The sequence below is a fragment of the Myiozetetes cayanensis genome, unplaced genomic scaffold (genome assembly GCF_022539395.1).
Source record: "Myiozetetes cayanensis isolate MyiCay16 unplaced genomic scaffold, myiCay2020 scf6-25, whole genome shotgun sequence".
Lineage (NCBI taxonomy): Eukaryota > Metazoa > Chordata > Aves > Passeriformes > Tyrannidae > Myiozetetes > Myiozetetes cayanensis.
In genome coordinates this window covers 52,510,662-52,784,339 of record NW_026087853.1, presented here as the reverse complement: position 1 = coordinate 52,784,339, position 273,678 = coordinate 52,510,662, and the positions used below count along the sequence as shown (strand labels likewise).

The 273,678-nt window shown below is 38.9% G+C and overlaps 1 protein-coding gene across 1 annotated transcript; it reads left to right on the top strand.

Moving 5' to 3' along the window:
- The first annotated feature begins 44,320 nt into the window (after positions 1-44,320).
- GALNT18 (polypeptide N-acetylgalactosaminyltransferase 18) lies at positions 44,321-269,183 on the top strand. The gene is made up of 12 exons (XM_050335385.1): positions 44,321-44,562; positions 44,710-44,976; positions 148,050-148,242; positions 159,102-159,268; positions 192,498-192,681; positions 193,602-193,799; positions 196,654-196,768; positions 211,533-211,718; positions 217,112-217,249; positions 221,962-222,057; positions 250,687-250,851; positions 268,703-269,183. Exons 2-12 carry the CDS (start codon positions 44,742-44,744, stop codon positions 268,847-268,849), a joined length of 1,824 nt encoding a protein of 607 aa, XP_050191342.1. The 5' UTR covers positions 44,321-44,562; positions 44,710-44,741; the 3' UTR covers positions 268,850-269,183.
- Positions 269,184-273,678: the final 4,495 nt, after the last annotated feature.

The following is a 273,678-nucleotide window of genomic DNA, read 5'->3' as shown; positions in this document are numbered from 1 at the left end:
TGTGGCCATTAGATATCAGTTATAAAACTGCTTAATGTCTGCGTGATTACTTGTAAATGGATTTGGGAAGGAGCTGAATTGGTTATTTATTGACCATACTGAACAGCATTATTTATTGACTTGGCTCAGTAAGTCTGGTTTTTCGAGCTAAAATGAGATTCCAAGTCTGTAATGATCTAACCAGGGTGTAAATTGATTCAGGAAAATTACATTTTTCTGAAAAACTTCTAAATTTAATGGGAAATAGAGTTCTAGAATGATCTGAGTTTCTCTTTCCTTTTAAGTTCATTGACTAATTACTTTTACATGTGCTCCTGAGACAGAAATCTGAGAAACTAGAGAATTTAATATTAGTTACACTGAGATGATGCTTCCAAGCAACACATGGCCCTGTGAGTCAGCAGCAGACACAGACTGCACTTTTGTCTGGGCTCTCCTGCTTGGCAGATCAGTTGCTGTACCAATACTTTAAAATTTGCTGCTATAATACTTTAAAAGACTGAAGCAAGTAAATAAGTTTAATTTCATGGGAGGTAGTCTTCTCACTGAAGTTGATCCTATTTGTCTCCACTATGTGAAAACTAATTTTAGGCTGATTATTTTATAGAAAAGAAAGGCTGAGGGTACAGCCTGCTTATTGAATTCCAACGAAGAAAGGCCAGGCAAGAAAAGTACTGAGGCAAAGTCAGCAAGTGCCAGAGTTCAGTGTTTACTCCTTCAGTATTATTTAATGCATGTTAAACATTTAATCCAATAGACAGACATTGCACATGGATATGCTCCTAAACTATCAGTAGAAGAAAGAAAGAGGCATTTTAGCACTCCTGAAATACACTGAATTGCTTTTGAATACAGAAGACTGCTGACTCTCATGGATATAAGAGGGACTTGGGAAGCTCTTGCATTTGGGGAATTTGGTTGTTCAATAGTAAAAACAAGTTCTTGTGAAGCAGATCAGGATTATTTGACTTGTGTTTCTGGTGAGTACAGAGCTCAGACTTCTACTTAAATACTGTCTAAAAAATATCTACAGGTTGTGGTAGGAGGGACAGAGAGTTGACACCAGTGGAAAGACCCCCCTGGACACAGCTGAGCATAGTAATGACCTTCAGGAGTTCAGGGGTCATGCCAAAGCTAATGAAGGGCAGCACGTAAAAGGCATTGAAGAATTTGAGGAAGGTGCTGGATGTGATGTGCTGGCAGGGTGAAACCACTTTTCCCTCACAACTCTTGCCTGCTTTTTTTTTTTTTGTCTGCTTTCTCCTGCCTTGCAGCAGGAGATGGGGCAAAGGCCGTCCTGTGGTGAGTTCTTGACACTCACAACAGATCCAGCCAGAACAATCACTGCTTTTGAAACAAAAGCAACCACAAGAACAAAAGACCAATGTTAGGAGGCCAATCCCATGTGATTGGTGTCTTTTTATTTCCCCTGGGCTGCAGACAAGGTTGCAGAAGATGTGTCTGATTTGTTTCTAAAACCACAGCTCCTGGGGAAGGATCTGAAGGCCTACAGAGATATTGCTGAATCTCTATGAGTATTTGACCTTTTGCTTGCTGAATCTGCCTTTAATTAGTGAAAGATGCAATTGAGGTGTGCAGTTCCAGTCGTGTCAGACATAGAAATGGTCTGAGATTTTTCAAGTAAATGTTTTTTTCTTTTCATATGAAGACTAAACATTTTACACAACAGAATAAGTTTCAACCACAAAAAAGAAATTTTTTTATTTTTTACAATGTTTCTGTTGAAATCCACCCCCTACTGTCTTGAGTGAAAACCTACTATTATTTGCAGTAAAAAAACCTGTATTTGTCTCAGTGTTGAAGCAAACCTGGAGAAAAAAAAAAAACATCAAACCTAAGATTAATATTTTCAGGTAATTGGAACAGAATGTTTGTCTAAAATTAAACTCTCTCCACATCAGCTTCTATCTTCAAAGTGCTTTCAGTTGTCCAATTTTAATAACTCTTAAAACCAGAATCTCAAATGCTTAGGTCATGGCTGAAGTTTTGAGCTTTTTCTTATAAGCTGGTTTTGGTGTTACAAAAATATGATTCATCATGAGTGAGAAATGGATTTAGAATTAGGGAACCTTTACTATCTTACAGATGTTTCCATGCTCAGGGCTGTGTGCAGCTGGCAGGCTGCTGGATGACATCTATCCTTTCCCAAGGCAGCTTGCTTTCTCCATTTCACAGTAGAGAAGAGTTAACTAGCAAATGTCCTGTTATATTTGCAAAAATGGGAAGAAGGAAGGAGAAACTGTAGCCAGAAATAGCATGATATGCCAGTAACAGTCTTACAAATAAATAAATAAATAAAAAAAAAAGTCAAGGTAGTATGACAGTTAGTAATTTAGAAGGATTGAGAAAAGTACTTAAGGAATCTGCTGGGAATTGTGCACATTACCAGCACTTTACATTTTGTACAAACAATTATAGACATAAGGAAATTTCTGAAATCTGTAAATATGGAAGCACTAAGTGATTGCAAAGAATTTTGGTTTTATTTTATGGCTGGAGGTTCCTTTCTTGTTTTAGTGCATTGTAGTGCTGTTTTAGCTCCTTTACAGTGGCTTCTTTCTGTTTTAAATTGACCAAAATACAATAAAAACCACGTGGGTGCTTGCTCCAGATGAAAGCAACAGCATCCAACAGTAATGTTATAAGGCTCTGTCACCAGAATTCAAGGACTGTGGCATTGTAGCTAGAAATCATAGTGGTCAGATTTTCTGTGGGCTGCCACAGCGGGCTGGTGACAGGAAAATGTAACATATGCTGTATTTCACAAGTCCTTATATTTCCAATTCTGCATCAGAGCTTGTTGCCTATTATTTGCTTGTAGTTCACTGTTCAAGCTGGAGGAACATTTTTCTTGATTTATAGGTCTATTAAACTGATAAATCAATCACTTGTGTGAGGGGAGGCAGTTTGCTGACATTTTCTTTGCCAACATACTGCCACCCACAACAGTATTCACAGGTCCTCAAGGATATGGTAAGAGAGAGGAAGCTTTCCCTGTAACTTAATTTTTAAAGCATAAAACCTGTTTCTGGTGCTCTGAGCAACTTCAATGAGAATATTTTTGAAGACCTGTCACCTGCTAATCCAGTATTAAACTTGATTTGTTTTTACTTTGCTGTTTAGCAAGATAGCTGCACTATAGTTCAAGAGGTAAAAGGCATCATTTAAAAAAGGACCACATTAGGCTTTTAAAATTCTAATCACCAAAAGAGGAGAAATCAGACCAAATATTTTGGAGAGCTACACAGAGTATTTTTGCCAGTGTTTAAATTGTCCAGTCACCAACTCTGGGATTTGCTTGTCTTTCCTTGAGTGTATGCTTACTTCTGAAACAAAAGTGTGAAGGCAATTGTCTTGAGACTTTCGTCTGTGATGCATAAGTTGCTCTACTATATGACCATTGGTTTTAGAGTGCAGAAGGGTGTCTGTGGGAAAGCAAAGTTCTTGTTGGAGCTTGTTTTCTAACAGTGGACAGCACAGATACAGCAAAGGAAAGATCTCTTCTTGCTATCTTAAACTGAGTAAGCACAGTCAGATCCCTTCTTTAACACAAGTTAAAGTAGAGTACATAGTTAAGTAGAAAGAATCATATACACTGTACTAAGTGTAGTAGACAATATAGATAACTTTTGGGTTGAATTTTATTATTCTGAGCTAGTAGTTTTGTCAAAATAAGTTTACTAATACATATTTCCTCTTAGATAGGATGATGAATTTTTACAAGGTTTATTGAAGTTGTTATTCTTTTGCATGGGTGTAATTGATGGGAGACCTGGCTGAGTGTCTTGGAAAGAGAGAATGTGAAAACACAAAATGAAGAAGCATGTACTCCATCACCAGGGTTCCTCATATAAATAAGTTTGTGCTAATGTTATGTTTCATCATTCATCATAATGTCAGGATGAATCCTTTCATGCCTACATAGGATTTAAATAAAATTAGTAAGAACTTTCGCATAACTTCTGCAGTGACACTGAAGGGAACAATTGGATGTAATGTGCATAATTATTTTTCTGTGATTGCAGTGAGAGACTTTGTTGTTGGTATTTTATTTGCATTTGGCATATGATTCTCTTCTCTAATATTTTCCTGTGCCATTCCCCTGCTGTTCTGCATTGGACAAATCTTCATCTTCAGGTAAGTGCTGTTTTCAGCAGTGCAATTAGGATATTGCAGAAGGCAAGCAGGAACATCTTCTGGTCTCCTGGTAGCTTGGGTTGTGCCAGTACTGTAGGTTATAAAGCATGTGAGACTGCTTAGAGCAGTGACTGCAGTATCCTTGTCTAGGCAGCCATTCAAAACATTGGGGTGGTGCCTGTTTGTTCTTTGTATTATAAAAGTAGATTCTGACAAAATTTAGCTTGTTCAATATGTATTCTCTATGTCCACACTGATGAATGAGGCAAGACTGAAGAGAAGAAAAACCCCTCAAAAAGGAAAATTCAAGTCTGGGTGCAATAAAGTGATGTTTTGTACTCCTATCCTTGTTAACAAGTGTCACGGTCGAGGCAGGAGGTGACATGGGTTTCAGGATACCAGCTGCTTTTTTATTGCAACAGTACAGCTACCTTTATACAGTTCTGGGGTGACACATGTACACACAGCATTGGTTTACCACTATCATAACAACTCATGATTGGACACACAGCCACATGTCTTAACACAATAGGTTAGCATCCTAACAGGAAACCCAGTTTGTGTTACAGTTCTACTGTCCCTGGTTAACCCTCTACCAGGTGTAAGAAGTTCCATCTTCAGTATCTCAGCTTACTGAGAGCCCAGAACCAGCTGGACTCCCCCACAAACAAGCCTTGCTTGACTTCCAGATCTAATTTGGTCTCATAGTCCTTGTTTAGAGAAAAACTTTCAGAGATGGCAGTAAGATTCTTGGCACTTTTGAAAATCAGAAACTTAAATAAAAGTTGTCTAACTTAGAGTAGCCAGCTATAAGCAATCTAAGAATCTATACTGTGTCATAATATTCTGAAGTATTACTCTAAAGCTCAGGAAGAGCTATGGATGTCATCTGTCTGGACTTCTGTAAGGGCTTTGGCACAGTCCCTCCACGTTATCCTTTTCTTTAAATGAGAGAGGTGTGGATTTGATGGGTGGACTGTTTGGTTGGGTGAGGAATTGATTGGATGAGTGTTTCCAGAGGGTAGGGGTCAATGACTCATTGTCCAGATCAGTGGAGGTCAAGGACAAGAAGTGTCTGTGCTGGAACCAGTACTGTTAAATATCTTCCTCAGTGACATGGACAGTGGGATTGAGTGCACCCTCAGCAATCTGTAGACTACACTGAGCTGGGTGGTGGAGTTGAACTGCCTGAGGGATGGGATGCCATTCAGAGGGATCCTCAGCACAGGAACGACATGGAGCAGGTCCAGATGAGGGCCACAAGGGCTGGAACATGTCTCCTATGAGGAAGGCTGAGAGAGCTGGGGTTCTTCAGCCTGGAGCAGAGAAGTTTCTTGAGAAACCTTTTTGCAGCTTGCAGCACTTACAGGGTGCTCATAAGAATGGTAGGGACAGACTTTTCACTAGGGCCTGTAGCAATATGACAAGGGAAATTTGAACAGTGAGGGTGGGGAAACACTGGCACAGGTTCACTAGAGAGGTGGTGGATGCCCCTTCCCTGTAAATACTCAAGGCCAGGTTGGGTAGGGCTCAGAGCAACCTGGTCTAGTTGAAGATGTCCCCGCTCATTTCAGGAGGCTTGGACTAATTGAGCTTTAAAGGTCCCTTCCAATCCAGACTATTCTATGATTCAATGATTATGAATTCTGAATGTCTCTCATTTCACTACATCAAAATGCATCTTTAGAGAGAGTTGTTTTTAAACCCCCTTGTGTTCTGCTGCTTCACTCAGCTGCTCTGTTACTGTCTGTCCTAAACTGACTCTCTGTACACTGTGAAGTGAATTATATAATCGTTCCTCTTCACTGAATATCAAACATAAGAAACCCTATTCTACTATTTGTTAAAACATCTGCCAGGTTCTTATGTGCTTTTGCAACCACATCAACCACATCACCAGTGGAACTGTCAAAAGACTGTGGTGTGTGAAGACCTGTATGGCTGCATCTTTTGACATCTATTCTGCTGTTAAAACAAAATCTTTTACTTTACTGATATTACCAGAGATACCATTTCCACAGGTGGGAACTTCACACTGTCCAATAACAAGTCCTCTATTTATATATTATTTGCTCTGATGAAATATTTAGGCAGTGGTGACCTACCTCTTTCATGTAATCTCCAGGGCTGAAAGAATTTAGGCTCAGCTACTTCATTTCTGCTGCTATGTATGTGCTGGTCTGAGCTTTTGTGCTTTCTATAGCACCTGTGCAGAGTAATTAACAATTTGAAAAATAAGTTGAGAAATTTGGATGTTCAGTTGGCCTGAGCTCACTTCCCAGCCTTGTGAATACTGGAGATTACACAGAGAAGGTGATGGGATCCAGTGGCTGGGCTCAAGGCAAAAGGCAGGTAATGGCATCTTGCTTGTGGAAATTGTGTCTTTGTGACAGGAAAAATATGGTGTTTGTCTGGGCAAAGAAAGATGCTGGGAAGAAATACGTGAAACTGCCCAATGTACTGAATATCAATGTTGCTTTTTGTCACTCACAGTTTTGGGACAGACAGGGTGCAAACCATGCTTGGGTTTTGAGGGATATGGAAGATCTCTGAATGTGGATAGGCAGACGTAATTTTGAGAGAATGAGAGTTGCTTATTGAGGATAAAATGGATATTGCAGAAGGACCGAAAACTTCACTGAAACTTTCAGCTTATTAAAGCCTAAGACATTAATTTCATTCTTTGAATCAATATATATATCTCCCAGAAAATTCTTCTTTTATGATGTATGGGTGTGATGTTAAAGTCAAAGCACACATGCTGTCTGCAGGCCATACAGAGGGAAGAGATGACAGACTCACCAAGCCACTTGTTTATAAAATGTGTGGTGCCTGAAGGGAAGGGGCCCACATTATGATTATTTTAATTTTTATGGATCAATAAGTACGTTTCCCTGTTGCACAACAAGCACTTCAAAACCAGTCTTCCTGCACTGTAGGCTTCATATTCACCACTGCTTAACACACCCAGCACTGCTGGCAGTTACCCCCCTAGAAAAAGCCACTTTGCACATACTTTTTCAGATTGCAGCTCATACACAGCTTAAAGCACACATAATCCCTTTAAAACCCAAAGAACTTTCTTGTAAAACTTTTTAGAAGTATCCTTGGCCCACAAATGCAAACTGTGGCATTAAGACAGGGAGTTGTTTTCAAAGTTATAAATATCTTCGTTCTTATTGTTGTCATGGAATTTGTGGCATAATCTTACGAGGAGTAGTGTGCTTGTCATGCCAGACAGTACAATTAGTGTTGTGTTTACCCTTTCCCCATTCTGATTCTCAGTTTGTATCAGTGTCAGAGTGTAGAGTTTGATGAATAACTCCACAAGTCAAAATAAAGAGACAAAATGAAGAGAAGCAAAATAACTTGGCTATTCTAGTCATGAGAGTGGTAATTCTTTCAAGAGGTGCGGAGATAGGATTTTGTTTTCAAGTTGAACTGCTGTGGCTGCAAGTTGTTACTGCCTCTGAATGCCTGTACTTTTAACAGTCCTCCCTCTATTGAAAGTGCCTGTGATTTCAGAATTTAGGGTCCAAATGAAAATACGAATGTGCAGTAGATTAAAATGTATGTGCTCTGCTCTTAAGGAGTCATTTCTTCCATGGGGTATTTTTTTTCTTTTCACCCCCTCTTCTTTAGTTTTCTTCTTCTTTTTTTCTTTTTTTTTTTTTTAAATTTTTTTAAATATTAGCCAACTAACCTGAACTTAGCCTTCTGCTCACGTGCTGGAGGGAGGTGAAGCTGAAGTACCAGTGGATATATTTTTTCTTGGTATTTATCTGAACTTTGCAAACAGGCAGTAGTGTTTAACACCCTATTATTCCCCAGCTTCTGGATGCTGACCCCATATCCTTTTCTCCCTCTCTGAATTATTATCTGTAACAGCTTGGCCTGAGTGAGGCTTCATGAAACTCATTACAATGCCTTTTCTGTTTTGGAATTTTTCCTGGGCATGATGGAAATAAATTAATAGAGTTGTGTGGGAGAATCTTGCACTACAGTGTTGATACTGTTGTTGTCTGGATAAATAGGATGCTTGAGCTGCCTGCTAATAATCTGGCAGCTGCCTGTTAATAACCTTTCATAAAATTAAAACATTTGAGAAATTCTCTGCTCTAGTAGCAGACTAGTCTGTAATAGATGGGAAGTTTAAAAAACGGTGATGATCCGTTGTTGTTCATGAACAGAAATTAACATAATATTCAGTTAGAAATTATTTTGATTAGATACTGGGAAAAGAGATTTACATACATTAGGAACTAGGGAACATTTCAGAAGGCAAGGAACGGGAAGAAGGGGTTGAAACTCTGGTTAGAAAAAAGCCAGGCCGATGGCCCTGAAAACATAAAAAAGTGCTATAAAGTGTGAGGAAGCTGACTGATGTAGAGGAGCACAGATGTCAGATGGCTGTGATCCCCCCAAATGCCCGTGGCTAATGTTCAGTGCATGTCAGAAAAGGCTGCAAAGAAAGCAGCACAAGTGCAGTGAGTAGGGAGAGCAAATCAGGCTCCTTCCTATGACACTTGACAACGTGTCCAGTACAGTTGGCAGCAGACCGGGGGCAAAACTTGCCAGTGCTAGAAGCCTGGAAAATGAGATGGGAGAACTGGGATGCTTGGTTTTGTATGATGAGCCTGACAGAGAGGCAGCTCAGAGACCCTGCAGAAAGAGAGGAATCACTGGATGTGGAGTTCCCAGCCTGTCAGCTTCACAAAAATTGACAGAAAAGAATGTGCATGGAGAGGGCATTGTTTTTGGAGTCTAAAATGAAGTGTAACAAAATGAAACTATTGTTCAAAAAGGAAAAAAACAGTTTGAAATCCCTGTGGTTGGAAGTACTACACTGTAATAATAAAATTATAATGTTAGCATTGTACAATTATCCCCACCCTCAGTCAGGGTATAGGTAAAGGAAAGAGTTCAGGGAACCTGCAAACTCAGGGCATGTAGTTATACTGGGATGGTGTCAATACCAACAGAATTTATGCCTCATCGTCTATGACAGAATATAGAAGTTTTGGAGCTGCTTTCCAGAACAACTAGTCTGCAGTCCCAGAAAAGATCTGTTCCTGCTTTGGTCCTGGGTAGTGCACAGGACCAGCTCAAGAGGTATGTGGAGAGCTGATCTGTAATAGCAGTTGCAATATGATTTGATTTAACTGCAGCAGGAGAGACTAAGCAAAATAAATCCAGAACACTAGTGTTCAATTTAAAGAAAGGGGACTGCATACTAATAAGGGAAGTGTTTAAAAGGAAGAGAAAGGATTAAGGGAGAAGCAGGCTAAAAAGCAAGAAGCCTAGAGGTAGCCTAGCCACTTTTCAGAAATGCTGTATTAGCATTCAAGACAAACTCTGCTGAAACTTGAAAAGAAATCAGAGTGGTCCAGCAAAAACCCTACAGGACTAAATAGAAAATCAGGGTGATTTTCATGTAGGAAGGACTGGCATTTGTAACTGAAATTTTGTCCTCCAGAATAGAACAGGAAAGTCCTTATGGCAGATCAAATGTAACCAGAAAATTAGGAAAGTTAAGAGGGAGTTGGAGGAGCATCTTGCATGGGATGGGGGAAAAAACAATTTTAAAAAAAAAGAAGTTATTTCAATATGAGAAAAGCAGGAATGTTGCAGAAATTTGTCCTGTCCACAGAAATGGCTCTAGAAAGGATGCTGGGAGTGATGGACCGTGAGTCTGACTGCCACCCTTCAAAAGATGATAAACTTGGTAAGGAAGATTAAGATTACTGAACATACAGAGAAACTGCTGGGAAAAAAGGATCTCCACCAGAACAGGTGAAACATGAGAAATAAGAGAAATCTGAGTTTTCCAGCCACCCTTTCAATTATCTGAGCTGGCCCGAGGTGCCTGTGGTCACTACACCAGGTATTTGCACCTCCTGTGCAGTCTCACCCATGATGACTTTTGTCTGTCTTGTTTTCATTAGTCTAAAGCAAGGAAAAAAAAAATCTCTATTTTCAGGAGTTCCTAGGGAAACAAATTACAACATTTCTCCAGGAAAAGGGAATGAATAGCAGGGCATCTGTCAAGACAGAGTGGGCGAGGAAGGACTGGCTGGTCAGAGACATAGACAGCGAAGGAATTTTAGTGGATGTATCCCATACATGGGAGGCACCAGAGCAGCTGGAAGGGTGGATGGAGACAGAACCATGTGTGTATGAAATATCTGTGGCATATGCAGGAGCAAGGAGTGTGTGTAATATATGAAGGAAAGCAATTCCTTAAGTGGGTATTTTCTGAGTGGGGCTGTTGTGACTGTCCTTCCACACAGTTGACCACCTGACCTCCTTGGCTCTCAGGTGCAGACCCATGCCTGCTTCCTCCCTAGATGTTTTAACTCTAGGATTTTGTCTGTTGCTATTGAATCCGTACAGGAAGCACAGACTGATGGGCAAAGGGGATGATGAACATAAAGCAGAGATTGAAGGTGACTTCTAAGATGTGAACAATACTCTGTCATCTTAGATCTTGGGGTTTGCCTGCTTTGGGCTTAGAAATAACCTTTCTCAATATTGAGAAGCTCTTTAAGAGACAACATTTTTACACTTGTAACTGCAGAGGCTGCTGTGGTAACTAAATATACAACAAGGTCATAAGGTCTAAACAAAGCTCAGAATCTCAGTAAAGAAGATAAATTCAAAGGAAGCATAATTGCACAGTGTTTGGACAACTAAACCAAATATTACACTGCAGTTATTAGGGAATCATCAAAGCTGGCATCTCTGGTATTCTGAAATGGGCTATTTAAATAGCACAGTTATTCCTCAGGGGAGGGTTAATCAGCAAATTCACTTGTGACTAAGACCACAGACCCACTAAGGAAGCATGTATGTTTTTCAATTGTCTGAATTATCATTCTTGTATAAATGGATCTATTGATCATTAATGATCTAGAAACCCCTAAGGCATGACAGGCAACTGAGGGAAATCCAATAAGTTTTCTACCACTGCTGAATACCAAGAAGTGAAAATACTACTGTTGTGTCCTTATAGCACATCTGGGAAACACTGCATGAATTAATAAACAGGAATTTCTGGATGCTACAGGCTGACCTTCAGTTCTCTTAGCTTATACAGAGAACTACTCAGTACAACCTTCTGTTCAAACAGCACCTATTTTCAAACAATATACTATAAATTAGAATTATCTTTATTAAGATAATGGAGTGCATAACACCTACAACCATCCTCAGTTTTATTTAGGGCCTTACAGATATCTTACCATGAACACAGCATTCCAAACATTACTCTTTAAATTATTACTTAAAGCAAACTCAAGCATTTTTTTAAAATTGGTATGTTCACTTATGTGAAATAAAGACATTTGGCAATGCAGATATGGCTGAATGTCTTAGCTATTTTCCATGTGTTTTGAGCTAAAAATCCTGGTTTGTAACCAGGGATATATGTGACAATGAATGGGATAAGAGAAGCCTAATTTGAGTCTTCTGTCAGAAGTCACCAAAGATTGTAATTTTCTATTGGCTTTCAGGCATTTAACCATGTTTGTTTATTTAGAAGTAAGAAGTTCCTGTTTTAAGAAACTGCATGAATAAGAGGATGTCTTAGGTTTACCAGTAGAACAGTCTGGTATTATACCACAGGTTGGAATATCAATAATGTTGGTCAAGGGTATCTGGGGCTAGTCACTCAAGTCATTCAGACAGAGCCTTATCTACTGTCTAGTGTCTATTCAGTAACTTTTAATGTGATTTAGATCAATAAAACAGTCTAGTTCTAGAGTTTCTCTTCTGGAAAATCTCACCACTTCCACCGGAAATGCTTGTGCGTGAAACCATTTTAATTAAAGCATGCTAATTTTGATCTCTTCCTTAAATAATGCGCAGTGTCAACAGCATCGAAGTTGATGTGTGGTCACAGAGGTCAAGGGATAAAACTTTCAGTAGATTTTGTACTCCTTGTAATAAGCAGGCCTGGGGCTGGGAGCCCGTCGGCCCTGCAGTGTCTCAGCCTCGCCTGGCACTGCGGGCAGGCCAGCATCTCACTCGGATTAGCTGTGCCAGGAGCCAAGTGCTGGAGCGTGGGCATGGTGCTGATCTAACCTGCTTCAGGTACCTGAGTTACTCCATCCTCTGATGTGGGCAGCACGAGCTGTGTTTGCTGTGGAGTTACTGCAATTAACTCTGCTCCAGTGCGTGGTACAGACATGCTCTCTCGGCTGTGAAATCATTTGTATGTGGGGGGGAGGAGGAAGATTCGTACCCACTGAAGTCCAATATTGCTCCTTTAAAGCAATAATGGAATAGTGTGTGCTGAGTACAGTACTGGCTTTTGCCCAGTGAACAAAGAAGAACAATATCAAATAGTGGATAGCAGTGCAATAAGAGAGCAATAAATCTGTCTTAATTCTGAACAAGGCATGACTCATGTAGAAGAAATAGTACATGTGCACGTAGTAAAGATGTATATCATAATGAATATGTACAGCTTTAATCCTGGTATTTCTTAATTCATTAATTCTTGGCTAGACTCTTCATGTCCTTGTAAATTATTTTTATAAGTAATATATAAACATATTTAACAAATCCTAGCTTAATGATACTGTGTTTTTCATAATGTTTAAACTTTTTTTTCATGTTTGAATGGTAATTTGCATGTTTTTTCTCGCATTCAGGTGCATATGTATATTTATAATGTATGGAATAAGAAATCAAATAAAGCTACCAATGGAATTTTTGCATAAAGCTATGTTTGGCTTGTGTTGCTTATAATTTTGTGCAGTGTAAACAGTGCTTTTCAGGATCCTGTTCCCCAAATAAACTTGCCAGATACCTTTTAGACAACTGACTAGAAAGAAGACCTAATCCTGTGACTACAAAGCAACCATGTTTTATTAAGCTAACCCACTATTAAGTATAATAGAAGAGTTTAAAAATCTGTCAGGAATGAAACAAAACAGAGAAAGGGAACAGGTAATATGGCATAAGGAGCAAGAGATAAGACTTGATTCCATGAGGGATATGACAGAATTCTTGACTGGAGAGAGGAAACATATTCTGCACTATAACTGGGAACCTTGCAGGAGTAAATAATTAGAAGAGAGTGAAGGAGAAAGTGGAGAAGATCCTTATCTAACAGAATCAGAAAGCAGCACAAGAACTCGGTCTCCCTACTTACTTGCAGTAGCTGTTAAATAAGGTTGGTGTATCTTATCCTTTTGATAATGGTCACACAGTAAGTGTTGTGATACCTTGCTCATTTTAGGCATTCCAGGTAAACCAGGTCAGTAATTCACTCTTGCTACAAGAAATCCTTGGCACACCTCCAAGAACCAGTTGGTGACTGGACCAAAAAGGTTCCCTCCATTGGTTGTTCTGGTGGGTGACTACTCACTTCTTCACCTGGTCAAGTTGGTGGGTGGCTGTGATAACCACTGGGCATGCAACACAAGTCTAAAGAGGCCTTTTGTTTTATTTTGGACAATTATAAAACTTCCTTTTTTATTAATGTAGATTACTAGTTAATTAATCCACATCCAGTGTTGTGTTTTAATGAGTGTGTGATACTTACACATTTCTGCTTCTTGAAAAAAAAACATTTTCTTTCTTTATGATTTCCTGATAAGCTAATAACAAGTATTTTGCTACCTCTTTGATGTTGCTTTTACTCAGGTCACTATATTTCTGGTTAGTTCATATTGTTTTGTCTGATTGTGATATAATAAAAATGTTCTTCCTTTTAGTCCTCTTGGAAGTTGTTATTGTCCTAGGCTTTTTCCTGCTTGCATTAGGATAGACATGCTGCATTTTAAAAAATCTACACCTTTCTGCAAAGGTGGCTCACTATAGCATTACAATGCATTATTAATTCAGTACTTAGCAGCTTAAGATAAATCACACACTGGGTATTATAAGAAAGCTTTGGGATTTAAGGATGTAAGGTGAGGCTGGCACCTCCTTAGGAGGAGTTAGGAGACTAGAGGGGGGTTACTACTAGAGATCTTCAAGGAATTTGCCTGGGACCAAACATGTGATGCTTTCATTAATGACCTCTGTGCAATAATGAAGAGTTTGCTAATGAAACCTGCTGTTGGCGTACAGCTGGGAAACATTGTTACTGTGCAAAAGAATTGCAGTATGATAAAGAGGAACCGAATAACCTTGAGGACAGGCAGCAGATAAAAGGAAGAAATTCAGCAGCTGAGAGAAGATACACTTAGAGGCTGTTCCTGAGAGTTTTCTCCTGTGAGACAATAGCTGCCACCTAACCCAGCCAAGGTCAGGATCCACTGAAGTTTCAGTCATTGTTCATGTCAAAAACTACTTGTAGCTTAAACATCACAGCACTTTTATCAAATCATAGATGATGCAAGTTTTTACAAGTTATATATTTTCCTGTCTTTCCTGCTTGCACAGCCTTCCTGGAAACACATAGGAGGTGGCAACACCAAATATACACTGAGTAGCACACTTCTTTCACACACTTAGCAGAAGAAAAATTCACTTCTCCATCCCATTTGAAGACAGAATCTGAGTCTCTCAGGAAAGTATGTTAGCAAGTAGGATCAAGAATAATCTGCTTCAAGTTATCTGTGTTCTCCAGTTGAAATATATTTACTATATATAAAATAATACTGATTGCAACAGGAACTGCACTTGGTCTTACAGACAACACATCCAGCTATCAAGATGTGGGGTCATTTTCACTTTCTGGCCCAAAGACTTAATAAACATTTTGTTTGGTTGGTTTTGACAGGTAACTGCCTTTCTCAGTGTTAAACTGACTGGCAAATCCATTCCTCATCAGATGCGTTTCTTGAAGACAGCCTTGAGAAACTTCTAATTTATTTTTTTTTTCCAGCTGCATTAAGTCATCTAGTGAAAGGTATCATCTGCCTTGACAAACGTTGCCTGCTGTTTTCTAGCCATGAGAAAGTGCAGTTTCACAATTGGTTTCTCTGCTGCTGCTGAAAGCTGGGGCCTACTTTGTCCTCTCCTCCTCTGAGCTACTAGTGCCATTTATACTGCACTGTGGTGAAACTCAACCAAATAAAAAGGTACTGCAAAGCCAGTTGACAAACGTTGATGCTAGAACTGAGGAGGTATGGAAATGTCTAGTAGGCAGAGTGGTACTGCCCCTTGGGCCAGCGTTGGCCCTATGAGTGTGATGGAACTGTGCCTCACAGATCCCTGTTCATCAGTAATGTGTTGGAAATGTGAAATACTGTGCTGCTTATGTTCCTGTTGAATTTGGACCACGGTCTTTGCACATCAATTTTAGTTTAGAAGGAAAGACTGATGAAAATGCCTTTGAGATGTCCATGCAATAGCAACAGTGGTAACTCATAATCGCTGCTGACAATAAGTAATGTATTGATCCACAAGGATGGGACCCTGGGAACACAATGTTGCTTAAAAGCGAGGTACTCACTCTCCTGATTCTTTCTTAAATGTCTTCCAGCAATGGTCCTGCAGTGGCATCTCTCATTATCTGTCATGGCTGAAAGGCTGCTTCTCTTTCTCATGAGATGTTTTGTGCTGTACAATAGGTCTCAGGTTTATTGTTGTTTGAAGTTCCCTTGTGGATTTTTTCCTTTTCAAAGAGTTTCAAAGCAGTCTTTCCTTACTGATCTTTCACGATCTCTAAAACATCGGAAGAGCATACAGACTGTGACAGAAAACAATGAAGTTAAGGCAATTCCCAGCTGAGGGTGATATGGCACCATATATCCATCACGTAGGCTTAGGCATTAAAGAGAAAATTAAGCAGCTTGTTGAAGTCGTGGCATTGTGCCTGGGCCTTGGAAGGACACACAGCGCTTCCCATCATTAAATGAGGATTTAATGTTCAGGGTGCTTAAATGTTTCTCATTTTTTCTAAAACAAACCTTCATTAGTGTGTTTGTTTAAGCAGTACAAACTGTCCTGTCCCTGCTGCACAACAGTGGCCACGAGGCTTTGGTTGCAGCTGCCAGTCCGTTCTGACGGGTGCTCGGACGTCATCTGCACATGTGTGCTTTGCTTTGCTTTGCACAGAGAAAATATGATTAATTTTAAAGGGTCAGATTACCAGATTACCAGGTTACTGACTGGTGAAAAGTGGAAATATTTTTATTAAACCAGTGGTAGTAGGTGTAATATTGTCTTTCTCGTTCAGTTCTTTAATTTTTTTTTTTTTTTAGTTATTTAGATTTTTTTTCCATGGAGTTTTATTTTTGCTTGCAGAACATCTTTATTCAAGGGCAATAAGATTCTAGAAATCACTGTTTGTTATGGAAATTGTGACCTGGCTTTAATGTTAGCCTTGATGACTGTCTGCTGAAAAAGCTGTTCATCAAGAAACACCATTACTATTACAAATCTATCTCTACAGTGAAACACAAGAAAAGAAAACAGTCATACAAAGAATTATTTAGAGAGTCTGGTATGGGACCAGAACAGCAAGAAATTTGAGGAGCAAAACCTTAAAACTCTCCTATGCCAGACCCTGAAAGTCAGAAGCAATATTACCATGTTACCGACACTGAGTCTATACAGGCAGACTGTTACCTCTGTTACCTATGCAGGACCATTTGTGGAGTGCTCACAGATCTGACTTCAACAACTACCCTCGAGAAAAAAAACCACTTTATTAAACAACTTTACTTTTGCTTTGCCTTCCCCTGCAGTGAGTTAAATGACATGCTTCGTGTCTCCTTGGGGGTATCCAGCAAACTGCAGGCACCTGTGCCCAGGGAGTGCTGGCAGCTGGGCTAAGGACCGAGCCCACCTGGCCAGAACCTTCTGGGTTGCCCCTCCCTGAGGGAGGGCAGGACTCAGTCGCTTTTCGTGTTTGCTCCAAAAGGAAGCATGGTCTTGAAAGGGATTGCTGTTTGGGGTGATGCTTTAAGGGATGTTTCTGACCCACAGAGATGGAGCCAGTTATAATTCCAGAAGAGAGGAGTCGGCTGCCCCACCCGGGGAAGTAGCTGGTAGGTGATGAGGTGGAATTATGGGGTAGTAAGATCTACTCTCACTCTAACATTTATAGTGAAAGGGCAGTGTTTTGCTTTTAAATTCTGGTGCTGTGTTTGTGGCCAGGGTTTCTCTGTGTGTAATGGGCGAAGAGCAGCAGCTGAGGGGTTTTTCTCCAGCCTCTCCAGGCGGCTCCAGCAAACCCGGGCCGGGGCCGCAAGGTGGAGCCGCCGGCTGCGCTCCTGCTGCTCTGCATCCAGCGCCTGCCTTGAGTGCCCTTGTCTTCCTTAGGGCTGTAACCAAGCCGATTGGGGAGGGATTGACAACGCAAGTGCTTCGTTTCCTTAGAGCCATGAAAAGCCCTTGCTTGCAGCTTCAAAGCAAAGCTTTCCTGTGTTGTTTGTCCTTCCACAAGGACGTGGTAATATCGGTGTGCCCAGGGTGGCTTTTGGAGCGTCCTGAATTTGTCTGGTGGTATTACATGGGGAAAAGTGTTTCCTGGAGGACAAAAGAACTTCCGTCCTGTTTATTCTTGAACAGGATTAAGAGAGAAGAAAGCTCGATGTGGAAGGTGAGGTTCTTCCCCTCACCCTCCAAACCAGTTTGTTTCTCACAAAAAAAGTGGAAAAGCTCTGGGTGGGCAATTTGAATCAGTGGTTCAGCCTAAGCAGGAAGCTTGTGGGGAATTGACTGAATTCAGTTTCTGCCAAGGACACTAAACTCAAGGATTTCAGTCCTTTAGCTCTTAATTACAGTAGCTATGGCCTAGAAGGCAAAATAACATGCCTTAGTCTTTGTGAGGATCTTGCTCCCCAGTGTAGGGACCCACAGCAGAGTGGCAATGAGGTTATGAAGTTATTACATCTGAAGTAAAACTATCTTCAGGGCTGAATGGCAGGGCTGGGAAAGAAGGATGTGAGGAGTTCTTTCAAGCCTGTCAGGAGTAACTTTAGCTAAAGTGAGAATAGCTTAAAATCAAAATTCTTCCATCGTGACTGCCAGAGGAACACCTAAAGCAGCCTTCAGATGGGAAGAAAATGTCAAAACCTGCAGCTGGCTAATAGCATCCAGTCAATTTTTGTAAATAATCTGAGTTGCTGTATCTGAACCAAGTTCCCTGGTATCTCTAGGGAATCTTATTTCAACTCTAAACCCTTATTTTAAGAATTAACTCAACATTTCAAAACAAGCTGTTGGAATTTCAGTGGTGCTGCAATCGGCCATCTGCTATTTTTCTAATTCTAGCTTATGTTCAGATAAATTTGGCTCATTTTCACAAAAGCATGTTCTAGGACTTGCATGTTCTGGCACTGCATGATCCTCTTGGGTTTATTCGTGGATTGCGTGGGTACCTGGGGATGGGGTCTCAGAACTGAAAAGGTTTCTGACGTTTGTTCTTAACCTTCCCTTTTTCCAAATATAAGAAATGGTTCTAAATAGTGCAACTTTTATTATTCTGAAAGGGAAGTGAGAGAAGGATCAGTCATGGTATTCTGTGCTTGATTCTGTGGAGTTTTTGGTGATTTGACTTCCAGAAAGAGTACTTTGTTATTGTTAACACTTATATTGCTCTAAATAAAAGATATGCTCAGGGTTTTCTTTGTCTCTGTTTTCAGATGTTACAAAAGAATGAGCTCCATAACTGATGGGCAGATTTCCAAAATGTATGAGTGCTTAGCAGGATTAACATTCCAGAGGAATAACAATATGGAGCACGCCTTCCCTCTGGTTAACCTAGCAGATGTCAAGGGTTGAGTCTTCTCTACATTCGAGGTTACTGTAATAATTTCTTGTATTCCTGGGACATTTACACATACAGTCTTTTAAGTTCGTTTTCTGGTTACTGTGTGAAATTATGTGTAGACTTACGTTCTAATAGTTACACTGAAATTTCACACAAGAATCAGGAATCAAAGTTCTTCCCTGGTGTGTTACCCCCAGTTCTTTAGGTGCAGGTGACTTCTGTCCCTGTTTCTCAGATCACCTACTCTTAGTGTAACTTACGGCTATCATAATATTGCCTATGCTTTACCAGAGAGATAGCTTCATGAAATGCTGCATGAAGGACATGCTTTTATTCTTTTATGGGCAGAACACCTAATCCTGTTTCCAGTCACACAGTTAATGTACTTTGGGCTTCCTGGGAACTGAATCATGGTGGTGAGAGAGCGAGAGAAGGATCTGTGTTTTAGCTGCTGTACTATTAAACACTGGATACATTATACGTGAGTGCTATTAATAGTTAAAAAGCAGTTTAAGAGTAAACTTTGTTGTACAATGAAGCAAAACAAACGTGTTTTCTTTCTCCCCTCCACAAAACCAAAGCTGGATACCTGGAGACTTCAAAAATGAGTTGATATTGGGGAGCTTCTCAAAGAAAAATTAAATGTGGGGTAACTAATAGAATTTATTGAAACTTGGGAAATTATATTGCCTGTTTCCAAGCACAGTAAGCTGTAACACCCCATAAGAGAGCACTAAAACCACTTGACTGTTACAGGCTTATGTAATGAATGTACATTATGAGTGCACTTGTTGTCTTGCTGTAAACCCATAGCTGACTCCCTATATGCAAAAATAGACCTTTTCACACCCAAAAAGGTCAACCATTACCTTTATTTGTAAGGTAGTATCTGAGATTGCCATGTGATTTATACCCACCCATTGGTGTGGGGAGCTCGTTTCACACATGCCTAGTATATGAAGAAACTGGCTTACAGAGCAGCCGTGTCTGCACAGTTCCACAGAAGCTGAGCTTTCTGCTGCTGAGGCTTTTGTTGCTGCTCACCACCACCTCCACAGTCTCACCCTCTCCTGTGCAGTGGCTCCAGTGCATGGCCGACTCAGAGAGCTGAACTGTCTGCCAGAAATCCCCCTGAGCTCACACCTTGTTGGGATAGACAGGTGCCAGTTCTAGAAAAAGAGCTGACATGCATAGCCTGGGGTAGTTCCTGCATTCAGGTGTGTAGATCTGCCCTAAGCCTTGCCCTCTGAACAAGGGATAACCAGACTAAAATGAATGCCCTCTAATACAGGCAGAGGCATCGGGTGGTGACAGATTGGCAGAAAGAAACAGAACTAAGGAGGAAAGCTACTCTGTATATATTCATTGGCTTATTTATCAAGGTTTGGGTCTTCTCTACATTCTAGGTTACTTCAGTAGTTCCCTATATTTCTGGGAGATTCAGTTAGGGCCGTAGGACACCAGAGCACCACTTTTGACTCATGTACTCTGCCTACCATAAGTTTCTGGAGGCTGGAAAGATATTTGGGAGAAAAAAACCCCTCTGTTGTGCATTATATATGTTCTCTCTTTGGGTTATTTGCTGTTGGCTGCTGCAGAGAACAGGTGCTAAGTCAAACAAAGACTTGTTCAGACCTGTGTAGTTCAGATACAGTGTGTTTAACACCTGTTGGGCTCAGGAAAGGAGTCAGACTCCCAGGAATTCTGTTGCCCTGCTTGGAGACAATGTCCTGTAGAAGGCTGGCTCTGTGCAGATATAATGCAAGGGGGTCCTTTTGTACCTCACTGAGTTAACACCTGCTGGGTTTTAACCCTCTGAAGTGATGAGTGTGCTTTATCTAGAGATAGGTAACCTCTGCATTGCAGGCATCTACGACATAGTAGGTGGGTGTGGGTTCTGCAAAGGAAACAAACCTTGGCTACAAGAAGGAAAGGATTCAATCCGTGCTTTTTTTCCCCTCAGTACTACATTCCTCATTTTGGTGAGGTTCATATGTAACACAGTGCCTGTTCTTTATATATGGGTGTACATACAGCCCCATGGGTGACCTCTGTGGGTCACATAAAACATAATTTTGAAGTGTATTTATCAATACTCCCCAACACTCAAAAGGAAGGGTGAAAAACCTGAAAAATTTGAGAGATCAATGAGGAACAGAAGATGAAATGAGGAGAGAAGCCTGTCAAATTCTGCTCAATGGTGCTCTTTGGCAAGGTGATTTCTGTAGATGTTGACCTTTCAGCAGCTATTTTGAAAGAAGCCAGCATTTTGGTTAGCAAATGCAAGGAGACCTAATACTTGCAGTCAGCAGAAGATTTTCAGTGTCAGGCTACTATACAGAGGAGCAAAGTATTCAGTGCTATTTATATTCCTTTTCAATTATGAATTTTCAAGTGCTTTGCATGATTTAAGTCCAAGTATTGACAGACGTTGAATATTTTCAATTACCAGTGAAGTCACAAGGATGTGAGGTCAATTCCAACATGATGAGACCTTGAGCTCATAAGGTGAGCCATGTCCTGACTCTTTGAAAGATATTTTACTGAAACACAATCAAGTTCTTAGTCCTCATCTTCCTCAATATTTGTTACTACCTAAGCAGAGAAAATCTGTACTGGTGAGTATCAGCAAAGGACAGTGATTATTAAAGAGTGGTTATTGTTAGCATTGTCTTGGACACCCGTATGGTGAGGATTAGCATAGTCATGTTGTGATTAATGGCCTTATCAAAACTCAGAAAAATTACAGAACTTACACAAAGGAATGCAATATCTGCTACCACCACAGAACTCAATAACAAGGCAAAGCATGAAACAGTGTTTGATGTCATTAATAAAATCTATCATGGGATGTAGAAAAGTATTTGCAATTGCATCAGTCCTTGAGAAAAAGGCAGATAAGGCAGCTGTGGTGATAGGAAAGATAATACATTAAAGAAAAATTATCATATCTTTGGGGATCTTTTTACTGGGAGATGAAGGAAAGCTTTTCTTCATTAAGGGAAACTGCAGTTGTCTAAAGCACAGAGAACATCATGGTTAGAAATCTTCTCTCTTAAAGCAAGAATTCTTAAAATAGACCCCCCTACAGGTGCCTACGTGTTTTATGTAACCAGTGCTGTTTCTTCAAATGGCAGTTTCAGCTGCAGTTGTGTTTTTACCTTTGTGTCAGCTAATGACTCCTTAAAAAGAATGCACCCACTGTTTTTCTCATCTGTTTTATCTAATAATATCCTATAACAATGAAAATGCACTGAGTGTTCAGATCCTTAGTTCTTAGTTTTAGCTAAACCATACCATAAATCTGTGTAAATCTTCAGAACCTGGAGTTACTTTATTCTTGCCTAAATTGTTGTCTGGCTTTGCCTTTCCTTTGATCACTGAAATCTACAAGTTTTGTGACCTGTTATTTCTGTGTTGGCTTCATCCCCTTAGAAACTATGGATGATTTTATGATTACATGATCGCACATTGCTATAAAATAGAAGACAACAGGCACATGGATCAAGTCACAGGCACATGTGTCAACCATGCACCTAGGAGTAGCCTAAGATCCTCTCTGGAAGGAGGCTAATTTTAGTATCCTGCTGCTACAATTCAGAGCAACGGCTCTGGAGTGAGCTGGGGTTGTTTAGCCTGGAGAAAAGGAGGCTCAGGGGAGACCTTGTCACCCTCTGTAGCCAGGGGGTCATTCTTTCCTCCCAGATAACAAGTGACAGGATAGGAGGAAATGGCCTCAAATTGTACCAGACAAAGTTTAGATAGAATACTAGGAAAAATTCCTTCAACAAAAGGGTTCTTGGGCATTGGAACAGATTGTCTAGAGAAGTGGTGGAATCACCAACCTTGAAAGTATTAAAAAACATGTGGATGGGCAGCTGGGGACATGGGTTACTGGTGAACATGGCAGTTTGGGGTTAACAGTTGGACCTGATGATCTTTGAGGTCTTTTTCAACCTTAACTATTCCGTGATGCTACGCAATCACCAAATAAGTTGTGCCCAAATTTGGAGAGAAGGAATTCCATGTTGCCACTGGCATTAAATAGATATATGGGGCACTGGGATAGAAGCACACATTTCAGTCACTTGAAATCTGGCACAAAATAGAGAGGCACAGATTGCAGAAAAGTGAAAAGTTGGGAGAAGTGGGAAGGTCTGCAGTATTACAGAATCACAAAATATTCTGAGTTTGAAGGATGGATCATTAAGTCCAGCTCTTCAGTGTAGGGCCCATATGGGGATCAAACCCTCCACCTTGGCATTATTGGCACCATGCTGTAACCAACTGAGCTGTGTGCAAGTTATCAGCAGATTTTTTAACCACCCAACACCAGTACAAAATGCCAAGCATGAACAAAATTCCAGGATTCCCTGAGAGAGGGTCCTGCTTTTGCCCAAGCTCTAAGTAAATTGACCACCATCTGGGTTAGTGCTGCTGACAGTGAGTGTCCATGTCTTGAAGGAAGTCTCAGTCTCGTCGTTTTGGGTATTGATGAGATCATCTTGATCGTGCTCAGAGAAGGAGCAGAGGTCAATTTCCAGTTTTATTTCAGTCAGCAAATTGGAGATAGTCTGTGCTTCCTAACAGTCTAAACTGGCACTTAAACATCTAGTTCTTATCTTATTAATAAGGAGATATTTTCATTGCTGTAGCTGAATGACTTAAAATAATTGAGAGCTCACTGGGCACATGGCCAAAGCTCTGAGCTAGAAAAATCAACTCATTTATGGATTTTTCTCCTTATTCAACCTACTTGAACCACCTACTGATGCAAGGCCTGGAGGTCACAGGTGGTCCTAAAGCTGAATGTGATATTATTTTAAATGAATCTTATCAAGTTGGTTTAGATTCATATAAGACTGTGGTATATTCACTTACCCAGCTAAGTTCATCTTTCTACAGGGCTTTCTTTTTCTTTTCTACTTTCAATTTTTGTCAATCTGAACCATCCAGATGTAGAAGACATGCAGAAGGACTACTCAATGAGTTGTATTTTGAACAAGAAGCCTCACAAAGACATGGTAACAGTCAATCGTGCTCTGTCAGGGTAGGGGCTAAATCTCTTTCTTGAAATGTTTCTTCAGCTGTGACCTCTTCTCTGGCTGCTGAGCTGCTTGCCAGAAAAAACTGCCAGATGGTTTAATATCCTGGAGAATGCACATTAACTGTAGGGGAAAGGGTTTATTTCACTGCATGTCTAAAGGAGGAACATCTGCCTGATGGTAAATGTGTTCCTCCAGGCAGTGATGTCTCACACCTGCCTTACTGCGGCTTAAAAAGATCTCTGCAGCCAGGAGCTGGGCTCTAGCTGGAGTGGTGGAAGACACCAAGATGCCTTCAACCCTTCCACTATTACCATTAGCCCTCAGCAGGGCTCAAGCAGGAGCAGAGTATGGGAGCTGTGTGCTGACCTGAAAACTGAAATGTGGGGATGTTCTCACTTGTTTTGTTTACTCTGCCATAAGTGTGGGTTTAATTTTTTTTTTAGTGTGGCTCCATTCTTGGGCACTATTAAACATAGCCCAGATGCCTGTCAGCAGAATTCTGGTGCGTTTGCTTTCAATTCTCCTGATTATTTTTCAGGAGGTTATTAAAAAATTCTGAAAGGAAAACACACCTGCTAGGTGAAGACAGATTATTCAAGTGTCAGGAGAAAACCTCCTCCATATGCACTGCAATAAAAGCAAAGAATCTTAAAATAGACTTCAGTGACTTGCATAATAATTGAAACACAGTTTACTATGGAGACAGCATCAATGTAACTAAAAAAACTTCCTTGTCGGATGGCCCTGGATGAGAAAATGGTGTATCAAAGTGCTTCAATCACTGCTTGAAGACTATAATCTGTGTCAGTCAGCTTGAGAACACATTATGCACCCCCTTTCTCACCATCTGCCCAACAATCAGTTGAATTTAATCTGAAAGTGATGGAAAAGCAGCCCTCAGTAACTTGAGAACATGACATTTATCATATTTAATATCTGCTGAAGAAAATGTCTGTTAATAAAAGGGTACTGAATCTTGCACTAAAATAATAATGGAGGAATTCTTTGGGTGTATGTCTTCATTTTTATATAAAACTGTCAATGAAATGCTATCATCTTGCTTGTCAATGTGTAATTGTCTTTTAATTATTGGCTGCTAAGTAGTAATTTTTTCACATTTACTGGTTTCAAAGGCAAAAATCTTTTCATGAGACCTTCCCAGACTGGAGGAAGTGAAGCTGTTTCACTGTCTTCAACCGTAGATGTACATCCTATGCTGAGGTGAACCTATCCTATGAGTAGGGAACCTTTGGTGAGGTTCACCACAGTGAATTAATTGTGTGTTGCCTGCTGATGAATGAAGGTACATGCACAGACCTCAGTCACTGCCATATCAGAATGTCAAAACCTAGGTATTCCAGCTGATTAATTTGGAGTGTGAGGGAAGAATGAGGGAGCAGTCCATGCTGATTTTCTGATTGTCAGCTGTGGCTTTCTTACAAAGGGTTCGACTTGCCTGGAACTTCCTTCGTGAAGCAGTAGCACAACATGGCAGAGATGGTTCTTGGGGATGGAAGTCTTTGGGAAAGCAGGGGCATGTCCTGCCTCTCCCCTTTCTAAAGACTGGTGTGGTGACATCCTCTTAACGACAAAAGGCAGGAATATGCGTTGATCTGCACTCTGAATGCTGTTTGGGAACAACTGAAAGCATTGATGTGAGGGATGATTGATGGGGCAACATGTGAGTGTTGAATCCCACTGTACTGCCGTGGTTCTCCTGGGATTGAACAGATGTTTAACAGGTCTGCACTTGACTTACTGTGGTAAGAGAAGCAGACAGGAATTGATGATAACAAGACTCATCAGCCTCTAAGTGGTGGGCACACGCTTCTGCTTTACAAGCCTGCTGTGCTACCCATAGCATAATTACATGGTTAAGCCATCCTGGGATTAACTGGGTGTTTGGGTTTGTTGCTTGTTTTGTTTTTCAAATTTTATTTCAGAGGATAAATGTGACGTATTTTCTCTAAGCTGATTTTTCGCTGGCAGCTTCAGAAATGAAAACTAAGTCTTGATGGGTAGGATCACATCCCCTTAGATACATAAGTACAAAATCAGAATCTAGAAGGCAGAGAAGTCATGCTGTTCTATCCCATTATTGTGTGCAAGGAAGGTATTTCAAGGACTTCTCCTATTAAAATATACAGAAGAAGAGCAATTTTTTTTCTAAAATCTTAATAAGATGACAGCACTCACCAGTCAAATCCTGAAAGTATTTTAATGAGACCATGAATAAATGTTCCAAGTGGTGATCAGTGTCCTTACAAGTCATTTACAAGACCAGTAGAGTGCTTCTACTGATGCTGGATCCAACTGCAAGCATTGTTATAAGCTTCAAGCTGTTAGGAGGCCCAGAACCTAAGACTTTCAGGCAACCTTTTTTCCTGGAAAGCACTTGGACTTTCTTGGTGAAAGAGGTTTGTTGGGGTTTTTTTGTGTTTTTGTTTTGGTTTGGTTTTTTTTTTTTGGTGGTTTTTTTTGTTTGTTTGTTTGTTTTTAAACACAACACTGAGGACAGGCTTAGATACATTAAAAGCAATTGAGAATGCTGGGAAAACTTTGAAACATAGTATATGCCATTGACTATAAAGTTTTATTTTAAAAAATATTATCAGATAATATAAAAAGTTCTCGCCAGCTGTTTGGAACTTGTGTTGTTACAGGTCATCTTCGTATCATGGTGGTTTCAAGGTATGGAAAAAAAGGCAGTCTCATATTTTTCTTTTCTGTGAACCTGAGATCCTTATTAACATTCTTATGGGTTGTTTTACCTGTGATGCCTGTCAAAAATGAACTGTAGAGGGAAGGGGAGGGAGGAATCTTAAAATCAATATTGAGAGAAATGTAATTCGAGTGAAATCTAATCTGAGTGACATGCTCATCTTCCTATTTCCTTTAAATAAGGAGGGTAAAGATTCTTTTGCAAGTAAAGAAAACTAAGTTGAGCTATGCTGTTTCTCAGCTCAGGCCAGTCCTTACTGCCTGCATAAAACTGGTTCAGGAAGGAAGAGCTGGATGCTCTGTATCCTTTGGACCTGTTCTACAGTGTACGTGGATGCCCAAAGCACAAGTATTCTTTATGGCAAACAAAAGTAAAAATGAGTGCGTTGTTGCCTGAACCTGTAGAATACCAAATACAACAACAGATAGGAGAAATTCCTTTCTATTTTGTAAGTAACTTTAGTAGTAAAATTTTAAAGTTTTGTAATTTTTTTTTTCCATTGAGGGGCATAATAGCCGTGGAAGGAGTGCACTAGTGCCACAAAAGAAAGATAGTACCTAAAAAGGTAAGAGGGTCACAGATTCAATCTGTGATGTTAAAGGCTTGATCTGAAAGGGCATTTCATTAAAAAACCAGGTTCTTGGTGTTTCTGAACAATCTCAGGTTTAACAATATTGCAACTCTCTGTCAGGCAATCTGATTAGTCTGAAATAAGGAAACTTTCTATTTCCAGCTTGCAACTGGGAGAGAAAACCAGCAATGTTTACAGCCAGCGTACATGGATTTCATGTTTACATGTGTTAGAGCAAACTGCCCTCTGGGAAAGATACTGCTAAAGATACTTTTCTTGTAACCAGTGGAGGACAAACATATATCCTTAAATTCCTGAATAGTACTTTTGCAGTTTAATGACTGCAGATTCCCTGTCTTTTTACTCGGACTGTCAGCTATCTATGCCTGAATTTTTTTAAATTTAATAGATGCATTAAAATTTACTGCCCATTATGTTTCTTTATGAATGAACTCTGCTTCACTTGGAGAAAAATGTGTTTAAGTACACCCTCTAATTTACAGTTTTGCCAAATCTTTCACGTTCCAACCCAACCAGCTTTGACCAGTTAATGAAATGGTTGGTCTGAATGCAGATTCATTGTGTTAGCCTACTGGAAAGAAAGCAGTCTAATGAAATGCTCAGCAAAGCCCAGCAGCAGTGATGCATGAATTAGTGGTGTTAAGCCTCCTTTAGCCTCCATCTGTGTTCTCATTCAGCTCTGCTAGATATTTAACTAGCAGAAAGAAAAAAAAAAAAAAAAGGGCAGCTTTTTGCAATGGCATCTGGCAAGATTTCATTAGGGGTTCTAGATTTCTTCCACCACTGACACGAGTTAGAAAGTGGCATTCAGAGTGACTTCAGTGGTTCTCACATGTAATGAATGAAAACAGAGATAATTGTAGTTGCAGAGTTTGAGAGATTTTCCTGGTTTTTATGTTATTTGTCTTCACCTGGCATGGTATTTGCTATAGTTAGATTTTATCTGATTGAACTGTCTAACTGGAACTCATTAAAACTTTTAAGACACTGGGTGAGTTCATGATGGTGGTGGTGCAAAAAAGTGGACAAAGGGAATAAGATAAGGGCTCGAACAAGGATTTTAAGGGAAATTCTCTTCTTGAAGGGAAACTGAAAACAAAAACTCTAAGCCCCATTTTTTCCCCAAAACTAAAACTTTAGCTAAGATCTTAGGTGTCAGACCTCTCTACTCTACATTACCTAATATTTAACAATAATACTATACCATATATTAATCTTGTTTGGAGTATCATTACTCTTAGAAGTGGATTAAAGTCAGATTTATTTATGTAATAGGAAGTAGTCAAGTTCATGGTGTCTTACATGTATGAGGCTATGAAGCCTTCTATGGTAGGTGATAGAAACTTTCATTGTTCACATTAGGACTAAAAAAAAATATAAAATAAAATATATTCTGACACCACCTCTCCCTCCCTTCCCCAAAGATGTGCCCCTTTTGGTAACACAGTGTTTCTGTGTAAGTGATGCCTGAGGCTGGATCAGGAGCTGGGGCCACTCATCCCTGTTCCTCGTGACTGCTCTCAGAGCAGGGAGCAGAAGATGGCAGAATGGTGGGTGGTGTAATTGGTCTGAAGTACTTTCTGTCATCTCTGCAGTTTGGGATGTTTCAGCTGGTGTTCCTTCCACCCCTCCAGAAAGCTCACAGAGAGGGAACATGTCCACTGGCTTAAGTGTGTTCCACTTGGGTTAACACAGCTGTGTCAGCCCTAGGAGTTGTTGCTGAAGAGTTTTACCCTCCCTCTCTGCTGTTCCAAAGTTTTTTTAAAACTATCCACCCACTGGCATTGATGGACAACAGTAAATAACACATAAAGGGTTCCATTCATGGCAATCTGATGGGTTTGCCAGGAGCAATAGCAGTTGAGTTAGTAGGGTTTTTCCAGTATGCCACAGTTGCTGTCATAACACAGCATGCTCTCTCCTCCTCAAAGAACCGAAACCCTAAACAACCTCTGCCCTTCTCTTCCCCCACCCAGTATAGTCAAAGACAAAATCCTTCTGGCTCTGTTCAAATAGTTATGCTCACTGGAGGATTCAAGTATATTTTAAGCAAACTGCAATGCTTTGTTTGAATATTCCAATCTAGATTGAATCTTGGCATAACGTGCACCTCCATGGTCTATACAAGGATCTTTTCTTTCCTCTGATCTTGGTGCCAAAGCTCTCTCCCTAATTGTTGTAGTTGGTGCTTCTTAATTGCTCTCCTGTTTATTAAAAAAAAGTGACTTAAGAAATATATTTTGCTTCCTTTCTGTAATGAGATCTTGCTCTAGGAATTGCTGATCTCTTCCCATGAGCACTCTCTGTACCGCTATAAATATTTGGGGTGGTTTTGCTGTTGCCTGGAGACCTCAGTAAACTCTTTCTCTATTGTCTCTGTTGCAGGGAACATCCCTTTTCCTCAGCACTTCTTGATAGTCCTGTTTAACAAGGGGTTTGTGTCTTTTTTCCTACAGTACCATCAAACCTCAGTGTTCCCTAAATTCTTGTCTAAAACCTGAAGAAGCTTTGCCCTGTTTTTTCCCTTCTTACCTTATGGAGAAACACCGACTCTCAGGTGCCTCTTCTGTGGATTGAGAGTGGCTTATTGCTATGAGAGCATTCATAATTCAGCTCCTTGTCCAATAAAAAAAGCAAGGAAATAAAAGATGTATTCAATTCTGTCACATCCTCCAAGAGTGGAAGAACTTTTTATTCTGTCTAATATGAAAGGTACTCTATTTTTAGTTCATGAATCATGACATGGGTATATTCATGGATATGAATCATGTGACATCTTATGTCTTGATTTAGGACATCTATTAAAGAAAACTGAAACATTTATTTTCAATCTTTAAGCTCTTTCATAAAAGCTTAGGTTTTGAGCAATGGAAAGGAGCAGGATTTTTTCCCCTTTCTGGTAGTATTGTTTTGATTTTATTTTTAAAAGCATGATAGACTTACTACAGTTTCAAAAACTCTTATTAATATCCTACAGGGTTGAGAATCTACTCTTGGATTAATTTTTTTTCTAAACTAGTCCACAAATTCTTTCCTCTTTATTGCAAGCAAGTATATCTTGACTGGTTTCTTTCACCATAAAAATGTTAAACAGTTTAGATATTAGTAATATAGCATTAAAAGTACCACTTAATTGAAAAGATTTGTAAATTAGCATGGTAATCAAATAATACATTGATTTTTTTTTTCTTTAAATCAAAATGCCTTTTCCAAAACAAAAAAAAGAATGCTTTCTGTGGAAAATTTTGGGAGGGTGGGAGTGTGGAGGAGGGAAAAGCACCTAGATTTTAGGAAAAGGCTTTAAAGGCAGATTTTTGAGTAATTCTTATTATCTATGTTGGAAAGGAAGAAATTTTTTCTCAATGAGTTATTAATAGTATTTGTGCTGATGTTGCCTAAAGGTAAGGGGTTTTAAGGAAATAATGTAGTTATTTTAATCATATTTGGGTCTCCACATTTTTTTAAACACTTTGTATAAATTAGTATCTGCTTTTTAGTCGACATGAATTAGTTTGAAATATTTTCTGCTCCCTATTGTACAAAGTAATAATGTTCTCTAGCCTTTGATCAACAAAGTGACGTTTTGTCTCACTGTGACAGTGCTAGTGATAAAATTTGGATCTGTTAGCCAAAACGTATTTCATTGCATATACCCAAATGTCAGAGGAGAAAGAGGATTCTTTCTTTCTTGCTTCTGGATTGATGTATGCTGCCTCATTTACACAAAGGAAATGAAGCAAGGTTGGCATTGTGGAGAGATTGCTGTGCTCTTTTACCAGGCTCAATGAAGTGGAAAACATGCTTTAATGAAGGAAGCTTGTGGCACTTTACTTTTACTCCTCCTTTTGTGTTTGTCACGGTCATTATGTGACAAAGGAAATAACAAAACAACAACAACAAAGTAACAAAAAACAACAGAAGTTTCCTATAACTCTTAATAAGAAAAAAAAAAAAAATTATAAAAGTGAGTCTAGGAGGACTGGCTCACTTTTTCCAAGAATTTTCTGAGGGGTTTGGCATTTATATTGCCCTTGAAGATTTAAGGACATTTAACTTCTCTGTTCAGACCTTGTAAAAAGGACCTGGGAATTGAACTTTCAAGATGGTAGATGATATCAGTTTGACTTTTCTGGAAAATACAGCAAATGTATGTTGCTAGCACTGTAGAAGTGTTACCTGTTTCACTAGTTCTTCTCTTCACTGCAAACTGCCCTTGAAACATGTTCCCAAACAGGTGTCCTATTACAGAACACCAAAGTCACCTTATTTTTGTATGCTGAGTGTTTTAAATGCCATTTGATTATCAGGACTGGTAAGAATGCCATATACTTTTATAAGTATAAAAACTTCTACTGAGGGAAATGGGGAAGGATGAGCTTGTGTTCAGAGTCTGTGTAGCAAACAGAAAGTCCTGTTTAACAAAAACCCCAATGATAACAACTCCCAAATTATGCCTACCTGTTTTTCCTATAATCAAATATGACAACCAGAATTATTACTGCTCTTAACAGCCAGCAGTGTGTTCTGCAGCCTGGCATCACTGAGTTCTGCAGACATTTCAGAGAAATATTATTTGACTGATGAGTCATTCTCAGAACACAACGTTGCAATGGAATAATGCTTGGCATGCCATAGGTAAATCTAAGTTAAAACTGGTGGAAGTTGGTTGAACTGGGCGAAAAATTAGATTGAAACATGGTTTTGTTTTTGGTCGGTTTGTTTGTTTGTTCTTCCCCAAATCTTTTACAGCAATTAAGTAAAGTAAATGAATATCACCAGAAAACAAAGAGCAGATTAGATACTTCTCTTTAGCCCTTCCATTGGTCCTTGTCTTGAGACAAAAAAACAAAGCATAGAGTTGTATCTTTTGTCACAGGTGAAGGCTTAATACTAAATGTGTAGTTTTTATTACACCTTGTTTCTCCTCTTTGCTTATTGGTTGAGGTTGTTTTTCTTTCTTTTCCCATAATCCTGCACCTTCAGTCTACCCTTTGCTCTTTAATTCCCGCTACAAGAAGCTAAAATGTTGTTTGCATGGGTTGTTTACCATGCAAATCAGTGTGTGAATCTTGTTTCTGTACAGTCCTGTTCCTAGGAGGCTTCTGTTGAGAAGTCTGGATTCAAGAGAAGGGAGTGCTGTTATCAGGAAGTTACTGCCAGTGACACCTTGCACTACTTTTCCATGGCAGTTATAACCAACCAAGAGTCACCAAAAACTGATATTAATTCTCAGAGTTAAAAACTGTATTTCTGAAGCATTTGCAGTGGAATCTTACTAACACCCTGGTGAAAGAAACAGAAGCTTGCTGAGACAGACCCTGTGGCAGAAAGTGTGAGGGTGTTGTAAATAACACGTGAGCCTTGGGCAGACTTTGTTGCTAAAATAACTGTATTATTTCCAGTCTACAGAGATGCAGTGTATGCTGTGATTTCTGCATTTTACAGGGGGTCTATATTGCCCTTTTTAATCAACAACTAGGTGAAAACATTATCCAAGTTGTTAAACTTCAGCAAATTGTCCTCATCAGGTTTTCTAGTCTGTTCAGTAGTTACCACTAACTAAAAGGCTGACAGCAGGATTCAGCTTTCCCCTATTTTCTTCAGTGGTGAATGGAAGACTTTAGGCTCTAAACTGGGCATTGTTTTCTTCAATTGCTGTACAAGTGGCTTTGGAGTATCTTAGAGCTGCCTTGCCAGCTGGAAACTCAGCCAGCTTGGACACCTTGCACTCACTCGGGACTTGTCTAAATCATAAAGCAACAAGTTGCATCCTATAACGACATCTACAATAAATTAGAAGATCTTTTAATGAACAGTACATTAAATAAATCCAGACTATTAGCTGATAGAGACTCACGTGCTTCTACGGTTTCAACAAACCTACGCTGTTTTGTTTCCACTGAAGTTCTTTGCCCTTCTCCCCATTTTGGGGAAAAGGCTGTTGTGGTTAGCACTGTTTTATGGTTGATTTTAACTTGAGATGCTGCTGTGAAGATGGCATTAAACACAATGGTGCTGGCCTATGTCCATTGCTGGTATGATACCTGTCTCCACGTGAGGTGATGTTTAGTGAAATTTGTGTTTAGCACAGTGCTGTCCAGAGATGTCAAACTGCAGTTGCCTGAAGATATATGTCAGCTATACTGTTCTGGTTGATGGCTGAAGATTTCATCTCTTCCAGTCTGACTGTTTTTGGCCAGAAGCCAGTGGAATGTAATCTTACACAGGAAATGGTCTAACAAAACCAGTGCTGTGAAACTGGGTAGTTGAAAACAACTATGATGTTCTAAGGAGGAAGAGATTTAAAGGGATTACACATTACTCTTAAAACCATATTATCCTGTAACTTTTTTGAACTGTATAGGCTGGCAAAAACAAGCAACATCAGCCTTCAAAGAGTCTGGATGCCATGTCAGTGGCTGAAAAAAATTACTTACATACCTTCCAAGACTTCATAAGTAGTAGTTGGCCAGGTTTTGGGATTTCAAACCTGCTATTTTATTCATTAAAGCTGCAGCAGCCTAAAGAACTGAACCAACATCTCTTATGTGGACTGTTTTGAGGTAACAAAAAAAAAGTTTGAAATTATTTTTTTTTCAAGTTTTTAAAAAAAATCTCTGAAACTTATACTCCTTTCTGGTGTGGCCTGATGCTTTCTGATCCCATATTTTAGTACTTCTGTTTCATCTACTGCGTGAAATAGGACTTCTGGATATCTTTTACTCATGCAATTTCCATAGTAAAGACCTTATTCCATTGACTGTCTCAATAACAGGAAGGATTCCAGTAGTTGCTTGACCTCACACTTTCTGATCTCAAGCCCAGGAGCCAGTAATGTTTTTATGGAAGTTCTCTGTAGGAGAGAAGGGACTGTTCCAGCATGTATGGAGTAAACACTGCAATGAACAGCAAGGTGAACTGGGATGTCTGCACAGAGAAATTCATCTGCTTGTTTCTCTAAGTCTTACAGTGTTGCTGACTGGTGGTAACTCATTCTGTGACTGGACACACTGGGCATCGGCCTTTGCAGAGGCAAATAGAAATTCATGCCCTTTCCTGTCTTGAGCTTTATAAAACAAAGTGATTTTATAAACAAAGGATCACATTTCTTAGTGTGCAGGTACTTAAGAGCAACAAAGGAATAAATACTTTGATATTTTTCTGACATCCGGTATCAATTTGGCAACGAACAAACCGGTAGAGCCATAATGATCATGTGAGTCCTGTTTAGTTCTGAACTGACTAGAAAAGACAATACAGGGAAGGGTGAAACCACTTGAGCACGTTAAACAAACACTGAAAAAAAAAGTTCTCACTTGCCGTTCTCCTGTCAAAAAAAAAAGCCTGGGCATTTTTGTAATCCTCTCATGTGATCATTGGAGTAAAAGCTGTGGGTAGTGAACTGCTGGGGGCCTGTTACAAAATGCATTTTGTAGCTTTTTACTTGGCCTAAAGAGGCTGGGGGTTGTGTGTGTGTGTTGTGCTGATAAAAATTCAAGCTGTAAATTAAGCTGTAAATAATGTTGCAACTGTAGCCTAGAATTGCCTGTATGTGAAGCCAGCTTCTAGACTGGAAATCTTCCAAATTATGTAACAGCATGTTATTCCTACCTGTTGCGCCATCAACCCACAGGAGCACAGGGAAGCAATGTTCTTCCTTGCTTCAGATAACTCACAGTCACCTTAAGCTGGCATCCAGGCTTTGTGTACAATTACAGCAACGTTTCCAGCTGCATGATCACTTTTCCCTTTCAAAACCTCTGTGTTGTTTGTTTTCACTCCAACTTTTCATACTAATGCCTTGAATAGCCCAGTCCTTTCAATTTCAGTGAAATTGGTGTTCCATTTCCTCATTACAAGTACCACATGATTGTCCTTGGCTTTTTTTATTTTGACCAGCTTATGATTCTTCAGGCTTTAAGAGACATGGTAGGTCTCTAGAATTAATGCTGCTTTATGCTTTGTGGTTGCTTTGATTTGTTAAATCCCTCTCCTAGTGCCAGTTGGTTTTGATTATCTCTGTAACTGAGAATTTGTTGATTTCAACCACTCAGAGATGCTGTTAAGCCTTTCATGAAGTGTTCATGCTTGGTCTTCATGTTTTAAATGTGAAGTTACTTGTGTTTCATCTCAGTGTGTTGAAGGATGTTCATAACCTTTGCTGAACTTCTTAATGCTTGTCTGTATCAAACATTGAGATGGTTTGATTTGTGGCTTCACAAAGGTGTGACAGGGGAAATGTTTGCTGTTTGTTCCTGGAGGAATGTAAGTTTTAATTAAATTATATTTTAAGTGCTTTTTAGAGTCACAGGTTCTAAAAAAAAATTTAACTGAGAACTTTTAGCTTTAACTGATGGAATCATATGGAAGCCAGTGGTTACATGGAAGCTTATTGTGCCTGTAATCTAATCCTAAATCCCTTTCTCATCTTCTTTTGAAAGGTGCAGCTGATACAAGCCCACCCCAGGATGAGGGTTGAGATAAGGGACTGCATTCAAAATAAACTTCACTGCTGTGCTGCAACTCAGTATTTCCATACCTTTGAACTGTTCTATGGTGGAGGGGATGAGCTTGATTTATTCTGCTGAAAACCACAGAGCAGGTGCATCCCACTGAACAAAATGCAAGCACTGTGATTGTTGCACATCAGATGATGAGTATGTGCATGTGACTCAAATATATACCATCTGGAGTATTGTTATCTAGTAAGGGCAGAGCCTGGTTGATAATTTTTTTTTTTTTTGAGAGTAAACCTTTATTTTTGAAAAAGGGTTATAAGTTGTCTGAAGTTTATTCTTTGAAATGTTCTTTTCAGCAGTTCTAAAATCAGAAATGCTCCGTGAAGGACTAAACACATGCAGATAAATTTCTGAATCCTATACTGGGTGATCTGTACTTGCTGGTACTGTACTGGCTGTTGAAATAACTCTTGGCTCTAATCCACTGCTTCCTCTGCAGGCTTCCTTTTTTGTTACTTAGATAACTTCTATGTCTCTTTTTTTTTAAACAAAAAGAAAAGTCTTTTGGAAATGTTAATATGTTGCTTACTTTTGTTAGACATTCTTGGAGCTCAGACCAGTGTAATATTCCAGGCCTAACCAAATAAAAACTTCAATCCCCTCTCATACAGTGAGACTGTTATAATTCCAAGCTGGACTGAAAGCTTTCATGTTGTGGAGTCAGTTTTGTTTAAATGTGGCACAAGGGCTTTGTTTGTTTGTTTTGGGCTGGTTGCTATTTTTCATGCAGCGAATGGATCAGAGAAAAGTTGACTCCTGGGCATCACCAAATCCTTTAAAAACTAAACAAACCAAAACACATCCAAAGCTGAAAATTTTTCATCTACCTGAAAAAGAAAATTATTACTAACATACTCTAAGTATTTCAATGTAAATTGTTGCTTTGTTTGAGCTGTGGCTGCAAGACCTGATGAAAGGTGTCATCCAGAAAATTGTTGTGTCAGTCTCAAATTGTAGAACCCCTGTTTCAGCTGAATTACGTACCAGAATGAGAATCTGGCAAAAGGGCATCAACAGAGGCTCTAGTGCATTTATTCTAACCACTGGCTGAAGGACAGCTGGCCAGCTCTTATCTCTAAAAAGACTGGGATAATGTTGTTTGGGACATGTAAGACTTAAACCAACTGATTTCACCTGCACTGTCCTTCAGGAGTGTCTGTCCTACCTGAAATTAAACCAGCAAAGCAGAATTTGTATAATTCTTTATAATTTCTGGTCGGACAATGAGCCAAACACATGGTATTTTTCTAACCATCATTTCAGATTAAAAAGAACTGTTACTTTAATGTTCCATTTGCTTTGATCTCTATTTCAAGTTTTACAGTCACTTTTTAGGTTCTATCCCTCTAGCCTTCAGTAGTGGTTTCATTACCTGTCTTTATTCTGAAACAATTCTTCAGTGTCAATTCTTCTGAAATATTAGGAAGATCTTCTTATAGGAAGCCTAAACCTCTGCAATATTCTTTTCCTCCTCCTTTACTACTGTAAGACAGAGGGTGATTATTTCTTCCAAATTCTATCTAGATAAATAGTTCTCTCATGAACAATTGAAGGAAGTCACTTTCCACCTATTTTTTGTGGTTGTTGTTTTTTTGTGTGTGTTTTTTTTGTTGTTGTTTGTTTTTGTTGTTTGTTTGTGGGTTTTTTGGGTTTTTTTGAGATATTAGGGAACATGGATAATGGAGATAATTGATGCTGGACTTGGTACTTAGGCTGCAAAACCTTCCTAGTTTGCTATCCAAAGGCTCCTGATGCCCATTATGCATAAGGAGAAGCTCCATTCATGCATTAAAAACTGATTAAGGCAGCAAGAACAAAGAATAGGAAGAAAGGATCAGTTTTCAAAAAGACATTCATAAGTAGGGGAGTTTGGGATCTGTGTTGCTCAGCATATGTAGACGTGATCAGACAAGCATGTAAATTGTGAGGATACCAAAGTCCCAGTAATTTCCAAAGCTAGCTGCAAAAGGTTGGAGAAGCCATGACCCCAAATGACAAGGTGATGAAATAGCAAAACATGAGGTAGCCTGTACCTAGAGAGACCTGCAAAACTACATCTGGTTCATTACTGGGAATTATATTTATATAACTGAGGAGGAGAATTTCGTGGCTAGTTTGCTGAAGTTAACTTGAGGCTTGGTGGCAGTTGAGAAAGCTAACAGTGATACGAGTTATAAAGGAAGGAGCTGAGAGCAAGAGAGAGTATGGGATGAGGCATCATCTGAGCTGCCATGTCATTCCATCTCTCAAAGACAAGAAAAAAGGTGAAAATAGAAAAGGACAAGAAGAAATTGAAATATGGAGTTCCTGTCATGGGAGACCCACATTGGCCAATCTAAACCATCTAAGAAGGAGGTCTGTGGTAGGTCTATACCATCTGTTCCTATTTCTTTGCAGAGTGAGAAAGTACAAGTACAAAACTTGGTGAATTTGTAATTGAATTACGTAGCCAATGTAAGCAATCACTTGGTCACAACCTCTGACACAACCTTTAAGTAAGTAAATGTGTTGAAGCTTTTCCAGGCAAAGCCTGGCCAAAGGACTATTCTTGTCCCTCAGTGTTCAGAGCCTGACAGTATTTGGAAGTAAGATATTTGGCTACCTCAGTTCTTGTCTGACATAAAACAATGATTTGTACTATTATAGTTAAAGATAGAGAAAACAGCACCAAGGATTGGGTTGAGAAAGCCAAGATTTCTAGATGTCATGAAAGATTTTGCATTTACTACTTTTTTTACATCTGAATATAAAAAGATTCAGGGATTGAGTGGGCTGCAATCTCTGGAAGTCTGTTTTGAATGTATCCAAGGCTTAACACCCCAAAATTAAGATACTTGAAGTTGCTTAGGGACAGGGTTGTCATTGGAGATGTGGGATGTAGACACATGACAGCTTTGAAAAGAACAGAACATAATGCTTCTCCGAGTAACTGCAGACATGCCACTTGCAAAGGACCATATGTTGCATCTTTTACTCATCCTGGTGAATTGCTGGTCACGCATGATTCACTTGAGATGGATTAACTGAGAGTTTTGTGGCAAAAAAAATGGTGCAGTGTAATGCTGCCAGAAAAAAATAAATCAGGCAAGTGCATAAAAGTAACTAATAAGACATCATATCAGAGATCAATTGAGCTATAAAGTGATTTTTGACGTTTCAGATAGAAAAACATTTTGGAAAGACAAATGGACAAGATAAGCCTGGCAATGGAATAGATAAGCCTGAGAATAGAAAATGCAATCTGGAAACAGAAAATACAGACATAAATTTTATAGCAACTGTATAAGGGAGGTAGCAAATGTCTTCTAAGCCATGAATCTGGTGATGAAGGAGAAGACAACATGCACCAATATGCCCCTAGCTCTTGCAGGTTGCTTTTGTGTATCAGTTTCCATTAGATGTTTTAATGTTCTTGCTGGCTCTGTTGTGTTCCCTTTGCATGAGGGGAGCAGTTTGCTCACTGCTTCATTGCTCAGTCCAAAAGATGAGATACAGTTCAGTTTTCACCCTGAAACAGTGCCCACATGCTGTTGTTTCTGTGTTTCCTGTATTGGCTAATTTCTTGCTTTCAGTGCCAGGTGAATGGTTTTGAAATGATGCAGCCTGTGGCTTGGACAGGTGCACTCTTTGCTGTGTTAAAAACTGGCTGTGCAGCTGGGCCCACAGAGTGGTGGTGGAATGGAGTTACATCCAGCTGGGGCCAGTCACCAGGGCTCAGTACTGGGACCAGTCCTGTTCAATATCATTGCTGATCATCTGGATGAGGGGATTGAAGACATCCTCAGTAAGTTTGTGGATGACAGTTGGGTGGGAATGTTGATCTGCTGGAGGGTAGGAAGCTCTGCAGGGAGATCTGGGCAGGCTGGATCATTGGGCTGAGGCCAATGGTATGAGATTCCACAAGGCCAAGTGCCAGGTCCTGCGCTTGGGTTACAACAACCCTTATTGCTCCCTACAACTTCCTGAAAGGAGGTTGTAGCCAGGTAGGGGCTGGACACTGGGAGGAATTTCTTCATGGAAAGGGTTGTTAAGTGTTGGAACAGGCTTCCTAGGGAGGTGGTGGAGTCACCATCCCTGGAGGTGGCCCTTAGTGCTTTGGTCTAGTTGACACGGTGGTCATCAGTCAAAGGTTGGACCCAACAGTCTTAGAGATCATTTCCAACCTGAAGGATTCTGTGACTCATGGATGTTAGTCATATAAATGCCACTGCATGTCTGAGTGTTAGACACCACATTGTCTTTCCTCCCTGGGAGGCTGCTGTGTGACAATATGGGGCTGACTTTGACTGTAGTTGGTGCTTTGCTGAGCAGTCTCTGCCAAGCAGTGAAAAAGGATCAGTCCTGAGTGACCTAAATGAACTGGTGATTCATAAAAATGTCACAAAGGGAGATGTGTTACAGAACGTGTGTAAACTTAAAAGTGGTGATTTTTAAATGAGTGATGGAAAAGATGACAGGGAATAACAGTTAAGGAACAGAGCAGACCTGAAGAAGGCAAGAGAGAGTAAGAGTAGCATTGAAGAGAGAAAATGGCAGAGGAATAAAGATGATGTTCCAGCACAACAGGAAAAAGCAGGTTTTTATTTTTCTTCTTTTCTTCCTTTACCCACTTTTCATCCATTCAGCTTTTCTGCCATTTTCCTTTCCTATTTTTTTTCATTCAGTTCATGTTCATTATCTTACAACATCCACTTAACAAATCCCTTTCTCCAAAGCCCAGCTCAAACATATGCAAAGACATCTTTGCAATACCCATATATGTCTTTTTATGATTTCATAAAAGTGTTAAGATTGGTTCAAATTTAGTGAGGGTGATGACTAGGGACAATAGATGCCAAAGACAATCAGATCACTTCCCTGGGGACTGAACTCATGACTTTTATCTTCAAAATACAGAAAGCTGCCTCTTTTGGGGAGCTAAACCACCAATTTTATAACTTGAACTGCTGGGAAGGGCTCATCTGCAGAAGGGGTAATCTCTGCTTGAGATGGACAGGTCTTGATTTGTGTGTGCAGGCTCAGACACCTGAGCTTCAAATAAATTACCTACTCAGAGTAATTCAGGCTTTGCTAAATTTATGTGGTCATCTCTCTCCACAATGTAAAATGCTGTGTTGCTCAGTGAGTGCCTTTGGAATTTGTTATCACCTTTCCAAACAAAAGACATGATAACCATGTGTGGGAGAGAAGGAATAATAGAAGAAAATCTCCTAAGATTAGATAATAATGAAGATATCTCCACAAACTAATAGGATTTCAGCTAAGAATCTGAATAGAATGTGATAAAAATAAAGTTAAAAAGTTAAGCTTTTCCACTGATTTCTAACAAGGTGTAAGAAACCTGCAAAATGGGATGCAAGTATTGTTGATTCTGATGTTTCACTACAGTTTTCTTCAAGGACCCTCTTATGTCTAAAAGTGTTTTAACCTGCATCAAAATTCACTAATACAAATATAGTTCTTAAACGTTTCTCTTCCCTGAACTGTAATGATAGGTAAGAAATATTAATGGAATTACTTATAGAACACTTTACAGCCACCAGTTGCATTATCTATGAGGTTATGAAGTTAATATTTCCCTGGCACTGTTTGAAATGGTGTCTTATTACAGCAGTGTAATTGTGGGCAATCCATATGAAAGCCTGTTGTGCATAAACACTTAAAAAATGTGAAATAACTCTGTGAAACAGAAGTGAAATAATTTGCATAGTGTGACCCAGCAGAGCAGTATCAGGACAAGGATAAAATCAAGACACCCAGTTTAATGACCTGCACAGTGGATTGTACTGCCTCAAGCTTAAACACCTGAAGCAGAACTCTCAAAAACACCACTGCATGATTTAAGAGAACAAATTTCATAGACCTTGTGCTCCCCTATAATTTAAATGTTCAAAAGAGAGCCATTTAGGGGTTTTATCACCCAGTTTTCTCCCTGACTGTAATGTGAGGCTGGTAGCATTTCTATTCTCCTATTGTTCCTTCTCCTGTTTTTGTTCCCTTTAAATTATAAAAGGGGACTGCTTATGTGTTTGTATAATACCTTGCACAGAGAGGTCTCATCTGCATTGTAGTACTATACAATAAATCAAAATGACAAGACCAACCAATTTCTTAAAGGCATACACTTGGATACCTCCAACTTTCTATAAACTCGTAAAAGAAGAGTTCTAAAGAGACCTGTCCGGAATATTGTCAGAGACATGAAAGCAAGCGTATTTTTTTTGTATGTATCAAGGGATGTGGAGGTTTTGCTATGAAGTCAAACAGAGTTTTAGCACTAATTTCAGTAAAATCAAGGCTCAAGTGAGGAGACAGGGAATTACTGTTCTGGCTTTGAGGAGTGCAGATCTGGTGGTAGGAGAATGTGGTTATAAATGAAAATATATTTTAAACATGATCAGAAATGGGAACAAGGGGCTAATGAACTATTAATAGTTACTGTAATATTACTGTAATAAAAGGTTAATCAATTATGTGCTGTTAGAAGCAACCCATTAGGCCTGTGAGACACATTATCCATCTTTTACCAAACCCTTATGCCACTTATTGATGTGCTGACAATCATTAATTACAAGTACTGTTTATATTTGTTTGTAAAAGCAGTTAGTTGTTGTTAGTATTTTATAAACTTCCTTGCAAAATATGACTTATTAATGCTTCTTACTCATCCCTTACCTGAATTGATTTCAGATAAGTTTTGCTTTAAATTGAGAAATCTAAGGCTAAGTACTGGATTCTGCCTGAATTGCCAGGGCTGATGAATTTGTATTTTGTGACTGCAGGCAGAGTCTACAAAGGTTAAAGCAAGTCTAGATCACACTATTATTAAAGGCACTAGCAATAGCACTTCCTGCTGTTGGTTGCTATCAGATGCGAAGCTGTAACACTGAAGCACAAAGATAGGAAATAGAGAAATAAATGATGCTGTAGACAAACATTCATTGCAAGCCAAGTGGATAACTGACTTATATGATGGAGCTGTACTAGTATATTCTGTCAGTGTTTTGTTTTATACAAAGCTTGAACTTGTTCATTGACTGTTATTTCTAGCAAAATTCCCTGTATTACTAAAAATATTTGTTCTTAAAACGTAAATATTTTTCCCATTCAAAAAGCTTGTGTTTTGTATTCTAATTTTCAGGGGAGTTCTCTTGGGCTCACCTTTTTTAGTGTTGCCACTGGAGAAGTACTTTTAAACTGGCCAAAATTTCTGTTAGTTTTCAGAGAGGCTCAGAAGACTGAGGAGTTTGTTTTTTCAGCTTCGTTGGCAGAGTTTACTGCAGCTTCTATTGGTGCTGGTTTTTATGTGTCTGAGTATTCATAGTTTTTACTGTTTCTATGGAGTACCAACTGATGGAAAGGAAAAAGTCCTCCTGCTTTTGGCAGGACAGTTGCCTGCCTTCTCTCTTGAATACTGGGTCTTGCTTGTAGTTAATTTAAAAATAGCAACCCCAAACACTAAGACAAACAGTCTACTTTTACTTCTCTGAAGATATTGCAATGTACATTTGAGCTATTGCGGGGTTGGAATGCTCACTGTTTATGCTTCAGAGTACTAATTCTTGGTACCTGCTGTGCTTTCTGCCCACAGGGTAACCCTGGCAGTGCCATCAGCTGGGGAGGGTGACTGCACAGTGCGATCCACAGCATTTGATACCCTTGCTTTCAGTGGGTATTTAAAATAATTTTAGTATGTTAATTAGCAGGTGCCTCGTTGTTTCTAATACTGGTCATGCTGGTTACATTTCTGTCTTGGGACTATCAAAAGAAAACGATGTCATTCAGTACAAAAGTGTACCCCCCCCCCCTTTTTTTTTTTTTTTTTTTAGGAACGAGAGATTCATCTATGCCTCTCTCAAATCAGTGGGATTTCATACTGAGAGTAATTTGGGGTTTTAGTGTGTTTCTGAAAGTGATGTAAAATGTGAAGAGAGGAAAGTAGCATAGATATGCTGAACTAAATTGTGAGTTACTGATACTGCCCCTGATATTGAAGCTAATTCTGGATGTACTCTGATAGTGTATCCCTGTGGGTACAGGGTGGGGCGGCGTTGATGGGTGGATGCTGGGGCTCGCTGATGTGGCTGAGAGCAACAATTAGGCATTACTGATACAACCTCCCCGGGGAGCGGGCTCGCAAAGGGGCTGAACGACAAACACATCGCAGTGGTGGGTGGTCACTGGGAACCGCGAGCTCCGCTCAGCCCAAGGCACGTCTCCGGTTTCAACCCTGAGGCAAATGGACGACTCTCGGCGTGACCGTGCATCCATTCCATCCCGGCGATGCCGCGGCTCCCCCGGCCAAGCCGCGCAGCGTCCGCCTCGCACCGAGCGGCAACCGGCGGCTGCTGCTTCTGCCTCTCTACGCCGGGAATTCTTCGCAGGAACGGCGGGGAGGGAGGGAGGCGCCGGCCCGCCCCGGCGGAGGGCCCCGCCGCCCCTCGGTGTGTGTGCGAGGAGCAGGTGGGTCCCGCCGCATCCCCGCCCCGCGCCCGCCCCGCATCCCCCGCGCCAGGGCCGCTCCCCATTGGAGCGCGGAGCTGCCAGTCGGAGCCAGAGCGAGCCCCGCTCCCCCGGCTGCTCCCGAGGGCTGAGTCTGGAGCAGCGGCGGGTTGCGATGGGAAGCGGCGTCGGAGGGAACAAAGTTTTCCGCGCTCGGGCACTGGGCTGCCGGCGTCCGTGATGCCCGGGGCGGGAGGCGGTGCCTGAAGGCAGCGGGCAGCCGGGCGGCTGGCACGCCTCGCTGTCTGCTGTCGGCACTGCCATCGCAAAGTTTCAGCTATTCTAATGTACTCAAACCCGGGATTCTAATTGTCAGCCCTCCCCGCCCCCACCTCACCTTCTAGGTAGGCGACAAGTATTTTTTTATTCTGTGGATTAGAGAACTTTTTTTTGCATGGAAATTTACTGACTTTTGAGTGGTCTCCGTTTCGGGGAAAGGGGGGAAAAGGATTTATTTTCATCGCAGTTTATTTTTGTTTTCTGGATCACAGGATTTTTTGGAGCTATATGGAGGGATCTCAGGATGGTGTGCACCAGGAAAACCAAAACTTTAGTGTCCACTTGCGTGATTTTGAGTGGAATGACTAACATCGTCTGCCTGCTGTACGTGGGCTGGGTCACCAACTACATTGCCAGTGTTTATGTGAAAGTGCAGGAGCCGATCTCAGAAAAAAAGTTAGAGGAAGACAAAGGGGACACTTTAAGGATTATAGAAAGGCTGGACCATTTGGAAAATGTCATCAAGCAGCACATCCAAGGTACCACTTTACCCCCGCTTGCTTTCTCTCCCTCCCCTCGCTTGCCGAGTGCAGCCTCCATCCGCTCCCGCCGCGTTCGCTGTGTGTGCGTGTGACATCCCTGTCGCGATCGGCAGAGCCATCCCCAGCCCGGAAGAGCCGGAGCCCGCGGAGCGTGTGGGATCCCCGGCGGAGCCCTCCGAGAGCCCGGCCGGAGGAGCGGCGGGGGCGGGGGAACCTGCCCCGCTCCCCTCCCTCCTGCCGGGGCGAGCGGGGCCGCGGGGGCTCGGCCCCGGCCACTGGGCTCGGCCTGGCGCTGGAATAAACCTGACCTCGGCTCCCTGCCTGCCTGTGCCTTGCTAAAGTAGGGGGTCCAAGGGCCCGAGACCCACTTCCCATCTTGCTGTTATTGTCATTTTAATATTTTTTATTATTATTTGTTATCTTTCTTTTTTCAAAATGGTTTGCTGCTAGTGGAATTCTTGTTTTCCTCCCCCTTTAAGCCTGACTCTGCTAATCCATGTTGAGTCTGTGTGCGTCTGGGTGTGATGAAGGTTTTCCCTCAGTGCTGCTGTAGTACTGGGAACCTCTTGGGATTATAACTGGGGCAATCTCTCATTGTGTAATGCCTTTTAATTTGATCTCCTTTTAATGGGTGCGCTGGGAGAAGGGCTGAAGTGGGCAAGCAGAGGGGGGGAATATGACTGTTTCCTAGGAGTTTGGGATTTTATATGACTTTTGCTCTACTGAGTTATCATTAGTGCCTTTATATTTTCACCATCTGCATGGCATCGTTCTCTCAGCTTGCTAAGTGGGTTGGATAGGAAGGAGGCTGAAGTTGTGGGTAGGTGAGGGCCCATGCAAAATCTAGAGGGACCATCTTTCTCTGCTTCTTCATAACCTCCAGTGAATGCTCAAATCCCAATTGTAGTCTCTCTAAATCTGAAAAGGCAGAGCAGACCATGTGGTGAAGGATATCTCTCACCAGCGCAAAAAATCTCACTAGCTTCCTGCAGCTTTGGCCAACTGATCTCCGGGGAACGTGAAAAAAGGTGGAGCAAGCAGAGTGTGAACTCCCGTAAGAACTGGGCTTCCCCACTTGTCAATACACATAACTTTGCAGCACCATTAAAGCCCAGCTACTTTTCTGTGACATGTATCAATATATTTTTAAATATGATATATCACTATTACTTCTGTGTATGCCTTCATTTCTCAGATAGTCTTGTCATCTTGCTTAAATGAGTAAATTTCTTCTGGAGTGACAGTGGTTTATAGCAGCTCCTGCAATTTTTAAGTTCTCTCATGCAGACCTTAAGTTTTTCTTGATTCCTGAAATGGATTTTTAAAAGGAAATGTATTCTTGTCTGTGTGCCAGTGGAGTGCACTGTGGAAGCATGTATGAAGGCAGGGATTTTTCAAAAGGCTCTGGTTAAGAGTTAGATATACAACATTAGTTGACTTTCCTTGTGAGGCTGGAGCACAGCTAACTCCTTCAGGTTTGTTGATGTGAAACTCAAATATCCCTATTTATTTTCAAGAAAACTAGCAATGTCCACACTGGCCTGTGCTTTTGGTCAGTAGCTCTTCTCAGAGTAAAAGAGAAAAGGTATATTGAAATTAGGAGAGAATATAGCGTGAATTAGAGCATAAACTTTGTTTGTTTGTTTGTTTGTAACTACCCATAAACCAATCCAGAAGGTATTTTCCTTAAATAATGTTTCTTTAACACTTGAAGAAGGACTTTTAAAATTAATTAAGTGAACAGTTTGGTAATAAATACTAAAATATTAGGGGTAAAAATAAACTTTACAAACTTTTCATACCTTATTGAAATCACCCTTTAAGGTAAATAAATAAAATGAAAATCAGAGTATCCCTCTGGATTTTCTCTTCTTTACTTGCCAAATCATGACAACTAGAGTTCTCAAGGAATTCCTGCGGCAGATACTACAGAACAGGATGTTATTTTAATCAGATTTTGCTTAGCATTGTGAGAGGCTGTGAATTCTGGGTCATTGTGCCAAACTCACTGAAATTATTGGAAGAAATATCCTAAGCTTAACTGGGTTTGGGATGAGCTTGAAGGTCAGCTTTAAGAAGTTGTAAGTTTGAGATTTGATGCCATAAATTGAGTCTACGAACTGCTGTAATGGTTCTTGGCAAGGCTATAAGGGTTATCTGTAGTTTGCTATTACACTTTTCCTTGGACCACTTCTTTTTTATGTTGGAGAGAGGTCTCAATAGCTCAGATGTTCTGCAATGTTGAACAGGCATGAAATTAGCACGGGTAATAGAATTACATTCCATAGGATATCCTGAAAATACCAGAGATTTAACTGCTGCGTTTTACACAGGGGGTTACGCTAATATTTCATTTTAATTTGTTTTCTGATTGAATTGTTTGATTAGATGCCATCTGGGAATTCCTTTAGCATATAAATTGCAGTCTTCAAATGTTTTATCAAGTATCCTGGAATGAGAAGGAGTAAGACATGCCTTCCTATAAAATGCTTTTTAAAAGTATGTATTTTTAAAGAAAACCTTTTTCATGGCAAGAGAAGTATCAGACTGAAAAGAGATTTCCAAGGTCATGCACCAGTGTATTGGCTCCTGGGTTAGGCACTTTGGGGCAGGATTGGCAGCACTGCAGTCTAGCTGAGCAGTATGGACCACAGAAAGAAGTACCTTGTGGAGCTGGAGCGTGATGTTGGACCTTGAGCTGAAGCCTGGGAATCATGAATTCTTGGCTGGTGGTCAGACACAGCTCACAACATAGTTTTGGCCAAGTGACTTGACCTTTTTACAGTGATGACGACCTGCGTGCTTTTCTGTGGCAGTGTGTTGTGGTGATTGTGGTGTTAATTACATCTGAGTGCTCCCCAGAGAGCACAGAGGAGATTCTCCTCCCTCTTGCCCCAAATCTTTAGTAGGAGGCATATGATTTGTGCTAGCAGGCAACCCACTGACAGAAACTTTTAGTTTCCACTTGCTTTTGAGTTTGCAAACAAGATGGTGTATTTTTTGAGATTAATTGTGTGTGTTTTTATGTCTGAAAGAAACTGAGTAAAAGACCAGATGGATAGCTTTATGCAAAATGCAGTCCTTTTCATGCCTAACAAAGGTGTGTGGCACAAGAATTATCTAGTACTCTTGGGCTTTATTTCCAGACAGTATACTTTAGGGTTAATGAGTGTTAAATTAATATCTGTGGTTCACACCTAGAATTTTTCTCAATTTTATTTGCAAAAACTATGTTCCATTGAGTTCACGGGAAACATATCGGTTCAAAAAAACCCAAACACTCTTATGTTTTTAAAATCAATACATGAGTGCTTCAAACAGATTACAACACATCTTAATAATGCATCATGCATTGGCTCTGTCACTAAAAACTTACCTGAAGGCATACGGGCAGTTGGAAATCAGGTGAGGAGGGAGAAGACTGCCTTTAATCTGATATTTAGTTTGTAACAGTGACAAAGTGACAAACACTTGCAAGGGAGAAACTTTCTGTTTTCTGCAGCCTCACTTTAGGCCATCATAGGTGGTGAGTTGAGCTTTTTTCTTGAAAAGCTGAGCTGTGGTTAAGCTGATACCACTTAAAACACCTCATTCACGCCCTCCTGTCTGTCTTGTTATGCAATGTCCTTTGGTATTTTTCAGCTTTCCTAGTTTTAATCAGATGATGTTTGGATTCCAATATTATTTTAAAAGATGGTGGACTATGAAGTCTATGAAGTGTACTTGCTTCTTTGCCCTCCCCATTCTTATTCACACCTTCACCCTCACCTTCCTTGGACCTAAACAGAATTACTAAATTACATGCAGTTAAGACACAGAGTAGATATAAGTTAAAGTTGTAACACACAGTTCATTTTTGGACCAGCTGAATTCTTATTTAAGGTCAATGGATGGTTACAACGACATCTGTGTTGTACTGGGACTTTGGTCCTTCATTTTCGTGAGCTGCTGCATCTGTCTTCATCAATGAAATATCGGGCACTGTGTGGACTTATTTGGGAAAATTTGTGAGAAAGGAGTGGTATATGTTATTTCTCAACCTACTGCTAGAATGATTTACTCTGTGGGTTTGCTTGAGCTAATATTAGGTATCCCACAGCTGGATATCTGATCACCCTCTGGTCAACTGGGGGAGGGAGGGATCTCCAGTGTGTGATTCATTCATTCCCCGTGTCTTGGACAGGTGTTAGGGTGAAATGATTTCTTTTCAGAAATTGCATATTTTGAGTTTGGGAACTAGGTCAGTTCACATGCATAATTTTAGCCATGGAAAGGTTTTAAAAATATAGCAATGTAAATTCTATGTTTAAAAACTTAGCCATGTAAAGGTTTGGGTAAGTAAATTCTGTGTTTGTTACCTACCTTTTATTTCTTGATTTCAAACACAAAGAAGAATGTCTTTTGCTGCCTGGCTTATGCTGGGTTCCATAAAGTCAGCTCACTAGGATTCAAATGGCCACTCTACCATGACTCTTACTCTTGTGGTACTTTCCTTTTGGGAATAATTAATTGTTAAATCCCCTCAGCTTATTTCCCTCAAGCTCAAAAGCAATTAGGAATGTTTATCACTTACTGCAGTGTATTTATTCTGCTGAGAAACAAAGGAACACAAGACAGCAGCCCTGAGAACACACAGCTCCTGCTCCACTACAGAGAGTTCTGTATTCCCCATCTCTGTACAAGCAGAGAGACCTGCTGTCCCAATGTCACTAATTGCAACTACTTGCATATGTAAGACATTCAGGATTAATCGCATTATTTTTTCTCTTTAGGCTGTGACTTCTCAAGTCATTCTAGATTGCTGCATGTCAGTGCAGATTAATTTGAATTTAACTTTCATCTTCTTCCGTGCTTAGGAATGGGTGCACTAAAAAAACCCATTAATACAATGATTTCAGCTGTAAATTTTCAAGCAGTGGTGGAGGTACAGGTATTTCAAGGACCATCTACTGAAGACTTAATGTTGTTGATTATATTGACTACAACTTGATAATGTATTATTACCATTATGAAAGTTAACTTTTAATATCTCTAGTTCTCTTCTAATTACATTCTTGATGCAGTAGCCAAACTGAGAAGTGGTAGTTTGGCCATATTAAGGCAAGTGTATTTTATTACTGGATATTGAATTATTCTATTCATGATTAAAGTTGGATTTTTTTCAGAATGAGTTTTGGGTTTGTTTGTTTGTTTTTCTTTTTCTGATTCTCACCTAGATTGCTCTGGTTAATTCCTCAGATATACACCATGGGAATGGCATGGCAGGTTTATTTGAGATTGTTTCTTTTGACAGGAACAGGAAAAGTTTTGTTTGACTAAAAAGTGACAGTGAATAGTAACTTTGTAGTTAGGAAGGGAGTTGACCTGTATTCTATTTCCTTCAATCAAGACAATTTCTGTAGTTCTCATGAAAGTCTTCAACCGAAGTTTAAACAATGAATCAGGAGCAGAGGCTGGAAGCTATGACTTCCATGCCCTTCACAAGGTTGATAAGCTAGAAAATTTTGCCATTTTCTCTGGAAAAGTTCATTTTTGTTGACATTTGTTGTCTCTGCATAATGGCTCAGCTTCAGCAGAAAGGGTGGGTTGTGCACTGCAGTCTGTGAGCAGGTGAAGTCAGGGTCATGCAGGGATGGGCAGTGCTGCTCTGCTTGAGGTTCTGGACTCAGGTCAGTGCTTCATTTATGCTGGCCTGGGTGTCACTTTGCAGAAGGTTGCTCAGGTTGGCATGAGGAGCCTGAAGCTCTGCAGAGATTCCAGCTGAGCTCTTGTGACTTTCTGTTACCTTGTTATGTCCATTTTAGTTCTAATGAGTGATTTTTATCAACATGACCAAAATATAGATAAATACACATGAAAACTAACACAAAGCAAGCCCTGTGCATAGGTAGCTGCTGGGAATTGTGTATAATGTGTGAGATCAGCTTGGTCCTGATGTCATGCTCTCTCATGGCAATATCAACCTGAGGAGTCAAATCTTTGACTTGGGCACAGCACGGCCTGGGGTTGATTGTGGTCTGACAATTCACTGTTGTGTGTGCAAGGGCAGGCAGGGAGAGCAGCAGGTGGGACTTCCTTCAGGGCCTAAAATGCGAAACTGGAGCTGCAAGTGTAGGCTTTCCCCTGTGTTGTAGAAAGAGAATGCAAACACTTGTTTATCACTGAACCTGGCACGGGTTCTGTTGTTTCCCCAGAGCTGAAAGGCTGAAGTTGTCACCTGTCTCTACCAAACATTACTCCCTTGCCTGTGACAAGCTACTGAAGCAGTTTACTCTAATTCTGTGTTCAACAGAAAGGTCTCCTCATCATTATACTGTGAATGCATGCATAAGCTGAGGTATGATGGGGTAAGATGATGTTATCCACCTGAACCTTAGAGGCATTATGTGTAAAGAAAATCTACGGGGATTTAATGAAGCAAATATTTGGTGGTGGAAATTGTGACAATGGCTTAGCTGCCTCCGGAGAATGATGGGAAATTGGCTGTCATTAGAACAGCCCAGGAACCTGATCGTGAGCTGTTAAAGTATGGAATGTGGCAAGGGACACAATGGGACATGAATCCTCTTTAGTTGGTCAATGGCTGTCCTCGTTTTTACAGCCATAAGATTATGTCATTAGCCATGCTTGGCCTGGAGATTGGAGACTGGGCTCAGTATGGTGTGCTGTGGAGTCTTGGGATTGTTTCTGAATCCAGAGCAGATACTGTGACTGCTGACAGTTACTGAAGGAATTTACTGATCCACAATTAACAAAACTACTTTAATGAAATAAAACATCTGTCTAATGTGAAAGTGAAATCTAAACTCATATTGTGTCATGCCTCCTCTGAGATGAATCTTTTTCATTTCATGCCATGTTATTTTCCTTTTAATTTTTTTTTTTTTTAATTTAAAAATGTCTTCTAGTCTTCCTTATTTTGTTCCACAAGCCATGTGATGGTCAAAGTCCAATGGCACTCCCATCATCTGTGAAGGTATCTTTCTGTGTGGCCCTTGACCTTCCAGTCTAGCCTCTTTAGAAAGTTCTGGGCTCCTTAATTTTAGGAACTTAAGAAGTAACTCAGTAAGAGGCTGTGGGGTGGGACAGTGTGGACACTAAATAGACCCTGAAATTCCCAGGTACCTGAACCTTAAAGCTCTGACTTTATGCTGCTGTTACTTGTACCTGAATCTACCCTTACTACAGTTGTACAGTGCATGTGTTCTCTGTAAAACAATATTATTTCTGTTTTCTCCATAAATTTTCTCTGCTCAGCCGGTGTTTTGTAACCAAGGTGCTATTTTAGCACGTTATCCTGAGTTTCCTGAAGGAAAGGCAGAGAAGTTCAGAAGCTGAAACCATGATAGTAATTATTACAGCTCTCTAGCATCTCTTTTACTTGGCTTTGAAAATTAACAAATGAGGATATTCTAATTTCTTTTTTTAGAATATGAGGATGGAGGTTCCAAGTTGCTACCCTGAAGTGCTCTGCCTTTAAAATGCCAGAATGTGTCTTTGAAAGTCTGTGATGGATTCTTACTTATATTCACTACTTAAACTGGATGATTTTTAAAATTTAATATTTCTGTGACAACACCTCTGTGGCAGGTAGCTGAAATCCCAGCTGTCTTGTGATCAGTGCCGTACGAATGTGTAGGGGAACCCTTGACTCGTAGATCTTTGTGGATGAGGTGTGCAGGGGCTGGGCAGAGTAGAGGGACATAGAAAATTGAATTGGCCAAATTTATACAGACTGTTGGTGGCAGGTTTGACTCACTGCTGGAGCTGCTCAGATGAATCAGACAGAAGGTCTTTCCTCCTGTTAGTAACAGCCCAGAGAGTGTGTGAATCCTGCAGCAGCCAAATGTTGCAGGGTGGTGCAGCAGCCACATCTGTTCTCCTACAGTAGTTCTTGTCAGACCCCACTGACACAAATTTGAGACTGACATGAGCCCTGAAGTAAGAGATCAGATACCTCTCCCAACATGCATGTTATAATTAGCACATCTTAAATACCCCATAATTGCCTAATTCTCTGCTTGTATCTTGAAAATTCATGAGCTCAGTGACCTTGTGTCAGGAGAGTTGTTGGTGGTGGTGTGGAAATCCTATTGTAGTTTTGGTTTTGACATTTCCTATCTCCTAAATCAAACCCTGTATTTTAAATGTGAGTGTTTGAGTTTGCTTTTTATTAGAGCTGTCACAGGTGATCTCTGAGAAAATAGGATTTCTATAAGCAGCTTTCTGAAGAGTATAAGAAAAAGATAGTATTTCTGGTTTTTTTTGTCTTCATAGATAAACGATCATTCCAGTCTTCATTTTAGTGAGATAATATAGATTTTTAGACTGTGTTACTTGCCCATATGTAATCTGGATCTAGCTAAAGATATCTTTCACAAATCATCCAACTAATGCAGAGAATTACCTGTCCCTGCTTTCATGGTGGATTCAAATTCCTTTGAAGCTTTCCTTTCTGCGTCAAGCCGTGACTTGCCAGAGGCTTTGCAAGAAGGTTTGGCATGCTGGAGGTAAAAGAAAAACTCACATAAAGTTTTCAAGCACAGCAGACTCAGTGAGTCTGTACTCATCCATTACAGGATTATCATTGCAATGAAGCTATGGTTAGAGAAAATGCCTTTTGGGATTTCTCTGTGCACAGAATAAATAGGGCTTGCAGAACAGAGCACAGAATAGTTTTTAAAATAACTTTGCTCTATATATTTGCCTTTCTCTGAGGTATTTATAATTTTACCAGCTGTATATTGAATGATTACGTGATGCCTGCCTTCCCCCTTCTCCTTGTGCTAACAGGAATATTTTAAGTTGCTCAAGCAAAGGGTGTGGGAGTAGTATGTCGTAATTTCTATGGAATTTCTGATTAGAAGACAGGCTCACTTCATGTGTAACAGTTTGGAGGACGAGGAGGGTCAGGAAGGAGAAAAGTATAGGAAGAGCTACAGGCTGCACAAGAACATGTGAATGTTTTATCCTTTTTAAGTTAATATGAAACTGCAGTTATTGAGTGGAAACTATGGAGTTTCCACAGTGTAATTGAAACCGGTGCTATTGAGTTTCCATGGAGTGGAAAAAAGTGATGCACCATTTTTGCTTCTCTTCTGAAAGCCTTTTTTACTTTCTTGTCACTCTCAAACCCAGTTTAACATCTAGTAAATTACTACAAATATTTGCTTGTTAATTAAAACCAACTCTAGCATTCAGAAGTTGAAGACTTAAATCTATTTGACCTAGTTTATATGGATCTTTTAAAACATGTGTAGCATCTTTAATGAAGTAAGAAATATTATGCTTGCATACAATCAGAATATCATAAGATACTGGTCCTGGAACCACAATTGTATTGGTATTGGTCTCCAGTGTTATTGTGTGTTCTTATTTTGATCCTGTTTTTCCAGAGGCAGTAGAGTTAGTGCTCTGTGACTTTACAACATGATGTCAGCCATAAAGGGTTATGACATCATTAACTTAGATGTAACTGAACAAGATATTTCAAGCTTGTGTTTCAAGCTAATATTTTCACATGGTCGTAAAGCTGTATGAATTTAAAATTAATTTAAAGCTGTTAGATATAAAATAAACAAACTAACAATAAAAAAATCCCCCACAAGTTCCAAAGGGATGTATAAAGCTGTACATAACACCAAGAGGACTGGTCAATTTAGACACTGACAGTAGCAAGTCCAGGAAAAGAAGTAGCAAAGTAAAAATGAAAGACTTATGTTTGGATACATCAGTCGTTCTCACTTGCGGCTTTCATTTCTCAAAATGCAGGCATTGTAACTGGAATGCTTTTGGTACAGAAACATTTTAATCTCAATGATTTATTGCTATACTTCATATAAATGCAATTCTATAAACACATGTGAGTTTTCCACATAGCTTATGTATTTCTTACATAAAAGTATATAAAAATTATTGAAAGGCATCTTCTACTTCTCTCAAGTAATGCGAAAAATTTTGCAAGCAGAAGAATATGTAAATATATATGCAAATATTTGATATATAAAAAATATCCTCTCTATATCACTATTTAAATATATGTACATGCTTTTAATGGTTAAATTAAGGATCCCTATGTCTTATCTTGAAAATGGGGAGGGACTTCACCATTCCCTGATATGGACTGACATGGAATAGTGTAAATGGCAGTGCAAGTGCTGAAGCAAAAGTTTGATTAGAGCGAGTGTGAGTGTGTTTGCATAATATCTCAGTATGGTGGCAGCAGGAACAGGCTCCTGCAGCCTGGAAATGTAAAGGGCAGAAGTACTGCCTGAAGTGTGTTAGAATCAGGCTTTCAGACAGTTGTTAGTGCTCTCTGTGGCAACTGAGTAATAGCTGGTGGCCAGAGTGAACCCTGCACATTTCGTCACTTATTAGTGGAGACTGTTTTCCAGATGATTGACTGCTGCAGGAGCAGGTGGAACACTGGGCCATAGAAAGGGTTGGGAGCCACGCTTTTGATTTCTCATTTGAAGAAATAAGCAAAAGGTAAAGCTTTTTATGTTGTACCTTCCTGCTCTTCAGGGTACATTTTTAACCACTCAGCCCTGGTTTCTCTTTCTTCATAATTAAGCTACTGTTGGAGAATTTCTAAATTTTTGATGGAGTAAAATTCTTTGGTATGAGGAAACCTGATGACAAACACAAAGAAGGAAATTCAGTGTTGTGGGAAACATTCCTTATCTCCTTGCAGTAACAACATGTCAATATGTTTTTGTCTGCTTGACAATGTGTAGGAAATGCCTTTGATTTTGTGAAATTGTATGTAATTTCTCAACATTTCTTTTGATTCTATTGATTAAAGCTTTTCTGCCTTGCCTAGAGACATTAAATAGCAAACCGTCTGCTAAAAATGGATTGGCAACATTCCTGAACATTAACCTTAAAAAAAACCCCTTTAGTCTAAATATATTTCAAAGACTGTTCCTATTTGTGTTCTGAGATAAAGAGGAAAAGAAAACCTTCTCTTATAGTTTGGCAAAAGGTTGCAATATTTGGTGAAATACCAGTATTGTTTTCACACTATGGAGAGAGAAAGATGATGGCTGTGGCAAAACAGCAGAGGTGCCAGATGATGTAGTGTTAAAGTATCACTGCAAACACAGTCCCACGTGGCTGTGTTTACCCTCTGTATATGTTTTACAGCAATTGATGGATAATCAGCCATTCAGCCCAAGTCCCCTCTGTGTGGCTGTCAGCAGTGAATTACACTGACCACAGTCACTGACTGAGTGAATTTAATTGCGGGTTATAGAGTAATCCCCAAGCCCCAAGTTTTGCTAATATGATGAGGTGATAAATGTGAAACTGGTGTGAGCATGAAGAGTGATATTTTTTTAATTATGCATTTTTATACTCACCAGTGACTTTCTGACTACACTTTAACACAAAGACCTCTGTGTGAGCTTTTGGGGTGTCAGTGACTGTGCTGAAGTTGAGAACATGCTGACAGGAATAAGAACTCTCAGTATGTTTGCAAGTGTTGGGTCAACCACAGGGAATAAATTTCTTGACAGGTTAAGACAAAAACTTTTCCGTTTAAGCTGGCTTTTGTGGTTGGTTTTGCCAGGCAAGAATGCCATGTAGCTTCCTTAAAAAAGACAATTAGCTGCCCTAGGGAAAGATGGAACAGAGAAGGGTTGCTCAGTACTCTGTGTTGGTACAGATTCAGTGGAAGATAATTCTGGATATTTGCTTCTCCAGCAACTGGATTATCATTTGAACTGTTCAGTTAAGACAAGCCTTAAGTAGTAAAGTCATCTATGCAGGCACTGCTCATTTACACCCTGTCTACTACTAAAATAAAAGTATGAGGTCTCTATTTGAAAGTGAGAACATGGAAGTCCTGGTAGTGGCTGTTCTGTCTTGAGATTTTTCCTTACATTAAAAACCTTGAGATATTGAGAGATACCAAATTATTATTGTTTTTAGGTTATGTTCTTCAGAAGGAATGTAATACAAGGGCCTTGGATGGAGTTCTCAGTCAGTGTGAATATACTCAAAGTTCTTACTCTAAAATCTTCTCTCTGCTGGACTCCCATAAGTTGCTGTCATTGCCATGCTGCAGTAGTTCCTACATCTGAGGTACTGTGTGGCTTGGAAGGGAGAGCAATGATCTGTGCAGAACAGTATAAAAAGCAGTAACTCATCTTCTCTGTCCCCTTTGCTGCCCCAGAATTGTGCCCTGGATACCCACAGGCCAGGTGGGGGTCAGGAAGGGCGGCTCTTCCTCACCTCACATCGGTGGAGTTACTGTTTTCGTGTCCCTGTGTAAGCAGGGTCTGAAGCAGAAAGATGGGGAAGGAAAGGAAGAATTAAAATATTCACAAGTATAAAATATGATGTAATTATTACAGGAGTTATGTAAAATGCTCTGACAAATTACAGGCAATAGCAAATACTTAACAGTGTGTTCTCTGCTGCCTGCCTATTTTTAAAACTTGTGCTGAGCTAGCACCCAGCCAGCCAGGCTGTTCTTGCATGTCAGTGTGTGCCACGGAATTGTCTGGCTGTTTTTACAGAGAATGTGGTGCAGAGAATGTCAGTGTTTTAGCCACAATGACAAACTGTGACAAGGTACGACAGAAAAAAAAAGAAAAATAAAACAACAGTGTTGGATGTAGTGGTTTAGCTTTGCTACATTCAGCTAATAAAAAAGTATAATTTTACTTTCAAAAATAATTTTTAATCTATCTCTCTTACTCTCTGTTTAAAATTCTCCCTACAGATTTATTGAGTGACTTTGAATTCGCCTTTCTGCTATTTGATGAGAACAGATGTTGTTTTCTCCCAACTTCTCAACACCTGGAACTGTCGAAATTCCCCAAGCTCATTCAATTATCATCCAACAAGCAGGGTTTATTCGAGCAATTTACCTAGAAGGGCCAAAGTGGGGAAAAGACACCCTCTTCACTGATATTAAAACAAACTCAAGAAGCCCTGTATATTTCATCAGAATGAGTAGCTGTGTCTTTTAGATAAAAAAAAAAAATAAAATAAAAAGGCAATTTTCTGAAGTCATACTCATACCCTTATTTATAGCACATGAAGTGTAGGGAGCTCAATAATTTTCTCAAGACTAAAATTTGAACATGATAAACCAGAAGTTTTAGTTGCTCCTTAAGAAGGAAGATTAAAAAAAAATCCCAAATGCTTCTTCTCTGTGGGGAGTTTCTTCTGGCTGCACTGCACACCCTTGCAGGGAAGTCTTACATCCCTCTTATGTGGACAAAATAAGTACCAGTTGCAATAGTTGCCTGTAGGATAGTTGAGACCTGTGTTTAGGCCACATTCCTTTTCCCAGCACTAAGCTGGATAGGTGGTTTTGTGTTTTTGTTTTAACTTGCTTTAGCAGCTCCAAACCCCAAACATAAACGGGTAGTGATACAGACAAGGTTGCTGTCAAACAATTAGAGTTTGGTTGAAAATATAAGTACTTTAAAATGCTGCAACAGTGCCATGTGGCAGGATGTGCTTATGACCCACTAAAGAGCAATAATTCCTTTTTTTTTTTTTTCTTTTTTCTTTCCGTTTTGCCAAACTCAGCTAATATCTTACTTTGTTTTCTAGGAATGGGTTTTTTTACCCCTATATTAAACTTACTGTATAAACATCTGAACCTGTGTCATAATAAGTTAGGAGATTTTAACTAGTGGACTTCAGGAACTTATAGATAAATGTGGTTAGGAAAAGATAAGTTCAGTCATGAGGTGTCTGTTACAAAAGGAGTTCCCACACTGCCTGCCTCTTTGAAAGAGATTTCTGAAAATCGACTAAATGACTGTTAAAAGGGTATGCTGAACTAGGGAATTAGCCACATTTCAATGAGTGCTTATAATGCAAAATAGCTTAAATGGGAATGAAATTTCATTTTTCTTAGTCAACTTGATCCACTTTACTAAAAAAAAAACTCCAGAAGGTGAGGTTAGTCTCCTTATGTTCTTGTTATATCTCAGTTTCCAGAAGCCTGGAAGCAACCTGTTTGTCCAGCTTGCTTCCTTTCTACTTCCTGAAGAATACCATTCTTTGAAAGCCTTGGTCTTGAAGCCCCATAGAGACTTCTGGTAGTAAAGGCTCCAAGGTCTGAATGCAAGCTGTTTTCCCAGTTGCTCAGTGTATGCAACTTCTTGAATGAGTTTGTTTGTATATATGCACGTTTTGAATTGGCTCTTGATTGTCTTGACATGTTTTAGGCATTGCCTTTTACCTGACACTTTCAAAACTTGCAGTGAAATCAGTAGACAGTGGGAGTAAAAACCTACAAATTAGAAATGATGATAAGATGTGTGGTTGTCAGAGAAAGAGGCTTTCGGTATGATTTTTTTAAAAAAACTTGTAATTCCCGTTTCTGGACGTCTCTCAGATATGTTTTGAAATTTTTTTTGATAAGGGACTGTGAAGCCTCAACCACTTAACATCTTTTAATGTGTGTTACCTTTCTGAGGGGAAAAAAAAGTTCTCTAAAATTGCTTAAGGCAATACCTCAGAGTTTTCCCACCTGTGTTACTGGTGGCACAATTCAGATGAGTGAGACACTGGTAGTTACACCATCTGCAGTGCTCTTCTTCCCTATCTTAGGTATGTGCATGTGAATATAGTGATAGATAGTCCATAATATATTTTAAAATTAAACAGAAAAATTAAAAATTAGTGTAAGGATGTTGATGCTTCCTTGGGCAACTGTGATATCATGAAATACTAGATTGCAGTGCTTTTCTACTATTTAGAAAGGCAATGATGAACTTTCTATTTACAGACAAATAGTTGGGTTGTCTTGGACCAAATCATTGAGGACCAGAGGTGTCACTCCAAAAGGAGAGGAGTGATTTCCATGTCACAGAAGGTGGGCATTCAGTTTATGAAATTGGTGGCTATCAGTAGTTGGCACACAGTTAGCCCAACTCTGTACTTCTCCTTCTGCCTCAACCACTGCTTGAACTGTGGCTCAGTAGTGATTGAATCTACATAATTGTGTTTTTTCTTCAGAGCACAAGGGCTGACAATTGCACTAAATATTGATGCTTTCTGGGACAAATTCAGAACTTGTGTCAACAGTGTGTTAAAATTCCATTGTGTCAGTGGAGATGTGTCCCCCCATGGCCAGTCCACATTCAGTGCTTCCCTATTTGTTGACTTCAAACATAATCTTTTTATTTCGGATTTGAAAGTTGTATGTATTGCCATGCTATGAAATGTACTGCATTGCCATGCTATGCAGCTATTCCTATTAAGAGAACTGCAGGTAAAAGATCAGCTAATACAAATTCTGAGGGATTCACACAATAGATTTTGGGTTAGTGTGTACTTGCTTAAAATTATTACCGGTAATATTGGCATTAAAGGGAGGGGAAATTAAATACCTACTGGGTTATCTCATAAACTTTCAATTTTTTTACTTCTGAATCTGAATTAGTAAGAAAGCACTCAGTCTGCCTTTCTTGCAACTTCAGAATCTAGCAGACTCAAATTAATGTAATCAGAGGTTTAAAATCTTGGAAATAACTACATCCATATGAGTCTCCCACAGGTAATACAGGGAGACACTCCAGGTACTCTCCTTGTGCAAGCTGCATTTATTAATATTTGCCATCAGAGAATGTGCATGGAAAAGAACACTCACCTGCTTCCAGTAATTTCCTAAACATTGCAAAATCTTCAAAAGAGCTCACGTAATCCCAGAAATAAGTCCAAAGGAAAATTGGCATTATCTGCTCTTGTCCTCAGGGATCTGATTTATTTAATCATGTCCTAGGCAATTCCTAAGCTTTTGGGAAGAATTCCTGGGCAGAAATGGGACTATTTGTTCTCCTAATATGACTGCAACATCCTGGTCTGTAGTGCAGCATCTTTGCATTTTTATCAGCTGAGCGGGAATCTGATTGCAAATGGCCAAAAAACTGGGACACAGCAAAAATTAGCAGCAGTATCAATAAATGAGACAGAAAGAGTACTTTGCTATTTTCGTATCTTGTGCAGAATATCTTCTGAGCTGACTATCCATTTTGCTCAGCTTGATGAGATCATGTGGTCTCTCAAAGGTTGTGACTGGGAAGTGCAGTGGAGGTTGGAATTGAGCACCTCTGGGAGTGAGACAGTGAAATATTAGGCTGGTTCTTTACCACTCCAGTTTCAGGAGCCCACTGCCCCTTTTTCAAGGATGAGAGAAGTGAAAACCAGATGGAAAATTGCCAGGATGCATGTACATACCTGCAGAGCTTGGGGACATCAGTCTGGAAAGAAAAGGGATGTGCTTTTGAAAGTTTGTGGGCTTAATTATTACAAACTTGGAAATGTCAAAGCATTTCCCATCTCAGTGGGCTGATTACCTCTGACTGACTTGTTTCTCGGAGGGCTGACCCACCCCAATTGCTGCAGAATCACTGGGATTTAATAATCATGCTGGAGATGTGCAGTGGAATGTTGGAATGTACCCATAGACTCTGGATGGAGGTAGGTTGTCTGACTAGTGGATGAAATGTAGAATGAATAATTTTATGCAGAAACTGTTGTGAAGCCCTCACGAATATTTATATGTGTGAGTATATGTCTCTATGTAATAGCTATGTAAAAACATACATTTAACAGATAGGAAACATCAAAGGACTTACTTTGGAAAAAAATTCTCCAACTTCATTGTTCAGTGCAAAATTCTTTATGAAACACATATTTGCTGTAGCAATGTGTAGATGTATCACTTTAGAAGGTATAACAGCTACTATCATAATTAAGTACTTTATTTTTTTGTGTCTTGCAAAGACTCACATTGTGGTCCTAGGTGGGCATGATAGATAAAATTTTCAGTGTTTGAATTCACAGAGGATTATTTCTTTCGCCATATGAAGACTTTTCCTATTTGCTCGGCATGTATGACACCCTCCTGTAAGAAATTATTATTTGACAGCTGAGGATGCCACTTTGGCATCCTTCAGAGCACTAACTACACCACTTAAGTTAGCCATTTGATTTTTACATAATCATTTGCTATTCTACAGAAACCTGAACTTGAAAACGAATCTTCAGTGATGTTCTTTGCCACTGAGCAGAGGAAACTAAGAATGGCAATAAGATTTACTTATGGTCAAGCTGCAGTTAAGAATTTTGGTGTACAATTCTCTGCCATCTGTGTTTTCTCATTATTCTTAATTCAAGGCCAGCTTTACAGGACGTAAAGATATTTTCAGTGTAGTCAACACTGTCTTTATATTAAGATGCATATGCAGGCTCCTGGGCCAGTCTGGAGGGTAGCTCTAACATCTCCCTGGATTTGCAGTTGTTAGTTTGCAGAAAGCTCTTCCAGATTTCCTGTGGTTTGGGCCTGCACAGCCATTAGAGCAGGGTCGTTGTTGCTAATGGAGAGATCAGTTGCAGAAATGATGGGTTTCTGGTGCAAGCCTGCCACTTTGAATAACTGGGATCTAGAGTAATTCTTTCAATTAATGGTCCTGCCTCCTTCTGATATGACTGGTGGCTGTTCTACCAGCAGGTGGGGATGATTTTTCTTTCATTCTGGCACAGGTGACACGTTGAGCTCGCTGAGCTGATTAATATCCCTAAACAAAGGCTTCAGTGTTTACTGTTCTAGAAGGAGGCTTGTCAAATTCAATCAGTCATTATATTTACATGGCAAATTGTGTTTGGGATGTATTGTAATCAGCCTGTGTATGAATATTTTTTCTGAAACAAAGCACAGAAACTTGACACTGTCTGGGACCCTCTGCAATGAGCAGAATTGCTGAAAGAATGTTTGCAGGAGGAAGATAAGTGCTGTTACATTTTTAATAAGTGCAGTTTTTCCTTTCATAATGGAAATTTTTTTGCTATTTTAGTTAGAAACCTTGTTTGTCAGAGGACATCCTTATCTCCTCTTGTTTGTGCTCAAATTATCTGTTAATTGCTTTGGTAAAATGCCAGTTGACCTTGTGACAGTTTTGTACATGGGCACGTTTGGACTGGGACCCTTGTGGTGTTCATTTCTATCACTAGTTTGGGTGAAGTTCCTTTTGTTTCTTTATATTGTACGAAGGATACCACCTTATACTTTTAAATTAGTAAATAAGAAATAAAGATGTGCAGGGAAGGTGTGTGTTTCTTTTGGAGAATAGCTTTTTATGGTACAGAGCTAGTTGCAGTCGACCTGTTTGAAATTGTGTGCTATTTCAAGGTGGCAAAGCAGGTATATTTTCAGGGTTACGATGTCCTGTTCAGGAAAAAAGAAATAAAATTGTGCAGTTTGGCCTAGCCAAGGGAAACTCTTGATAGTCTATCAGTTTCTGGTACTGTCAACTCTGCTACTTTGTATTACCTTGGCAAAATTTCAGCTAGCAGGCTTTTGTGAGGTTATGAATTGTCTTGTCAATGCCTGAAACTTCTAAAAAAAAATCTTATTTCATTTGCTGAGTACAGTCTGGTTGCTCTGTAAAGCATATATTTTCTATGTTTTTCTGTAATTTGATTTAATGCTGCATCAAATGTTTTCTCCCTTGTTAGGAGAACCTTCTCAAATGAAGTCTGAAAAATCTTTGTAAAAGCAACAAAACTATTAAGAATTGTAGCAGTACTATAAGCGAACAAGAATTCCTGTTCATTATGGTGAGCTGATACTTTCACAGTAAAATCCATTTTAATTCATGCTTTAGGAAGAACTGCCTAGCAACTTACTGACAGAAGGCAATTGTTTTTCTTTTAAAATTTCATTTTCATGAAATTGTTTATGCATAGATCACATAAAAACCCCAAAAACCCAAAGAAAGAAAGAAAGAATAAAAAACTAAAACAAATCAAAACAAAACCCCAAACCAACACAAGCACTGAAATGTTCTGTTAGAAGAACAGAAAGAAAATTCTAGTAAGTTAGGAGGAATCTTTTGTAAATGACTAGAAGCTTTAAACATAACACTGTAAGGAACTGCAGTTTAAAAGTTCTTGAGTTTAGCATTAATTTGGTATAGTATATGAGGGATGTAAATAGAGCCATTCCTTTGTGTGAAAACGTAACTTCTGAAACCCATGTTTGCCAAATATTTTAGGGATGTCTGATCCTAATGCATATTATCGATTGGTTTTTCAACCCAGAATCTCTGTTTAATTATTAATACATCTCTCTCCAGGAATCACCAGTTTCTCAAGTGCGCTTCAAACCAAAAACTCTTTCCTTCCTCTCACTGCTTCTGAAAGACCTGAAACATTGGCCCTTAAGCCTTTGCCTGACTAAGGTGCTCTGTGCTCAGAACTGCAGTATAACTTTTGGAAGATCTGGGTTGTCATTTGCTCTGTTAATATCTTAATTTCATTAAGCTTGTGCTAATGGCCCCAGCGCCTTGAACACTTCCCTTCTAATGAAATGTTTCAAGCTATTGGTTCCTCTGCTGGGTTTATTGTATGCCTTGAGGTACAAACGAAGCCAGGGGTGTCAGCTCTTTGTTCTGCAGATTTACTCCATGGGTGCTTCTGTGCAGTTCAGGAAAAGTATTCCAGGTCAAGTTGCCTACCTCCAAGTTTCTCTGAGTTATAGGTTCTCAGTTTAATAAATGGGCTTTGCTGAGAAGGAAATTTAATTAATGGAAATGCTCGTTCTATGCATGCGTTTCTTCTTCCACACATAGATTTTCCCATAATGACTCTCCAGAATAGAAGCATCCGAGATTTGCGTGTTTGATTTTTCTGATCCTGAGAATGTGTGCTGCATTAGATTAATCTCCCACCATGGACAATTCCCTGATAAAAGTTACTTTTTTTTTTTAACCTTGTATTAGACGTGGAAGTTTTCCAGATAAAATATTTTATTTTCTGAATTACATACTACTGTACTCTTTCTTTAATCCTAATGACTCCTGCAATCCCACTGACTTGGTCAGTAAAGCAGTAGTCAGCCTGAGTGATGTTAGTATAATCTGCTTCACTATGCATTTTAATAGAAATTAATTCCACTCTGACCCTCTTGTTTATCCAGACCAATCTATAGCCTGTTCTTTGAGTCATTTTTGAAATGGCTGGAGGAGCTACTGTTGAGTTTTTATGAATACAGAAAAGCCCGAGTGGTTTATTCTGTATATTCTAGGTTGTTATGAACGTGTAGCGTTTTCCTCCTTCTTATAAGTTGTTTTTTTTTTCCTCAGTCATGTAAGAATAACAAAATGTGTGTGCAGAACATTAAAATTTATTATGGCAGTCGAATTGATGAGTTCTGCTTATCCCTGTGGGCCAGTTAAGATGGAGAGGGCAAATGTTACTTATTCACCTTGGGAAAAATGCATTTATTCCCTTGCAAAAAGTCTGAGGCAAACTTTGAAAAACATTTTTATGAAATAACCACCTTGAGAGAGAGTTGCAGTGCAGCTTTTCTATATCTTTATTTACTTGTGCAGCTGAGAGGAAGAAGGGGGAAACAAAACCCACACGCAAATATATTTGTACAACAGAATGGAGAAAACCATGTACTAGGAACTGGCTTTCTTCCTAGCGCATTTACTGACTCAAATCAATACTTTCACTGTGATAACTTTTAGAATTTTGCCTGAGGTTTTTTAGTTGATCACAACGTAAGGCAAAAAATAAACCCTCACCAAATCCACAAACACGGTCAAGAGTCTGTCCCTTTCTTTGACTCGATGAAGGGCCAGGATTTATTTTGAAAGGTGTGCTTAGCCTGCAGTTGACTTGAATTTTTTCTGCTTTGAATGCATGTGGTAGAGCCATTGTTTATAGCTTAGGAACAGTGTATTGAGTGGGGTTTTTGGGCATGACATGCATTTACCTGATTATTTTGCATGATAATTTTAAAATTGGTCTTTTAAAATCAGTGCTTGACGGGAACTTTTTTGAAGCAGCAGCAGTCTTTTTTTCCTGCAGAATGTGAAGGAGCAGAACCATGCCAAAGGTGGATACTTTTAAAAAAGACATTCGCAGGTCTAGTGTGAGCTCTGCTTATCTTTCTTCCTACTCAGAGTTGTCTTTGTTCATAACAGAAAAGAGAGAGAAAAGACTGCACTGTATTAATTGTTTTGCCTTAAACCCTGAGCAGTTTTTTACTTCCTTTCCCTTATATGAGCATTCTAGAGAGTGGGAGAAGGATTTAGCTGATGGAAAGTATCAAGACTCCCTGTAAGGGAAAGGGCTCAACTCAACCCCGGCGTAGAAGCCTCTGGATTTCCCCATAACAGCACCTGCTTCTCTCCAGGAACAGTGAAGCAGACTGAAGTTTAATAAACCACATGTGGGTGCCTGCTGTAAAAGGAGCTTAAGCTGCCTAGCTCACATGTAGATATCCACTCTGTAAATGTTTACAGTTAGATGAGATCAACCCCATTTCAAAGGTTTGTCAGTCTAAATCTCTTGAAATCAATAGAGCTAATTATGTGAGTAAGGTTGACCAGTTTTAAGCTGTGTCTTCCAGCAAGCAAATGAAGCTTGTTTTTCCTTCTCTGTGTATGCTAACAGATGTTTTGTTGTGTATCATGTTAGACATTAGCTCTTCTTATGAGGTGGTGTAGCCCTTGTAGGTTGGCTGGATCAGCAAAAAACAAGATGTACTGTTAAAATAAATACAGCCATAGTTTATCTCAGTGTTTCAGCATGAATATCATTGTCTTTTGTATTTGTGAATGTATATATAAATGCATTGACATACTGGCTCTTTGTTCTAGTTGCATCTATAATAATAATAATCCCCTATTTCACCGCTAGTTTAATCTTCCTTGTACTGAGCCTTTTACTTGGGATACTAAGGCTCATTAAATAAAACCCTCTTACACAGTAGACTTAGGGTGTATTATGCACAGTTGTAGCAACGCTGCAGAAGCTGTACCAGAAAATAATACATAAGACAGGAGGCTAGTAAGCAAACAAAATATTTTTGTGCAGATTGGAGATGTTAATGTATGTTATATATGAGCTCAGGAAATTATTTCTGTTGCCAATGGGGAATTTTGAGTGACAACTCGTTGTGAGAACTGAAAACCAATAGCAATGCTTCAGTTCTAGCTTTTCCTTTAGGCTGCTGGTTCCACTGGGTACTGGGAATATTAGAATGGGTTCTTTTTTTCTGTTCAGATTTCAAGGCAGCAGCACAGAGATGACATATCATGCACAAGGCACCAGTTCTCACTTTTTTTTTTCTTTTTTATGCTAAGGCTGGTTTTGTGCTATTGGCATGCTGTAGATATATATGTATGTATGTATGTATGCATATCTACATGCCTAGAGCTTTAGAGCTTTGTTGTGGGTATTATCCTTTAAAATCTAAAGAGTTTTTAGGTAAAATAGCAACTGTTTGACAGCTCCCAACTTGATGCAAGAGGTGAGATGGAGAGGAACCCAACGGTGGGTTAGCAGTATTAGGAGTATTACAGTAGTGTCGGGGTCACCTCAGCAGATTCTGTTACAAGCTTGTAGTTGGGTTACAGCTTAGCTTAAAAAAGATTCCCAATATTGTAAAGAAGTAGTCATGAACAGGAGGGATTTGGTTTTTTGTTCTTTATTGTGAAAGTTACGAGCATAGGAGGGTTTTTGCCTGTGGAATACCAGAGACAGAGGCTGTTTGTGGCTTGGAGCTGAAGGGCACTTCCCTTACCGAGGTGATAATTCCTGGTGGCGAAGGTGTCTGTATGAAGGTACCTTCTCTGATAACATGGGAAAAGTGAAAATGGAAAGCACGAGGAGTGGAGACCCCTGACTTCGGTGGGAAGTAGATGTTGGCTGTTGTGGGTACCCTCAGTGCAATTTGGGTGGTTGCCATCCTCTGTTTATATAATGGAAAAAAGAAGTCACACGCTCTGAGAACAACTTAATTAGACTTGAGTCTCTGGGGCTACTGATCTGGTGCCTTTCACAAACACAACATGATTTATTCATTCCATTAAAAAATGAAAGGAGGGGAAATAATAAAAATGGAAGGGAAAAGAATGCTTTCAAATGCTACCATGTAGAAGGAATTTGTAATGTAAAGATTATGGATTTCTTTTTAATTTTTAAAGGCTTTACCCAAAGTACAAAATGTGTCAAAAAATGTTGAAGTATGAAGTGTTTCATAGGTAACCTGAACCTTTCTTAAGGTTGCTTTAATATTTAATGTGTCATCCTTTACCCATTGGAGATCCAAAAGGGCATCTGTTCTTCAAGCCAATACCATATGCTACCATTTGAATGTGCATATTGGTTTTTACCCACAAAACTGAGATGAACCAGAAGCAGCTGATACCCTGTGATAATATGTTTTAAAATTCTTTAAATAGTCTCCAGCTCTCTTGAGATCAAGTGAAAAATAAATTTTAGTCTACCCAGCTAAGAATACTTATATAATAATAATTATGCTCAGTGTGTTGATATCAGTCTGCCTCTTAATTATCAGGATTTTATCCTACAGTCATCTCAGTGGTGGTGAATGGAAGCCTTCACTGGGTCAAGCCTCACTGTTCTGTGCATCCAGAAATCATGCTATAAGTACCTGATCCCAGAGAATTTTGGCGTGGAGCAGTGATGGGATCCTTGGGCTGATAGCAAAGGACAGTGGCTGTGTTGTGCTGCTGTTCACAGCCAGTTTGGGCTTCTCTGTCTGGGGATTTAAATACCCATTTAAAATCAATGCAATCCAACAATGGTGGTTCCAGTAGTGACAATGCTAGTCTGCAATTTAGAAAGCCTGGATTTAATGAAATTCCATGGGCATATGTGTTTTCCATCTGCAGACAAAACAATGTAATGAGCTGGACTGGGTAATGACAAGGTGAATATAAATAGCCCAGTGCTTCAGAATAGCATAACATTATGCACAGTTGCCAGCTGGTTGTCACAAGTTGTTACCTGCCTTGGTGATGTCAGATTACAGGGTTTGATGTGTTTATTGCAGGAGAGTCTGCAGGCCATGCAGGTCTCACCTCAGTGCTGTTTTATTTAATATTTATCTTTCATATTTTTAAAAATTTCCTTAAAGACACCTTTTAAAGTTTTTCCATGTCAAATTAATTTTATTCAATATGTTTACTTCTAGAATGGTTCCACATAAAATGGGAAGATTCAAGGGGAAAAAAAGAAAGCAAACAGACAGAAACAAGATTCTTGCACATTGTGCACCTTGAAGTTAAATGGACAAATAACTTGAGGCAAATTAAAGCTGGTTGGTTCCATTCACTTAACTGTGATTTGATACAAAGAGTTGAACAGTTGGTTGTTATATGTAAGTTATTAATTAGTATGCTTAAACTATGGGGAAAACAACATATGGTGTGTTAACTCGTAAAGGAGTTTTTTCTGGTCAGAGGATTCATTCATTATTTAGTAAGAATATTTAATTTATGGAAATCACAGAATGAATTAATTCAAATTAATTTTAAGGCTCTTCTATGAAGTTTTTATTATGTGGCCACAGCACAGGTGATTGTCCAGAGGTTGCCATCAAAACTTTAAAATTTTGGTGAGTATGCAGCCTTTGATAGTTTTTTTTCCTCAGGACTACTCCTTCAAGTCAGAATTAGTTCAGTTCATGGTGTTCCAAACTCTTAATACCATTAGATGCATCAATGAAAAAAGGTATGTGATGATGTTTGCTGGTGTGAAATTAAGGCCAAGGAATTGGTAACCAGTTTCACAGAAGACAAATAGCCTGTTTTTCAGGGGCAAATGTCACATCATGGCTTCATTTAATTTCAAAAGTTTTGTTGATTAGGTCGGATTATTAAATTTTGTCCTTTTATGTGTTTCCTACATGACACTTCTTGCCCTACCAGTTGGAAATAGGAGGAGTAGAAAAGTTTGTCTGAGCACTAAATGTGCATCTGGACTTGAGGTGACCCTGGGATGCCTGTTCCTAGAATACAGAGCAGGATACTGTTTTAGGAGTCATAATGATTAGGAATGAACTATATTTTTAAAATTCTGCTTCTGATAAGGAACACTGTTTGAATTTCTTGGTTTGATGAAGCTGAAGGAGTATAGGCTCTTTCTGAGCTCTGTGTAGAAGAGAGCAGCGGTAAAAGGTTTTTAGTCCTGGAGAAGATTATGCCCTTTGCATATGACCTCGAGGAAGAATAGCTCCTCTTCACCTGTATAGCCATACCTGACAGAATGAAATTGTCCCCAAATGTGATGGGGACTCGTGAGAGTATTGTGACACAAATAAACAGTTTGTTTTAAGAAATTAATCCTGCACAGCTGGGGGTTTCCTATGAAAATCTTGTGAAATTGTCAATTTTTGATAGACATTTCAAGGCAGTGAGTTATCTCTGGTTAGTTTGAGGCTGGCAACTGCAGTTGTCTCAGGCTTTCCAAGAGCTGCTTATCACAAAGTGTTTTACTTTGTGCCAGCCATAGGAGTTGTTATTGAAATGAAAGATGTTACCAAGATCCATCAGGAGATTTACTGGGCTCTAACTTTATTGAATTTCTCACCTCAGACAGACATTGACCGATGTACTGACCTTGTCTCATGGGATTTTCTGTAAATTAATGCCTTCTGCACTTTTTCTCCTGCTTTTGTTCTCCATCCTTCCGGTAAGTCCTGCTGGCTCACTGTCAGGGCCTGAAGATATTCATGGATGAGAAGCCCTTGAGATTTTTATCCCAGCAGCACCTGAAAACTAAGTATAAATTCTGATTTTCAAGTTGATGTTCAATATAATGGATGCCCCTATAGACAAAGGAAAAAAGCAAACTGCTGTGTTTGATGTAGGATTTTCCCCTGACTGCTGATGCTCCCCTCACTCCTGCAGCCTTAGGCTGGGTAATTGGGCAGTGAGAACTTCAAGTGCCTGCCATTTCCAGACCTTTGGCTTAATTGAACAAACAACCTGCTTGCACCTGCAACAAAGTGTGAATTCTCTAAGAAAATTAGTTTTATTTTGATGCTACAGTTTTGGCAGAATGAAAAATCAAATCCTTCCTATTGGCAGAATGGGCTGGGGAAGGAAGTGGCTTCTCTAAGGAAATAATTCAAAGCCTGAGTTGTGAGTGTTTTTGTGGTGTTTATTATTAATGAAGTCAAGGGGAAACAAAAGGTACGACTGTATATTTTGTTTTTTAAAGGAAGTTTAGGTTGTTTGCAAAATGTCACCATTATTCTTAATAACAGAACGGGCACTGTCCTTCTGGCAGCTAAGACTGTTCAAAAATAAAACCTGGGTTCTAATCTTTCTTGTAATCAAACAAATGTCCTCAGTTAGTGTCTGCCAATTTTTGGTATTTCTAGAGTGCAAATCAGTTAAATCTCTACGTGCTGCAACCTCTAAATTACTACCTAAGACCTCAGGCTCTTAGTTTAATAACAGTGAACACTTCACAAAGACAGTTTTCTTTGAACCCTGCATTTTCTTGTCTTTGCACATGGTCTTCTTAGAGACTGGTCTTGCAATTAAGGTATCACTGTCCCCAAAGACTGATCTTGTAGTTGGTAGTTTTAAAGCAGTCTCTTTTCATAAAGTAAAAGAAAATTGCATATAAACATTAAGACCTTTTTGCGTAGCTGGAACATTGTACAACACTAAATCTGACAAATGCTTCGTGTTGTATAGAATACATGAATATTTTATTTATTAACATTCAAACCAGAATAATCTTGATTTTATTAAACAGTGAACAATTAAAAAATAATTTCAGATTAAATGTAGGGGAAGTGATTTGAAATGTAAAATAGAAGAAGAAAGAAATTCAAACCAGTATAAAATTTGAAGATGTTAGTATCTTCTTATAATGCCAAAAGATTTTAGCAAGCTTCTTGAGATTATCAAGGAAACTGTTCTGCACACCAGCCACTGATGACAGAGTGGTTCTCTTGGAAGACAGTGCCAATAAGAGTTAACTGGAGAATTAGTTATGAGCCCATTAAAACTTGGCTAGAATTTTTTTTGTAACCTCTGGTCCAACAGTCAGAATTTCCCTTTAGAAATTTTTTTCATTTGACATTAGATTTCCTGAACTCTTTGTATGGGCCTACCACCATATCATGGATTGAAACACAAGTGACAGTAACTCCTTTTGCTGAACTTGTAACAAAAGTAAAACTGTTCGTATTGTGCTTAACAGCTGTGAAAGGGTAGTGGTGGTCTGGAAGTGACCAACTTAAGTGTTTCAGTGTGGTGTATTGGGAGATTTGGTTTAGAATGATCTGTCTGCTCCTTTGTACTGTTTTGAGTTAAGGATCCCTTCCTGTCATATGCATATGTTGACTTTGGGAGCATAAGTTCATGTTCAGTCACGTGGAAATTAATGCTGACATTATACTGTCCTGGTTTGCATCTCTGAATAATTAATGGAGATAAAAAGAGAATTTTACAATAGATATTCTGTTTGGAATTCCCTAAATTTAAATCTCTTTTGAACGTATCACTACATTCAGCTTCCTCTATCTCCTCTTATATCCTCTTACTTTTGGTCATCACCACATAAAATTACTATTTTCACATAATGCTCCTCTACAGCCAATAGAGTGAAATTCTCTTAAATTTAAATGCCTGGGAAATAATTTTGTTTCAACTGGGTAATGCAGAGTAAATTGAAGGGGGAATTAAAAAGCTAAGTTGTCTATGCTGTACAACATTAGTTCACGGAATTGTTCTAAATGTTACTGTGTGGTACTGAAACACCTTATTCAAAACAAATTGACATGTAGGCATCCTCATGTTGTAATATTATTTTTTTAAAATAATTTGATGTCCAGATTGGCAAGTATATGAGTGAGGTCTGCACTCTGGGCTGAGCAGCACTGTGAGGTAGGAGGTTAGGATAGAGGAGTGGGAGGTGATTCTGTCCACACTGCTCTGATGGTATCAGGTGGGACCTTTCTGGAAGCAGCTCATCCTGGTGGGAAAACGGGTCTGTGGTGTGCCAGTCTGTCCACGATGCAGCTCAGGAGTGGAGAACCTGAAGGCTGTGCCTCCTGCTCAGGGCTCCAGGTGCTCCTGATTCCAACCTGTAAGACCAATCCAGCTCTCAGGGGGAGATTTTTCTCAGCTGCAGTCCAGCTTCAAATCTTATTACATCAAAAGTAAACCCTGAATCTCAGCAAAAGATACTGGAAAGTAGAGCATCCTCCTGATGTTAGGGGACAGAACTGGAAGGGTAATTTGTAAAAAAAACCTACAGTGAACAAAAGTACAGCACATTGCTCTTACTGCGTGGGCACTCGAGATTTTTATATATGAAACAATATTTGGTTTTAAAAGTTCCCTTAATTTGGGAATAATAATATTTTCTAAATAAGGACAGTTAAAGAATTAGGACTAGACACACTCCTTTACTGCAATCTGTAGCTCCTGACAGCTGTAGTGCCAATCATTTTAGTGGTTCTTCCTTCAAATTTATTTGAATTTTTTATTCAGTGAAAAATACCATTGCAGCCTTTACAATGAGGTGAAAACAAATCTCATAAATCAAGCATTTCTTGTGTGACAGGAAGAGCAGGAGACTAGTATCTGTATACCAAATGCATCATATAGTACCAAGGTCTCCAGTTAATTTTCTAAATACAAACAATGCTTACAGTATAAACAGTTACTCTATGAACCATGTATAGTTATTGGTACCAACACCATTATATGAAAGATAGAAAAAGACAGCTTAAATGGGAAAGCTGATGAATGTTTGGAAGAAATTTAACCTGCAAGATTCTAGGATTTGGGATTTGGTTTCTTCTGGTTGGTCATAGTAACAGGCTTCAGGTTTTGCCTGTGAGAGATGTGGAAAGTTTTATGAAAAAATCATCTGTAGGAATTAGCACAGAGGCCTGGAACAAAATTTTAAAGAAGTCTTGGCTTGGGTGAAAGGTGATGCCTTTTTCTGGTCTTGGTTAGTTACAGAGAGTGTGTATGGAAGTTTGCCAGTGCTAGGAAGATGTATTTAGTTTGTATTCAACCAGCAATTAATTTCACAGCTTCAGATGGCTAAAGAACATGTTAATTCAGTGTAATTTTTCAAAGATGTGTACTGTACCATTTTTCCAGGCCTGTCTTTGAATTTACTGAGATATTAAGCCCACATCTTAAGGGAAAATGAAAAATAAGGTTGAGAAGACCTAGTGGTTCATTTTATGTAATTGGAATTCATTTAAGGCTCTTCATTTTTTCAGCCAGGTCTGGTAGAGATGAACCTTCTTTGGAGGGCATAGTGCCCGTTAAATCACCAAGGTTTCTACTTCTTGCAAATGAACACATTTGAGCTTTAAAAAGAGAACTGCTCTTTGAAACTGCTGAATAGTCTCAGTGCACAGGTTTTTCTGCTTCATGGTCTGTGCTCAAATTTCCTTCTAAAAGTTTTTCACTTACTTACATTTTCACTTACATCAAGATTTTTTATTCAACACTGTCAAAGTGTCTTATTTCCTAGGGGTGGCTTTGAGGAACTGTACTATTAAAAATACAAATTATTATTATAAAATTAAAAATACAAATATATACAGTTTAAACTAAACATTAAATGCTAGAATAAACAAAATAATATTGGAAGTGGAAACTTGATAAGGCTAGATGTGCAACACTAAGAAACAGCACAGCTACACCATTTGTGGAGAACTCAGTTAATAGCAAAGAAAAACTGTCTCAGTTAGATGCTGATAGCAATATTATTAGAACAGTATATTAAAAACTCTTGCTTTAAACTAGTTTATCAGTAGTTTGCACAGAGGTGACTCAACAAAATGTACGTAAACGTGGGGTTTGAGGGATAGAAGAGGCTTATTGGAGGATTATGTTGTGTACAGCGCGCTCTGTGCTTTTCTGCTGTCAGTCAGTGTGGATAGAGGTAAGATTAGTAGCTACTGCCACTTAGACTTTTCTTGCAATCTGTGTCAATCTCTAGTGGGAAAATCACTTCAGCTCTATTCATTGCTGTGTTGTGCCTGAAAAAGCAGAGAGGGGTTATTTTGCCTTTGGTTTATTCATCATGGGGTGATTTTATGATTTTTGGACCCTTTTGAAAATACTGGTTTAGGGCTCTGAAATAAGACTAATAACCTGATTATGTATCTGCAAATTTATTTCCATAGGCGGGCTATCTAAAAGCATGTCCCTTGTATTACTAGTAGCATGTTCAGCTCTGGCGGTTGTCTTGTTATCTCGCACCCATTGGTGTAATTCAAAGTGTACTGCAAGAATGAAAAAATTTCCTCTGTATAGTTCAGCAAGTGCTGAACCAGATACTAGACATGTCACTTCTGCCACTGACTTCTGGGTTTGCTGGTTATTAGCAAAAAAATTTGTAAGTACTTTGGAGAAAAATTATAATAAAAAAAAGTGGAACAATACTGGTTATAAATCAAATCTGTAAAGTCATCTGCAGTTATTCCTGTGGTGAAGCAGATGTTCCAGGTTCTTGTGGTTATTCCTGTGGTGAAGCAGATGTTCCAGGTTCTTGTGGTTTAGTTATAGAGTACTTTGAAGCAAATTGAGTTTCTGACTTTTGGAGATGCTTGATTGCAGCACTGACAATCATACTGATGGGAAACTCCTCTGACAGTCACATTCAGACTTTGGCAAGCACTTGCCTGAATTAAATGCTCCCGGGAGGGTAAGAGCTGGGGCAGAGCTGAGTTCTAGTGCTCCCAAATAGCTGCCCTATTGGTAGGGGTGTTGTGATGCACTACATGAGCACTGTTTGAGCTAAAACTGCTGTTTGATTTCCCTTCTGCCCTGCTGCACCTATTTGCACTTTAATTTGCCAAGGTCCTTAGGGTTCAGTGGTTAATGGGGTGACTGCTCAGTGTCATGAGAACATCAAGTATATATTTTTCTAGTGTTTTGGTTTGAAATGTGCTAATAGCAGGTAATCACCAATATATTGCCTCTGATATCTATTGAAATGCATATTTAAAGCTTGTACTTGTCTGCAGTAATTTGAAAAATAAAGTGAACATTTGCCTTTTTTAAAGGCTCTTAATCTCTGTTGAAATTTGATGTAGTTCTCTTAGCTCAGATTTTCAATTTCTAACTAAAAAAGAGGTAGGTAAAACAGGTGTTCAAGGTAGTAGGCTTCATAGGAGCACTATCATCAGATACCTGTGAGTCTGGCTTCTGAAAACTTCTGTAAGTTCCATAAATATATCAGTAGAGGTTTTTTTCTGGGTTGGTTGGGGTTTTTTTCCCATTTAAATCTTGATAGTTTCACATTATATATCATTTCACACCACTAGTGAAAGTAAATTTGGGGTGGAAAGGAATCATCAAAGCAAAACATCTTTCCTGAGCAGGTAAGACAGGATTCTTGCAAAGGTATTTGTCCTTGTTCCTCTTGGATAACTCCTAGAAGGTTTTTATAGATTTTAATGTGCACTCCCACAAGCTTGCAGATAGACTGAAGGGGCAATGCAGGATGATCCAAATCACTTCTGGGTGACAAGTTTTCTTGGCATCTGTCAGCAGTAAGGGCAGCTGTGCTTGCTGTATCGTGTTTGGGTTAGCCCAAAGAAGACAGGGCTGGATTTTTGAAGGGCAGATTTGGATGTGATAACTGGAGCAATAATGGTCCCTGACTGTTGTGGAAGTCACTATGCTTTCAACAGGGATGGTGCAAGAGAAGATGGGTCTAGTCCTGAGAAACCACAGTCTCTGTGTGAGTAGCAAATGCTGGCAGAGGAATGTGGAAAGCAGCTGGTTCTCTGGCTGCTTCAACTGTCTCGGAAGTAATTACCTGAGTTTGGGTGATATTCTTCTGTAGTGAGACTGCCCAGATGGATTCAGGTGATGTTGGAAACTTGGACAGTGTGGAACTGTGCCCTGTTTTTAGGGACACGGAGTCTCTCTGAAACGTGTGTGTCTGCCTGGGGATACAGGAAGGCAAGGGCGCTCTGTATGTACGAGGACAGCACTGAGTCTGCTCCCCGTGTCAGGTTGTGTTTACTCCCACTGTTACGATGTCTGAATGCCTCACGTGGTTGTCATGTATTTATCCCCACACTCTCCCTCCTGCAATAGGAAGGTGCTGATCATTGCCACTTTTCTCATAGGGAGCAGAGAATGGGTGTAGATATTCTGTGCCCGAGGGTGTCTATAAAAGTGGTGCAAATTGAATCCCAGTCTCTGGACTCTGGGGTTGATACATTTAATTGCTGTCACATCCCCTCACCTTTGGGCTATCTTGTATTGCTGTGAAACTGTAATAGTGCTGAAGTAGGTTTGTTTGCTTTCTAGATCTTCTGCACGTACCTGAGCACTGCTGAAGTACTCGCAGTCAAAGAAATTATTCATCCCAGCATGTGTTATCTAATATCCCATTTTTCCTTGAAATGCACATTTTGCATTGAGCTGAGAAATTCTCTTTGTGAACTTCATAGATTTCTACCAAACTACAGAACTTCTCTGACTGATGAAATTCCGTTTCTCTGGAATGTACCTTATGTATTTACCTGCTTTATCTTCCCAGGTGTCAATTTAGATTTTTTTTTTATTTGTTCATACTGACTTACAACAGGGGGTTTGGGGGATTTTTTTTTAAATAAGGCTTGTATCTTGTTATCATCTATAAATGGAAAAAGCTTCTCAAATTAGTGTCTGAGCAACCAACCTTCTGCTTGGGTGTGTGAAGCTGCTTTGATATTATAAAAGGAAAAATATTTCCATAGCAACCTATTAAAAACACAGAATGTTTTTGCTATAGAGGGGTTTTGTTGTTGTGGTTGTTACATCCTTACAGTGGAGATTTTTGACTCCTGTAACTGAGCCATGAAAAATAGCTAGTGATAACACAGCAACATTAGTTTGTTTATTTAGGACTGTGTTCTGCATGTATACTTTTATAAATAAATTATAAAGAGTTATTAATGAAATTACCTCAGGTTTCTCAAACATTTAATTGTAAAATAGTTACATGTGTTTCCCCCATTATTCAGCATTTCTTTTGAGTCGTTACAAACCAGAATGATCAAACTTGCAGAGCATGGGGTGATGGTAAAGCAGAAGGAGGTTAACCATCACATAGGTGCGTTCAAACAGCTGGATGAGCTCCTCTCTGGTCTCCCACACCAAAAAAACATGATTCAGCATCCATTTTCATAAAGGGGTGGTGGTGCACCACTGTACCTGTGCTAGAGTACCTCAGGATATCGGAGTGAGCCTAAATATCCAGCTGCTGATTTGGTTACATAAGGTAATTGTACATTCCCTCACAAGGAGCCCTGTTCAGTGTTACTTAGGTTGGTGTTCCAGGTCATTTGCTGCCGCTCTCGTTATGGGTGGGCAGCAATAACAAGTAAGGCTCTGGACTTTTCCAGTCATGTGGAATGCTTTGCTGTGTTGCCAAATTAAATAAAAGTGAGCAACAAGATTGCACTTGGCTATATAAGCAGAGTAACAAAAACTGCTGCTCCTGAGTAGCCTCTTGTTCATGACTGAGTGGGTTGCGTGTGCTGTTGCAAGATGAAGAAATTTCTTTTGCCTGCCTGGTGGGCCTTCAGTTTCAGGCTACTCAGCCTCTCTTTTTCTTAACTTTTACTCACAAATTATATTAACGTTCATTTTCCTGTGTTTAAATGTCTGCATCATGCAGGAACCCAAGAAAAATATTTTGTTTTAAAAATGTATTTCCTGAGAAATTCTGTATTTGCTCTGCATTGTCTCTTGCTTGTTTCCATACTACCAAATCCTTTGTTTCCTGTCTTACACCACTTTACATTATCCCATGTGCAGTATCACTGCTCTGACTGGATTTATATCTCCTTGTATCAATAGAGACATGATTTAGTGGTGGACTTGGCTGTGTTAGGTTGAACTCAATGATCTTAAAGATCTTTTCCAACCTAAACGATTCTATGATATGAGGGAATAATAAAGAAACAGAAAAGGCAGTATGCTTTTTAGATTTAAAAGATACACTAAATGGTATTTATTTGGCTTAAAGAAATTATTTCTTCATGTGTTCATCTTATTTTGCTAGTAATAACAGAAATACCAGAATTTTTCCCCTAAGAGTCTTGCAGTTCACTTCTCTACTGCACTCTCATCCTTTTACCATTGTAAAATGTAATAGCCTTGCATAAATATTTAAGTAGAGAGTGGTCTCTCAGAAAAGAGCTGATTGAAGAAGTGAGGCCTCATTTTACATCTGGTGAAGTAACTGATTAAGAAAAGAGGATGAGAGGGTAGGGAGTGCTGCCCTAATCCTGTCACTTTGCTGTTTTGGTTATATAGAGGACTTGCTAACTTGGCTCAAATTGATTTTTTTTTTTAATTTAATTTGATGTCATTATTATAGGAAGAAATTATATTAGAAAGAAATTTTTTACAGAGAGGATAATCAGATGTTGGAATGGGCTGCCCAGGGAGGTGGTGGATTCACCATCCCTGGAAGTTTTTAAGATGAGACTGAGTGCCATGGTCTGTTAACCATGGCTGTGTTGGATCAAGGGTTTGACTTGATCAAGGGTTTGGTCTTTTCAAACCTGCTTGATTCTGTGACTATTTAATTAAAAATGCTAATGGCAAGTTCAGAACAGCTGGATTCACTGCATGGGAGTGTGGCTGTTTTGCACCAACTTAATGACTGTAATTGGAAGGTGCTGTTTATTTTGGTTATGCACTTTTCTTCAGATTTATAATCTGGTATATTTTGAGGTCCATAGAGGAAATGCATTCTTGTCATTGCTCATCTTGGCTGTCATATTACACCACTAGTATCAACCAGGTGATACCACATTACATTTGTGTCTCTGTTTAGCTTAGGAAAGCCATGGTGATTGCTGAGGCTTGCTCATGTAGCGATAATATTGTGTTGCATGTAGGCTCGACTGGTGTTTGTGTGTTGGTATGACTGACAAAATGCATACATTAATTAAATTTAGAATATGATTTGTTAGATTCTTACTGAACTTCTGTAAAAAATTATTTGCAAACAGCAGGAATTTGATCATACATACTTTCCTGAACCTTGTTGACAGTGAAACTTTAGACTGAGAGAGGTAGCTCTTCATGTGGACTATTTGTGAACCTCAGCTTAACTCAGCTGCTATTAGCTCTTTTGGGATTGGTGTCCAGAGGCATCTTTGAAGAGCTGTCGGTTTAGCTGGCAGGTGTTTGTGCTGCAGTGGTGTTATCTCTGTGCAGTGCTGATCCCCATTTCAAAATAGCTGTGACACCAGTAAGCACTCAGGCTAAAATTTCTGAGAGTAAATTGAAATAGCTTGATCCTAAGGCTGCAGTATATCAAGGGAAAACTTGACTTCTGGAGATCGACTGTTAGCTTCCTAAATGGCTGACATGCCCCAGTTTGATGTCTGCTTTAGCTGAGGGTCCATCCATAGTTCAACAATCATCTCACACTAATTTGTAAGGCTTCTTCCATGGGAATCCTGGTACCCTACTACTTCCATTCACATTATGGGGTTCTAGGAAACATGTTTTCTCACTTCTGAAAGAAAAGTTTAGTTTCTTATCTTTTTAATCTGAAGATTTTGGTGTTGCTTTTTTTTCTTACCAGCTCTTCTGCCATGGTTACTTACTGTTAACAGATCTCCTTTATTTTCCTCTTTAGTGTTGGGGTAATTTGTTACTAATTAGCTGCATCTAATAGCTGGAACATGTCTATGTGAGTGAAACTACAGGTCATAGCAAGTCACACTATAGAAAAATAACTGCATTTGTGGAAACAAATAGAGGCATATTGAAATTAAAATACAGTCAAAGCTTTTTTCTTCTCAGAATATAATTTTACTCATAGTGTTTTGAGCACATTGGTTTTTCAAGGTGATACTCTCCTTTCCTGCTAGCTTTCAAGGTGGCAAAAATGTGTTAATATTTAAGTAGACAATATACATACATATTGAAAAAAATGGCATTGCTTTGTAGATTAGGCAGCTGAACTTCATCTCATGGTGAAATGCAGGTTTAGTGTGATTTGATGTGGGCAGAAACCAAGTTTCATGGCTTCATAATTCAGTTAGTGTAGCATTTGATTAGAGTGACTGGGAACCCTCAGCCTTCATCCCTTTGAGTTAAATCCAGACTTTTCTAAAACTTAAAGTACTGTGTACTTTTTTCTTGTTTTATCTTTGCTCTCAGGATTTGCTAACACTCCCACAGCTGCCTTACATGTCATTCTGTTTTTCTGAGGTATCCAGGCAATTTCCTTTTTTTTCCTTTTCTCTAAAGCATTTCAAAGATCCAAAAACAGAACCCCAAAGATTGGTTCAAGAGATGACAGAAAAGCTGTGTTCAGGTTTGCATCTATGTTCTGCTACAGACTTTTAAAACCTGCCATAGACTTTTAAAGTCCTTGATCTCTCTGCCTGAAATCTCCACCTGTAAAATTCTCATGAGAGAATGCTAAATTCTTGTACAATATCCTAATGGACTCACTGGTGTGCCCTCAACGTGCTTAGCTGCTGACTCCTCTCTCAGTTCTGTGTATTCACTCTGCCACTCACACCCCTCAGATCTTCTGACTGATCAGAAGTGTGGTAAATATGGTTCTGCTTAGAAAAGATTAGTAATGATGTAATGACTAAACAGGATTTTGCTGCATGCTATGGGTGAATCTCTTTGTGATCATCAAGAGCTGTGCTATGACCAGTACTGGAGGGAGAGTGTTGATGTATAATTATGAAAGTCTCATATGTGAATATTGATCCATGTATGATAAAAAATGAAGTGTCTTTTACATTCTCAGGATGAATACTCAAGAGACCCATAATGAATGTGCCAATGCATTTTGTAAGAGCGTGTCCCTGCAGCACGTTCTTGGCCCCAGATGAAAGTCATGCCAGGCCATTTTGCATGCCTGTCAATTATTTGAATGTAACAGGCATGAAACCTGAAGGCAAACTGCTGTGGAGCAGTTTGTCTGTCCTGACCAGCACTCTGTGTTAATAATATCCATGTCTTCCAGAGGTGTGTGAAAATGTGTAGATCATCAGTAGCACTTGGAAAGATCACTTGGAATAGCAATGCTGCGTGTTTCAGATATGCCAAAGATTGGAGATATTTGAACTCTGATTCAGCCCCTGTAGATGGGACTGACACTTTTTTTTTTCAGATAGAGGTTTGTTTTTTTTACAGATGGTGCTCCAGAATTCTCTTACATCAAGCAGACCTTGAATATATAAGTCAATTTTATGTTTCCATAAAATAGTACAAAGTCAAAATAGCTCTTAAACAATATGTGTGAGAGAACAGCATTATGAATTTGAATATTAATATATATTGAATAGCAAAGTCATTTGGCTTGGTATTATATCTTACCTAATGCCAAAAGGTTTATTCAAAGCTCTTGCCTGGTTTTTTTGCTGTGTAACCCAAGACAGGCAGAGTCCAGCTTCTGGAATAAACGGTACTTTGAACAAGTGAAAGATGGAGAACTGAAGAGATGTTCAGGTTTGGCATATAAAGTCCAGTAACGTGTGCTGCAGTTGAGATTGATCCTTTCCTTACTCAGTGGTGTTTAGAGGGGTTTTCTGTGGGGCAGTAGACACATGTGTGTTAAAGAAGGTGTGCTGGCTAGCAGATCATAACCTCAAAGATAGCCTAGAGCTTTTCCTTTGATGGTTTTTGCTTAGTTGCACACCTTCTGAGGCATTCAAACCGATGCAAGGTGACGGTAGCTTTTTTTTGGTCTTCATGCTTTTTCAATCAATCAGTTAGTTTGCTTAAAACACTTCTGTGGTTTAAAGTGCATGGCCAGTTATTCTAGAACTTTATAGCAGCTTTAACTAAAAACTTTAAGGGGTTGTATTTAATAATCCCTTCATTTCACTCAGCAGAGTAATTGCTGGCAGCTCTTTGGGAAGCAGTGTGTGTTTTTTGTAAGCTAGGAGGGTTCCCTTCCATGTCATTCGTGGTGTGTCAGCATGAACCCAAACTCTTCTGCATTGTGTGTCTCTTGGAAACTTTGCCTACACAGTGGGCATCGTTTGTCTCTGTCCTAATTTGCTCCTGACTGTAAATGCAACAGCAACATTTGCAAAGAATAAATCTTTTCAGTGTATTGACAAAGCTTCTTCTGTAATTGTGTTAGCTGAACCAGACGATGAGCTGAAGTCCTTTTGGAATTAGGGTTTATGTAACTCCAACCCAATTCCTGGCTAAGCCTTGCAGCCCGATCCAGAACATTGAGAACTGACAGCTCCTGTGTTTTGCTGCACTCATTGAAATGTGTGGCCTAATGCAGTAAGTCTGGGATTGTTCAGTCTACTTTTTCAGCTTGATTTTGCCCTACTTTACAGTAATTTCCCTGTGGCAACGTTACCTGGAAAAGAAGGAGAAAAGGCTCAGTCGTGCTTGGATGCGCAGTTGTTTCCACATGTAACAGTTTAGGATGCAGCGAGGAGGCCAAAGGAGTAAGGTGACTGCTGAAACAACTTGGTTGTTACTCTGTTTTCAGGAACTCTACTTGGATAAAACTAAGCTGACATGGAAAAGCACAGTCCACTCTGATACGCATTCTCTCAACACGGGGTGGCTGCTCACAGAGTGGCACTCTGTGAGAAAGGATGGAGGAGTCTCAGCTTTCACAGAGTGACAGATCACTGATAGACTTAGGAGTGAGTGAAGGACTCCCGTCCTTTGCTCTCTTTACCTTCCTACTGTTACATTCTTTCACTGTTGTGGTGTTAGAAAAACGGTGGTGAAAAATAATAGAGGAGTGGCATAGGCAAAGTGCTGGAAATCTGGGTGCTCTTCTGTGACTTTATCAAAGGTGTATTAAGGAGTGATTGCATAGATAGGCTGAATGGAAGCCATAATTACACCAGTGTTTCTAAACAAAACGCACTTTCAGAGATGACAGTCTTTCCAGGTATGAAGAGCGTAAGTTTTTAGCTCTGTTCAGATTGATTCTTGAGATTTACATGCATAAAAGATTTTCTCAGAAGTTATTAAGGTGCCTGTGGAGCTAAATGAGACGCTCATGAGAGTTAAACTGGCTGTGCTAGACAGCACCTACTGTCGTGATACCGCTCTGGAACAAAATTGAGTAGAAACTGAATAGTAACTGAATATGTCCTCTGAGGTTGAGGCTGATGATGGTTTTGTGATCAGCATTAGAAAAAAATATTTGTGAATTCACATTAGAGGCTTATAGGAGGGATTTTATTTTTTTTTATATGGTATTCATTAAATATTCTGATTAATTATTCTGTGATCCTTTTGACTTGCTGAAAAGCTGACTGTCTGCAGATTTTGAGTTACTGAAAGAAGGGCGTATTTTCCAAAGGTTTACAGTGGTGTTAGGTAAAATACAGCCAGTCTTTGACAGTGCTGAGGAAGGCAAGTCAGTCCTTGTTTTCAGTGTTGCTGGACACTGTCAGCAGAATATCTAAGTTAATATACAGAGCTGCAGCTGTATTTGAAAAGCCTGCTAGTCTCTTCATATTGTTTTGAAGAAGATTATTGATTTCCATATTCAACCTTTTCTCTACTTCCAGTTGTTCACACTGTTAATATAATGTGATGGTGTGAAAAAATTTACTGGAGCTTTTCTTTAAGACTTCTTGGGGCTTAATGTCTTCTACCTGCTGGGCTTTTTGCCTAGAAAATGACTGCTTGTTGCACTGCAATTTCATATCAATTTTCTTCATGTTACACACCGATTGTATTTGTATTTAATATAATATAAATTATGTATATACATATTTATAAATATAAATATAATTATTTAAATTATAATTATAATATAAATTATTTATATAAATAATATAAATAATACACATATATTATGTATATAAATATATGCATATAGTCATAATACATATACTATATTGCATGCACATTGTATTATATGGATAATAATATATTATTATATTCATCTAGACATATAATGTATTTTTCAATATTATATAAGTTTCTGTCATATTTGCTCACATTTCTTTTCATCTATGGGTATATATACATGATTTCTAAGAATAGTGACGTCTTTTATGTATCTTTACTCTTGAGTTGCTCTGTAGAGGGTATTCAGCAAAATTATCATCTATATGGAGTATTTCCCTATAGTAATTTACTCTGTAGTGCATAGCCTGCTGGGACTTATTATGCAAATGCTATATTTGTTGGCTCAACCCCCTATTTCTCTGAAAAAATGTTTCCTTTATTGCTTTGGGGGGAAAAAAACCCCAGTTCTGACAAGGTCAGTATTCACTTCTTTCCTCACCTCTTACTCCCCTCCTTCCATTAGAAAAAATTACCTTCACTGGCTGGCTAAATATGTCCTAATTGCTTCATCTCAGTAAGGACACTGAATGCCCACATGCAGATAATACAAAACACTTTGCTGTGGGAATGACAAAACCTTGCAGAGGCAGCCCTGAGTTTGAAAATATCTTTCGAGTTCTCATTGTAAGGCCTGATGTTTCATTCCTCAGCAGCAGTCAGCTGGAGACAAACACTGGTAGCTGAGGTATAGTTTGGTAGATCATGTGCTGTGGCCATGTGCATTGCTTTGCCTTAGAGAAGCTGCAGCACAAATATCTGAACTACAGCAGGAGAGGCTGATGACAAGATGGGAGGCTAAGAAAAGTTATTATCTTCCAATATGTTCAAATTACAAAATATGTCAAATCACATTGCTGAAGAATATGCTGAAGGCGACAGATGAGTCCTAAAATTGCCCTAATAACATAAAATTACCTTAAACTGTAAAGAATTCCCTTCCTGAGTTTTATAATAATTTCTTATTATCAGTTTTTAATTTTAAGCTGAGGAACCTGACAGCAGCTGGAACAAGTAAATGCAGTCAGTGCGATCTTTGAATTTTTTCTTTGTGGCTGTGTTGTGTTCTGTCTCCATTCTTGACTTCTGTATTATAATAAGGTCTATGTAAAATACACTTTTCCCAATGTATCCACCCATAAGGCAAATGGATTCTGCTTGTAAGTTTGCAGCTCTTAGGATGGGCTCAATTACTGTTTATAAAAGTGCTTTGTGTTACTTAAATGATGTTTAAATGCCAAAAGGTTTTCATTTCTCTGTATATATATGTGTTTTGTCAAGAGTATGACCTTAGATCACTGGATTCTTGTGACTGGTGACAGAGCAGCCATATGGTGTTTGACAAGCAGTGCTTTATAGTTCTGAGATTTGTCATTATACACCAGCGCTGTGAGGACAGCAGAAGCCACAGGGCTGAAATAGAGACTCTCTCTCAGCTCAGGCCCAGAGTAAGTACCTGAATGAGGTGAACCATGATGGATTCAGCCCCCTGCTGCAGTGCCTTCCTGGTGCTCTGGCTGGATCCTTCATTTCAGCTGCTTTTGCAGCTGAGTGAGACGGGACAGATGGTGCCTCATTGTTCCCACTCCCGGCAGACGAGGCCAGCTCTGTTGCCAGCTCAGCTGCACCGTGAAATAGAGGTGCAAATTCCATGGCTCTTCACCGGGCTGGCACTCAGTGCTCACTCAGGGCATCCAGCCCAAGTTTCTGCCACCATAAGGGAACAAATGCATGTGGGTGTTTTGCCTGAGGCTTCAGAAATCAACTTCAGTTGCCACTTTGGCAAGCTTGGGGAAGGGAGCCAGAGCATTGCAATTGTAGGAAGGGAAGGTGAGGGAGGGAGGATGAAAGCTTAGTGCAGTTTGGCTTATTTATTTACTGCTTTTGGTTATGGGTGGCACTAAATAAAGTGAGATGAGGCGTTTTCTTTTGGAAATACTGATAGTCTTCAAGTTGTCACTGTTATCTATAATCCACACATTTTTTTTGTTTTTAAACTTGACCATTTACTCTCTGATTATATGAGGTAATATAGGGCTTTAAAAAAACTGACCTGAAAGCTTTATTTTTTGTTATTTTCTTCATGTGGAAACCAAGTCTTCTGGTTTTATTAGCCATTTAGTTGTTCATGACCTAATATTACTTAGTTTGACTGTGTAGTTTCCTCTTGTTTTCCAAAGTCAGACAACATTCCCTTTTAGTTTTCTAAATATTTTTTTCCTTTAAACTGTCACAAAAAGACTGTGTAGCAGAGGGCAGACTTGAAATCTGAAGTGGAACCATTTTTTTTTCCTTCTGTGGTTGCTTACACTTATTTCATACAGGTGTCTGGATGATCTTCAAAATGGGAAGAGAGATAAAAACTAGTAATAACAAACAGGCCATGTAATATTGCCCTTTCTGCTCACTTAATTATTTAAAAGTATGCTAAAAATGCCATGTATGACAGAAAAATTACACTTACTTTTCTCCCACTACAAAGAAAAATTTCAGTATGAAACCAGAGTAGGACTGAAGAAAAACAACAGCATATTGTGTTTGAGAGACAAATAAGATGAGTTCTCTTTAGCCACATTATTTTCAGACCCTGGATGCTAGAGGTTTTGAGAATAATTTTGTGAGGGATCTGCTCCAAAAGATTACTTGTACGCACATCTCAGAGTTTAGAAAGGCAGGGGGGAATATGATTTATTTTGTGTTGAATGGGGATTGAAAGCTTAATTCCCCTCTACCATGCAACTCTTGTTTGATTTTACCTAGAGAATAGGGTCAGTAACACCAATTTCAGGAACATTTTGCGATGTTACATTAATATAAAGCTGTTGGAATGTAATTCTATTTGATAATATGCAAGTGATATGGCACAGATGGGATTTGAAGAATCATAAGGCCCAGAAACGTCATAAAATTTTGAAAATATTCATAAGAAAATCTGTTCAGAAATCTGAGAGCTAAATGGGAGAATAGTGTTGAGTTCTAAGTCTGAGTTAGAGCTGATGTGAATTGGTGTAACTTCACAAAGACAGATGAGATTAAATCAGTCCTTAATTTTTGCCCTGGTATATAATAATTTAGGGAAGTTGACAACATCTCTCACTCTCTAAGATATCACGAGAACAAGTAGAGATGTGGCATCAACAGTGTCATCAAAGTAGCAAAATTTAGAATTGTATTATTTTGAATTTTTTAGTATATTATGATGGAAACCAAGACATAAGGAAGGAAGAATTTTTTTTCCTTAACCACTGAAAATAGAGTTTTTCTGTGATGTGTTTTTAGGAGAAATGATTTTCTTCTGTAAATTGTCTTTTAACATTCTGATCAGAGACAAAACAATATTGCTCCCTAGCTAATTTTTGTATCTGTTTCTTGAGATCTAAGAACACTAAACTAAAGTGAGATCTGAGGAAACACTAAACCTGGACTTTTCTGTGAGCAGTAAAGAAAACTGTAGAATATTGAAGTTAGAAATGCTGTGAACACAAGGCTACCAAAAGAAAATGAATCTTCGTTTGAAATCAGCGGCAGCAAAGCTCCCCCTGTGCTAAAGTGATGGCCCATAATTGTGGCAATTCCATTGCCTTCTGTGCACTGACATGAATTAAAGTGAATTAGCAGTGGCTCAGGTTTTAAGTTTCCCTTACAGACAGAAATAGAAGAGCTCTTTTTACTGTATCTAGTTAGGCTGAAGGCAAAATGGAATGACAAGAGACATGGAAGAGAGAAGCAAACAGGAGAAAAACTGGGATGTTGCTGGAGATGATGAGCATTTGGTTAATAAGAAAAACTAAACTTGGACTTTATTATGCAGCTGATTTTTGTTAATATGGAATAAGTGAAGCTGTGGTGCATGAAGAAATTACCTTTCAGAAAAAGGGAGTTTTAACAAAGGGCTAAAATGTGAGTCATGTAGCCACGTGTCAGAGGTAAAATGCCTTCTGCATTGCTGGTCTTTCTGCTGCTCGTTTTAGGTCTAGTGCTGCTTTTAGAGAATTAAGATTACTAACATGCCATTACCCTCAGCTGCTCTTCTCTCTGATTTCCTACCATTTTCATTGAATGGTACCTGCTGTGTGGAGCCCTCTGCAAACATCAGTGACAGTTCCTGCCCTGAACAATTTACACTACAACAAACCACAATCATAGTATGCAAATGAAACAAGCAAGTGGATGGGCAAGAGGACAGAAAAGGCAGACAAGATTACAGGGTACTTTATTATTGAGCTGGTTGTGTGCACAGTTCCTTTCAGCAGTCACGTTATCCCACAGAACACTCACTACCTTATCTGCCCCTTCAGATGGTGACAGGCTGAGGCTGGTCAGGGGTTTGTCGTGTTGCCACCAACTTTCATTAGACGTGAAAGTGAATTTGAATCAAATGTTGTTTGGTAACAGATGCTGTAAAATGTTTGACTTCCACCTGTATTGTGTCTGTTGTAGGCAGTGGTCTGGTGCTCTTTGGAGCATTTCTATCTAGTCTGTTTTTCTGTTTCATCAGTTTTTATTACCTAATAGTACTGGAGCAGACAAAAGATGTCCTGCCTTGAGCAGCATCCATAAACAACAACAGGGCAAGCCTGCATGGCAGTGCCTTCCATTTCCTTCTGAGGCTTCAACCATTTTCAGCCCATAGATCTACTGAGAAAAGTGTGGTTTCTGTGTTTAATAGCTACCTGTGGTTTTCCATGCCCTGAACTTGGTAAACATCCCTTTCGATGTGTTTTAACCTTCTTCTCCTTAACCACACTGGACAATCACCTCCAAAACTAAGTGGTAGCATAACATTCCTTTTGCCAGGTCTTTTTTTTTTTTTTTTTTTTTTTTGGAATCGCTGACATTTTGCACGAATTTGGTAGCCTGGCTAACAGACAGCAAAAATGCACATCACTGATCTTGTTCACGTTATCTTGTGAAATTATCTAAGCTAGTAGCAATTTTATGTGGGCGTTTTTGGTCGCTGTCCTATCCCTGAGTCATGTAGCTCTGACCTATACCTATTCACACCTTGTCCAAAGAGACACTAATTTAATTGATTTTTTTAATATTACATCTTTTTTTTTATATAACCAGTGATAGCATTGGTACCTAAGAATGGCATGCAAGAGTGACTCACTCTTCAGTGTGGATCTCTTGATGCTTTATTTTACATAAAAATGATATTCTTGTCTCAGTGACTCTTGAATACACACGAGGTACTCTGAATGTCTCTGTCAGAGCTGTGTGTCTCAAATGTCTCTAAAGCTTAGGAGTGAGGAGTAAATGAAGTTAAGCTACAGTCTCTCCTTGGTGTTTTTAGACTTTTATTTCAAATGACTTTTTTATGGTTTTCGTTTTTATTATTCTTTGTTTCTCAAAATTGCATTTCTGCACATACTGTTTTCAAATAACCTGCACTGTGCCACAAAGGATGAAAATATATTTGCTGAAAAGAAGCTCAGCCAGCAAACTAACAAAAGTATTTGTGTTTTTTTTTTTAGTGAGATTTCACTACAGATGAGGAGATAAGGCTCCATGCACCTAAAAGGTTTCCTGTAGGGAAGATGGATTGCTTGCACAGGAGGCACAGCCTGCTTGAGATTTTGCTGTGTAATGCTCTCGTACATATTTCATCTCAATGGCCATTAAATTTTACAAGAGATAGCAAAAAAAAAAAAAAGTGTAAGTAACAAGTAGTGTGATTGAGAAGTCAGGGTTGTCTGTGGGAGAATGCTGGTGATGTCATCCCATTTGCCTTAGGCTGTTATTAATAATGTGCTGCCCTTCATTCCTGGAAAAAACGTGGAAGCCTGGAAGCACTGAATGTATAATTCTGGAGCTCATAGGCTGCAGTGCAGGCTTTGCATTCAGAGATGGTGTCTCACTGCTCGTGTTGCAATGCCATTTTTGCTCTGATCCTGTGTATTGGGGATCTGTTTTCATTAAGCAGGGAACCTATGAAGGGAGACACTGCTGACTGTTGGTCTGGAGATTTGTTAGCCTGAGAGGAGAGGATGTCACAGCTCTTTGAAAAAACTAACTTTACTGTGGCATCCCGATGCCTGTCATTTGATATGTCAGGTGAGATAAACGAAATGTAACATTAAAAACATATAACATGAGAAAAATGTACAAACCCTTATGCTAAACACCTTCAAACAAGCTTCTCAACTCTTACTCCAGGACGGTCTGTGTAACCTACAGCAGCAACACTGCAGAAAGTAACTTGTTATAGATGACTGAAATAAGGGAATTTGAATAATTACCTTTGATCTAGGCCTGCATTAATCTAGTAAAATACTTAATGATTTCCATTTTGTGATAGAGCCGAGTGCTTTTGCTGATTTGAAGTGTTTGAGTAGCTGTGGAGTGAGGCTGCTACCGAGGAGGTTTTTTTGACTTAAGCCTAGAAAACAATTAACAAGCAGCATTTAACTGGGTAACTGCTACTCTTTGGTCTCGCTAATTACCCTTATGCCTTTTCCCTCCATTTTAAAGAGGAACAAATTTTCCAAACAATACTAATTGCATCAGTGTGTACAATGTCATCTGTTACTTTAAAACTGGCTTGTTTTAACAATGTAGAATTATTAGAACAACTTTGTGTTGTTTAAATCTTTCTTGAATCCGTGAAGTCAAAAGAAATAACATAATATCTGATAAGATTTCAAAATATACCTTTGTTTTTCTATGTTTAGTTATCCTTTCCTGCTATTTCTTGTCAGTGATTTGGGAGCAGCGTTAGAAGTGGACAAAAACAACTTAGAGTAATTGTCACTAAGCAAAAGCCACCTGTAATGTGAAATGCCAGTCAAATATCTATTTTTATTATTATTTTTTAATACATTCAAAATTTTTTTACTGTTCTAGTTTAACATATTACATGCAATGCAAACAGAGTGTCTCAGATCACTAGCCAGTGATCTGAGGTAATGTGAGAAGGGTGTTTTGGGGATGATGACCTCTGTAACCTGTTCCATAAAATGTAGAAGGTGGAATACTCATGTGTTGTTATTCACAGTGGAGGCTGATGGACTAGAATGTTTCTTACTGACATACTAGAAAATGTACTTGAGTGGGGGATTAAGAGGGTCTTCAGGATTTATTTATGAAGCCTTTTACGGTATAACTCATTTTAGGTTATAGTCCATCATTTCTCTGTTAGTGTTTAACTCTTTCTCTCTAGAGTAAAATAAGGATTAAACTAATCTGAAGGACCAAGAAAAAGTTATGAAGAAGTGAACTTTTTGTGTCTTGAACAAACACTTTTTCTCCTTATTTTTCTGAAATGTCAAATGTTTACAGTTAACAGAATGCTCTGTTGGAGCAGTCTGGTTTTGAGCTTCTGTGCATTTTGTTAGGTAACATAACGTTGATTGCCAGCAGCACAGTATGGTCTTAAGCAGGAAAACTTCTCAAGTAAGTGCCCAGTAATTAGACATCTTCCAGGTAGGAATTCACTTGCAGTTCCCTGGACATGTTGCGGATCTGGGAGATGCTCTGCTGTGAGTAGCACTTACCTTCATGCAGGGATACATCAGTATCCTTCTTAGCAGAATTGGCCAGTTAGGCCTAAAATTTTGCAATGATATTCCATGGTGGTCTGTGGTACAGAGACCGAAAGATAAATAGGTGAAATTCAGAGTCAAATGATGATCTTGCAGTGGTGTGGTAAGTCAGACTACTCATGCAATTGTAGCAGTATTGTGGGAATATTTAAATTAGTGCATTGATCATATCAAAAAAGGAATTTGGGTGTTCTGTGTTGGTTTCTGTTATGGTTTTCTCAGAGCAGCTCTGGCAGTAGAAGCAACACCCTTTTGAATTTAATCAGGCAGCCACACCAGGCTTGTTTGGATTGAGACATTTACAGAGGCGATTAGTCAACCTCCTAGAGTCTGAGGATAAAACTAATATTTTAACCAATCCTCCAGCTGATTGAGGTTTCTTGCTTATTATTCTTACTCATAAGTTGATGTTTAAAAACCCTACTTGTATAATACTTGAAAATAATTTTTAAAAACACAGTTGCAAGGGCCTTCTGGTAAAGCAACTTATGAAGGTTGCCTTGGGAACTTGCACTGAACTTGATATGGAACTGATAGAGTGGGGGTCATTAAACTGTTTGCAATGAAAACTATGTTTGAATAAAATACATGTTAGTTAAAGCAAAGGCTGAGAAATGGTGGGTTAAAGTTTGCTTTTCCACTCTTTGTCTGTTCTTAAGTGCTCTCTGAGAATGGTTAGTACCTTGTTTATATTAGATCTTTTTGAGGGTTGATCTTTGGCTTCTAAATGTTGCCATGTGCCAAACTGTACGGGTGGTTTGATGCAACAGAAATTGTTTCTGGGCTAAAAAGTCTTTCTCTTGCTACACTAAGCTTTTGCTTCAAAGCTGGTAGGGAGTCGCCTTTTTAGCAGAGGAGCTGGTTGTCTCTGAGGCACTACAATGATCCCAGGGGCAGCTTTTACAGGTGTGTGATGTGGAGTCCTGCTCCATTCTGTGTGACTTGCAGGCTCTTGGAGGCAGAGAGGTAGCAGGCAGTGATACAGCTGTTAGGATAGTACTGTGCCTTCTGGTGTAGACACACACCAGTCCATGTCCTTGATGCTTTTTAAGAGCTTTTGCCCTTCTTGGAAGAATAAATGCAGCATTAATGTTACTGCAATACTTCTGTTGCTAATTGGGAAGATCAAAAGGCATTTCCTATCACTCCCGTGTACAGAATGGGTTGCTGAGCACTTGGAATACTGAAAAGCATACTATTAGACTATAAACTTTCTGAGTTATTTCTTCAAGTCCATTATCATTGCAACTGAACATGTTGCATGTCTTCAGTTACAGAAACTATGTCCTTATGCTTTTAGCATTTGTTTTCCTTTGTTTTGGTGGGGGTTTTTTTGTTGTTTTTTTTTTTTTTTTTCCTTTGGAGAAAGCTGATTTGATCTGCTTCCCTGACTGCAGATAATCTTTTCTGTTTGCTTGACAGAATGTAGTCTGAGGCGTGATAGTGTGGGCTGCATACTCTGTGACTGGAAGGCTAAATGTTCTGGAGCTTATAGTGTTTTGCAGTGTCTGCTACATTTGCAGTTGACAGTCTTGCATTTCCAGCAGTTGTTTTTGCAGCGTTCACTGGGTGTGTTGCCAGCGGTGGGAAGCCTGGAAATGAGAGCCAGCAAAACACAGACAATGTGCTGCAACTTTTAAGATGTCTGACTATGAGTAGTATCTCTCTGAAAAACAGCTCATTATTTTCTGCAGGTTTAACTCTAAATGACAAGCTGGGTTTTTTTGACCTGTTCTTACCTTCATCTCAACACCTTTTTATCCCTTTGTTAACCAATTCTACACACTAGGGAAATGGCAAATATTAGTGATGTAGCTGGTAGGCGTTGTGGGAGAGAAGACAAGACATCTACTTAGCCTTTAGCTTTTTTTCCATGTCTTCAAATTCAATTACTAAGTACATTAAGGTTTCCCATTTCAAGAATAGCTGCTTAATATGTAAGCAGAGGACAGAGATATAGTTTTGGCCTTTATTTGATTCATTTTCTGAATTACTGAGACCAAGTTGAATTTTGTTAAATGTGCCCAGTTTTTCAGTGAAGAGAGGGAACTGGTGCCTTAGATTTGGCACATGGATGAAACCTGTTATTTCATGTCTTGTGTGTGTGTTTTATTTTTGGCTCTTAGCATGGAACAAGGAGGCCTTTCTCTGAACTGCCCTTTACTAGCAGCACCACAGCAGTCTAGAGAGAGAACAGATCTGGAGAGTAATATGCAGGTAGGAGTTGATAGAGGGGAAAGAGCTTGAGATTGTATTACTAAAGATTTTAATAAACCGTTCTTCAGAAAGTCTCCTCAGGGTGGTTTTTTTTGTGTGTGTGTGATTCTTTAAATTTAGTCTCTTTAATAAATTATAAAGAGTTTTAGATTTAGGGTGAGCTGAGTACATACAAGTGTTACCATTGTACAAGCAGGGCTGATGAATTTACTGTGCATAGCTAGGTTTAATCATTTAATATTGAAGCCTCAATTGCCCTTCCATAAATGCTCTTAAACACAGACAGTGATCACATCTCACAGGTCAAGTCCTCTGTATTTATTTCCCCTGTTTTACACAGTCTCACATAAATGCACACACTCTCTTTTGTTTTCTGTGTATTACAGAATTAATTCATATAGGGACTGCAAATGGCTTTGTTTTGCTTTTTCTGTAAACTTTTGTCAGCTCAGTGGCTGAGACATCCAGTTTGGTACTTAGGGTTACAGGTACAGTCCCACCACTGCTCTAAGAATGAGGGCTCTGACAGAAAATCTACTTCGTTTTAAGACAACTGGGTATGTGTAGGGGAAGGTGCACCATAATTTTTGTGATATGCAGTCTAACTATAATAGGTGTAATGATCCTTAAACTTGCACTCATATTTATTTCAGAACTTAAGCCAAATTGTCAGAGCTTTTCTTTCACTGGTATCCCTCTTCTCACCTTGCCTTCCAAAAGGTGTGTTGATAATGAGCACTCCTCTCAGCAGCTCAGTCCCGTGCCTGTCTTGAGGGTTTCTGATGCCAGTGGGGTTGCTCACATGACGAGCATTTTGTCCACATTCACAAGCAGCCTACAGTCTGGAAAGATGTCTGGCAGGGTTGGAATGCAAAAAAATAAAAAAAAAAGTCTAAAATCATATTCTTATTCCCCTTAAAAACATGTCATCAAAGGAGTTCTTTACAATTAGTTTCCCTTGACAGCTCCCTTTACAGGAAAAAAAAATAAATCTCGAGATTCCTCTGCACTGAACCAAATCACAGTGTAATTATTCCCATGTGATACCACTGAAAGAAAAATGATTGTACAGATAAAACTTAAAAGCAAAATCTGTCTCCATGTTTTTGGTCCAGAACTGAGGAAAGTGAGGGCAATTTAGTTGACCTAAAGAGGGTTTAAACAAAGTCTCAATCTGGTTTCTTATGCTCATCTTCTTCCCTGTTGCAAAACAGTTCTGAAACCTGATTCATTTACAGCCACAACTAAGGAGTGTAGGCTGGAATTCTTAAGGTGTGCTCAAGAGAGCCCTGAGGGCTGTTCTTTGCCCCTCCACCCCCTTGCTCAGTAGGTAAAAGCTGAAGATGAAGGCGATGTGATGGGCAGCCCTTCAAGTTGAATCACACTGTAAATATTAGTAACTTTGACTCCTTTTGATGGTGGCATAGTTCACAAAGAACATCTTCCTCATTCCAGGACAAACACACGTGGATCTAGCACAGGCCTGAGCTCTGCTGGGGTCGTGTCCAGCTGTTTGGATTGGTGCGTGGTTTGCAGTACTAGTCTCGTTTGTAGTGGTGAGCGCTGCCTGTAGAGAAGGCAAACATTAAAAATTTAGGTATTTCTGTATTAAAAGAATGTTTGACAACACATGTGAAACAAACATCCCCGAGTTGTTCCCAATGAGAACAATTAGTAAGGTGGGTTTTTTTTGTTTGTTTCTTTGTTGGTGAGATCTGAATGGGAGCAGGGGCATTGCTGAGTTACTTTTGAACATGTGCTTTCAGTAGGCCAATACAGTACAGGCCTGACAGCCTGGAACTAAATGTAATGCCCTTCTACATTCCTGTGATTGTTGGTATTTTGAATATGGGAGAGAAATGTCACTCCTCAATTAGTCTGCGTGCTAGCTCACCTTGTATGCAGCTGCTCCAAGAATCTTTCTGTTTTTAAGATGCACAAATTGATAAAAGTTTATGGCTCTTACTACATATGAATGATCTTTACAGAGGTTCCCCAGACACTTTCTATAGAAAAGAAATGCTGCAGAAAGGAAGATATTTATGAAGCAGTTTCAGGAGGCTCATTAACTTCCAGAACATGGATGAACTTCAGGTAAAATAAACATTTAAAGGGCAACCTTGCATTTTAAGGGACAGGTGACAAGAATAATTTGTTTCTGCGGTTATATTTATAAACATGGCATTTAGAAAACATCAGATGCTGTAGAAAAGCTTGTCACTATTTGGCTGCTTATTAAACAGGAGAAAAAAATGTTATTAAGGAAACTATGTGAAAATAAGAGGTATGCAATGTCAAACCTTGGGAGCAGAAACAGATTGTTTCCATGGTGGCATTAAAACCAACAATAACTGCGAATGAACATTTTTTACTCTCCCGAGTTTTGATTTTAATTTTTTCATGCTTAGAACAAGAAATGCTACAAGAAAAGTGGAATATTTTTGAATTGTTAGGAGGAGACTTTGGTGTGTCTCATTGCCAGTGTTAGCTGTTCAGTGGGAGTGTCCCTATTCATGCAAACTGAAGAGCAAACCAGTGATATTGGGCTGCTTTTTAAAAATTTTTTACTCAGGCTAGTCCTGCATCATTGCGTCTGTGACTTTAAAACAGGTACTGAGTTAATATCTTTGCATGTGATGCAGATTATTTCTTGTAGGAAGAGAAATTATCGGTTGTTAACACTGATGTCTTTGACTAATAGCCACTTGTTAATTTTAGTCAAAGGCCAACACTCTGATTTGCCAAGAGAGGTGGTTCTTTATTTCTGGCTTGCGTGTACCCCAGTGTAAATGCTCAGTGATCAAAATCTAGTTAACAGTTTTATTGAAGAAATATTGGTCAGTAGAGAATTCAGTTTGTTTTCTCTTTCCAACACTGGCACTAGCTTTGGAATGCTAGCAGGGAAAAATAAATCAAAGTCAGACTTTTCATCTAATCTTGTTTTCTCTTAATACACGCTGTCAGGCCTGGCATACAAACAGCCACATATTTGCTATGCAAGGTATTGTTTGTGAAGCTTTTTCCTTCAGGGTGAAGCTATGATATCAAGGTTGATTTTTGTCAAGTGTTTTTGTTTGCTGTGTTGATGCCACAGATTACCAAGGGCCTAGACACCATGACTAGTAATGTCTCTTGAAATCAGAGACTTGAAGTCTAATTTTTAATTAAAAAAAAAACAACAAACAGGTTAAAGGCTAATCTTAACATCCTTTGCCAGAGTATTTAAATGAGTGAGAAGTAATTGTATATTCATTAGATATAAAGCGTAGCAAGATGCAAAGGTTTGAATCTTAGACTAAGCAAATTCAGATTGGAGAGTCATTTTTAATGATCAAAGTAAATTTTTTAATTTAAATTTAGTCCTTAGTGCTTATAGTTCTTAAGTAAAGACTGCTGTAGTTGAAATGTTGATCTTGGTGCAGAATTTACAGAGGAAAACCTGATGTGGATTAAACTTTGGAAAGACTTGTGTAAGCTCCAAGTTATTGGGGTCAGTGCAAACCTTGAGTGAGGTTAGAGAGCTCCTGTGTGGGAGCTGGAATGTCATGAGTAGTGGGGCTTCCTGGCCTTAACCTGTAAATATGAGCAACTCCTAAAAAATTCCTTTGTGCATGAAATTGAAGTATAACGTACGGCAGCACAGGGGTTTTTGGGCCAGTATAAGGTCATCAGTTATATTGTACCAAATAAGCTAAATGTTAAAACAATATCATAAATAAAAGGCACTGTTTTCATTGTCCTTCCTTGAGCAAGCTGAAAGAGTAAATTCACTTATGGTGTATTTAATGTCTGCCCAGCCGTTACCAATGGCTCCAGTGCAGTTACTTTTGTTGATCATAATAGCCTGGAAAAGTAAATAGATTATAAAAGCAAAAATCTTCAAGAAAATTACAGAAGACATAATGGCTTTCTGAGAGGCATGCCTTTGCATCCAAGTATACTTTTTTTTTAATCCAACAAAATTAAAATAGTCCATTAGTTATTTCTGCAGTATTTTTTCTTCCTGCAATCCAGCAAATCATTAATGAGTGTTTGTCCAGTCAGAGCAGCAGCAGCTCTTGATAACACATCTGAAGCACTATTTTCTGGTTCCAGATCATTTTGTCTAAGAAAAAATGAATGAGTCTTTTTGGTGATGTATAAATGAAAAAAAAAAAAAATCTAAAACATAAAAGACAACTGAGGAGAGAGAGGCAGCCTTTTTAGGCTTTTGGAGTGGAGAAATGCAAACCAACCATTCTTTGTGTGACTGTGCATAAGTCACTGCCTCTTTCTGTCCCACTATCTTCCCCATTTTCTCAGTCTGTTATTGAAGTGACTGATATATCTTAATTTGTGAAATGCTGGAAGCCCCAGTGGTGTACAAGGGTGAAAGAGGTTGTGGATAGACATCCATTAACCCAAACTCTTTGATGAGGAGACAGGGAAGGTCTGACTGTGCAACAAGACCTTTCCTATCATGGACAGCGGAAGTTCACATTTTTAAACTGGAAATTCCCTGTACCCTCAGCCCCCAGAGCACTGCTGGGAATGTGGTGGTGGTGGTGTTCGCAGTTGGAAGAGGGGACGAGGGTGTCCTCACAGACTTTTTTCTTCTCCTCTTCGTATTTTTTTAAAACAAGAAGGTTAAACAAAAGCTCTTCTCTGCTTGTAGTGGCATTAGCTGAAGGGCCCTACTCTTGTGATTCTTGAAGGCACCAGAATTCTTACTGGCTTTGTCCCCACTGCAGGCGGTGACATGGGATGACAAAGGTAGCACGTCCTATTTTACAGAATTAGGTACAGTGAGCTAAAGTTCCAAAAGATGGTCCTCAGGTCAGTATCTGAGGTGCCCATAATCTTTTTCTCCTGTGTGCCTCCACTTTTGCTTTCTGCAATGTGATTTATGTCTCATTTCTCTTATCTACCCTCTTGTGTTTTCCTTTTGTTGTTCCATGCCACTTTTCCTCCTCCCCATGTGCTCAGGGTTCTCTCAGCTCTCTTCCTGTCAATCTCACTTGCTCAAGTAAAATCATATATTTCCTCTCTTTTTGGTAGAAGATTATCCAGGCAGCTGACACGTTAAGTGTCTCTGGAAGATGGGGTGCCAGGAACATTCACCAGCTGAGGTATTCAAAGTTGTCCTGTCACCTCAGCTGGCACTGAGAGTTTTGTTTGCTCATGGGTCCTAATTTCTCTGGGCTGACAGCATAAATGAGCCAGATCTGTCTGGGTGCTGCTTCTACACTTATCTGTCAATCTCAAACAACTTTATGATGTCCAGAGTCATGGCTATGCTTGATTTTTCACAGAGCTGCTATTTAATATAAGAAGTTGAGGGTGGCGAGGGGAGCAAATAAACTGCTTGTGCTTAAGTGTCTCTAAGAAAACAGGCATGTTGCTCTTAGAAGACTTTCAGGACACAATTTTTAGGGTTTAATTGTTCCCTACTCTGGTAGAGGTACTCCAGGGGAATTGCATATTCTGCACTCTCAGAAATGACTGAATATGGAACATAAGACCAAAAAGAGCTTGCACAGTCTGACTTTATTCCAGTTTTTGCTTTCTTGTGACCTGCATCTTACCTTGTTTTGTGTGCTATTAGCACATGCTTTATATTCCTTCTAACAGCAAATTCAGTTTGCTACAGGGAGTCATGGATATTATAATAACAAACAGGAATGGGTAATAGACTTTAGAGGTTAGTGTAGAGGATTGGCCTCACTCCACAAATCACCCACCCATTTATGTGCTGACTGCTGTAATATTTATATGAATGTTCTATAAGAATATTTCTGTGTAAATGCATCTCTCCAGACCTTCCTTAGTCCATGAGAGAAAAAGGTCTTAAGACTTGGAGGTGAAATCCAAGGAAAAATTAATTAGCTTCATGCACACATATAAATTGGATTAAAAGGATTGCTAACCTTAAACTTTTAATTTTAAGACATTTCCATTCTCTGTGAAGTTGGAAAATTAAATGTAGAAAGACAGAAGCAAATCCATTATTGAAATAACATTGATACTGGACAACCATAGGAGTGCCCCATGAGACACCAACTTGCTGTGAGAGACACCAGGAGATACGAACGGTCACCAAGCAGCAATATGTGTACTAAAGCTTTTCAGCCAATTCTCTATTTCTAGGCCTATTCTGTTTTTCAGGATAATAACAGCCTTTCAGTGGGGTTTCTTGCCTAGGTCATTGGTGTTGGGAAGCAAAATGAAAGGAATTAGCACCTTGTTGTAGTCCTTTTGTTCATTATTACATTTTTTATAATATGTCATGATTCCCTCATATCTCATGGGCAAACTTAAATTTTGCTATGCTGACGTTCCTGCAGGCTGACTCCAGGTTTTTGTCCCAGGGAGATGTGCCCAGGGCTGATGTACCATCTTCCTTTTAAGTCTGCACTTTGTACCTCTGAACAGTGTGGTGTGTCCAGCAGTGCTGTGCTAAGGCCGTGTGCTGATCTGCTGATGACAGACACAAGAATTTCCAATTACTGCAGCTAGTTCTTTGATCTGTTCTTGCTCTTGTTTCAACATTATTAAGTACTTAATGAGTTTAATGGTTTTTGACATAAAGAAGTAGAAAGCCACATAAGAGCATAGTGCGAATTAAGAGTGGAGAAGAAAAAAGAAAAGCAGTAAGATTTCAAAGGTATCTGCTGACTGTATGGCAGTTGGCCGTGGGGGATTTATTCTGTCTCTTCAAGACACAGATTGTGAAGCAGTCTCTTGTATCTGCAGAGAGAGAACCAAAAGTGTTTGTTGTCTTACACAAGGGTTGATAAGAAGCAAAGATTAAAAGAAAAATCTTTAAATTAGCAGCCTGTTTTGATCAGATTTGGTCAGTCATAATATTACATACAGAGTCATTAACTATCACTGTAACTATTTTTCAGATGGCATTCAGAATTGTGTAGGGACAAAATTTCTACTTACTCCTGACAAAGGACATCATCTTTTCCATGCAAAAATATGGATTTTATGTAAACAAATAGAAAACTATAAACATAAAGCCTGTGAACCGCTTAACCCGAGAGTTAAACACTGGAGAGAGTGTTTTCTCTCCAGTCAGGAGTCACATTTAAAACCACATTACTTAAAAACTCAGGACCATCTTTTTTGCTGGTATGGATTAAACAAAGTAAATGCTTATTTATTTGGTGTGCAGACAACACAGCAATGTGGAGTTTTTTTGGCTTAATGTAGCGTGCTGAGAATCTGTGTCTGCACTTGTCTGTGTATCTACCCCCAACTTCTCACACTGACTGACTTCATTTGAAAAAGTGTGTAAATCAACCAGAATCCTCTGATAACATTGATTATTTTCCCACACATCACCAAAGCTTTAGAAGCTTCTGCAGCTGTGCAAAAACTTTAGTTTATTGGTTCTGTTTGTTCCACAGTCCAGCCGTCTTCTCGGTGGGCAGAATGAGATTTGCCTTCTGGCTTCCTATCTGATGTTCTGTAAAAATAATGCACCACATTCAGCCTTGTTCTGGTACAAGATGTCCTTTAAGCAAGGTTGGGGGTGTTTTTTGTTTCTTTTTTTTTTTTTTTTTTTGGGGTTTTACTTATTTTTGTTTTCAAAAGCTGGTATTTGCATAGTGGTTTAACTTCCAGGTTGTTGCAGAAGTTGTCTGTGGCTTTACAATCACAACAAAACTCAATCTATTCACAGTCTGTGAACCACTTAATAACAGGGTGATATTTTGCAATGTTCAGTAATACTTATTTACCATGAAAAGAGCAGACCTAATAATTTCTGAAATTGTACTGATACAGCTTTGCCTCCCTTGTATATGGAAATATATTTTGCGGTGTAAAATAAAAGCTTGCATTTTGTTTTCTGTTATACCAGTCAATTGCTTTTAGCCTTTTCATTTTTAATTGTATTGTACCAGTTTTATCCAGGTGTAACTCATATACGTAACAGCATCACTGTTGTTTTACAGGCAAAAATATGCAGAAATTTCCACATATGTCATTGGAATAGGTGACTTGGGAGAATCTTCTCCTCTGTATAAACAGGCTGCCTGTTTTGTTCCTACAAAGTGCTGTACATGGGTAGTATGGCATTGCTGATAAACCTGTCTGCCATGGAACGCACAAACTGGATTTTGTGTGCAGAAGGTTCTTTGTCATGTATTTGAAGCATCAGAGCCTGTTTAAACCTGCCAGCAGAGAGATTGATGCATCAACAGGGGCTGTTCTGCCTGGAAGGTAGATCAGGAGGTAGGACTGGTTGTGAGGGATGTAGCTGGCAGAGCACACTGGGCAGCACTGAGATGGCCACTGGAGTGACCAGACTGATCCTTTGTAGAGTAGACCAGCAGTAGAAAACCATTTTGAGCAGTGATTAAGCAAGTTCTTCATAGGTATTATGCTAATAGAATTGGAGAACAAGGATCCCATCCTATACTAGCAGGGACATCGTGGTTTTCTCTGTGCCATCTCTGTTGTTAGAAACAGCAGTGCTGGATGGCTTTAGGACTTCCAGTCCACGAACTCAAAAAGTGCCTTGAAAGCCCTGACTCCTCCAGCTGTTCATGTGAGAGCCTTCTCATTCTAGGGGACACCTGCCACTTGGCAGATTTACCAGGGATGTGCAAGAGAGAGGATAAGGCACTCCAGTCCCACCCCTGCTGCCCAGTTGCCTTTTCATTCCTTTGGATTGTGGTGTTTTCGTATCTGAGACAGTGGCTCCCATTAGCAGAGGCAGTAATTCATTTAGTGTAGGAGTTACTTACAGTACAGCTGTGCTGCTTTGATGATGCCATCTGCCATCCATGGGTAAGGAGCCAGCTTCCTGCAGGCAGCACATTGCAAGAGAAACTTTCCTTAAGACACCGAACATCCGTGCGTGGAGCATGCACGCCTCATAAAACGTAAGAGCAAAGGAAACTGGTGAGCTGTTGGGAAATGCTTAGTGGAGATCTGTGTCTTCAAACTATGGTGCTAGGACCTGAAATAGTTATGTCTAATTGAGGTGCAATCATCAGAAGCTACCCTGCTGGCCAAGTTTAATTTCCTCTCTTTTAGATGAACCACCTAATTCAGCTCTGTGAGTACAGCCAGCCACGTCTGTCAGGGCATAGCTGGAAAAGTGAAATCACAAATTGCTGTCTAAATAGATCACCCCCTTAATTGCAGCAGGCCTTAATTCATGTTTGATGGGTGTATTTTTGTGTTATTGCTTAATCGAAAAGCTACTGGAACAAAATATTTTTGGGAATATATCTGTGCCCTAGATCTCTCCTGGTGTTTGCTATATTGCCTGTGTCAAGGAAGGCTTTCCAGCTCCGTTAAATGGAGGTGTTGCTGCCAGGGCCCGGTGCTGCAGCTTACTGTGTGTGATGCAGGCAGAGCTGTGGTGGTATTTGCCATTTCCTGGGCCAGCTGAAGCTGATGAAGTGGAATCACCTGCTGATTAGTTCAGCCACTCAGCTTATGCTGCCCTGTGCGCTGGGTAGTGAGAATCTTATTAGAATCAAAGGGCAGTGCTGATCAGAATCCCACGTTACATCAGCCACAGAGTAAGCTGTGGATTGTTACGTGCTTATCTTACAGTGGTATAGAAAATTGTGTTCCAGAGGGTAGATCTCCAAGACATCCTGAGCCATGCAAATCAAAGGAGGTGTTTAGACGTAATCTAATATACCTAACAAGTAAAAACTTGGTTGGTTTAATGAATGGGAAAATAATGGGAAAATAGTTTTGCCCTAGTCTGCTGTTTCGGAGAAAGCGAGTGAATGGTTTTAATAAAACTGTTTGTCAAGCTTTAATTGCTTCCTTATTCAAAAAGAAAATAAATTATTTTAAGAAAGTCATATCTCCTTTTCCATAGTTAATGAGGGCACTGAGAGTTTTCCTCATTATTTGGCAATGCTTCCTTTGCTTCCTGTGTCAGCCAGTATTTGCTGAGCTGAATTGAAATAGGTATGAAACTTTTCTCTGAAAACAGCTGATTGATGATCTTTGCCCTAAATACCATTTATTTGAATGCACTTTAGCTTCTTAGCAGTAACATTATCATTGGCCACATTCCTCTTACTTTGGAATTAATCTCCCCCATCTACAGTGTGCAGAAGGACCAGAGTTCCTGGTCTGAAGAACTACTCTTTGTTCCTGCACTATAGTCCTTTTCCAAAATACTGCAATTGCAGAGTTTTCACGGTGGACTGAGAGTCTGTTTGTGGAAAAAGTCGGCACAGAAAGTAGTGGCAATTCAACTGGAGGCCATTTAGTTATACTGCAGACAGAGGCTGGTTTTCTTCCTAAGCATAAGTGTCTCTGCTGTTGCTGGAGGCAGCACGCTGGAGCTGATAGACAACGTTCTTGTCTGATATGGTAACTCCTTTAGACTTTGTTTATAAAATTGAATAATAATCTTGACACTTGTGTGACAGCAGTGTCAGTTTACTGTGATGATTTAGGTCATTAATAAATGGCAGCTATTTGCCATCTGTTATTTATACCGGCCCAGAATCCTTATGCAACTTAGTGTTGGTGGAGCAGACTAACTTTCTCCTAATATTTTTGCAGTAACAGGCTTCTGTTTCAGTTTCTGAATTTTTTTCCTCTAGACGAGATCTTTGTCAGTTTTGTGAGAAAAAAGGGAAAAAAATGCTACAAAAAAGGTAGACACTGAGTATGTGATCTGTGTTGATGACTTCTGTGGGTTGTTCATCTTCCAAAGCAAATGCCAAGACTGTGAAGAATGGGACAGGTGAGATTGCTGTTTCCAGCAGCTGGTCAGTTGCAGAACCTCACTTGTCCTGACTTGTTTGACAGGAAGATACAAGTATCTACAAAATTTCTGTGGGATGGGGACTACAGAGATCACTTGCAACCAAAGGATTCCAGGATGGTAATTCAGCTGTTATGGAGCAGCTATTGCAAATCTGAGAACAGCTTAAGAGTGTCAGACCACAGACTGTTTTGAGTCCCTTAGTTCAGATCTGGCTTATACACAGAGAATACTTATTTCTGATGAGCTCTGTCTTGGGTGTTACAAGCCAAAATACTCTTCTTGGAGTTCTTTACCATTTCCAGAACTAATTAGACACTGCCATCTCAGTAATGCAATTACTGTGGCTCAGGATTAAGGAAAGAAGCGTAGCTGAATCCCAATCAAAAAGTCAACCATGAAACACAACCCTGGGATAACTGGGAGATGGGCTCAGCTGACTTTGAAGTTGTGGCTCATATGCCTTACCCCAGTGATCATTTCAAAGAAAACTGACCTCAGATGCCTACCCAGCAACACTTCAAATATGAACAGCAGTCCAGCTCACTCAAAGTGTAGCTTGATGTCACTGTGGCTGTACTGGGTACTTTAAAGGCTGTGGGGATTTCAAAAAGCAGAAATGGATAGAAGAAGCAGTTATGATAATAGAGGTAATTGGAGTTATATTTTAACAGAGTGGATATAATTAAAGTGAGGCTATACTCATGGATGTAAGGTTTTGAGAAAGCAATATATTATTCAGTCTACAAGAGATTCAGCCTGCACTGCCAGCGTGAGCTGTACTTCAGTTGCCCGAAGGCTGGCATTTCTTAGCCTGGTGGTCTCTGAGTAGCATCAACTAAAATAGAATTGCTGTGCTGGGTAACTTTTATAATAGATCTCTATAAGAAACAGGAAGGAACAAACATTCTGCTTAACAGAAAAACTTGCTTAGTTGCATGAACACAGGGGATAATGTACTGTTTTTCATGCAAAGAAACATTGTGGTATGTCAGCATGTTGGCGCTGATAGTGAATAAGCTATTTTAAATAGTCATCCCAGAAATAGAAAATAAGCTATGATATTTAAGTATGCAAACTTATCTTAAATGGATGAAGAAGGACACAAAATGATACCATGTAGTTAGAATTCTGGACTCTAATGAGAAGTGAATAAAGACTGATAATAGACTCTTTCTATAGGCAGCTGTAAAGCAACTTAGTTTTTAAACACTTCTAAAAAATTTTGACTAGCAAAGCACACACTGTGCTAACAAGGGTTGCAAGGTTAACCTTATGAATGAATAAATGTATTGATATGTTTTAATGGTATTTCTGAGGTTGATGTTGCAATAACTGCCTTCATTAATGATCTTTTAAAGCCAAGTGAAGGCATTATTACAGAGGTTAAATCATTCTCTTACAGCACAAAGATAATATATTGATGGTGTATTTGGAAGGCTCTTTGTAGACAGAGCACCAAACAGTACAAATTCTTGGATATGATTGTAAAAATTTTGTAGATGTAAAAGCCCATTTCTACTGTATCTGATTGCTTTCCAAGCAAGCATAAATGTCTTTTTGGAATCAACCTTGCTGGAAGCAGGAAGCTTAATGCTATGGGTGGAATTAATTCTGTAATACTTGTATAGTGTATTAGTGCTCCTAAGAATGAAAATAGCAACTATATGAAGCAGTCTTGATCTTCCTCCTGTGAAAACCTCTTATTTTCCAAAAGGAGAGTTATGAGTAGCTTATAGCTTTTGATTTTGTTTTTTTTCCTTGTTTGTTTGTTTTTGGTTTCTGATTTGAATTACTGTCTCTCTTCCCCTAAACATACATAGAGATTCTGAAATATGAATCACACTCTTGGATATGTAATAGCTGCCATGCCACTAACAGCATCAAGATATTTAAACAGAGAGAGGACTTTTTTCCTTGGATTTTAGCTATTGTATTTAATTCTGATTTAGAGGATAGATCAGGTTGATGTCTGACATGCCACAGGTGCATGCACATGAAATTAGTCAGGGAACGTGCTTCTCAGAAAATCAAATTAATTGTCCTGTAGATAACAACATCTCTGATTTTGCAAACTCTTCTAGGACTCCTCTATGACTGAGATTTATCAATGGGTTGTAACCCACAAATTGCACATTCTGCTTTTTCAACAAGCACATTTTTCAGACTGTGTTTGAGAAATATTGAGAAAAAGTAAAATTTAAGAGTATGATAATGTAGGTCACTGTTTATTTAAACTACTTTAAAGTTTATATTGAAATTAATAAAAACAAAGTCATTGTTTTTAAGAGCATACTCCATTTTTGTGAGAATAGGTACTCCATTACTCTTGTTTTGGATGGTGTAGAAATGTATTGCTGTTTAATAGGAAATGCAACACTATTGGAATATTCATGGTATGACTCAAATTCCCTGTGTTTTCAGTGAATGCAACCTGGGCAAATTTCCTGAACAACTTCAAGAGGGACATTAAGCCTTGTTGAAAGAAATGATGTTTGTAAATGTTGAAATTGTGAAATGCCCTAGGAGTGGTTGTCTGTGAATTGTGTTGTTTTCTTTCAACTAAAAAAATACCATTGAGATACATTAATTGCATGTTTTTTAATTACAGTTTTTCCTGTGTTTTAGCTAATACTGCAAATACTTTCTAATGGGTGTAGTGCATATAATTCCCTCTCCTCAGGAAGGTTTGCCAACACGTGGTGCTGAGAACTTGGAGCAGAGAGTAAAAACTATTGAGATGAGCCTTTGTTATTTGGGTATCTGAGGCACTTAAAGCTTATCATAAGAGTTAAATTCTTGATATTGTATTTACATATTGTTAATGACATTGTATGACTGAGGCCTTAATTTGTCAATGTAGTGACTTCCATACCACGAGAATGAATTTTCAGAACATATGAATCGATCTGAGGCTTGTAACTCCGTTAATTGTGAGCCTTTAAACCAGGGTCTAGGTAAAGCTCAAAGGGATTTTATGCTGCTGGAGAGAGAGTGTCTTCCCAGTGTCACAGAGCACCCTACTGCATTATAGTGCCCCCTTATTTTAGAGAGGTTCAGTTATGAGGTGTGTGTATCTTCAAGAGATCGTAAACTACTGCTGTAATAACAGAGTATGTGTTTTTGTACGTCTCTTGTCACAGTAGTTGTGGTCTGTGAAGTGTGGATCCCTTTGGATTCTCCTGTGTGGGTTTCAAAACAGGGAACTGCAGTGAGATGCTGCAGTATGAATTGGATTGTCAGGCCTGCTGTTGGTAGGAGGTTTTTTTGGTTTGTTGTGTTTTTCTTTTCTGAAGCAAAGTTGTCTCAAGCCCTGTATTTTGTGCTGATTCTCATTCCTGGTGGATCTCATTATAAGCCATCAAACCAGTCTTTGATTGGGAAAGAATTCTGCCTGTCTGATGCATCTGAGAATAGATCAAAATAAAATTGTGCTTTACCTCTCCACTCCCTCAACAGTTAGTGTTTCATTGGGAAGGTAATTGATAAATTCAAGAGTAGCAGAAATGAAAATTATTGTGGAAGGAAAGACAGAAGTTTTGAAAGGAGCACAGGAGATGTAGTGTTTTTTACAAACACTGCTATAAAAAGAGTATGAGCAAATACCATATAGATTTTTTCCTATATAGTGACATGCATTCTCAGTAAATACCAGGAAGGAGACCATTATCAGATGAACTAAAGTTCACACTAGGCATTTACTTAGGTTCTGCTCTAATTATGGAGAGATTTTCAGTTTTGAAGTTGATTTTCATGTCTTCCTAGGTGCATTCATGTAGACAGAATAATCCTCCCTTCATGAAATAGAATTATTAAAAAATGATTACATTAATAATGCCAATTTAAGAATCTTGACATGCAAATGTTCCTAATAAAACAAATAGCAAACTCTAAGTAGAGCACTTAGTTTGCAAAGAAGTCAGCATCAGAATTTAGTATTGCTGAGGAGTGCAGTTATCTGAAATGAAAATATATGAAAACAATAAAACACAAATACAATGCATGTTAGAGTTTTTTGGAGAAGTCAGACAACTTAAGAAAACTGGAAATCTTTTAATTAATTTTTTGCAAAACTGCTCATTAAAATTTGTAAGTGCTTAACTAAACAAAACCTTAATTGAAAGTGTCAGAAGTGATCCATAGCTGCATTACAATTTTCTTCTTTATGCATCATTTCCTTTGCCATTTAGTTGGATACCAACCACTATTCTGACCTATCCAGTTAAGACAGAAAATTTTCACCCTGGTTTCTTAATGCTCTTTAAGGAGAAGAATTAAAAGAGGCTTTGGTTGAAAAAGATACGAGTTTATGGGCTATTTTTTTCCTAAACCAAAATCACTGTTCTGAACAGGTGGCCACAGGACAATTTTATGGATGCAAAAGGCTTTATTCCATGTGTACTCTTTGTATCTATGAGTGTGATTTATCATTAAATTAGTTTCTGTTAAAGATATTTCTAACAATGACTTTCCTAAATCCAGATGTCTGTAGTAAAGTGGATGATATAAAAATCCTTAACTGGCATAGATGAAGTTAGAAAATTAATCAACTGGTATCATTTCTAATTCATTTTAGTCAGGGTATCTTGCTATTATCACGTAGATTCTTGTCTACAGGATAAATATTTCTCAAAAAAACTGCAAATGGGTACGTGTTTTTGATGGACGTGCTACTCACTTGGTGAATTTATGAAAAGCCAGTTATAAAGCTCATTTTGAATAAATACATATGAACCCTTTTACTACCCTGTAAATTATTTTCTACTTACTTAGAGTGAGTTCTCACCAGGCTCTCTGTGTAGTTCTACAGAATGAATGAGGTGGAACGATTCTGCCTCAAGAATCCAGACACACACCAGTGTGGTGGTCACACAGTCCAAAGAGAAGGGTTTTCTCCCAGGGCCTCTGAGAGCACTGATGGAAGTTGATCTGATCTCCCACTATGCTTGTGGATAAACATTGTCTCAGAAAGTGTACAAGAAATAAAAGAAGCTGTTAATTAATCCAGTTTATTGAATACATTATTGGGGCATTCCAGACTTTGATGCCTTCCTCTGAATTATAAGTATATCTTATAAATATCTTGCAGCCTATGTTGCCAGCAGTGGCAACACTGGGGCAAAGATGTTTTTGGCAATTTTCAATGGAAAACAAGTGTTTTTGTGCCTCAGAAGGCATCAGGCAGGCTTACCCTGGGCTCACCTGAGCTACTTTGCCCTGTAATGGTTCGAATTAGGTCTGAAAAGTTCTTCTTTGAGATGTCAGCAGGCAAGACAACATCTCATAACCCAGAAGAGGAAATCTATCTGTTGTACCCTCACCCTGCTCTGCTTATCAAAATGTTTTCAAAGACTCATTCAGATATAAGAGTATTTTAAAGGGAAATCACCTGAGTCTTGGTCCCAAATAGTCTTCCTTGGGGCAATATAGCATTCATCTGTCTTTTGAAGTTGGCAGTTCTATCAGTTTACGTCTTCTGTTTTACAGACTCTTTATGTTCTGAAGAGGAAAATTCATGGTCACCTTTCACAGAAAAAAACCCTTTTTGGTTGTCTCTGCAGTGAGAGATGAAGAATAAGTTTTGAAAAATACAATAATGGGAAACTAAGCTAGCAGGAAAGATTGCACGATGCTATTTTGCTGGGAATTGTGGAAACTGATAGTTTGAACCTGGATGGAAAAGGCATGAATTCCAGCCCTTTTAACCCCAGTGGTTCATCATGTGTCTCGTCAATTAATATAATTACTTTATTATCAATATGTAGTTTGCTGAAAATACTGGAAGGCTGAATACAGTGAAGAGGCCCACATTTGTTGTTGGCTGAAAAATGCCATGCCTCTGTTTCTTAAACAATCCTACATTGTGCACAGAAATGCTCCTGTGCCAAGTGTATTTCTGAACTGTAAGCTCTACTGAGAAATGAATGCTAACCATAGTAAACACTAGATCCAGCTCTCTTTGCATATCGTGACGCTTAGAACAAATGTCATTTGGACTAAAAATAAATCCCAGCTGGAACGTGGGATCCAAGGAACTTGGATCCTAGAGAAAAGTGAATATAGGAAAGCATTGTGCAGTAGGATTTGTTTCAGATGGAGGCTGGTGAGTGCAGAAAAAACAAAAACTCAGATCAGTAATTTCACATTCGGGCATGGAGATGTGTGTAATAAAGTTCCTGGGTCGTAAAGAGTTTGGCATGTGGAGTTCCATGAAGGAACCAATAGTCATCTCTGTTTGCCTAAGAGCAAAAAAACCTTTTATGTACAAACCAAGTCTAAACTGGAAATTGAAGCATATTGCAGGAATATAAACTGGGGTTTATGACTGTTTTTAATGGCACTTAATGGAAAGCTATTTATACAAATCAAACAGCACCTTTGTGTGTGTGTGACTGCCCTTCCTTGCAGCTTTTTGGCTGTGTGCAGTTCTTATTTCATGGAGGGAAGGAAGGGTTCACTGACATGCCACCTCTGAAAGGTACTTGCTGTTCATTCAGCAACAGGCTTGGGATTTCCACAATAAGATTTATTCATGGAAGTCCTTCAGTGGGCTTTGAAGGACTGGAAGGAGGTCAGAGTTCCCTTGTAAAACAGGAGGTATTTTACATTTGCATTCTTAAGAGGTTGTTACTAAACTTATCTTTGGAATCACAGAATGTTGTACACAGAAAGGCATAAAAGCGAGTCGCTGTTGGTTTGTGTTGAATGCAAACATACCAAAGTGACATATAAATTCAGTAAGATGTACTTGGCTTGGAAATCCATCTTATTTATGCTGTCAGTTCCACTCCTTATGAGGTGGCGAGTTGTGCTGAGTGCTTCTCCCCCTGCCTCCCGTGAAAGCATTAGTCTGCAGGAACATGACAATGTCTTCTTGTGGCTCCCGTGCTGACTGTTTTCGGGGTCACGTGCTGGGAGTCTCTGCAGGCAGGTCACACGGATTAATGTAATCTGGGTTGATCTGAAACCCCACAGCACATACTGCAGATTAGTTCCTCGCTCACTGATTACAGCTGACCTCTTTTTCTGTCATGCCCTTACATTTTACCTTATGAAGAATGTAAGGCACAACCAACCATTGTATTAATTATCCTCTTGAATATCTGTCATGCTTTCACCTTTTGGCAGAGGCTCACTAAGAAAGAGATTCAAAAGGATATCTTGTGCAAAAGTGGAAAGAGGTCATGTAGTACTCTGCTGATTTTGCTTTGTTACTAAGGTTCTCATCAATAAATATCTCACTATTATGAATAGTTAATCCTTTCCCTTTCAATAAAGTGTGGATTAACAGAGGTACTACTACATTGTAACTCAATGTAGTAACTCATTACTGTAACAAATCACACTAATAGCTCTCCCATTTAAGACAAAGTGATGAAAGCATATGCATTTTTATTTAACCTCTTTCAGGCCAGTGAACAAAACTAGAATGTTACTTTTCTGAATTACGTCCTATAAATACCTACAACTGAGGCATTCTATGCATTTAGTTTGTGCATGACCAGCATTGCATGAGAAACAAAGAGGTTTGTGTTTCTCTGGCCAGACCTCCTCCTGGTGAAAATACAGATCTGGGACTTTGGCTGCAGCTTTTGCATATCTGACTCTTGGAGTCAGACAAGTTCTGATTACTGAGCAGAAGCAGATCAGGCTTCTATTCCTAATTTTCTTACTTTTTAGGAATGTTGTTTTTTTGGTTGTTTGGTTTTTTTTCTTTTGTTTTGTGATGGGGTTTTTTGTTTGTTTGGTTTGGGGTTTGGTGTTTTGTTGTTGTTGTTTTGTTTTGTTTTGTTTTTTTTTAAGAGAGGTTTTTAACCACATGTATTTCCCAGGATCAGAATTTGCTGCATGGATTTGGGTTAATAAGTAACACTGCATAGTTACCTGCTTCTGCAGTTGTCAGCGTGTTATATAAAGTATGTGTTGTGTAATGAGCACTGCACTGTATAGTGCATAATGCATGGTGCAATGTATGTATTACACAGGGAATATAAAGCTGGTCTTAGGAAGGTTTTTCTAGCCTGTTGCTGGCAGGAGCCAATGCATATGGAGGAAAGAAAAAAAAATGTGTGAAAGAGCCGTTCCCCTGAAATATTCTCCTGACTTTCAGCAATTAGTACTTCAGGGAATTCTGGAGGTGGTTACTACACACAGTGAAAATAACCACTCAGTGAACCTGGGAGTCTCTTCTGCTTGTGAATTCATGGATACTGTTTGTCTAAACCAGCCTAGTAATAAGCTGTAGGACTTAGGTTACACTCTCCTGGTACTGATGCCGCTCAGTGGACACTAAGATGGCAATAAATAGGTAAAGCAGAGACAACTGTTTCTTTATAGAATGACCCCACAGGGCAGTGTTATCATAGCATACTTTCTTTGTGTGCTTTATATCACATGGAATATTTTAATAAGCATCACGGATAATTTTGAGCTTGTGCCAGTTAATTTCTTAAAAATTACACAGAAAAAAGGAAAGAAAGTTTAGAAGATTCCTCATTTTTACTTAAGTTTTGACTTTTAGTTTTAAATAAATAAACTTTACTGTAGGCTGCCATAGTCCACCAAGTACTGATAAGTATATTTTCATGTGACATGCAGAAATATACTTATGTGAAAAGGAATATCACGTAGAAGAGGAAAAAATATGGATTTAACCATCAAGTTTGAGGAATAAGTATTGTGAAATCAGTTTTTCTTCTGTTTATAAGAATCATAGAATGTCTTAAATTGATGGGACCCATAAGGTTCATCAATCCCCTCCCAGGATGATGTAAAACAGACTCACATGACTAAGGCATTGTCCAAATGCTCCTTGAACTCTGGCAGGCTTGGTGCCATGAACACTTCTCTGGAAAACCTGTTCTGGTGACCAACCAACCTCTCAATGAAGAACCTTTTCGTAACATCCAATCTGAACTACCCCTGATGCAGCTTCCATTTCCTCACGTCTTACTGCTGCTCACCAGAGAGATCAGCACCTCTCTGTCCTCAGCCTTCTCTTCTCTGAGCTGAATGAACCAAGTGACCTCAGCTGCTTCTCTTAAGTCTTGCCCTCGAGGCCCTTCACCATCTCAGTTGCCCTTCTCTGGAGACTCTCTAATGGCTTCATATCTTTCTTATAATGAGGCACCCAAAACTGCCACAATATTCCAGGTGAGGCTGCCCCAGTGCAGAGCAGAGTGGGACAATCCCCTTCCTTGCCAGGCTGGTGATGCTTTGCCTGATGCCCCCCAGGACACCCTCCTGGCTGCCAGGGCACTGCTGATTCATATTCAACTTGCCATTGACCAGGACTCCCAGGTCTCTTTCTGTGGAAGTGCTCTCCAGCCTCTTGTTCCCCCATTTATACATATAACCCCTTTTTGTATGAATTACCCCCTCCTAGGTGCAGAATCCAGCACTTGCTCTTGATAAATTTCATATGGTTGGTGATGGCCCAGCTCTCTGGTCTATCCAGCTCTCTGTGTAAGGCCTCTCTACCCTTGAGGGAGTCTGCAGCTCCTCCTAGTTTAGTATAATCACCAAACTTACTTAATGTGCCTCCAATTCCTGCATTCAGATCCTTTATAAAAACATTGAAGAGCACTGGCCTTAAAATTGAGTGCTAACTTTGGTACTAATGATGTTAAATGGCAGTTTCTGACCTGTAATCTCAACACTAGTGATGTCTCACTAGCCTGTCATTCCAGGTGAATGGACAGAGTCACAAAGAAAGAGCTTTACAGACACATCAGGCTGCTTAAAAGGATATTCCCGATTCCCCGCAGAACAAAAACAAGGCAAGACTTCATATGTTTCATTTAAATTAGGCAGACTCCTTCAATTGGATTACTGCAGTAATAAACAAAAGAAAATGTACAACTTTAAGCTTTTAAATTACTAATATCAATTATCTACTGAGATTATGCGAAAAGAAAATGAAGTAATCATGTCTTCATTTTATTTTAGTTCCAGTGTTTTCCCGTCCATTTCAACCCACTGATATTTTTCTTGTACTTTTTAGTGTTTTATCTGGAAATGTTTCAAAGAAAAACTATAAGTTTAATTCATGTTGTTAGAGGTTTATTCTAGTATTGTCTCTTTCTCAGATGGTAGAGAATGCTCTCTTTTTGTTTTGAAAACTCTGACCTAGGCATTTTGGTAGAAGAAGAAAGAAAAAAGACTCTATATGATAAAAGTAAAAAGTGCTAATGAAAGAAGTACATGTTTTTACTGAGAAACAGAAGCTGCAGAAAAGAAAGTAACTTGTAAAAATACCTCCCTCCAGAAATAGCTACTTTATCACAGGAGCAGTGTTTTGAGAATCTGTTCCCCTCTTCTTAATCTATAGGTATCATCAGATTAATCCATATGATTGTATCTGTACTGTCCATATTGACTGAAAGAAAACAGTTCTTTTTTTTTTTTTTTTTTTGTCTGAAAGATTTTCAGAACTACTTTGTATTCTGATTTCCTGGGATTACCAATTCCTTTGAAGCAAAACAGTCAAATATCAAAAGAACTCAACAAGCACTCAGTTCATTTGAACATTCACTGTAAATTTCTTCCTTTTATCCCATCTTTCTAGCTGGGATTTAAGATCCAGCCAGCTCCTGTGATATGGCACAGTCTGTATAAGTTTCTGCAATGAGAGTGAAATTCCATTAGTTCTTTCCCAGCTGCTGTTCTCCAGGAGTGTAATTTTGGCTCTGTCTGGAGATGTTCTATCAGACTACAGACTATGGCTCTGGTTTATAACCCGCTGCAATCGAGTTTTGCTTTGGCAAAACAGTGTATGAGGTGGGAGGGGATCTTTTGTGATCATGGTTACAGCTGCAAGGTTGAAAAACATTTCAGTTACCCTATTGTTAAAAAGACTGTGTTAGTTGTGCCTCTGAATAATGGCAGCATGGTCTAGATTAATTTCTTTGATTGTACAACTGTGAAGCTGCTGGAAGAAAAAGACTGTGTACGTTCATGAAGCAGAAGAAGAGCTGCTATATTAAGCTGCAAAGGCAGCAGTCAGGCTGCCTGAATAGCAATGTATTTCTCAAGCTGAAATAAAGCCAACATTGAACGGAATCTTAATTTCAGGGTGCTGGTTCCCAGTTGGACTGCAAGGTGCAACTCAGAATTTGCCTGAGGAGCTGAGCTTTGTAGGGCGTGACTGTGATGATAAATTCTGCCTTCAAATGTCAGCAAGGCATTCACTGGTAATTCAGAGCATCCCAAGATGCTACCTGGTGGTGTTTTATTTTCAGAGAGCTCATGCATTCACACCTTGCATTGCTCTCAGAGCTCAACACCTCCTAGGAATTTTTCTGTAACTGTCGGTGGGATTTGGATCCAGTCACTCCCTGTGATTCAATGCAATGATGTTCAGATCAGGGGCTTTTCGACCTTTGCAAACTTTTAGCAAGACAAAGGACTAAAGCAGTACATATCCAATACAAATTATGAGCAGTCATCCATGGAAATACATAATCTCTAGAGATGTAAAAGAATTAACCTTAGTGGTATCCTTAGATGAATGTTTGTGTACCTTTCAAGCAGCGTGTCTCAAATTATGTAATTAATACATTTTATATAGAATACACAGAGTCTGATGCTAACACCAGTTGGCAGGTGCTGGCCTGCCACCCGCTAGTAAGCTGAAAATTTGCAAATTGATTTTCCATTACTGCTCTTATGTGTGAAAGTTCATGATTTAATTTGAACTAGAGGATGTGGCATAGTGCTGTCTTGGTAACTGAGAAATATATAGCATCCTAATCTCAAGAATCATATCCATTTTGCATATCTTGTTCCATTTATTTCTTTAGCAGTTGGTTGAACTTATGAAAAGCTGATGTGTTGAGTTAATAAAAAAGATATTTTTTCTATGAGCTTCATTACCTTGAAAATGCTGTAAAACAGGTAAGTTGGATCTTTAAAATAATGTACATTGAAGTACAAAACCTTGCTGCTTCTCCTGGGTAATAGGAAAGATGCTGCTATTTAACAGACTTCCTAAATTGATTTATGCTATTCATGAGTACCCTGTAACAGTGTTTTCAATGCTTTCAAAAGTAGGCAGTCATTTCAAATTTAAGAAATTCTATCAAATATGATCTCGGGGGATCAGGTTTTTTGTGTTGTCCTGAAATTTATAGAAATTCTGCTTTGGGTCCTCAGAAAACTTGAGATTAGAAGAAAAGCAGGCTCTGAACAAGAGTTCTGTGAAACTGCTGTGATTTGCCTTTTGCAACTATCTCATAAAGTTAGTTTCCTCTCCTCAAGCAATTATAGCTTAATTTCTTTATATTAATTTTGATTTTTATTCAGAGACTTTTATCTCTTCATTACATACTCTTAACTGTAATTTAGCTTTTAAAGAATTGCTGATTAAAAAGAGATTTATTTCTCTGAGTTAAACATTATTTTAAATGGATATAGAGGCATCTGCTAACACACCTCCCTCTTAATATTGTTAAATGTATGAGCAGAGCTATGCAGAAGTTAATTTTGTCATTATCAGAAGCTTTCAGGGATTGTACAGTTTTTCATTTCATGACTTGCAAGGAGTTTTTGCCATTTATCACTAAAAAGGGACTTGAGAATAGGTTGATTCTTCCATTAGTAACCAATCAATAGTCATGGTGCTCATACAGGATGTGACTTTGAATCTCTCATCTTTCTTTTTCAAATCTTTCAGTGGAGGGTTTAAATATCTTTTTTTGGCACTGATGAAAATTTAACTTCTAGAGCTCAGGACTCATTCTTGATGGAGTGTCATTACTGAATATATTTCAGCAAAAGTTTTAGTTCTTTCTGATGACTCATTATTGTCTTACAATGATTGAAAATTTTCTGATAGATTATAGACACAGGTAGAAGAGCAGCTTATAAATTTGTTAGACTTTAAATATTGCTTTAAATATTTCATGAAAAGATAAACTCCATAGATGTGGCTTTCACTTCAGGAATATTAATGGATTACTGGTTTGTTTTTTGGGGTTTGTTTGTTTGTTTGTGTTTTTGTGGGTTTTTTGTTGTTGTGTTTTGTTTGGTTTGGTTGGGGTTTTTTGTAGTGGATTAAACAGTCTTTGTGTTTCATGTTCACATTTTGGATAGGATCAAATTAATGAGAGACTTGGCATCTAGAAAAGGGAAATGGGAGCAACGTATATGTAGCCTGAAGGTTTGTTTCATTTATGTAGTCCTTGGGAAGGATAGTCAAATTAGAAAAATCAATCCAAGCTGTATAGTCTGTAACAATTTATAAAATTAGGAAAGAGAGGAATTCTGTATTTCCCCATGGAGTCTGCCTCAGAAAACTGTGTATGCAGTATGAAATTCTGCACTAGACTATGATCTTGAATTAAACTGAGATCTGAACTGCCTGGGTATGTAGATGAAACTCTAGTGCTGGTCTTTTATAAGGAAGCTTTTGGATTAGTTGCATTTACCCAGTATCTTACTCTTTTGAAAAACATTGGGGTTTAGCTTTAAAAAATCTCCTTGAATGACAGCAAGATGAATCAGTAAAAAAAGTAATGTTATTATCCATGAGGAGTATGTGACAATAAGCATCCATTTGTACACTTTGTCTCTATGATTAGCGTGCTTCAAAGTATAAATCTAGCACAATGCCTTGTTATGTATACTGGGAACAAAATAATGCGTGGAAGACGTTTTAATGAAAAATCATTTTGTGCTGCTGAAAGATACATCTGCTGGTTATTGCTTTTCTAAGGTGAAATGAAAGGTAATTAAAATGAATGCTTCATTTTATTATTAATATGCCATCCTAGTAGTTTAGTGCCTTCTCTTGTGTCTTAGGGTCAGCTCTGTCTTTGAAAATGAACAAAGTGCAGGCATTGTATTGTCTCTCGTGCTGTGTGTTGGAAGTTGTGTAATGTTAGGTGATTTTGAATGAATTACGCAATGGCTGCTTTTCTTTTTCCCAATGTATCTATTCCAACAAAAAATAAAAGCATAATGTGTAGAACGCTAGATGAAACTCTTCAGCTGTTGAGTACATACATGGATATGAATAACAACAAGTGCAAGGTGAAATGTTGTCTTGTCTACAGACTCTGTGTCCCTAGTGGAATATCTTGTATACAAAAATCCGTTATTAAAGGCTTAGGTAGCCTTTAATGCTGCATTCTACATCTTGGGCCAGCTGCTTACTTGCTCAAATTGTTCAGGTTGGAATGCTGTGACACAGCCTGCTATTCTGTTGGAACCATTTGAGTTTGTGAGTCATAGAATCGTTAAGGTTGGAGAAGACCTCCAAGATCATCAAGTGCAGCCTTTGACTGAACACCACCATGGCCACTAAACCGTATCTCCAAGTGCCAGGTCTGCTCATTTCTTGAACACTTCTGGGGATGGTGACTCAACCACCTCCCTGGGGACCCTGTTCCAGTGCTTAACCACTCTTTTAGTGAAGAAACTTTTCCTAAATACAGTCTGAGCCTCCTGTGGTGCAGCTTGAGACTATTTCGTCTTGTCAGTCCTGGCCACCAATGACTGTGTATCACATCCCATTGCACAGGTAAAAATAACTATCTAAACGAGAGAGTCGTGGAGAATCTGGTACAAAGCTAAAATCCAGCATGATATCTTTGGTTTACTTGCCAAGATAGTGTATGAATCACTAATAGAATGTTATCTGCTTAAAGACAGTCTATCATTTTGCTTTAATCAAGAACAGGTTATGTAAATTATTAAAAAGTAGTTAGTGGCAGTCATATTTTGTTGACCAATTTTGCTATCTATAGCACTGGAAAGTAGGGGTACAGAGCTAGGCAGAAACATAATTTATACTCTGTTGGGTGCTACAGATGGTAGTTAGAAATAGTGTAAGAGAATGTCATTTTAAGTACACGACAGAAACACTACAAATAGAGAACCTACAACTTTCTCATAATTTTTTTTATAAAGTGCTTTTTAGGGCTACAAATTTGGGAAGGATTTATCTAATGAATTTGCTGGTGCTTGTGACTTTGCAACTAGTTTGCTCACAATAGCACTTTTCCCCCTCTTTAAGCAGTTGTGTAAATCATATCATAATGATATTCCTCATATATTAGTCTGATGATCTCTATATTTTAGGTGGTACTAACTGCAGTGATAACAAAATTGTGTTTATAAGAAGGTTATGAAATTGAATAGAATGAAATGGAAGAACTTATTTGAAGAAACCACACAAAGAACTGCCTCTGGGTCTGTTGCGGCAAATATAATTTTAAATGTAAACAGTGCTGAGTGCTTGCTGTGGAGGAGGGTAAGCTGAGACAGGCAGAAGGCTTGTTGTGTGGGTAAATAGTCAGTTCTCTGGAACACCTTCCCACAATGATTGCTGGGCTGGGGTTAGGCTGTGAGCCTTCTCCTGGGGACATTTTGACCTGGCTTTAGCTATGTGTGAAGAACTGCTTGTTCTACTGCACCATAAATGACAAAAAAACGGGCAGAAAATCAGTGTATTCTTGTCAAATGTTTTGTGAACAGCACACACAGGTATTGACAAAAATGAGATGGGGAGTGGCAGAGAGAACAAAAAGACTGCAATAGTCTTGATCTTGGCACAGGATGCCCTCAGTGCTTATCCTGAGGTAAGAGATGTGGCTAAAGGGAGGCTGTGTGAGAGCAGAGACAGCGAGGCACTGCTGCAGTGGGAGCAGGGAAGAATGATGCAATTATGGAGACATAATGGAGTTGGGAACCTTTACATGATGGAAATCTGTCATGGACAAATGAATAAACAGTCAAAAAGACAACATATCACTATGCAAAATTTCTTTGTTACATTCATGCTCTTGTTTCAGAAAATTACTTATAGAGCCTCTCAGAGGAAGGAAGGCACTGCTTCACATCCCAGTAACATTAATGTTGATTGTGTACTGTACTAAAAGCTCAAAATGGCTTCTGGAATGAGTATAGTTAAATTTAATTTCTTTACAACCTAGAGCCAGATTTGGTGTTAAAGTGTAAGCCTGTTGTAGGCCAAAATGAAATATTCTGGTTAGTTAGTACAGCAGTATGAAGGCTTAACTTGATTTCTAAGTAAAATATCTGAATCACAAGACTGACCCAAAAAGGTATGATTATAAAATATCGAGTTTCCATGATGCATTTCAATCTATGACCTCTGTGTGTTACACATTTTAAGACTTGCAGATTTTCTCTGTGGTCAGAGTCATAGAAATTTTCTTTTCTTAAGAAAAGGTGGAGTTGTCATTAATTTAAGTGTTCGTGGCTAAAAGGAACATTACTGAGAAACAGATAGCTCGCAATAAACCAACAGAAATGTGTTTCCCTATGTATCTATCATATATTGCACATATGTGAAGCACTACATATGCTTCATTTCCAGCTTGGAATGGAAGCTGACCCCAAGGAATACATCAGCTGTCACATTTCACTCTTCACTCACTGTCATCTGTTGTGTGATGTCACATTATCTGTAGACTTACCAGGAATTAGATTGTTTCTGGTGATGGAGCAGGGCCAGTTTCCAACAGCTGAAAATCTGGAAGTGTGGTTGTCCAGTTTGTAACTTTGGTATGCCCATGTTAACAGAGGGTCATCTGTTGAGATCAGGTGGTCTGGCAGCCCTCTGAAGGGGCCAGACCCTCTCTTTGAGGCACCTATTCTCTCTGGCTTCTCTGGAAGTCTGCTGTAGATCAAATTAAGTGGTTGTAATTAATTTTTGACATCTAGAAGAAAAGAAAAACTAACATTGAAGGGAATTGTCTCTGTGGCTTAATTCTGTTGACAGTTACCAATAACATAATTAGGTGTTAAATAAAAAGTCCTCTGGAATCATTTCTGTGCTTCCAGTTCAAGTGAGTCAACTAAATTCTCCTTTATGTTATACTTCAGTGAATTCAAAGTGCTTTGCACTGAACCCTGCTACAAACCCCTGTGAAGTGCTCTACTTGAGGGAGTTCTGCTGCCAGTTGAAAATAACCTGAACAATTCCCCTGGAGTAAAAGGATTCTGAGTTGGAGTGTAAAAGTCCTTTCTCTTGGAACCCTCCTAGCCATTATGTGTTGGTGCTTTGCCTTCCCTATCTCATGGGGTTGCTTCTGTGAGCAGTTGTCCCCTGAGAAGTTATTACATCAGCTGATTTTGAGAGAGCCATCAATCAGCAGCATCCCCTGACCCTTCCCCATCCAGTCTCATGATGAGCTTCTGCCAGAAGATTTAGCTGGGAGAGCTGTCAGTCTTCACTCACTTTGCAGTGGCTGTTGTTGAGGAGGTTACAAGCTACAGCTGTAGGGAATGACACAGTTTGATTTTGTGTGTTGAGAGAAAAGCTGCTGTGAAATTTTGTGAAAGATGCTTAGGAAATTTTTTTTCTGCCCTTTCTGCTTGATTCATCTTGCCAGTGACAATTAAATGCAAGATATGGAACCAACTCCTGGTCCTTGGAAAATCTCAAGGATCAAAGGAAAAAGTAGAAATCTGAGTTTAACTGTAAGGCTGAGCTTCACTGAAGGACTGCAGATTTATTGAGCGTTAAATGTCAGCACCAATGTAATAAAGGTGCTACACAGTACATGATGAGAACCTTCCTGAAGAAAAACCCCTTTCAATAAGTTGTCAACCTGTCTGGAGTTGTGAATTGTTATTAAAAACCAAAAAGACAAAACCATAAGACAGGTGGGCAGAGAATGGAAGGACCTTCTGAGCTACGGAGCTTTCAGAGGTGTTTCTGCAAGCTTAGTCCTATCTCAGTTACTGTGGAGTGCTGATTTGTTTTGATAATGTACTGATTTGGGGTGGGGCATATCTTAAATCTGTTGTGTTTCACAGGTGTTTCTGCACAGCTGGAGCAGAATGCAAGGCTTTTTGTATTATGTGGTCTTTATTAAGTAAAACTGTCTTGTCTGAAGTGCACTCAAAGCCCTACTCCCATGATATAATCTGAAAAGAACATGGCAGAAAATCCTGCTTGTTCTCCTGGGGATGGGAAGTTATTTAAACATTATGCTTTAGGTACTGAGAAGCTTAAAAAGCTTTAAAAAGTGCAGATGTAGTAACTAGGAAGGTATTTTGAGAAGTGAGGGTGGGGGTACACAGTTGTGCTGTGCTGTGAGTAGAACTGGAATCCCACTTTGGTCTATTGAACCAACACGGTGTTGTCTTTGTGAGGCTGAACAAGTTTGGATTTGCTGGTCGAGGCAGGGGAATTTGGGACAGGATGGAGCTGACAGATGTCATGGCTGGGTTATGGTCAATATTAGAGGAATCCATTTATAGAAAGGCTTGCTGAGATGAGGCTGCCCATCACCATCTGTGGCTGTCAAAAGCAGAGCCAGAGTTTCTGTTCCTTACAGGCAAGAAATCTGATTGAGGTTATTCTCCAGTGTGTGAAATCAAAAAACACTCTAAAATTTATGCCCTCCTATACCCACAACTTGCTTTTCATTTCGTAAACTCTCTGGGACAATGGTAATCTTTCTTGAGGTTTTTTTGTTATTCTATTTGATCTTCTGAAAACTGCAGCTGATAGTGCTTTCAACAAACCTAGTATTTACAGAACATGTATAAATACACATTGTCCCAGCTAAAAATTTGATTATCAAGTATGGTGGATACTCTTGGATTTTTCTGAAAAGATGTTAAGTTTTGCTTTGACAGCCTCGCAGAGTCCAACAGGTTGAGAAGAGAGCTGTTGGGTAGGTACCACTGCATTATGCTTGAGGCTCTTTCATTTCTGTTGTGGTATCTCATTTACTGTCTTTAAGCATTTCTTCCCTTTTTCGGGTCCCAGGCTAGTTTTTCAACAAAAATAACAGAAACAAGAAAAAGCTGAATTTAAAAAATACCTATTCTACACCATATGAAAGACATTATCTATTTAAAGGGTTTAAAATTATTGTTTTAATACCAATGCCATATGGTAATTATTAACCAGTTCAGCAGCAACTGCAGGCTTCATTTTTGGAAGGCTGTAGTGGTTTCACCAAAACTCATTACAAAGGCTTTGCCTGCTGCTTGAGGCTGATGACATTTCTGTCTTTTGATCACTTACAATGTGGGACTCACATGCCAAACTTACCTGTAGTTTTAGAAAACAGATCTTGGACAGAAAAAAGTGGTTTTTTAGCTGAGAGCCTGATAAATTATATTTTTACCACCAAAGAACCACAAGCTAAATATTTGAGAATTACAGAGCTTTCTGTTAAAAACGAAAAATAGAACAGTATTTAATACCATGGAGTGATGAGGTTAATAACTGTAAAGATGCAAATGTTTTGCTGAAGATGAAACTGGGCAAGAAACTGAGGCAACCTGCTGCTACAGCTTGAACTGGAAAATCAATGTCTTTGTTTTGCTGTAGGGAATACTGGATGAGGCTGTGCGTTTCCAGCTCCCAGTGGGTGTCATTAGGAGCACAACTACAGCTGAGCTGTACAGAGGTAGCTAGCATGTATGTTTGATGAAGAGAAGCTAAGAACATCTGTCCTGATACTTGAGACTATAAGAGAGCATTGGAATCCGTTGTTCCTTAGAGCATTTGCCAAAATGCATTCCTAACCAAGTCACTGAGCAGTGAGGGTTTAATAATGCTACAGCTAATGAGTGAATTCAGCTTCGTGCGTGGAAGTGGAAATGTTTTGTTAGAGCACCGAACTTGTATTTGTTATTATAGGTGAAATGTGGTTGAAAGGATTAAAACTGAATACAACTCAGAAAATTTGACTTAAACAAGTTGAATTCATGTCAATTAGTGTTCTCCTCTGAAAACAAGGCTGCTTGTTAAATGCTTGTGTCAGGACATCATGCTGCTGTGCTCACTGCTGCTGCTCCCTGCAGGAGGATTACCTTGCTATCAAAACACCTCAAAATCACTGTGGGTATTTGGTTGACCTTCAAAATGCTTTGGAAGAGATAAAAGGTTATCTGTCTGCATCAGCTGCTTCTTCCCCCATCTGCCAAATTGACATGCATTTGTGACACAGCTTCACAAGCCAGGTGTATCTTGTGGAAGATAACTCCTTTCTGCTGTCATTGTTTCTCAGAGGTTGTCAGTTGGCCAGTACCTTCTTGAAAGGTGTTTATTGCAAGTTTTGTTTGCTAGCCATAGTGATGGCTTTGCAAAAATGGAAGCAGATAATAAAATATGGATCATTTCCCATCTTCTGAATCAGTACAAGTAATAAATTTAAAAAAACTTTTGCAAGTAAGCACATTCAATATCTAGTCCTTTAAAATCCATCCCAGTGCTCCTAAAGCTACTTTTTACATAATACTAGGTCTTGTTCAGCGTGTCTTGTGGGATTTGGCAGAGGATTTTAACAAGCTGCACTGTTTGAGAATGGTACCCTGACAGTTCTGTCCATGTGTGAAGACAAGATGTTCTGGCAGATTGGACAGAACTGGTATCCTGGCATCACATTGCACCTGTCCTTGTCCACATGGTACAGTGGAAATTAAAGCATTCTTTCCTGGAAAGAGGAACTGCAGATGGCAGGAGTCTGCACAGGAGCTGAAAAAACCTCCAGAGCTGTTTCCTCTGGTGGTTCAATGTGGGGATAAAACAGTTACAGGAACCAAAATAAGGTCTTGAGCTCTTCAGGGTAGAACAGCCATCATTCCAAAGGAAATGGGAAACCTGACAAGAGAATCAAAGAAAAGAACCATGAGACAGCCAGCCTAAATGGTGATGTGTGCTCCAGAGAGGACTATTGCAGAGCAAAGTCTGTGAAGAGATGAGCTTCAGATGGAGGACAAAAGTTCAGGTGGGAGGATAAGGAGATTCATAAACAAATATTGTGACTGTAAAGCATATCTACAAACTGAAAAGTAGCTGGGGGAACAGTGGGATGATGTTTCTGTAGTACATGTAGAAGTGTAGACATGCTAGTAACACATTCAGAGCTGTGGGCAAAAAGGGAAATTTTCAAAGGACAATAAAGGCAGGTTTTCTGCTTTTGAGAAGGAATTTTTTTTTCAAATTCTGCAGGAAAGTAACAACATACCTTATTGTTTAAGGGAACTTAGCTTACTTATTACTATGTCAAACCTCTAAAACAATATGGAACCTTTCCACAAAAGGCATTGACTTTCCAAAATTAATGTCCATAAAGTAAAAGTCAGAGTTGGGCTTGAGTAATAGAAATTAACAGTAATACTCTTTGGAAAGACTGTTGCCATGAATTGTCTTCAGGATAGGTAATAAATATGATAAAAGTTTTAATGGCACATCAAGAACATCCCAGAGCTGTAGAGAGATTTCTATTGACAAAGACTTTAAAAAGCAGCAAAGCATAATTGCAGCTGGAGAGTATGTGCTAATTAGTAAGCTGATGTGTCAGCATCATCACCAAGTTTCTCAGTATGGGGGACCATAGTTTCACAAGTTGCTTTATGGGCTCTTTAAAGAAAGCATAAATAGAATAATCAAACTCATGGAAAATGCTTTTAATACTTTTTTTTTTAATGGATTGCTTTAATTTTTTGCAAGTTACAAATAGGTAATTGCACTCAGTAACTACTAAAATCAGGTAATCTTTTCCTTTGTGTTCTGGGGAGTACTGTGTGCATCTGACAGTCTGACCTTGCAGATAAAATCTCTGGCTTTTGCATGTTTTGCATCTCTCATAGCCATTGACATAAAAATCATTATCAGTAGTGTGTCACCAGAGAGCATTCTTGACTTAAAAGCTATTTCTTCTGAGTTGCCAGTTGGTTTTACAGGCTGGATTGCCCTCGTTAAGTAATGAGCTTGATAGTGCTGGTGGCTGTTAGGAATGCAAGCGGCTTTCCTAACTTGAAGACAGAATTCTCAAAGCTAATCTAAATTCTCATTCAATAGTTTCTCCTTGGCTTTTCATGAAGACTTCCATTTATTAAGAGAACAGTTTGGTATTTAATTTCACAGAAAGAGTAATGATCTTTCTAAAAGTTTTTGAATTTTCATCCAAATAATTAATCCCATCTAAGATTAAGCTAAACGCTTGCTTGAATATATTTGCTTCAGTGAATTTTAACTGATTAAAAAAATGTTTTCACTGCAGAAATTGTAGGAATGTTCCATTTATGCCTGCCCTTAACTATTCCAAAATACATTTTTAAAATGTAGGTAGCAAAACATTCTTAAATATTTGAATACCATAATAGATTATAATATACCTAATCAGTCAAGCATAAATTAATATGTATTTAAATTGGTATATAATAGGCCTCCAATACATGTACCCTTAAAAATGGAGGTTTTTTTACTTTTGTGGTAATAAACCCCAGGATTTTCTTGTGGCTCTCATCCAAATGTTTGGTTTTTTCTGCAGTGTCTTTGGTTACAGCGGGTTTTTTTCTCCAGACAAGCTCTCTGGTACATTTCTACCTGATGTTCCTTTTTTACACATTCAGAACTAGCTGTTGTTCAGTGTTGAGAGAAGCATAAGTCACCAAGAAACTAACACTCAGCAGGTCGTGGCAGTCTGTAGGATGCAGCAAAGACAACCAGATAGTCACATTTTTCTACATATTACAGACCCCGACGTGCAGAATTACAAGTTGCATTTTTTCACAGTCACTTTCTATAAGGGAAATAGAGGTGTGGATGGGCACGGGAACAGGCTTCCCAGGGAAGTGCTCATGGCACCAAGCCTGCCAGAGTTCAAGGAGCATCTGGATGATGCTCTTAGTCATATATGGTTTAGTTTTAGGTAGTCCTGCCAGGAGCAGGGAGTTGGACTTCAGGATCCCTATGGATCTCTTCCAACTTGAGACAAGATACTCTGATTCTGTGAAATATACTGTACCAAAAAAAAAAAATACTGTAGGACTCCAATAGGAAAACACATCCCAGTCAATTCTGCATTAAATACTGAATCTAAAATAAGCTGTGGAAAGGGTAAGTTTGGGTATCAAACTTATTTGTTTGAATGGAAGCTAGAGAGCCACATGGCCCTGGTGATTTTGCTTTTGCTGTTAAGATGAAGATTGGGGGTCAGATTGTTCTTTGGGATAACAGAGAAATTGCACACAGATTTGTTGGGGTTTTTTTATCAGCTACAGAATTACTAGCTGTCTTGATCTGAGGGAATGAATTCTGAGATATGACTTCGTGTAAATAGGCATTAATCTTAATAATAATGCCGAGTGGCCTCTTTGACCTTGGAAACAGTCCTGACTTTGCCTGGATTTATCATGGAGAATCAACAGCAATTACGATGAAATTGCAAATGCCCTTGTGGGGCCTTCATTCCTCCAGAGTTAGCTTTTCACAGTCTCATAGGATAAATATTGCAGCTTATTGCAGTGACTTTTTTGGAAGCTACTCTTTGGAAGAAGAGCAGGGAAAATGAGATGGGGGGCAGAAAATCCAGCTTGGTTGTCTGGCTCAGGAATCCATATGTGTTTTCATGCTCAGTTAACTGTGCTTGTACTCTTGACTTTAGATAAAGACTGTTTGTATTTAATAGTTAGAGTATGATTTGGCCAGCATCTGAGAAAATCTAATGATTTTAGATCCAAATATAGAACTATTTCCCTAACAGGAAAAGGCATTCTTTTAAATATTTGAGAAGATGAGAAGGAAAAGTTCCAACAACTTAACTTATTACATGGTTGTTTTTTAAATAATGCACATGGATTCTAATATAAAGTATTATTAAAAGCTATGCAGAGACCTATTTATGATAGTTGAAAACATTCACCTGGACATTTGGGATGCTGGTTGTTACAGTGCAAGTTTTCTACCCTGCTATTTTAATTCTAATAACCCTTTTCCCCCCACTGACCAGCTGAAAGTGGCTCAGATGGAAGGTGGGAAGAACAAGATCATAGCAAGTGGATGCTAACAGGTTCTGAAATATGATCATTACCAGCTGCTTGAGATTCAGTGTCTGTAATATGATAATGAACTATTAAATTATGCAGATAGAAATCACTGAAAGAGGAATGACATCAAATGGAATTATGTGACAAATATGACAGAATCTCATTCCTCGTTCTCCTGTTCTTTTCTGATGGGAAATATTAAATTAAAAAATTGAATTCTGTGTTTATAAATGGAAATTCTGTGAAGAAGCTTGCATAAATCCAAGTTACTTAATTTTATTTGTCAAGTATGGCTAGAAGACAAACAGCTATCATGTTAAAAGGTAGACCTTAGAAATCCAGTAAAGCATCGGGAAGGCACAATCATCCAACAGCCAGTCACAAGTGAAACAAAGTTTTGGGTTGTGCCTTAGTTTCCAGAACTATTTTCTGCTGTCATATGTCTTGCAACCACTTGGGAAGATATGTTATATTGTTTGGTAAGTCTTGTAGTTTGACTATATAAATATATATATAAATATAAAAATCTGTTCATTTAACTGATACTCAGGAGATAATAATTCCTTTTCCTGAAATCTTAAAATAATGTTTGAATTACTGTTTCAATATCCCTTTATATTTTATCTGCTCCATTAAGGACTGTTTGCTTCAAAGGTGTGGTTTAGAAATTAGTGCTTTTTAAAATTAAAAATTAGCAAGGGCTGGGCTGGTCCTCAGGAGGAAGATCTGAGTAGTCATTGCTGAAAACACAAGGAGGAACAACACTGTGGCACGTAGAGTGTCCTTTTACTCCAAAAGAAAACAGATTTATATTGACTTTTTTTTCCTCCTGCATAATTTACTGATTTCCACACAGTAGCTCTGCTTTGCTGGTTGGTGTGTTGGAGGGAATGCAGTGAAAGTACTTCCTCTTCTTGCTCTCTGCTTTTACCATTCCCTACATTGGCAGTGATATGTTGTAAAAAATATATTAAGAAATATCCTAATACTTAGGATTATGCTGAGAATAATGATATTTATAGGAAATGCAAGTTTAAAAGAAGTTACCGTAATGGTTTCTAAAACTTGGCTTTTCTGAAGGGTTGGAAGCTGTTGAGCTTCAATGTGTGAGTGCTACCAGAGAAAAATACCTTTAATAAGAAGCTCCTCTGAGTCTGTCAAGTTTATTTAAATTAGATTTTTTTTTTTTTTTTTTTTTTCAAACATGGAAAAAAGGGCTCTTTTTATGAGACAGGTTTTAGCTTTGGTTAAAAGTGTGTCCTTGCTCCAGTTGCAACACTTACTCTTTGCTGAAAAACTGCAAGCCTTCTTTACACCAGTCATGTTCAAAGTAAGATTATGTCAATGTTTCTCCTGTAGCTTAAATGGTGCTGTTTACTAAAGAGTAGATGCTGGCTGGTGGTATGGCTGTATAAGTAGCATCTCACTTTAGGTATATAGTATATAGTGATAAAATAAGCATATATTTGTACATTATGCAAGTGCTATGAGAATAAAATGTATCTTTTCAGTTACACTTCAGAGTAGTTTTTAGTGGTCTGGCTTTTTAAGAGTAAATCATAACACTTACCTTTCTGTAATGAAGATTTTTCGCCTTTGTCAATAGACATTATTGGTAAAAAAAAAAGTAAATCTAATATTGTTTAGTGGTGGACTTGGCACTGGTGGTTTAAGGCTTGGACTTGATGATGTTAAAGGCCTTTTTCAAATCAAGCTATTCTGTGGTCAATAAAGTTCTGTATATATAGAATATAAATGTCAGTATGTTGAGAATAAATGTCAGTATTTTTATTTAAAGTAGATTTTATTTAAGTAAATGGAAAAAACCTGTCGCTCAGAAGTTCTCTCAGTATGGCTCTGATGTTTACTGGACATTGTCTCCCAAAGAAACAGACTGAATAGATTTGAAAGCTGGCTCTTTGAAATAGTGGCATTTAAATTCAAACCCCGTGTTCTGGCATTATAAAATCAAACAACGTGCAGGTATGTTTGGCCCCAACAGGAGTATGAGACCCATGGAATCTTCAGGTATTTTGCTGTGTTGTCCACAGAGAAGGGCAGGGAGCGAGCAAGTCAAAGAGCCCTCGTGCTGTGCAAACCTGGGCTCCTGCAAGCAGCTGGTACTGTTTGGCCTTGCAGCTTTGGTACTGCCGCTTGCAGGGAACAGATTTGCAGATGGTTATTAGACCACGTTCTCTGCACAGATGGTCTGCGTACCTCTGAGCAAGGGAAAACGGAAAGGGGGAATGGGAAAAGAGAGGGGTAAAGCAGGCTGGGTAATTAAGCAAAGTGCACGTGTTGTTAGAGCTTAAAGGTGTAATTTAAAGAAAGGATTTTGCCGGAGCAAAATTATTTGAGTGCAATATATTCTAGCATGAAAATCAGCATTTTTACTTCTTTTCATGCTGTATGATTAGCTCAGTTAGGAATGGATGCCCTCCTGATAAAAATTGTTCACAGGATCAAATTTTACCAGGCTGTACAATAAGTATCTGAGTTCATGTGACTATTTGTGGAGAAGATAGTACTTCTGGAATATCAAATATTCCACACAAACCGAACCCCAAAGAGGTTGGAAAAATCTAGTTATGCACAAAACAAATCCTCTGTTACTAATTAAGGAAATGGAATAGCAGTAGACATCTGCTCCTTGTGATACAGAAGATGTTGGAGGCTGGTGGCTTGGAAACATTGAAACCAACATCATCACTTTTAACTTCTTGGGGGACAGGGCAATGAGTAATTGAAGATAGTTGGTGATGCAGACTGGCTGCTGATGCAGAGGAATTTGTGAAAAATGGCTGATCTTAACAACATTGCTAATGAGAGGAAAGAGGATTTTTATTGGTTTTATAGGCATTTCAGTGATGGTTGGTACTGAGCAGCTCTGAATTGTAGCTTTGGTTTAATACTCCTGCAAGGCAGGGGAAGCGGTGCTATTCCTGTTTTACAGTGGCAAAATGAGATCCACAGGGAAAACATTCTGGCTTTTCTATGAGTGCTCTGTTGTGCAAAGATAATCAAGGAATTATTTTAGGCAGAAAACTAAATCCTCTTTTTCATTTGCCACTTTTGAAGGATACTATGAGCAGCAAGAGGAGAAAAATACCCTTAGTCTAAGTTCCCAGTGCTACCATCATCTACAGGAGGCCATAGGATGTGCATGTGTAGAGTTTGGCTCCTAAATTTCAGCATTTTCTCCTTTTTCCCTTTGTCTGAGGCAATAGGCTGTCTTGGAAATAGCTCTCTGCATTGAAGGCTAGGCACTTTCTTAGGGTGGAGATGTTTTGGTGTCTAAGTAACTTACCCAGTGTTACAGAACTGTAACTGCACACTCGGTCTGCCCCATAGGTTGTCATGAAAGCAGGCCAAAGTCAGGAATTAGAGATGTCAGGAGGAACTGAGAATGTATCATGAACAGATGTGGAAAGTCCTGCTTATGAAGACTGTGTAAAATTCGACTGGAGAGTATACAGGAAAATACCAATGGCAAATCCACTGACTGTAGGTGAAGCTGAGGACCTAAATAAATGGAAATCTGGTATCTCTGGTTACATTTCTTAGAAAATCACAGAACTGGAAACCTGGTGGTAAATGAGCCAGAAAAGTCATCATGGAAAAACAGATGTCTGTTCCTCCACAGCTTGCTAGGTCTCTGGCAGGAAAGTACATAAACAAAGAAGAGTTATCAGAGCAAATGTCTGAAGGGACAGAACCTTCTGTAACAACATTAATTGGAGGAGAAACCATACAAGATTCTGCTCAGTTCTCTGATTCTGATTAACCTACTCTCATGTAAATTATATGAGATGAGCAAGGTCTCATCAGCATTTCCATGCATGTATTTTTAAACTCCTGCATTGGCATAGGTGCAGCTGCAGACAAACTCTAATAACTGTCAGAAATGCTTCTCTGCTGAACATTTTAACAGGATGCTATTCCAAAATTAGCATGAAGTCAAACTAACGTAGGAGTTTTCTTTTGATTGGTCTCTGTTTCCTTCAGCAGTGTAAGCACTGGCAAGCTTACTGGCCATGGGTAGCACACCAAAAACTTGCTATCTTGGAGAATAAGCTCTTAAAAAGATGATATATTTTTCTAGGAAATGACCTTAACATGCAAAAGCTGATCTCTTTCACACAATGACCATTGACTCAACATGGAGAGAGAGCACATGTGTGCATTTTAGTCAGAGGGACACGGAAGCAGATTCATTGCAATGTTCCAGCCAAGTTGTGGCTCTGCTCATGGAGGAGACCATGCCTCCTCAGCAGGCTTACCAAATCCTCTTCCCCAGTGACGCAAAGAAATCCTGCATGGGGCTTCGTTAGGAAATTTTTCCAGCTGAGGTTTGGAGCTGTTGATTAGGACTAAGGCAATGAGCTTTAGTTCTCCTGCCAAGGAAATTGCCTCCTGCTTTCTAAGGTGCTCCAATTTATCTTATCATTATTTATTTTTGTTGGATGAAAATATCCCAGAATCCATTTTTCAGGTAAGAAATTTAGTTCCCTGGCATTTCCTCAAGTTAAGGATTTTGGACAAAATTCCTGGAGTCTTTACTGGTTTTTGTCAATCTATGCCAACTGTCTTCAAGTGTTGCAGTATTAAAGGGCAGCTTTTCTCCAGGAGTAAAGATTAATTGGAAACAAACTGTTAAAAAACTTCATTTGCTGTTAGAGAAAATTACTTCCACTGTGAATGTAGAAAATCCTTGGATTCATTGATGAACAGCTATTCCAAAGGGACATCAGCTCCTCTCAAGTCTTCTATTCAGAGCTGACTGTGTCTAGAAACTCTTCCTTCACCACTACTCTGCAGCTAATATCCTAACTCTTTTGGTAAAATGATTTCTTCATTCTTTTCTTTTTCAAATGGAGTTTAATTAGCCCATCCCACCCTAGTGACTCATCAGTAATTAATTCACAAGCCCTGTGGATTTTAAACACCTGCTGGGCAGGTGGAGCAAATGAAAAAAACACTGTTCATTTTGGACATAACCTCAGGATTAATGAAATCTGTTACCATGCTCAGCAATTCCTAAAAGCATTATGGAAATTCACAACTGAATGCCTCACAATTCTCTGGTGTTTTATCAGAGTATATTCTTCTGGTGTCTAGCCTAAATAGTCTCTACTGAAATGACGATAACAAATAGTAAAGTTCCTGATTGTCTATTATTAAAGGTATTCTACAGAGTTGGTGAAAGTCAGTTCTAATTATTCATTTTTTAAGGCATTTTGCTGCAGTTTGCTAACACTCCTGGATAATTCTGTTTCTGCTTTGAATAGCTAGGATTAGTAACCACCTGTCTGGGATTATGTGTAGATGAGAGATCTGCTAAATGCCACTCTTCTACATAATGCACAGACTGTAGGATCCAGGTCTGGTTCTGCTCTCTTTCACAGTGCAGCAGAAGAATTGAGGGAAAACACTTCTGTGCAGCTACATGAAATGTAACTGTGGGATCTTCTGGCAGCTTTTTGAACCTCTACTGCTGTCCATTTTAATATAGCTGAGATGAGAATTTATCTTATAATAGACCATTCAAAATGCTCTTCTAGGTCTTTACCTGGTACAAATCAGTAGCAGCACTTGTGTTCCCATTCATTTAAGCAGCTTTGTCATGGATCCCAGTACAGCCTTGAGGTAAGCTCAGATCACTGCACACAGGAGACAGAAGGAAATTGGAATGGTTTGTGTCCTACTCTTACTGCATAACACCAGGAGAAGAGGAAGACCTTTTTCCAAATGGCTCAGACAGGAGGGTCAGGCCTAGAGGACCATTTTACCCAGAATGTGTGGACACATAAATCCAAGGCAGTTTCTGGAGCTGTGAATCACAAGTGAAAGGGGATGCTTCCTCACAGGAATAGTGATTCACTGAGGGAGACAGAATTCAAGGCAAGGCTCTCTGCCCTTTGCATTTCCTTTTGCCTGCCTGAGTGGCTCCATAATGGGCATGCTGACATCTGACTGTCAGCATCCCAACTGAAGCAACAACATGAGGTTAAAAATGCGTTTGCTGCTGGGTTCAGTCTTCTCCTGTATAAAGCATGCTGCAAATATAGTATATGTAATTTATTATATTTAATACATATATATTTTATTATTTTATAATTTAAGTTACAGCAATCATAAAAGGAACATCTCTTTGATTACACATTCAACTGTGATTTTTGTCTGTGTTTCTACAGTAAGTAGGTTTGGACCATACTGGTGATAAACTTAATTTGAAGAACAGGCTTTCTGCGCAAGTACTGGGGCTAACTCAGTAGATAACAGTATTTCTTGGTAACTCAGGGAGATGTTGATGTTTCTGAAGGTGCAGTGTAGTATGTATATACAGTAATCCTTTGCCCTGGCTTAAATTGGGGTGCGGTGCTGGTGAGCACCGTTGAAAGGACTGGAACTACTCTTAACAAAGAGTCTTGATTTTATCTTACACAAAGAAAACAACTGTTAATCTTAAATTAACAATTGTATTTCCCTTCAGGATGTGTGATACACAGTGTTACTAGAAAAAAAGTAGGAAAGTAGAGAATTTGTGTACAGTCTCAAAATACATGCCCACTAAGGGATGGAGCTTTTTTTCCCTCATCCTTTTTAATTTTGGGGTTTACTAGAAGCTGATAATTAGATGTGGCCTGAGGACAGGAAGAAAACAGACATGGCTGAATTTTAGCAGAATATAACTTTGCTTTATGTTGCAAGAAAGGTAATAAATTAAAAACTGTAGTAGATGTTTCTACTTCTGTTCTTCTGTGTTGATTTAGCACATTTACAAGAGGTTGCTTTGTGGATTTCAAACCTTTTCAATAATGCTCCTCAAACTAAGTCACACAGATCTACAGGGAAATCTGTAGTCCTATGATGAGAAATTACTAACTAAATTGCCCACTGTATTGCATAATAAATTGAATTTCCCTTTATTTTCCTTTCTTTTCCTATTTTGGCAGCAATTCCAGTTTTTCTTGGCCTCCTCATCTTTTCCTTCTTGCTTTCTATTTCTGTTTAAAACTGAATTTCTAGCTGTAAGTTTGATTCATTCTCCAATCTAGCTGTATTTTCTTGTGGAATTTTTTCGTTCGTTGGTTGGTTAATTGGTTGGTTGGTGTTTGTTTTTGTTAAAATTCTGGCAGGGTTGTGATGACTTTGGAAAAAAAAAAAAAAGACTCAAAAAACCAAAGCAGAAATAACCAGCCACCTCTGTATGTCTTTGCTTTCTAATGTGAATGATAGTGGAATGTGGCTGTTCATTTGTAGCCATCAGCACCTGTTTTAGAAGCTCCTCAGGTGTTCTAAGCTTTTAGATCCCTCTCAACAGTAATAGTCGTGCCACTGCACCTTTTCCAGCCCCATACTGATAATTTATGGCTTCATAACTCTTCTGTCCGTAGAACTGACAGTATCTCCTCTGAGGAGTCAGTCTGGTGTGTTATAAAGAGCAGTATAAACCAAATATGATTTTATCTCTTCAAACTGCTTAACAGATATTAAATAATCGTTCTCTGCAGTGAGTGACCCTCGGTGTCTGGTTCTTGCCTCATGGAGCAGTCACCAAAGTCCATGGGCAATCATGTGCTTTGGTGAGAACTGAGTCCGTCTTTTCCCTTTTGTCTTGAGGAATAACAATGCTTATGGAGTTTTCCACTCTTATTCTTTGTTCATTCAAGTGCCATCTTTAGAGAAGTCTCATGACTGTTATGGTGGAGAACACAGGGGAGATACTGTCGTCCATAGTGGATTTCTTTTAGTGTATTTATCAAAGTATTGAAATATTTGTGTAAACTCAGCAAAAAGTAGTGGAGCAGAACCCGCAGAGCTGATCTGACGTTGCTCAGATGCCTCCGTTCTTCACACAACTGAAGCAAAGTCAACTTAATGCAGAATAAAAAACAAATAAACAAAAAATTCTGCTTTTTCAAGTCGCAAAAGAAATGCAGAATATTGTAAGTTTAAAGATGTTTTTTCTGCAGTTCCTAAGTTCAGACAGAAGAGGAAAATTCTCAGGTAATAGATAATTCTCAAAGTTCCTAGTTGTAGGAGAGAGAGTGCATACAGATGAGAACAGTAACAAACCAAAGTGTTTACTGGGTGTGATCTAGAATTTCCTCTTTGCCTTCTGTTTATGCAGACTGCTAGTTGTCTTTATCATTTGTTTTCTTCTTTCAGCATGTTTTTGACTTACTATCCTATTTCCAAAATTAAGTTAAAAGCATTGTCTTACAGCACTTACCCAAACACCTGTTAAACCCTTGAACTTAATTTGATTGCATTTTCTTTAATTTTTTCTTACTCATTCAAGGAGAATTCTTGACATTTTGATAGCCTCAGTTTATTATTGAAATTAACATTAGCACAAATCTACTTGGCATAAAAGACCAGAGAGTGCTTTTATTTTGTCATTCATGTGTTTCTGCAAAGAGGAGAAGCTATATCATGCTTAGTTCTCTCTCTCTCTCTTTTTTTTTTTTTTTTAATTGCAGAGTAGCTTGCAAACCTTTAAAATGTACTTACTCCCTGCTGCTGCATTTGTCTGTGTCTCGTGCTCTAAGCATAAGAGCAGTGGTAAATGGGGATGGAAGATGCTTTTACAGAAGTGCACACCAACTCTTCTTCAAAACAACCCTGCTTCTCTTCACATTTCTTCAGGTTTCATTTAAAAGTGAAGCTCATCTCTGTCTCGTGGGGTAATTTAGGAAAATTCTTGGAAGTGTGAATTGGTTCCAAGCATGTACAATTGCATCTGCAAGTGTTTGAAAAGTACTTTTTATATAGGAGTGCTGTCAATCACAGGCCCACTTATCAAAGTGTCCGTGCACAGCGGTGCTGGTGACACAGATGGGTGGAAGGGGTGAAACACCTCACAGTGTTTATCATCACGTTGGAAGCACTTATGAAAAGTGGAAAGGCTGTCTTGAGTGAGGGAGCTGCTGTTCTCTAAAATTTTTGTGTTTGTAAAAAAGTGGCCAAAACAAAATTCCTCTGGATGGAAATGGACTGGATGGAAATTTCTGAAGTAGAACTAATCTGAGGGAACTCAGTACAGCTAGGTAAGCAGAGAAAATCTCATTTTACGTGATTACTCAAATAGGAAACCTGGTTTTGGTGCTTTGAGTTGGGTGACTGTAGAAGAGGGCTTGTTTCTGTTTCCTCATGTGAACCTTACTTTTGGTGTGACTACTCAGTTTTGTATTAAAGGAAAAGCCGTATGTACATGACTAATTAGCATGACAGCCTGACAGCTCCTGGCAAAATTGTTTTCAAAATAGTTAAGTGCTTTTCGTGTTTACTTCAGGTGACAGAGATTTGGGTTTATGATATAAAACACACTGAGCTTTTAAATCCTCTCAGCTGCACAGATGCAGACTCCATTAATCCCAAACTAAAATGTGGTCTGACATTCATTAAATGCAGATGAGTTTCCTTTTTTAGTAAGCCCATTAACAGATGCCTAAATTTAGGAACACGTGCAGTTACAGTAAGTTCAACATTCTGAATCTTTATATCTTCTTTCTTGCATGGTAACTCACTGTGCTGTGTCGTGGACAGGTCTCTGACCCTGAGCCTGGATGTGGAGCCTGATTTATTCTGTTGTCTTTGCAGAGTGCTCTTTATATGCAGATTTTATCAATTGTACATCTGTTCCCTTCAAGCGTGCCTTGCAAACCTTTCCATACTTGTTAGGAACTGAGGAATGCTGGTGCCTTGTATATTCAGGTATTCATTCAACTCTGATGACAGGGGAATGTAATGAACAAGTATTTTCATTATTTTAGTAACTGTGCTGGGAGGAATGGGTTGAGTGTGAGCTGGGGAGAGGAGACAGAAGGAGGCTGGAAGTCAGCCTGGAATGGCCACTTCTTTCCCTACCTCCCTGCTCACCTAGTTGTGGGAGTCCATCTGGGAGATCTATGGGCTTGCTACTGCTGCTTCTCCTCATCTTCAAAATCCACTCTTCTCCTGTCTCTTGAAGAACCTCTGCTCAGCCTTTAAGCTCTCTGGGAAGGGATGGGGAGAAGAAAGGGACAGTATGATATCTGATCAGGAAGCTGGAGGAGAGTCTCAGGCAGGAACAACTATTATTTAAGCTGAACCTAAACCATGGTAATTAAAAATATAGGGGGAAAAATCACCCAAATCCAGATAGATTAAAAAAAAAAAAAAAAAAAAAAAAAAGTAGGAAACCCAACCAAAACCAATCAAAACAAATGAGAAACAACCCTCCTGCCCTCAAAAGAAAACCCAAACAACTAACAAAGTCTCCACACAGTTTATTGCCTTATTGCCTGGGTCCTCTTCCATCCAGTGCCAAAAATGGTGTGACTTTCAAGCAGAAATCTCTGTAGCTGTAACCCAGTGTTCAGTATTTAATTACTGGCCTTACCCAAGAAGGTTTGATTCATCATGTCTGACTCCAGTTTAAACCAAAGTATCTGACTCTAGTTAAAATTGAAGTAAATCTCTCATTTAAACAAACAAACAAACAAAAACACCCACAAAAAACCCAGTTTCAGATTAATTCAGTTTTTTATTTTACATCCATTTACAAATAAAAAATGCTGCAAATGCAGTAATTGGTTGCATAATACTAGGCCTTCCATAAGTGATCTCCCATGTTTCCACTTATTTCTTTCACAGTAATAAGGAAGTGAGGAAAATTGTTGTTAGAAATTCAGCTTTGTTACTGAGCATCAAGTAGAAGCAGTCTCAATTTCTGGCACCTCTCTGTTTGCTGAATGCAAACTGGTCTTTAATTCGTGAATTTCCGTTGCCTTCCTTTCTTACCTGGAATAAATACCCAGTGTAACCAACTTACCTAATGGTCAAGCAGGAGGTTATACACACGTAAGTAATTTGTTCAAGAACTTATGAAGTCACCCAAGTCAGTGGAGCTTCTGTGTGAAGTTACTGAACACTTGGCTGTTCTGCAAAATGGGGGTGTAATTTGTACGTTCTTTTCATTTATACAGTGCTCACTGTAATGAAATTTCATGGAGATTTTGAAAATATGATCCCAAATAATTGAAACAGTGGCTGTTACATGTGATAACATGCTGTCTTTTTCATCCAAGACAGGAAACATGTCAGGACAGTGCCAAAATTCTCACAAAACTGCAGAGATCAGACGTGATGAGCTTAAATTGGTTTAGCATTTTCCTTGACTGTCTGATCTAATCAGCATTGCTGGGGGGGGTGGGGGGAGTATTTCTACTAACCAGAACCACGACCTGAGACCAGGCTGTCATGTTGCTTATCTGAAAAATTAGGGAGGTAATTGTGCCCACCTCATTCCTCTCTTTCCATTGTGGGTACCACTGCTACTTCATGGCACTTACACTGCACTTTTTTATGTGTCACAACAGAAATAAAGTCACGAAATCAATTTTCAGGCAGTTTATGGCAGATTATTACTGTGTTATTAGACTGTTATTCCAAAGATTTTTGCGTGTTTACCTACAGGAGAAGTTTAAGTTAGTGCCTTAAGTACAGAATTATTTGAAATGAGAAAAATAATTTTGCAGTTTAAAATGTATTTCTTGTGATGAAGGCAATGTTAATTCCTTAGTCAATAAATAAAAGACCGCCCTTTATCTTGAAGGTCTATAGTTAAGCAGTTTAGTGTTGCTTCAAATGAATCTATGCTTTCTTAAAATCTGGTTTCCAAGTAGGAGGAATGCAGGAGGGTATTACTTTGGACAGGCTTAAAAACATGGTTTAGGAAGTCTGAAGATTTGGAATTTGTTACTCCTTAGTCTTCAATATCCTTATAGTGTATTTTTTGAAAACAAGCCTTTTACCAGTTTGAGAAGATAAAATTGGTCTCTATCAAAATATTGATGTCAATGAATACAGAAAGCCTTAAAAGTGCAATAGTGGTACCTGTTAGAGAGCTCTATGTCTTCATCTGAGAGGGAATTGATTCTACTTGGAAATACATATTTCCTTAGATAATCTCATTCCACTAAGTTAGAAGCTTTTACCCTGATTTCAGGTTATCCAGTCTTGTAGTAACTTTATGTTAACTTTGCTGGAATGATGCAGGGACCTGTCTAGCCTGATTCATATCCATGGCACAGTTATGGCTAGAGGGGAATTTAATAGGCTGGTAGTGAGAACATATCCAGTAGAAACAACAATGGCCAGGATTTATAGTGTTTTCAGATCAGAGTAGGCTAGTTCGAGTGTGTACAGAAGAAATATAGAGCCCTTACCAAGATGTTCTTCCTACAAAGTGTTGCTTGCCTGCACCCACGTAATATAATTTAGTGTTGGCTTGATGACATAGTAAGAATTTCATTTTTCTCCTATACATTTTCTTACCCTTAGGAAATAACCACTGTAATAGAATTTGCTGGTTAATTAGCAGTTTGTAAGTTTGGTACTTGTAGTTCTGAGAGCCCTTTAGCAAGTTCTTAAGCAGTCTCAAAAACCTCAGGTTTCTCTTAGGAACCAAATTTTCCGGTTTCTTATGCTGCCCTCTAGCGCTGAGCACAGTTTGAGAGTCGTCTTCAAACCTCTTCCTTCAGTGAAAAGTAACTTTTGTGCCACGACTTTCTGGGAACTGTTAGGTTATCAAAGTCTGCCTGGGCAGGAAACATCCATCTTCTCTACATGAATGTCTGTCCTTGTTGGGTGACCATACTCACATATATATGATGTAGAACAGGCAATTTTGTCCAAGTGAGACAAATATCCCGTTGCCAAAACCCCAAAGCTGCCTTTGTTTGCAGACTGACATGTTCACCACTCAACAGTCAAATGAAGTGAGGTTCAGGACACATGGCCCAGGTAAGTAGAAGGTCTTGCAGTATTCTGTACCATGACCTGCAGCCTTCTGGAACCGGTGGCTTCCCCTCAGTGTCTTCCTTGGGAGAAGCATCTGGATCTCTTCCAGCTGCAAGTGCCCTGATCCCGAGCAAAGTGAAGCCAAGTCTTAGGTGACTCTTCAGCACAAGTGAGCTGCCCTCTGACTTTTTCATGAGTTGGATTGTCACTGCAAGTCTCACATTCTGTTGCTGCTCTGCCTGCATTACTTGAAATCCAAAGTAGCCATAGCCATGGTGTCCATCTGCTGTGTAAGAACCTGAGTTGTGGTCTCTGGATTTCCGTATGTACATGTTAGCATCCCTTTTCAGTCTCTTGCAATATATTAACTCATTCCATTATTTCAGATCTGAGAAGCCTTGATAATAAGAACTCAATTTGAAATCAAAGATCTCAAGGATCTTTCTATCTGATATTTCTGATAACAAGTCCTGGAAAGGAAATGACAAATCAGTGCATTATGGAGAACGTGTGACACTTGATTCCTTTTTGAGTGTATATTTGACAGATAATTGACTCCCTGTGGTCTTGACTAGTGGACAGTTTATAGGAAAATCTAGGTCATACGAGTGGAGGCAAGAATGCTGTGGAGACATGTGGCACCCCTGCCCTGGGGAGCTGTTCCAGCTCTCTGTGTAGCATCTGTGTGTGCTTGGTGTGAGTGTCACTATGGGAATACCCAGACAGATTTGTCCCAGGCTTCCTGAGGGCACAGGGTGCTGGGACAGCCTATTTGGCCAAAAATATAGGAGAAAAAAGCCCCACAGAGCACTTTGGTGTGGGAGTAAGTCTGGTTAAAGATTCCAAACACCTCTCTCTGGCTATTAGTTTATATCTACGTATATCTATATATGTGTTATTCATATAGGGAAAATGCAGTCTGATGTTTCTGTTTCTACAATTTGCATGAGACTTCATGGAGAGAAAGGGCTTCTGCTGAACAGCAGAACCAGATTGAGTTTCCACCCTATTATGCACAATAAGCATGGGATTATTTATCAGAATAATAAAAAAAAAATTCTGAGAGACTCTGGTGGTTTGTTTTTTTTAATAAAGAAAAGAAAATAAATGTTGATAGCATGCTAGCAGCTTGCCATTGTTCATGTGTACTGACTGCTTTAAAATGCAGTAGAGATAACGTATCAATTAATATTAAACAAATTATTTTTCAAGTTCTAAAAAATGTCAAAAATTTGTTGAGAGAGTTTTTGGCATTTCCTTCTATATGTGCTGTCATATGCAGTTTAATCTTTAAAGTTTCATCTGTTTGTTTGCTATTCATAGTGTTATCATGACTTCCTGACAGCTTGTCAGGAGAGGATCACCTTTTTTTGTTGTTGTTGTTTTTCCCCATTCCCTGTCTGAATGATCTGTCCAGTGTTTACACTAACTACAGAGTGGGATGGGATATGCAAAGTCTGGATATTGGGTTGAATCTTCTCAGGGTGGTTGTGTGTTTTGTTTGTAGTTTGGTCAGACTTACTGGTTTTTTGCTAGCCTTTGTCATCTGTACAGAGTCTGACAGGTGCTTTCAAGTCTCTCTGAGGAACCCTGGCAACTTCAGGATGACTTACTGAGCTGTAAGTAAGCAGTACTAGGAGAATTTAACCCACTTAGATATTTCATTTTTTCTTAGGTACACTTCTGCTACAGTAATTTCTTCAGGAAAAAAACTAGACTGACAAGGGGAATTAACTTGAATATTTAAAACAATAAAGTTCAGTTTTCAGCACAAAACAATATTAATGTTGATACCTCATCAGCAGTACTGAGATTTTTTGAGAGGTGAGAGAATATGTAAAATAGCTTTTATGAGAGAATGTCTGCCACAGGATTTATAACGGTGTCCTACATGGGAGCAGCTTTCCAAGATAGGAACCATCAAACTGTAATTTTTAAGGACTCTGATAAGGTGTTTCCATGATTTACAATAGATTTTGAAAGTGGGATCTTCCTGTGCGTATCTTGTTGTGTGACAAAGTTTAGGTAAATTTTCACACTTCTAAAAACTCTCACCCAATACAAGTCTGGGATTTTTACCTGTCACATAGAAAGGCCTCTGGCAAGAGGGTAGAGGGGGTATGGATTGCCTAACAGGTGAAGGGCACCTACAGAGGAAAAGGATGAAAGGATCCTTCCTTCCATGGAAAACTGATAGGCTATTGCCTGCAGGAAATAGAATATAGATTTTTTTGAGTGCTGGGAGCCAGAATCTCCCTCAGAGAGCTGAGGTTTGTTTTGTCTTTAATGATGGTCTGCTTAGATGCACATCATTAGTCCACCCTGTAAGGTAAGGCAGGGTTACTGCGTTACCTCTGTAATCGTGTTGTGCTCCTTCCTTTCTGGGCTGGGAGAAGCACTGGAGAACTCAGAAGGGCAAAGATCAAAGCCTACATCCTGGCATCCTTTCCAACTCATTTTTCTTTTTGGGAGCAACCTACTACACCTGAGTGTTAGAGTTTAGCACAGTTATTGATGCCTTCTGCATGTCTTTAGCTGACATAGGGGTATTTTTGCAGACAGGATATCTTTGCTGACTTACTGTCTATGCCTTCTTGTTACTGGCACAAAATGAAATCACCAGATAAGGTTACACTGCGGATTTTGTAAAGCACTTCTGTTTCCATGGAAGGCATTTTCACAGTGGTAAATCTTTGATATGAAACACTGCTGCTTTTGTGAATAGAGCTGCAGTCAAATAGGGGCTAGAACTTGCAGACCGGTAAGAACAAACAGCATGTCTGAATCTGTCTCTGCCACTATTTTTGCAACCCTTTTCTGACTTGATCCTTTCTTTTAGTTGTTCATAGTAACCTTTCTTAGGAGGAAAAGTCAAAATTGGAATGAAGCTGAAAAAAGTATGTATTTCTTGAGCTTCAGAGGTTTTTATGGAGGCTAAACCCAAATTATTAATTAAATGATTGTGTTAATTGGTAATAAATCAAATACTTTCTTCAGAGGTTGTACAACCAAACAACAGTCAAACAGACAACAAAATGTCCATTTCTTATTATTTCAGTAGTGTCTTGTGTCTTTGACTAATTTTGTATAATGAGCAATAGAAAGAGAATTTCTGTATTGGAGGCTGGTCAGTGAGATCAGCTGAAGCAATGGATTTATATTAATTGCATAACAATAGAAAACATGATCTAGAAAGTATGAACTAAGGACACACAGATGCTTTTGGAATACAAACTGTGAGGTTTTTTGACTCAGTTGATGTATGGCCACCTCTATGCTGATGCCATGAACAGACAGGCTTCTGAAAGGAGACTTCCTCAGCCCAGGTGTACAGCCAGCTGACTCCTGTGTAATATATTTCTGGCACTAATCAATTGAATGGCAAGCTGTCAGTCTGCCAAGAGCTAACACCAAGCTCATGTCTGTGTAGGGCGCTTCGCCAGGTGGGCAGAGTTAATGTGGGGAAGAACCTCATGATAACATTTGCAGTAATGTGCTGCAGATAGCAAGATTCCTTCCCACAGGGAAAAAATGGGACTGATCTTTCTTTTTTAGAGCATATAAATGTGCCTACCTTTGTATTGCTTCAGGCACTACCACTCATGGGTCACCTTTGAGCCTTTGACTCCCATGGTCATTCAACCATTGTAGAAGCAAGTGGTGAGAACTGGCTGTGAGACTTCAGGCCAAGATCTGCTCACAGAGACTAAGGCATCAAGTGCACTTGTTGACCAGTCAAAAGGCAGCTGATGGTCTGATAATAATTATTTTTATTTCCTCCGCGAGACTGGCTGAATAAAGTTACTTCATCCAAGGGTTTTCAGCCAAATAGAGGGAAGAAAGACCTTGTCATCAGAGATGTGGTCTTAATTCCATTGATTGGAATTGTAATTGAAAATTCTTGCTAATGCTTTTTTCCTGTAGAATAGTGTATTGAAATAACATGTCTGCTTAGCATACAAAAAATGCCTGCATTTGGCAAGTGGTTCAGTAGAGCTTGTAAACTAACTTCAACAGATATCCATTGCTGGAAAATTTTAGCCTTGCTGATACAAACTGGATTACTGAACACTTTTTCAATCAGAAAATAAGAAGAGACTCATAGATCACTTTAGGAAATACTCTTACCCACAAAATCGTTAGATAAAATTCAATAGATGCCCATGTGAGTGTGATTCTGTGAAGGTGGTTGTTTCTGAGATGGCTCTTCATCCATGAAAAATTATCTTGGCACTGCCTGTAGTTACAAATGCGTATGCATGCACTATTCTTATTGTAAGCCTTATTTTTTACTCTGGTATCTTAATGCATTGGTGTGCTGTCTCTATGTGAGAGTAGTAATAAATATAGAAGTTAAAACTATCAGGTAAAGCGTGCTTGATTTAAAGAAATGCAGATTACTGTAACACACAACAGATTGAACAAATACTTGCATAGTTTTCTTGATTAGCAGAAATGTACATATTCTTGAAAAGTGCTGAGCTACATTAATTTCTGCTGGCCATGGTCAGGAACACACCTGATCTGAATATCTCTTACATTGTGAAAAGAGTTTATGAAATTCTTCATGCAAATTCAAGTTGGTTTTGTGGAGATCACGTAGTTACCAAACAACAGAGACACCTGAGACTTTCCATGTTACTGTGATTTTTGGACTGATATTTAAAGGCTATTCTGCCTTTCTAAAGTTAGGACCCTCTAAAATGACCTGAATTTACCAAACTTTTGTAATTTCCATTGCAGAGTTGTATGTGAATGCACAAGCTCCAATCTCTCATTTATCTGTGTAGTAGCAGAGTAGTTTCCTTCTTTGACTGAGGGTTTAGGATGTCTTTCATCTTTGAAGAACTGGAGCCAATTCCTGGATTCAGGCTGGGAGACAGTACTTTGACAAGTAAAGAAACATTCCGTACTTACAGAGGTTGGAACGCAATGCCAGGAAGCAAATATCATTAGTTTCTTGTCAGTATTGTCAGGGGAAAAAGGAGAACATCTTGAGTGAATCAAACAGCTTAATCTTCTCGATTTATGTTTCTGAGTTTTGGGTGCTTTTTAGTGAGAGATCAAAGGATGCTTCCTGGCATTCTTTGGGAGTCAGGATTGTGATGGCATGTACTCCTAGTACAGAAACTTGTCTTTAGGTGTTTCCCTGAAGCTTAAGCCAGCCGTCAGGCCTGTAGGTGACTCTGGGCACTGAGGAGGACTTCGGACACAATTGAAGTTTCTCCTGATTGGACAAACTGAAAGACTTTCCAAAGATTTACTTTTATTTTCATAAGTCTGGTGTCATTAAACATTTATTGTTTGTGAGTACAGCTCTTTGGAGAGTTTTTTATTTAGTTGGTTAGTTAGTAATGGCTATGGTGCCAGTTGATAAAGAGTTAAAATTTCCAGAAAATTGAGGTGTTTTTCCTTTGTGAGGCTCTAATTTACGTTGACAAATAAGGGTCAAGTAAGGCAATTGGTCTTTCTTTACTGGTGTGAAGTGTTTACAGAGACAAGGGGCTCTCTGGGTTAGGTCATGTGGTCAGCTGCATGAAAACCAGAGGGCTGGTTGGAGGGTGGGATGCTTCTGTCACAGAGAGCCTCCCAAGTCACTTTGAACAGATTTCTGAGCACTTAAACATTGAGAATGAATGCTGTGATTTCATTGTACTGGAACTCTTCTTAAATTAAGCTCTAGGTATATTTTCCGTGGAATGAAAAACTATTATTATGACACAAATATTGCAAAGTGATGATCCCAGTAGCAAAGTTGCACTCACCTAAATATGGACTGAAAATTCAAATAAGTTGGATTGATAAATTGGTCCATAAAGTCACTGCATGACTGAAAACAGTTTGATATTTGAATATGAATGCCAAATTTAAACCAGATCTTTTCTCTTTGTTGAATGTGTTGTTTCAAAGAACTTATTTTTACACATGGACTTTGGCAACCATTTTGTGCTTTCTGTACAGACTCTTCTCTATCTTTGTTTTTCCCCTTCAAAACATTAATCTTTTTCTAGCAAGGTAATACAGGCTGAAATTAAATAGTTTAAATTAAAAATTAATTTAAATCTTTGTATATAAAAGCAAAATAACATTCTTGTCTGGTAAGAATCCTCTGAAATTTAATTCGCTTAGATTTATCAGTCCTGGCCTCTAGTCAGATCATGATGAGAAAGAATTGTCTCTGCCTAACTTTATTTTGCATATTAAATTTTGAGCCTTAGGTGCTAATAGTTACACCACCACAAGAGGTACATGAGGGCATGTAATGGAAAGAGTTACAGCTGCTGTAAGCTGGCAGCAGGCGCTGTCTGCGTGTTGCTCTCCCTAAAGTTACGCTTTTTAAAATAACATACCCTAGAGCCCACGGAATGAAAATCTGAAATTGTTTCTTTTTGTCACTGTCTCTTGTAGAAGCTCCACCAAAACTGGAAGACAATCCTGCTGAGGCGTTCACTGACTCCTCTCTCTTTGCTCACTGGGGCCAGGATCTCAGTCCCGAGAACCGACGGATCGCACTGAAACAATTCCAGTATTACGGATACAACGCGTACCTGAGCGACCGCCTGCCCCTGGACAGGCCCCTGCCTGACCTCCGGCCCAGCGGGTGAGTGTCTGACTCCACCCTGGCACTGTAGGTCCTGAGCTGTGGAGTCTGTTAGCTCTTTTTCACCTGGAGGTGTTACATTATGGTGTGCAATCACATGGTAGGTAAGTTATGTAGGATGGTCAGAATGAGGAATTTCTGTCAAATACATGAAGGCTGTAAGTTTCGAATGTCTTCTAAAACACTAAAAGTGAGTCCTGCTAAAATCCCATTAAGTATTCATTGAAATTTCTTCCAGATCCTTTGGAACCTTAATCTCACCTACAATTTACTATGAGATAACAAGTATTGTATTGCTAAAAGAAAGACCTTTTAATGTTAAATTTCATTTTTATCAGCAAATCTGACTAAGATAGGAAGAAAAGAAGAACTGCTGTCTTTGAAAGCCCAGAACTGCCTGATTAAGACCAGTAGGCAGATGAAACTGTTGAGCTCTCGTGGTGAACTACACACTTCAGTCAAGCAGCGTGGGCCAGCTGAAAGCCCACGGAGCCTCCTTCTCTGGGAAGTTCTCTGCTAGGAAGCAGGTATTTCAGGCAGAGTGAGTGCATCCACTATTATTCCATAGTGGCTTGGTGAGGTGGGTGGGACCAGTGGAGTGGAAAAACCTTCCCTTCAGTGCATTTGAGGTCTGTTCCGATAGGACCATTCACAGAGACAGTTAATGCTCAACTTAAGTTTAAGCCTTGGTGACACATCTGATCCTTGGAACAAACAGCAGCTCTGGAGATGGAGAAATGGGTGGAGGGAAAACTGTTTTTTTGCAGCTCATTAAAAAAATAAATCATGAAAATAAACATGCTGGTATCATGGGGAAAAAGAAATCTTCTGTCACTAATAAGACATCAGTGATAGAAATGTTTCTGTTCTTGTATTTCTTTTGAAATTACTCTTCTGAATGGTTTAAATTAAATTTTTTATAACAAGAGGTTTTAAAAATTAAAAAGACAGGGGAAATGAATGGTACTGTAACTGAAAAAAATAAATTAAGGTTGGGATTTTCAAAAAAAACTCCAGTTAGAAATGAATCACGATCCTAATTTCTGTGAAATATTTGGTCCTTAGTTGACTGTCTGCCAGAAACATGTTAGACATCACAATATGTTTATGGACACATACATACAAAATAATGGCTGACACTGAAATGTAGTAAATTCTAATGCTGAGGGAAATGAAGTGTGTTGTCAGGTAGTATGCAAACTATTTGCTGTATCTACAGCATCCTGTGGAGTACAGAGCTACAGGGTGTTCTGACAGTCATGTTGCTGAAAAAAGAATCCTCACTACTGATAGGCAAATTCTCTTTTGTGAGAGCCCATGAATGACTGTTGGGGGAAAAAAAAAAAAACCTACTCTGAGAGTATGGTTTCCATTGTAGTAATCAATTTTTAGGATTTGTAGCACCTGTTCTTAAGCCAATTGCACTCCTTCCTGAGTCTATATAGATGTATTTAAATTATCCATGGGCAGACACCAGGCTCAAGCAGCACGGCATGAAAGCCAAGGACAGCTTGGTCTGAAGGGAACATGCAGCAAGTGGCGTGGAGACCGAGTTAATCAACTCTGCTGGACCTTCGTCAGTGGTATTCCTGTTCTCACTAGAAATGCAGGAAAGCACAGAGATGACAGAGGCACCACAGTAGCTCTGTATGGACTTAGCCTAGGCCTAACCAAGCTCATTAGCCTGGATTTAGCAGTGGTTCTGCAAGAATCAGCATGGCATTGGAATCCTGACAAAGGCTTGTAGGGGGTTAGCTAAAGGAGTGGAGTTCACATAGTTGTGTCTGGGCTCAGCTGTGTGCTATCATACTTGTATGAAGTATAGGAATTTGGAAAGACAACAGAAATATATGTGTAACTGAAACCTAATGTAATTCATCCATGCTTAGCCCCAGTTGAGACTAGGAGAATTAAGTGATCTGCCAAAAGTGTGTGGTGTTAATAGCCCCTTTTATGACATTCTGGTATGACTCAGCCTTGACCTTCTTTCTGCCTGCCTTGCTCTGAGAATTCACATCGACATATCTTAGCACGGGAGCTCAGCATTTCTTTACAAGGTTCTGCAGTGAGAAAGGGCACTCCACATATGTAATGACCCCATATTATAGCACAGAGTACTTTCTGGGATTGATATTGTTAACATTTAATGCCACGACAAAACCAGAGGAGGGTTAGAGATTGTTGAGCCACAACACATGTGGAGGAGAGGGCAAAAGTTCAACCTTGCCCAGTCCTTCAATGTGGATGGCGTGCAGAGCTAGGAGACCACATTTAGTAGTTAGGGCAGTGCACACTGCCCAAGCCTCTGAACTCTGGCTTCTCTGGAAAAAGATGATCATCAGTCAGGTGGAAACATCCAGCAGATTGCAATTGGGTCAGGCTGTGGCAGTTTTCACACCTTGCAGTGGGGCTTTCTCATGTTTTAGGTACTGCAGAGTGGTGTCTGACCCTGGGTACAGCCATGAGCTTGTGTCCAGTTCTGAATTTGATTACTTTTCACTGTGAGCATTTGTTCTGGCATGGGGGAGTCCCCAGCACAGTCCAAAGTAATCTCTTGTAATACTAACTGTAATAAATAACTCCCCTGGATGCTTCAGCCTCCTGAAGTAATCGTCACATCCTGAAGTGGGCTGTTTTCGTGGTACTTAATAGATAGTGCAAACATTATTGTGGAGTATCGCTTGTACTGCCTCTTCCAGGGCCTCCATTTATTGTGTGCTGCTGAAATTGGGTGCTCTGTTGTTTACCACCCTTATTTGCATCTGTTAGCCCATAACATATCTACATCATAGACTAACAAATAACTTCTGGCTCTAATGAACTTGGAAGCATTAAGGAAGGCACCGTTGCCTTTGCTGTGTGCAGGAGCAGGATAATATTTCTGTGTTAGCTATAACTCTGTTGTGCTCATTACTTTAAGTAGGGCAGGCACTACCCACAAAGCCTGTCGTGAGTGAAATGTGAATGAAACAGCTCACACAGAACTCCATTATTAAAAGTTAGGTTGTTTAGGAATCCTAAAGCTGTCTACCAAACTCCTTTTGAGTGGATGCACTCAGGATTCTACTCTGTTGGCTTGTAAATTTTTGCCTGATCTAGTGTGCCAAAGCACACATGGGAGAGAGAGATAACATTCTTCATTGCTAATGTGATGAGTGAGGGAGGGAGGGGTAGTGGAAAAGGAGGTGTGCAGCAGGGCCCCAGCAGAGGAACTGTTTCAAAGAGTTTTGCTCCTGCACAGACTGTATGATATGAAGGAGCCTGACCAGTGTCACTGACTGAAAGAAAGCAAAGAAGCAAAAGCAAGAAGCAAAGGCAGGAAGGGTGGAGGGGAAAAGCTGCTCGTAAAGCTCAGTTGTTTTTTCTTTGGAGATTGTCAAATACTATGGTATAGCATGTGGCTTGCAGCAGGTTTGACCTTTTCCTGGCTGAGTCAGTGCTGTTTGGCATCTGGACAAGTGCAGAGGAGAGGTTTTCTGTGCAGAGAAAGGCTTTTGCTATTTTATAAGTTCTTCTTGTTTCAAACAGTTCACCAGTCCAAATTGTATTACTTAGAGGCTCAACTTGTCAAGGGGCCATGGTAAAAAGTAGGTTTTTGATAAGGTGGACACCAACAGAACAGGCAAGAGGACCCCTGGATGCAGATGTGACTACAAGGGAGAAAAATCAAGCACTGACTGGTTGAAGAGAGTGATGTGGTTTAGGACAAAAGCTGTTCATGTCTGTACATCTGTCCAAAATGGCCATCAGTGTTATGGTGGTATGTGCAATCCAGGATGTAGCATGCAAGGCACCAGACTTCTATAAAGTTTTTCCTTTATTAAACCTGTATGTAGGAAAAACATGTGGTTTCAAATTGTAAGGTTCAGGCTGGGCATTTGCATGTTAGCTCTGCATCTCCCTATAAACCAGCCCCTACAGACTCTTTTCTGCCCAAGTTCTTTTGTTGCTACTGGAAAAAGCAAAGAGAGCATAAATAGTATGTGTTGTGTTTGATGTTTCAAAGGAGTTGCTTAAAAAGAGCACAAAACCCTATTACATTACGTATTGTATTATTTTGCACAGAAATCCTAAAATTACAAAAGTATTCAACATTCTTGTTGAATACTTAATGTTTAATTCTGTTATATTTCCAGCTTTCTTTTATTTACTCTCTACCTCTGATTCTTCTTTTTCTTGTCTCACCTTTGCCTGCCTTCGCACTGTCTCACAGCAGTAGTGTGTACTGCCTGACCAGCCCCCTGGATTCTGATCTGAGCTTCAGTTTTTCCTGTCTGGATGTATCTCCTCAAATGGCTGCTCTAAAATTGTTTAATATCATTGCCAGTGACAGGAAATCTGCTGGAGTAATAGCCTGAGTTAATAATGACATACACTTTTACAGGAAAAAAAAAGTGTACTTTTTATATGTTTTTCAATGCCAGCTTTCTTAGCATAACTCAGTTAACACTTAAAATACTGATAATAGCTAAAGAAAAATGTAATCTGATCACAAAACGTAAATACGTAAATAGTTGAGCTAGAGTTCTTACAAGACTCAGTTCTTCTACCATAGTTTTAGTGCTGTTTATTTCATTGATGCCAGAATGGGATTTGTTTTTACTCCCATGCACCTTGAACTTCCATTTGACATTTTGGCTGTTGACAAAATGTTAGCAGTTCTTGAAGAAAGTACAATTCTGTTTCTGCTTGTGCTTCTGAGAAATTCTTACTCTATTGGAACTAAAACTCCCTCCCACATATGTTCTTAAAACAAGAATTTTAACTCAAATGTTTTAGTAATATGCTTATTGCATCTTGTATTTTTATTTAAAAAGTGGAATATATGCTGTAATGTAGTGATTAAAATAAAAAACATGTTCTTTTGCTATTGTTGGCTGTGATACCCATGTAACTCTTGGTGAAAGGTTCTCAAAACTTGCAGAAAATAATTCTTGTTCATAATTTATGTACCTATTATTAGAAGGTCTCAGAGATAAGTTATTAATATGGGAAATCATTCTTGTTTTGTTTTTCTTAACTGCATAGTTATGCTAAAGTAATTTTATATGTGACTGGCTAAATTGTCCTAACACAATGCATATGTTCTAGAGGAATATAATTGTCTTGTGGACAAGTATTTGAAAGAAGATTCATAATGTATGCTGTCCTCCATTTACCAGAGTTGTGCTTGAAATAGAACACCAGGAGTTTCTCTAAATTTCTGGTAACCATGACAACTGCTCCGTTAGTGTTATTAGCCTAATGTGATTGAGCAGAGTAGGTTGCTAGCGGTAATTTTTTAGCTACGTTGGACTGATACTCATTGTCATTCTAAATAATATTTGGAATTAACGTTTTAAAATCAGCCACAATACAGAAATACACTCTATGCCTTGTGGATCTGTTTAGTGAGAGCCTCCCTGTGTGGAGGGGCAGGGTAGGGGTCTGGGCTGAGGCCCCATGGATGAGTCCGAGGCAGAGCTGTCACTGAAACTCGTACGTTGCTGGTTGCCACGCAACCGTTCAGTTCTCAGAGCCTAATGGATCTCAGATTTTGATCTGTACAATTTCCTCTCTTTTCCCCCCTTCAGCATATTTTATACACATATACATGTGCCCTTTCTCTGTAGGTACTCTTTTGTTCATTCCTATAATGATGGAATTTTATTCCTCATAAAACTTGGCATAAGGAAGATGACAGACGTGCTCGTGAAAATGCACAAGTGCTCTGCATTCTGTGCCTGATCTGGGGCAAGGTGAATTCTGATTAGTTTAAATTTAAAAAAAAAAAAGTAGATAATTTTTATTGTCATCATTTGATACGAGAAACAACGTAGACAGGAAAATGCATTTCTGAAAAACTACACATATATTGGAAAATAAGTGAATTGGAGCTGGAAGTAAAGATGATGAATGAGTCTGAATGGAAAAAAAGAAAACATGAACTCAATTTAGGAGTGTACCCTAATTGAAAATGAGCCCATTTGAAAAGACTGAAGAAATTACACACAATGGAGCCTAATTCTATTCTCTTGTGTCATATGTAGTTATCTTCTAAAGTATGGTGGTGCCAAAAGGGAGCCAAAAACATTTGCAGCTTTGCTCGTTTCTGCACAAGTTGCTGGCAATGGCAAATTTTGTCCAGTGTGATATAAATTGAAAATATGTAAGAATTAAATGAATGCAGGTAGGATAACCAATAGAAATAATTTCCTTTAAGTGGATGGAAGACACATCAGAAGCAGAAGTTTTGTTTGCACATTTCAGTTTATGCATGGATTTACAGCAGGGAAACAGTGTATTGGAGGCTGGTTTTGTCATCTGGAACAGTTTTTGAATATAATTTGTCACTAATTTCTTAAATAGTATGTTTTACATATATCTCAACCTTAGATTAATTGATGGAGAAGCACTACAACATCTGTATTTAAGGAAGCAATTTTTAAAAACTATTTCCAGTGAATTTTCATTACCATTCAATGTATTTTCCAAAATCACTCTGTTGCTCTATACCTAATAGGTGCCATATCTTACTGTATTTGCTAAAGCTTCATTTTTATCGTCTTTGTACACTGTTATGGCTGAGGATAACAAATATTGCTGTGCCTAAGCTAGACAGCTAAAGGATAGATTGGCTGTAACTTTGTTTGCTGGACCATTTTATATCTATGCATTTTGGCTGCAAGAGAATCACTAAAATAACAGGCTTTGTAGGTTCTTTACAGGGTAATACCGAAAATTATCTCAGCATGTTTAAACCTGTTAACTAGTTCATAGTCTGTTTGAAGCCCAATTTTCAAAACTTGGATGAAATTTCAATTATTACATCAAACAAAACTGTACTAGCTTTGTAAAGGTGTGCAGGAGACTAGAACTCTGTTAGTAAATTTTCATTGTACCCATGCAAATTTGTACACCTAACTTCCATATAAATGATGCGTCCATGATGCATGTAGTCCCCAGTTTGGTACTTTTTCTGTCAATGCACACACAACAGTGTGCCATGAACAGGTGTGTTCTTCAAGGACCTGAGTCTGTAATGGTCTTAAAATCTTTTGGAAAAATATGTTAGTATTTATGAATTGTAATATAATTGTAAGTACAGGGGCCTCCCGGCCAGTTTGACCCTGAAATACACACATTAGAAATTTATTTTCAGAAGACACTTAACCCTGATGGCCCCTAACATTCACATTTACCAGAGATTCACCTCAGATTTAACAGTGCTGAGCCCAAGTCAATTTGTGCCTGCTTCAAATACCCAGCCATCTGGGCAGTGTTTTTAAGCAGGGTTTTTAGAGATTGTTCACCACAGAAGGTGACCTTTCTTTCACCAATTATATCAGAGGTTAAAATACTCACTCTAGGGTACAGGAGGCAGGTGTGGAAAATATCTTTTCTCCTTAAGAAGCGTGTGTAGATAGAGTTGGGACTGTTTAGCCTGGAGAAGAGGAAGCTCAGGGGGGATGCTGTCAAGGTATATAAATATCCGAAGGGAGGCTGCAATGAAGGCAGAGCCAGGTCCTCTCAGGGGTGCCACTGACAGGACCAGAGGCAACGGGCATGAACTGAAACACAGGTCGTAGAGTCTTCATCCTTGGAGGCATCCAGAGGCTTTCTGGATAGGGTGCCTGGGCAGCTGGCCCTAAGTGACCTTGCTTGAGCAGGGGGTTGGACAGGATGGACAGAGGTCCATTCCAACCTCACCCATTCTGTGATTCTGTGTTGCTTCCCCATACATTGCCCTGACACCTGACTTGCAGGCTCTTGTGAGGGTGCCTTTATTCCTTCAGTCAAAGGGGCACTTTTAAAAAAGACACAATGAGTATTAGCTTGCAAAAGAAAGAGAAAAGTGATCAGAAGAGTTTCTATGGCATTATAATCTAGAAGACTGGACACAGCCATAAAGAGTGAAGTTTAGGGTTTAAAATGCATGACCATCCATTTGGAGCAGGTGCTGCAATACAGGTCCTTCCTCCAAGGGATTTATCCCAAACACAAGGCTAGAGAAACTTACTTGGTATCACTCCAACTTGCTGTACATTTAATTGTTCCACAGAAAGTGGAATGACCCTGAAAAGGGAGACTACAAATAATCACACCAGTCTTCTCTCACCTCTGGTGAGATGAGAGAAGATTTCTCTCATGTTCTGTCTGTCATGGTTGAAGGTTTTAACTCCTGGACTGCTGTCTAAAAGAGAAAACCAGTGCTGCCTTGCACTAATTGTCTTCTGGAGGAAAAGGCAGCTCCCTCTGCCTCTTGTAGTGTTGTATTTTCATAAAAACCACTCAGGTTCCTATCTCTTGGAAAGTACCTGTGCCTCTGATTAGTTCAGGGGGCCCACAGTGCTTCATGGAGAAAGCTTCTCCTTCCCTGTCTTTCCTGCTTCTGGGCAGCTCTGTGCTTCACAGGTTATGTGTCAGTCTGCAGAAAATTGCAATATTTGGATTTTTATTTAGGTTTCCTTCGTGAATTCTATTAATACATCCTTATAAAATTTTGATTGCCAGCAAAACTCACCAAAACCAGTAAGATTCATCTGCTTTTAAAGGTCAGGTAGAAAAGATACCCAAATGTAAGCCTTTATGAGAATCTGATTTTCAAGAGTAGTGAAATTTTATGACAAGTCATCTTTAATGAATGAGGGCTCACTTTAAAGAAAAAAAAAAGGTGGTAGTTGATTATAAATGATAGAATGACACTTCCACAAGCTGTTGATACATCTGATCTACTGTCCAGTGGCAAGCAAACAAAAACAAAGAAACAAAAAAGAAACCAAAAGTAACATGCTTTCAGCTCTCCTGAAAGCTTAAAAGAAACCCTTTTCAATCTGATGCTTAAAGCTAAGAGTTCTCTTACCAACGAATAGAGGATTAACACACCAGTAGAAATACAAACTGATTTTGGAAAGAAAGTTTTGATTTGTTATGCTGCCAAAAGATCAAGCTACAAGTGGGAATCGGTAAATCCACACACCATTTTAATTGTTTCTCTCTTGTTCTGATGCCATGGAACTGTGAATCTCTGTGAGGAGATTTCATATTTGTTTCTGAAAGATGCATGAACCAGGTTATTAAAAAATACAGTGTACACCCTTCAAGAATAGAACTGTTGTGATTTCTTTTTTAGATATCTGTATAACTCTTTCACATTGTGACAGAAAGAAAAGTATCTAAAATATTAAATAGCTTTTTTAGTGTGATTTCCATCAATTTCACACTAATGATTGTAATGAGAAAATTGGTTGACCAGCTGAATTCTGAATATTATGTGTATCTCAGTGGGTTTGGCTGTCATGTGTCCTATGCACTGAGATTTTTCAGAACCTTTAAAACTCTACATGTGAAGCTCTGTACACCATCCAGCCCATGAAGAGAAATGCTTTTGTGGTTCTTTTCTGTATTTATTTGCTATACAAATTAAAATAAAAAATAAAAAAAATGCTATGCTTTCTCTTGGAACTGAAGAACAAATTTAGTTGAGAAATTATATTCAAGTATGATGTAGAAAATTCTAAATCCATCAATACTTTCTGTATGCTAAGCATTGGCCTGCAGTAATGCTTTCCACAGATTACAAGAGTTCCTGGATGTAGTAAATCCTGGCATCTTGAGAGAAGATAGCCACTTGAGTGCTGTCTGGATGAAAAGAACAGCATTAACATCAATCATTTTCATCTACAGTCTATCTGAAATGCTGCCTGTGTCAGCCTGTGGCCTAATTTCACCCTGGTAAATAGTTTCAGCTCCGCAAAAAAAAAGGTTCAATTAATTGTTGTTCAGAAACATTGCATTAAACTACTAAAAGTTTCAGAGAAAAGTACTTAATTACTTTTACTTAATTAACTTTTGGCTTTATTTAAAAAAAGCAAATATTTTGCTGACAGTTTAAAAAGGTAGAGTGGTAAAAGGTCTTTCTATACTTAAAATTACAAAATTTGAGTCCTTTTTGTAATGGAGAAAGTGGGAAAAAACTAAACAGTAAAACACTAAGGAAGTTTAAATTTGTGGACAGCACTCCCATACTGATGATTGCATAAGCAAGTTGGAATGTGGCTGAAATATCTGTTTTTGAAAAAGAGAAATCTACCAGGTTGTGGTAATATTCCTCTTCCTGATTAAACTCCTTGACTGGGCTTATGGATAAGTTTTCCATTGCTGTATCTATTTTTCTGATTATACCATCTGTCTTAGCTTTTGTAGCAGGCTGTTCCTTGGAGCTGTATCTTGTAATGTGTTATTCATAGAAGGGCCTGGGTTGGAAGGGACCTTAAATATCACGTAGTTCAAGCCCCCTGCCATGGGCAGGGATACCTTTCACTGGGCCAGGTTGCTCAGAACCCCATCCAACCTGGCCTTGAACACTTGCAGGGATGGAACATCCACAGCTTCTCTGGACAATGTTTTATTACTTAATTGAGAAAGTATCTTCTGATTTTGACTGAGATAGATGGTAGCTTTTGTAGCAAAAATACTTGATGTGGCTATTGCAAAGATCCTTTTTAAAGTAAGGGGCTAACTTTGTTTACTCCTGTCTGCACTGTCCAGAAAGACGTTGTAAGCAACTGCTGTTGAGAACTGCCTTCAAACAGGAGTTCCCACCTGGCTTGCAGTGTTGTGGGCATTGGGTGGAAAGGTGAGCTCACACTAGGCCTTGTTTTACACAGGCAGACTCAGGAGATTGTTTTCAGGTTTTCCTTCTTTGACATAGTATTCATCTGGTTCTTGCCTGTATGTCCTCTGAAGAAGCATGAGGATCCTGTGAGCCTTCAAAAGCTCTCAGTGTTCTTATGCCAGCGTTTCTCTGAAACAGTTTGTGTTTGCATTGTGACTTCAAACAGTTTACATCTTTTCTTTTCTTTAACCTTTTTCTTCAGGTGCAGAAACCTTACATTTCCTGACAGTCTTCCTGAGGTCAGCATTGTATTCATATTTGTTAATGAAGCTCTCTCAGTGATCCTGCGCTCCATCCATTCAGCCATTGACCGGACTCCTGCTCACCTCCTCAAGGAGATCATTTTAGTTGATGATAACAGTAATAATGGTAAGAGGTTTGGTTTCTTCTCCCTCCCCAGCTCAGTGTTGGATCATACAATGGATAACCCACTGGCGTTTCAAAAGTTATCAGTGTATTTTCTCCCTCCTTCATCCCACAGTCTTCCTGGGCTGTCTTCAAATATGCTCAGGTGGGGCACGTTAAAAAGTGCGCACAAAGATAGAATAACTATATGCATATGGTGTCTGGTAGGCAAAATTTTGAATGTAACAGTAGATTAGGGACATAAACCTGAGAAGTTTTATTCCTAGTGCTTCAGAGTGTCCTCAAGACCATATGGTTTCAGTGCTTTTCCTGTTTCTGTTGTATGATTTCATGTGTGTACTCACTTTCTCTTTTGTATAAAACTTCTTTCTGTGTTTTTTAGACATCTTCTTTAGATGTTCAGTTCTTTTCTCCTCATAGCAGCATTTATTTTGCTGCTTTTCTACTGTCTGTACTGAGGTTTTACTGTCCCTGATCTGAAGGATTGCAGTGACAATGTCAGATGGTTTGGTACTTGCCTGAGTGTTTGTCAGTGAGGCCATGCTGGGCACTATTTACTAGTCTTATTTTCTGGGAACTTCAGTGATGAAATTTTAATAGGCACAGGATGCTGAACCTAAAGAAAAATTCTGCTGTGCTGGGAGGTTAATTCTAAACTGCTGAAACACAAGGAGAATCTGAATTTATCCTGTTGAATGAAAATGCTGAACAAAGGGCTTCTCTTACCCTTACCATCATTACTGCTGCTACCCAGCTATATCCCTTTAGCTAGATCCTGGGACTTGCTGCTGATATAAATGTATCTTAGATTTGTACAAAGAAACTTATGGAGAAAAAGTTAAATAAGTTCCCCACCCCAGGCTATGCACATTGTCATTTCCTCTTCTGCTGACTATCAATGAAGGAAAAAGTATAATCCTGACTCTTTAAAGTGCACACAAAACTCAACAACTTCGTGTAGGCTTATGCCAAATCTAATTCCAGTGAACATCAGCCCCAGTGAACAATACTATGTTTAGAGTTACCTAAGGCTGAGCAAGCTTTTCTTCAAACACCTACTCATACAGCATTGTGTGTAATTTGGCATGCAGAATTTATGAGTTGTTGTTCTTTATGACACAATTTATGTTCTAGTAATGTGATGAAGTAAATGAAAAAATCCCATGAAACAGTAAAAAAAAAAAATCCACATGCATGCACATGCGCAGTGATTCAGAAACTGTGAACTAAGCTAGAATTTTGATTTGTTACAGCATGTAGTTCAATCACTTGACATGTCATTTTACTGCTGCACTCTTGGCAGCCTTTTGTCCTCTCCCTTATGCAAATACAAGGCAGTTTGATAGGAAAGAGCAAAATATTGAAATACAGCTTTGACTGGTGGACTCGGACTCTGCAATTTGCTTGTGGAAATTTATTCCTGCATCTTTCAAAGAGGAACTCAGTGGCTGAATCTGAATGGCTGTTGGTGCTGCAGGGCCTGAGGTCACTGGACACAGAGGAACTGGTCATAAAGCAAATGTGGAAGAAGAAAAACAATCTGGTTGGGAAAAAGTGGTTTCTAGAATTTGAGTCTGATTTTCTATAATTTACAGCTATTCTAGTGGGCACATTGCAGAGCTATATCACAAACATCAGTGTTTCCCAGAGCCTGTCATCACTGTGACGAGCTCACTAATAAATACACTTTGCACTGCACTCTATGGACTTGTCAGAATTATTCTTTTTCATTATTTTTTACCTCAAATAGATAAGAAATCACAGGAACTACTTAATCTTCCAGGAAAACTTGTTCAGCCACATTTTTTGTAGTACCAGTATTGGTAATGTACAGTATCATACTTTTATTCTGGCTTGCCTTTCTTACCCTGCAGTCCCTTAAATCCTTAGGTTCCTGGCCCCAAACAGGGAAACAGAAATTGAGAGGAAGGTAACCTTTCGTTTGGCTGTCTAGGCTTGGTGTTACATGTCATTTTATACAAAATCACACTGTGCAGAGTCTCCTAGAAAAATTCAGCTCTCTCCAGGGTTTTATGCTACTCCTCTAACCCTTTCTCTGGTGTCTCTTTCCTGCAGTAGTAAATTAGATTGCTTACAGTCATCTTTATCCCGTAATGTATGCTGAAGACCTGGTAATAGGCATCCATTTGGAGCGGATGGATCTTCGGTAGGATTGGGAGCGATTGCAAAGATGATTTATGGGCTCTTCTATTATTAGTTTAAATCTTGAAATATTTATTTTACAATTTACTTTTGCTCTTACAGTATTCTATTTTTTTCTCCCTCCAAGCACTGCTGAAACGAATCCTTTATATTTAGTGTCAGTCTATGTTTTTGTTAGCAGCTCTTTAGCTTGCAAGTGTTGCTGCTCGTAAGACAAGTGGGTTACTCTGGGTTTCCCTGTGATGTTACCTGAGGGGGCAAATACTTGCTTTGTGCTTGCAGCTGGCTCCAGCCTCTGCCTCTTGCAGGGACCTGTCAGAATCCTAATTACAAGTGGTATGTTTACTTTCAGGCTTTTGCCAGGGATGGCAACTTCTATAACTCTGTGTAAGATTTCTTGCTGCGCTGCCGCAGCCATGGGTTTCACAGGCAGGAAACATCACACTGTGGGAAGTGACTGGAAGGAAAAAGTGAGACCAGAGACCAGGCAGAGTGCAAATGAGCACGTTTTAATTTTGAGTCTCTTGTGCTGCTGGTCGGATTCACATAGCAGGGTGGTTTAAAATAGAAGCAGACACAATGATTGGCATTAGAGGAGAGCACCAGAATTTCCTTCTTCTGAGGGAATGTGGCATTCTGGTACACTGGTGTAAACTCTTGGTGTGGGCCAAATTCTGAATCTAGCAATGAACAGCTGGATTCATCCCTAATTTCTGTATACCTGTGTTTTCAAAAAGAGCAGTGGAAGAGCTAGTTGTTTTTTGAAATTCCAGAAGATTGATTTCAGAAAGGATAAATTCCAGTGTGCAGCCAAAGTCCATATATTTGTTTTGAAAAATACATGCTAGAGTATTTTATTTCACGTACTTCAAGGTATGTCAAGCAAATTATCTATGACTTTCTGTAGACCTCACTGCACTTTTTCAAGTTCCCAATTATGTTTCAGGAGACTGCAATTAATCTCTTTGTGAAGTTTGCCTTTTTTTAAAATAGATGTTTGGAGTTAGTAAATGGTGAAGATTACAGTGCATGCCATTTAAAAGTAGAAAATAGATTTTGCAGGTCCTAAAATATTTATCCTTTGTTAAATAGAGCCATTTGCATGGCTTAATGCATGCATTTCACCATACCACCTTTTCTGGTGCAACACTGGTAAGCATTACAGTGAATTGTTTCATATATGCTGTTAGGTACATTAGTATGAAAATTTAATTTAACTGAAGGATAAAAAGGTACATTTCAGTGTGGACTGTGAGAACAAGTTTTCTTTAAAAAACAAGCCAAATATCAGTGTTTTTCATTTGTGTCTCATCTGAGTCTTAGTCACGTTGATGACTAAGCAACTCACAGATTTCAGCTGTTTCACTGTGGTTTTAAGTGCTGTCTGTCAGATCAGAATCTTTCCCGTTCTCCTCAGGATCACTGTTTGCTTTTTAGTGATAATGTACTGATTGGTGATTTAGCGATAATGTTTTGATTTATCACATAACGTTTATGATTTGCCAATAAAATATATGTTTAGGAGAAGCATTGCCTGAGCTGCAGACGACTGGCATAGTGGTTTACTCGCTCCCTGGCTTCTTGCATCCTGCCCTGTGGGGACAGGATGGTGACCTTCTGTGCCACTGGAGTCTTGTCTGGAGTTTTTTTGCTGGCATTGAGCCCTCCTGCATTATGAAGCACCTCTTGAAGGTATTTTAAGATGATTTGAAATCTCTCTGAAAAAGCTCATTGTGAGCCATGATGGGTTCAGCTTCATGGTGAGGCAGGAGGAATTAACGTGTCCAGAATATGCCTTGCAAAATTTTACACTAGAGTAGTAATAATCGTCCTCTCTGACTTTCTTTTTCCCATATTAAAGTTAATAATGTTGCAGGAGAGGCTCAGATTTTGCAAGGTTTCTTCCTTTTTCTTTGAGTTATTACTTATGAATTAAATATTCTAACATGTTAAATGTAACGATTCTCATTTTGTCCTGAGATTTTCATGAATACAGCTATTGAAATGCAGTAATAATGCTGGATATCACAGGATGTTACTTTTATGACTTGCAGTGTTGGAGAGAATTGGCACAGAGTGGTGGAAAGTGGGTCAGATGCAACTATTATCACCTGAGAGAGATTTATAACAGTGTCCTCAAAACGCTGAATAAAAAGAAACTTTTCAAAAAGCATCCAGAGCTTTTCATTAAAAAGCTATATTTCTTCTTTGGTAATTTTTAAGGGATATTTGGGAATAGAAGATTATCTGATTTTTCTTTTATTTCTTTACAAAAGCAGTGATGAATAAACCTCAAAAATACTCTTCAAATGCACTCTAGATTTCATATCACAGCATAATTTGAAGGTGGCTTACTTGCAGACCAGACAACTATGAAAAACCATCTCCTATAGAAAACTTAAGATCTTGCTGTCTTTCAGTTTGGCTTCTTGTTCTTCCTTTACCTGAATGCCGGAAAAATTCCAAGACAAATAAAACCATTTGAAAACAAGGAGATAGCCAAACTTTATTCAAGCCTACATTCACTTTTTGGGCCATGGTTTATATGCTGTGAAGGCTTTACTTTATCTACCTGGATTCATTCTCCCCATTAGTTAAAGGTCTTCATGCTGAAATCATTATTGCACAGCCTTTACACAAGCAGGTCTTCAGTAGTGTTGGCAGGGACTGACAAGAAAAGAGGGCTGTGCAATTCTGGTTAGGAATCAGATGCTAAAAAGCATATATTTATGTGTAGACCAGGAAATCCGTCTCCATTGTAGATTTGAGAACAACGTTAGCTGTTGTAACAAACTGTGTATTTTACTTGCATAGTAACATGTAGGACTGCAACTTGAATTAATGAAGACAATTCTTTGAGCATATGTTTGCTGCTGCATGTTCTGTGCTGCTGCTGGGACTGCAGCGAGGTGTGCCAGCTACTGGAAATACCTAAGAAGAAAATATCCACAGGCAGAACATCATCCTCTGGCCATCTGTTCTAGCTGTCAGCAGGAGTTAGCAAGTGAGGAATGTTGGTCTTGTTCTGAGGTGTGAGAGAGTGGCCTGGCCTTGCAGTTCAAAACTCTTATGGAAAAAAATATGAACCACTAATGTAAACAGACCGTGGGATTTTTATGAGGACACTACATCCTGAGGATGATGTCCTAGAGGGGCTGCAGGCTGTTCTCTCCTCTAGTCAGTCCTTGTGGCAGCGTATTTGGTTCCTGCTATAAAGGTGAGAGGCTGTGCAGTGGGATATCAAAATGAAGTGAGCAACAGAGCAGAAAAGAAAAGGACACTTCTGATGAAGAAGGCCATCTGTCCCAATTACTCTTGCCTCTCTCCTGTTTTGATTTATCACTCTTCACATCTTTTTCTCCTCCTATCTTTGTTTCTTTCTAATTTTTCTCATCCAGGCATGGTCTAGCTCCTTGTCTTTATTCCCTCAGTCCACTTTCCTTTTCCTCATTCCACCCTGGCAATCTGCCCTTTTCAAATGTTCACTTCCTCACTCCCATTCCATACACCTCATCCTTTATGTGAGCTTGTGTCCTTCACCTGGGGTCTCCATTTCTCATGTTCTCAAATTCCAGTGTACCTGTGCCTCTCATCATCTTCTCCATCCCGGTATTTGTTGTACTTTTTCACAAACTACATTTCTCTGTTTTCCCTGTTTCATCATTCAGCTTCTCCTTACCTTTAGCCACAGTAATTAAACTGCTGCCTGACTCATCCCTCCACGCCTCCCTCCTCCACCCCGCAGTAGTATTTTGTTTTTTCCTTCATGGCACATTTTTACCATTCTCCCATTCTCTGCCTTTTTCTCTCTGATGCCTCCTTTTTGGGCGTGTTTTTCCATTACTTTTTGCTTTCATTTAAGAATAACTACGTAGTATCCTTTTCGACCACCTTTTCTGACTCTCCCACATCTGAATTCCATACTCCATCAGACTCCAGTGCTGACTCTCATTCCATCACACGTGGGGGCAGGGATAGCACCCCTTGCTGGAGGCAAGGCTCTGATTTTTGTAGCATTGTAATTATGGTTGTAAGAAAGCTGCTTGATAACCAGCATGGAGTTTTATAACAGGAACTATCACGTTCTCCATTCTGTGTAACTACCGTGGAAGGTCCTCAGCCTTCATTTTCTGGACAGTTAGGAAAGTTCCAGGGCTGTGTGAGAGAGGTGGGACTGCAGGAACACTGCAGCTGAGTGTGGCTCTTCCAGTTCATCCCAGAGAAATCACACATCTGTTGCACCATTTGCCTTTCTGAAAGCATGTGCTCAGAAGGTGTTGGCAGAGACAAACTGGCCTTTCAAAGGAAGAGGTATTTTAATCTTCTGCAATGTACCCATTCAGTCTGTTTGTATGGCTGGAAAAGAAACGTTTCAATGTGTGTGCAAGCTGATAGCATAACCTCTGTCCACATCAGAGGGCAGCTGTGGGAGCAGAGCTTTTATTTCAGTCTCCTGACACCAGACTTTCTGATTCAAGCATTCAGATAATACTATGAACTGACTCTTCCCTAACCAGGAATGGTTTAAAGTTAATGAAGAGTCATCTTATCTTTTATCCTCTTGGGGATGGTCCTGTGCAGGGCTAGGAGTCAGACTCGATGATCCTAGTGTGTCCCTTCCAACTCGGCACACTGTGTGATTCCATCTGTGACACATTCGAACTCATTCAGGGCTAATACACTTGCAGAGTTGCAGGCTGATAAATACCCCCTTTTTCTGTGTCAGATTCAGTACAGCAAGTCCAAGAGGACTGGCTTTTTTCCATCATGATTTTGTTTTAGCTTGAATCCAAAGGTACTAATTCATAGTTTTTCCTATTTTGCACAGGCTGTGTACCCTAAATAATAGGTAATGCAGGGCACAGCCAGTCTGTTCATGTTCTTCAGCTTCATGCCTGTGTTGCCATCCTCTAATGACACAGTCCTTGGTATGAGCACACTCACATGTGATCTCATGTTACTGGTCATAGCAAAGCCCAGCACAGGTGAAGTTTCTAGGTGATGACAAATAGCTTCATGTTGGCACTTTGGGATATTTTGGAAGAATGATTTGGGTCACCTTATAGGAAATAGCATCACCTATGTCAGGTGTGATTCAGAAACCATATGTGGCCCACACTTAAAGACTGCCATCACATTCAGTAAGAACAGACTTGTTTTCAGCTACTCTGGTAACAATGAGGAATTCACCCTGTGTGCTTTGGAAGTCCTGTGGGCTGATGGCATCCTGACTGTGACAATGCTAGCATATAAATACAGCCCTGGTCCATTTCTCAGTACCATCACTGTAATTTTAGTCTTAAAATTAATCACTAGAGATCTCTGAGAAAGTCCTCGATTGAAAAAACCTCTTTTTTTATCCCCCAGTTTTTCCCTCTCTCATATTTGTGGGATTATTTTACCTTCAAAAGCTCTTGAACTCTTTCTGTTGATAATGTTCTCAAACACGTCACTAAATTTAAGTAGCAGCCACATGTGTGGATTTGAGGCAGTGACAAACATTCACGTAGAATTTGTGAGCAAAGTGCCAATATCTGTTGATGTCGGAAGGAAAATCTGGTTTGATCAGGTTATTTCCTTTTGACATCTTTTCCCATGAAGCATTTGATAGAAATTGTATTTGAAATATTCCAATAGTGTAAGCTGTTATGAGCCTGAGTGACTTCATAAAGGATTTCTTTCTCTTGCCTTTTCAAGAGAATGGTACTTAAAATTGAAGAGTTGACAGAGTGTGGGGAAAATACTCTGTAGTCTCAGGCAAAGGAGTTAAAAGATTGTGCCTTATAAGAAAATTAAGAAATACAAATTACCTTTTCAATGAACTTTATTAGAATCTACCTTCTCTTCCCAACTCAAGCATACTTTTCTTAAAGAGAAAAATTAATAAAAAGATAATTTTTATAAAATTAATGCTGAGTTCTTAACTTCAACTGCTGATAAAACTTCCTGCCAGAGCTGATAATTTCAAACACTTCAACTTCTTTGTGATAGAACCTGAAAATTCCTTATATGCTGAAGGGCCCAAGACATAATAAGAGATTTGCTTAAGGAAGTATGTAAGAGTGTTCAAGTGTGTCACCAAATTGATGAAAATCATTTAGCAAAATATTTGAATAAATTACAGATTGTTCCATGGTCACCCAAAAGGCATAACACAAAGGTATATTTATAGGCATTGCTAGATGTTTTAAAGGCATTGTGAAAGCTACTAAAGTAGGTTCTAAAGTTCAAGTACAAACCCTTTTATCAAAGAATATTTGAATTCTTGTTGGGAGTAAAAAAATCAATTCATGTTGGCTTTTCTTTTGGCATGCGTTTCTGTAGATATGCTTGGCACACGGCTTTTGAAAGTGTTCTCAAAGTATGTTGGATGGCCAAATTTTAAATTACTCAACTCCACTTGTTCACTGCTATTATTTTCTGAGGCTGTTATTGAAATGGTGTTCTTTCCTTTCACACTGGAAAAGTAACCTATTCCACACAACACGATGTTTCAAGCAGCAGCCTGGGAAGCTTTGGGGAAGCTTGATTTAAAACTTTTTGGAAAATGTGATGAAACTAGACATAAAAACTAAAATTTTCATTTACGATGATGCAATTAACAAGGGAAAAATGAGGATTTAGAGGTTACGCTGTGAGAGAGTGAAAATTCCTGCTTGTTTTTCCTCATCCAGTTTATTTGGAAAAGGTGTTTTGTTTTTGTTGGGCCTTCATAACCAGAGTCATTGTTAACACCACTTACTGAAAGTCTGCTGTGAGAGTCTGGATATATACGAGTGCATATGGACAGAGATACAGTTCATATACTAAAATATAAATATCCTTCATATTCTTTGTGATTTTCACAAGTGTCTGTTAGGTTTCTGAATAAGTTCTGCAACCTACTTTTTACAGGATAGGGCAAATCTTTCTCTTCTGGTAGTTTCATAGGTGACAACTTCTGACTGGGGTCCTGTCCCCATTAGCCTCCTGCCACAGCTCCATGGCATTTTGCAATGGACCTCGTTGATAAACTGATGATTTTTATTTATTTATTTATTTTAGTATTAGTTTCCTTTCAAACGCGATCTGAGAGGAATGGTAGATACTCCAAAGCTTTCTCATAGATATTTTTGATACCAACTCAAAGCACGATTTGCCCTTCATTAAATTTAACAGGGTTTGTCTGCACTGCCTTGTAAACTCTCCAATAAATGATTCAGAATCATGATGAATGCTAAATAATATGGCAGCATGAATCATTGTTGCTTTCATTTGGCAGCAGAGAAAATCTTGATGGAATTGCTAAGTGCTCTCAGTTCTCTCCAGATAGCTTAGTGTCAGCTTCGCATTGTTCCTTTGCTCCTTACTGACACACTCTTTGGCCCAGTGCCTGTCTAATCATTGTTTAATGTTTCAAAAGCTGCCACCTTCTATTTGAAGCAAGCTTTTCAGCAGTACAAATGCCAGCGGATTTGCATACAGTAGAAATAATTGGAAAAAATAAAGTAAAATATAAATAAGAAAATGGAATGTAAGCAACATTAAGGTTTTGTGAAGTTGAAAAAAAATACCATATAGCTATTCAAATTATTGGGAAATTTAGGAAACTTAAAGATATTTCTATGGCTAAATACATGGTCTGTCAGTTTTACATGCTGTGCAATTATTATTCCTCCTGACCTATTGATCCTAATCTCAAGCTTTGCTCATGTACACAAAGTGGAAAGAGAACAACAAGGTCTTCTAAAATGAGAAACAAGTTGCAACTCATTTGCCAGCAAATAAACAAGTTGACAACTTCTCTACCAGCAAATAAAGAATGATTTCTGGTTTTTATTACCGTGAACAACTGCAGTGTCAGTACTTGAAAAATGTATTTACATTCCCATGTCAAATAAGTGACTATGATTCCCTGCCTTGTAGTGTTGTTATTACTGTATGGGCAACAACTTTAAAACATTTCCCTATAGCCTGCTTCTTATATGAAATGTCAAGGATTACATTTTAGTGATATTTGTGCCCTTGAAACTTCTTTGTTGGTAGTTCATATCCTTTGACAATCAGTTTGGAACATGCAAGTGAACTTGTGTAGCACTGGCTCTGGTTTTGTGTCCTCTCATCAGATCTCTCTCAGTTTCCAAAGGGATATTTTTTTCTCTTTACCAGTTTCCCCCTCACACAAAAAGGTACAGATTAAGGAATCCTGTGGCAAAACTTGTGTGACTGTGGGTGTGGTTTATATCTCACAAAGACAAAATGTATTCCACCAACGGCATTGATTTTTATTAATGCTATTTGTGCTGCAGAGTGCTGTACAGAACGGCAAGAACTGAATGAGGATGTGCCATGACAGCCTCTGGAATACTTTGTGTCCAAGATGGAGACCTGATAGACACTGAAATTTCCTGTTCAGCTCAGAATAAACCTATGGCAACTCAGCTTAGAGCATTTGTCCGATGTTAAAAAAAAAAAGATTTGAGAAAAGCTATTTTAAAAGCTATTTATTTAGGTCAGAAATTAGGCAGTGAGGTTAGGAATTCATAGTTGTTGCTTATAAGCATCTCTAGCAAACTGGAGAGACAAGGAAGGCAACAGTAGCAATGCAATATGCTTTTGTATCAAATGGGGGTAATTCACCTATGGTATAACTAAGAAAAAAAGGCAGGCTGTCTAAAAGAAAGGGAGATTTATGACTGAAAAAGGAAGACTTTGTCCAGACTTCCCTTCTCCTGGGGATCCCAAAGACTATGTAAGGTCAATAAAAACACTGTCAAGGTTGTTTTGCTTTTTTTTTTTTTTTTCCTGGTCTAGATCTGCACATTGCTAGAGCCATCTGAAGTAAGCAGTGCCTGACTTTTGAAATTTTCATTTAGTCTGTCTCTTCACTTCAGCAATTATGTCTCCCAGAAGAGAAGAACATCAGAAAATAATGAAGTTACAGGAAACCTCAACGGCTTGTTAAAAAGAACATCATCACACATGGACACAGAATGGTCACATGGATCATAGGAAGAGAAATGTGTCAGGTGAAATAAGAGAATTTGTACTTTAGTTTTACCCTACCAGCCTGAAGAGATCAGTTGTTATACAATGATATGGCAGTACTTTACAGGTTGCCTGATACTCAGTTGATCCTGAGCAGTATTTTATGCAACTCTAACTAAACTTTTTACTGATCACTCTTCTCTTGAAATCTGAATAAGTGACTCTATTATTGTATGCCCCAGTAGGAGCTCTGGAAAGAGTCTGATGGCAGGAAATATCCTTAAAAATACATCGAGCATGTGAACTACTCCGTGTTTCTCTCTTAGATGGGCCTTCAGCACCCTGGAATGCTCTGCAAAGCTTCAGGCACTGTGCAGTCATGAGCACTTCTGCAGAAGACAGATCAGTAAATCCAGATTAAAGCAGTCAAAATCACTGTTTTGCTGCAGGCTGTAGAATGAGGATTTTCTCTTGGTTTTTCAGATGCACATTCATAGTCCCTGAGGTGAGAATGGTACAATAATTTTAGTGTTCAGGCTTCCATCACAAACAGCTCTTGGTGTTGCTGTGCTGCCTTTATCAAAAGGATACTGAGGTTAAACTACACATGATACCAAATCTAAAGAATAAGATTAAATATGTGAAAACTCTTGGTTGAAAATTATTCTAAAAGATGTAAGGGAAAAAAAAGAATATTCACCTACTTAAAAAGGTTTTGAATTTGTTTTACTTTTTTTTTTTTCCTATTGGAAGAGCTTGTTTTACTCTTTGCTTATTTCAGCACTCCATCTTTACCACATGTCTAAAGCTTTTAGGTTTCATTTCTAATTTAAGGGTCAATCTTGAAAGGTGCTTACTCCTACAGCTTATTTTTCAATAATAGGTTGTGTTCTACAGTCTGATGTAGGTTCTTTCTTGTGACATAAAAAAATATTATCCATAAACTTATATAATTAGTCCAGAGATGTTACCATTAAGTGAAGGAAATCCAATCCTCCAGTGGTGTTAGGTCAGCTCACACATCCCATCTCCTCAAGTTAGGAATGGTTCATCATTGAAAGCAGGAGTTTTCTTCCAAGATGGATGTAACTGGGGCCTCTCTGATCCTGTCAGTTCTCACCAGAAGTTTTAGCTCCTTGGAGCACCCATCTGAGGGATTGTTCTATGGAGTCTACCAGGAAGAGGAATTCAAAACTAAACCTCAGTCACTTTCAGAGATCTGTAATTCTGACTGCATGTTCAGGCTAGGTTAGCCATGTCCAGTATTTGTTCTTTTTACCACTCTTTTAATAAGGCACAAAAATTAGGAAGTCAGAGGTCTTTTAAAACATCTAAAAAGAAAGACCTCAGGAAAGGTGAGTTAATAAAATGGTCTGTTAAACTAGCCTTCATTTTACGGCCCTAAACTTGGAACACTGAGAGAAATTATGTAGTTGCAGTAAAATGGGGGGAAAAAAAAGAGTCTAATCAGCTTTGTTTTTAATGGAAACTGCCCTAGAAAAATATGCCTGTTGCTTCAGAATATATCTAACTGAATTTAATCAGCTGTGGATTACTGTACAATAGCTCAATCAACTTCAGGTCAGGAAGAATGATAGTAGAAGAATTATTTAGTAGAACTGTAAAAGAAGTTGTGTGTTCAATAGTTCGTTTGACTTCTGGGGACTGGATTATCAAAGTTACCAAAGTCACATGAAAAACAGCAGTGTGTGATTTATCTCTCTCAGGATCTTATGTACTGAGTCTTAGCCCTGACATATGACAAAACATATTTCAGAAATTGCATGAATTTTTATGGTGTTGCTCAGTGTTGTGTACACCCTGTGCTTTAGAGTTCATGTAGAGTAGTTTCTTGCAAAATGCAGAGCTCTCTGGATGGACTCCCCTCTGCTACACTGCTGCTCTGGCTGTCATTCCTCATAATACTGGGGGGATTCAATTGATCCAGAACAGTGATCACTTAACTTAGACCAGATATAACCTGAGTTAGCAAATCTGTATGCTGGAGATGGATTTTATTTCAGTAGAGTTTCGGTCCAGACTCAGAAACTTCTAATTGCAACAGGTTACTTTGGTTATCAGAACCAAATTTTCTGCTGGTTTAACTTCCCCTACCTACCCATCTCCAACTGAACTAAGGGGATTTCCGATCATGGCAATTTTTAAAGGTTCCTATCAGTGTGAAAACTGCATTTCTGTCTGTGTCATAAATACCCATTACAGTAGAAATTCCTGTGATTTATACAACTGGCTGTGGTAGGGGGAAAGTGTTTTTTCTGCTTTTTTACTATATTTTTAAAGGTTAATAGCACTTTCAGTATCGTATAGTTACCTGTGTAATCAGTTACCTGTTCAGTGGTTCAGCGGTTTCCTGACTGAAAAAGACCTATAAAACCATCAGTAAGTATAAAATAAGCATGTTCTTCTTTTTTCATGGGTTCTTATAGAAATGAAAGGTCGTTCTCTGTGAGTTTTGGATAATTTGCTTAAAGATAGTGTTGAAATTGAGGGGTAAACTCTGCCTGCATTATCCTATTTCCAGCAGAACCCTTATTGATGTAAGCTTCAGCCCAAGGGCTCAGGAAGCGTCCCAAAAGGGGCTTGACTTGTGACAGCTGAGAAATATGTGAATTATAGAGAATAAACAGCCAGTTTTGAAGGGAGTATTGAGCAGATCCTTGGCCTGTCACTATAGGTACTGGTCCTTAATCCTGAGAGTACCTGCATAGCTGCCTAATAGTTCTCTGTCTCGTTGGTAGTATGAGGCACCACCAATGCTCTGTCTGGTGTTCTACTGGAACAATTTAGTCAGATTGCTCTGTAAATGTACTGCAACATGGACCTTAATACATTTCTGATTCCAACTGTTTTGTCTTCCCCAGGAGACAAAACTTTGCCTTGTTTCTGTGAGTGAACTGCCTCTGCCTAGTTAGTGAGTGCAGTGAGTGCACAGGAGCAGGCAGGACCTGCCTCCGGGGCAGGAGGACCGGGAGTGCTTGGGATAGGGAAGCCTTCCCAGGACATCCGGGAGTGACAACACATTGGTGTTGTGGCCATGCAGGATATTTCTGCCTTTCTCCCTAGGAAATCAATGCCTCTTCAATGTGTGCCAAATCACAATTCCACTGAAGAAGACTGGAGGAATTACACTGCTTGCTCAGGGCTGCCTCTGGCGTCAGATTCCAGCCTCCTCAGTGTGTTTATTTGGCACTTCTGTCACTAAACTCTTTTGCTACTGTGCTGTTACTGGCACAAATGCAAAAATAGGAACAAAGTTGTTCAAGACAATCTCACTTAAAATTTAGTCCCCTTTTGAAAAGTGTCTAACCCTTTTAACCATCCTATTTTGTGCATTGTGGACTGAACACTGTGTCACCCTAGTCAGGAAGCCTAATTGCTCACAGCCAGTTATGTATATTTATAACACATTGTAAGCCTGATTTAGTTGTGTGATTTATGTTATTTTAGAACTATCACATGGAAACAGTGAGGTACTTCTTGGTTAAGGTGCTTATTTAGCAGTTAGACTCATAATGGATCCCATCCTCCTTGATGCCATTACATTCAGTGAATTATTTATATCATATGGTAACATAAATCATGAACAATGACTTCAATCTCTTGGCTTCCATAAACAGAGTACTAGTTTATCACAGATTTGATATACACACACACACAAAAATTTAAAAATCCAAGAAACTGAAAATACTGTGCCAACTGCCTGGAATATTTATTAGACAAGCTACAAATTCTAATCATCTTAATCCTTTTAACATAATTGAGAAAAAGTGAAATAACTGAATTAATTTTTATCTGAAAGGGAAATAGTGCAAATCACAAACCAGCTGTAGACTTTTTGTCTGAGATGGTAGATCAGTTTCATTCTTAATCAGCTGATTTTAGTAGATTTTTATTTTCTTTTTAAATGGGCTGTAAAATAGCTTTCCCCGAATCGGTTATGTCCTTGGTGAGGTTTGATATATTTGATGTTTTTCTGCTTTAGCTTTTAAGTCTTAGATGATTTTTCCCATCTTTTATTGAAATTTATACCTTTATATTTGACACCTTCCCTGTGTTCCTCCTGCAATTTAGCATTTGAAGTGATTTTTCTGAAACTAGTTCTTTGCTTTTTTTTTTTTTTTTTTTCTTTTTAGCTGTGTTCAAATGATTTGGCAGTGAGCAAATTTGGACAGTTTTTCTGTGTTCTGTATAAAAGCTGGTTTTTAAATGTTACTGATGACTGTGTAGGGTTTAGAGCCAGCTATCCCTCTTGCCAAATTGTTCAAGCTATCATCCCCCCACAGGCTGCTGGTGTGACTATTCAGTATTGCTCAGGGGTGGATACTCTTCCAGCTTGGTGATGGGAGATAGTGCTATCTGTCATTCCATTTCCCTGTCCAAGGGTGATCCTGAAATACCAGCTCTAAAAGCAAAGTTGCTACAATGAATTTCCCATCATAAAAATGTTAATATTTATGAATGTTCAGAGGGGCTTGTTACTCAAGGGTACCTCTTGGTCTTCAGACTTATGAGATAAAAATGTTCTTGTCAGGGAGAGTTGCAGAAAGAGTTTTAGATTTTTTATGTCCGTTCTTTTGTTTTATGGCTCATGGTTCTTTAAGTGGTTAGTCTGAAGCAAATTATTTTTATGGTTTCGAATATCTACTCCTAATCATCCTAGATGTGAGGTATTGTGTTTTTTAACTGTGCCAAGCAACAGATTTAGGTGTACTGTTAATATATTTGTCTTCACTGTGTGCTTCATTTACATCTATAAAGAGTGTGGGATGATATTTGCTGAGTAAACCTAAAGAGATACGAGACAAGCTTCTGTCAGGATTAACTGGAACATAGTTCTCTTTGTGTTGGGGCAAGAAGAAGGACCAGATCTCTCAAAGCCTATTCAGTGTGACAATCTTTGATAGTCTATTTTCTAACTATTCTTGATCTTAACAGAAGAGCACTGAGGTGAAATTCATAAATGCTCATTGATTAGTCAGCATGTGGATATTTTGGTCACGGATTTCATATTCAAAGAAACCTGTTATTAGTTTCTGACCCATCATAAAAATATTTCAGGAACTCTTCTTCCTGTTGAAGGGAAGGTGGAAGAGTCCAATCAGTAGGAGAAAATTCTTTCTGTATTTGGTAGGTTTATTTTCATTCTACTGTAAATAATTTCTGACCTCAACATTTTGTGAGGCTTAGACAAACATGGAAAAATTAGATCTTCTGAAAGCCCTTAACAGTCCTGTGAATGTTCCTGTGCCAATAAGCAGCACTAGAGATATGTTTAGTATCTCTCATGTTGTAATATTCACAGTAGTTGGCAACCATTGTCTATGTCCACATTACTAAATTTTTTTGAGACTTTTACATAGAGATCTCTGTACATGAAAGAACACCAGTCAGTCAGTCAGGCTCTGTAATCCATTTGAATTATGTATGGAGAATACACAGAGAAAGCTTCACAGCTTGTTCTGTGCGTAACAGGCCTATGGTGCGTAAGATCACCATATTCCTTTGCATTAATACTTTCTCATTTACCATCTGCAAGCAAGTAATTGCAAGGCTCAATTTCTTTAGCAAACTGTTGCTCTTGCAAGACTTGTGACACGGAACAACTTCAGCTTGATTGGTATTTATTAACTGATGTATATCGCTTTAAAGTAGAAGGGGTTTATAATTTTGCTTAGTCACTGATGCACGGAGTTTCATAAACATTAGTGCCACAGGCTCTGCCCCATTATCTCACTACTGGTGACCCTGTTCATTCAGCTGAATGCTGTAGTGTTTAGTCTCTCCAGATCTGTAAAAATGGGAAAACTTCTATTCAATGACCTAAGCAAGGGCTTCGGAGTCAAGCTTCACACAACTATTTCAAAAGACTTGACCGTTCAGTGTCAGAAACATTATGCTTCATTTCTTGGCAGGGCTTTATTTTATCTATGAAGTTGAAAAATTGTTATTATTAAAATCAGATTTGGTAACGTTAGGACTGGATGTTGCAAGCTCACAGAAGCCTTCAAGGGCTGAATCGCATGCATCCCGTTTCCTATATTGCTCTTAGACCTTCTGCTCGGTGTTATAATTTGTTCTATGTCTGCTTGTTTATTTTATCACAAGATAGGTGTGCAAAGAAATTAATGCATCCCCTCTGAGGTACATGTGAATTCTACCACAGAGCCACAGCATAGCCAAGGAAAGAAGTGACCTCTGAAGACCTTCTAGTCCCACCCTCCTGCTCGAAGCTGGGTCAGCTGCAAAAAGTTACTCAAGACTATGTCCAGTTAGGTTTCAAATTCTCCAACATCAGTAATATCTTTGTTACACTAATAAAAAAGATGTAAAGTGACTGGAAATTTAAGCCAGAAATATAAAGTTAAAACATAAAAAAAAAAATTTGGCTGTATTTTTGCGTGTGGACAAAATTACTTTTGATTTAAGCACCCACCTGAGCTTCACTGATTGTATTTGTTTAATTCAGATGCTGAATAGATCTCACTAAAGCTGCTCTTGTCATCTTAATTCACAGAAGTATTTCTGATGGCCAGATGTTAAGGAGTTGTAAAAGTACCTTCTCTTGAACAATTAAAAGGATAGAGCTCCAGAGAAGTGTCTCATATGACTAAAACGTTGTGGTTATTAAAAATACAGATTCAGAGAGAATAGTTAGTAGTACTTTAAGAGTGCCATGTTGCTGTGGAAAATTAAAAGTTTTACTGCACTTGCAAGACAATAGATCTGAGATAACTGTGCATGAACTGACTCAGATGGTTTTATACCATGTTCCAGGGCCTGGGTAGGTGAAGTCAAGCTGAATGGAGTCAGCAACCCCCTTGACTGGGGAGCTGCAGTGTGTGGCAGGTGGGGTGGTGGCTCAGGGAGGTGCCACTGGTCCAGAGCATGGCAGGGTGTTTGTTCAGCCACAGAGCTATGGGATACTGTACACACCATCCCATCCCATCTCTGCACGGGTTTTTAAAGCAATTTGAAGTGGATCCAAGTCCTCAGCCTTTATCTGTAAGGTTTGCTGCATGGCCTAGGTCCAGGATAGCTAAATATTTGTTCACTGTTTCAGGCAGAAGAACATAGCTGACAGGTCCTTTCCTCTGGCATTACAGGGCTCTCTGCCAGAACTCTAACACGTCTCGGTGAAGTACAGTCTTCCGAAGGAAATGCAGTCAAAATCTGCAGGATGGACTTGTACTGGAAAAGACCATTTCTGTGTCATTGACACCCTAAACATTAAATATGTACAAACTTTCATCCCAAACCTGTACTGTGGGCTCAGTCTCACAAATAAATGAGCCGAGTTGTTCGCAGACCTGGAGGTGGTACATCCCCACAGCTCCATGTACTGTGAGCTCAGGTTGTCCTGGGATGCCACCTGTCCTTATAGGATGAGCCTTTACTTGCTGAATGGTAAATCCCAGCCATGTGTACTTGATTACATTATGTAGTGGATATTTTAGGCTTTCAAACAAAGAGGTTTTAATGGTGATGAACCATGTAGTAGTGAAATACCAAGTTTTTATGAAGAGAAAGAAATGACTGGATTTCAGTGAAGAGAATGACAGGATTTTTGTGAAGAGCCTTTCAGTGGTATGCCCTGATACTCCTGCTGATTTTGTTCATTACAGTGCAAATCAAACCAACGGGACAAAATAAGTTCGAAAATCAAAGCAGCAGATGGGTGGAGAAAAATAAGGCATCGTTTAATAAATATAGATGTTACATGTGGATACAGACAAGAGGAAATTAAGACATAGCTCATCCAACTTCTCATACATATTACATGCATTTGTTGCCAGCTGGTTTCAGAGGGATTTGTGAGTGCTAGTGCATATCAAATATCGGGTCCATTTCGCATCATTAGGGAAGGGTAGTCCTGATGAGAACAGAAGGATGAAGAAGGCCAGTTCGTTAGGGAATGGTCACATGGAAGCAGTGGTGGTATGGTTTAGTGTTGGAAGGATACACAGCCTTTTGTGTAAGTTTTATCCAGTGATAACTTGTACCAAGGTCCCTAATTAACGTCTTCAGATTTACTCCCTCTCTTTGCTAAGATACCAGTGATACGTTGTTTACCTACGTGAAGGGATTAAACAAAGCATGCACAAGAAGAACAAATCTTTGTTAGGATTTGATACAAAAAACCTTTTCTGAAGCACGATTGCAGCACAGAAATTTTAATTAGTTTTCACAAATGCTTCCAATTAACACCCACAGTGTTTGCTTTTTAGCTACAGAGAAGATTCACTCATATAGCAAATAAGAAAAGGAACTCTGACATAAACTTTCATGTGCAACTTAGCTAAAAGACAGAGTAACTTCTTGCTAGGAGTTTGTGGTCTTTTTGCTTTTCAGGAAGTTATTTGCTTTTACTGTAGGTTTGGGGGTTTTGTTCCTCTGGATGATAATTGAAAAAAGAAAAAAAAAAAAAGAAATCCACCATGCCATGTTTCTCAGAGATGCTATGAAACCTACTGTCTCTCTGTGTTTTAATCACCCTGATTTGTCTGTGGACAGGAACATTGAGTAGACTCCAGTTTTTAGTATTTGAACTGTGACCACTTTTTGTTTGCCTTTTCAGGCATTTTGTCTTCTTATGTTTATGGAATTTACTGGAGTTTTATTTTCCTGGTTTGAATTCCCTAATTGGACTTGCAGCATGTGCTTCAAGTTCTTCACATGAGCTGCTGCTGTAGGTCTGGTAGCAAACCCTGCCACAGATCCTTTGAGAATGACTTTGCAAGTAGCTCTTCTGAGAAGTGTATACACCTCTTAGGCAGAAATGTTGTGCAGAACACAAATGGTCAAGGACTGTATAAAGCTGGGGCACTTTGCCATTCAAAGGCAAAGATTTGTATGGTGATAAATGAGGCGTAATTATACCCTAATTTTAGTAAGTACATATGTTGTTATATGGACTTTTTAGGTGCTTTATAAATTGAAGCAGCATTTAGCTGGTGGTAGTAGGGCAGTGAACATCAAGGCAGCATCTTCTTTGGTTTGGTCAAATGAAATGTAACCTGCTTGTTCATGTCATGGGTGAGGTGACAGTGTTGGGAGCAAGGAGTCCAAGATGTCCATGTTATTTTGATCTATCTTGCCTTCTTCCAGTGTAGCATGGTGGCTCTAATTGAGATCTACAGTGTTAGTGACAGAGAGCAAGAATTTCAGAAAATGCATGAGGCTGGCTGGCTGTGTGACCTTCATATATATTTCTTAGGCCAATTCACAAAACACCACAGAAGTTTCATGTTCACTTGCAGTCTGTTTAGGCCCTTAACACTTTCCAACATGTAGGACAGCTGTGTTGCTACACAGAGTACAATTTGCACATTTGTAACTTATATCAGGGCAGATTTAGAAGTGTGGGTGATACGAGGGCCTTGGAGATGAAAGAGTCACACGTGTCAAGTAGCTTCTTGCTATTCAGCTTTCTGAGACACCCACGTATGAGGCTTTTTGAGCTTTGGAAAGATCACAAAAACTACTATGGAATAAATGCTGCTCAGGATTTTAAAGGTTTGGATATTAATTATAACTGAGTCTACTACCTTCTGGAGCAATCTCCTCCTGCGACATCATAATAAGAATATAGCTGTATAAACCCTCAAAGGTTAACCAAGATGAATTCCATACAGGAAAATGAGATCATTACGCAGTCTGAAGTTGTCAAGTGGTCTTCAATGCAATATATATTGCAATATGCAGAAAAGGTAGAAATTTAATGCTCACAGAGGGAGAGAATTTAATCATGGAATTTCATTACAGATTTAACTGTGCAGGAAGCGTTCTTTTGAAGATGCTAAAAGGTTTAAATCTGAGAAGTCAGGCAGTAACTATTCTGAAAAATGTGGATATACTGCAAATCAAATTGCAAATCATTGCAAATGAAAATCTAGTCCAAGGAAATTAGCCTGTATCTGTGAAAAATCATTGTTCACAATGAAAGGTCAAACGGGATACTGGAAGAATTGGATAGGAGGTAGTAATTTCAAGCCTTTGAACCTCTATAATAAATGGAGTTTTGGAGGATTGCAGTGCTACAGACTGCATCATGGCTAGCTAAATGAGATACAGACAGTACTTAATCCTGTAAAAGACCTGAAAATTCCCAGGCAATGTTTTATGTAAATGTCAGGATTCAGAAGTATAATGTGTATAAAAATAATAACGTCGGTAAAAATTATGCTGGGAGCTCTTAATGAAGTCATTTGAATTTGCTGCATTTATTGAGAAAATGAAGCTATATGGAAAATGTGGTAGGGGAAGACCTGGATACAAGTGCCCATGTGTGTAGTTTTCCACATGAACAATCAGTTTGACAGATCCTGAGTTGCCCTTAATTGGCAGTGACTGGTGGATCCCAGCGGTCTCTCTGCTTTGACTATAGGTGTTAAAGTGTTGCTTCAGAAGGTAAATTTTGAAGTAAAGAGCTAAAATTAAATGACAAAAAAAAATTAGTGAGAAAGGAAGCAAACTGAAATTATTGTAAATTCTGCCAGAACACAAATGTTAATCAAAGCTGGTGTAATACATCTAAGTATTAATATTAGAAACTGTAATTCAAGAACATTGCTCTGGACTACTGTTTGCTTAAAACTCAATGAAAAAAAAAATGAAGAAGCTATTTAAATGTTTTTGTTAAGTTTAGGCATTGTCTTCACCTGTGGAATTTTTCTTTAGGGAAATCTCCCAAGATGCAAAACATTTCAGTGCCCAGGTTGTGTTTTTGAGCTCAGTCCATTCTCTGTGCCCCCTGCCCTCAGCGTCTCCGGAGCTGCTGCGCTCGGCAGCGCTGGGTGTTGGTGCGTGACCGACTCCGAGAGGGGAGCTGCTACCTGTGGAATCCCTGGCAGCAGGTCAGGAACTGCTATGTGTTTCCTTGTGGGTTTCTCAGCCAGCCCCAACCAACTCTGCTCTTGTTGACAAGCAGAGGACTTGAATCATAGAATCACAGAATCAGCCGGGTTGGAAAGGACCTCTGAGATCATCAAGTCCAACCCTTGATCCACTAACACTGTGGTTATTAGACTGTGGCACTCAGTGCCATGTCCAGTCTCATCTTAAAAACCTCCAGGGACAGAGAATCCACCACTTCCCTGGGCAGCCCATTCCAATGCCTGATTACCCTCGGCCCAGCCTGCTTCTTGTAGTCTGGAGCAGGAATTGTCCTGGAAGGAACTGGTAGTTCCAGCTGTCTGTGGTGTAAAGCAGAAACACGGAGCAGCCTGAGCCTCCAGCTGCTCACTTGGGTGCAAATCCAGGAGGGAGTGCTGGAGTTGGTGGAATTCTGTCTTACTCCAGCATAGTGAAAATACACTTTTACTGCTCATATTGTAAAAAAATATTGACACTACTGCCAGTTGTTTCTAGGGAGCAGGAAAGGCAAGGCTGATGTATGTTCTTCTGGGTGCGTGTTTTATGCAAGCAAGGTTTCCACCCTGCTGGGAGGCATACTAATAGCCACATTAACATATCTTGGTTTTAAAATAACATATTCCTAATTAAGCAGGATTTAACCAAATCTCTCCCAGACTGCAATAGGAGGCTAGTAGCAGTACTGTTCCTGTATTGTGAATTGAAAAGGTATGATGAACTTTAGTTTCAAGTTACTGCCTGGCTTATTTTTAATCCCTCACCTAATTTTTTTTTCCTGAAGAGCATGAACAGTGGTTGTAATACAACAATTAACTCCCAAACATTTCTTTAAAACTCATGGATCAATTGTGATGAGATGCCTACAGAGAAATTTTCTATAATAGCTGATGGAAGGCTTGGAATTGCTTGTTGCATGCTGATAATACCTAATCTAAAGATACAAATTCTGTGGTGCTGCGTTCTCTTAAGACCTGGAGTTTGGGATTTTCAGGAAGCAGTGGATGATACAGTACTATAATAAGCAGTTTACTTGGAGATCTTTACTTGCTGGATTTAGAGATTTTCCACAGCTACCAAATGGCACAGTCCCAATACTGTGTTTCTCCTAAGGAGTAAGCAAATATGCTGGGAAAGAAGCAAGCCAGAATTTGTTGCTTTAATTTGAAAATGTTCATAATTGATTCTTCAAAAAAACCAGTTTCTATCTTTAGATGAAAACAAATCCCACAGCTCTTATGGTATTCAGACCAAATAATTTCTGATTTGAAAGGGGGCTTTACAGGAGTAAAAACTGTTTGAATTTTGTCCATGCTTTTAGAAGTTTCAAAAAAGAGGAGTTGTAACTTCCAAGTTATTCAAATGATGTGAAACCCCAAGACTTAAATAGCACAGTAGATACCTCTCAACTCATCCCAAATGAACTTGGCAGTGGTCATGAGGTGACATTCCTCCCAGGGTTGTAGTGGAAGTGCACAGGGAACAGTGTTTGCTGAAAAGTTCTCATTGACTTCAGTGATACCATTATTTCATGATGTAAACTTTTTATTTGCAAGGGGTATTAACTGATCTACTCTTGTTTGCACTGCCAGCAATACGTTAGCCATTAGAAAAATGAACAAAAATTGCTTATATTGGTATAATTTGCTTTTATTTTTCTTCTGAGAATGCATCTTGTGTGACTGCGGCTCTGCTGACATAAAAAAAGTCCTTTTTGTGAACTAATCCCACCTGTTGAAAAGCGTCCTCCTGCCCAGGCAGGCTGTATTTCTCCGTGGTGTACTGGGTGCTGTATTGCTATTGCTGTGGTGAATTGAATTCTTTTGTGAGGGACAATCCACCTTTGAAAGAGGATCACAGGTCACACATAACATGATCACAGGTAGTCAAGAAATCAATCTTTCTGACCTGGAATATGGACAGAAAATTTTGTGTCTGATGTGTAAGAATTGACTGGTGACTCTACATTTGGACAAGGTTAAAAAAACCCAACCAAACAAACCCACAAAATCAAAACAAAAGAAAAAGCATAATGAAATACTGTTATTGCTGTCCTGACCCTCAAGGAGATTTTCATAGTGTCATCAGGTTTTGGGAGTGCTAGATGCTGGTTTGCTCCCAAAGAAGTAATTCTGTGCAGCAAATACAACTTCAGATTATACTTTCTGATATATAGTAAGATTGTAATAAAAATTAGTGTGGAGTACAAGGCTAAATCCTATTTATTAAAACCAAATTCTGCCTTTTAATGCCATCTGAAATTATTTTAAATAACTGTTAATTAGTGAATGTTATGTCATATTGTTTACTTAGGCCTGCTTTGAGTCAAGGGTTGGATTGCAGAGGTCCCCCTCAAACCAGTATTCTGTGGTTGCTTTCTGTTTCCTCTTCCTTTTGCACTCCTGTTCTCAGCTGTTAGAGAGAGGTTTGATTCATAGAGGAATATTAGCAGCTCTGTTTCATACAGTTCTAACTGCATATTTGCATATTCCATTTTTAATGTAACTGATGTGACTAATTTCCTCTGAATCCACTCCAGAAATAAAGTAGTTACCCTTGGACTATTGTGTTATAATTGGCAGTTTCTTTTTCTATATGGATCTGTTATCATGCCATGAACCTCCACACTGTTTCTTGGAGTCATGATTATTTATCAAGTTCACAGTACAGCGAGCAGCTTGCTGCATCCTATGGTTATAGAAATAAAGAGATTTCTAATGTGCTCTTTAGATTGTGTTCTTCTTGATTTATACAGTCTGATCTGGCTCTGTTCAGGCATTTAGTTTCTTTTTCTGAATAGTGATTTTTATGTTTCATGCATGTCCAAGAAATAGATTAGAACTAAATACTGTACATTTAAAAAAAAAAAAAAAGTGCCTCTTGGATTACTGGAAACAGCTGCTATCCAACTGGGACTAGAACACATTTCTCAGGCACTCCTTTTTAACATTTAAAGGTCATTTTACAGATGAATCCAGGAACATGAAGAAATGAAATTATGAACTCAGAATTTTGGCCGAGGTTATTTCAGCAGTGTATTCTATCACTGTGTCAGCTCTAATGCACAGTCTTGGTGTTTGTATGCTTCTCACTTCATGGCCCCTTTCTAAAACTATTGTATCCAGATAAACATCAGAAGTGGTTCTTGCATCAGCTGTGATATGAATATCTGATTTCAGTGATGGTGCTTGTTCCTGACCAACCAGGTTTAACCTTTTTTTGTGATCACGTTATTGTAGCCATGATCTATCCAGTAACAGTCCCTAAAAGGGAAGCAGTCTTGCACCATAAACTGGAGTGGAATAGTGTTCCTGCTGAGATTAATTCAAGCATCCAACAATCTGTACATTGAGAGGAATAATTAAATTTATATAATTACAGGTCTGTGTTTAAATATATTTTGAAATTTAAACACCTTTCTGTTGACAGGATTAGGATTGCCATGAAGAAACACATAAGCAGCCTCTGTACCTCTGCTGCCTTGTGTGGCTGTTGGCAGTGTTTGGAAGGTGCCTGTTCCACATTTATCTCGTGTTTGCATGTTTGCTGGTGTAAACACAGACACACCTACCTGGCAATCTAAGAAAAGACATTTTGTGCTTTTTTTTTTTTTTTTATTAGTCCTGCCTTGCTGCATTAAAGAGCTGGAAGGAATGTTCACCTAAGAGCAAATTTGTTTTCTTTTCCTCTCTTAATGTTAACACCTTTAGTAAGCTCTACCCTGTGCTCAGAGATAAGCATATGAGTCTCTCCTGCTGTTAGTGGAATGGAAAGGCAGTGTTCAATTCCTTTGTTCCTGTGCATTTCTGTTGACATTAGCAAGATCTCTGGATATCAGCTGCCTCCTAATCCTGACACAGTGATGTGGATGAGCTCTTGTGTCTGCACCGAGTTCTCAGGGCTCCGTATGGGCCATGGCTCCAGCTGCAGCACCACGGCCTTAGCGAAATGGTGCAGTGTTAATGTGCAGCCCCGGGATTTGGGAGATGTAGGTTTTTGACTCCCCTTTTGTAACTTCTGGTGTGACCTTTCAGATTCATCCATTTATCTCTCTGTCTTGCAAAGTGTTGTGAGACTCAACTGCACATGGGCTTGGTGTTACTTGCAATGGGATGCAACTTAGGATGGGAATTGAGTCCTGTCTTTGAACAGTACTCAATAAATAATAGGAGGGAAATAAAACAGATTTACAGCCCTTATAATAAAGACATTACTTCAAGAGAACAGTTATTAACAAAAAATAACAGATGTAATATTTCTTTCTTCAGTATCCCCCTCCTCCACAACACAGCGTTCACCTGTCAGTGTCCAAAAGGTAATTTTCATAGTTCTTTCGATACTACTGGAATTTGTTAAGATGCAGCAATATTTCTAGGTAGGACCTAATGATCTGGAGGGTTGTATTCTATTTTCATGGCTGGGATTGTAATTATGTATCATTTAGAAACAAAACCAGAATGAACCCAAGTAGTGAACGTGTCTGTTAGATGGTTCAAGGAATAGCTGCCAGCACAGATATCTTATGCAAAGCTTGTTTTGTGTTGGGAGCTGTGTGAGTTTACTGATTGCTGTTTTGAAGTGGAATTATTTGCTGGTATGTTGTTTCTGTGCATCAGATTCCCAGGACCTTACAAGAGGATTCAGTGAAATGGCCACCTAAACTCTTTCTATGCATAGACATGATGTTTGTGAAGGACCAGAGAATGGACCAAAGCAGTCCCATCAAACCCTTTGAAAGCAATGTGTGTGCTTCCCGCTCCTCTGTACTAGGTTCTTTTGGGCATTTGAAAGAGTGTGTGCATGTGTAGGGCTGAGAGGGGAAATGTGTGTATTTTTTTCCCTGCCTTTACTGTGGGAGAAGGGTACGGTTTGTGTGCTAGAGTAGAGAAACCCTTGGCTTGTAATCCAAGATGTGAGCTGAAACGAATTGTTGTAGGCCTCATTTATCTAAATAGACCTGAGGAGGTTTGACAGCAGCTGAGATTTTTGGCTTGCTGAATGCAAAGGTTGTGACTGTGAAAGTTCATTACTTTCTCTGGCTTTACATGTGGAGAGCCTGAACTTCTGAGATTAGATTATGCATCTCTGTCAACAGTACAAGTTAGGTATGGTAATGGAGAAGAAGGGCTATACTGCTTTTCTGTTTTTGAGGTCTGTCCAGATCAATTCCTTGCATCACATTGGTAATTTCCCTTGGGTGGTTTATCTATTACCAGATAACATGAGGTTATTAAATACGTGTCCACAGCAAGCCCTCCTTATCTGTTTGTGCATTGTTACCCTCTGTTGCAAACACTCTCTATACACACATGCATTACAAATGACATGCCTCTATCTGGTTATAAATATTTTCCATTTGGAATTATCTGCTCCTGCGACAGAGATGAGAGGTGATCACTTGAGCATGAAAGATAAGGGACCAGAGGTAAGGAAAATAAAAACGATGAGGCACTGAGCTGCATACGAAATAAGTGACATAATCCAGTGTAGAACCCTATTAGATAAAGTACAGCACACAGGTTCTCTTACATGGCTAGCTGTTGCCATGAATTCGAGTTAGTACATGAATTCAGGTTGGTTACCTACAGAGGAACTGAGAGGGAAGAGAGGAGGGGTTTTGCAGCAAACCTGTTAGAATAGTCTTTCTTTGCCAGAAAGTAAGTTGGCTATGTTAATACATTTCTGTTTTTCTAAAGGCTATAAAATTGTTACTGCAAGAATGGAAAAGCAACCTTTTCTGTTCCAAAGACTTAGAGCCACAAAAAAAATCAGGTAAAGAAGATGAAAAAATCTTGGTTTAAAATTAATTAATTGGTTTGTGTGAATTTTGTCTTTTTGCCAGTTTACTGGTCTTTTATGCAGCAGCAAGATGTACCTGATGAGGCAGATGTTCCCAGTATGGCAGCAGCAGCCCTCATGGTGAACTGACTTCTTGTGCTCTGCCAGGTGGCTGCTTTGCCTTTGTGCAGGGCGGGGGATCTGTTCTGACCTGCTGCTCAGGGTGTTCAGGAAGGCTCTGGGAACCTTGCCAGAAGCAAGCTGACCAGTGGTCTCTTGGCTCCAAAACCAGAAATCAGCTCCACTGTATTCTTGCAGGTGCTGTAATGATTTGCCTTTAAAAGTGTCCTTTGTGATCTAAGAAAATATCCAGCACTTTTCTTTACCTGGAGACCTGTGTCTTCTAGGCAGCTCAATGAACATACAGAGCTACAGCATAAATATAAGGAATTGGCAGGATTTTGTCCCTTTCATATAATGTGTCATTCCACAGTTTCTGGCACAGGGAGGCCAATTGTTAAGTTAAACCCCATTCTGTATTGAAAAGTAATTCCCTTTGCAGTAAAAGAAGCCATGTTTGTGCCAAGTGCTCAGATTCAAGAGACTCATGGTAATTCCTGGGTCTTTGACATGAAAATAATTTTTTTCTCTAAAGGTAAAAGCACAAGGTTTGCAGAGATGGCAGTAACATCCAACATATGTTCTGCTGTGCCAATGTCAGCAGGGGCTTTCAGCCTTCAGAAAATGCAGTGTTATGAGAGAGCGTTTATTTATTTATATATTTGTTATTTTAGCTCTGTTGGCAAACTTACAGCTAAGAAGAGTTTTAAAAACTCAGTAAAATGCATCTGTCTCAGCAAAGCATGAGTGTGGGGCTTCGTAAATGGAATTGTTCTGAGAGATGTGAGGACTCATTTAAGAGCCAGAATGGGAGTACATAAAGGCATGAAAGTTACTGAAAGTGAGACTTAGTTGGTTGTTCTTTAAGCTCCTCTATGACTGTGAGGCAGTAATTTGTTATTTATGACAATGCTGTTTGTATCAGTAACTTTAAAATCTGAAGTCTGGGGACAAATCCACAAATGCTGTACAACACTGGTGTAAGGGGCTAAGGCACCTTATATCACTGACCATTGAGCCTGATAACTTCTCAAATTAGGGAGAATAGAGGCTTACAAAATACAGGCACTTTGGGTTGAGGATGGATGAAGATAATGATCTTCATCTACATACCACTGACAGATGGTTTCCCTCTCAAGGAGCTCCCTGGGTCATATCTGAGAAATCTTTTCCATATCATATGGCCTACTGCAAATCCTCCAGCATTCAAAGAGGAGGCAGGGCTGTGGTCCAGGTCACCCCTCTGAGCTGGGTCTGGCCACACAGGCCAAGGATGCTGCAGTGTTGCAAAGAGAGCAGTTGCATTACCAGAGCATCTCTCAAGCCACCCTTCTCTCAGACCATATCCTGAAAGGAAGATGGCTTGTGAAGGGATTGCATCAGCTAAATGATCCCTTCATGTACAATCTCTGTAGCTGTGAGATGCCTTCTGACTCCTTATACTCCTTGCTCTGTCCTGCCCTCCTTCTGTGCTTCCTAAGAAGGCAAAGTTGCATGAAGTCTTTAGCACTGCTTTGTCATGCTGAGTAGGGAAACTTGACAAACAAAATCTTTGAGGATTTGTTAAAAGCAAACAAACAACCTCTTAGAGTGTTTGAACTTAATTATGTTAATATTAAACATAATTATGGCACGTTAATTATGTTTTCTACATTTATGAGGAGAGTTGTGCTGTGCTCTCCAGACATCTGTACCATATAGAGACAGGTGGTAGAGTGCAACAGTTCCGAGTGCCAGATCGGCACCATCTTCCCATTCCATATATGGCTGCTCTCTCACTCCAATTGCAGATACTCATTCAGCTTAGTCAAATTGAGTCCTTATATGAGAGATTCTGTGCTGAAAGGCAAATGCATCTATCTTTATAAGCCTGTTTGTTTCCATAATTAGACACTGAATCAACAGTGTATTGAAGATGACACATTTGCTTATTCTCTTTCTTCTCCCCATGGTGGCATAAAGCAGTGAAGCACAATAATTAATGAAAAAGACTGTTTATTATTCAGGCAACATCTTGAAAAGTGAAAAAACCAGAACATGGGTTAAAATGATATTGCTGATGACCATCAGTGCCATCTCAAAGTGCATGATTAGTTCTGAGGGGAAGAGTTCTGTCATTCAGGCCAGTTGGGCAGGGTGCTCTAAAACTGTCAAATACGATTGAACTCAGATTACTCATGCAAAAGTCAGGAAAATCTGGAATGCATGAAAAAACCCGACTCAAGTATTTTGCTAGCCCATCTTTAAGTTCTTCCCAAAATAGTGACTTTTTAAGCTTCATTTACATGTCTGCTCTGTCTTATGGCTGGATGAAAATGATACTTTTTTTTTATGAGCCTTATCTATTCTTCTGGGAGAGTGTGCCCAGTAGGTTTTGTAAGACAAAGGGTGCACATAATGCTCTACTCAGCACTCTGCAAAGCAAGGCTGATCTGTTTTAAATAACAAAGGCCAGAAAGTGCCTGACTGCAAAATGACTGCTCTGTCTCCTGTGACATACTACAAAATAAGGCACTGCTTCTGCACCCCGGGTTGAAGATTACGTAAAATGCAGCACTTTCCTCCACCCCCTGAGGCTGATACTGAAGTCCAGGAGAAGATTCCTCCTTACTGACTGACCATGGGTAAACATGCAAGGTTCCCCTGAGGTCTACTCAGACCATTCAATGCATTTGCAAGAAGCTGCAGTGTAACCAGAAAACTGGAAGTGTGTACTGCCCAGTAAATGTCACAGCTGTAATATGCACTGAAGTCATGCTGCTGGCAAGCCAGGGTTTGGTTTCTTTTCCATTTCCACCTGTTTCCGTACTACACCTAGCTATGAAAATTATTTTGTGTTTGCTCAAACTTATAAAGTCAGTCCACATTAGGAAAAGTATGTGACAGGAGTAAGAATAGCCCATTTACTGAAACAAAGAGATTGAGAGAACAATGACTCTATCACGGCTACTGATTTTCGAGTCCTTGATTAGAACCTGCTTTCCTTTCATATGTTTTATACTCAGTGATGATGCTGCATTGCTGTGGCAAATAAAACTTTCTGGTATTGCAAAGCTATGTACACCCACTCACACCAAGAACAAAGCTTTGATCTTCATGTTTTGATATTCACCCTCCACAATGTTATATTTTGGGAATAGAGAACTGTTTTGCTTTATTTTTGGGTGGGCACAATTTCAGTAACATAAATGTGTTCTTTTGAATTTTTGCTGTTAGCTAGTGATTGGTTTGATAGTTTTGTGCTTGCTACAAATCTCTATGTGTTAGGGAATGAACAATAAGAACATATGGCACAAGTATGATAGAAATGAATATGTTTTTTTGACTTTATAAAGGAGAAAAAGTGTATTGATAAATAAGCAGCAAATCTAATACAAAGTAGAATAGTGTTCCATGCTATGAGTATCTCATGTTGTTTGTTCCAAGCAATACAGTCAGAGACAAACAAATTGAATAGATATTGTCAATATAATGGTAAAATTCTAGGAATATATCCAATCAATTCTTAAAATACAACTGCAATTTAAAGTACTGTGATGGATATGGTCAGCAGACTATTCTTTTTAATTCTTGTTTTTATGAAAAACTGTAAGTATCAGCACTTTTCTTTGGTATTCTCTCACTTCCATGCAGAGTTCATTTACACAAAGGTATGTGGCATGCACAGTCCTGCAATGCCTGTGGAACCAGCTGCACAGGCACCACGCCTGGTGGCTGCCTGAGAGTCTCTACAAAGAGGGATGAATTAAAGGAGTTTTTGTACTTGACCATCTTGCCCTTTCCTCCATATCCTCAGAGAAGGAGGTCACCAAGTTCATATGGGTTGTGACAGTCTTGGGTTAGATGCCCCCTTGTGAAACAGTTCTGTTAATCTTTGTCAGCTTAAAGAGGACACCTCCTTTCCAAGAAGGAACATTTAACTTGTGCTTGCTTTTAATTTTTGGTTGCATTAACCTTTCTGGTGTGCACGTTGTACAGATCTGTCTGAGGTGACCAGTTCCCAGAGTGGTTGGCTCCTTTGAGAAGCTACCTGGGATCAATGCAGAGATGTCCTCTGGTGTGTAGCTAAGAGCAAATTGCAATAAACAGAAGAGAATGTGCAATAAACAGAAGAGAAAGTCTCATTGCTTAGGTTTAAAAGAAAAATGGTTGTATTTTGTTGGGAAGCAATTTGAGCCAGCCAACGTGATGGAAGTTATATTTCCCTGCTGCACACCAATGACTAGAGGGGTGCTGCTCCTTCCTCTGCTGGGCTCTGATACCATCCCTTGTCTGATGCAACCTCCCCTCTGCTCAGTGCCCCAGGGCTTTAGGCCAAATGCAAAAAAAAAAAACCTGCTGTTCTGTAGGGCTTAAAGCCTAAATAGGCTGAAAAAGAAGAAATAAGTGTGGTGATCCCATTTGGAAGATGGGGAATTGATTATAGAGAAGTTAAGTGGCTTGCTCAATATTTCACAGAAAGGGCTAGGCAGCCCTGAGCTTTTAATGCAGATTTGATGATACCCAGTTTAGCACTGTGGCCACAGGAGCATTATTCTGCATCACAGCAAAGACATTCCTCGATGTGTGGAGAGATTCGAAATATAAGGAACTTAATGGCACCAAGGGAGTTCTGGGTGGTACCATAACGTGAATACAACATAACAATGCTAATAAAGAATAGCAGTGAAGGGTGTTTTCAGTTAATAATAATAGTGAATAGCATATTTCAGCTGCACATATTGTATTTTCTCAGGTAGTGGTCTTTAAACCATAGATATAATAGCTGTTGGTTTAAAAGTTATTATATTTTAATTCAGAATTATTCTTTTACTCGTCTTTGTTCTGCTGGGAAAAGAGCATAAGTCATGGAACTTTTTTGTAGAGACAGAAAAGAGTTGTCAAAGTTCAGAAAAAAAGAGGAAAAATAATTAATTTTATTCTTACTTCTTTTTTTTCTTGAAATACCAGTAGAGAAAGTTCACAGATGTTAGTTGGACATAATTTTTTTCCAGAAATATAAGATAGTCATCTTCTTTGTTGTTACAGTAATATAATATGCACTTATGTTGCTATGGCACTTTATTTTGCGGCATGTTAATGTTAAACACTGCCAAGATTCTGATGTCAGTCATATAGGCTAAATAGTTACATCTGAAATTTTTTTATTACTATATAATTTCTGGTCCTTCTACTTTTTGTCTGCCCTCTTTTATACTATTTCAGAATTCTTAGTAGTTGTGTGAAGACCACTCCCATTTTGCTGAAAGAACAGATTTTTGCATCTTGTCGAGCTGATACTTCTTGTTAACACCTAATCCTTACCTTTCTACAGAAGAACTCAAGGAGAAGCTGCAGAAGTATGTTGATGAAGTGAATGCCCACAAGCCTGGCTTCATCAAGGTTGTCCGACACACCAAGCAAGAGGGGCTGATCCGGTCTCGAGTGAGTGGGTGGAGAGTTGCCACAGCACCAGTAGTCGCTCTCTTTGATGCCCATGTGGAATTCAACGTGGGATGGTATGTGTCTCCTTGAATTTTTCTGACCAAGGGACCTTTTCCAAGCACTGATTATAAATTCCTGAATGGCATTCCTCTTGCATATAGAGGGTGAGTTAGCATTCTGATCTTCTCAGTGGAGATTCAGACACAGTCATGGACAGGAGCATGAAAAATGTGTTTGTGCTGTGTAACGTGATCTAAAACCATTTTTATGGTTTGAGTTATCTGCCCGTCTAATGACAGTATATTAAAATGATATGGGGAAACTGCATGTTAAAAATCTCCCCCAATAACGTAGCCCATTGCCCATGAGGGCAAATTTATCTTCTTTTCATTAAAAATACTACGATTCATTTATGTTCTACAGTGTAAACAAAGCATTATTTTGGCTCGGAGGTTGGTTGCCACTCTGTAAAAGTAGAGAAAAGCAAAATAATGTATTTTATATTTGCTCATTCTGGATTTAATATCTCCATTGCTCCTTAAGTAAAAATGATGGTAAGAAGGCAGGAGTTTCTGTCCTTAGGGTAGATCTATTATTAACTCTGATCTTGATGTCCTTGATAATATTGAGAGCCTGAAGTTACCATTATTTGGTAGTGAGGGTATAAATGCTCTATGATATGCAGATACTCATTTCTTCCATCCACCAGCTAACATCAAGGTTAACAATAGGGCATCCTAGAGAAAATATTGCAGTATGTTATTTTGGTCCAGATCCTACTCTGTCAAAACTCCATCTCAAAGCAAAGGGAGCTCTAAATGGGTAACGTCTTTAGACTTTACCCCTTCTAAACTCTACAGCATAAGCTGCTATTTATTTGGTGGGAGGACTAGATGATCTTTAAAGGCACCTTCCAACCCAAAGTATTCTATGATTTCCATCAGTGTTATGCTTTTGCTGATTTAATCTTAACACCTTTTTTTTTTTTCCCTAGGGCTGAACCAGTGCTCACTAGGATAAAAGAAAACAGAAAAAGAGTAATTTCTCCATCATTTGATAACATTAAGTATGATAATTTTGAAATAGAGGAGTATCCCCTCTCAGCACAGGGGTTTGACTGGGAGCTGTGGTGCCGATACCTGAACCCTCCTAAGTCATGGTGGAAACTGGAGAACACAACTGCTCCAATAAGGTAACTGTGGCCTAGATTAGTGTGTCACTGACAATGCTCTAGGTGCTGAGTGGTCTCAGCTGTGTAACAGGTTTTACTGACTGTAATGTTAAATTATTTACACGTCCTTGAGCTGTCCTCTTCAGCTTTTGTCCTTGAACTGTACACAGTCTTCATGAAAAAAAATGGTTTTCAGTAATTTTTGAAAAGGTTTCCTTCCAAAGTGAAAAGGTAGACGTGAATGCTCAGCAGGACTGCTTTCTCCAAATGTCTTGTCTGCTAATTGAGTGTTAATGGGTCAGAAATGGAATTTTTTTGCAAATATGTTATATAAACAGAGCTGATCCGACAGCTGTATTCTTTACAACGCTGTCCTGTAGCTTTACAGCTGTGTTATGTCCTAGGATTTAATGTTTTTTCATTGGTAGTGTGTGAGCAAAGACTGTATTAGATCCTTGCCTTGGGACAATCTAGCTCTGTACTTTCTTATCATGTCTAGAGTGTTGTTATGCTGGTACAGAACAATGCCCCTGTCTCAGGGAAGGGAGTAGTTGCCTCTGAATCCACTCAGCAGCTCTACTGAGATTCCAGTCCTTTCTTGTAGATACTCATTCATACCAAGGATGCCACTGGTACCTGTACTCTGGCTCACTGCAGAAAGAAAGAGTGGAGCCTGTTTTCACCATCTCCAAAGCAGAACCTCAAACAGCAGTGGCAGCACAAGGGGACCATCACTACCAACCAGTTACATGGAGTTAGTGTAAGGGGTATTTTTCATCCAGTCATTCTGTCCTTTCTGGCAGGCACTTTTCTCAGGAGCTGTTGGCTTAAACACTCTGAACTGCACTGACCCATGTGCTGGGCTTTAGAACAGGACCTAGGACTGGAAAGTAGGAGATAAAAATTAACAGGTTTGCCACTGACATATGTAAAAAGGGGTGATAATTTCCACATCATCAGAAATGGTTATCAGTGTTATTGAACTCTGTTAATGGTATAATAATATTCCTATGAAAATAGGCTGAGAGAATTGGGTTTGTTCAGCCTGAAGAAGAAAATTCTCCAGGGAGATTTATAGCACTTTCCAGTACCTAAAAGATGGCTTCAAGAGAGCTGGTAAGGGGCTTTTGACAAAAACAGGTAGCGATAGAAACAGGGGGAATGGCTTTAAACAGAAAGAGGGCAGATCAGATATTAGGAAGCTGTTCTTTACTGTGAGGGTGGTGAGGCACTAGAACAGTTTGCCCAGAGAAGCTGTGGCTGCTCCATCCCTGGAGCAGTGTTCAAGGCCAGGTTGAATGGGGCTCTGAGCAACCAGGTCTAGTTGAAGGTGTCCCTGTCCATGGCAGGGTGTTAGAACTAGATGAACTTTATGATCCCTTCCAGTCCAAGCCATTCTATGATTCTATGATTAATTATAGAGATCTTTTTATTATGGTGACTTTTAGAAGTATTTAAACACAAAATAAAGAGGAAATGTACTTTTTCATTTTACCCCCAAACTCTGTTTTTTGTGAGGATGGGGGAGTGAATTTCCTTTATGAATATTGGAGGTTTAGGTTTGTTCCCTAGCCCTTTCCCTGGCACCTTTTATTCGGTGCAATATGCTCCCTTTGTGTGTTGGATAATTAAAACAAACCAACAAACACAGCCATGTGTACTGATTGATGGCTACTATCATGTCTCCAATATGCTTTTAGAATTATAACAAAGGGAAGCAAGTACTCTGAGAAATACTTTAAGAGAGCACCAAAAGCAAGAGTACCTTGTCATATAAGAAAAATAACTTTTGAAGTGATGCTAACTGCTTTTTTCTTCATTAATAAATACATCTGAGGCAGTCTTTCATTTTTATGAAGTGGTTATTATAACCCTTAAAATCATAAATATATAGATTTCTGTAGAATAGTACAATTTGTGATTAAGGAAGACATCCTATAATCTGTTTGAAAGCAGATGTCTACACTTACTGTAGCTTGAGTGTTCCCAATAAAAGCAGGATGATTTCCCCTGTCCTGTTAATTAATATCCTGGTGTTACCAGAGTGCCTGATACCAGCATAATAATCAGAAAAGACATTTTTATTTCTTGCTGCTGTAGATTATAAGATAGGAGAAAAATGAAAAGGCTAAATGACTTTGTGTTCTTCTCCAGGGCATCTCATAAAGGTGAAATTGTAGTCTCTGTACCTGAACTCTTACCTTATTAAGATTGGCTCAGTGTTGTAAAAATTGGTTGGTTCAAATCATGACATAAGTAGAGCTTACTGATTCAGTAAAGATATGTGATGTGTTTAAATTTGGCCCAAGACAATGAACTAATGTTACAGTATGCTGGTAAGGGCAGACATTTCTTGATTCAGTATTAGAAAACCTTATCTGGATGATCCTATTCAAGAAATAATATCTTTTTTTTTTTTTATAAGCTTACAGACACAGCTTTTCTTAGCTCTAGATGAACCTCTAGATGACTTCTAACTAAACACACAAAACTGCTCATCAGTAGGTATCCTTTGAAATTATCACAGACAAGGAACTTGAGGACTTAGCAGAGACAGAGACTAGAATGGCTGGTGCCTCAGAAACAAAGTTGGGATTCCTGGATCTAGTATTGTTAGCTCTGAAATCCTGTCTGTTCTGGTGAATATGTATGTGCAATAATTTTTACTCTATTTTCCTTCAATGGCACTTACTTCACTTTAGAATTAAGAATATTCAGAGGCAAGGCTAAACAAATCTGTTTGAGAAATACCTCCCTAAGAATCTGGGTTTATTCACCATTTTACCCACCAATTATAAATATCATCTATGTCTGAATAATAAAATTGTTCATAATCTATCTGCTAATTTTGGTTGCTGTTGGCTTGTGCTTCCAGAAGTCCTGCATTGATTGGGTGCTTCATCGTAGACAGAGAATACTTCCAAGAGATTGGATTACTGGATGAAGGCATGGAAGTATATGGTGGAGAGAATGTAGAGCTTGGAATCAGGGTAAGGAACACAGCTAACCAACACTGGTGTCTTACATTTAAAATACAGCTTTTTTTTTATTACAGGGGGGAAAACAGTAAAAAACGTATGGATGATGGCATGCAAAGGAGATCCACTGATCTGCAAACAGATGAATTTAGTTTTTGAGGAGGAAGGAGAGGGGGAAAGAGAAAAAGCTTCATATCTTTTTAAAGAACTTAATCAGGGATGACGGTAGAAATGCAGAATTTTAGGATTATTCTGTCATTCAAGTAACAAGGATAGAATTTTGCAGAGATGATACCTAAAACCCCCTGCTTACCTGTGATCCCACACTCCGTAAGGAGGATGGTTTCTCACAGGCGTGATGAGGAAAGCCTTTCTAGATTACTTGGTTTATTTAAATTAGGAAAATCACTGTGGAGCAAAGTGGAATATAGAGGCATTTATGCTGCCTTCCAGAGGAAAGGGAATTAAGATATTCATAAAGCACATATTTTCTTTTTCCATCGTATGCTCTTCACGTATTTACTCTATGCACTAATCTGTGTGATTTGTGTGTTTTCTCTTTATCTCTTCACAGCTAAATACCATTCTGAAAATACAGTGCTGTTCTGTTTGAGAATCTCTCAGGTTTTTTATACAAAAGAAATTTGTAGATATATAGGTGGTAATGAAAAATGGTGTGGTGTGTGTTATAAAACTAAATTCTGAACCCTGCTATGAAACCTTAGTGGAAGCTAACATTGTATTTTGGGCCTTTTAGTTGCCAGAATAAAAGCATGCTGTTGTACAATAGCAAAAAAAGGAACTTATTTTAAGAATATAGAATTCTCTGCTGAGACTGCAAGATATAATAAAAAATACTCATTCTTACTTCTGGTTCCTTGAGATTCTTTTTCTTCTGCCTGTCAGGGATAAAGTGTTATTTCAGCAAGAGTGAAGCACAGATCCCCTTTCAGTTACATTGGAGCACTTTTTTAAGGAAAGGCAGAGTGAAATGGAAGACTGCTTCTTTTAACAACACCATTCTCCTCACTGTGAGGGCTAGAGAGCTAGCTGCCTTCTGTTCCCAAAACCTTGTTTTGCAGCTCAGTGTTGTGATGATTTTTCTGTTCTTTTTTCATCAGGCAAAGCTATTGCCTCCTCATGAGTGCAAGGAGTTTTCTCTTGGTTTGCATCATGAGATGATGCTCTCTGGTCTGCTGTACTTAGCCTTGCAGGAGCTGATTGGGAAGAGTATGTTGATAGACAAGACCAGAGAGACACAAATGTCTGGATAATTGAAACTTTGGAGTAGACTGGATCACTGGAATAAGGCCTGACCCTGCTCTGATTTCCTTATGGCTTTTTGTCTGTCTCCAGGGAAGCAGTGCGTGACCTACATAAAATACTTTCATCTGTAACAGATTATAGTGTGCAAGGTGGCATAATATATGCTGCCTTATCTGACTTTATTGTGGCTTGGATCTGTGTTCCTGGCTATATGAAAACAAATTACTGACTTGTAATGAATAGATTTTTTTAGCAGTTTATTACCAACTCTTCTCACAGTTCTCAGTGTATCCCAGATAACATAAGGATAAGGCTGAGAGGAGACCTCATTGCTGTCTTCAACACCCTCATGAGGGGAAGCAGAGGGACAGGTGTCTCTTCACCCTCATGGCCAGTGACAGGACTCAAGGAAACAGCATGAAGCTGACTTGGGGGGGGTTTAGACTGGATATCAGGAAAAGGTGTTTCACCCAGAGGGTGGTTGGGCACTGGAACAGGCTCCCCAGGGAAGTGGTCACAGCACTAAGCCTGTCTGAGTTCAGGAAGCCTTTGGACGATGCTCTCAGGCCCATGGTGTGACTCTTAGGGTGTCCTGTATAGGGCCAGGAGCTGGACTCAGTGATCCTGATGGGTCCCTTCCGACTCAGCACATTCTGTGATCCTATGATGAATGTACAGGGCAATATTCAAGCTTTTGGGAAGCACAGTATTATTTCTACAGATGTTAAGCTTGGAAAGCAAGATCCTTCCCTCAGCCACCTGCTTCTGGTGCACACCTGGGGCCACACACTACAAGATACAGGTGGCTGCCTCAAATGTGTTCTCATATTATGGTGAGGAGCCATGGCATTCAGGTGCATCCTAGGCACTTCTCCCTAGAGGTGCAGCTCCCAGGGGCTGCCTGTCATTTCCTGTGGATAGGGCTACATGGAAAACTGTAGTCAGCAGGTGATTTCAGACTGGATGATCTGTCTCTACTGCCGAGTTACAGTTTTGTCTATGCAGGACCAGTCATCTCTAGATTACTTGTGTTGCTTTCAACTGCAAGGCTTATGATGAATCACTTAATAAAAATAGTAATTGCTCTACAAAAACTACATTATAATTACAGTATTAGTGCAATAAATAATGTCTCCATTTTAAAATGGTGTTCTCCAATCCATGACTACATATTGCCCACGGGTATTGCCCATGATACTTCATCTTTCATTGCCACTTTTTTTTTTTTGAGAAGTATCTTGATTCATCTAGTATTCATCTGGTATTCTGTGTGGTAAGTATTATCATGCAGGATAATGGAGAAGCAGACACTGTGTGCCTGGGTAGGGAAATTTTATGCATAAACATGTAAGAGCAAACATCTCCAGAAACAGGAGAGTTTACTTTTGACTGCAGAAATAGCAGCAGGCATGTCCTTATTTTGCTGATTTTGTTCCAGAGGATGTAAAACTACTGTGAGCCAAACTTCTGTGAAGAATTAGACCCTGACGAAATAGAGACTTATCCCCCTGTCCTCATCTAGGAGGTACTTCTGTCACCTCATCATCTGCACAAATATCTAGTTATTTGTGTTACGTGAGTGCAAGAAAATCCCCAACTATTGGAAACTGTATTTGAAGTATCCATTGTTGATAAACTGTTACAAGCCACAGAAAACAGGTCTTTGGAGGATTATTCTCTTTACTCTGATGAATTTGTTTCACTACTCAGCTCTATTCGTCTCTGATTTGGTGTATTATTTTAACTTCTAAGATTATTACCCTTGTCTGTGGTTTTGTAATAACATTTGTAAAATATTTAACATATAATATTAAATAAATACTAATAGAAATCTGTTGCCTTGAGCTAGAAGCTGACAGATGAGTTAAAAATATGAATGCATTTTGATTCTTAGAAGCAACACTTTATTTTCTCCTCAAGCAAATGTTTTCCTGCAAAGCTATTTATTTGCCCCATAAAAAAATAAAGGCAGGCTGCTTGATGCAAGACTTGACAGCATCCCTTTTGAGCAGCTCAATCACTTTAACTGGGATTTTTGAAAGATTCATTTACTGTGACACAGAGCCATATTTGTAAATTTGCGATAGGATGTGTAATGCTTCTTTTTGGTTTATGTTCAATCATTCCCAATTGAATGGACCTAAGTGGGCTTTTAAGGGACCAGATTGCATTTGGAGAGAAAACTGGAATCATATTGCTTATCCTTGTGACCAAGCAGGAGCTGTTGGTAACTGCCTTATAGTGGGAACACAATGTGAGTTTAAAGCTGACGTTTCTTACTGTTATTTGGGCTCTGCTTCTGGGTTTTGCTTGCACAAGCAGTACTTGTAGGTACAGAAGACCCTACAAATCCATTGCAATTAACTGGATGCAATCAATCAGATCCTTGATGCTTTGGATTGTTCAAGTCCAGTTTTCCATAGGCTTCTTAAAGGCCTCTTCCAATTCCTACTGAAGTCAGCAGATTTTCTATCAAAATCAAACCTGTAGGAATCCTTTTGTCTTTTAAAGCAGTCTACGTGCTTGATAAAGCCCCCAAATATCTGTTACAACAAAGTTATTTGTACCACTTTCGGGGATATTCAGTGATCTGCCTCAGGTCACAGACTAAGTTATCAGTGGAGTCAAGGGAATGTAAGCCCAGGCTTTGACTTAGAGTAATTCTGTGTGTCACAAAGACTTTGTGCTTGCAGATGAATTCGTGTTCACAAGGGTATAATGGCCCTGTTAAATGGGTAAGAGGAAATTTTGTTAGAACTTAATAGCTCTTTAAGGGAAAAGGAATGGATCTTACCCCCACCAAATGATATATCAGGACTTTACATCAGCTGACCCAGGAGGAAAATTGCATTTATGGTTAGACTGAGTATGGCATGTCACTTTTATACAGTGTACTGCCATAGTGAAATTAGTTGCTTCGTTTCTCGTTAGTCTGGTGGTTTGTCTGTTGACCTTAGGTGAGGCTGATGCTCTTTCTGTTAGTGGAGAACTAGAGGAATGTGGTTTATGGATAGAGATGAAGAAATGAGTTATTTGAACAGAAAACAGTCCCAGTGTTCTTTGGGGTATTTTCCATACTGTAGAGTCCCTCTGTGGCAGAGCAAGCAGCTTTGAAGTCCACCATGCCTCTTCTCTGATCTATTGGTTTCTCAAATTCCAGAGGTGGTTTCCATTATTTGTTTGTTTCTTTTGGGGTAGGGTCTTTGGGGGATGATTTTTTTAATGGGGTTTGGCTCTTAACAATTCTTTACCCCCCCATATACTCTTGGGATCATGATTCTTCACTGCCAACTAGTTAACTTAGTCTTTCCCATATGGTGCATAGGAGCCTATTGCTGCTTTCATGTCCAGCCATCTCCAATCCACAGTGCGTGTGTATCCTGACTGTTTCTTGCCTGAGATAGCTTTCTCATAATTTGCCCTTGCACCAGTGTTCTCTTTGATAATCACAAGCAAGTGAAGATATTTACATTTGCCCCCAAATCTCCATATTTATCTGAAAACACTTTGGACTCTTTCCTCTTTCCCGAGAAGTTTCCAGCAATTTTACCTGTCAGTGTTTCTAACATGGGCCATAAATTACATGAACCTGTGAATGTATTACTTGTAAATAGATGTCTGATTTTATTAAGGAGAACATTTGGATAGCTATTCTAGTTTTGGCTGGGGTGGAGTTAATTTCCTCCTTAGTAGCTGATGTAGTGCTGTGTTTTGGATTTAGATGAGAATAACTGATAACACATTGATGTTTCAGTTGTTACTAAGTTTGCATTAAGTCAAGGACTTTTCAGCTTCTCACACTGCCTCCCCATGAGCAGGATGGGGGCACAAGAAGCTGGGAGGGGCCTCAGCCAGGACAGCTGATACAGCCTGGCCAGGGGGTGCTGATGCTTAAGAACTGGTTGGGCATCAGTTGCACATAGTGAGCAATTGCATTGTGCATAATTTCTTTTGTATGTTCTGATTCCTTTATCATTATTGTTATTATTTTCCATTACTTTTCTGTCATATTAAATTACCTCAACCCATGAATTTTACTTTTTTTCCAGTTCTCTCCCTCATCCCACTGGGGGTAGGGCAGGAGGAGGGAGCGAGTGGTGTTTAATTGCTGGATTAAATCACAAGTGTTCAAAGTAGGGTTTAGTTCTGCAGCACATAGGCTTAAACAGCTACACTGCTTTATATTTTCTCCTTCTCCTTGCCATGCTCTTTTTCTCACTCTTGCAACACACCAGTGCTTTGGCCCTGCTAGCACTGTGGTCTGAAAGGCTCCCCATACCCACTATCTCTGAACACCTCCAGTTCAGTAAACTTTTAATTGTACCTTTTTTTTTTTTTTTTTTAAACTGCAGGGCTAGTTCTAATGTTCATCAATTTATGATTTCCCATGCTGCCCGAAAAACTCCTGTGTTAGGAAAATTGACAGGCTGGTGTGCCAAGAGGTCAAAATGACTGGGAATGAATGAAGAAAGTGAGAGGATTTTCCACGGAGTTGCTGAGTTGTGGGATTGTTTGCACAACTGGGATGTGTCATGTGTGCATAGTGTCCCTTTCTGTCCTTGCTGCTGGGTCCCCTTTCATGGCACTCCACTGAGCAGTGCTGATCTTTCCTAAACTCCCTTCAGGAAAGTGAATCAAGACGTCCCCCATTCTTGCACTTACAGCTATCATCATTTGCTGAAGTCTTAAAGCACATTTTTACTTGATTTTAAAAAGTAGACCAATATTCTTTGCCAGCATAGAATGATTTGGTGTAGAGAAAACATTCTTAGTATATGATCACTGGTGCTGTTCACCAGTATTATGTTGATGGTGTGCAGAGGCAAAGGGCTGAGAATTCTTAGGTGCTCTATTTATGTAACATTTAAATACTGCTTTTTAAGATAGTGATTTCTCTTTAACTTTGCATTAAAGCTTTAAATAGAAGTCTATTTTGCTTTTATCCATCTTGTGAATTAAGAAGAGACCATTTCTAGACTGAAGAAAAAAATTGTAAAGATTGGCCAAATGTTACTTCTTATGAGATGTAGCCAATGCTTTTCATAGCTCAGACTTTCACCAAGATAAAAATAATCCCTTAGCAGTGTAAGTATGGCATAAGCACTTAACCAACACCCTCTGTGACCAGCAGTGGCTTATCAGTGCACACAAATTTATTCCTAGGGTTAGTTTTGTTTTGCAAAGTACCTCACTGTGTTAACAATCTGAATCCCAAGGTGACACAGATTAAAATTCTCTATTTATGGGGTTGTAATTCTAACAAATTAAAAGTACAGGTTAAAAAAAAGCTCTTTTGAGAATAAAATAAGGAATTGTCATTCCTCCAAATTCTACCAGTCATGACATCAGCAGAAACTGGCTTTTTGCAGCTTGTTCTGGTTTCAGTCACTTCTACACTGGAATCATTGGGTTTTTTTCCCCTATTTTGCCCATGAATGCCTCAGCAGGTAACCTGGAGCTACAGCATGTGTAATTATACATACAGACAGCATTAACAGTGAATCATTTTTGTGTTTTTGCCATTTCTGGGGAGAGAACATTTTATTAGCTACTCCCACAGGAAAGGGAATTGTTACTGCAGCAGCTAACATATGGCATCACTATACCCTACAAGAAAGGACAATGAAGCCACACAGAGATTTCCCACAAATGTTTTTTCACCAACTGTGCCTGTGTGGTTGCACATTACCAACTAGGAAGTAATGTAGATATCTTGATGTTTTATGAGAGGAAGTTGTTGGGTTTGGTGGTATGGAAAGAAGTAAAACAGTTAAAGTCAATATACACTTGGATATGTACAATATACAGTGGACCCAGGTGAGATGTAAATTAATTGATGCATTATTAGCCTCATGTTTAATACCCTTCTGCACTTTCAAGTCGTGGCATGGTGGAATGCCATTGTACTGTCTGGTATTACAATTCTTTGTGGCTGTGAAGATTCCATATTTGTTTTAACATGTGTCATGATTTAACCGCAGCTGCCAGCTCAGCCCCATGCAGCTGCTCACTCACTTCCCTGGGGTGGGGTGGGGGAGAGAATCAGAAGGGTAAAAGTGAAAAAACTTACAGGTTGAGATAAAAACAGTTCAGTAGCAAAAACCACGTGCACAGGCAAAGCAGAGCAAGGAATTCATCCCCCACTTCCCACTGGCAGGCAAGAAAGCTGGGCTCCAGAACACATAACGGTGAGTTGGGATTCCATCACTCCAAGCATTCCTCTTCACCGATTTTCCCCTGTGTGTTTGGCATGACACCATATGACACATGGTGTCACTCTTGGGAATGCTCCAGTGCTGGGCCAGGAGCTGGATTTGATGATCCTGATGGGTCCCTTCCAACTCAGGATATTCTCTTCTATTCTGTGATCAAGCCTGGGATTAGTGCAAGATTAACAAGACTGGATGCTAAACCAGTGGTGATCCCATTCGCTTTTCTGCTTTTGGGCCTTTTAAGATTAAAAAGTGATTTCTTTTACTTCCTATTCATGACTTAAACTGGACTGATGTGCCTGGCAATGAGATAGACACGTTTGGAGGAGAACTGAATGAAGCCATATACCTTCAGTGACCCTTGAAGCATGTTATCTCCAAGTGACACGGGCAGAGAATAGTTCCTGCAACTGTAAACCAGCAACACACCATACGTGTTTTAACAGCATACTGTAAAGGTTTCACACCTCATGAAAATACATTCAGAATTAATCCCTGCAGAACAAAACAATTTAAAAAGTACATAATGAAGCAATTATCTAAAAGAGGAAGGAAAGAAATGGCAGTTTAGTATGAGAAGAATCTTTACATGTATTACTTTTTCAATGAGAGTGTTTTATAAAGGCACAATTAATGTAAAATAAGACCTGTGAGGCAATTAATGATGACTTCAAAAAGTTAGATTTAAGGGATAATTTACATTTTAAAAATGAAGAGCAGCTCTAGTTATGTAAAAGTTTTTTATTTTCCTTTTGAAAAATCTTTTAGATTGTGGGTGTGTGTTTTTATAGGTTGCTTACAGTGTCACATTAAGATATCAGCTTGGTTATGGAAAAAAGCTGTTCTCACATACAAAGAGAAAGGTTTACCTGAAAGTATGACAGGCTTGTGTGATGGTAATTAGACTAGTCTTCAAGAACCTCACAGAGTTTCAGTAAAACAGACAAAGTAATTTTAAAGATCTGTCTCTCTAGTCTCTGATATCTTTTAGCATACTCTTCTGAGCTGTCACTATAGGCAGTCACCTCTTGAAACTCAGTTGCATCCCTCTGGGATGTAACTTTCACTCTGCTGGGATACACACCAATGACAGGATTCTCTTTTTTAGCTCATTCAATATCTGGAAGCAGGGAGTAAACCAGAACCATAGCTTCAATAAACTGTGCATTTTTCTTTCTCTTCTTGTCCATCTATATTCTCATTTTTCTAATTCTGAATTTCTGTGCTAAGGCCAGGACTTTGTATTTAGTTCCAGTGTTTGGGCAGACTTCTTTAGTGAGAGGAAGCTATTTGAGACCAGTGGAATAAGCAAAGCTGTGCATGTCTTCTTGCTGAACTCTGGGGAAAATTAGCCAAATCCATCAATACTTATTGTCAATACTCCAATTATTTAGTAAAGATTATCTGACTTAAGTGAAGGTATGACTAAATAAAGATTTGCATATTTCATCCAGTGAGTGTAGTTTCTAGGTCTACAGGGACAGATGCCCAAATGCACGTGACAATCCAAAAACTTCCGGGGTGTGATTGAAAACCCACTGATTGCAACTGAAGATGTGAACATTGATTTCAGTCATCTCTGTGTCTGACCATTCTCTCTGCAGTCCTTTCTGCAGTCACCTGTCAAGGTACCAAAACATAAACTCAAAATGGTCATGGTATTGAATAAAAATAATTTATTCATACTGACATGTATCAAGCTCATTACTGATTATCAGTAAGCAGTGAATGGTAATGACAAAGGTTAACAAGATTTACAAATACTTTTTACATTAAATTGTTCCCCAAAATAAATGTTAAAGGATATTGGTAACTATTAGTTTGTATCCACAGTAGTAATTAATTCACACTGACTATTTTTTTTATCTTGAGGGCATCTTTAATGAGTTTTTCTAATTTTGTCGTTTGCAAACTGCACAAAAACTAGAAATTACTTCAGCTTTTTGAGAAATCACTTAATTATTAAAAGGTTTTGTTTGCAGTCCAAAGTACAGGATGATTTCAAACAAGGTCATATCAGCTCTGGGAGAAACTGCACAATCTGTGTAAATTTAATGAATGCAGTACATGCTAATAAACTGCTCAGCATCATGTAGGGTTTATTTTTTTATTAGATTTAGGTTCTATAACATGAAAAGAACACTCAGTGATTAAAGAGATAAAAAGAAACACTTCTAATGAAGAAGTGTTATATCATTTTATAATCAAGTATAAATTAAATATTCAAGAGAGGGATTAGCTTCAGAGCTGTAATTGTTTTGATTAAATATGCAAATTCAAATATGTTTAAATGAAATTGGAAAGGATTTGCTAAAGGATGTGGATTTAAAAATAAAGCTAAATAGAAGGTAAGACGTCTGCCTAGTGAAACAAATTTTCCAGATGTGAACTGACTTTGCTTTAAAACAATTGTGACCAGATGGGTTTAGACATTTGTAAGGATGTGTGCCACCATCTGTGTCCTCTCCATGGTTTTACGTGCCCGCTGCCTTTCTGGCTCTCCCAATGTGAAGATCATGTTTTCCGTTTGCTCTGTGGTATTACTTTAATCTTACTGAACAGAAATTCACACAGATGTAGGGCCACAGTTACTATTATAACAATGTGTAAATGTACCTTTGGTAAATTAACAGTATGAAGTGCTTAGAGCTTGGACAAATTCTCCAGGTAAGCCATAACAACTGAAGATTTAAAAGGGAAAATCCTCTCTCTCTCTTTTTTTTTTTTTTTTACTTTTCCTCCCCCCCTGTAGATTCTCTGTATAAAATTAATGTTCCTGTCATCTCTCACTTGCTTTGCTTAGTTTGGGTCATAGGCTTTTAGTCTTTTAGCTTTGTAAGTGTTCACCTTGGCACTGCTACTGTCCCTTTAGACCCTGAGTTTTTTAAGGAATTTTACTACCTTTTGCTAGTGATGAAGGAACAAAGATATATGAACCTCTTCAGGAATTCAAGAATAAAGAGCCCTTTCTAAGGCCCTCTTGGAAGGGAGCACTGCAAACACACTGAAGTGGACTCTGAGAGCTCTCTGGAAGGGAAACTCCAGTTGGGGAGTTCTTTTTCTGAAAGACTGTTTGTGCAAACTGAACCATCAGGACCAGAACCTCAAGGAATTCCTCCAAAGCAAAGCAAACTTTCTGCCTTTCTGGAGCTCCAGAATCATATGAAGTGCTCCCAAAGATATACAGTCCCTCACACTTCAAAACTTCCTAAGGTCTTTACCTTAAGGCAAAGTCTGAGACCTGTTGGCACAGTTTTGAAATTGGTGCTTTTACAGCATGAAACATGAATTGCTTTATTGTGTCACAGTGATGAAAGCACGTGTTTATGTGTACAAGTGCTTATGTGTATTTAGAGATTTGTCAGGAAATTGAGGCTATTGCTGGCAATTTCCACCTCTTGCCTATGATAGGTAAAACATCTTCCTAGGCAACAGGAAAAGGTGCTGAATTTCCTTTTAACCATAGTTGAGGAAATTAATCACATTTCCTCCTTGCAATTTGTACAAGCAGGTTAGTCATTTAGTATTACTGATTACAGCCACAGTATGCTCAGAGATAGAACATTTTTCGTCAAACCATTCTTCAAATCCATGTGATTTAAAAAAAGTCTTTGAAGCTCTTTTATCTTTAGACTTGCTGCTGAAGTCATGGATGATAATTTGCAAAAGCGTCACTGATTTTAAACTTTAGTATGTATTTATAGCCATTACATAAAGTAACAGTTCTGGAGAGCTAGAAAGCTGCTCAGTATGGATGAAGCATGAATAAAGAATGCTGATGACAGCAAAAAAATTACTGTCAAATTCACAGGGGAGATGTGTGAAGTTGTGAGGAACTGACCCCTCCATTGCTATTCCTATTTCTTAACTATAAAGACGATCTCTTGTCTACAGGAATTTTATTAGATGAAGAACAGATCCCTCTAAAAGGCTTTGCAATTTCCCACTGAGTAGAGTCTTTAAGAAAATATATTTCTTAGTATTAAAATATTAATTAAAAAAACCCCTAAAAATTATATTTGACTAAAAGGTATTGATTCGGAGTAATAAATTAGTCTCTTCTGTGCACTTTTGTTATGAGATTTATACCTTCTCAAGATATCTTGAAAAACATCCAGTTATCCACAAAGTGGTCAGATTCAAGTGGACAGTCTGTCTAAGAGGGAAAGAAACAAACTGCAAGAAATTTCCTTATTTAAAATATAATCAGGGAAGAATTGAAAACTCTGACACTTCTTGTAGTAGTTAATCATGTTCATTGTTTAGTATTCATAGATCCAGTTCAGTCCAGTGTTTAATATTTATTGTATGAGTAGCAAAGCCCTTCATTCCTTGGCTGGAGGTTTTGCACATTTTAGGGAATCGGGAATCCAGAATTCCATGAGGTTGCAGGAGAGTTTCATGTCCTTTGAAAGTCCCACTTTAGTGCATTACCTACCTGCATTTTGGGTTTTTATGACTGACCATTCTCCAAGTGTAATGAAATGTTCGGATAAAGAGTTTACTCAACTTACTGGCAAAGAAAGCTTCTGGGAGAGAAAGGGACTATGGCTCGTCCCAGCTGTAACCAGCTGAGCATGTCAGGATTGTGCTCTCTGCCCTCATAAAGCAGTGCCTCTGCCTTCACTCTGCAAGGGCTCTGAGTGCTCTGACCGTAAGCTCTGCACAACTGTAACTTGCATATCTTCGGAGCCCGTGTGTTTCGTGTGTCCTCTTTAAAAAGTCATTAATTAAAGGACTTTTATTCATCTTGATGTATGGAAGCTATTAGCATACACCTCTAGTCCGGTTTTGCTGCATGTTAATCACAGTTTCATGGATTTTCGGAGATTTTTGCTCAGAAATAACGGAATATGGTTTTGAAAGTGTTTAACACAACCCACTTCTTCCGTCAGCATCTGTACTGATAGCTAATTAATTGATGGTAATTAACTAGTCTTTGCAAATAGAACAAAGACCAACAAGGTCTGGGAGGAAGGAGTGGCCATTGGATTTGATTAATTGGTGTTTATTCAGGTAGTAAGTAGTTGTTATTTACAAACTGTATCACAGATTTGGTCATCTCAGAATGTTTTTTGAAAACATACAACTTCATTATACAGTCAAATTAGATTTCACTGATTACTGAATCAATACTAAAATTATAGGTGAGTCTGCTTTTCAGATTTTCAGTTCCTTGAAATTTACTTGGAAATGCAGCTTACTACAGACTGTGAATTTTTGGCTCAACCTGTTGTCAAGATGGCATTCAAACCTAACTGAAGATTCCACCAAAGATTTGGTGTTCACAGCTTAGACTTGGATCAAGGCCACCCCTAGTTAAAATGAGCAAGGCTGGGCAGAGTAGGCAATGCATGTGGTATTGAATTGCCTTGTCCCAGGCTAAGTTATGACCATCTCTACATCTTCCATGTCTTTTATGATACTAATTTAAGCAGTGTACAGTGAGTAACTCTGAAACTATTTATAGCTGGATGTCAGTGCTGTACTGAAAAGTGACTTGGACTGAAAGCAGGCATTGTGTGAACACAGCCTGATGATACTTCACATTTAATCTTTATTAGGAGATGTAGCTGACCATTTATAATTAAATGTTTGACAAACTATTCATTTTGTTAGATCATTAAACTAGATTGCCCACTTAATAAGACATTTAGAAAGACAGGACACAAATGTTGTTTCCGGATTATTTATTCCTGTGCCAGATCAATTTCACAATTATTTTTAAATATTTATGATCATCTCAGTTTTGTCCTGATGTTGATAATGGCTATGTTTATTTACTCTTATGGTTTTCCAAGGTCTGGACACAGAGACATGCTGAAGTCTTTTCAGCTTCTTTCCTGACTGTACAGCAGTTTCATGGGATAGCTCATTTTCCATAGAGCTCTGAAAACCAAGGCTCTATCTCTTCTCCCAACATATGCTGAATGCAATTAGGCACCAGTTCAGAAAAAGCTTTGTAAACATTCTGACTGCATGCCACATTTTCTGGTCTCAGGAGCTGCCAAATGCCTAAATGCTGTATTCAAGCCAGATGTCTAAATATATAAAATGAATGACTGAACAAAGTGCCTCCTTAGTAGAGCATATGCCTATAGGATGGACAGACCGGAGGGGTCTGAGATCAGCTCCAGAACAGGATGTTCTGCCAGCCCACATCCCTGGCCACTAGGAAGGAGACCAGAATATACTCTCCTGGATGAGCTGTATGAGGAAGGAGCACCCTTGCTCTCCTTTTTTGCTCTCTCAGGATGAGACACCAAGCCTCAGGAATCTCTGCTGGCAGTATCATAAGGCAAACTCTGTCACTTCTCAGTCAGTACACCTGCCTCTGGGACGCTGAGGTACTTGTTCAGCAGGATCAAACAGTTGGAGTACATTTAGGGTTTCACCTGAGCAGCATTCACTCAACCATTATGAATGGGCTGCCTTGATCTTGTTAGGAAGTTTACATAGTACAAGATACACGGAAAAAGAGCTTCCATGTAAAATAATACATGTACTTCACTGACTCTTAACTCTGCCAAAGTGTTTTTCTCTTTCGTTGAAAGCAGGAAGAGAAAATCAGAATTTAATGCAATACTTATGATTAATGTTATGGACATAAGCTCAATTGTGGGAGTGGGCAAAACTGAAACACAGTCGAGCAGGTACAGTAACCTGCATTGTAAATGTATTGTAAGAGTAGTGACTGATGAAATTGTTTACACAACACCGTCATTAGGCAGTCTTGGTCTTTGTCACTCCTTTGTGAACTATATTTAAAGCAAAGCATAAGGCACATTTGTATTCTTCATCTTCCTAGAACCTGAAACATTAGTGGTCTTAAATTGGTCTTGATTGGCTTAATTTCTGTCTTAGGCCAGGCTGCCTAGCTCTGGGTTCTGAGGGGTGTGTGTGTGTTGAGATAGACTGTGCAAAACCTTAAGAGAAATGCCTGTAGGGCATTTCTTGAACCAGTTGTTTTTGTTACTGTTTTGAACGCCCTATAAATACTTTTTTTGATAATCTTGAGAAGAGCTAAATTGATCCAGTAAGATTGTGATGAGAGGCTACTGGTAATGCAGAAGTTCTGCCCTAAGACTAAGTAGTAGTAGAAACTCGTGGTAGGGCAAGGTAATAACTCTCTCCTCTCACAAGTGTCTAAAAAAACCCTCTCAAACAAGTCTTGAGAACTTATTCTCCTTTGCAACAATGACAAGCATAGAAATAAAACAATTTCAGTGTATTTGCTGGATGCCCACAGCGGTGTAAGGAGCTCTCAGTTAGCAGTATATCTTTTTTTTTCCTCCTAGGTATGGCAGTGTGGAGGAAGCGTTGAGGTTCTGCCGTGCTCCAGGATTGCCCACATTGAAAGAGCACACAAACCCTACACAGAGGATCTAACTGCTCACGTCCGGAGGAACGCGCTCAGGGTGGCCGAAGTCTGGATGGATGAATTTAAGAGCCATGTCTACATGGCCTGGAACATACCCCAGGAGGTGAGTCACAAAGACCAGGGTTTGCAAGCTTTGGCTTTAGATCCTTTTGTGTTTGGCTCCTATCCCGAATTTTGATTTTCCTGGTAGGATTCTATTTGTATACATGTATGTATGTATTTATGTGTCACGTAAGGTATGCCTATACATACACACTAACATATAAACCTATATATATGCAGTTGTGTCTTATTCTAGAATAATTTCTTTGTCTTCTTTAAGTCCCTAAAAAATGAATTTCTTGTCAAGTTCAGCATCCTCGCTGATGACTCTTCATGGACATATTAATGTAGTAGCTGGAGAAAAGTGTGGGGGAAAAAGCATCAAACCTACATTACACATCTTATTTTGAATTTGAGTCTCCTATTTACCATCACTGAGAGCTATAATTCCACCAGATTTGGGAGGAGAGTGCTGCCAAGGGAAAAAGGATGCTGACATCTATTGATGCAAATGTGGGTGTATGACATTACAGCAAAAGCAAATAGTCTAGACTTAATAAATTAAAGGGCAATTTCATCTTTCTTTAATAAAATTTCTGTAAATTCTGTCTGACTGATTTCACAACTGTTCTGAGAAACTGGTTTGCTGCAATTTCCGTTTCAAGAAATAAAATGTAAAACTACTTTTCCTGTAGTTTAATAAGTAAGAGAGGTTAGAATCAAAAAAACAGCTAGATATATGAATGCTAATGTTGGTTCAGCTGCTTTCAATAGCATCTTTCATCTCTTGTGATTAAAACTAGATAATTTTGGCAAAGTGCGGAAGTCACTGTCCTCTATTTTCAGGTTGCAGCCTTAGCCACATAATTTACCACAGAAATAGCAGGGAAAAAAAGGTCCTCTACAATCGAGTAAAAGTAAAGGACTTTGCTAAAAGTTAGTCCCATGTACACGGAATCCAAGTTACCCTTTGAAGTGTCCCTGTTTTGAGTAGTCACACAGCAGTCCATACAAGAATAAGACATTTCTGGACTGGATAGGGTTACTGATTTTTTGTCAGAACAGTTTCAAATTAAATTTATTTGGGATTAACCTGAAAGACTTCAAGTTCAGATTCTACTTTTTATTGTTAGTTATTTCCTTGAAGATTGGTTGATCTTCATTGATTAAGTTTCAAATTTTTGACTTGCAAAAACAGCAGAAAATTTAGAAATTCCTTCTGATAACCAGGATATACTGTATTATACACATAGTTGCATAATATTCATCCAAACATGATTGTGGTGGTGCTTAAGCTTGTGCAAATTTGAGATTTGAATGCAATTTGAAATCAAATTCATAAAGAAGACAAAGATAAATTGTTGTTATTGTTATTATATTCCTATTTAACAAGTAATAATAACAGCCTTGGCTGTGCTGATAGAGCAGAAAAAGAGTAAGCCTGCTATAATACATTTTAAAATTAATTTATTAAACAAAGTGAAAGTTATTAACCAAAGGAAAAGTAAATGCAGTGTGTGAACTGATTTCTTCACATCACAAAATACATCAAGATGTTTTCACAGTAGATCTTGTACTGCCAACAATGATTTTGTTTATATTTTTAAGAGGAATAACAAGGTTTTTTACTACTTGAATCTCCAGTCATTTTCCCCCTACAAACATACTAATCATTGCACTGAACTCATAATCTCTCTTCATTTTCACAAAGGCCACTGCTGTCAAATCATAGAGGAGACTTGAAACTGGAAATGGCAAATTCTAAATCAGCTTTTAATAGTGATAGTCTCTTCTTTAATATACTGAGATGCCTCTGTTGCAGAGGGAGAAATCTGTTACTATGTGCATGTACAGAACCTGTAGCACAAAGAACCTTCCTTAGTTTTTCTCACCATTGTAGAAAACCAAATAAACACAAACATGCCCACATACTTATTAAAAATGCCCTGGGAACAGCTTAGTTTTCACAGTTCTAACAGGCCTATAAAGCCTGAATCTGCTCACTGTCTAGTAATTGCTGCAGGATGTTCCAAGACAGTGTGGAACCTTGGTGACCATCAGAAAATGTTCCTGTCAGAAAGGACTTACAGCTGGGTACAATCCAGTGTTCACCCAGCTTTCATATTTTACTGTGTGGAGAAGAGGGAAGTACTTGGAAGAGTCCTGCTCCACTCTCATGAGACCCCACCATGAGTGCTGCATCCAGCACAGAAAGGACACGGACCTGTTGGAGTGAGTCCAGAGGAGGCCACCAAGATGATCAGAGGGATGGAGCACCTCTCCTGTGAGGAAAGGCTGAGAGAACTGGGATTGTTCAGCCTGGAAAAGAGAAGGCTTTGGGGTGACCTAATTGTGGCCTTCCAGTACCTGAAGGGAGCTTACAAGGAAGATGGAGAAGGACTTTTTGCAAAGGCAAAATGTAGTGACAGGACAAGGGGCGATGGGTTTAACCTGAAAGAGAGTAGGTTTAGATTAGATATTAGGAAAAGTTCTTTGCTGTGAGGGTGGTGAGGCACTGGAGCAGGCTTCCCAGAGAAGTTGTAGGTACCCTGTCCCAGGAAGTGTTTAAGGCCAGGTTGGATGGAGCTCTGAGCAACCTCATCTACTGGAAGGTGTCCCTGTCCACGATGTGGAGTTTGGAACCTGGTGATCTTTAAGGTCCCTTCCAACCTAAGCCATTCTGTGATTCTATGAAGAGTGCTGGGGTATTTTTTGGTTCTGACTGCATGAGATGTGCTCAAGTATCCCAAATCAGTTGTGTAATTCTGAGGGTGCTCTACAGCATTTTTGTGTTCATTGTGCAAGACCTGATGCCAAGAATCAGGGGAAAAGTTCTGAAGACCAGGGACTTCCTTTTGCTTTCCCATGCTAAACCTTGTGAGGACTGAGCTGAATCTGGAACAGTAGGAAGCAAGTACATGTTTAAGGAAAGCAGGAGAGTACAGTACAAAATTACACTCCCAAGCACTGTAACTGAATCATCAGCATAAAGAAAATCATATACATCATTAGTGGGAGTCCTCTTTTAGACATCTAAAGGTCAGGAGCAACTCAGGCTCTGGTTGGTGCAGAAACATCAGGAGAAAGGGGGAGAATTCAGTGTAAAGAAGCAAACTAAAAACTAACTTAAAGCTTGTGGGACACTTGTAATACAGACTACCAGTAGTCATGGAGCAAAGAGACAGTGGATGAGAAAGGCTAGGGATGGTGAAATACCAAAAAGGGGCAATTTTCAAGCCAAACCTAACTTCAGCTGAGGGAAAAACATGTCAAAACCTAATTTTGAGAGACATGTAAAGAGGACAGAGAGATAGCATTGCCAAATACTGTTACACAAGTGGGTAACTACAGGAGTAATTCTCTATCTGGAAGCTGATGAAACAGTGCACTGGTAATGTACTGTGTAGGTAATAGAAATGTATTAAGTTATAATAGTCAGGACTTTCCATGAACTATGTTATTCCAAAATGTTAACCACAGGATCTGCTTTTTCCATGGAAGAATTCACAGATCTCTGGAAAGTCAGATGTTTCCAAAGGTTTTAGTCTTTGAGAGTTAATAATAGTAGTACTAAAAGGAGTCAGACTCATTTGGCAGTGTGCTGTGACTGCCCTCCTGGGATCTCTGTGGTCTTCCCTCTGAAGTACCCAGAGCTTCAAATAGGGATCTCAGATGCTATGGTGATTTCTGCATCACAATCACTTAGATAAATAGATTCAGAAAAGCACTTAAAACTCAAAGGAAAGATTCATCAAGTCCCACAGGCAAGAACTGTGCTTTCTATGTGTTCTGCCTGTGCTTCTGGTTTTATTTGTTGTTTTTCTTTCTTCCATCATATTCTCAGCTTTGGGAACACACTGACTTAGTGCTGCTGATAAAGCCAGTGTGCTACATGAGAGCTATTTTTCTTCTCCAACTGCATAGGAGGATGTGATTTCTGAGGCCCTTGATGCTCTTTCTTACCTTACACAGTAAACTGCAAGGAAAAAAGCTTTGGTGCCTGCAGAGTTGCAGGAGAAAGGAGTTGGGTTGCACTAGAACAATTTAGAACCTGATCCCAGGAAGTCTTGTTAGCGATGGAAGTCAAATGTCTGTGTGCTGGCATCCTCCTTTTCCTTCCCACAAGTGGCAGATACACCGGCAAGTGCATGAGCAGGATTTGTTCATGAGATCAGTTGATTTTCTTACAGAACCCTACAACCTTTTCCTCTGTCTAGTCATTTGCCACAAAAGTCAGGAAAAAATGACCACTTGAGGAGTAGTTTCACAGAAAATTTTATGAATGATGTAGGGCTTGAGGGGAGGGGAGTCACCATTTTTAAGGTTGAGTTATGCCTGTGAATGCCAGATCTCACTTTCCTACTTATTAGTATATTTTGCTCATGTGGAAGTAAGTTTTGCTTCAGTTAGAAAATGTTTCCATTATAAAATATACTTGTTCAAGATTAGCATTAATTCAGTGCTTTGGGATGCATTTGTTGCTCTAGCAGTTCAGAAACCTACTTATACAGATAGCTTTTTGATGTGTAACTAAGAAAATTCAATGCTTTCAATGTTATTTTTTAATCCTATCTTGTGGCTGACAAAATCTTTGGGGTGTTTATGGCTCAGTAAAAGCTGTTGTATAAGTAGATAGATTATAAGATTTCCCCATGAAAATTTATATGTCCTGTGTTTTGCTCTGAGGCAGGAGTGGTAGAGCACAGTGTGGAGCAAAATGTCTCATTTTACTTCCTGTCAAAGAGCATCCATGGATTTGCAGTTAGATCCCTCTCTAAAAATTTCTACTGCACGATTTTAATGTGATAAATTATTGATTTTTATATACAGGGACTTTGTGAAACTCATGCTTTGTGATCTGCTCTAATGATAAGCGGGAACTAGGTTAGCCAGAAATGTAAAGGTGAATAAAAATTGGGGGAGAGAATATTCTGCAATTGCTTTTAACAAAAATAGCAACTTTTCTTTTTATGCTTTAAGAGAAATTTAATAAGTGCTATTTCAGAGAGGTGAGCAGAGCTTCTGCTCTTTGCATGAAACAGTAACCCAGACTTCAGAAATGGCCAGAAAGTGTCATCCACTAATGATTAGGCCTCAGTGGAATAGCAGCAATAAGGTTGTTTCTAGGGCAACTTTCTGCTTCCTGCCAATTCCTTTTGGATTTGGAAAGTGCCAGGAAATTAGAGAACAGTGATACTCATTGGAAGCTGGATCAAAACCCCACTGAAGTCAACAGAAGTGGTTCCATTCACCAAAGCAGCCTGGGACAGAGACCCCACCACAGTGACCTGTGTCATAATTTAACTGAGACCCTTATGGAGTGTGTGGGTAGCAGACTTACTTCACAGCCAAGAGCTGGGAATTGCAGTGGGGGAGACTCTGGATGTTTAGTTTACACAGAATTGTATTTGCTGATGTCTTTTCTTCTTCTTCTGTCCTTTGTTTCATGTGCAGGACTCTGGAATTGATATTGGTGATATTTCTGAGAGGAAGGCCCTCAGGAAAAAGCTCCAGTGCAAGACCTTTAGGTGGTATCTCGTCAGTGTGTATCCAGAAATGAGAATGTATTCAGATACTGTCGCCTATGGGGTGGTAAGGATCTTGTTTACATTTCCCATTCTAAAAAGGTGTAATAGTGGAAGTAATTCATGGAGGAAATGCCTGGCTCTAAGTAGAAGAATCAGATAAACTTCAAGTCACCAGTTAAATAATTTATTACTGGTTAGTTGACTGAGACAGCTGCTCTGCTGCCATTCATGCTGAGGTATTCTGAATGTTATCTTCCTCCCTGATGTTTTGTTTGTTTGCTTCGTGGTTGGAATTCCACACAGAAATACTCAAGGTGTGACTTTTTAGACACATTGGAGCTGACAGTTGGAATGTTTGTGGCAACAGGTGAATTCATAAAATAAACTCAGTATTTCAACTGCAACCTTCTTAAGACGGTAGCCAGACCTTAATTTAGAATCACAGAGTCATTTAGAATAAGGAAGACCTTTAAGATAATCAAATCCAACTGTTAAAGGTTGATGCCTTCCCTTATTAAACTTTCAGACATTTAACAGCAATCCTGATCCACCCAAGAAAAGATCACAGCAGACATTGCTAGAAGAAGGTATGAAAGACTGACATTCCAAACTAACCAAATCTCACATAGCTAACCCCTGTGTAAAGCCCCACTAGAGAGGTTCTGTGATTACATTGGATTCAGCAGAAACTGCAGCTACATCCATGCATTTTGGGATCATCATCACTTGTGTGACAGTAGTGCCCTTGTCTGTGTTGAAATCACACTGGAGTTGTACTGTGCTAATTAAAGCAAAAAGGCAATTCTTGCCCCTCAAAAACTGGCAATCCAAACAGAGAGGGCAGGTGTGCATGACATGGAAGATGAGCACAGTAAGTTAATACAGGTCCACAATAAGGTACGAGGCCTTGGACATCTTTTTCACATTCTCATCCAGTGTTATGTTAAAAAAAAAAATTGATTCCTGTGAATTAAATTTGCCTTTTTGCATGCAAGTCCCGTTTAGGAAATGTGACTAATAAGAGCAGACCTTACAAGTGAAAGGTTTGGCTTGAGACATTTCTCAAGAAGTCTGAGCTGTGCAGTTTTTGCCTGGATGGCTCGGCAAGAGCCTTGAGGGTGACACAGAGCAGCTGTTCTGGTTGTGGCAAATGATGGGATTGCACATCCTACAAAGTCCACGACCCCATGTGATGATCAACTAAAAAAATAATGCTGGCTTTTTGTACAATCAAACAAGAGAAGAAAAGCACTTCCAGCAAAGGTTTGGGTTGTTGCTAAATGCGTGAGATAATGATTACCTTCCAAAGTAGTTCAGAACAATGCCAAAATCACACCTATGTACAAGGAGCCTCTTCCATAGACTGTGGAATTGCCCTCAGCAATGCAATGATCTAATCAGGTGTGGAGTTTCCTGAGGAGAAGGAGGCATAGCAGCTAGCAAATGCATGATTCTGCTTGTAGGTAGCTCTGGCTAAAAAATCTTTGATTGCAGGTGCAAATGATACAATATAAAGAAAGGAAGTCCAGTGGACAGCAAAGGTGTTTGTCTCAGGGTTAACTCCACATTGTACAAGTCAAAATGAAAATCAGCAACAGGTATCCTACGATTTTATATTCTGCTGGGAGTTTTTCATCAGCCTTTGGGCAATAGACAAACCAAAAAGAATTAAGAAGAGTTTTTTACAGAAATACTGAACTCAGTGGCCAGCCTGGAGAAGTGGTCAGCCTTCAGGGAGACCTTGGGGCATCTTCCAGTACCTACAGGGCTACAGGAAAGCTGGAGAGGGACTTTTCACAAGGGGCATGTAGTGATAGAAAAAGGGGGAATGGCCTTAAGCTGAGGGAGGGCAGTTTTAGATTTGATATTAAGAAGAAATTCTTTCCTATAGGGGTGGTGAGGCACTGGAACAGGTTGCCCAGAGAAACTGTGGACTTCTCATCCCTGGAGGTGTTCAAGTCCTGGCTTCATGGGCTTTGAGTAACCTGGTCTAGTGCAAGGTGTCCCTACCAGTGGCAGGAGTGTTAGAAGTAGACAATCTTTAACACCCCTTCCAAGCCAGGCTATTCTATGATTCTATGATTTAGGGACTGCACAGTAATACACATGATGCAGTTTGTAGTCTGCAATATGAGAGTAGCTTCATCAGCTAAGAGAGATGTGAGGAGCAGGTCTTATTTGTTCTATCACAAAGGTAGTAGTGGACAACTATGGCAACAGGCAAAGGGGGAGTGTTTTATGAAATACACAGCTTACTGATTTATGAAATCCTGTTGTATAACACTAAAAGATAAAGTGCCCTAATCTTTTTAGTAGAAAAATTGCTTGGATATCTAATCTTCTTTCGTGTCTGCTCTCCTGTTTGCTTGCCTGTTTTACAGTGGAAAAAGGTGTGATGTTTCAAAGCGTGTCAGCTGCTTTCTTATTCTTTAAGTGCTTTCATTCATCAACTGCCTTCATTTATTATATAAAATATAGATATTGCTACTATAACATTATCATCAATTTAAAAAAATACTGAGTCATTTAACAAGATATCTGAGTAGGGGTGAAGGTTAGGATATAGGCACCCACACAGTCACCCCACACATTTATTTCCTGAATCCAACATTTCCTCCTGTTCTGTGGGAGTTCAGAAAATAGTTGTATCATTCATGTCTAGTTTATACTGTGGCATATAGTTTAGGGTTGGGATTGGTGGCAGAGTAAAGGTTTTTGAAGCAAATTTTCTTTCTGAATTCTTCAGTACTGTTGAAATTAGGAGAAAGTGCTGCCAGTGGGCCAAAAGCTGATGTATTCAGTGGCTCCCCGATTGCAATCTGTTGTTCGAGGTAATTTTGCAAATTGAAAATCTCAGTAGTCTAGTTTATGTCTGTATGCTGTAAGTCTCTAAGTTTGAGAGGGAGCAAATGACAGTATTGACTCATTATTTCTGGGTTTCAACACAGGGATTGACAACCTGGTTATATTTTGGGTTGGATTCGAGGTTAAGTCTTGGTTGGCTAAAATTGCATTGCTCGGGTTAATTGCTGGTTGCCACAAAGCCACTAGATTTTGGAAAGGGATGGTTCTTAAGAATCTGGGCCTCAGACTTTGAAACAGCATTATTAGTTTACAGGTTGGTGGCTTTTTTTTTGTTTCTGTTTTCTATAGGGATCTGTTCTCTTTAGATATTCTAAGTCAATTGTAGAGTTTCAATTGGGATAAGAGGTTCAGATATTACATCTGAAGAACTCATTTTAGTTTTTCGTTTTCAAGGTTCATCAGAGGATCGGTGTCCAAAGGAATATGGTGTCCTGTCTCTTTTTCTGTAGTACCTGATCACCAGGCAGCTGCTGATAGGTTCAGGTCATGCTTCTTTTCAAAGCTTGGGACTCTAAAGTCTCTGGGTCAGCCCTCTCAGCTGAGTCATGTGCTGATGGTTGGTCAAGGCAGGTTTTTTTGCTTCCTTTATTATGGGGATTGTTGTGGAAAAGATTATAGCATTAGGTCTAGGACAAGCATTAGAACTGGAGTTTGTGGAAGAGGTTTTGAAAACACAAAGGTAGGGATGGATCCAGGCATGAATTAATAAGGCTGATATTTATCATTGTTTTGAATAGAGAGTGGTGCTTAGACATCTGACTATGATTAGAATTGTGGTTATGGTTACATTTATTGATGAGAACTAGGAAGCCTAGAGAGAGGAGACCTTGTTTGATTCTTAAGGCTTTAATTCTTGAGAATAATGCCAGTATTGATACCTAATGCATATTTTCTCTTTAATGTTGAAATCTGCCCAGTCCATTACTGAATTTAGAGTTTGATTTGGAGTTGGAAGTCTTGTAGAGATGAATTGGTGGGTTTGATTTTTATTCACTGCCTGGCTTCAGTTTCTGGCTTGTCCACACTTCTTACTTGCTAGTGCAGTTCTAGACTTCCTTTCTAAGCATATGAATTTGTTGTCCTCAAAGGAAAACAACAGACAGGACTGCTCAATTAATCACAGAAGGTTGCAAAACACATCACCTCTTCACTCCCTTCATCACACAGCCCTCTCCTCTGAACTGATCTTATACCACTGAACACTGTTTTACATGTCCATGGGTATGCAGTCCACATCTTTGGCCCCACACTTTAGAAAGACCTTCCAGCTATCTGTGCTCATTAATTTAGCCCTTCACTTTCAGAAAACTCTGCCTCAGCAATGCACAGCTAATAATATACAGGGCTTTGTGATGACCAGGGCCAAGTACTTTGCAGTCTGTTCACTGCTGTGTGTGGGTTAGCCCGGAATAATGCAAAGGGGAGCTAATGCATAACAATTGGCCAGAAGTCTCCAGGTGTCAGCAGAAAGGAGTTTTTTGAGTTATTTCCAGATATCAGAAGACTCTCCTGAGGGATTCTGAAAAGCTGTTTAATACCTCATCTATACCGCTCAGCTAGTCACACTGCTAAAGCATTCAAGTTCTGTATATAGTGTGTACCAGAGGCTCATCAGACTTAATGTTTTTAAAACGTATATCAAAAAAATGATTGCTAACTCTGAGGGTTTTCTGAAATCAACCCTGCCTGAAACTTTGTGCAACATTATGGAAATCAGTAGTGTTAGATTATCTGCAAGGGAGAATTTAGTCCAGGTGCTTTCTCTTCAAAATCTTCACTGCAACATATTTTTAATTCTGTATATTTTCTAGCTCAACTACATATGTTTGGGGTTTTTTAAGAGAAGTAATCACGCCACCTTTTTTCTCATGTAAAACTTGCTTGATTTCTTTTTCTTTCTGTTTATTTTAGCTGCAGAATTCCCTGAAAAGTGACTTGTGCCTTGATCAAGGGCCAGACACAGAGAATATCCCAATCATGTATATCTGCCATGGAATGACACCACAGGTTAGTTTGTCTGATGATCTCTGATATTGCTGCTGCTCTCTGCAGATTGTGTAGGAGGAACCATCTTGTACCTGTCATTGTTTTCCTGCAACAATACCTCGGTAAGCTGTTTGATAGCTCTTTTATAGAAAGATAGAACATTATTGTTGCTGTAAATTGACAATCCCCTGTATGCTTTGATGAGGAAATTTATTTATTAATTTTGAAAGAATTTAAGGAATATGAGAGTCAGAACTGTCCCAGGTTTGTTGATAAAAGCTTTCATTTCTCATCTTTAACTGTGCATGTCGTATGAATTAAACAATGCATTTTAAGACATTTTACACTCATATATAGGTACACTCATAGTTTATTTATACATTATCTGAAGCAACATCTTTTTTTTACCTCATATATTTACTGTCTTATTTCCACAAATCTGAAATGTACAGACACCCTCTTCACACCATACAGCTGTGTCAAATTCCAAACCCTGTCCTTGTGAAAACCCCTCTTCCAAAGCTTCTTTTTTTCCTTTGTCTGCTGTTGTCCTGTTGGTCTAGTACGTGCCAAAGACTCGAATTACCAAAACCTTTCTATTTTCTTACACAACAGCTGGATTTATTAACTTGGCAAACAAGAGGGTTAAGACATTGTCTTCCCAAATAAGTGAGTGTTTCTAGGCAAGTCTTGACAGGAAAAATAACTTTACATGGCCTAGAACATGCTTGTCAGACAGATGTGTATATTTTTTAACTTTAAAAGTAACATATGCAAAAATGACATAAAGGAAATAGACATACTTGTGGGAGTGGTTGGAGAAACTGAAAAATTCCTCAAGTTTCAATTATTTTTTTTAATCTGACTACCTTTTATATTGGCTCTCTTGAAAGGACCCTGTTATGCCCCACCTTATGAGGTTATGGAATGTGGTTTTACCCTGGAATTGTCAGTTACCTGGTTTGACTGTACAGCAAATGAATCCTTGTAATATCTTAGAAACAAACACAGAGCAACAGGATAGTCCTCTCCCCTGTACCTGGGTCTCACAGTGAGCTGGAAACGTGAGTTTGGTGAGCTGCAGATAGGATTCAGTGCCTCCTTGCCAGGTTACACACACTGCAGCTCTGTTCTGTGCTGGCTTTCTTGGCAGAGGGCCTTTAATATTGATTACTAGTGGCATCATGCTCTAGTAAATTATGAATGATGAAGGCAGAAATATCTGAGAATCCCATCCATCAGAGTTGTTCACTGCGTGGGCTGTGGCTTATTTGTCACATAATTATGTGGGAACCACGGTTTGCCTCCAGGAGGTTTTGAAGATAGTCCTCAGCGTTTGTGAAGGAACTGTGCAATTCACCCGTGAGCCAGAGACATTATTCTTCATCCTCTGGGAGGACACCATGACTCTCGTGGCATATCATCTGTGAGAACAACACACTGCAGGCATGGTTGTAAATTCCAATTAGAAATTTTAATTAGAGTTGAGAGACAAACAACAACAAAAAAGTCTCTTCAATTAGCACAGTTCAGTATTCACCAGATAAAGAACTACCTTTGAACGTCATCTCAAGCTCTGTACAAATGAGATAGCAGCAAATAAATGACAGGGGGAAAGGAGGCAAAGGAAACTTTTCTTGACGAGATCCTGCTCTGTCATAATCACAGTGTTATGTTTCCTCTCCATTACTATGTATTTAATTTTTAACTAATGTTAAAATCAATGTCCAAAAAGGCCTAGATATGGATAAGATCCCAGTAATGAGGGAAAACTTTTTTAAAAGGGAATTAGAGTTTCCCTGTGTTAGGGATTATGGTATCAACAGGGATTCATCATACTTCTATGAGATTTCCATTGCACATGTTGCACTTCTTGCTTGAGCAGAACTGCAGCCATTTACTTTTTCTCTAGCATGTTGGAAATATTTGTATTAATATTCCTTTTAATCTTAGTGAACTTACCAGTAACCACAAAAGATACTGGTGAGATGCTAATTTTATTCTGGTAGTGGTGAAATGCTACATGAAGGGGGATATTGTGCCCAGCTGGCAGACCTTATCAAAATAGATCAGTGCCCTGATGCAGGACTGCCTGAGTATGAGTGTTTTGGTGATGCCTTTCTTAGCTCTGGTGCAAAGTTTTGCTGCTGTAGCTGTTCCATTTACAGTTTCATTGCTGCCACCATGGAGGACTTTGCACAGTTGCATCTAGTTGTGCAGTAATATATCTGGCTGTCAGGAACTATTCCCCCATTAAGTTGCTGTTCTTAGTTACTGCTATAACCCCTCTTCCAAACTGGGTAACTTCCTTTTATTTTTCCCCAATAACCTCTTTCAGATGTTTTTGGATTTTCAGCTTTTTGCATAGGAAATGGCTTAGATGAGGTGTTTGACATCAAGGAATAGTTTTAGAATTGTAGGCACAGCTACTATTTCCTTTTAATATGTATTACACGGGGAAGAAATCATTGAACAGAAAGGGAACAGAATACCTGACATTAAAATTCCATGCTCCATGTTTTGCAGACAGTATCAAAAACATCATGTGTAGCTTCATAATTAAAAACAGTAGAAAATGGCAAGGAAGTATCCTCAAATATTGCAATGAAATGATCAGAAATAATTTTCTCTGTGGTGTTTCAGTTTAATTTTAAATAGAATCAGAGTTAGTGATGGTAAGAATTCTGTGACTTAGATTTCCCAACCTTTCAGTAATCCACTCCATATGTCTACTGTAACTAACATTGGCATATTCATGGTTCATTCCTTCAGTGCTTTATCTTGGAGTGCTTTATAACTGTGTTTGTTTTGTACTTCCATTCTGCAAAGAGAGGAACTGATGCAAATCTTACATAAAGTTAAATAGTAGGATGGAATGGAAAATCAGAACATAATCTATCCATTTCCTTAGTCCTCTGATACTACTAATGAGAAAGAATTTGTCCCAGCAGGGTATTTGGCTTGGCCTGAAAAGACAGAGGGCACTTGAAAAAACAGAATCTGTGATTAGGTATGTTTTCTACCCTCCTTCTGTCTTCAGAGGGTGCTTTCCAGGGTAGCTGTATTTTGTCCTGGTCCCCAGGAGCCTGAACACTTCAGGAGTTATGATACCATCCACTGTAGAGCCCTGTGTTCAACCAGTGGAAAAATCAAAATGAGTGATGATCCTGCAATGCGTTCACATGAATTTAGGGAAGATTTGCTATTCCTTTATCTTTAGTAAGAATGATTTCATTACAAAATGTTACCCAGATAATTATAGATTCTGCTGAGGGCTTCCTTGTCTGAGTGGTAGCATCTGAACAGTGTAACTGTTAAGTTGCTCATCCTCCCTTGATTCTGCTGCCCCAGGGTTTTGCTCCCTAAGCCTCACATCCTTCCATTTCTGCCTTGAGTCACTCTGCCCAAAACAGAACTGTCATTACTGCTCCCATCTGTACAGCAAGATACAGTGGTATGGCATATGGCATCACTCCCCAGACTCATCAGCAAGAACACAGCCATCACACCTGAGCATCTGTTATTGCTTCTTGCAGCCACCAAGTACTGGGCAGCTTTTAGATGTGCGTGAACCAAGGCCATAAAGTGGTTTTGGTACCTTTAGTGTGTTGATGGTCATCCATTTGTAAGGGGCTTTTATTGTCTGTCTTAGCCTGTCATATCAAAGCTCTCCTGCTGTGCAGTGCTGCTTCTGCTTAGCACAGCTGAGCAAAACTGGCTTCTGCAACTATTAAAACAGCTAATATAGTAAATGCAACATGGTAAAATAGTTAACAAAAGTAGGTCAAACAGGTCCCTACTACACTGTTTAGTGATGGCAAAACCACGTTGCTTTAATTGCAGGGGGACAGGTCAGAGGCAAAGCACAGCTACCCCCCCATCAGTGTGATGACAGAGGGAATTAGAAAAACAGGTGGACTTGGCACTAAGGAAGAGAGTGAGAGGAGATGAATATAAAGAAAAGAAGTGAAGGCAGAGGAGTAGTAGTGGCAAAACAATATGTAAAACATAAAGTTCATGTGGGGTTGTGGGGGTTTTGCTGTTTATTTTTTCGAAGTGGTTCATGCAGAAAAGGATAAAGGTGCTGTTTGAATTCTTCACCATGTTGAAATAAAGCAACAACTCAGTCATACGTTTAGGCCTTAGAAAATCTATTTCCAGCAGCACCCCTATTTTGCATGGAGAAGATGGTTTGCTTGTACTTCCAGTAAGTAAGTACAGGCCTGACTGCATTCTCTTCCCAGTTCTGGGAACTTCCTGAACCTGGATGTTTGTTGAAAGACTGCTGTTTAACCAGGCCTGTAATCTTGAAGGCAGACTGTAGACAGTGTCACTTCCATTAAAACTACTCCTGAGTGATAATTTAGATTTTTTGGTGAGAATGAAACACCACATTATTAGAGACTTTATTGTATGATAAACGAATACCATCAATCAATGAAGTGATTTTAAGTACAGACTTACCTTGAAAAGTGCATGTGATTGAGGGGATAATGGGCAGTTTTGTTCTCTTGTTCAATAGCTTCTGGCTCATATAACTCTCAATTTATAAGCAGTTAAACCCCAAAGCTCAGTCAGTGATATAAAAGTCAATACAAACCAGTCAGATTTTTAGGAATTCAAGTTGAGGACCAGGGTCAGAAGACTAGATTGGGAGAATCACTAGGAGAGAAGTGCAGGTGAGAAGGGACATCCATTTATATCATTTATATGATATCATTTCACAAGAGATTGCAGAACTGACACTTGGACACCTGTGACTACAGCCCTGTCTGGTGCAAATTATTGCATCTCCACTGAAGGCAGTGAAAGGAAGACATACCAACACACAGAACTGTGCCAGTTCACACTGTACTGACCTGAAAAAGTGATGTTGTGTTCAAAGCACAGTGTGGGAAGTACTTGAAACAGCTGTTACAAAAACTCCCAGTAACTCTTAACCTCCTAAAAACTATTTGTGTGATTCATGGCTGCTCCTTTTAAAATGTTTTCCATATATATTTTTATAAAAACTGCATTTTCTTCATCAAACCTCTTAGCGTGGTGTTTGTTCACACATAGATATTTGTTAATTTGTAACCAGGAACATATGTATGACTAAAAATGGCTATCGTTGAAGGCATTTATATTCCACTAAAAAATTACAGGGTCAATCACGAACACTGTATAGTTATTAGTCCAATCTGTAAAACCCAGGAGAGGGAAAATTCATAGATGTTCAGCAAATAATTATCAAAATAATTAAAATTGCTTTGAAAATTATTTGGCGGGGGGAGATGAATACATTTGTCAGCTTATTTTGCATGAATAATTTAGACATCTCTAAAGTTAGTATGATCTTCAAGTTATTGAGACATTACAAAGATAAACATCTCAAAATTGAGTTTTAATACGGCCTTAATTTTAGTGAGTCTGTTGCTATGTTGAGTTTTTTCTTTAGATTCCTGTGCCTAATGAAATTCATATTGTATTGGACAATCATCAATACCAGGAAAGCTGGGAGAACCACCCCATGCTTTGTCAGAATGAGCGTTAAGGGAATTAGGAGGCAGAAACAGGAGCCCTCTTGGGACTGGCTTTCTGTGTATGTAAAGTATGATGACCAACAAGCATTGCATACCATTTTATAAGGAGAAATTAATAGACAAAATGTGATTTATACAATTTACTACAGGTAGGATTTCCATAACATTTTTTCATTTGCTTAAAAAAAAGAAATCCATGAATAGTGCAGCTGCTTTTCCTTGACAGTTTTAATGCTGCTGCCGACAGAGTCCCACGATACTGCTGCCCTGAAAAGTTTTAAAGGAGCTCCTGAAGCTTAAGCATATAGCTGTGATGACTCAAACTCTGAGCTCCCTCATGGATGAATATATGTTCTTTTTCTCCTACATCCGAAAATTAAACTGATAGTAATATTGTAATCTAGGCCAGTGTTCTAAGAAACTACAGTGAAATACATACATTTCAGAAATGTCTTCTGTTGTTTACAAGTATTGTTCTGAAGTGTGTGTGTGTAAAACACATAAGCATTGCAAACTGAGGACTCTGTGCTAGAAAATTGTATAACAGAAGGTCCCACATGCAGCTGTTGCTGATTCTAGCACTTTTCCATGGTTGTAAGGGAATAAGGAGGAGCAGAACAAAACATGCTGATGGATCAGTGATTGACCCTTCAGAGTTGAAAAATCACTGCCCTGAAGATGAGATGTCTACAGTAAACATTTTCAGGCAGTCTTTTTTTTTTTTTTGAGCAATAAAGGGAAGCAGAGCAGCTGTTTATCAACTCTCAGTTATATGAAAGCTCAGGGTTGGTGTTCACGTTTGTCTTCAAGGTAAATGTTAGACACGTTCAACACCTGTGTACGAGGCAGCCTGATCTGAGATCTGCTCTGTGAAGAACCATTTCTTTCTAGAACTAGAACCAGAATAACTTTTTTTATCTAGGTTGCTCAGTTCTGTAGAGTCCCAAGTAATAGAAGATAATTTAGATAGCCAGTGAAACTGCCTAGCAAGGATGGTTATAAGCATTAATAAATTATAATTTTTATTTTAAACATATTCTGTAAATTGCTATGGCAATTAATGTCTTATATAAGACATTCCTGCTGGGTAGTTTATTGAGGCTATTTATATTTCTACTAATTTCTTGCAGTGCATAAATCCTGATTTTGATCACAGTAAAGTTAATAGAAATTGTGACCTTGTTTGCAAGGGAAGCAAAATCTGGAGTTAGTTTTTGCAGTCCTTTTCAAAGTTGAGTTTTTCTATGTATACCTGAGAAGCTAAATCCAGCAACACTTTTTCAAAGCTGTGGTCTCTTTAAAATATATAACAGGTGTATCAGGAAGCTATAGAGATGTTTCAAAGGCTTTTAAAACCAACCACTCCTTCTTGGCTTAGCACAGGCAGTACAGTACTTTCTTCTTGAAGATGTGATTGAAGACATTTCACATTACGTATTATTTTATTATTTTAATATTTTTCCTTAAATTTTATTCTGGCCAAATTCCCATTATTTACTGCAGTGCAAAACTTCAGAGAAACTTTTAATCTGATTTCTGGAGCGGTGTTTTTACTAAGCCATTTGCCATGAATTACTTCTGTACTTGCTGTGGCAGTGTAAAGGTTTGCAGTTGGACTTAATGATCTTAAGGTCTTTTCCAACCTAAACAATTCTGGGATTCTAAGAGCCTTTCTGTTGATAGAGATAACATGACTGTTACCCCATCTTCTGTGTTGGTTACTTCGTTCAAATCCAGTGTCCATTGCTTGGTGGGAGAGATTCCCTTAAACTGAAGAGAATTGTTCTTTGGCAAGAAAGATCAGTAGTGGTGAATTTTCAACTTGTGAGTGTGGATCTGATCACTAGGCCCACTGGAGAATGATTTTTAAACTGTGTTTTGCAAATGATCACAGGTCTTTATAATAGTAGAATGGAGACTAAGCTGTCTCTTCGTTTTATGAAAGTATCAGACATACTGAATGTCATTCTCTGTTCAGAGAGGAAGACACATTTGAATTCAAAAGAATAAGCACAAGAGGTCCTTCTTCAGGTTTCAAACCTAGGATAGGTTTTTGTGTGTTATGCTTCACTGGTTAAAAGCAAAAGCAAAGGAAAAACTGTAGAACTGCCTTATTCTGAATCAGAGGAAATATCTTTTACATCTCTCAATTTGGAAATAATGGAATGGATACTTCTGCTTATTTATTTTTGTGCTTGAAACCATGCAGTGTAAAAACGTTGTGTATTCCTGTGAGAACTGAGAGAACTGATCACTTGGAATTGAAACTCCAACCATGGTGAAATGAAAGAGTTGAAAAATAATATTTTTATTTCTAAGAGTAACATTGATTTTCTCATTTGGAGGCATATAGAATTTTTGTAGTCTTAGAGAAATGGTTTTGTTTGGAAGAAATTTTTTCTTTGTTTAAATAGGATTGTCTAGAATAAAAAAACTTACAAATGTCTTAGATTCTTCTGAGATCTGTATTCTTCCCTAGTGCACAGGATTCCCTGCTGAAGGTGAGCATGAATAATGAAAAAGGAAAATACTATCATAAGCTGAAACTAGTGATCTGGCTAAAGTACTAGTCTTGACATTCAGGTTCCAGAACCTCAGTTGAAATTAAAAAGAAAGAATTCAAAAAGTCATTCAATTCTTTTGAGTGCTATGAGGAAGAACATTAAGAACTTGAATTACTTGAAAACTTAGAGCCAAGAAGGCTCTAAGGAAAAGGTCTTTTTAATTAATACTGGCTGACTGCTAAGCAGTTTTCTGACTGAGAAATGGCTGCTCATTTATGTGGGTAGATGCAGCAGAAGAGTCAAAGGTAACTTGGCCAGTGCCATAGAAGACGCATGTTTGAAAAAGCAAATAAAACCCCTAGCCACAAAATATAACAGGAATAAAAGCAGTTGTCTGTAATATGCTGTATCTGTTCAGTCATCCATTTTTCCAAATAAAAGGGAAATGCTCATCTCAGAGAATAGATAAGAGCTCTTTCATGATAGCAGTACTATTTAATATTTTATAGTAGAGGTGCTGATGCAATTTTACATCTCTTAGAAGATGTGCAGAAAATATAAAGAAGCATAAGTTAACCTTTAATGGGAGGAGAGATTGCAAATGCTGATCAGAAGTAATGTCAGAAAGGTACTGAAAAGGTGCTATCAACGACATTCAGTTTCTCAGCTTTTGCCTAGTAAAGCAGGATTTCCACAGAGACAATAGAAACTTCAGTTGGCAAAAAATCTGATGTAATTTACCTAGACTTGATAAACTCAGCTTTTATCACATTACTGCAGAAAAGAATAATGCATCATATCAGCAAAAAGTAGTAGTAAGTGAGCTTGTGGAGTGCTCAGAGCAGCACACAGGGACCACAAAAGATGCTCATGTGTAGAGACAATGGGATTAATCCATTAACACCTCTGATCTCCTCTGTTGGATGCCAAGACTGACAGACTGGGGGCTTTCTCAGTTTGAGATTTTTTTGGGGTTGGATTTTCTTTGTTATTTTTAAGAATAACTTGTTAGCTCGTGTTGCTGTATATTACAGAAGGTTCTTCACAGATTTTTCTTTAAATAATTTATGAAGTTTTTTCACTTCATGTTTTGTGCATTATTTTTCTTGTATTTTTTCTTTGCATTTTAGGTGTTGCATTTGCCTCTCAGTCTTTTCATCTAGAATTCCGTTGCCTTTCTATATGACTATATCCTACATCGGCATCATTATCATCTTTTCTGGTTATCTTGCCCACTGTTGATATACCTTTTATTGGGGTAGAGAGGAACATTTATCTGCTGCCTCTGTGGTTTGACTAGAAACAATCTGTTGTGCATTTTGTTAAATAGATGACACTGATGCAGGAAGAGGGGAAAATGGAATATCAAAGGAATTTATTTTCAGGCTATTTAATGTCTTCTTTTGTTTTTGTTTTTTTTTTTTTTAATTTTGTGAGATTCAAATCCTGGTTACTGAGCTTCTCATTGTCACTGTTAGAACTTTCTTCCCCATTTTACATTTTCAGAACAATTTGCCCAGAATACCTGTGGTAAGAAAACCCGCACTGAAAACATAATTGAAACAAACTGTTGGGAGCAACTGCAGTGCTTAAGAATTTAGAATTATCAGAGCATTTCAAACTCTCATGTACTGTTTTAATTTAGAAGAGATTAGAGTTGTTAACCTGAATATTATACAATCATTCAGGACTGTTCTCATCTAGCAAATATAACATTTCCAGGCGATTTTTCTCCTTGTGTTATAGTGAGTGGTTTTTTTGTATGGATAGCTTTGGACAAAAGGATTTCAGCAGGTTAAAATATCAAAACATTTGGAACATGAAGGTGAAATATTGCTGGGCTGCTAGACGATAAGCCTGGCACATGGATTTTGGATTCAGGTCCTGTGTGTTTCCTGTTGAACACTAAGCCGATTAAAGGTAATGCTGCCTTTCATCTTTGCTTTAGTTCAGGAGCCCAGGTGTACAATGGTCTCTTACATCCACCCAGAGAGCTGGTGCCGAAGGGCTTTGGAGCCAACACCCCCAAAACACACAGGCTGTTGTGGTTTTGAAGCTGCTGCTGCTTTGGGCAGTGCTTGGCCAATGCCCTGATCTTGGGGCCTAAAGCTGCCCTCACTCAAGCGCTTGGCAAATGAGCACTACTTGTAGGGACAATCATAAAACAAGGGCAGGGCTTTCCTTTGCTAAGTTGAAAATTATTTTATTCAATGCTTTTGGAGAAATAGAGCAGCTGTGCTGGATACCTGCAGTGTCTCATAATCTAATACTATTTGAGCAATTCACATTTTGTAAGTGCATTAATTTGAAATAGATCAGAGTTGCATATTATGTAGCTATTACTAGAGTTATCCATATTTTAAAGATGTCTGTTCTCATTGCAAATTGGCAGTTCAATCAGCAGTTTTTAAAACCAATTGTCGCTTACAATATAAATTCAGCATAAAACCAGCCTAGTTATTGGAGCACATGTATAGCACTTGGAGATTGATGATGTAGTAATTGTTAGAGGGTTGTCAATTGAAACATTCTTTTGATTGATATTATACTGCCTCTTTTGTTACTTCATCAGAGTTGAAGTTCTGAAGGTCAGATTTTTGTTTCTCAAATTCTTAAGAGTATGTGATTAACTGTTACAGAAGGTAGTTAATACAGTAGATGGAAGATTCACTTTACACTTTCTTTAGTTTTATTGATAATTTTATTATGTCATTCCATTAATTGAAGTCATCCACTGGCTCATTTAGAATTCATGGACCAAGTTCAGTCCCCATGGAAGCATATTTAACTCCCTCTGTAATTACATGAGCCATACTACTTCCAGAGTATTCATTCAAATTCTGATCAGCAATTCAGCTTCAGCTTAGTTTCTCCCTGGTATTGTTCACCACTTGCAGAGTACAGTTATTTGCAGAAATGTTTATGGAATGATTGTATCCACAGTGTGATTCTGAGAACAGGGGATTTTTTTTTCTCCTGCTCATTAACTATCATTTGTCCAATCAGGAAGCAGAGAGAATGTCAGAAATTATTTGTTCACATAAAATGTTGGTTGAATATTTATGAGTAACTGAAAAAAACCCTGCACTGATTTGTAAGCCAAGGAAAGAACTATGTTTGTCAGATAATTTATTTGAAATCAGCAATCAAACTGGCTCTTAGCAAGAGTTGAGTTCAATCTAAATCTGAATATATTTATGGAGTAGTGGTGTTTCCCCCAAAGGAAAATATAGGATACTAAAGACTTTGATTTAGCATGATTTCAAGAGCCAATGGCTAGAACTTAAAGCCAGTTGGATACCCGTTAGTAATAAGGTGCAAATTCCTATCAGAGCAAATGAGTGACCATCATAGAAAACAGTGACAGTAACTCCTGAAGTCATCTAAGCTGACACAATTCTGGAAACTATAATTTAATGTGATGCAAGCCATTAGAGGTAAGCAGGTGGGAATATAGAGTCCATGGCATATGGAAAAGCAGAGAGAAAAAACTGATGGTCCTCTTTGGCTCTTAAATCCACTCACATGTCAACCAAGTGGCAGTCACAGCTAGGACTTCTTTGAATTTGGATTCAATTTAGAGTGTTCAGAAATAACACAGTTACAGCAGATGAACAAAGCTGTGCCTTTAAAGAAATTATGTGTGTGGGGGCAAGAGGGTTTAATGTGTTTCTGTATAGCTTTAAAACTAGTTGTTAAATTTCTTGAATAATTTTCCCTCTTTTCTTTTCTTTTCTCTTAAAGTGTGATTACACAAATTACACGGGGATAGCTCTGTTATGCCAAGCCTTTCCACTCAGCTGGCTGTCCATAAAGGCTGAGAGCAATCAAGTGGAAAAGCTGAGGAATGCATTTAAGTCATTCTGATGTTACAACAGCATTAACTTTGTATTTGTTTAGCAGGGAACTGCACTGATTGGGAACACTGGAGCTTTGTTGCTCTTGCTGTGTTAAAGATGTAGTGATTTATGCAGCACACATATTTCATCTCAGCATTTATTTTTAGTGCTTTCAAACTCTGAAATTAGCCTTAAAACTGTGAGGTCTGCATTGACTGACTCACTAATGACATCACTTTGGGAAGTTAAAAATAGCTACACAGTTTATGAACTCACATGTTTTGTTAAAATAAGAGGAAGCTTAAATAAAAAATAAAATAAAATAAATAAAATAAAATTTAAGAAACTGGAGAAAACTGAGATAGGCTACCACATTAAACCTGGAACTTATATAAATTGTGCTGGTTTGCATTTGATGTGGAGGTCTGTGACCAAAGGGCTGGGACAGAACACAGTAGGTAAAAAGTAGATCATGGTAAATCAGAGCTGTGAATTTCAGGTTGGGTTTGAGTTTTTCATTTTATATGAACATGGAATCAAATCCTTAAATTTTTTATTTGTTCTCAAATGTGCTCATGGGAGGAAATCTTCCATTGTTCAAATTATCAAACACCATTGCATTAGTGTAATACAGCATAATAAAAAGGTTTCCCTTGTTATAATGTGCCTGCAGAGTGTTTTTACCATATGGGGCAAATAGTGGTTACCGATTGACTTCAAAACTGTGTGTGATGCCAGCATTATATAATCATCAGATAATCACTTAGTGTTGCTGGATCAAATTATGACAATGATTGACTAATCATGCTTTTTTTATTTGCGTCCAATGCAGTCCTGACACGAAGTCTTTTACCTGTTGGATTGATTGATTTCAACATCTCATCAAGTTTAACCTCTTTCTTGTTAGTAACTACAAATTTGGGGGATTTAAGAATTTCTGGAGCAATCAGATTGCTTTTTCCCCACATTGCATTTTTTAATTCAATGTAAGTAACAGGAGTAATTGTGAGTGCTTGCATAATCATAAGACTGTGAGAATCGGGACCTTCTTGAGCTCTCAAGGCACATTTAAACATGAGCTGCCAAGTGAGCTACATGTCATTCTCCCAGATGTGTGACACACATGGTTAATACTCTGGAGTACCTAATTTCCCACTTTCAAAAGAAGCCATGCTGAATAATTATGGATTAACTATTTGCTGCAGAATGCCTATTTCTGGCTTCTAAATGTATTTTTAATACCCTATGTAGTGTGTTTTCAAATAAGTTAAATTTGTAGTGTAGGCTCTATTTGCTGCACATAATAAATAATTTGAAGGAATACTGTGATTTGCTAATTGCTCACTGAGATAATGCTGTAGTTATGGTCACTAAGAAGACACAAAAATGCAACCTACAACAACTGTGGCAGGTTTGATATTTATTTCTCTTCAACTTCCTTGGAACTGTTCAAACTTCTAAAAATCAATGCTGATTAACCTTTTTGTTAATCAGAGAAACGTTACCTCTTAGGATTCTTCCTATCCCTCCGACTTTGTTGCTCTCCAGCTGTTTTCAACTGCTCTTCCAACTATGCCTATGGAAGACTATTTCCCACAGTCACAGAATGGCTGAGGTGGGAAGGGCACTCTGGAGATCATTAGTCCAGAACCCCTGCTCAAGCAGGATCAGCGACACACCAACTTTCCAGGGAAAATATCTCATGGTACTTTATTTTCCTATTCTGTCCATACAAAGGAGATGAAACCCAGTTTATCTTGAGCAAGGGAAGAGTCCCCTGTATGGGCAAATTAATGACATTGAAATAATTCTGTCTCTTTCCCGATTTGCTAATTCCAAGCCAAATATTGTGTCTGGACAAGGGGGGAGAAAAGTTCCTACCAGGAAGAAAAAATTGACCTCAGGTAACCATCACTGTCCCAAAGGGCTAAAAGTTCTCCAAGATTCCAGATAGATATAAAAGAAACTCTAATATTTCTGACACCTCTTCTTTAAAGTGAGCAAGCCAAGCATTAAGGATATAAGGTAACTATAACCAAATAGAATAACCCATGAAATTGTTTCATCTTCAGTAGCAGCTGTGATTCAATAGTCTATGTAACAGTTGGGATGGAGCCTCCCAGCTGATAGTGAAGGATAAACTCTGGGTACTTCAGGCTAACAGGACAGTGACTAGAGCTCTGATTTCAGTAAGGCTGGCCCAAGGATTTCAGTCAATGCCTGATGAAATGCTCTCTGGCTAACACCCATGAAATGTGAATCAGGCTTTAAATGCAGAACACCTTCAAACAAGTCAGAGAGATTCTTTGTGCAACAGGAGAATAAATCTGGTGCCCCATGTGCTGTAGAGAATGTAAATTTTTCTTTATTAAGAGAGTGCTCAACACTATATCAGGATCAGGTACATTAGTGTGATTCAGCATCTCAGATGAGGATGTAGCCTGTCACCTCAGCTTCCCATTCATCTCCCAAATTGTTCTTTGAATGTTGCAAGAAAAAAATTTTCAGGTACCTGCTTTTAGGGCTGATTCAATTTAGTTCACAAAGCTTTGTTGGCTTGAAGCAGACCATGAGATTTCACCTGGAATTATCCAGACTGTGGATAGTGTGATTTTAACTCCAAGTTTCTTCCTGCTGTGAATCTGACAAGTTTAACTCAGATGTCACTTGTGAGTTGTGCTGTAGACTCTGACAAATTGCTCCCCCATGATTCTGCTTATGAGGATAACAACAGCATTTTTTGAAAGGAGCATGCCAAAGGAAGTAACCTGTAGTTGGCTGTAGTTCTGTCCTCTGGATGTGTACCAAGGAGGGATCTGGACCAGCAGTTTGTTGACTGAAAATCTGAGGCCTTATTCCTGGTTTTGTTTTGGGGAAACAACTAAGTGCAATTAATGTGGCTTTGAGTTAAACTTAGCCCTGCTCTTTTGTGGTTTTCCTACACTTAATTCATGCCACAGACCAATGTAAATAGAGAGAAACCCACTCAGGGAAATAGATATTCCCATGAAGTAATCTTCTGTAAGCAGATGTTCTGTGCAGGAGTAATCTTCCTGTGGCTGAGAAATTCCAGAGCTTCGATGTGGCGTGAGGACAGCACGTATCTACCACGGAATGGTAGGGTTCCCAAAACCCACAGCAGGAGACTGCAGACCCCATGGTGTGCAGTCACATGCTCCACCCAGGATGTAGCTGTGGTTCAGTGGATTGAACTGGCTTTATGGTCACAACAGCCAAGTTGTGGCAAGGGCAGGGTATGAATTATCTCTTTCCTGTCCTGAGCTTCTGCACAGGCTGTCTGGGCCTTGGAGCTGAGTCTCTAGGAATTGAGAGGGTCACTCCCCTCCCTTCTTACAGTTTGGTGTGGATACATGGGTCAGGACTGCAGTGGTGGCTCCTCTTGGCAGTGTCCTGGCACAGAATTTCCTCTATTGTGGGCACAGGGCAGTGTCCCCTGGGAAGGAGATAAGGAGCAGGGAGGCAGCAGTTCATTCCCAAGCCACTATTTCTCTGGTGCCCACCTCTGCCCTCCTAGGGAGGATCTGGCCCTAGAGGCCCATGTAGGGACACAGATTTGTGCTTTAGGGACAATCAGCTGCACAAAATAGTACAAATCACTAAATAGTTTATTGTACAATAGACAATTGTAATAATCCTTATTAGTGTTTTTATTCATATGTAAATTAAGAAGCTGCTAACAGTAGTAATTGTTGTTGGTTTAGAACAATCAAAAGGATATTGAAAAATTAATTTACTTAAAAGAGTCCTGAAAGAACCATTATTTATGTTGCAAATATTCAGTCACTTTTAATTATGAGTGACTGATGTGCCTGGGTTTTGTATTAATTCTGAACAGCAAGACAGAGAGCTTTTTCTGCGCTTTAGGTCTGTGTCCTGCAGATACCATTATAGGATAATCTACTTCAGATATTAAAATAAAGGCTCCTAAGACAGGCAGAAAATGCAGGGGAAAAATCTGTGACATAATCTGCCTTCAGTGATGAAGGCGGCTTAGCATCACAGCCCAGTGGTACCTCGGCAGCCTGGAGCTTAGTGGAGCTATTTTAGCTATTCACTGTTGTACCTGAAGGTCATTTAAACAACCTGGGTTTAGAGTTGTTGATTTTACTTTGCTGCCTCATCCACCTGACAAGCTGTTACTCAGAAATCTGAGCCTCTTCTGCTTGGTCTGGGAGTACCTGTAAGGCCTGAGTTTACACGTGAGCCTTCACGATGACTGAAGGGCCTAGAAATGAAATGAAATTAAATGAAATGACTGAAAACGGGGGAGTGGGGGGTAGGTATGGTAATGTTTGCACAATTAAGCAACATGCCTTTGCATATCACAGTATTTACAGTTTCATTTCTTGCCAAGGTTTACAGCCTGATTTGTGCAAGGGGCACAGCATGAAGTTGGTGACGTTCTGGTATTCTTAATCATAAGAGAAGTGATGCTCACTCAGCCAAGCACAGTAAGGCTTCCCTCCAGATAGGGCAGTTGAATTGGCATTAATGTCCTGATTGATGTCAAACCAATTTTCTGCTTTTTAAACAGTTTTATTTATTTATTTGTTCCTAGTCTAGAAAGTCTTTAGAGACTTGAGTACTCATGGTAAGAAGTCTTGGTGTATAGTTACATTTAATGTCATCCTTCATTTCCATCTTTCCTTTAAAAAATGTCATTAGCACTAAAAATATATTCAGTGATGGAAATGCAGCAGGTGATGATTTCTTTGCCCTTCTCTTGGGGACAAGAAAAGCAGAAGAAAAGAGGAATCTCTGAGATGTGAGCACAATATTCCAGCCTGAGACACATTTCGATTTTACTTGCAGAGCCTTGTGAACTTTGCAATTTATTCATGAACACAAGCAGGATCGAAGCTCCAGTTTCTGCATGAGGTCATAGGATACAGGCTCATCATTTACATTCTAGATGCTGACTTCTTTCTCTGAGTGTCATTTGCTGTCACCCTGCAAACAGTGGAACCACTACTTCAAGATGTTTGGTGGGCAGGGAAAGGGCCTGTTATATTAAGGTACATGCATTTCTCCCTTGCCTTGGAAGGCTTAAAAATGTTTCAGGGAAGAAATTTTTTTTTAGGATATAGTTGGGATAGATAAAACTTCATAAGCTTCTGTCAGTCTCTCCAGAGAGAGACCAACAATAAAGACTGAAACAAATCAGTTAAAGTAATAGACTTTGTCACTTGAAATACATCCTCTGCAGCTAAGGAATAATATCTTTACTTTTTGTCAGCTACTGTAATTAAGGACTTGCTTTGATTTTGATGCTGTCCATTTAAAATATCAGGAATCTGTTTCTTCAGCTTAATGGACTTGGTTTAAGAGGTAAAGTACTACTGAGTGTGCCTGGGTGGGAACACTGAGGAACTGTCCTTTGTCCTGTAATGGACAGAGAGCTACACCAAGCTGCAGCTCTCACCCCTGCCCACCAAATAACCACACCACAGGCCCTCACCTGTTGAAGCAATTAGCCCAAACTCAAAGTGAAATGTAAATGACCTCTGATTTTTTACAAAAGAAAAAGAAAAGTTTAACTGTTGATGAGAGAAATAACCAACAAAAAATGGCAAAGGTACTCTTTCGTTTTTTGGTGGTTCTCAGTCATGTCTGCATCATCAGTATTCAAACTAACTCATCCTCCATCAATACACTGTTCTGAAGTTGGGCTGTTAAGTAATGTAAGTTGTTCAAAGAAAAGGGCATCACAGCGTAGACATCAGACGTCTGAAATTTTACTCATATTATGACAAAGCACCAAATCAGGCTGCTAAACCTGGCACAGATTTCATTCGTTATGGTTTATTAAAAATAATCCCACTGAGCACGAAACTAGGCTATAAATAGTGTTTGGCTTGTCTGTAATTATAGACTGTGTATGACATGAAAACCTGAGGCAAACAGTGTCAGGGTTTTACTCCGAAGAGTGACTAATTCCAACCTGGGAAAAGACTGCAGAAGTATCCACTGAGCAGCTCAAGTGGCAGAGCTTGGTAAGAGAACTGCTGCTTATCACTGAAATTGCAGCACTGAATGTTCTGTATATGGAAATGCACAATGTACCTGCAAGTAATAAGCCTTTAAGACGTTGTTCCCAGATGGCAATATCTCAGCCATAAGACAGTTCCTAAAGGCGTGTGAGAGACAAAACAATGAAGAAAATTGTCTCTGTGAGTGCTGTGCATCTGTGCTGAGTTTCTCTCCCACTTCTGTGTTTAAACACAGTGAAATTCTTTTCCTTGTTTTGATGTTTGAGGCCCTCTGCTGCACTGCAGAGGGTTCTGTCCCTCCTCACTGAGTTAGAACATTGGTAGTGCTCCAGGCAGCTGGTGCTTCTCATCTCGTGGGTTGCTGCATGTATTGTGCTCCTCACTAATTCATGAGTTTAATAATACTAAGACTTTCAGACTATAATTATTTAACACCAAGCACAGAGAGGTTAGGAGGTCAAGTGAGAGGTTAAAACTGCTGCTGAAGGAAACATTGCTAAATGGGACTAGGTGAAACCTTCAGAGCTTCCCTTTCATCAGACTACTATGACGCTCTGGGGTGTCCTAAGCTATTACTTCGACTTTAATTTGCATATTAATTTTGGCATATTTCAGTCCATTTTAAACAAGTTCTTTAGTTGCAGTTGGTTTGGCATTTCAATTTGTTCTTCTTTCAAAGGTGCTTGCAAGAAGGTCCCTTTATAAACTAAACTTTGGCTGATGAACTCTTTTGGGTGGGGTTTTTTAGGTTATTTTTGGGGGGTTGGGTTTTTTTGTGGGGAAAAATAAATGTGTCCTTGCTAGTACTCTAAACAAACAAACAAACAAAACCCAATCAGACTGTCCTTAACCACCTTAGGTTGAAATTTGTTGCCTTTTTGTTTTTCTTTTCTGTACATAATCCTTCACTTCCATGTAGATGTTTGTTATTCCTTCAACACCAAAATAGCTACATTTTAAACAATTTTTTTTCTTGAATTTGTTGGTGTAATGTGGTACCTCTGGAAACCTGAAATCAAGTGCACATGTGATTCAAAGAAGAGTGGGTGAGATCTGGCTCATCTGAAATTAGAAACAGATTTGTGATTGCTTTGAGTAAAGGCAGGTAATATCTGTAGGGAGCTGGGAATTCTTCCCAAAGTTGTACATGTACCTTACTTTGTTACCCTCACAAAATGATGAAAAATCCCAGCACTTGTGGAACACACGAGGAGTTAAAGGAGCCTCTGTATCCATAGTCACTACCATACAGCATTAAAGGTGACAAGGACTGGATTAAAAAGGAAAACAAAACAAACAAACAAAAAACTCCAAAAGAGATGGGGGGAAAAAAAAAAAGAACCACAAACCCCTTGAGATCAAGGTGTTTACTGTAAGCATCTTAAGAAGGTGTGGCACTTGTTTGTAATTTACCTGACTTGTAGACAACAAATTTTATCAAATTCAGTTTAGAAAAGGTAATAATGGTAGAATAACACAATTTATTTCAGCAAACATTCAGAAGGTTATACCAGTAGGAGAACCACTTTCTGAGAAGAGGTAAGCTACCTGACTCATCCCTGGCACTACAGCTTTTTTATTGTTATGCTTATTATTGCTGTTCTAGGCATTCCAACAGTGACCCAGGTGTCTATTATATGAAGTGCTCTACAGCCTGAGAATAAAATGTATGCCCTTGACTTGAAGAGCTGAAGTCTACAAATAGAATATTAGAAACAGGAGAGTGTGGGAGAGAGGAGAAGGGAATGCTAGGAAATAGCATTTGGGTAATGTTTTGGATACATACATTATTGATTTTTTTTTCCAAAATTACTTTTTATTTATTATATATATTTTTATATATTTTTGACATCTGGATAAAAGAAAAATTCTGTGGAACAGGCAGAGGAAGATAAGTTCCTTGGAAGATTCCAGATTTACTTCTCTTAGCTTCCAGGAATAATTGCTTGAAAAATGTGACCAATGAAGGCCAGCAATTAGGAGCTGGAGGATAACCTATTGATACTTGCTAGGCTGATAAGTAGCAAGAGAAGGTGTTGAGAAGGGCTGTGAAAATGAAGACAAACAGTTTATGCAGCGTGGAAAACAGAACAAGAGGAATGATATTGCCTTCCTGAATGGCAACCTGAAAACAAGGTTTTCAGAGGCATTCAGGATTTGAAGAAGGCATGAGTGTTGACATCAGTGAGGAAGTCAGCAAGGGTCAACTTTAAGTAGAAAAGCTGTATTTTATTGCAGGGAAAAAGGATTATATAGCAAGATTTGATAACTTTGGAGGAGGTTCAAGGTGAAAGATGTGTATTATATAAATGCATAATTACCTGAATGTGACTGTGCCCAGAGTCATCTGAAGCACTTCAGTCTAGGTATGACAAGGTAAAAAAAGTCTGCTTTTAAGTTACTGATGCTGAGCTACCAAGTGCTTATACACAGATGGCAGTGAAATAGTTCAGATATTAATTTGACCAGAAGGAATCAACTCTGGTGTAAAGGATGGACCAGTGCATCAGCATATGGGAATGAAGGCTGTTGGTTTCCTGGTGAGTGTGTGTTGAAGGAGAAGAAAACGGGATAAGAAAGACATGGGATTCTGGAGGAATCTACAAAGAAAACTGTGACCAGTAGGTAAAGAGGGATTGGTAGGAGTGGATCAAGGAACATGCACATAGGACCAAGTCACAGGAGCCATAAGACAACATGTTTTTTAAAAAAACAGGACAAAATTGTCTATGCCAGAATGGTTCTGATTTTTTACTGCCTTTAATTTTTTGTCCAGTGGAAGAGTTGTAGAGATCTCGTGCAGAGATAAGAGCAAAAGCAAGACAAACTTTAGGAAGTGAAGCAAGTAAAATTTTGGTTTATCCTGGTCTTGGTAATTCTGTAGTTACCAGCATTAGGAGAACTATGGCAGTAAATACTGAAAGCATATATAAAACCAATGATTGACAGTTCTATTCAATTTAAAAAGTGGAGCTTAAGTAATAGGATTTTTGTTTGCTTGTTTTAAATAAAACCAAAGCAGAATACCAAAGTAGGCAGCACCAGAATTAGGTATTCCACTGCAATATAGGTTCATGAATTTAAATTAAAAAGAAAAGGTCTGGCATATACTACCTGTCTATTTGCTATTAAAATGTTAACGTTTTTGTGTCTTTAAGCCAGTATTTATAGTACCACACTGTATTATTTAAAGTTTTGAGCACCTTGGTTTTATTACTATCAAATATTGTTGCTCAGAGTTCAGGTCTTAATTAGTTCATGGGAATGAAGAAGATCAAGTAGGTCAGATAATCAGTATGCTGGTGCCTTAATTCAGTAGATACAAATCTGAACACTGAAGTGAAATATTGAGTCTTTTTTACACACTTTACAATTAAAATCTAAATTATAGTGCTACACTTGGTATACAAGCTGTTTGTCAGACAAGTTTCACAGTGAATAGATTCTCAACACAGATAAAATATCATTATAATGGTTTTAAGGCTGTATCAATCAGGCTGAAAACCTGCCTCAGAATAATAACATGAATCTTCTAAAGGTTGACCTATGGTTTAGGGGTAACTTTCTGTAATTCTCAGCCTGTGTTCTTACACATTTACTTTCTCAGCAGTAGGTGTTTTAGGGCAGCAGCAGACATAGACCTGCTGTTGCTGTGGCTACAGCATCCCTCTTCTGTCACTTCCTACATGAATAGTAAATGGAAAAACACCTGATTTTTATCTTACTGATGTATATGTTTGTGTTGTTCGAACAAACTTGGATTCTTATCAGAGTTGGAAAGTTCTTTTCTTCAGATGTGTTTATGTAACAAGAAATGTCAGATTAAAAGTCAGGGACAACATAAATAGCCAAGTAATGGCAATGTTAGTTAATTCTGTATTTACTGGAATCCACCAGACTGCTCTTTAGCTGGAGCTGTAGTCAAGTATGAATCTGCTGTGAGATTTTGGACCTAATATGTTAATATACGGCTCCTGAAAATAAATGACTTCATGGATTCATTTGGAGAAAAATATGGTTCAAAGATGGAATAAAGTAGTGGTGAATCAAGCTTCTTATCCCTTGTAGTTATTATGCCAAAAGCAGGGTAGCAAATAAATACTGCTGGTGGTGAGCATTAAGTTTGCTCATTATAAATGCAGAGTCATGTACCAGTCTCCAGCGTGATTTCATCTGGGAGCATTGCCATAAGGATTACAAATGGCTTTCAGCCTGAAAATTGGTATGTATTGCTTTAAACTTGCAGTGGGGAGTTGGCAATTTATCCTTCAGATAATCATCTTGTGTTAAGTTGAACATCTTAGTGTAACTTTTTGCTACATGATAAACCAGCTCCTATGAATAATTTACTGCAACTGGCAACCCACTTCAGCTCTGAAGTCTTTATCAAGTCTGGTGGCTTTTCAAAGTTTAATAATAAACTTGGAGCCAAAATCTCATTGCACTTAAAGTCAGTGGAATTTCAGTGTTAATTGCAATGGGAATCACAGTTCGACCTTTTAGGGCAAACTCATCTTGAATAGAAATGTTACATCAAATCACTGAGAGGCCAAAGCCGTGCATTTGTGTCCAAGTAAGCAGAGCTCATTTACCTTCCTGTGTATTCTACAACATCGTGGGGGTTTGTGAGGATTTTTATATTTTCACTGACCAAAAAAGTTGGCTGAGTTACCTGGGCTTTCATTGCTCTCGTGGCAAATTTAGAGTGTGTTCTGTACTGAACCACTGCAACACAGCACATAAGATGTGAGTGTTGCACCAAAATTTTTATCATTCCCGCCTTCCAGGAAGCTGCCATGGCAATCAAGTTGGTCATTTTTAGAAAGGACAGCAGTTTTCCAGGCACTGACTGACTGGATGATCTGTACCACTGAGGTCTGTCCCATTTTTTTGGTCTGCTCCATCTGGCTAAGCTGGGCCTCACTGTCAGCATGGACGAACTGAGGGGATTTTGTGAATTGTGAGTGGCATCATCCCCCCTGTGTAAAACAAAGGCAGCCAAAGCTTGTCAGATGATCTCTAACATCAGCAAAGAAGTATTTGCTACATGCATATGCTAGGATCTGTATGCATTATCTCAGCTCCAACCTTTTATAAACCACAAGCTCTATTTATCCATTCTGAGCATTCCTGCACAGCTCTGCTCTGTGCTACATTCACTCCATGCCTCTGGCATGTGTGTGTGCTAGGTAGTGTTTTTCCCAGGGAGCACTAGCTGAGCAGATGATGAACTCTTTGGCAGTGAGATGGCTGTGCAAGTGGTATTTCAAGATTCCAGCTGAAAGCAGAATTTGTCTCAGAGGAGATAGGTGGAATAGAAGGGCAAAAGGACCCTTTGTTCTGAATGTAACAACTGAGATTTAGGGGAGACTATGACTCCAGGCATAACTTTTCTTTTTCTCTTCCATGCTGGTTTGCTACATGAGATTGCATCAGGAGGAAGGGAGGAGACCTGGCGTTCCCAAAAAATGAGCAATGGCTTGGTCCAATGGTAAATAAAGCGTGAAGCTGCTTCTCCTTTATTCTGGAGTTGGTCTGAGTAGCAGTACTGATATACAGCTTTTGTTTTCATTGCAATATTTAAAGTTTTCCTGATATTCGAGCAGACTTTCAGAAAAAGTTAAGCTTAGAATACTAAACAGAAAAAAATGTAACATTCAGCCAATTAGTTCACCTGAAATGTAGCTGGGGAGAACACTTCAAACACCAAATTTTCTCTGATAGTTCCTAGTCATTATGATGATTTGTGGAGAATCCTAGGCTATGCAGCTCTCCTACCTCTCATTTGTGGTTTCATGTTTTAGCTGTCTTTTTAGGACAAATGAATGTTGTTCTTAAAAAAAAAAAAAAATGTTTTAAAAAAATTTAAATTATGCCTTGACTTGACTTCACGCTTTCACCTTATGAAGATTTTGGGACTCGTTTTATTAGTTGTAATTGTGTGACACCAATCTCAGTTTGCTTGTCTGGTATTTTGCCTTAATGTGAATAGTCAGAGAGGTAATTAGGTAGAGCAAACAGAAATGAAGCTTTTCTGAACAGAAAAGAAGGACACTTCTAGGAAAATAAATTCCAGAAAGCTACAGAATAATTGGTCTTTCAGTTGAAAAATGCTGCTTTACAGGCATAAGGCAATTTGCAGGTCAAGTTTCTCAGCAGATATAAAAACAAAAAAAAATTTGAAGCAATTTGCAAAAATCTCCACAGTCTGGAGGAAGATTAGTTATAAAGAGATTCATTACGAGGCTGGTGTTTGAGAACAGAAGAGAGATTGAAACAGAAGCCTTGTGGCAGAGACCCATGTCATGCTTTGAAGGCAACCAATATGCTTCTCTTCTGAGCCAGGGAGGAAGCTTTTCTTCCTTTAATCATTTGCTTGCTGCAAATCTTTAGATTAATAACACACTGTTTTGTTTTGAATGATTTCTTTTCCATCACTTCAATCTGCTGTGAGCCCCAGGCTCCCAGAGGAAGTTTCCTGAGGTCACTGAGTGTGGCTGGACCTGCAGGGAGGGCAGGGAAAGCAGGCAGCCTCCAGAGCCAGCCTGTCAGTGTGAGGATGGCACTCCCTCACCCTCGAAAAGCACCTGCTGGGAGTGCAGATGAAGGAGATGTGGCAGTGCTGAAGGCTCAGGGCCCACGTTGACTCTGACACTTTGCGGATCACAAATTCTGCCCGTGTTTTAACAGTTTCTCACTGACAGTAATGCTGAATCCTTGTAGCTTCACTTTTGGAGAAGGTAAGTGCCTTTTGTCAAACCTAACTGATTTCCTGAACAAAGGTGCTCCCTCTCACATGCCCAGGAGACATAGTTGTACATCAATGCTGCTACGGTGGTAAAAACAGCTGGTAAAGTGCTGTGGGCTAGGACAGACTAATGAAATGTAAGGAGGCTTATTTTGTTACAGAATAAGAGAGTTGTTACCATGTGCTTTGGTATCAATATCCAAGCAAGATTCTTTCTGTGGAAATTCAGTAGCTCCTCGGGGAGTATGTGTGTGATGGTGATGTGAAAATTGTGCTTGTTTTGCTAAGGCAGCATCCTCAAAGTGCAAAGGAACTTTGAAATAATGCTCTAAGTCAGCATCCAGCAAGTGCCTTGACTGCAGTAGAACTAAACAAATTTTTGTCTATCGAATCTCTAGTCCTTTGAACAAGAACTGCTGTGACATTTGCTGCTGTAGCAGAAGTAAAAGGTCCAAGTTCTGAGCAAAATTTTCGGAGTTACCCTAGTGACTTACCAGTCCATGTTCAGTATTCAGTCATTTGGACTTCCAAGACAGCACTGAAGTGATTGTTAAAAAATGCTTTGCAGAATTACCGCAGAATTTCTATCCTGTTGTGTCGATGGTGATATTGCAATACAGTAGGAACAAATGTGCTGGTAAAATGCATTTTGCCAGTATCTTTTGAAATGTTTTAAACAAAAGTGCCTCAGCTGTCCTTTTTGTGCTGAAGTGGACTTCAAAACAGCTAGCGTGTTTGTTGATGCATGGTAAAAGCATCTTCTTGACAAAGTACTGCTGTGACCATTAATCTGTTGAACAACTTCTTTAAGTCACGAGTGCAAACTGGTCTTTACAGGGCTACACATAAGTTGTTAAAGCATGATCATATTTTGCCTGAGGGTCAATTTAAAATATGCTCAATAGAAAGTCATATATATGCATACCTAGCACATACATTATGAGATGGCAATTCAGTTCATGTAACTCAGGTGGTCAATCTCCAACAGCCATCTTTAAACAAACAAACCAACCAAAAACCAAGCCACAAAAAACCTGCAAACAAACAACAAACAAATAAACAAACAAAAACAAATCCCAGGAAGGTATAGTGTGAAAGCCATTAAAATATTGTAATATATTAAATTGTTTAAAGGGAGGCTTTACAATGGTTTCATGTTTAATAGCTTTAGGTTTCAGACTAGAAGAATGTTAATCAGTAGTGTCAGTTAATTCTGTTTTACCAAATGGATGTCCTTCTTCATCCTTACATAGTATTATATTCTCTTAGTGCAGGGTCTGTTTTATTCTCAGGGTGGGTGAAATGAGTCATGGATTGTCTGTAGCTTTCAAGAGAAGTTTTCTGGCCAAATGCAACACAAAACAGTACCTTACTCTTTGCTATCATGCTACTCAAGTCAAATTTGTAGAGTGTATGTGCTTCTGATGTGATTCCTCCATTGTTAAAACACAGCAGTCAAGTTACAAATATTGTGAAGTTGTGCAATATTTTCAATTCTGAAATGAAATAAGATACGATATTATTGTATAAGATACTAAAATGTTTATAATAATATAAATAATAATTCAATATTATCCATACTACTGGATAAGCAAAGCAACATCTTGAAAGAGTCTTGTTGGATAGACTGCCACCCTACCACAGTCTGTTCTAGTCTGAGCCTATTTTTACATGTTACCTCTGAGCTGCAAAGTGCCTTTCTCGATACTAGGTGCAAATTCAAGATTTCACACCTCTTTTTCTAACTGGTCCACAGTGAAAAATGAAGTAATATTAGCAGGTAGGCTGAGTTCTCTGAAAATAAGTAGGAACCTGCTAATTAAATCTATTAAGCATAATTGCATTTGATTCTTCTACTTCTGTACAGTTTTGCCAACAAACCGAATTGAGTAATTCCCCCAGCCAGAGCCATCATTCTTCTTCTGCCCAGAAAGATGCTCAGACTGAACCATTGCTGCTTTGACATATATAAAAAAAAAAAAAAGGCTGGTGGAGCTTTACTGTGATTACCTGCAACCTTCAGGCTTCTGTGAAAGGCTGAGGGGACTGAGCTAATAAAAACAGTTCAGCCCTGAGGGTTTGCAGGTACACCCCTTTCTTTTGCACAAGCAACCTTGAGCTATAGTGTGAACTTCTCAGGGTTACAGCCAAGCCTGCTCATTTGTTTCCAGTGACTGATGTGTATCATTAAGAAAAAAAAATGAAAACTCCCTTTATTTTCTTCTACTGTGTTTTCTGTGGTGACAAAGGGCTGAAATAACAAATTCCTTCCTATGAATTAAAAATGAAAATAAATTACAATTTCCCTCTCTATTTTCTAGTAGTAATTCCAGGTAAGAGATAAACGAGCTGCAACAAAATGTTAATCTTGAGGAGAGTTTGTGTATCCTAACAATCCCCTTTAAAGATCATCTTGCTATATCAGTATCTCAGTCTCTCTAAAAAAAAAAAAAAAAAAAGGCATATCTGAATGATCATAAATGTGTCTAAAGTAGTTGCTGTTGGTGTGTCTAGCAAGTGGATTCTAAATGTTTATTGCTCTTTCAAGGCATCAGTTTTGTTTGCAGGAATGTTAATAACCTGACTTGTGGATGGAGTCAGTTGGGGTGTGACCTTGTTAGTCTTTATTTACATAGTTCTTACAGTTTACTTCAATCCCTTATAACCAACATTCTGGAAATGTGCTCTGCTAGGTCCTTTTATTACTCTACTCTTCTCCTGTAAAGCATGACTGAACTCTCCAACTTTTCTCTGTTCAACCTCTTAAATAAACCTCGACTCACCTCAGTTCAGCCAGCTCAGACTTGTTACCATTTCTGTGTGGTGAAATAAATAAAACTTCATTAAGGGGGGCAAAACCTTGGATTAATCTAAACCATTAATGGCAACTTCATTAACTTTTATGCAACTCTGTCAGTTTACATCTGCTGCTGATCTGCCCTGGCAGTGTTACAGGAGGGTAAACAGGGGATTTAGTCTTGCCCAGAAACACCACCATTTGTTTTCATTGTATTCAATCCCTGCATTGACTGCTTTCAGCATTCAAATATTTTTCCTTACATGAAGCTCCTAAATCTCTCCTCAGTCCTGGTTTGTTCTTTTTTTCTTCTTTCCTATTTTATCAGAATTTTTACACACATAGGAACACACACATGTAAAACAAGTTACAACATCAACAATGAACATATATCAGCAGATAGTATCAGCAACTTCTGGGAACAAAAAATATTCCCCAATACACACAGCATAATTTCCAGCTTCCCTTTTGTTATAGACAAATAGATGACAGAAGCATTAATTTGGTGCTTCTGTCCACTCTCATCTGTTGATACTACTGAGTTATCAAAGACTTACACCCAAAGTATGATGTTTCCATTTCATCTTTCTCATTGTCCTTCCAAGAAAATGGTCTGATTTTAGCAAAATAAATTCTGTTTGTGAATAGCAAACAGGGAATCGTGGCATAGTCCTGTGTCACATTCCTGGGCTTGTATGTAACCTGTTAATCTTCAAGAGGATGTATCACCTCCATCTAGCAAGTTCACCTTCCTTCCCCTTCTTTTTCTTTTTCTAGAGAAACCTCCCATAAATCAGTGTAGTCAAACAGAGCAGAAAGAATTTGTATGATATAATAATCTCATGCCTTTGGTCTTAAGTGTAACCACTGAGGCCTGTGAGGCCCCTCATATGAGGGTGCATCTCTTGCTCTTTGAAGCAAGAGGTTAACGACCTTAGGAAACAGCAGTGAAAAGGCACAGGATGAGACAAGTATCGGTTGTGTTTGCATATTTCCTCTTAAATACTTAACCAACATTTACTTGTTGATAACAATGAACAGTTAATTGCTAATTTAAAACAACTTTTAAAGCGTCGTGTTGCTTCCTGCATGAAAGAAAATCATTTAAAAGCCACTATGGGGTCAGCCTACTTCTATCCAGCATATTTATCTTTGCCAGTGGGTTTTGGGTAAAAATGCTGCTTCTGTGTAGAGGCCACAAATCTTGTTTGTGCTTCCTGTTGCAGAATGTTTATTACACAAGCAGTCAGCAGCTCCACGTGGGTGTTCTGAGTCCCACTATCGACGATGATGACAACAGATGCCTGGTGGATGTGAACAGCAGGCCCAGGCTCATCGAATGCAATTATGCCAAAGCCAAGAGAATGAAGCTTTACTGGCAATTTACTCAGGTAATTGTTACTCAGCAGACATTTCAGAAAGTTTAAAAGCTGTTTCTGTATCTGAAGTGTGAGTAATCTGTTTCCTAACAGAACAGGAACCAGATTTATCCTTGCTTTCTTTCACAGAGCCAGGAAGCTGTTGTTTAGATTTGCTCCCAATGTCAGCTACCACAGGAGGGTACAAAACTTGTATTATATTTTCTAAGTTCGCCATAAATAATTTGTTTACTGTTATGGAATTATCTCAAACCAAAACAAAACAAAACAGAAAACAAACAACCAACCAAAAACCAGGAGCAAGGAAATAAAAGTGGGTTTTTTTGTTTAGAAGTAGCAACTCAGAAAAGGAGGTAGTGGGTCATTAGTGGTAAAACCTCATAATGAGCTACTTTTGCAGTTCCTTTCTTAAAAGGGCTAATCTTTTTGTGTATGTATGTGGGGGAATGTGAGAGAGATAAAGAAAGAAGTGCAAGTAAAGGCTGAGAAGCGAGTTTGCAGTGATAAGAATTCTGACAGAACACCGAGCCCAATCCTGGTGTCCACACTTCCTAAGGGATTTAGAAACACGAAGAAGAACCATAAAGAAGCCATAAAAGTTCTGGGGCTGAAAAATATGCTCTGCACTGTAATGCTTATGGAGCTCACTGTTTGGTTTAGCTAAGAGGAAGTGGGAAGGTCACTCAGAGCGTATCAGTGTTTCCACAGAAGGACACAGATTATCCTGAAGGCAAAACAGGTTCCAGTGCCTGGAAGCTAAAGATAGTCAAATTTGGTCTTTTCAAAGGCAGATGAGATTTTCCTAAGGTAAGTTTAAGACCATGGAAGTTTACCATGTCAGGTACTGACAGGCTGGTTGCTTTGGATCAATAAAATGAAATTACATTACTTTCTAAAACAAGTGCATGACTTAGCTTTGGGGGAAATGTCATCGCTAGTGTGAGTTTGCCTACTCTCGTGGTTTCTCCTCTGTGGTTTTGAATCTGCAAATCTAGTTGTGTACTCCAGCCCACAGGCTGACGCTTACCATTGAAGTAATTTTATTCCTGCATTTAATTTTCTCTGTAACATCCATGTGAGTGTGCAGATATCTTTTCTGTCAACTCATTCATTTCTTTTTCTATGACATGTCCACATATTTTAGGACCTTACTAATATGGTTTAGCACCAGTCTTGGTGCAGAGAGCATCTGGACACTAATCACCAAAGCATACTATTAACATAATTTGTATTTATACTTGAAAGCAATCCAGATATTTGTCCTTGAGGGGAATGAAAGTGAAAGCTGGGATGGCTCTCCAGGTTAGGGATTTAAGGTCTACCGCTTGAGAGTTACCGTTGAAAGACAAAGTTTTAATTATGCCTTCCAACAAATTTTAACACTAGTCTTGTCACGAGGAGGACCTCACATCTCTGCACTTGATTTTTTTACCTTGATTTTTTACTAAAAAGTATAATTACATATTTCTTTAAAGACCATTTCAGTAACATTTTAGTATTGTCCACCTATTCAGTGATTGCTCTGTATAACCCCAACCCTTTGGTGATAATTAATGGTTTCTACTCCAGGATACTGCTGCTATCTTAGACCTGATGATCTTGATTCTCATTTGAGGGGCAGCAGTAGAATGCCTTGATAATTTAGCCATTAAAAGCTTCAAAAATGTTATTTAATTGCATTAGGTTTGTTTCAATTCCATGTTCCAAACACAGACTCTCAATGAACTTGCAGTGCTGTTAAACTAGACTCTATGGACTCTATGTTCCTTCTACAAAGGAACTTCTGCCCAGGAGAAGAGAAAGCTAATTAGTTGTTTCTTTAGGATAAATTAAGAGACAAATAAAATAATTAAAAGCTTTCTGTTCAAAAAGGATTTAGTTAATACCCAGTGCAATTGAAATGTCATTATTGCTCAACATACAGCCGGATACACAGCCCTGGGTATGTTCTGTAAGCTACAAGAAAACTAATGAATGTAATCAAGGCTTGCTAAGATCAACTGATCAACTCCCTTTGAAATGCTCCCATTTAGTCTGGTGAAAAGATGTGTTTATGTGAATATGCTGGAAGCTGTCTCTCTGAAAAGAGTCTTTTTTTATTACTTTTTTAAAGCTCTAGTGTTTCTTTTCCATATTATGCAGTGAGCAGAACCACTGCAAGTGAGCAGGATGCTTATGTAGTCTTGAAATTTGTGAGCTATTAATTAAAATGTAGATTCTGGTTATAACTTTCTATAGCACCTTCCTTTGGCTGCAAGTGTGCTTGGACTTCTCTGGATTCTGTCTGATGCTATAGATAATTAAAATAATTAAATATATTAAAATATATTTATAATAATTATTATATTGTAATTTTATATTATAAATATTTATATTTATATTAATTATTTATATATTAAATAATTAATTAAAAATACAGCAGTGTAAGTGGAGAGTTGTCACAGAAGGGGAATGGGAAAACAAACTGACTACCCAAAGGAGGATAAACCCATTGAACTAGACTTCCCTGACCAGCACAAAAATCAATATTTTTTTCCTGCATTCCATTTATGTGGAATTAATTTGAAGGAGGAAACAATCTCACTATATCACACTATAATCTGAGAGGTACCACAATAATCTGTGGTAGCACATGGATAGCAGTTTGTTTGGTAGAAGACTGTACAGATTTTTGAAAAAAAGTATTCTTCAGATAACATTTTCCTCCTCCTTTGCACTGTTGAAGTGTAATGATGAGAGAATTCCATATGACAAAAGTAGAAAATGGGGTCATCCTGAGCTAGGAGACTCCTTGCCTCCAGAGATCTAGTCCAGTATTATTTATTAATTTGCATCTTTGAATGATTAAAAGCATGTGTGTATACACATACATATAAATATTTTTTAAAAATTTATCTTTGGTTTTAAAATTTTGAATTCCATGGCTACCATCAGTTGCAGGCAGCTGGAGTCAGGCAGCCAGATGTTCACTGCTACCTTGTGGACAAAATGGTGATTTGATGGGTAGTCACATGGAGGGAAAATACCTCTGGTATCTTTCTGTACAGGACAAACTTGCATTGAGCATTCAAAGCTTGTATTATGTGTTTGTGTAATCAGGATCTATCTGAGCACATTTCCATGCTCCACTGTTTTGTTCGGCTGCCAAATGCAATGAGACCCAATAAAATGTAGGCTTCGGTGACATTCTTTCTTCCAAAGCTTCTTCAAGTCCTTATAACTGTAATTATGTCAAATTATGTAAATTAGCCCTGAGAAGAGTTCCATCAACTGGGTAGTGTTCAAGAATCTTATTGTTCAGGCTGTTTGTCAAGTCTTCTCTTAGGGAAATGTTTATTTTGGAAATACTTCTATGCTGCTAAGTCTCCTAGGTGTTTGACAGTTCACCTAGTTCAGTCTGTCTCACTGCTTTTTCATTTAATCAGAACAAAATTAGACCTTATAGCAAAAAAAATGGTAAGTGATCAGGCAGAAAGGATAGAGACATGAATTACATGGTAGTAAAATGGTCAGAATTTTACCAAAATATTACTTTAAATAAGGAAGCTGCTCTGGCATCATGAACAACAAGAAGAGCAAAGACTAACCTCAGTTGTGCATTATTTAGTAGTAAACAATTAATCCTGCTCACACCCTGTGAGTTCTTTTCGGCAGGAGCAGGTGCAGACACAGCACGCCGGCAGCAGCACTGCGCTCCCTGAGGAGCTGAGGGCTGGAACCAGGTGTCAGGTCAGCAGCACTAGGATGTGACAGCCACTGCTCAGCACTGCTGCAGTGACTGTGCCACGTGGTCTGTGTGGTGACAGAGAAGGGGCCACGAGATGTAGGAGATGGAGGCCAGCACACCATGGGACATCTGTCAGCAGAAGCTGCTCATGGCCAGACCCATGCTCTTCTGAACTGACTCTCTCGGATGATTAAGTTTGTTGATGTGCTAAAGAAATAGCACATTCTAAATGCTGCAGTCAGTTTTTTTGGAGGGAGTGGATTGGCTTGGGGTTTTAAGAAGTCTCTCGGTCTCCAGTCTGATTTCTCAGGTTTATTGCTGATGGCAGGTCAGATGTCTGCCTTACAAGTGAAATTTGTCTCTATCTACCTCACCTGGGTGGCAGCAGGTCAGAGAGAAAGTACACTTACATCATGTCAGGCAGTCCTCCAGAGGCATAAGAAAGACAAAAGGAGGGTTTTTCTGTAATTACTCTTTATCTTGAAGTATCTTCATGTTTCCACTTAGTGGGATAGGCCTGTGACTCTCTTATGCTAGTCAGACTATCCATGGTGTCACTATTTGCTGTTGTGAGAAATGCTACAGGTGAGGGCTCTGTGTAAAAAGTGGTATAAAAAAGGACACAAGGCTGACCTAAAACCCTGAGATTAATCCTTTTAAGGCTGCTCTATGTTGAATTCTTTTTGGAACAGCATAAAGTAATTCAGCTTCCAGTGTGGTTGGCATAGAAAGGTAGGAAAAATGCATCTGAAGGGACAGACACGACAGCCTTCATGGGAGGCAGAGGATGTGCAGGGCCTACAGTCAGCACTGTCCTTTTCCCACACCCACTGATAACATAGCTTTTGCATGTTGTGGGGAACTGTGATTATAGTCAGTGCTGCAGGTTTCCACAGCAGAACTTCCAGTTGAGAAATGTTTGGAGGGGGCGGTTTGTGCTATCCTGAGAAACTGTAAACAAAATTTGTTGTTGACAGCTGCAGTATCATTTCCTAAATATCATAGTAGGAATTGTTTTGGAAAGAAAAGGGAAGACAGACAAGCAAATTAACTACTGAGTTGTTACAGTATTCCACAGATAAATATGATGATTTAGATCTCATTTAAATAGATATGAGATAATAGATAGTGCAATACTACTGCTAGCTAGCATCGTTCCCCACAATCACATCCCAGAAAAGTACAGGAATGCAGGATGCAGACTGCATGGCAGGATTAAACTGGTGGCCTGTGAAGCAAGGAGAGGGTCTGTGTACCAATTTCATACGTCCCCTTGCTGAGGACAGAGTGCAGAAGCAGAGCCCAATTCCCTGTAATGTCCACTCTAGTTGTCATTAGCCAAGGACATCAGTGTACCAGAGGGAGTCATTTCAGTAGAGCTGTGTGTGTCTAAGGGAAAAGCGGTCCCCATCAGCTTCATCAGATTCTTCCATTATGAGAGCCAAAGGATAGAAAAACAGCATCATTAATTTATCAAGAATTTGGATTTATGCTTTATTTCTAACCCCAAAGGGTGCAAATACTCTCAGCATGTATTTGTAGTATAAGACATGCTGTACTGCTGGACAGCTATATAATTAGGCAATGCTGTTTGCCTGGCAGCTCAGAACAGAAAGGGGTTGTGATCCTGTGAAAAAAAATACAGACTTTGATCCTGCAGGAGAAATACAAAGGAAAGCAGAACCTAATTATTCAATTAAATGAACCCACAGACTAGGTTAAACTCCTGTTTTTTAGTGAGGCTATCTGATTTTTAAATAACCAGTGTTGCCAATTGTGAAGTTTTGAACTTCAGACCCAAAAGAGCATATCCACAAGCCTTAGGGACCCCAGAGAAATAGTGGTGTATGGGTCCACCAGCACTTTCTTCTATATTTAGATATTCTTTGCCCATTTTTGATCAAATATTACCCTAGCTTGCCTGTACTTTATATTTTAACTAATTGGATAACTGCACAAGGTGTTATCACTGAAGGAAAAGGAATCTGAACTATTGTTCTGCTTACACATGAGAAAGTGACAGTTAATGTTTTAATTTTAATTTTGCTCTAAATTTGTCCCTAATTCATGTGCAACTTAATATTCTTGTTGTATTTTAATATGACAACATGAATTTAAAGAAACAGGTGTGTTAAAGAATTTCTTTTTTATTCTTCTTGAACTGTGTCTTACTATAAGCCTATAAACTCTTTAGTCCCATTTAAGCAGAATGGAATTGTTGAGAAGTACAGAAATCTGAAAGCATTCTGTCTTTCTCCATTTTGAATACTTGACTTTAACTTAAATATGAAAATGTATAAGCAAAAAACGTGTACAAAAATAAGAAATACAAATATTACTATATAGTATTGTGTTTTAACAACTAATGTTAAATTTGCTTGGCAATTATTGCTGTAGCTAGTGGTGATCAAAATTCCATTGTAGCAGTTTAGTCTTCTATTTGGAGTAATTTTCTAGTAGCAAGTTTTAATCTTTGCAAATTAGGTGTAGAACTTGCCAGCTAGAAAGTTTGTGTGTGAATACAGCAGTAAAATGAGCTTTTAGTGGGTGCATCTCAAGTCTTTTCTAGCATATCACATTATGCAGTATTTACTCTCCTGAGGACTACATTTAAAATCCAAAGACACTTGTGCTGAATTAATTTAGAAGGAAGTTAACACATACCCATGTTTTTCCTTCAAAACAGATACCCTATTTGCATATTTTAGCATATAATTTTTAAATGCCACATTTATTTACAGAGAAATTGTTTGTTCTAGTTCTGCATGATTTTTCCTAATTTCAGGTGTCCAGATAGGCTCCATCTAAAAATCACAGATGACAGCTGCTGCTGACAAGGTACTGCAAGGCACTGTAATATCAGGCATGTAAAGGAATGGCCAAATCCAGATTGTTTCCTACAACTTGTCTGATAGCCAGCACTTACCAAACAAAGTGGAGTTTTGGGAGATCTGAGCTCTGTTCTTGGTCCCCTCTTTGCATTACTGCACCAGTCACTTCTTGGCTTCTGCATTCCTCAACTCTGAGATGGATGGAAGTATTTTTACCTTTATCTTGCAGCTTTTGTTAGTTGTAACTTCCCAGATGAAAACAAAACTCTGTCCTGATCAAGTCAGTAAAAGTTGCATCTTTAATTCCAGTGGAGACAAAACCAGTATCTATGTAAGTAAGGTTTGGCTACCAAATAACCCCCTGCAGTCCAAGATGCAAAGAGGAGAAAAATGTTCCCTTGAAAGTCAAATAAATAAGGATGAAACAATGATGTATATGACAAGAAAAGAGGGTTTGTTATTCAGTGAAATGATCAGGCCATTATGTCTGGTATCTTGAACTCAACAGCAAAGACAGTGTAACAGACAGAAAAATACACGATTTGCATTATTGTCTGAGTAAACTGTGAAAGGTTTGTGCTGCAGCAGCAAGGACATTCCTTTCTCAATATCAGTTATAATCAGCTTTGTGTGGTTACTGGGGAAAAGCCATTTTCAGTAACTAGACACTGTGATCAGAGTCCCAAAGAGCCCAACCTAAATTCCCGTGTTAGAATATGCAGATCAATTGAAATACCAGCGCAGATTCATTTCCTAATTTTCTTGACTTGGCACTCAATTTGTTTCTTGGTCTCTAGAGACTGGTTTAATCATAAGCATATAATGACAATGCAAGTAGTTCAGTTTCTGGGTTAAAATGAGTTAAGCCTCCTTCATACTGAGCATTTGTGTTAGAAAACCTAGATTAATTGTATACAACACACACACACAAAAAAATTGTCACTTGGTATTTTTGTTTTCCAAAGGAATTATGCCTCACAAACAAATAGGCATTCCTCTCATCTAAAACTCAAAAATCTTCAGGAATCTGTTATTATATCTATGGAAAATAATGAGAAAACATGGGAAAACATAAAAATCTTGGGTTTCCTGATTGTGCTGAAAGGAGTTTCCTCTTTATCTGGCTGAAGATGAGTAACGAGGTATCACCTATGCTAGGTTGGTAAATAACAATGGGAAGCTGTCTTCTTTACATCAGTTTTCTATATATGCTACGTTAGAACAATGTTTTCCTCCATAAGGAGAAAAAGAGAATAAAGCAGGAAGGTGCTTCTAGGTATGAGTTTCAAGTGCATGATGTCAGTGTGTATAGTTTTATGCCCCTCACTACCAGCAAGACATTGAGGTGCTGCCGTATGTCCAGAGAAGGACAACGGGGCTGGTGAAGGGTCTGGAGCACAAGTGTGATGAGGGACGGCTGTGGGAGCTGGGGGTGTTCAGTCTGGAGGAAAGGAGGCTGAGGAGACACCTTGTCACTCTACCTGAAAGGAGGTTGTAGCCAGGTGGGTATTGGTCTCTTTTCTCAGTGACAGGATGAGAGGAAATGGCCTCAAGCTGTGCCAGGGGAGGTTTAGATTGGCTATCAGAAAAAAATTCCTGACTAAAAGGGTTATCAAGCACTGAAACGGGCTGCCCACAGAAGTGGTGGAATCACTGACCCTGAAGATATTTAAAAGATGTGTAGATGTGCCATTTGGGGACACAGTTTGATTGTGGACTTGGCAGTGCTGAATTCACAGTTGGACTCAATAATCTAAAAGGTCTTTTTTTTTTTTTACCCTAAACAATTTTGTGATTCTATATACCAAAATGGTGATTACTTCAAAACCAAACAAAAAGGCAAAACCTAGGAATACGCAATTTGCTGCATTACAGATCAGAAAATTAATTAACTGGATTAATTACCTCATCTAGAAGACTGCCTCAGGCAGTGGTCAGTGCTTGCTGTTTCACAGAAATGAGTTCTGTTCTGAGCCAACAGTTCACTGTAGGACCAGAAGGAAGATTACTTTTTTGACCCCTGGTGTGCTCTCTTTGAGAGGATTGAGACTTGATTTGTCTGAATGATCATCTCAACGTGCCTACAAAGAGTTGTTTTATCAGCACTCTTAAAATTAACTCAGCCCATCAAAAACATCTCGTCAGTCACTGAACATTGATGCCTGTGACAATGAATTTAACAGGTTTCCTGTACTCTCATAAATCACAGCAATTTTGCAAGTTTCTAATCTAACAATCCTTTTTTCTTAAAAAAGTTTGTTTAATATTTTCTCACTGGTGTTCACAGGTATTCATACTTTTGATCACTAAAGTCAGGTCCCACTAATTTTCATTCACATCCTAAGCCAAGTCCTCTTTCTAGTTCATGTTCATATATTTTGTAACTCCCCACTATCTGAATATTCCATCACACTTCAAAGTATCTTTGTTGCCTTTCTCCATCTTCAACTTCAGACATCTTGAAGCAAGCCTAGATCAAAGCAGATAAATCAAGCTTGAGTTGTTTGCAGAAGTCATTTATATGTAATCTCAGAATGAAAGAGGAAAAAGGTAACTTTTCTGAGCTTTTCATAAAGTGTGTTTTTAAAATATGCAAATAAAGCCAACATCTCCAGCACTCCCATCTTTTTCCTACTTGTATCGAAATATTATTTCATTGAACAGACAGCTGCTGCATGGCACAATCTATGAAAAAATACTATATAATAAAAAAATTTGTATTTTTAGTTTGAGCAAAATTATTCTGCAGAAAACAAAGCAATGACTTTGGATACTTTTCTATAGGCCATGGCTCACTCAAGACTCCAGAAATGTTTAGGCACACAGGATTCCCCTATATCCAACAATCCTGCTAGTACAAGAGGTACAAAATGTAGCAGTTCTTATAGTTGTGACCTTATATAATTTAGAAACATATCTTAAATTTAAATTTAGAACTTCAGAGTATCAAAGTTCAAGCTCTAAGTAGTCAGTCACTACTTAGTATAGAGGGTTCTCTGAATGCTGCCAGGTCAGACAGCAGGCAGAGGATGGAGAAACACTTGGGAACAGCATCCCATCTAGTAGTGAAGAAAAAAAAAAATCAGTAATATCAGTCTGTGAATCATCTCTCACCAACATGCATTGCTGGTGCTCACTCTTTTATGAGTATCAGTTCTCAAACAAACAGGCGTGTAATTTATTTCTAAATGGCTTGTCCTGTTCACTGGTTACCCAGGACAGCAGCTGTTGGTCAGAAAATACACACCATTATCAACTGTGCAACATAAGGCCAGTTTTTCCTTTTCTGCAGAGGACTTACTAGGTAATCCTAGCTATCAGAAGATCAACATAATACACCATCATCTGGATTTGCTGCCAAAACAAAACCAAACAATATGTTCAGCTGTAAATCCTATATTTAGCCATAATTGTCAGGGCTATGTATGGATAAAGGATTCCTTTTTTAATCTGCTTCCCGCTGTACCACACCCACACACACATCCCTGGGAATAGTGTTCAACAATTAATTTTAAAAATCATATTGTAAATATGATGTAAAATATTTGTTTCTGCAGATGTTTTTCTAGCATGTCAGGAAAATTTCCTGGCCACTGCTGATACAGCAACAATTCATGTTTATCCAGGCTAGAAAGATTATTAGACATTTTTCAGAAATTAATATATTCTACTCTAAAACTTCCTTCCATTTTCTTAGCTGAAAATGCATTTTTTTCTTCAGAAAATGGGACTAAAACTATCATATCCTGAAGAGTTTCTTGATATTTCAGTGAAGCCTTGAATTTATTTCTTTTTAAGGTATTATTTTCTCAGTCTTGTTATTTACAATCTGTTATAAAGCTGTGATAAATTTTTATATATATGTGGAGAAATATTAGTGATAGTTATAAATCCATACATTTAATTTCTGATTTTAATGCCGTATGTCTGTAATTTTTTTCTATCGCAGTTACATTCTCTGTATGAAACAGCATTTCCTTTTGCCAAGTTTAGTTGTCTTTAATACTTCAATGAATACTATTGTATATTGCTACGTCATGAAGATTTAACTATTACACCTTTAAAGGGCTGTGCTCAGAACCTGGGCTGTTCTATGTCCATGTAGCCAGTCTAGATTAAACAAAACAGAAAATGACTGCACAAACCACTAGCTACTAAAACCCAGTCTGGACATACAGATGAGGCTGCATCCTTTGATTTGTTGCAGCAGCAATATAAAAAAATTGGTTGCAGCAATAGACAAATTCAGCATTTATGATTATCTAAAACCTGAACACTCACTCAGACATCTTGGTAATGCATTGAATGAGACACAACAGTTTAATGTCTACATCATGGTTTAACTCTTGAGTGATGTGTCTAATTCCAGTGTCAGAGGATGTTTCATAGTATTTATGCATTAGGCACGAGCAAGTGGTTGTAAGGCCAATGCTTGGGTGGCTTGACAACAGATTCTGAGTGTAGGAAGAGGGAAAAAAATTACTTGTTCCTTAAAAAAGGGTTTGGCTGATCCCTGTTACAACACCAGTTTACATTGCATATAGCAATTAGTTTTGGTTAGTATTGAAAAAAGAAATTCATATTTTAAATGTGTCTGGTAGGCCTATCTACTTGTAAATAGGGATCTAAATAGCTGACAAACACCTTTTAAATATATAACTGTGGTCTATATAATACTTCATGGACAGGATAGCAGATAATGCATCTTATTTTCACAGTAGTCATCAAATATATTAGGAAGCAAGTGCCTTTGAAGAAGAGCAACAGCTAACAATACACTTCACTAAGAAATATTTCAATTTGAATAGTTCAATTAAATCGATGCAAGGTTTGAACAACAAAGGGTATGCTAGAGAGCCTGTTTTACTTCCAGCAAACCCGTTTGACAAAGTTGTGAAATTTATTATGCTGCTTTAAATTTGAGAAGGAATTTATCAGGTACCTGTATATTATATATTCCTATGTCCTTTTTGCAACTATAAAGCAGAAAATCAAAGCCTAATAACATCATCCAATATTTCCAAGCAATTGGCAATACTGAAGATACATTAATTACTGTATGGGATGAATTATCCCCTCTTTCCTAAGAATGCTTCCTCACTGCATCAATATCAAAAATTATTTGTAAAATTCAAGCAATTTTCTTTAGGATGAAGTTTGGTGTAGTAACAATCACTGCAAATTTGCACCAATAGTCCAGGGAAATGCATGGGAAGATCAAGTGTTCTGTTTGGAGTGGAGATTATCTATGTCTCATATACCTCAACATAATTCCTTGATTCAAATGTATCAAAGCAACTGTGAAGATTTGACTTTCTGCCTCAAAGGCAGAGTGAACATGTAAATATTTGAGGTCACTGATTGAGGTCCAAATAGAAAATTAATAGACTAGTGAATGCAATGATCTATACAGTACATGTGATATGAGACTGGATACACTCATTAACCTTGTAAGACCTTTCCCTGAAATATCATCCGTGGTTGGGCAAGCACTTTTTTTTGTTTCTCTTTTAGGTAGAATAACATGAGCTTTAATGTGATGAGCAAAAAATAGGTTTAAACTCTGTAAGGAAAAGTGTATGCTTTGGAGTAACTTGTGAAAAATACCTGTGAGTCTGATTTTCAGTAATATATTCATTCAACATCCCTCGGTTTTACAAGTGATCAAACCCTGTCTTAACTTTCATGCTTATGAAGCCCTGATTCACTCTAAAGCAACAACCCCAACTCCCTGTTTTCCGTTTCTGCGTTGCTTTTTCTGGGAAATTTGGAATCCCAGTACAACAACTTGCAGCTCACAGGCCTCATCACACCTACCTAAATATCACAGATTACATCTAGCAGATGTGCCAAGTCAAACAATGACTAAATTGACCAAACCAGGTCGATTTTGAGAATTATTTTTTCAGCTTTAATGGTGCTACGTAGCCACATTCAAATCCTTCCTTTAAAATACCTAGACTATGTGAAGCAGCATCTCTCTTATTTTCCTGCCTGGTGCTTTTTAGTTCATATATCAAAACACAACCTTGGCAATCTAACCTCAGAGTAACAGAGAACAGCAAACTACATGGTTCTTCCTGAAGAGAATTCTTACTGGGAGAAAATTAGAGAGTAAATATAATGGGAAATTTCTATTAAATACAGCCAGAAATAAAACAACATTTTGCACTGCAACCAATAAATGTCACCTGATTTAAAGGCCTGTCATTCTGCACAAAGGATAAGTAACCATATGGTGAGATTTTTTTTGCAAGTAAACACATAAGTTGTTCAGATATTTTTGGCTTTGTACGTGTTTACAGAAGTTTCTTGGTGCATCTTTTTTCATGAAGTCAGAACATGGTTTGTTTTGAAGGGAGTTTATCCGAGGAGTGTAACATGGTATGACAGCCCAGGTGTGCAGCAGCAATAGCGTGGAGGGACTGAAGTTTCAGCTTACATGATGGGTATACCCTGTATGTATTTCTTTACAGAAAAACTGTATTTATCCCTGGTATTCAGAAAGAAAGCTGTACCAGTGCTCTGTCCCATGTGTAGCCCTCTGTAGAGGAGATGATAGTAGAGAAAACTGTATGAGAGCCTTCAACTAAGCCTGGTTCTGCAAGGGCCAATATTCCAGAGAGGACCCATCCCACTTTACCACCCTACAGAACAAATGCAGGAAGGGGGAGGTTTGGGAACTGTGTGTTTGCCAACCCCCAATAAACCGAAACAAAAGCCATAGAACAGTTCAGCAAAAACTGTCAAATTAGTTTGCACAGCTCTAATCTAGAATATGTAAGGATATACTTGCAACATGCTGCTCTTTCTAAAAGCAAGTTGGTTTTTACATACAGACCATGGGAATGTCTACCAGGCACGTTGGACCATCCTGTTACTGCAAGGGTTTGCAGGTACACCCTTAAATGCTGTATTATTGAATAAATTCCAGTGAAAGACTGGAAAGCGAAGCTCTTACATACAGTAGATATGCAGAGAGTACAATAACTCTTAAGGAAGTCAAAAGTATTGTCTTCCACTCTATGTAACAGGATGTGTGATTTGAGATAGTGTTAACATTAAAAGTACACTTATGAAGCACTCAATTAGTTTTCTATGTGTCTGAGGCCACGGAAAGAGTTGAGAGCATTTGTGCTTCTCACAGAAATTGATGGGCTTTGCAAAGCAAATTAAAGCAAGTTTTCAGTCAAACTTGTTAGTGCTGACATGTTCAGTCTATTTTTTAGAGAATAGTTGACCTGGATATTTATTTATCCTCTTGAGACTTCTACTGCCATTGAGCTGCCTCTCATCATCAGTGATCTTAATCCTAATTCTGTTCAACTGGGCAGAATTCCTCTTGAACTTGTTTCAGCCTACAGAATTACATTTTATGTCTCATGATTAAAGGCGTTACCCTAGGCTATCAATTTTTTGCCCTTAAATTGGAAAGTAGAGGTCTTACCTAGAATGGGGAAAAGAAACCAGTTAGACAACTCAGCTTTCACTTGGCCTGCAGAGTAGTAATACAATAAACCATTTTGCCAAACACACGGTAAAGCTGACCATGAGAGTTTTATATAAGTTTTGCTAAATGCTTATTAAAACAAACAAACAAACAAACAAACAAAAAACAGACAGACTGCAGAAACTGTTCAGGATTACTGTAATTTGGAGGCCAAGCCAGTGAGAGGCACGAATGCAGCATTAGTTTTTTGGTGCATTGGTCCTGCCTGCTCTCTTTTCTCAGTGGAATTATTTAGTTCATGCACTTTAATCCTTGCACTGCTCACTAAGTCAGGCCTTGTGACATGTACTAGGTGTGCTGTCATCAATCCAGAGGTAACACACCAATACCACTGTCCCAGGCTTGCATGAGGCACATGAAGGGGACCTGAATACAGTTAAGTAAACTAACTACAGGAAATACTAAAGTAAATACTATACAAACTTTACTCCCTGTTATTCAGAGCAGTTCTTTCATTTATATGCCTACTGAAAGGAACCAAAGCTGTGTAGACTGCATCGTCTCCAAGGGATGAAGTCATGGCTCTGAACAGGCCTCACATCTCTTAGGAGCTAAATTGTTCTGTTTCTAACAGGGCTTGAGCCTTTACGTTTGTCTTTTGTGGGGAAAAAAAACCCATCCTGCTAAAAGCATCTGTGCTCTGTACAACACTCAGTTCCCACATATTAGCTGCTACTTAACTTTGATGTCTCTTTTACATTCCATTCAGCAACTCCAAGGTACTCAGCAGGGTGATTTTCAGTAGCCACTGCAGAGCACTTTCCAGCGCATCAAAAAGAGCTTCCTCAGTTTTTTATCTTCTGAGTCACTTGTTTCTGTTAAATAGAGGGCAGATTTCACATGAGGACACGTCAGAAAAAGACAAGAGGTGTGAGGGGAGCTTTTTGTGTGCTTTTTCGGTTTCTTGCTTGTTTTGTTTTTCCTTGAGTGGTTTACACTTCGTTTATGTAGCTACCTGTATTAAAGTGTTTCACGTGAGTATATTTAGTGTATTACCTCGGTCTGCTCTACAAGACTCAGAAAAAACGAAAAACTTTGTCTTTTCTGTGACCTCCTCCTTCATCTAACCCCAAATCCGTGTGGCATTTGGGCCCATTCAAGTGAAAGAACCCTTCACATCCGAAACAAATGGGAATTAAGCAGGAAAATTCCCACTCAGCATGGCAATATTTATGCCTTAGTGCTGTACCTTCCTCTACCTAACAGATTTCTAAGTGACCTAGACCCCATGCACCGTCCCTGGGGAGAAAAATTAGGCACCACAGAATGGGATTCACAAAGTGCAGCCAAGAAATGAGGTATTGGCTCCAGCCCAGCTGCTGAAGCTAAACTTGAATACCCCAACTCATTCCTGTTCATAAGCATAAGAACTGTTCTCAAGGTGGGCACTACAGAGTTCTTTTCAAAGAGTTGGAGTGAGAAGAGTTGTACCAGAGAAACCCATGTTTTAGATTTATAAACATGGAGAGAATTAATTCTGTCCCTCCCCTTATGCTAGTAAGTTAGAAATGACAGGCAAAGCCTGAAAATACCATACACAGATTCATATCCCAAGTTCAAAAGTCAGGCTAGTAACAGACCTGAACTAGTGTCCCATAATGGGTTAGTTTTCTGACAAGACAAAAAGTGGGACAACTTTCTTCAGCTCCCAGTGCAAGATCTGAGCTGAGGACGTCTCAAACAGTGAAACTGGGATGAGAGATGACATAAATGAAAGGCTCAGAACTAGTTAACATACCTTACAGCAACACAAGCACCTCCAGCATCAGCTGAAAACACAAACACTTGGTTTTGGGTTTTGGCAGAAACACTTGTAAACTGTAATTCCCAGTTCCCAGTTTAAACTCAGATAGCTGACCCTGGGTGCCATGCAACACTGAGCCTGTGCAGTGAAAAAACCATACTCAACAGTTTTCATTAATGACAGAAACATTGTACTTTGCTAGAAGAAAACAGAACAACTGTTTATTTTTGCAATGAGAAAATATCTATTACCTTAGAGTTTTATATGTGAAGAACCTAGTTCAGATCTCATTAATGGAGGTGGCTGGGGGCGAGGAGCATCAATCTCACTACAGTGAACTTTAGAAGGCCAAAGTAACCAGGGAGGTTGGGGGGCTGAGGAAGGGCGTGTAGGGTGCATGTCTAGGACAAGAGAACAAGTAGCATATAATAAAGTTTTGACTAATTTTTCATCCTAGTTTCTTGAAATTTCTTGCATGCCTTGCAGTTTTATTGCTTTTGGATAGCTTAGAGTTTATGCTCCCACCAGCCACCCAAATTTAACTACTGTTATTAATACAAATGTCAATAATGGTTATACAGCAGTAGGAAAATACAGTTCACTCAGCATTTCCTTATGGAGGAATATTAAAATACCTCTGTATGCCTGTCTGTCTAGTAAAGTAATCAGTGAAAATTGTATCAAGACTGCACGTAGGCCTTCCATGAGGATTTACAGGAGCCTCATGTTTTTAATTTTTGTGGATTATTCTAGAAATGGTCTCACTTACCCAAAGCTATATTTAAAATGTGGAGCTTTCAAAACTAATTCTGTGTTGCATTAGCCAGGCCCAAAAAATTATTTTAGAAGTCAGTTGTTGGAGAAAGTACTTACTAAGCATTACTGGTAGGATAGGAGGAGACCCCCAGTCTCCTTTCTGAACGAAGTAGATCCTGTACTGAATGGCAGGAACTACCTTGTCTGAGGAACAGCCTGCTCTAAAACAGCACACAGCCAATATATTTATGCCAATAGACTTGTGATTATAACAGCAATGTTTCCCAGTTATGATTTTATAATGCAAGGAGAAAATGATGAGGTGGTGTTTTTTGCATGGGGCTGAGGATTTTTATAGCAACTATTTTTTTCCCACTGTACAAGTAAGTAATTTAAATGCAGCTTTTCTTTCCATGTACACTTTTCAAATGCACTAATCTGGACTGACTAACATGCCATTCTTTGATTTGCAGATTAAGCCAGTAATTCTCTACTACTCAGGTCCAAGACACTCTAGGAAAGCCACTTTTAGACTTCTGTGCAATTACTCTGCTCTGTGCATCTTGGAAGAAACTTCCCAGATAATAATGCGTACAAGTTATCTATTACCTTTATTAGACAGGAGAGAGGATGAAAGAACCTACTAAAAACAGATTTAAAGGGGAGGGAAATGTAATCTGTGTCACCTGCATGACAATTTAATTGTAATTGAGGTCTACAGTTAACTGCTGATAGTCCCAGTGATTTAAGACTCCATGCAACTCAGCAGTGAAGGCTTTAACATGGAAGTATTAAGGTGAGAATTGAACAGACTCAATACTGAGGATTAGCAACATAAGATTATAAAAGACATTTCAGTATTCAAAGAATAAACAATTTTTTGCATTTTGTCCTTTGTACAGGACACCCCTGGCCTCGTTTGCCTTCTTTTCGGTGTTCAGAAGTGCAGCAGAGCCACAAAGTCAGGGAGCTGAAGCAAACAGGAAAGCTTTGGCTCGTGGTTAAAATGCGTGGCTAGAAACGCAGCTCAATTCCAGAAATCCCATATGCTGAAATGGAAACCAGGCAATTGAGGCTATTCCCAACTGCATCAGAGATTAAACCAGCCTGTGACAAAGGAACTTTCATTCCAACCTAGTGCTCACCTTGTCTCTAACTGAAGCATTTTTCCCTGTAGCATTTGTAGATGGACAGTGGGATGTTCTATGAATTTATTTTACCACACAGTAGCAATGGAACAAGTTCACAATGTTTAATCCAAACACTTCTTTTTTTTTTTTCCGCCATCTTTAAAGGGAGGCCCTATCCAGAACCGAAAATCCAAGCGCTGCCTGGAATTGCAGGAAAACAACGAAAACGAATTTGGATTTCAACTGGTCCTTCAGAAATGCACTGGACAGCGCTGGTCTATAACAAATGTCCTGAGAAGCTTGTCATCATAGCAGACTAAATTTTGTACCCATTTCTTTTGCTACTGTGTAGCAAATATTGCATTGTCACCTGCTGTACTGTATTCTTCTCGCTCCCCATCCCCCCCAGTTCCTTCTCTCCTCTTTTTTGTCTCTTTGATTTTATTTGGTGAGTGTGTGGGAATTGGGTTTGTGGATTGAAAATAAGGCATTTTTATTTCACAATGATGTTTTCACGGCATTTATAGAGACATTGAATGACAGGTGACGGGTAGGCTATCCTAAAATATTTTACAACTGTAAATAGGAAACAAATGGAGAATATTTATAACTCAAACTTTTATTGAATAAAAAAGTCCAAACACTATTGCTGTCTAGCTGTCTCCATGGAAATCATTTGGAAGTTAAGTGCTGGTTTCATTGTTTTCATTAACCCAACCCTGATCTCGACAAGTTGTTGCAGAGCAACAGTATTTTCCAGACTTGTGATAAAAAGTCCTACCTGCACACTAGTAGCTACAGGGAGAGAGGATTTTTTCCATTTTCCCTCCCTGGAGATCTGCCTAGGCCACTGTATCTACTAGTGTGCAAATATGGGGAGGGAGGTGTGGTGTGTGAAGGTGTATAATATGCACCCACGTACATTTTCTCTCCTGTACCACTAAATAAAACCCCAGAGAGAACCCCAGGGCTCAAGTCACACAGAGAAGAGAATTCATTAAAAAGAAGGGGGAAAAGCTACATTAGAAAAGCAGCAGCTACTAAAAGAAAAATAAAAATAAACCCTGACATTTCTCAGTGGCTTGGCCTCCGTTTCAATTACTGCACTTTCTTTCCAATTCTTCATCATTTTTATAACTCCTTTTTTTTTTTCCCCTGGCTACTGCAAACTTGGATAAAAATGGCTCCATCCAAGTGCAAAAGGTATGAGTTCACTCTGCCTTTCTCCCTGCCTTGAAGGAGGTGTGAATGCAATGCCATATCACTTCATCTCAGCTAAGACTGGGGTGAGGAGAAAAAGTTTGATGAGGTAAACCAGAACACCGGGATTACTGGCATCTATTTCCAGCTGCCTTTATTTGTATGTAAATTCCTTCTCTTTTATTACTCTATTTGTTCTATTTATTCTCTTTTTTTGTTACCTTAAGAAACAGTCCTAACCTCTTCTGGAGCTGGTTGTGCGCCAAACTGTCTTGCAGACTGGCTTCATGTTCAGGATGAGCAGTATTGTTTCTTATGACTGCTTAATAAGGCATGTGGCACGTTAATTTTAGGTGTTCAAGCTTCTGCTGTATATAGTTACCATTCATCTGCTTCTCAGAGAAGAAAACACTGAGCAAAGAAAACATCAGAACAGTTGGAGCCAACGGAGAAGGGCTGAACACCTGCACTTTGACCGGCTTCAGAGGCCCCTCAGGCCTGTCTGAGTGAAAAACCTCTCATTAAAATTAGAACTCTGAAAGGGCATCAATAACCTGCCTGTCAGGGTACTGCAGCAAGACAAGGTAAAGCAGCTTTAATTTCACTCTGTAGAGAAAAGAAGAGATTGCTACACGAGTGAGCCAGGCTTCCTGTATGTGAGTGCATGTGAACTGTCCTCATGGGAGAGTACTCAGTCCATGGGATTCAGAGCCATTTTGAGCCATCCCAAATTCAACCCCTGGCAAATTTGACTAATTTTTCACAGCCATTCCAGACGAATGAGGAGGAAACTACATGTTCAGACAGCGAAAAAGTATAGAACACACACAGAGTAGCATGAGATAAACTAACCTTCTTTTCAGCAAAGATACCAAGGCTGCAGTGCACGGAGATGCAGCCAAAAGATGAAAAACAAGTAGAATGGATCAAACCAGTCTCCTCTGGAGTCCTATAGGCCTACTGCACTGAGCCCTCACTTTCTAGTTCGTGGATGATTTTGTTTGTGAGCGCTAGAGGGAGATACCTGGCAAAGACTTAACAAAAGTAAAAGGAAGGTGCTGAGCTCCGAACTGCTGTACTTCATAACCTAAATGAATATCCTGTGTTCAGCATTTGCCCAGAGAATATTGTAGTTATTCCTGATCACACTGCAGCAGTGTGCTGATGTTCACTGCTAAGGGAAAAAGAAAACCAAAAATACCCACCCCATTTAAGTGAGCCACTTCAACGTCTTCAAACCAGAAAATCTTAAAATGGTTTGGGTTGGAAGGGACCTTAAAGATCATCTAGTTCCAACCCTCTTCCACCAGACCAGGCTTCTCAAGCCTCATCCAGCCTGGCCTTGAACACTGCCAGGGATGGGGCATCCACAACTTTTCTGGGTAGCCTCTTCCAATACCTCACCATCCTCACAGTAAAGAATGTCTTCTGTATATCTTATCTAAATTTCCCTTATTTCCCAATTTTACCCATTGTTCCTTGTCCTAGCACCCATGTTTGGTGCTATCCAGCCCTACCCTACTACACCAAGGCTGCTGCTCCCCTTGATTCCCAAGGGGCCTGCACTGAGGAACACCTTTCTTCAACAACATGACAGGGAATCCCTCAGTGGTAACTGTGGGTTTAAATTTGATCACACTGCAATTCTAGTAACCACACAAGAGTTACCAAAATAAACGTGGGGGATAGCAGGGGGGGAGAGAGGGTGGTAGAACCCATTAATCTGGACTTGAAACATCACTTTATACTACAGCAATTCAGCACTATAAAAAATATATGCATGAAAATATGCTTTTCCCTTTGTTTCGTATCATGGAGCAAACAGTTTTATGTGATCACTTATAGAAGAAGGTAAAGGGATTTAAACCTGTGGGTCAGCCTACTAAAATGGTGCAGTAGAAATTATGAGTGTACGTAACAGCACCATCATGGTGCACTTTCTGAGACCTAAGGTCTCTGAACAGACTTTCTCTGACATGCCTCCTAGAGAGAAAAAAACACAACAGCACAAGCAGAACTGAAGGACATGGCCACATTTCACTAGACAATTCTAGTTATGAACTGCCTTATCACCACTTTCCTTTTCAGCTACACAGCAATGACATAGGTCTAGGAGCTCTGCCTTGCACCGTAAAAACACAAATAATCAAAAATACAAAGTGAAAAATATAACTCCACTTTCTGGAAAAATTACAGTATATTAGTTGCCTCAAATGATCAAAGACATTTCCAAATATTCCTTAACAAGAGTTGTTTGTATTTTTTAATTGTTTTAAAGAAGAAAAGCTAGCACTTAAGGGCAAAAAAAGAACACCATTCCAGAAGTCATATACCTCCTCAGCCGAATATGGTCAGAGATGAAGATGACCAGAAAGATCCAGTCAGCTCTTTCTTCCTTTCTTCTGCCTGAGAACTACTCCCAATGTATTTTGATCAGATTTTCTTGACAAGTAACAATTGTGTATCTACTAGCTGATAATGATATCCTGGCAACTAAACTAAAGTATCAAGACCACACCAGCTAGAACTCTGACAGGAGAATTCAGGACTGTCTTGACCTGCCTGGACTTTGCAGGCTTGCTAATATCTGTTGGAAGTGGCTGTGCAGAACAGGGCTTAGCACTGTCCTCTTTTGCAATGGAAGAGGCGGCTTTTTTTGCTTTCATCTTTCTGAAAGACCAAAATTTAATCCTCCAATATCAGGCCTCAGTTGTACTACATTCTGTGCCTTTTCTAAAAAGAAGTTAATCAGTTAACACCCATCACTGAGCCTTTCTATATATGTTGATCAAGAGGCAGTTGCAAAAGTGATAATTAGGCAAGAAGTTGTCACATGTCATTCTATACTGGGTAGCACTGAATTCTCAGTTGGAGATACAGACAAAGGGAAGCACTGAGATTTCAAGATCATACATCAATAGAATGTACCACAGCTTTGCTTACAGACCCAAATTATGTATATTTGTGTGTATATATACCTCTACACCACCAAATATATACAAACTTATATGTGAAACATAAGTATGCATCTACACACTCAAACTGTTTACTGGCCAACAACAACAAAAAAAGAAAAATCACATCACAGTGCACTTCATCCAACCATGGGCCTAAAGACATGCATACAAGACACCAAAATAAAAGGTCTGTATCACAATTATATCACTGTGCTACTCAGAACACCTTCAACACTACATGTGTTTTTAGTGCTGATAAAAAAAGCAGAACATAACACCATCCTATTTCAACATTTGTTCAAACAAATGTTAAAAGTTTTCCACAATAACTTCTCAAAACCAGAATACAAAATAGTTGTGCTAATACAGAGGCTCAGGAGGCAATTAGTAAGGCTTTTATCTAACGGTGTGTTCTCCACTGATTTGCAGTAGTATTGCTTAAATTTCCCCCCTGCTACACACCTCGCTTTGAAAATGCTTAAAAGTGCAGAACATGATTCTTAGGACTGTCATTCACAGCTATATTCTAAAACAGCAAAGCAATATATTTTTGTTTACTGACTAACATTAGCTTGGTGCTGTCGGGTGGAAGTGACTATTTTACCTAAATTCAGTCTTGTTATGCACAGTCTCAGAAGGGGATCTTCATGACAAACCACTTGGAAACTTCTTTTAAACATCACAGAAACATACTTTTCATCATAATATGTATGAAGTAGCCTCATTTGAGGTGTATATATAATAGAACAGAATTTTCCAGTTACAAGAATATATTTTCATCTTACAATATGAAGGCAACAAATATATATTAGTTGCAAAAGGCCAGAGGGAAATGCAATTTTCATTAAGCTTTTAAAAGGAAAGAGACTGAATATTCTAAGGAAACTGAATCACAGCTTAGAAGGTGATGACTGCTCACATCTAAAAGAAAGTATTAAAAGGTTAAGTCGATCCTTTAAACTCTGCTGACATCCTTGGTCAGTA

What these genes read in the sequence shown, in the direction of transcription:
- GALNT18 (XM_050335385.1), top strand. Translation starts at nt 44,742, where the DNA reads ATGGTGTGCACCAGGAAAACCAAAACTTTAGTGTCCACTTGCGTGATT. An exon ending in CCTGACCTCCGGCCCAGCGG is followed by an intron (nt 148,243 to 159,101) that starts GTGAGTGTCTGA and finishes CTTTTTCTTCAG; the next exon opens with GTGCAGAAACCTTACATTTC. An exon ending in TTTACTGGCAATTTACTCAG is followed by an intron (nt 250,852 to 268,702) that starts GTAATTGTTACT and finishes CCATCTTTAAAG; the next exon opens with GGAGGCCCTATCCAGAACCG.